Below are 260,426 nucleotides of genomic sequence, written 5' to 3' on the forward strand. Positions count from 1 at the left end.
GTTTTGTGTCTGCCAGGCTTTGGTATAAAGATAATGCTGGTCTTATAGAGTGAGTTGGGAAGGAGCTCCTCATGCTTGATTTTTTGGAATAGTTTCTGTAGGAATGATCCCAGCTCTTCTTTGTACATCTGGTGGAATTCAGCTGTGAATCCATTGAGGTCCTGGGCTTTTTTTTGATTGTCAGGCTATTTATTACTGATTCAATTTTTGAAGTTGTTACTGGTATATTCAGGGAATGAATTACTTCCTGGCTTAGTCTTAGGAGGGCGTATGGGTCCAGGAATTTATCCATCACTTCTAGGTTTTCCAGCTTGTGTGCATAGAGGTGCTCATAGTAGTTTCTGCTGGTTATTTTTATTTCTGTGGGGTCAGTGTAACATTCCTTTCATCATTTCTAATTGTGTTTATTTGAATCTTCTGTCTTTTCTTCTTTATTAGCCTAGCTAGTGGTATATTTTATTAATTTTTTTCAAAAAACCAACTTCTGGATTTGTTGATCTTTTGAATGTATTTTGGGGCTCAATTCCTTCAGTTCAGCTCTGATTTTGTTATTTCTCACCTTCTGCTAGCTTTGAGATTCTTCTCTAATTCTTTCAGTTGTGAAGTCAGAGTGTTAATTTAAATCTAAATTTTCGATGTGGGTATTTAACGCTATGAATTTCCCTCTTAACACTGCCTTAGCTGTGTCCCAAAGATTCTGGTATGTTTTATCTTTGTTCTCATTGTTTTCAAATAACTTCTTAATTTCTGCCTTAATTTTATTATTTATCCAAACTTCATTCAGGAGTATGTTGTTTAATGTTTCTGTAATTGCATGATTTTGAGTGATTTTCATAGTCTTGGCTTCTATTTTTATCATGCTATAGTCTGAGAGTGTGTTTGGTATGATTTCAGTTATTTTACCTTTGTTGAGGATTGTGTTGTGTCCAAGTATGTGGTTGATTTTAGAGTATGTGTTATTGGTGATGAGAAGAATGCATATTTCTTGTTTTGGGGTGGAGAGTTCTGTAAAGGTCTATCAGAGTCATCTGGTCCACTGATGAGTTTAGGTCTTGAATATCTTTGTTAATTTTCTGCCTCAGTGATCTGTCTAATACTGTCAGTGGACTGTTGAGGTCTCCCACTATTATTAGATGATGTCTATAATCATCTTGTAGACATCTTGTAGACACCCCTTGTAGGTCTCTAAGAACTTGCTTTATGATTCTGGGTGCTCCTGTATTGGATGCATATATATTTAGGATAGGTCATCTTGTTGAACTGAACCATTACATAATGCCCTTCTTTGTCTTTTTAAAAAATTTTTTTAGTTTAAAATTTGTTTTGTCTGAAGTTATGATTGCAATCCCTGCTTTTTTTTTCTGTTTTCCATTTTGCTTGGTAAGTTTTCCTCCATCCCTTTATTTTGAGCCTGTAAGTATCATTATATGAGAGATGGGTTTCTTGAAGACAGCATACCATTGGCATTAGGTCTTGCTTTTTTATTCAGCTTGTCACTCTGTGCCTTTTTCGTTTCTTTTCTTCTTTCTTTCTTTCTCTCTCTCTCTCTTTCTTTCTTTTTCTTTTTTTCTTTTTCAGAGTCTCATTCTGTCATCCAGGCTGCAGTGCAGTGGCATGATCTCAGCTTACTGCAACCTCTGCCTCCTGGGTTCAAGTGATTCTCATGCCTCAGCCTCCCTAGTAGCTGGGATTTCAGGCATGCACCTCCATATTCAGCTAAATTTTTTTCTATTTTTAGTAGAGATGGGCTTTCACCACATTGGCAAGGCTGATCTTGAACTCCTGGCCTCAACTGATCCACCTTCCTCAACCTCCCAAAATGCTGGAATTACAGGCATGAGCTACCATGCCCAGCCTCACTCTGCCTTTTAAGTAGGGCACTTAGCCTGTTTACATTCAAAGTTAATATTAATATGTGTGGATTTGATCCTGTCATTGTGCTGTTAGCTGGTTATTTTGACTTGTTTGTGTGCTTGCTTTGTGGTAACACCGGACTGTGTGATTAAGTGTATTTTGTATTAGCTGATAGTGGTTTTTTCTTTCTATATTTGGTGCTCCTTTCAAGATCTCTTGTAAAGCAGATCTGGTGGCAATCAATTCCCTCCCCTTTGCTTACCTGAAAAATATCTTATTTTTCCTTCACTTAGGAAGTTTAATATGAAATTCTTCATTGAAGATTTTTTTTTTCTATAAGAATATTGAATATAGGTTCCCAATCTCTTCTGGTTTATTTCAGCTGAGAGGTCTGCTGTTAGTCTGATGGGGTTCCCTTTGTAGGTGACCTGCCCTTTCTCTCTAGCTGCCTTTAACATTCTTTTATTTCTGATCATTGTGTATCTTGGGGATGCTCTTCTTGTGTAGAATCTTGGAGGAGACCTCTGTATTTCCTGAATTTGACTGTTGACCTCTCTAGCAAGGTTGGGGAGGTCTTCATGAATGATATCCAGAAATATGTTTTCCAAGTTGTTCGTTTTCTCCCCCTCCCTTTCAGGGATGCCAATGATTCATAGTATGGTCCTCTTTACATACTCCCATACATCTCAGAACTTTTGCTCATTATTTTTTATTCTTTTTTTTTTTAACTTTTACTCTAAGTTCAGTGGTACATATGCAGGGTGTGCAGGTTTGTTACATAGTTAAATGTATGTCATGGGGCTTTGTTGTACAGATTATTTCATCATCCAGGTATTAAGCCTAGTACCCATTAGTTATTTTTCCTAATTTTCCTAATCCTCTCCCTTCTCCCACACTCTGCCTTCCAGTAGAACCCAGTGTGCATTGTTACCCTCTATGTGTTCATGTGTCCTCATCATTTAGCTATCACTTGTAAATAAGAACCTGCAGTATTTGATTCTTAACCAAATTTTGGTTTCTTAACAGAAAGCCAACTGCTACACGTTCTTACTTACAAGAACTGTACTTTTAAGAACTGTCTGTCTTATTTTAGAGAACTAGTCTTCAAGTCGTGATATTCTTTCCTCTACTCGGTTTATTCTGCTGTTAATACTTGTGTTTGCATCGTGAAATCATTGTATTGTGTCATGGAGCTCTGTTAGACCTGTTAGGTTCTTTTTAACACCAGCTATTCAAACTTCAGCTCCTGTATTGCTTTATTGTCATTCTTATTTCCCTTAGATTGGGTTTTGCCATTTCCTGAATCTCAATGATCTTCATTACTATCTATAAAGTGTCATTTGCTTGTCTCCTGGGGGCTCCACCCCACAGAGATGCAGGTCAGCAATAGCTCAGTGCAGTCAGCCCAAGGTGGAGGATTATAGAGGGAAATGTGTGCCAGGGGTTCCTTGTCTGATGACAACCAGTCAGGGGTATGGGGAACCTATGGCAGATGGACTGGCCTCCTCTCCTTGGGTTGACCATAGCTTGTTGGAGGTATGGAGAAGGTACTTAGGGTCTTTGTTCCTTTGTCTGTCTGAGGATGGCAAGGGCAGTTCCATTGCAGAGGCAGTAGCAGAGGCTTTCAGTTGCCCCTGGAGGTTCTGTCCAGAGCACTGCCAAGTTGTTATTGGCTCAATAGCTCTGGCTGGGGGTGGCTGGAGGCCCAGGCCTGGTGGACCTGCCTGGTGAGGAGATATGGGAATGGGCATCCACATAACAGTCTGGCCACTTTTCCGCGGGGCTGCCATGGTATGCTTGGGGCCCATTCCAGTCCCTAGTCATCTTGAATTTTCCAGTACCTGGAAGTATCACCAGTGAAGGCTGCAAAATAGCAAAGATGGCAGCCTGTCCCTCCTTCTGGGAGCTTCATCCCAGGGAGGTATGGGCCTGTTGCAGGCCCAAAGGCACCTGTAGGACATGGCTGGAGACCCCAGTTGGGAGATCCTGCCCACAGAGGAGGAACTGGATTGGGGGCCCACTTAAAAACACTGTCTGGCCATGTTTTGGTACAGCAGCTGCACTGTGCTGGGGGTCTGCTTCAGCCCCTGGTCACCTTAAAAACTCCAATGTCTGAAGTCTGGAATGGCTAAGTTGTCCAAACAGCAAAGATGGTGGCCCACCCCTCCCTCTGGGAGCTCTGTCCCAGGGAGATTACAAATCTCTGTCTGCCAGAGAACACCAGTGGGGGTGGCTGGAGGCCCTGGTTGGGAGGTCTTGCCCAGTGAGGAGGAATAGGATTAGGGACCCAGTTAAAAAAGCAGTCTGTCCATGTTTCGGTAGAGCAGCTGCACCGTGCTGCAGGATCTCTTCTGCCCCTGGTCAGCTCAGACTCTCCAAAGCCTGAAGGCCGAATTGGCTAAGTTGCCCAAACAGCAAAGATGGCAGCCAGCCTGTCCCTCCCTCTGGGAACGCCACCCCAGGGGAATAAAATCTCTGTTGAGGCGGAGCGTGGTGGCTCATGTCTGTAATTCCAGCACTGTGGGAGACCGAGGCAGGCAGATTACTTGAGGTCAGGAGTTCGAGACTAGTCTGGCCAGCATAGTAAAACCCCATCTCTGCTAAAAATACCAAAAAAAAAAAAAAAAAAAAAAAAAAAAAAAGGTCTGGGCATAGTGGCACACACCTGTAGTCCCAGCTACCTGGGAGGCTGAGGCAGGAGAACGGCTTGAACCCTGGAGGGGAAGGTTGCAATGAGCCAAGATCATGCCATTGCTCTCCAGCCTGGGTGACAGAGCAAGACTCCGTCTCAAAAATAAATAAATCAATAAATTAAATTAAAAAAATAAAATCTGTGTTGAGGGGAGAACATGAGTGGGAGTGGCTGGAGACCCCAGTTGGGAGATCCTGCACAGTCAAGAGGCATGGGATTGGGGACCCACTTAAAGCAGCAGTCTGGCCACGTTTTGGTAGAGCAGCTGTGTTGTGCTGTGCTGGGGATCCCTTTTGCCCCCAATCGGCTTGGACTCTTCAGAGCCTGAAGACTGGAATGGCTAAGGCCCCTGAACAGCAAAGATGGCAGCCCTCCCCCACAACCCAGCTCCTTCTTAGAGAGGTGCAATGCTGCTACCAGTCGCTGGCTGGAATTCCAAGCCAGTGCGTCTTATCTTGGGAGGTGCTGTGGAAGTGGGGCCTGCAGGCTATCACTGCTCAGCCTCTGGATTCAACCTCTTTCCTAGGGGCATGTATGGGGGTCTAATCTTTCACTTTGCTAGAGCTGCAGCTACTTTTGCTGGAAAGCCCAAGTATTTAAGGCTCCAGGGTCTCCGCACATGCCTCAATGGCTGCTCTGCCTAAACTCCACATAGCCCTGTCTGTCAGATTGAAGGCCCTGCTGGGATGGGCTCACAAGGAAGGTTGCAAAGATCTGTGAGAGAAGCATAGTTTCCTGGGGTCGCATATTCACCACTTCCCTGAGTGGGGAAGTTTCCCTGGCTCTATGTTGCTCCCCGGTGGGCCCTTGTCCTATCTTGCTTTTCTTCATTCTCCCTGGGTCAAGTTGTTTCCTTGATAAGTACCAGTGCAACTACCTGGATGTTTCAGTTGAAGGCGTTATGTTTACTCTCCCCTTCCGTTCCTCCCTGGACAAGCCAAACACGCTGCTTCTAGTCGGCCATCTTGGCCACCTTCCTCTTTTTAGGTAGATCCCGATTCCTGAAACATAATTTGCCCTTATGCCTAGAAAACTGCTTTTAAAATTATTTTTAGGCCAATTTCTTGTCAATAAATTCTTTGTTACTTTATTGAAAAGAATCTTTCATCTTTGAAGTGTATTTTTGATGAATGCATTATTATTCTAGGTGGGTGGCTTTTTTTCTTTCAAAGTTTTAAATATTCGTCTTCACTTTTTTCTTGCTTGCATGGTTTCTGACAAGAAGTCTGCTATAGTTCTTATCATGTTCTTTTATAGGTCAGATGGTATGATTTTTCCCTCCTGGCTTTTTCTAAGAATTTTTTTTTTTTTTTTTTTTGTCTTTGGTTTTCTGCAATCTGAATGATACGCACACCTCTTTGTATATTTTTTGGTATTTCTTCAGCTTGTAGTTATCTGAGCTTACAGAATCTGTAATTTGAGGTCTGTTTTTAACTTTGAAAAATTCTCTCTATTATTACTTCAAATGTTTCTGTCTCTTTCTTCTCTTTCTAATATCCCAATTACACATATGTTATACCTTTTGAAATTGTTCCACAGTTCTTGAATGTTCTGTTTTGTTTTCTGTTTTCTTCATTTTTTTTTTCTCTTTGCACTTCAGTATGAGAAGTTGATCTATCTTTAGGTTCACTGATTCTTTTCTTACTCATGTCCAGTCTACTGATGAGACCATCAAAGACATTTTTTTTAATCTCTGTTACAATGTTTTTGATTTCTAGGATTGCCTATTATTGTTCTTAGAGTTTTAATCTCTGCTTTTACATTACCCACCTGTTTGGCATGTTGTCTACTTTTGTCATTATAATTCTTAACATATTAAAATTATGTTAGATAATTATCAGACAGATCATTACGTTATCTGATAATTCCAAAATCTGTGTTATATCTGACTTACTTTCTGATTCTTGGTTTGTCTCTTCAAACTGCATTTTTTCTTGTCTTCTGGCAGATTTTACAATTATTTGGTGGAAGTTGCACATGATATATTGGACAATAGAAACTGAGGTAAACATGCATTTAATGTGAGGTTTTATGTTAATCTGGCTAAGAGTTGGGCTATATTTAATGTTTGCTATATCAGTAGAGGCCAGAGACTTTAAATTCCTCTAGTATCCTTGTTTTTTTCTACTCTGTTAACTTTAAGATTCCCTAAGTACTCCTCTTCAGAGAGAGTTTAAATCTTGCAGCTCTTTTAACTGTGACCCACCCTTATACCAGAGTCCTTTTGATCTGATGGTGGGAGTGGGGAGCATTCTGTAATCTTGTTATCAAATCTCAGTCTTTTAGTGGGCTTATGTTCCTGGAATGTGACCTTCACAAGTGTGTCTTATCCTCTCTCCTCACTCTTGGGTGAAATAGGAATGCTAGAGAAAAGTAGAGTGAGAGAAATTATTTTCCCCCAGGTAGGATAAGGCTCTGATAAATCTTTACCCCTGGAGAGTAAGTCTTCGCTATGAAGAACAGTCAGGTTGTATTTTACAAGTTGTTCTTTCCCTCCTTCTACCTGAGCCATGAATAGTTCTTTCCAACCTCTCTTCACCCTAAGAACACTGTGCGGTGTCTGGAGGTAAAACTCACAAAAGTATGTGGGGGACCCTAAGATTGCAGGACCCGGAAGTTTCTCATTCTCAGGATGGTTCTCACATTAGCCTTCTGAAATTTGTCAAAATTGTTTAAGTGTTCCAGTTTATGGTTCCAGGGCTTCCCCAGTAGTAAGCAGATCTGTCTTCATGTGCTTCTCTGGATTCACCTGTTTTTCCAGATTTAGGGTTGGCAATTTGCCCTGCAATTTCAGTTTTCTGATGCATTCATGAAAAGCTGCTAATTTTGTTTATTTATCTTCTTTGTTGTTGTTGTTGTTGTTAGAATGGAACTGATGACTTCTAAACTTTTTGCATATTGGAACTGAAAGCCAGCTAATCTACTTTTGAAGACCAGATTTTTTACCACCTTTTAAAAGGGTGCTGTATTAGGCTTTTCTTATATTGCTATAAAGAAATACCTGAGACTGGGTAATTTATAAAGAAAAGAAGTTTAATTGGTTCTATAGGCTTTACAGGAAGCATGGTACTAGCATCTGCTCAGTTTCTGGGGAGGCCTCAGGAAGCACAATTATGGCAGAAGGTAAAGTGGGAGCAGCCACTCCACATACAAAAGCAGGCAGAAAAGAGAGTCAGGTGGGGCAGGAGATGTCACACACTTTTAAATGAACAGATCTCATGGGAACTCAGAGCAAGAGCTCACTTATCACCAAGGGGATGGCCTAAGCCATTCATGAGGGATCCGCCCCTACAATCCAAACACCTCCCTCCAGGCCCCACCTCCAACATTGGGGATTATGTCTCAACATGAGATTTGGCGGGGACATACATTCAGACTTTGTGAGGCACTCTCTGCAAGTTGGCACAGGCTAGCTTTTTCACAGAATAAAATCCAAGGAAAAATATCAAATCAATAAAAATAAAACAGTAATTTCAGAGTTTCTGTTAATATCACTTCTTCTTTGAAGATTTATTTGAAGTCTTCAGCTCACACTGAGCTCATCTCTGCCTGGCTCTAAATTCTATTTTGTTGTTGTTGTTGTTGTTTTCACACTCAAGTTTCACTTAATCAAATACTATCTAGTAATATTTTACTAATGTTTTTGGATAGATGGGCTGTCTCTTTAAATATAAGCTCTTCATGGGAGGCAAAATATTTTATACAACCATCATATCCCTAGTTGTGCTATCATAAGTGTATACTAGACATATGGGAAATATTAAATTAAATACATAGGGTGGTCCAAGGTTTGCTATTTTTGTCTCTTATTTTAATGATAGTGAGGCTTCATCAGGTTTTCAGGACAGAGGTCCAGATCACCTCAATTTATAGAGGACTATTTTAAGAATAGGTGAGAAGGAAGGAGAATAGGATAAAGCAGCCAAAGATTTGGACCCCACAAATGGCTGACACATCATTCATTACTACTTCAAAATACAACAGTACATGTACTCATTTCAAAGTAGGTGCAATAAATAATAGTAGTTCTACAAGTCTTCCGTGTGGGCAACTCAACTCTTCCCTCTTTGCTTCTCTCCTCGCTACACACTTTCTGCTTATTTTTTCCCTTTGTCTCACTCTCTCTATATTTTATTCACTGATTGTTTAATTTAATAAATAGGCCAGGCGTGGTGGCTCAAGCCTGTAATCCCAGCACTTTGGGAGGCCGAGACAGGCGGATCACGAGATCAGGAGATCGAGACCATCCTGGCTAACCCGGTGAAACCCCGTCTCTACTAAAAAATACAAAAAGCTAGCCGGGCGAGGTGGCAGGCACCTGTAGTCCCAGCTACTCAGGAGACTGAGGCAGGAGAATGGCGTAAACCCGGGAGGCGGAGCTTGCAGTGAGCTGAGATCCGGCCACTGCACTCCAGCCTGGGCGATAGAGCAAGACTCCATCTCAAAATAAATAAATAAATAAATAAATAAATAAATAAAGATTTAGCTGGTGACATCGGCAAGACAGCAGAATAAGAGGTCACAGGTTTCACGACCCCCCACAGAAAGTTCAACTAGCAATTATCCACAGACAAGGATGCCTCTGTGAAAACTTCAGAACCTGAGAATAAGCCTGAGAAAACAGTGTGGACAACAGAAGTAAATAAATACCATAAAAGCAAGTAAGTAAAATGGCCTCACTGATTGCATCACCCCTGCCCATCCCATGAGTCAGCAAAGTACCACACAGGGAGGATTCCCCAAGGCTCAGTTTCAACAGTGGTAAAAGAGAACTGGAGTTGGACATTCAGCTTCCCTAGAATTCTGAGACACTTCCCAGGAAGTCCGCTTTGGTCTCACCTCAGAAGGAATACAGGGGATAACAGCATGAACACTGAACAAATCTTGATGATAGCTCTGTGTACTTTACAGTGGTGGCACCTGATCAGAGACACGAGCCAACAGCATCACCTACCCACAAAGCTGAGCTAGTCACTCCCAGAAGTTATGGAAAGTCCTACCTAGCTTGAATCCCTAGATGGCCAGCCTCCAGGCTGTCTCAGATCCTACCACAAGGCTTTCAGCCCAGGGAGAGAGATGCTTGTCCCAGCACAATTTGGAAGACTGGGATCCAGTTTATATAGCATTTAGCATGGCCTAAAAGCCTGCCCAAGACCCTGTCCAGGGATGGAGACAACCAAACAGAACACATCAGCAAAGTACAGTGGTTAGTTCTACCACACTCAGGCCTGCTACGTCTTGAGCAGCTACTCTGCCTAGCCTCAGGGCCAAGCCTGAAACCCCATCCAACTGTAGATCTCAAATAGCAGTATCACTTGGCCAGAGAATGCACCTTTTGGCCTAGGCTGATCTGAGGTCATTGCAGTGTACATCCAGCAGATCTGCCTGATTGCCTGTCTCAGTCAGTGGTCTCACCTGACAGATTAGCCCGACCAGCAGCCACACCCAAAATCCAAGCAACTACCTAGAGAACTCAAAAATGAGCTCTGTCTGCACAGAATTGTTACCAGCTGGTCCATTTAAAATCACAGGTTAGACTAAATAAGGAAGAGTCTATCCCTGCCAAAGAACACTTGTAAAATCTGGAAGAAGTGGTTGTCTTCAAATGTGCAGACACCAACATAAGGGCACAAGAATTACAAAGAATCAGAAACTCATGACATTACCCAGAGAAACTAACAAGTTAAACCCATAAAAGGGTTCACCAAGACACATAATAATCAAACTATCTTTTGATAGTTTGATAGCAACAGATAAGAAACACATGCAAAGAAGTCCCAATACAACTCTTCACAGATTTCTCAGGAGAAACACTGCAGGCCAGGAAAGAGTGAGATGATATATTTAAAGTGCTGAAGGAAAAAAAAAAAAACAGGTGTATTTTGCCCAGCTAAGCTATCCTTCAGAAATAAGAAATTAACCATCACTAGACCTGCCTGATAGGAATTATTAAAGGGAATTCTTTAAGTTGTATAAAAAGGCTACTAATTAATAACAAAAACCATATAAAAGCACAAAACTCAGTGATAAAAGTCAGCCAGAGTCATATTTCAGAATACTTTGGACTGAAATGGTGATGTGTAAATAAATGTTACCTCCGGTATAATGCTTAATAGATAAATTTATTAAAACAATTATAATTAAAATTAGTTGTCAGGGAATACAAATTACAAAATAATATCAACTTTGACATTAAAAACATATAGTGGAAAGAAGTAAAAGCATAGAGTTATTGTATGCAATAAAAGATGTTTTCTTCAGCTTGAAATAACCTGCTATTAGTATAAGATGTGTTATGTAAGCCTTATGGTAACTAAAAAGTAAAAAGTTATTATACTTGATGTATAAAACACAAATAAAAAGGATTCAAACCATACTATTATAGAAAACCATCAAACCACAAGGGAAGACAGCAACAGAGAAAGAAAGAAAGTATATACAAACAATAAGCAAACAAGTTATAAAATGATAGTAGTAAGTTCTTACCTACCAACAGTTACCTTGAGTGTAAATGAATTAAGCTATTCAATAAAAAGACATAAAATGATGGAATATAACTTTTAAAGACTCAACTATATGCTGTCTACAACAGACTCATCTCACCTTTAAGGAAACACACAGACTGAAAGTAAAGGGATAGAAAAAGATATTACATGAAAACAAAAGATAGAAGACATAGCTATACTCATATCAGACAAAATAGTATGTAAGTTAAAAACTGTAAAAAAAGATTACGAAGGTCATTATATAATGATTAAAAAGTCAATTATTCAAGAGTATATAACAATTGTACACACACATACACACATATACACTAAATATCAGAGCTTGTAAATACATAAAGGAAATACTAAAGGATCTGAAGGGAGAGAGTGATTGCAATATAATAATAGCAGGAGATTTCAATAACTCATTTTCAACAATAGATAATTCAAACAGGAAATTATTAAACAGTCTTCGATTTGAACCACATTTTAGACCAAATGATACTTACAAATATATAGAGAACGTTTCATCTAAAAGCAACAAAATACACATTGTTTTCAAGCACACCTGAAATATTCTCCAGGATATATCATATGTTAGGTCATGAAACAAGTCTGTATAAACTTAAGAGAATTAAAATCATATCAACTATCTTTTCTAACTTCAATGTTATGAAACTAGTAAACAATAACAAGAAAATCTTGGAAAATTCATAAATATGTGGAAATTAAACAACATGCTCCTGAGTAAGCAATGGGTCAAAGAAAAAAATCAGAAAGGAAACAGGAAAAATCTTAAGTCAAATGGTAATGAAAATACAACATACAAAACAGCAAAAGCAGTTCTGAGAGAAAAATTTACAACAAATAATGCCTATTTTTTTAAAAGAAAGCTCTCAAATAACCTAGTGATACATCTCAAGGAGCTGAAAAGAAGAGCAAACTAAACTTAAAGTTAGCAAAAGGAAGAAAATAACAAAGACTAGAGCAGAAGTAAATGAAACAGAGACTTGAAAAACAACAGAAAAAAGTCAATGAAACCAAGAGTTGTTTTTTTGAAAAGTTAAACAAAATCAACAAACTGTTAGCTAGACTAAGGAAAAAGAGAGATGACTCAAATAAAGGGAATCAGAAGTGAAAGAAGAAATTACAACTGCTACTATAGAAATACAAAAGATCATATTACTATGAACAATTACACAACACCAAATTAGATAACCTAGAAAATGCACAAATTCTCAAACACATAAAACCCACCAAGACACAATAATGAAGAAATAGAAAATGCAAACAGACCAATATTGAATAAAGAGATTGAATCAATAATAAAAAAGTCTCCCATCAAAAAATTCCTGAATCTGGTGACTTTCCTGCTGAATTCTACCAAACATTTCAAGAACAAATGCTAGTTCTTCTCGAGCTTTTCCAAAGTCAAAGAAGAAAAATTATTTTCAAACTCTTTTTACAAAGCTAACCTCACCCTGATACCAAAACCAGACAAGAACATTACAGAAAAAAAAAAAAAAAATTACATGTCAATATCCTTGTTGAATGTAGATGCAAAAACTGTCAACAAAATACTAGCAAACTAAATTCAACATTACATTAAAAGTATTATTCACATGATCAAGTGGGATTTATCCCATGGATGAAAGGATAGTTCAACATGTTGAAATCTATAAATGTGATATGCCACTTTAACAGAATGAAGGACAAAATCCATGTGATCCTCCTATTGATGGAATGATGGAGAAAAAAGTATTTGACAAATGTGAACATACTTTTATTAAAAAAAAAAAAAAAAAAAAACTCTGAACAGATTAGGATAAAAAGGATATTCCTCAAATAATAAAAGCCATATATGACAAGAGAACAGTTAACATTGTACTCAACAATGGAAGTTGAAAACTTTTTCTTTAAGACCAGAAATATAACGAGGATGCCCACTTCTATTCATTGTAGTATTGTCAGTCCTTGCCAGAGCAATTAGGCAAGAGAAAGATATAAAAGGCATCCAAATTGGAAAGGAACAAGGGAAATTGTTGCTGTTTATTGATGATAAGATTTTATATAGAGAACCCCTAAAGACTCCATCAAAAAAATATCAGAACTACGCTTTGGGAGGCTGAGGTGGGTGGATCAAGAGGTCAGGAGTTCAAGACCAGCCTGACCAACATGGTGAAACTCCGTCTCTACTAAAAATACAAAAATTAGCCAGCTGTGGTGGTTCATGCCTATAATTCCAGCTACTCAGGAGGCTGAGACAGGAGAATTCCTTGAACCTGGGAGGCAGCAGTTACAGTGAGCTGAGATTGCGCCACTACACTCCAGCCTGGATGCCAGAGCAAGACTCCATCTCAAAAAAAAAAAAAAAAAAAAAAAAAAGTCAGAACTACTAATAAACAAAATACAGTACATTTTTTAGGATACAAATCAATAGGCAAAAATCAGTAGTGCTTCTATAATACTATCATTAAAGTATCTGAAGAAGAGATTGTTTAAATCCCATCTACAATGGCTAGAAAATTAAAATACTTAGGAATACATTTAATTAAAGAGATGAAAGATCTGTACACTAAAATTTACAAAACTTTGATGAAAGAAGTTGGAGAAGAAACAAATAAATGGAAAGATATATGATGTTTATAGTTTGGAAGAATTAATGTTAAAATGTTTATACTACACAAAGTGATCTACAGATTTAATGGAATCCCTATCAAAATTCCAATGTGATTTTTCACAGAAATAGAAAAAAATCTAAAATTGTTTGAACCACAGAAAACCCTGAATAGCCAAACCTATTCTGCATAAAAAGGACAAAGCTGGAGGCATCATACTACCAGACTTTAAACTACATTACAAAACTATAGTAATTAAAACAGCATGATATCACCCTAAAAATAGACACATAAAAAAGAACAGAATAGATAGCCCAAAAAATGAACTCATGCCATTACAGTCAATTAATTTTCAGAAAGGGTCCCAGAATACACAATGGGAAAAGGACAGTCTCTTCAATAAAGGATGTTGGGAAAACTGATATCCACATGCGGAAGAATAAAATTGGACCTTTATCTCATAACACGTACAAAAATTAAGTCAAAATGGATTAAAGACTTAAATGTAAGACCTGAAACTATAAATCTACTAGATGAAAATATAGGTTAAAAACTATGAGATATATGTCTAGGCAGTGATTTTTTAGATATGACCCCGAAAACTCAGGCAACAAAGTCAAAAATAGACAAATGGAATTACATCAAACTAAAAAGTTTCCGCACAGCAAAGAAAGCAATTAACAAAGTGAATAAGCAACCTATGGAATGAAAGAAAATGTTTGTAAACTATGTATATGATAAGGAGCTAAAATTTAAAATATATAAGGAACTCAAACAACTCAGTAGAAAACAAATAACCATATTAAAATGGGCACTGAACCGGAAATAGACATTTTCAAAAGAAATCACAGAAATGGCCAACAGATGCATGAAGAAATGCTCAATATTTCCAATCATTAGGGAAATTCATATTAAAACTACAATAAGATACCACCTCAATCCTCTCAGAATGGCTATTTTTAAAATAACAAAGGATGATAAATGTTGATGAGGATGTGGAGTAAAGGGAACCCTAGCACACTGTTGGTAAGAAGTAAACTAATACAGCCGTTATGGAAAAGAGTATGAAAGTTCCTCAAAAAACTAAAAATAGAGTTAACATATGATCCAGTAGTCCCACTTCTGGTTATATATCCAAAGGATTTGAAATCAGTATGTTCTAGAGATATCCGCACTCCCATGTTTAGTGCAGCATTATTCACAATAACCAAGTTATGGCTATTGTGTCAGTTAAGTGCCTGCCAATGATGAATGAGTAAAAAAGATACACACACACACACACAGTGGAATATTATTTTGCCTTTACAAAGAGGGAAATTATCATTCATGACAACATAAATGAACCTGCAGGACATTATGCCACATAAAATAAGCCAGGCACAGACAGATAAATACTACATATTCTGCTTACATGTGAAAGCTAAAAAATCAAACACATAGCAGCAAAAAGCAGAATGGTGGTCACCAGAGGCTGGGAAATGAGGGAAAAGGGGAGACGTTGGTCATAGGGGACAATGTTGCAGTTACACAGGAAGAATAAATAAGTATTTGAGGTGATGAATATGTTAATTAGCTCGATTCAATCATTCCACATTATATACATATATCATAGCATCACTTTGTATCCCATAAATATATACAAGTATAATATATCAATATCCAATATAAATGAATTTTTTAAGAAGCAATAATTAGTGCTCCCTGTATGCTCAGCCTTCGGCAGGGCTTTGGAAATAAAGGAAGCGAAATTTCCTGCACAGAGAATTCACAGCCAAGAGAGACAAGTTAAGAAATAATTATGGGAACACATAGAAGAGGTATTTAACCCAGCCTAGGGGGTCAAGAAAATCTTCTTGTAGGAAGTAACACCCAAAATGAGAAGTAAATGAAAAGGAAGACTTTACCAGCAGGATGATTGTGACAAGTCTTTGTTACAGGCAAAAGGGATAATATGCACAAGGGCCTAGAGGGATACCATAGTGTTAGGAAAACCAAAAATAGTTTGGTATAACTAGAGTGTAGAGTACAGGATGATGGGCAGCAGGAAGGAGCTTGTGGAAATACAGAAATATAATGCCTTCAAGATAAGCAGGGTCCAGCTTATAAAGACAATTTAATTATGCCAATAAGTATGAACTTTAAGTGCTCCTGAAGGGAAGACACTGGAGGCTTTCCACTATAGAAATGATGTGATCCAATTGGTATTTTAGAAATATCACTCTGTAAACAGTTGGAAGAAGGGGAGTAACAGTTAATCCAAAGTTACTGGTTATTGAGCTATTCCACCAGTCCAAGTAAGAGCTATAAAAGAAGAGTCATGAACAGAAAAGAGGGAGAAATACTTAGGAAGTAGAATTGCTCAGGCTTAGGACTGATTGTATTAGGCTGGTGCAAATGTACTTGTGGTAATTGAAAAAAACACAATTACTTTTGCACCAACCTAATGTCTGTGGGTGAGAGGTGATTAACCAGCCTTTTGATGCTGCATTTGCATCAGCACCACCCTTACCTGGGCCAGTTGATTGTGCTCAGAGTGAGGGTCATGGGTTCAAAACACAGCAGCAAAGGAGCTCCTCAGTAGGACACATTGGCTGTGCTAGTCTGAATAGCCCCTGACTTTGACTCCGGAGGGTGAGCAGGAAGCAGAAGACTACAGGAATAAATGTCTGAGACACTTGTCTGCATCAAGAACAAGGGAGGACTTTCATGAGGACCAGTAAGAGTGTCCTTGAGGATGGAAGGGGTAGCAGGATAGATGCATGGTCCACAACGGACTTTTGCCTTTCCTAGAGATGGTGTGGGTAAGTGGGAAAGACCTATTGTTCCCCAGAGTGAGCTTGTCTGCGGTAAGTGTTCCTTTATGGAGAGCCACTTGGTAAGCTGAAGCAATTAGCTTTCCTGTTATCCAAATCCTAATCTTTAGCAGCTCCCTGGGAGGAAAGGAGAGTCACACTGCAATCTCAGATAAGGGCATCCGGCATCCTAACACTCAGGTAAGCACCCCTCTTCCTGGTGGTTATTTCCCATAGACTAGCCCATGAAAGCTGTTTTCAGATCTATAGGAGTACCTATTTTACCTTTATTCATTCTCCTGTGCAAGAAAGGTTTCACTCTAAATAAAGCTATGTTATCCATCTAATTATTGTGTAATTCTGAATGAATACAACACCCACTAGCAGCAGCCATGCTGTTATGCTTAGGTCCTGATGGGTCACAAGCCTATATTCTAGTGATTATGAAACTATTTCTGGTGAAACTGGGGGAAAAAAGTGAATACTGCTATTTAAAACAGCAGCTGCCGTCTAAAGGGGCCTGGGGGATGGATCTTGTTAAAAATAGCCTCGGGGACTTTGCTGGTCTTTTCTGCTGCTAATGTTGACTTCACCTTAAAGGATTCTGGTGCAACCACTGTGGGCCTGGAATGGAGTTTTGGAGTAGGGACTAGACAGAGCTCTGCTCTGTATTGTAGTATGGGAAGAATTCAGAGTCCATGAGAGTGAGGGCAGATATGGGAGAGAAATGAGTGAGAATGAGATGGGAAGAAAGATGGAAAGGAAAAGGAGCCTGAAACAGGGAAAAGCCTTTGCAGTCCATTAGGTGCCACAATCGAACTACTTTTCATGGCAGTGTGGCTACAATAATCTAGGACAGGGACGACCAACAGGCACATCATCTTTTCAAACTTTTAGTAAAGTCTGATGGATGCCACATGTGAGAAATTGGAAGCAGAAAAAATGCAGTCTCCACACCAAGGTGAACACATGAATGGGGACATATGTTTTGGACATGAAGCAGTCTAGAAACTGAACTAATGCAGCAGGAGCAAGAGGTAAGTATGAGAATATAAACCTCTGAGAATTCAAAGAAAGTATGGGCAGGCATTGGCCTTCTAGTACATTGTGAAATGGGGGTTTTGTAAAGAATGGTTACTCCAGCTAAACACTGACATGTACTAGCAATGACTGCTCGTAACATGTGTGAGTTACCAGGAAGTGTAAATTGAGTATATTTATATCAATATACAAAAGTTGTAAGTCAAGTGAAAAAAACTGGTAGATGTTCTAAAATCTTAGGCAAGTATATCTTCATAATATCAAAACTTAAAATATGGATAAAGTTATGGTTTTGATATGACTAAAAGTTGTCAAAACATCAAAGAAGTCCGAAATTATCTATTGTTGCATATGTCCTGGTATTCTGTTTATAAACTGGCTACATTTGGTTAAGAAATAAAATGGACACAAGATTCGTAAGATATATATTTATTCCAAGACATTTATTTTCTTTGCCTTCATTTCAGAAAAATCTCTAATTATATTCCTTTAGTCAATATTTTAACATAATATTTGCCTCATTGAAAGTAATGCCTAGGCCGGGCATGATGGTTCACCCCTGTAATCCCAGCACTTTGGGAGGCCAAGGCGGGCAGATCACAAGGTCAGGAGATCGAGACCATCCTGGCTAACATGGCAAAACCCAGTCTCTACTAAAAATACAAAAAATTGGCTGGGCATAGTGGCAGGCGCCTGCAGTCCCAGCTACTCAGGAGGTTGAGGCAGGAGAATGGCGTGAAGCCGGCGGGGTGGAGCTTGCAGTGAGCTGAGATCAAGTCACTGCACTCCAGCCTGGGCAACAGAGCAAGACCCTGTCTCAAAAAAAGGAAAGGAAAAGAAAGAAAGTAATGCCCAATTAGAATTAGATCAGTTTCCTTGAATTATTATGGTGTCTGGATAGTTTTTATTCTTTTCTTATCTTTATTTATTTATTTATTGAGCCAGGTCTCACTATGTAGATCAGGCTGGAGTGGAGTGCAGTGGCGAGATCTTGGCTCACTGCAGCCTTGACTTTGCTGCTCAGGTAATTCTCCCACCTCAGCCACCCAGGTAGCTGGGACCACAAGTGTGCGACACCATACCTGGCTAATTTTTTTTTTTTTTTTTTTTTTTTGGCCAGGGGTATGGGGACGTGTGTTTATTTGTTTGTTTTGAAACGGAGTCGTGCCCAGTTGCCCAAGCTGGAGTGCAATGGCGCAATTTTGGCTCACTGCAACCTCCACCTCCTGGGCGCAAGCGATTCTCCTGACTCGGCCTCCCGAGTAGCTGGGATTACAGGCGTGCACCGCCACACCCAGCTAGTTCTTTGTATCTTTAGTAAAGACGGGGTTTCACCATGTTGGTCAGGCTAGTCTCAAACTTCTGACCTCATGATCCTCCCACCTTGGCTCCCAAAGTGCTGGAATTACAGGCGTAAGCTACCCAGCCTGGCCTAATTTTTTGTATTTTTGTTAATAGTAGAAATGGGGTTTCACTACGTTGTCCAGGCTGGTTTCCAACTCCGGAGATCAAGAGATCCATCCGCCTCCACCTCCTAAACTGCTGGGATTACGGTCCTGAGCCACTGTGCCCGGCTATTTTTGTTATTTTCAATTTGTAGAAAATTTGCTTTCTGAGGCAATAGCAATAGGAACTGACGAGAAAATAATATTTAAAGCAATGTTTAAAGTGTAAATGAGCCATAAATCTTGCATAGTATGTTCAAACATTATAATAGCGTCAAATGTAAGAAATTACCTTTATCACAGAGTATGTTACAAAATATTTAAATTTAAGAATATAAATTAATATCACTTATATCTCAATTCTTTACCATTTCTAGAAGCAATATATAGATACATACAGTATTACTTAAGTTCTTCTTTCAAAATTTCAATGCTGGAATATTATAATGAAAACAAAAAATGGCCATATCTAGTTATCTCTATTTGAGAGTATACTATTATCTCCAATGGTCTTAAAAATAGCCTATATAGAAATTAATACCAGAAGTTTTGTGTATGAATCCTTTCCTTCAGAGTTATAAAAATGTTCTCTTGATTTCTTTCTCAAGTTTATTTTATTTTATTGTAATATCACTTTTGTTGCATTTTCACATGTAGTTTCTTTTAACTTAGAAATACTTTCTCTGAGCTTCAGATCAGTGACAAGTTTTATGTATGTACTTATATATGAATACATTGTAAATATATATTTAAAAACATTTTCTCTAAAAGCTTGAGCAATATCTCTTTACCCTCTTTTTGTTTTGTTTTGTTTTGTTTTGTTTTGTTTTGTTTTGTTTTTGAGATGGAGTCTCACTTTGTCACCCAGTCTGGAGTGTAGTGGCACCATCTTGGCTCACTGCAATCTCCGCCTTCCAGGTTCAAGCAATTCTCCTGCCTTAGCCTCCCGGGTAGCTAGGACTACAGGTGTACCCCACCATGCCTGACTAATTTTTGTATTTTTAATAGAGACGGGGTTTCACCATATTGGTCAGGCTCACCTTGAACTCTTGACCTTGTGATCTGCTTGCCTTGGCCTCCCAAAGTGCTGGAATTAAAGGCGTGAGTCACCGCACCAGGCCCCTTTACCCATTTAAAAATATATTCATTTGATGTTGGTAGTGGTGTTCATAAGCTTTTGCTAACATTATTAATAGCAAGCAACATTTCTTAACAAATGACTGTGGATAACACAAATTAAACTTAATTTTGTTTTCTGCTAAACACCATGACTTACAACATTTTTAAGGCTCTTCTCTTACCTTGTTTAATATAGATTTAATTATTTTTAGCATCATTTGGTTGGCATTCCCATCAAGTGTCTAACAGTGGTTGTAAGGTCAAATTTTATATGTCTTACATCAAAATATTCTATCCTTGGTAGATTCAGAAAATATTGTACGTAACCTTTAAGTTATTTAAAAGAATGTCACATCTATTGGCATAGTTGTGACTATGTCCTCTAGTGACAAATTTAAACTATACAATGTATATGGCACCAAAAAAATCTGCTGAATTTTTGTCTAAAATTTTGACATAGATATATTAATTTGAATTGAATTCTGTTTTGCTCAAACTATTCATACAATGTCAAAAGGATATCATGGTCATTTTCTAATATCTTCACCTAATGAAGCTCAAGATTATAAAGCTAATAGCTTCTTCCTTAGACATGGAATTTGCCAATTTTATAAATGTAACTTTCTTTGTCTTTCAATGAGCAGGTCAAAACTGTTTGACATTTCCAAATTGCAAATTTGCTGTTAATAATTCTTCTTTTCAAGCCCCCATAGCCAAGACAATCTTAAGCAAAAAGAACAAAGCTGGAGGCATCATGCTACCTGTCTTTGAACTATATTACAAGGCTACAGTAACCAAAACAGTATGGTACTGGTACCAAAACAGAGATATAGACCAATGGAACAGAACAGAGGCCTCAGAAATAACATGACACATCTACAATCATCTGATCTTTGACAAACTTGACAAAAACAAGCAATGAGGAAAGGATTCCCTATTTAATAAATGGTGCTGGGAAAGCTGGCTAGCCGTATGTAGAAAGCTGAAACCGAATCCCTTCCTTACACATTATACAAAAATTAACTCAAAATGGATTAAAGAGTTAAGTGTAAGACCTAAAACCATAAAAACCCTAGAAGAAAACCTAAGCAATACCATTCAGGACATAGGCATAGGCAAAGACTTCATGACTAAAACACCAAAAGCAATGGCAACAAAAGCCGAAATAGACAAATGGGATCTAATTAAATTAAAGAGCTTCTGCACGGCGAAAGAAACTGTCATCAGAGTGAACAGGCAACCTACAGAATGGCAGAAAATTTTTGCCATCTTTCCATCTGACAAAGGGGTAATATCCAGAATCTACAAAGAACTTAAACAAATTTACAAGAATAAAACAAACAACCCCATCAAAAAGTGGGCAAAGGATATGAACAGACACTTCTCAAAAGAAGACACTTATGCAGCCAACAAACATGAAAAAATGCTCATCATCACTGGTCATCAGAGAAATGCAAATCGAAACCAGAAGGAGGGCCGGGCATGGTGGCTCACACCTGTAATCCCAGCACTTTTGGGAGGCTGAGGCGGGTGGATCATGAAGTCAGGAGATCAAGGCCATCCTGGCTAACACAGTGAAACCCCATCTCTACTAAAAATACAAAAAATTAGCCGGGCGTGGTGGCCTGTGCCTGTAGTCCCAGCTACTCGGGAGGGTGAGGCAGGAGAATCGCGTGAACCCGGGAGGCAGAGCTTGCAGTGAGCCGAGATAGCGCCACTGCACTCCAGCCTGGGCGACAGAGTGAGACTCTGTCTCAAAAAAAAAAAAAAAAAAAAGAGAAAACCCACAATGAGATACCATCTCAATGCCAGTTAGAATAGCGATCATTAAAAAATCAGGAAACAACAGATGCTGGAGAGGATGTGGAAAAATAGGAATGCTTTTACACTGTTGGTGGGAATGTAAATTAGTTCAACCATTGTGGAAGACAGTGTGGAGATTCCTCGAGGATCTAGAACTAGAAATACCATTTTACCCAGCAATCCCCTTACTGGGTATATACCTAAAGGATTATAAATCATGCTACTATAAATACACATGCACACGTATGTTTATTGCGGCACTATTCACGATGGCAAAGACTTGGAACCAACCCAAATGTCCATCAGTAATAGACTGGATAAAGAAAATGTGGCACATATACACCATGAAATACCATGCAGCCATAAAAAAGGATGAGTTCATGTCCTTTGTAGGACATGGATGAAGCTGTAAACCATCATTCTCAGCAAAATATCACAAGGACAGAAAGTCAAACACCGCATGTTCTCACTCATAAGTGGGAGTTGAACAATGAGAGCACATGGACACAGAGAGGAGAACATCACACACCAGGGCCTGTTGGGGGATGAGGGGTTTAGGGGAGGGATAGTGTTAGGAGAAATACCTAATGTAAATGATGAATTGATGGGTGCAGCAAACCAACATGGCACATGTATACCTATGTAACAAATCTGCATGTTGTGCACATGTACCCTAGAACTTAAAGTATAATAATAATAATAAAGGACACACACACACACACAAAATTATCTTTTTCATTCTCATTATTTTTATTGGTAATTAAATTTTTATTTAGTAAGGGATATGAAGTTACAGGCATTTCTTTTCATCTGTTCAAGTTGAAGATTTGGTAGGAATAATTTTCTGCCCATGTGCATTGTTTTCATAAATAATTATGTAATAAAACATTTGTAATGTAATAATCACACATTTTATGAGGTTCTTGCATTTCAGAAGTATGGTTACTTTCATTATTTGTAATTCTAAATTGCTTATCCTTTTTTTTCTTTTTCCTTCACGGCTATTTTTCTTTCATGAGCCCAAATTTCTTACTGTTTCTATCACAGTCTTGACTTGTACTCATTCTCATTTAAGGGATGTTAAAAATAGCTGTAAAAGTGTACAAAATTTGAGTATATTCTCATTAAAATTCAAATTAAAATAAATATGAAAGATTTTATAAACAAAATAACTTTTATGTTTTTAAGGAAGTTTTCTTTTAAAGTACTTAAATGTGTTCAAATAAAAAGACAAATATGAATTGTATTTAATAAATATCAAAAATTGAATTCAAGATTATTTTAAGCTAAAGTTTTATTTTCTAAATTTTACTTAAATATTTTTACAAAATTAATTTATTCACAGTTCTAGAGTTCAGTGTCTTTGTACTTGCCAATGTAAAGAATCAGTGCCATACTTTTTGAATATTATGCATATTATGTTGGCCACAAATGTCTAAAGTTAAGAGTTATATAAATTGTTTAACATTGCAAAACATTTCTCGCCTGCCATGTGTAACCTGTGCTAGTTGATGATTCTCTGTGAAACCACAAATTGGAATGCAAAGAGAAGCAAGAAAATGGACAATTGGCACTACTGGGGAATGATAAGCTTTTATACAAGAATGTGCTATATTCATGTTATCCTAGAGGACAAATTTGACAAGTTAATTAATTTGTTTTTTTCTGTCCTAATAGCTTCTGCCATTCAAACCCCTCCTAGTGCCAGGGAGTACCCATCTCCTAGTGCCACAACCCACCAACTTAATGGTATTTCGATACAACTGCTTCTTAAATTAATTTTATTATTAATTGACACATAATAATTATACATATTTATGGGGTACTGAATGATACTTTGATACATGTATACCATGTGTAATGATCAAATCATGGTAATTAGCATATATATCACCTCAAAACATTTATCATTTTTTTGTGTTGGGAACATTTAAAATCCTCTCTTCTCATAATTGCCTTTCATTTTGAGGACAAAGGATAAGAGATGTGGAGAAGCATTTCTCTGGGGGAATGAAAGGTGTTAGGGCAGATGTAAGGGTCGTGTTCTTAGGCCAGCACTGGACACTGGATCCTCAGGGCAGAAACCCCTTTGGGTTTTTATTTTAATTTTTTATATATTATATATTTATTTATTTATTTATTTATTTATTTATTTATTCGTTTTGAAACAGAGTCTCACTCTGTTGCTCAGGCTGGAGTGCAGCGGCATGATCTTGGCTCACTGCAACCTCCGCCTCTTGGGTTCAAGCGATTCTCCTGCCTCAGTATCCCGAGTAGCTGGGATTACAGGCATGTGCCACCAGGCCTGGCTAATTTTTGTATTTTTAGTAGAGACGGGGTTTCACCATATTGAAAGGGCTGGTCTCGAGCTCCTGAACTCAGGTGACCCACCCGCCTCAGCTTCCCAAAGTGTTGGGATTATAGGCATGTGCCACAATGCCTGGCCCCACTTTGGGTTTTTTAATAAATTTAGTTTTAGCTCTGTATATGATACAGTGATCCCTCTCCAATGTGAGGCCTAAGGCAGGATTTCCTTGCCCAAATCAAAGAGCGTTACTGACACCAGCAATTGTTTTAAATATTTTCATGGTAATAAAATGCCATAAGTTTAGCTTATTAATATGCATATTGGTGATGAGAGGCCTTATTCCATTTTTGCCTGTGTCTCAACTGTTACCAATAACATTTATCAGTAGTCTAATTATATATCTTGAATTTCAATCTCCTTTCCAGCTGTGGACATTGATGGCTTTTTTTTTTTTTTCTACATCCTTTTTTCCTTCTCTGGTAAAATAAACAAATAAAAAACCAAAAAGTCTGCTATTCTAGTAACTGTACTTCCCTAGCTCTGGGCGGTGTGCCAGGGATTGGAATTTTCTGATTGGCCAACATGGATCATCTGCTCATGACAGTCTTGGGAGAGATGAGGTCCCACCCACTGTGCTGGGCACGTAGCACACGATGGTCCATCAAAGTTGCTTTCCCCACCCTAGACATGATGATTAGGTCAGAGATGGCCATATGGCCCCAGCAAGGACTGGGTTTTGGGGGGATTGATATGATCTCTAAGACTTTTCTACTTCAAAATTGTAAACACTAAAGACCATGTAGGCTGGACGCGGTGGCTCAAGCCTGTAACCAGCACTTTGGGAGACCAAGGCGGGCGAATCACAAGGTCAGGAGATCAAGACCATCCTGGCTAACACAGTGAAACCCCGTCTCTACTAAAAATACAGAAAATTGGCCAGCCGTGGTGGCAGGCGCCTGTAGTCCCAGCTACTGGTGAGGCTGAGGCAGGAGAATGACGTGAACCCAGGAGGCAGAGCTTGCAGTGAGCCGAGATAGAGCCACTGCACTCCAGACTGGGCAACAGAGCCAGACTCCATCTCAAAAAAAAAGAAAAAAAACATGTAAGCCTAGAGAAGCCACAGTCTATTTTTGCTATGAACTAGAGACTGCATAGCTGAGAAAAAAAAAAAAAAAAACAGCACAGAAGAGCAAGAGCCACAAGACTGAGAGAAAGGCATCTGATGATTTCACTTGAGCCCTTGGATCCAACCTCAGTTATTGTGGATTTTTGAGTTATATGAGCAGTCACATCCCTGTATTCTTGTCTTTTCTTTTTTATCTACTTCATGTTAAATTTTGTCATTTGTAATGAACGTTTTTCAAATAATACACAACCTTCCTCCCACCTGCCTTCTGGTATTTTTCTTTTATGTACTTCAACTTCAGCATTTGACATGACTTTCCCATTCAAGTCTCTGTGACGTTGAATAAGAGAGTGAAGGAAGCTAACAATGACTTACTGCTTTTTCCTATGTTCAGAAGTATTTATCACATCTGTCATTTACTTCTTTGTTATGTGTATTATTATTTTCATGTTTACAAATGAGGAAATATCTGCTCATAAAGTTTATGTTTCTTGCCAAAATCAGTAGCTAGCAAGCAACTGGGGCAGAATTCAGAGCCTGGACTGACTGACTTAAAAACCTAAACCTTTTCTCCCTCCTCAATGAATCACCAGTAACGAAAATAGTGTTGTTTGATTACTTATTTGCTTAAGATACTCTAAATCAACTTATCTCCCAGTTGCCTGTCTCTTAGTGGTTCCATGATTCTCTTTGCTTAGCATATCTCTTCACGTACTTCTCTCAAAGAGATCATTGATCTCTCCCTCATGTCTGCAAATCAATTAGTTTAATAAGTAGTGATTCTCATATTTGACTTTTGGACTTCTTAGCATTTTTATGATTCTTCTTAGCATCTTCAGCACCAAGCACACACCCTGGCACATAGTAGGTGCTATAGGCTACAGAAGAATTCTTTGAACCATTGATTACTTGCTCCTTGACTATATGAAAAAATAACTGTGTTCCTGAGTCTTCTCTTTTCTAGACTAGACTTCCTTAGTCCTTTCCGTTCTTCCTATAAGCATGTTTCAGGTGAGGAGGGTTTCAGTTATTGCAGTCTTGTGAATATGAAGGACCATTTTCTTAGGAAGATTAATTTGATATTTATGTACAGGTTGGTGAGAGGAAAAAGAGAAAGGAAAATGACCACTGATGTTCTATCACAGAAATAAACCATGAGCTTTTCATGGTCCTTACCATAACATGACAATTATTTATTTTTCACTACTATTAGACTGTAAATTCCATAAGTGCAGACACACTATTTGTCTTGTTTATTAATTTTTTTGAATGTCAAGTATAAAACCTGGTGCTAAGCCTGTAGGTTTCAAGTTAGACTCCATGAGTTCAAGTCCTGGATCACGCTATAGGATGCAAACTGTCACAGAGCGAGCCACATTATTTCCATAGCCTGGATAGTCTTGTCTTTAAGTGGATAACAGTCATTCATACCGCAAATATTCATTGTGCACATTAAATTAGGTAGTTCATAGAAAGTGTTTAGCATAATGATGGGCACATAGTAGCATTCAAAAATGCCTGTTGCTGTCATTATTATAAGGTCTTCAATAAGTATTTTTAAATGATCTAGTTATAGTTTCCCCACCTTCATTATTCTTGTTCCTAACTTCTCTATACATGCTGGTTTGATAATGTTGCTTGCATTCAAACAACATTTCAGGGGGTATGTGACCAATGAAAAATGACAAAGACTGCCCACCTTCTTTTGCATACTTAGCTTTCTCATCTAATCAAGAGTTGACTCCTTTGTGCTTGCCAGACCCCTAAAACTTTCTCAAACATGTGCCATTTATCAGCTTGTTCATCGAAATCTTGGGGTAGTAACTAAGCACTCATCAGATTGGAATCCAGTAGTCGGGGTGATTTTGGCTTTAAAATGAAGTGTGGACCTGAGGGCAAATAGAAAGGATATTTTCTCCTCAGTAACCTGAGGAAGCAAAGAAAATAACTCTGGAATTGGAGTTGGATGGGAGGAGAACAAAAGTTAAAACTGGGAAGCAGGATGGGGATGACAATAAAGACTTACTTTCTGTGTCAGCAAATGCCAAGCTGAAGTAATAAACCTGTACTTATAGTTGTTAATCCAGATATAGTTTGCATCCTGAGAGCTTTGCATATTGCAATAAAGTGTCTTTGTCCTCTGAAACAGCTGTAGGGGAGGGGTGGAGCTGAGAAGTGAAGGGGAAAGCAAGTGGGTCCTGGGGCACGGCCTTCGGAGGCGTAACTGCTCTCACCTTATGCAGTGGAGTGGAAATGTAATCAGCAGTGAAGGCGGCCCCAGAGCCTGCTGTTTGGGAGCTGCTCTGGGTGCCAGCTTCATCACATGTTAAGAGAAGATCATGTGCTTTCACCAGCCCAGATGGACACCACCTGTTTCTGTGCCAACATCCTGAATTTGTGGGCACTGAGCGGCAGCCAAAGGGCAATGTCCTGACTAAATTGTAGCTGTGGGCCTTAGCCCTGTCATCGAACTAAACACATTTCTCTACGCCTTTGATTCTCTTTGTGTGTGGAGATGGGCCCGCAGCCCAGGCACTCATGGGCAAAAACCAATACCTCCCTGATCTCAGGCATATCCAGGACTGAGCCAGGATAGCCTCTCATCCAGAGAAGGGATTGGCCTTCTTTTGAACATATCCTTCCCGATGACTGGTATCTTGAAAATGTATAATGAAGATCTGGTTACAGAGTTGAATCATTGACTAGTTAATGAAGTAAAAGTTTGCTTCTAAACTTAATGTTTGGCTCCTGTAAGAAAGATTTAGGCCTATGTTTAGCCTAGTTCACCTAAAAATAAGGTTTCCTTTTCTCCCAAATTCAAAATGCCTTGAGAAAATATAATACCACGTATACATCCTGAAGCCCTATGTGACCCAGTCTTGTCTCCAGCTTGCATTTATAGGTACTCCGAAAACAGAAAATAATTAAAATAAGTTTGATCTTTGATGCCCTCAAAGAACATTTAGGGCAATCCCATTCAGAAAGCACAACATTCCTGGCACAGAGCAAGCATTTCATAGATACCAGTTTTGCTTGTGATGTTGTTATTATTTTCAATTTATTATTGCTTCATTTTATAAGCCCCTCCCCAAGTTCCTATCTCTACAGGGGCTCTATCCCAAAACCCTAAAATCTATTTCTGAAAGCCCCTGTCAAAGCACACATCTTATCTGAATCGCACAGAAAGCCATTAACAGCTAGGAACACAGCTTAAATTAGTTTATCAGATTGGCTTCACTCATTTAACAGAGACCAAAGTGACAGAACCCTGGAGCCCAGTACATTAATAGAGGTTTCCTGGCCTCCGAAATGCAGAGTATTCAAGAGTGCTTATAAGAGGCTCACATTTCCTGGTCTAAAAAAGACAAATATTTTGAACAACTGTAACAGAAAAACAACAGTCCACTCATAGTGGATACGTTGTCTTCTTATACATTGGGAGGAAGTAGCTACCTTTAAATGTGAATGTAAAAAAAAAAAAAGATACATTCTTAGACTTTGTATGGCATAATGCAACTGATAGAATACAAATAGAGCAATAAAGTTTTACTTTATGATGTCTTCTACAGGAAGCATTACAAATCAAGAGTGTATGTCTCTAGCATTAACTTAGAGAAGCAATTCAATTGTGGAGAAATATACTTTGACAGGATAAGGTCAACTTATCAATCAACAGAAACTTTATAGCATACCTTTTTTTTCCTATCATCAGTATTTACTGAGCAATTACAGTGTACTAGGCACAATAGAACATACAGAAAACATTCTCCCTGCTCTTGAGGAGCTTACATTCTAAAAGAAAAAATACACCTCTTTTAAAATGGCATTTTTGTTTGGTGTTTTCTGCAAAGTACTGAGGAAATATTTTGAAAAATGAGCTTTGGGTATAACTTAGCCCCATCATTATTTAGAGAATAGAGGAAGAGAAAGAGGAAGGATTTTAAAGGCAGACAATGACAAACCATTCAGGATAGGTAGGGCTTTTAAGGTTGACAAACACAATCTCATCAACTAAGGAGAGATTTGCTGCAGTAAATAGGATGAGGGAAGTAGTGATGGGATGCAAGCAAAGGAAGCAGGGTGTCTAAGACATTGAGTGGGGCAAGAAAGATCATGCGGCCTTTTTCCAAGTACATGAGGCCACCAAGTAGGAATGGTTGGTGACGAGACAGAAGGCTAAAAAAGGAAGGTAATTTTGTGCACCTGACTAACATCCCACTCCTTTAATTCTAAATTCTAAAATTACTAAATAGTTTTTGGTTCTCCACTTTGCCAAATGTGTGACCTTAGTCACGTCACTTAAACTTCTGGGGTATATCTTTAACAGCACAATGAAAAGGCTAGGCTACGTAATCACTATGTTTCCTTCAAGTGCTAAAATTTTCTGTAAATTATATCATTTGTAATTTAATCTCCTGGGCAGACAACATATCCAGAAGCTACTATAAGAGAACTGATTCCAATTTTTAAGCTTTATATAATATAATGTGCATCTTTTCCTATTAAACTATGCTGCTGTCTCTATTTACCTTTAGTCTGGACCAACTGGCGTACTTCATTAGAGCAATATTATTGTTCCTATTAGATATCATATACAGTTTACAAAGTGTCATGCTAGAAGACAGGCAATAGGGCATAATGATGAGAGAGTGGGCTCAAGAGCCTGGCGAACGGGGTTTGATACCTTCTTCACTGCTTCTTACCTGCATGACCTTGGGATAGTTACTGGTGCTCCAGTGTTACTTACTATGAAAAAGGGATACAAGAGTATCTGCTTAATAGGTTTATTGTGAGGATTAAATGAATTAATACATTGAAGTGTTTCAGACAGTTGCACAGCCCATAGCAAGCACTCAGTGACCATCAGCTACAATGTTAATTACAACTATCATATCCATTGATCTTCACAAAGCTAAACAGGCATTTCCAGTGACCCTTCAGATGAAGCAACTGGAGGATAAGACAAGTTGCACTGATTGTCAAAGGGCATGCAATTCAGAAAATTGGGTCATGAGAATGGACCCTAGGCATTCTAATTTCAAGTCTAGTGATCTCTCCACACACTGTGCTTTCCCTGTGAAGCCAAGGGCTGGAATTTCACCATTGACTGGTCTGATGAGCTTCATTCCAGCCGAACTCTGCCTCCTAGTGAGAGTACACCCCAGTGCTCAGCCATTCATTTCTAAGTCTTCATCTTAATGACCAGTAGACAGTGCTAATAGCTACATAATTTTCAGTGTAGGGCACAAGCCATTATAATATCTCCCAGAGACATCTACCTTCAGTCATTTCGCTGGAAATAATTACTGTCTTCTTTTAACAGCCACCTCACTTTATAGTGTCCATAAGAGTCCATATAAGAGCCCATACCATCGTTCACTTCCCAGCACACATTATGACTTCCTACATAAATATCTTATTTACTCTGCTACACTCTTCACTCCTTGAGTGAACTGTTGTCTTATTCAGTTTGCACCTGGGTATGCACTCTATAAGTATCTGCTGATTGAAGAGAAGAATGAATGATTGTATACTTGAAGTATTTAGGATCAAGCCCCTGCAGAGAGACATAATTGAATTCAACTCAAGTAAATTTTGAATGATGAAGTGTACCTGGCACTATACCATATATACCATTATAGGAGATCCAAAACATATGTCATAGTCTCTTAAGCTTTTTTGGACAAGCAAGACTTACACTCATGAAGAAATTATACCTGCAGGGGGAAAATGGAAATGAGGTAAGAGAGTACTGGCAGTCCTCAAATTAGAATGTTCTTCCAAAAATTCATTTTAAGTTGGTTGTTTGAAGTTTGGAGTACATCTACCTATGAAAACATTGTCATCAGCTTTATAATATGTTTCCAATATTGGTCCACAATATTTTGCCAGAAAAGTAAAAAATGGGAAGGACTTTAGAAATTATGTAGTCAAAGCCTCTCATTTTATAGAAGAGACAGTATGACTTTCCCAAGATCACACAGTGAGTAAGCTGAAACTAGAATTCTCATTTTAGCAACACTCAGTAGTAATAATAGAAAAGCAATCATCACGACAGGGAACTGTACTTGTATAAATATTTATCAAATGCCCATTATGTGGCAGACTGTGCAAATACCTTTTTACCCAAAGCGCCATCCTTGACGATCCTCTCCTTCCTCTGCCCTCTTTGATTTACGTTCTGCTAATTTTTCTACTTCTATATTCCTCTGATCCATCCTCTTCTCCCCAACTCTACCATCACTTTTCTAGTTCAGGCCATTTCATATCTTATCTGGCCAATTATAGCAGTTTCCCAGTTTGCTCTCCCAAGTCCTTTGTCTCTAAAACCTCCAAAGTGATCTAGGTATGATATTTAAGAAACAAACTATACCATTACATTTCTCTGCTTAAAACTTTCCTATGAGTCCACTTTGCCTACCAGATGAAATGCATGCTCCCTAACTTGTTCTACAAAGTTCTCCATTGCCTACTACCTGCGAGCCTCCCCTGTCACTCCCCACCTCCCACTTCAAGCTATGACAATACAGACCTGCTTGCCATTCTCTGCTCCACCGTGATGTTTTTCCTGCCTCTTCTGGCTCACATTCTCACCTCTCTCTGAAGTCCCCACCTGTATTCTCAGCTCACCTGCCTAGGTCCTATTTGTCCTTTGGTAACAGAGGTATCCCCTTCCCTCTGTCTTTATGTTGCTTCAGTCTGGCTCCTGAGAAGAGGTTTATTTTTAGCTCTTTATTCACTAGATGGTGATAGAAAATAATTCAAAACAATTTTTCCATTACCCTATTAGGTGACCAGGGATTTTCTGAAGTCTTAGTACGTCCAGGAGCATTATTTGAGTGAGTCAAATCACAGAATCCATGATATAACGGGATCCATTGCATTGACTGAAGAATTGATACATAACTGAGGCAGAGATCGGATTGCATGCAATAACTGTATCCCTAGAGAACAGGAATGGTCAGAGCTCGAGATGTTGACTGGCCAGCTGCCCGTCTGGGCAGGTTGTCCCTAGAAGCCACTGCTGGAATGATCCTCTAGTGTAAGCACTGCTTCCAAGCAGCCTGCTCTCTTGTCCACCAACCTTTACCTCTTCTGGTCCAGTGTAGTGCCTAGCTCTTTAAATGGCTTCTTCAGGGACTCAGGACCCTAACAGCTTTTTTTCTCCTGTGTTTCCCTGAGATCCTCTCAGAGCTCTCCCAACGAGAGCTGATTCCAGCTTCCTTACATAATAGGAGTGTTGGTCTACTGGGAACCAGATATTTGCCCCAAAGCCTATTTACATGTGATTGCATAGGCCAACCACAGCTACCTAGCAATTTCCCCTGTCCAGCCTTTAAACCCAAAGGCTGATCGTTTTCCCAGTGAGCGGAAATAAGGGTTCATTTTACACCAAAATGATATTTATCCAATAAAAACGAAACTGGATGGCATTCATTTACAAGGGTGTTCTTATGAAGCTTTAAGACTTAGTTTGGCATCACTTGCTGACATGAAGCCACCTGACAAGCAGGTCTTCCCCCACTCCTCTCCGGCTGGGCTGCGTGCCTTCACTCTGTGACTTGTAATAAGCAGACCAATATCTCCATCACTGTACTAACCACACTGTGTTGCAATAATCTATTTATATGCCTGTTTCCACCGTATCTGTGAGCTTTTTGACAGCAGGGGAGATCTTATTCATCTTTATATTTTTTATCCTAACAACAGTGTCTGACACAAAGTAGATGCTCAATAAGTAATTGTTTTACTGTATTTCACTGACTTCCTTTGATAGCTGGAGTAAATCAGAGTGCTGACCTCTTCCCTCAGGAAAGTTATATACAATTTAACCTTGATTATTAGTATGGCAAAGAGCCACCCTTTTCTGAGGGTTCTTTTCTGATCCCTCCTAGGAGGGTGCCTCCTAGATGAAGCACCAAGAATTACTATGCAGTTGAAAGATACATAGAAATGGCCGGTCGCGGTGGCTCAAGCCTGTAATCCCAGCACTTTGGGAGGCCGAGACAGGCGGATCACGAGGTCAGGAGATCGAGACCATCCTGGCTAACACGGTGAAACCCCGTCTCTACTAAAAAAAAATACAAAAAACTAGCCGGGCGAGGTGGCGGGCGCCTGTAGTCCCAGTTACTCGGGAGGCTGAGACAGGAGAATGGCGAAAATCTGGGAGGCGGAGCTTGCAGTGAGCTGAGATCCGGCCACTGCACTCCAGCCTGGGTGACAGAGCAAGACTCCGTCTCAAAAAAAAAAAAAAAAAAAAAAAAAAAGATACATAGAAATGTGTTTAGCAGGCTGGGCGCGGTGGCTCACGCCTGTAATCCCAGCACTTTGGGAGACCGAGGCCAATGGATCACCTGAGGTCAAGAGTTTGAGACCATCCTGGTCAACACGGTGAAACCCCATCTCTACTAAAAATACAAAAAATTAGCCGGGTGTGTGGTGCACGCCTGTAGTCCCAGCTACTTGTGAGGTTGAGGCAGGAGAATTGCTTGAACCTGGGAGGCGGAGGTTGCAGTGAGCTGAGATCATGCCATTGCACTCCAGCATGGGCAATAGAGTGAGACCCTTTCTCAAAAAAGAAAAAGAAAAAGAAATATTATCTAGCAAACCAACAACCAACAGTTCAGACTGGCTGAATGGCCAGCCAGAAGTGTGATGATTTAAGTCAGTTAAATGTCTTCGATACGAAGTCTACAAGGAGTAAGGGTATTTTACATTTTCCCTCAGGTTTCTGGAGGAGGGGCACACTTTGCGGAAGGGTGGCAGGTACTCTGACCGACCGACAGTACACAGAATCAAATCCCAAAATGTCTTTAACAGTTATTTCTTTCAAGAGAGCTTCATGTTAAGCAATTATCTTACAGTCTAGATAACAATTTATTTTAAAAATAATAATAATCTAACAGAGCCCTAGGCATGTATGAAAGGCGTTTACAATAGAGAGTTTTCCAGGAACTCTTATTCTTACAGAGGAGATAAAGCACGCGCATGTGCAATTGGTAGACAGATATCTTTCTCGTTGCTTTTCTCTGAATTGCAAAACTTGGCAGAGAGGCAAGATCTAGTGGTGACGAGGGACTTCAACTAGCAGGACATCTGCTGGAAGTCTCATGCAGAACATCTGATGAATATTTGCCTGGCCTTGCTGACAACTTCATCTCTCAGTAGGCAAAAAAGTAATGAGAGGAAACTGCTAGTCAAGGCTTAATTATGAGCAGTAAGGAAGACCTGTAGAATGATGTGTGTATTACAAGAAACTGGGAGGAAAGTGACTGTGACATTTCCGAAAACTGATAATAAATGATAGGGTAGCCCCTCATTATAATAAAATGTGGCAACCATCTCAACTCCTTTTGGGAAACAAGCAATGCATGAATAAATTAACTAAAATATTTAGATCAGTACATCCCAGACACCAGAACAAATGTCTAATAGTTCAGAGTAAAAGATTATGATCATGTGACCCATGATGCAAAATTAATAATGGAGCTCCACCCTCTAACAGGATGGGCCCTTCTAAGAAATGAAATTCAAATAAAATAATCATGAGTCATCCTGATAAAAAAAAGGAGAAGGCAGCTAACAAAACCCACGGGGTTTCATAAAGAGCTCTTTGATGAGCTCAGATTGAATAAAGGCTTACACAAAAGATATAAGGAGGAGAACATGGAAGAGCAGATCCAAAAGTTCACATGGTCCTGTAAGGACAATAATAAGATTAATGCTCACGATACACTGAGGATTCACTATGTGCCAAGAACTATGCTCAGCACTTTTGCATAGATTAACAAACCGATTCCTCAGAAGAGCATGACGAAGTAGATGTCATATTTATCTTCTTGTTACAGATGAAAGATCTAAGAAACTAAGTGGTTAAGTCACTGACCCAAGGCCAAAAACCCAAGAAGTAGCAGAGTTGGGATTTTAATCTAAATAAGTGTGTCCAAGAGCTGACACTCTTAACCTCGATGATCTCCTTCTAACTATTTCACGATACTCCTCAGGACATTGTATGGCAAGTCAGAGAAGAATGCACAGGCCTTTGGCAAAATATAGTTTCAAATAGCTTTCAAAGGGAATATTCCATGTAAAAAGAAGAAGAAACGATAGAATAAAATGGAGGTGGTAAAATGGAAACATGGCAAAGAAAAGGCAGCCCTAATAAACTCTTACATTGTTGCCATGTTCTCCAGAGAGGTTTTAAGTTGGAAAATGTTGATTAAGAATTGTAGTCTTTAAGCCAAATGAAGAAGGCAAAGCTTCCAGTTGCTCTAAAATATGAGCTGTCTTAGGATTTTGAAGATATTAACCGGCGAAAAGGGAAACAAGATATATATGTGCTGTGATTGCAGCATAAAAGTAGAGAGCTCAGGTCAGAAGGCATAAAGAAGAAATATCATGGACGCCAAGACCCTAAAGACCATGCAGGCCAGTGCTTTGTCCCATTTTACTCCATGTTACCAACTAGATCTGAAGTTCATGCTCAATTCTGGGTATCATGTTTTGTGGAGAGTATTGATTAATCATTACTCCACCCATGTCCAGAAAAGTAAAAACTGATGGTAAACAATAGGTACTGTGTTGTGTGGAGATCTCTTGGTGGAAATGGGGCTGTCTTATCACTGTAAGTGTAGGTCGGGTGCGGTGGCTCATGCCTGTAATCCCAGCACTTTGGGAGTCTGAGGTGGGTGGATCACCCGAGGTCAGGAGTTTGAGACCAGCCTGACTAACATGGTGAAACCCCATCTCTGCTAAAAATACCAAAAACTAAAAATAAAAAAATAAAAATAAATAAGAGCCAGGTGTGGCCGCAGACACCTGTAATCCCAACTACTCTGGAGGCTGAGGCAGAAGAATCACTCCAACCCAGGAGGCAGAGGCTGCAGTGAGCCAAAGTCGTGCCATTGCACTCTAGACTGGGCAACAAGAACGAAACTCCATCTCAAACAACAACAACAACAACAAAACCACAGGTATAACATTTGCATGGCAATTCACTATTTACAAAGTGCTTTCACATGCAGTATTTTCCTTGATCCCAACAACATTCTTCACCAGTAGATGCTCCTAGCCCATTTAACAAAAGTTCAGAGGAGGACATGAAGATGGTAGCAGAACTGGAACTGAGTATAAGCCAAAGACTCTGCCCACTATAGCAAGCTCCCTTACAGTTGGTGTCTTCAAAGATCTGAAAGACAATCATGTAGAAGAGGAGTTAGACTTGTCCTCCTAGCTCTGTCTGAGCCCCAAAGTATAACGAACTTTTCAGCACCCTGACCCTGTTCAAATGGAGCCAAGAGGATGACACATAAAGCGACTCCACTGATGAGAAAGTTAGTCTATTAAAGCAGTGGTTCTCAGACTTCTACATTTCATGAGCAAAACAACAACAACAATAAATGGAGAATTTACATGGGATTAACAATTTTACCACCTGCCTTTTGTCAGCTCACTGAAAGAAACGAAACTGAACAGCAAGGAAAGAATAGCTTACCGCCACATTGCCTTTCTGTATTCCATTTTGCTACAGACTGGTTAAAAAAAAAAAAAGGAAAGTCACAAATTGGCAACAATCCACAGACCATTATTTGGAAAACACTGGATTAGAGAGTTTTTAAGGTTCTTTCTAATTTTAAAAATCGTACAACTTTAAATCATGTATTTTGGTACTTAATTATGCCTTTCTTAAATTTTAGCTAACATCTTGAAGGCTTACTCCGTGCCAGGCAATGTGTTAAGTTCTGTAGTCAGTCAATTCAATGCTCCAAATAACCCAATGTAAAAGATGCTGTTGGTCTACTTTCAGTGGAAACTAAGATTCAGAGAAATTCTATGGCTCGTCTCAGGTTGCACAGCTGAATTGAACTTTGGTGTCTAACTTCAGTGCCTTTGTTTTTAATGACTGCTGTAAAAGTGAATGTTCGTGTCCCATCAAAATTCATATGTTGAAATCCTAACCCCCAATATAATGGTTAGGAGGCGGGGCCTTTGGATCAAGATTAGGTCATGAAGGCTTAAGTGCCGTTATAAAAGAGACCCCAGAGACTCCCTTTGCCCCTTCTGCCACGTGAGGACATGAAAGAAGACAACTGTCTGAGAACCAGGAAACTGGCCCTCACCGGATGCCAAATCTGCCAGCACTTTGATCTAGGACTTTCCAGCAGGGGAAATGGATGTTTGTTGTTCATAAGCCACCCGGTCTACGGCATTTTGTTACAGCAGTCTGAACAGACTAAGACAACTGTGTTATATTCCTTCTATTATATTATTAATATTAATAAAATATTTCAAGTATTAAAATTTTTATAGACTCTGAGTTCCTAGAAGCCAAGTTCTATATGTTTTTAATTTCTGAATTCCACAGTAACAGTACAATATCTACACTGCAGTGAATTAAATTAACACGTGTTTACTGAATGCCTACTAGAGTTCAGCTACTTAGCTTGGCTGAGGCACGCAGAAGGTATTTGTTGATTAGTTGATCTGCAAATTCATACAGGAGAAGTTTGAATCTATGATTGGTAAAACAGTTCTCTCATTTGACTCATATGCTATCTGAGTATTCAAACTCACAGGAATCATCAGTCAGGGGAGTCTTTTCTCTGACTTAATAACTCAAAGAAGGAACACCCTGACATCCTGTTGCTTCTGAGACTCTCCTCTCAGCGCCAGGCAGAACAGCAACGATCAGGCTTGTTCTTTATTTCCTGTGTTCTCCATGCACAGAGCTGTGCCTGCCCACTGTCTGGCAGCCTGCAAGAACAAACAGGCTCCCCTCTGGGCCTTTTGAGCCCCTGAACCATTGAAAGGCTGTTGGGAAGAACCTATTGTGAGCCAAATAGTGGGAAAGCAGGTTTTATAATAAAAGGTGGATTGGTGGGTAATACACTCTAGAGGAAAAGATTCTCAAGGGACTGGGAGCTTGATATTTGACTTCACAGCTTATATTCATATAATGCTCATCATCTGCCCACTGTCCTGTGTGCCAAAGAGATTTTTGTCTTGCACTGCCACCTCACCAGTGAAAAAGCGTGTAACTTGCTGAGAATGTCCATTCCAATCAGCATAGTTGTTAGCAGGAACACAGCAGATGTCACCTAGCAGCCGGCATGGCGTGCTTTAAGGATTCAGGCTAAGGCAAGGCTGCTGTGCTGCCCTTGTGCCTGGCCCTGGGTGCCACCTCTCCCTGGTGCTGGTGCTCCTGCGCCTTCACGTATCCCCTTCCCCAACACGCACACACTGGCTCGTCCTGTATCAGGGCCCAGAGACCGTGGGTGGGTGAGAACGAAAGTGAGAATAGCAAAATCTATCCATGACAACCTGAAGGTGGCAATAATCGCATTTACTTGAAAATTGCCTGAGAATGAGCTGCATGTTCTGTGTGAATATGCAAACACATGCAAATGTATGCAAATGTGCGACCCTCCTAACCATTTTCTCCATCTGGATGTGGCCCCTTGTGGTGAGGCCAGAAGGAAGTGGGCTCCAAGTGATGGATTCCATCCAGTTCTCCCTCTGACCTGAGAGGGTAGCTGGAGAAACATCTGCCTTTGTTCTCCTAGTCACTTTTCTCCTACTGCTGGGGTTTGGGAGGGGGCTCGGGCACCCAGATAAGCTCACGGTCAATAAATATACATTGCTTTGATTCATTCTGGGCTGATGTGGAAAAACCAGCCCGTCTCATCCTTGTCTCCTGCCTCACGCCTGGTCCCTGCCATCCCATTTTGGCCCCACCATGATGTAATAACATGATAACATTATCATATTGCTGTGAGTATTACAGTAATGTGGGAACGTTCCACATCCCTGAGCCTCAGCCACCATCTATAAAACAAGCGAGCAGGCCAGGAGCGGTGGCTTACGCCTATAATCCCAGCACTTTGGGAGGCCAAGGCCAGAAGATCACCTGAAGTCAGGAGTTCTAGACCAGACTGCTCAACGCGGTGAAACCCGATCTCTACTGAAAATACAAAAATTAGCCAGGCATAGTGGCGCATGCCTGTAGTCCCAGTTACTCAGAAGCCTGGGGCAGGAGAATCGCTTAAATCCTGGAGGTGGAGGTTGCAGTGGGCTGAGATCGCGACACTGCACTCCAGCCTGGGCAACAGAGTGAGACCCCATCTCAAAAAAAAAAAAAAAAAAAAAAAAAAACTAAAGAAAGAAAGAAAGAATAAAATAGAAACACAAAGGCAAAACCTGATTCACTTTAAGGTCTCTCCTGGAAGGTTGGATCTGAATGTTTTGAATTTATGATGGGAAATGCAACAACAGGGCAGCGCTGTTATGACTTACCACCCGCTGAGCACATGAGAGATAAGGGAACAAGGACCTTAAATTCATCTGGAACACAGACCTGGGTTCAAATCTCAGAATTTTCTGGTTTCTAACAGTTGATACTCGGACAAGCTGCATAACTTGATTAGAGAGCCCCATTTTTCTCTTTAGTGAGAAAAGCCCATTAGCTCACAAAGAGTTTTGTACTTAACCTCTATCCTCAATACATACATTAATACACACAACAGACATTTAGAATGCATACTATCTGTCCTGCACTGGGCTATGTTCTGGAAAGTAAAAGGAAGCCGCAACCTTTGTCCTTAAGAAACCCGATTGGCAGGACCAACACATAAGGACAGAGGTTAAATAATACACAATACTCATTATTATGCCCAGTGTGCTTCCGGAGCACACAGCAGTCACACCTAACACACCAACTCAGCTTTCAGGGACAGAGAGGATGGGCCCAGGTCAGGGAACAGCAGAGCTAAGTCTCGAACATGTAGGCATTAGCTAGATGAAGGGGGTGGAGAGCTTTTCAGGCCGATGGAGCAGCCCCACACTAAGGCACAGAGGCCCGAGGGAAGGTGGCTTGCTTTGGGGGAGCTACTGGTCATTTATCATGTCTAAAAGTTAGCATGATTGGTGAGACTGGAGAGACAGGTTTGGGGAAGGTTCAGGAGGACCTTGGGAGCTATGCTAAGCTTGGCTTTACACTAGGATGATGGAGAAGCCACGGATACTCACAGGAGTGACAGGGATAGATTGGCATGTTTTAAGACTGCAGGTGGAATTGTTTTGAGGTGAGTCTGGCTGGAGCCCAGGAGGCCCATCAGAAGCCTGGAAATGCTAGTTCCCCCATACGTCCCTGGGAAGTCAGATCAGTGTAATCCAGGCCCCCATCCTGCACTACGGACCAGCACTGCTCCTTGGCGTAATTGCGATGCAGACAAAATCTGTCTTCAGGCTGCGCCGCCCCTGCTCCTTCTTTCATTCAGCTCCTTGTCCCTCCTCAGTTGCCTGTTTTTCTCCTGTTGCCCTCGACCCTCCCTTTGGCAACATTTCTGGATTCACTAACTTACAAGTAGTGTCTGTTATTTAATCCATTGCCCCTCTTGGAGAAATGTCTGTGTTAAAAGAGGAGCACAGAGAAGGGGCAATGTTTGCCAAGGAGAGAGATCTCTCGTCGCAGTCATTTCGGGCATCAGCAGAGTATGTACAGCGTGTGGGGATTAGGCTATGAGGTGTCTGTGCCACTGAGCATGGACAAGGTCTGGCCAATGGGAATGGGTTGGCATGGCGTCCGCCTGCCTTCTGCGATGTGTACCTGGACACAGAGTCCAGAAGCAGTAGACCGTATGTGACTGTGTACACATGTGCGTGTGAGTGTGCCCACTTGCTCCGGTGCCTGGGGGTGCACAGCCTGAGACCCCACATCCCTCGTGACTGTGTGTGGTCTCTCTGCTACCTTCCAGGAGCACATTCTTCCATCCTATGCCCAGCTCCTTGGCAGCCCTCAGCACTCACTTCTAGTCTTACTTTTGCATCACACCTGACATAGTGATGGTTCCCCACAGTCATGTTTCTTTCCAGAGGCCCCTCCCACCCAGAGCAGGAGAAAGAAAGACAGGTAGAAAGATTGTGTCCCCCATTGCCACAGAGACCTGTGCCATTTAGGGGAAGTTTTTTGTTTTTTGTTTTTTGTTTTTTGTTTTTCAGATGGAGTCTCTGTCTGTCACCCAGGCTGGAGTGTAGTGGCACAATCTCAGCTCACTGCAATCTCTGCCTCCCAGGTTCAAGCGATTCTCCTCCCTCAGCCTCCCGAGTAGCTGGGACTACAGGCACCACCATCACGCCAGGCTAATTTTCATATTTTTGTAGAGATGGGTTTTCACCATGTTGGCCAAGCTGGTTTTGAACTCCTGACCTCAGGTGATTCTCCCCCCTTGGCCTCCCAAAGTACTGGGATTACAGGTGTGATCCACCATGCCCAGCCTTGGGGGAAGATTTGAGGAGGGTCTATTTTTCTGGGGCAAAGGGAACCTGGGACAGAAAGGGGGTGTGGGTTTTTGTCACTTTTCCTAAAGCATGGGAACTAGATGTTTATGCAGGGCTGTTCCCAGTGCATGGTGATTCCTAAATTTTAAGGTGGAATCTGGAAGACAAGGAGACTGCTGGAGGTAGTGGTAGGGTGGGAGAGAGGAGACCCTAAAGACAGGTTCTCATTTTGTTGAATATCCAACAAAATGTGGGTGCCTCTTAAACTTCAATGTGCAAACCAGTCACTTAGGATCTTGTGAAAATGTGGCTTCTGATTCAGCAGCAGATCTGGGATGGAACCTGAAAGTCCGCATATCCTACAAGTTCCCCGGTAATGCCGATATTGATCCATAGCCCACACCTTGAGTGACATTAGTAGATGACGTGGCATTAATGTATTTCCAATGAGTTGGGGGGAGCTCCGTGGCTGATAAGCAGATGAGTTCTCCCACAACAAGGAGCTTCCAAAGGACACCAAGGAACAGAAATCACAGGAGAAGGTTGTGAGAAAAGTTGCAATGTGGTCATCTGAGGGTCCCTGTATAAGGTTAAGTATGGTAAAAGATTTTGTGGCAGTTCAAGAACATTTTAAGTCCTTCTCTAAACAATACTATGATGCAGCAAAAGCCAGCCCAAATGTCATTAAAATACCCACCAACAGCTCCCATTACCATCACTACTATCACCCGCTCCCTTCCCTCGCCCCCGTTGACCTCTGTTGTGAGGGAATTCTTCCTTAAAGGTCCTTTTGAAACACCGTTTTAGGCAGATTCTGTGAGTCCTTTGGTCACAGGGTTGAGTATGCACTCAAGGACAGAGTTGGAAGGGTAACTTCTAGCAGTCCAGTTCCCACGTGCTGCTGCCTTTGTAAGAACTTGTGATTAGGTGAAATGGCCCCAAAAGGCAATGGACATTTTTCGAATTGCCTGCAGGGCAAACTTTTCTTTAATACTAATTGCAGTGTCTTTCTTCCCAGCTGTAACTGATTTCAGAGCTTCCACATCTGTTGGTCCATTTAATCTTTACATCAGACCTGTGAGCCAGGCAAGGAAGGTGTCATTACCTGCTTTTTCTCTTAGAAACTTAGAAAGCTGAGAAGTGTTACAGCTCGGAATGCACAAGTCATGTCTCCCTACTCAACCCAGTGCTCTATCTGACCACCCAACTCTGATATGTTTTGCATTTTGCCAGGGAATGAAAATGAATCCCTAACTGATGGCCTGGTATCCTGTCTACTCTGTCTACTTTAGAATCCAGAGCTGTCTACTCTGGATTCTATAAGTTGTATATCCCTCAACTCCCTTTCTTTCTCTAAATTTAGATTAGCCGAGACAAAGTAAAAAGGGTCAAGAAAAATTTGGAAAGAAATTCCTGAGTTATGTCACTTCTACTTTTAATATTAATTCTAGAGAAAAACTTTCTGAAATATACATGTATTTAGGTTTCTCTGCTTGCTTTTTGCGAGACTCCTTCATCCCTCTTAGAGCCCGTATCGGCAAATTCTCTGGCCAAACCTGGGCCAAAGATAAGTATATTGAAGTAACAGCTTCAGACCACTAGAGGGACCCCAGGCACCAGCTACAATTTCTCTGCAGCAGCTAGTGCCTGGAATGGTACCCACCTCTTGGAAAAATTCAGGTCAGGTGCGTATCTGGCTAGGAATCCCTTCGTTGTTTGGTCTCCTGAAGAGACAAAGGTATCCTAGCTCTGAACCAGAGGAACTTAGTTCCATAACCCAAGCAAAGAGATTAAAGTCATCACAAGTGAAACTCAGACATCAGAATCAAAGATTATGTGTTTTAGTCTAGTTTTTTCAATTAACATATTATCATAGAGTTTCAGAGTCTTCTAATTCCAAAAATTATGATTAAGGGTATCTTGGATTAGATCAAGAACTATTGAAAATCTTCATCTAGGTGATTCCAATGTATTGTCAATTTGAAAGAAAGCAGTTGGACTGGTCCCAGCTTTAACCCAATTCAGGGGATGCTCTCTGCCACATTTTGATAATTTATTACTGTCAAGTCACAGCTCGAATCCTTTCTGTAACTATGAAGTCATAACTTGAATTACTTTTACCTTCTTATTTTCTTTCTCTTATTTGCACTAGTTCTTTTATCTCATAACAGCATTTGTAATTTATTTGTGTGTTTATGTGTATAATTACTGCCTTTTGCTTTAGTCTACAAACACCACAAAGGCGAGGCCCACATCTGATATGCTCACCACCGTAAAACAAGAACACAGAGCACTGCATAACATATGGTCTGCTCATTAACATTTCCTTCCTCCCTCCACTTCTTCCCTCCCTCCCTCCCTCCCTCCCTCCCTCCCTCCTTCCCTCTTTCCTTCCTTCCTTCCTTCCTTCCTTCCTTCCTTCCTTCCTTCCTTCCCTCCAGAATGTGATAGCCGTCTCTGCGGCTCAGATTGAATTGTCAAAGGCTCTTCCTAACATTCAGCCAAAATCAGCCTCCCTGTTACTTCTTCTCACTCAGTGTTTCTAGTTCTGAAGCTACATACATGCCTGATGCTTTTTGAACAGCACAACTATTGAGTTAAAAACAACTGTCCTTTCTACACATTTCCAGTGTAAATCTCTCCCACCCCTGAACCCCTTGCACCTTTAGTCTCTCCGTGTAGAAGTAGCATGGTCTCTAGATTGTCAACATTTTGACCACTAGCTCCCTCTCCCTTCTCTTCCCCGTGTTTTTTTTTTTGTTTTTTTTTTTGTTTGTTTGTTTTTTTTTTTCCCCAGACAAGGTGTCATTCTGTCACCCAGGCTGGAATTCAGTGACACGATCACCACTCACTGCAGCCTCGACTACCCAGACTCAAGGGATCCCCTCACTTCAGCCCCCTGTGTAGTTGGGACTGCAGTCACATACCACCATGCCCAGCTAATTTTTGGTGTGTGTGTGTGTGTGTGTGTGTGTGTGTGTGTGTGTGCACGTGCGTACAGATGGGGTTTAATCATGTTGCCCAGACTGGTCTGGGGCTCCTGGGCTTAAGCAATTCGCCCACCTCAGCCTCCCAAAATGTTAAGATTACAGGCGTGAGCGGTTGCACCCAGCCTGGTCACCCCATTTTTAAGAACTCTCGTTTGTTAGTGGCCTTTAAACATGCAGTACGCAGCGCCAAACCCTCTATTCTAAATATGGCTTGTCCAGGGCAGGGGTGGTGCTGTGCGCTCCCTCATCCTGTACACTGCATCTCTGAATGCAGTTTGAGTCTGCATTAGCGTTTTGGCTACCACATACACTATTGAATCATCTTTAGCTTGTGGCCAAGTGAAACCTCTAAGTCTTTAAATTTTTTTTTTTTACAAGAACTTCTGTGAGCCAGGTATCTTCCATCCTGTTTTTGTGCAATTAATTTTTTAAACGCAGGTTTTGCATAATCCTTATTACATCTTATTTAATTTCTGCGGATGTTTGCTAGCCCAGTGACCTTCCCTTCCCTTGCTCTTGTCACACTCCCCAAAGCATTCCATGGAAGTCCCATCTGTCAATCAACCCAGTATGTGAAGGGAACAACCCTGTTCTGGGGCTTGAGGGAGATGATGGGAGGAGAAAAAGCATGGTCGTGTTTTTGGAAGCATCCAGGCAGACAGCACAGAAAGCCCACTTCTTCCTCCCCTCTTCATCTGGTCACAGACAGGAAAGGGCCAACTAATTTGTAAGGAACTTTCTTCTCCAAAGCTCCACACCCATTCCCTCTACTCTGGGTAATTTGTCTTTCAGTGCGTTGGCTTCCAGAATCCACCACAACCACCCTGGAGGAGTGTGAAAGGGCAAGAGCTTCTTGCTCTTGTATCTTCTCTGCGTCTGCATGTAAGGAACACTTCTGAACATGACACTGAGACAGGAACACCCACTGACTAGAGGCTTTGCGATTTGCTACAGGCCTTTGACTGTGAAATAGAAGTTCGCTCTGAGAAGTCTAGGTGACTGAGGGATTTGTGGGATCTTCTATGTGTCCTGGGATCCCAATTTGTTCAAGGTTGTTTGGGAGAGGACTAGGAAATGTTGAGAAATGAGGAAGGGAGGAAGGGACGAAGGGACGAAGGGAGGAAGGGAGGAAGGAAAGGGATGGGGGACCAGGTGGGTCCAGGGAGAATCTGATGCCAATAATTGTGTATGATTCATTTCCAAGTATTCCATACTTTCACTAGCATCTTGAATGTAGTAGGTACTCAACAAATTCTTCAAATGAAATTAATTATACAACCCTAAGTGCCTTAAAGAGTGATCCTATTCCCAAAACTGCAGAGACATCAATTGCCACAGGGGGGCGACAGAGGCCAGAAGGTGAGAGTAGGCACCAGCGTTCACAGGTGGGGAAGGGGTAGAGTTGGCAGGGGAGCTAAGTTGAAACTAAAAGGAAGGAGAGAAAACTGAAGGAAAAAAAAATCAACATGGTGACTTTTTGGTCCAAGGGGGGTAGTGGGCTCTCCCTGAGAGTGATGCAATCTGAGGAGGTGGCTGGACTATGAATTTGATTCTGAGCCAGTGAAGGACTTTGTCTCCCAGAACTCTGGGGGAGTCTCAGTGACTCACTTTTCCTCAAGCAAAAATGAAAAAAGACAACCTTTCCCAGTCAGCCATGAATTGACACAGAAAAACAGGTTCACAGGCCAGAAATCTACGGAAGATTCTCCAGCCTCTTCAGTCCCCAGACACTGGAATGACATGGGAGAGGCTCTGGAGGAATTAGAGAGAAGAGGTCAGTTTTCTGCATCAATTATTTGCTTGCTTGTTCCTCTTCCCTCTCTGGACTGTGAATGCTCCAGTGTGGACAATGAATCTTTATTCGTGAAATTAACTTGGGAATTTAGTAGATGTTTCCTGAGCTCCAATCATGTGCCAGTCAGAGAAAGGACTCTTGCATGGTTGAAGTTTCTTTTCTAGTGTTGGAGGGAGGAGGTAGACAGGCAGTGAACTGGTACGCAAATAAATGAATAAATAAAATTTTAACATGTGATAAATGCTACAATGGAAACATTCAAGGTGAATTGGTAGATAATAATTGGGTGCGGCATGGCCAGGCTACATTCCACTGGATGTCAGGGAAGGTCACTCTTGGGGGAGGTGGTATTTGCACAGAGACCCCAAGGATGAGAAGGTGCCAGTCACATAAAGAGCACAGGAAAGAGCATTTTGGGCAGAAGAGATATCAAGTGCAAAGACTCTTAGAGTGGAAAACAGATTTGCCCCTTCAAAGAAGAAAATTCACCCCTGGGCATAAAGCTTCTTGAGCAGTGGGGAGACAAGGCCACCGGCTAATCGTGGAAGTCCTGTCAGATAGTAGAGGAGCAATCAGGATTAACTCAAATGCAGTAGCGAAGAACTAGATGCCAAATTTAGGGTACAACATTAGATTTTTCTAAAGAGTAATTTTATTACTTTCATTGGATTTTCTAAGAGGTCTATAACCCTCCTCCTATCCCCTAAACATTAGTAATATCTGATTTAGAGGTAGAAGACTAGGTCCATGCTCTTAGAAAGATAAAAGGTGCAATTTGGAGCAACATACAATGTATTTTTGCATGATACAGAGAACTACCCAGCAAAAAAATACAGTTATCTTTGAGGAGGGCAAGGGTGAAACTTGAGATGTTATCTGGGAAACCAAAGGCAGTAGGCAACTTTAAATGACCACAGATGTGGTAGGAACATACAAAGAAAGCTGAGGACAAATAGCGTTGATGGGGAAGTTGAGGCTCTCATGCTAGAAACCAAGTTTGCAAACAACCAGGCAATGATTTCGAGATACTAGAGAGCTGTAAGAACTTAATCTTCTCATTTATAAAAATGTGTCCAAAAGATTTCCTAAATCTAACTGAAACATAAAGATGTCTGATACATCCCCTTAAAATGATGCTCCCGCCGGGCGCGGTGGCTCACGCCTGTAATCCCAGCACTTTGGGAGGCTGAGGCAGGTGGATCACCTGAAGTCAGAGTTCAAGACCAAGTTGGCCAAACCAGTGAGACCCCATCTCTACTAAAAATACAAAAACTTAGCCTGGCGTGGTGGTGCACGCCTGTAATCCCAGCTACTCGGGAGGCCGAGGCAGGAGAATCGCTTGTGCCCAGGAGTTGGAGGTTGCAGTGAGCTGAGATTGTGCCACTGCACTCCAGCCTGGGCAACAGAGTGAGACTCTGTCTCAAAAAAAAAAAAAAAAAAAAAAGATGTTCCCAAAATTCCCCAACCAATTTTCCCGAGCCAGTCTCTCAGAGATTTTCTCTTCCCTTCACCAAATAGTTACAGGAAAGAAGAAAGCCAACACGCATTTTTGCTGAACTGATGTTTTAACATTCCCCACCCCTCCCTGGGTTCCCCACACCCCTCCTGCCTAAATCACCTAGAAGATGTCTAGAGATGATTTGGAAGGAGTTGGACTTGTTAATTAACCTAAACAGTCACATTCGTCGGCAAGGTGCATTATTGTTAATTAAAACTGCGATTCTCCTTGTGCCCAGACGGCGGGCTGCTGTTGTCAGAATAATTAGATAGCATACGATGGTTTTCATGCAAATCCCTGGCAATTAGAGTTGGCGATGAATAGGGTTTGAAATCCCAGTGAAGTTCTCAATCAGAATTCCTCTGAGGGAGGAAGGTGGTGATGGGGTTGGGGGATAGGGAAATAGGAATGGAAAAAGGGTGTGAGGACCAAGCATTTGTTTTCTAAATCCTAAGAGAGGGGCCTCAGCTCGGAATAAATGAACTATGAGCATCAATGTGATGTTCAAACTTCCCTTGAATAATAGATCTCTCTCCTTTAGAAAGCAAAGCAAACTGACCTTCCTCAGGGTCCTGTGTTTTCCCAAGAGCTTGTTTCCCTGGCTCTCATCTTTCTGAGAGGATTTTTTTCTTTAGCCAGGAGGCCCAATATCTCATACACGGCTAAAGTCCCTGCCAACCCTAAGATTAAATTCTTAAGGGCTCTAAGGAGACAGGATTTGTATTCCTGAAGGGTTGCAGAAAAGATGCCAGATTCAGACCAATTTTAGAGTGGTTGATGGCATGCAGTGGGTTAAATGCATGGGGTGGCAGGTCCCCAAGAAAGCTTTAAAGAAATGGCTGAGGTCCGGCTAAGACTTAAGGAGGAGCTTTCCACGTGCTGCATAGGTAATAGCAGGGAAAGGGCAGCCCAAAAGGCCTGGGGCAATCCCGGTGGGGGAGGGGATGAGGAGGACGTAGCATGGGGCGGGGGTGGGACACTGTCTCCAACCCACCTTAACCTCTTAGCAGCTTCAGGCTTCTGCAGCCGCCTTTCGCTTGTGAAAGCCATGAGAGCTGCCAAGCTATTACCCAGGAGTCTGGGGTTCTCTCTAACTGGACTGACCGACCAGGGATTTCTATCCGGAGGCATAGGATTGGGGGCAGATAAGACAAGCCCAGTGGTCTTAAATTAAGCCTCCCTTGCATCAGGTTGACACTGGAATATTCAGGGAGTCAAAAACGCCCTCTCCTCCCCCTCAACTAGGTCAGCTTCCAAATCAGTACCTTGTAAGGGAGGAGAGCAACATCTGGTAGAATTGGAAGAGTGGTCAAGGACGGGAGGGGGATATTGAGAGGAACCTGGAAAAAAAATTAGGGGGAAGAAATACTAGAACACATTCATGAACTGTGGTTCACGAACTCTGGTGAGCATAATTTAGGTTTGTAAATTATTTCCTTTCTCTTCATTTTCTTTCCCTTCCTTTCTGTTTCAGAATGTCTCCCGCGTCTCAGTCGGTCCCTAAATCCCGCCTTTCAATTTTTGATGAACCAATCAGGAGCTAACCTGGTGGTTGCTAAGAGACAGGAGGTGGGAGATTTAGAGGCTTTGTCGTGGCACCCACCCAGGAAAATTCCCTAAGCCTTTTGCACCCTCCTGCCTAAGCTATTCTAACTCATCTCTGCACCTCTCCCGCACTCGCCTACTATTCCCAAGCCCAGAGAGTCAAGCAGAGACATTTTCGTGAAGAAGCCAGGTATAGCATATCTTCGGAAAATGGAAAGATGGTAATTGGGTTCAAATGGATATAACGTATCTGCTCAAGTTTCCCCAGCCTTTAGTTGGGTTAGAGGTAGCAACTAACTGTTTTGTAACCTCTTAGGTAGAGGGTGAATTTGCTCTTGGTGGTAAAAGCTGCGCCCCTAATGAGGAGGGGCTTCTGTCCTTCCAGCCATCTAAACTTGGCTAGGTAGAGATTGAGAAAAATCTCAAAAGTCGTGATTAAGCAGCTAGAGAATCAGGGAAAGAGGTGCCCAGGGGATTGGGGTATTGTATGGAAGGTGGAAAGAAAGATGTATGTGGGAAATAAAGGTTTATTTCAAAAGCTGAGAATTTGAAAGGGAAATTCGGGGAATGCCAAGCAGAAGATGAATCAGATCAGGGCCTCCCCCTTCAAGTTTCTCCACCCTTCACAACTTCTTGATCTTTTCTTCCCTCCACACATCCTACACAGAAAAGACTAGGCTTAAAAACCAGGGTAAAGAAAACTCATTTGGGTAAGGAGTGAGTCATAAATCCCGATTCTATATCCTGTGAGCAGGGATGGGTGCAGAATTGAGTGGGGGTTTGGGTCCTGAGAAAAGTCAGTGCACACACACAGGTGTGCGCGGTTCAGGTGCTGACAGAGATGCAAGCTCGTGGGTGGACATATGTTTTTACATGCATACATCTAACATAAAGGTAGGTTCTAACAGATCGAGAAACAGATGTACACACACACACACACACACACACACACTTGTGCGCACATTCAGGTCATGCTGAGGAACCTGGGAGAGATGACTCCCAGGAGTGACTTTTTAAATTATCTTAATATGTTCTCTGAACTGAGTAACACTCCCTGGGATGCTTCTTTCACCTTCCCCACCACCGTCCTAATCACTAAACAAAGCCAGAGGGGAGAGAGAAGACAGAGAGAGGCTGGGCAGGTCGGACAGGGGGAGATGGTATTGCTCTGGGCTTTGTCATCACTCTTCCCTGTTTATCTCTCAGTTTTGATTCCTATTCCATTTGCTTCCTGGAACAGTTTTTCTTCCAGTGAAGCCATCCCTTCTGGGTTTTTTTGGTTTAACAACTCCCCTCATGCTCTGGTTCCTCTTCTCTTCTCCCTTGAGATGACAGTGACCCCACACCTCAAGAGAACATCCGTGTACCCTGAGGATGTTTATTCATCATTCACCTTCTCCCAAGGCCAGCTATAGAAACAGACACTGGCAAGAAAGTCTGACATAAAAATGTCTTTCTCTTCATTCTCCTTCTCCCCAGACAAAATAAGAAACCACCCGCTTCACAAAGGCAGTGTAGACTTTAATTCAGGTTGACAGGTGGGAAGAGAACTAGGATTTGCTTCCAAGGGTGTCCAGATGAGAAGACCATCCTGCAGGGAGGGGCAGAGAGGGCAAGAGGGTGCGGGTGGCCTGGTGGCAGAACAGGGCGAGGAGCAGGGGCGTAGCCACACAGTGCAAAATTGCCAAGGCTTCTGCCAGGTTCAGCAGCAGATCCAGAGCCTGCTGGGCCACACATGTTGACAACAGCAACAGCTTGGACCTCACCAGGAAATCCAGTCCCAGAACCACCCCATGAGGCCACCAGAAAATAAACCAGGCCCACAAGATATTCATCCAGGGGCCTGGCCCCATACCCAATGCCTTCTTCAGCCCCTTGGCTCCAAACAAACCCAATGGCAACAAGACAAAGATGGCAAGACAGGCTACAGCGTGTGTGGCCTGCAAAGCCTTCAGCTCCACGCTGTACATCGGAGTGCAGAGTCCACCAGAAGCGCCACTGGCCAAGGTGATGGGCAGTGTCAGTAGGGCAGCCACTCCCCAAAGGCCCACAGAGAGCCCCAGGGTGAGGCCTGGGACCTGGCCTGCACCCAGTTTGGGGCCCAGGGAGGCATGGCACCCTAGCAGCAAAGCCTGGGCAAAGGCTGAACCATACCAGACACAGTAGCCCAGGCTACATAGGGCGGAGCTGCGGGTGCTACCTAGCCCTGGTGCCAAGATGGGCACGACAACGCTGAAGAGAGCACTGCCCACAGCCAGCTGTGCCAGGACAGGCCAGCCAGGGCAGAGCTGCCAGTGGAAGTGAGGTCTGAAAAACATGAAGAGGACAGTGCTGCTAGCTAGGATGCCCAGGACACTGACGAGGATGAAGAAGGGCAGTGCAGAGTCATCCAGCAGGTTACAGGAGTGGCAGGGGGCAGCTGCTTCCAGGTTGGCATCATAGTCTATATCTGGGAAGGAATCATTCCCATCATAGGAAAAATTCCATAAATCTTCACTGTTCAGCTGACTTGAGTTCTGAGTTGAGGGGGAAAGTTCCACCTGGAGGACATACCCAGAGGAGGCCATCAGAGTAACCCCAGAAGAGTCTCCTAGGAACTGAGGGGCAGGTGGGAGGGGACGTCAGAGCGGAAGGTCGGGTGGGAGAATAAGGTCTCTGCAGGAGTCAGATGCAGTACAGACAGTGGGAAAGGACAAAGCAGGGAGCCTGAAGATCTGGAGCAGGAACAGTCCTGGGGAAGCCAGGGCAGCTGGGGCTGGAAGAGCAGTGCAAAGTTAGAAGGGAAGGCACCAAGGGACCAAGATGGAACTGACTCAAAGGCAAAGGGAGGGACACAAGAGGGAGTTAGGAGACTAGCATAGGAAGGAGAGAAGGAAAAATACCTTAAAGGAAGAGGAAAAAGAGGGAAGGGAGAAAAGATGAGGAGGAAAAGGAAGAGATATAAAGACTGAGGAGCAAACAGCAGGGGAAATGAGGGGCATAGGGGTAAGGGACTATGGGGCCTGGCCCCATACTCACCGGGTGCAGACAGTTCCCCATGGCACCGTTTGGTTCACAGACAGAAGGGCTGGGACGGCTGTCAGCGCCTGTGCTTCCAAGATAAGAGCCAAGGACTAATGAGGTCCATCAGGTTCCGGGCAGGGATAGGGGGCATCAGGAAGCCTCACCCCACGCCCACTGCCTGCACAAGCCTCAGGTCTATGGGGGGCACTGGCCTCAGGGCTTCCTGTTTTGAGGTTGGATTTGACTGGTCGGGACTGCACTCAGGAAAAAGGTGGGGACCAGAAAGTGGGCATTTTACCGAAGTGGAAAGGGAGATTGAGAAACCAGGGGGTTTTCCACCAAGTAGAGACTCTTCAAGCACAAGGAAGGAAAAGAGGGGGGCTGGGTGACTTGTGAAGCAGAGATAAGGGAGGTGCTGGGAAATTGGAGTGGAAGGGCGGCTGACTCTCACTGCTCCTCCATCCCCTTGAACTCGATCCAAGGATAGGCAGTTCAAGAGCCATGTGTTTGGGGGAAAGGTAGTGGTGGTCGAATCCGTCCCACCTGAGGGGTGTGTGTATGTGGGCGTGGGCTCTTTGTGTGTGCTGATCTCTGTGTACGTTTGCTGTGTATCAGTGTGCACATATCTGTATGTGAGGGGCTTGGCGGGTGTCTGGGTGTGTCTGGCTATCTCTAGGTCTGGGTGTTTCAGTGTGAGAGTGGGAGGGCTGGGGTGGCTGTCGAGGCTGCCTAATGAAACCACTTCAGGGAGCTATTGGGTGTGTGCCTAGCCATCTATAGGCTCGGTGCATGCCTCTTGCATACGAAGTGGAATACATGGTCTGACAAGTTAAAGTAGGCTCTAGGGGACAATGGGACAGCATATTTTAAAATGGGACCATTGCCCACAGGGTGATCTCTATTCATATTTCTACTGAGGGACATAAAGTCTCTGGAACTGCTTCATTGGTCAGGCATCTTAGCAATATGTAAAGTTTCTCACTGAGGGGCAGAGGTGGCCAGCAGAGAGAAAGAGCATCTACCCTGCAGGCAGGCCGATTCTCCTAAGCCCATTTCACTTCTTCTTAGTGGCCTCTTCCCCCTGCCTCCCCTCCTCAGCTGTTTCCCCAGGATCTTCACTGTTTCATCACCCCTCTCTGCTTTTATTTCCTCAGTTGGGGAGACATAGTGGGGACATCGGGAATGGTGAGCCGTGGCGTGTCCAAGTCAGAGCAATGAGATAGAAAGGGCTGGTTAGGGGACACTGTTTCATTTGTCCAAACCTGCATCGGCTGCTTCATCCCCAGTGTTGTTAAGGACCTTCTGTCCCATTCATGTAGGGCTTCCTAAGGGGTCAAGCACCTCAGACCCAAGGTGCAGAAGGATGGGTACCTCGTAGAGATTTCCCCCTTTCCTCCCCAGACACTAGCTCAAGTTTCAGGCTCAACATGAAGGGGCTGGAAAGTGAGTTTTGTCTGGTGGTGTCTGGTGATGCTCTCCAGGGTGGGGTTGATGGTATCTCCATCGCCGTCTCAACATTCTCCAGCAATGCCTGGCAGAGGGTGGGGGGAAGCAGTCAGATGCCCCCCAAGACACTCTCCGGAAAGGAAGGGCTTAGCAAAAGGAAGTGAACACACTTCTCTCCCTTGGAGAGTTATATTGTTGCTGTACATAGATATCCTTGAAAGTGGCCTGGCAAGGGACACACCACCTTTTGAGGCACCAGGCACCACGTGCAAGGGGTATGGGAAGAAGACCCTCACATACACACATCCCAGCAGCAGCAAGGGGAGCAGAAAGGAGGCAGCTGAACGACACGGATAATCCAGATATATTGAGGGTGGCCCCTCTGAGATTAGCACAGGAGAGTTAGAAAGATTATAAAGATACACGGTCCCCTCCCTGCTCCCTTCCCCACCCCCCACCTTGGACAGACACACACAGCACAAGAGCCCCTCTCCCTCCCACCCCCCGTACAAATATGGCTTCTGTGTAATATGGACAGAGTGGTACAGCTTGAAGAGGAAAAGTCATTTTCCCAAAAGCGGGTGCTGGGAGACAAAAAGCTCGACAGGCCTGGGGCCCCAGGGCCCCCTTGCTGTTGTAAGAGGAGTAGGCCCTGGCTTAGGTGAGGGGCTGCCTGTGGTGCCCAGGGCCCTAACCAGCGGCTGGAAGATTCAAAACGGTATTACCTGAACTGAAGGGGGTGGGCAGACCTGCTAGATGGCGGCTGCCCCTTTTTGCATGCCCGTTGTCAGTGCAGGGAGGAAAAGCTGGCAGAGGGTGGGAGCGATGCCAAGGGCATCCTGGATCTGAGGCGGGGCAGTCCGGCCAGGACAGGGAGGACCAGGAACCTCATCTCCACGGCAACCAGCTGGGGCCATGAGAAGGAAGACAGGAAACCAAAAGGAAGGGTGGGGACCCAGCCTTCAACTCACTGGGTACAGACTATGGGAGAAATAGGTGGTGGTAGGTTGTTCCAGGGTCAATGCCAAGGAGAGGCCTGAGAGGTGCATAGCAAAGGCTGTGGCACTGACTCCATGGCTCAGAGGAGGGAAATCCAGGGAAGGGCTGAATGCTCTGTGTTTCAGGTTTCAGGGAGAGATAGAATGGACAGCTGGGCAAACACACACCCAGGGACTCCTTTCTCCAAGACGGATGGGCATTGGGGGTGGCAGAGGAAATACCAGCATGGAACAACATCCCAGGTGAGGTGTGAACCCTGACTAGGAATACCCCATTCCCAAAGCCTCCCCGACATGTCCCACAGCCCCGTCCACCTGCCCAGGACCCCTGGCTCTTAGCCCTCCTCCTCAGTCCCTCGCTCTGCCTCTCACTCACACGCACATGCACACACACGCACACATGCACACAAGTATACACACTACACACACGTGCACACAGTTCACATTATTCCCTTAGTTTGGGCAGGAAACAGCTCAGTGCAGTGAAGCTCCTTTTAGTAGTTTTGTTGTTATGTCTGCCTGGCTGCTGAGGGAGGAAGGACTAAGGGCTGGCGCTGGGACCAGGAAGGGGGCACAGGGTGGCCAGGATGGGAGGAGTAGTTGCTGAGCAATGCCATGGGAGGAGTGGTTGCCATGCAACAATCCAGAGTCTTGGGTAAGAGTGAGGGGCCCCTCAGCAGGGGAGGCAGAGGCAGTGCAGGCCCCAGAGCAGTGCCTCTCCCACAGCTGCTGGAGCAAGGAGGGGCAGCCACCCTCTGCAATCTCCAAGGGCAGTTCCTATGGAAAGGGACCGGTTTTGTTCACTTCCTTCCTCTCCAAATCTACTCTTCCTTGCAGGGACCTGCGTCCTCCCCAGGTTAAAGCCCTGGGTCCTTGCATGGCTGCGTGTCTTCTGCAGGCCACATCTCCTCAGGACTCCCCTACTCATCACTTTCCCATTGCTATGGAGGAGGGGTGTCAGGGCGGCACCTGCCTCCTTGTTCGCATGGCTACCAGAGGAAAAGCCACTCCCAACCTTTGTCGACAACCATCCCATTTCTGGGTTCCTGGAGAAGTCTGGGAAGCTGCTCTGTTGCAGAGGCTGAAAGGAGGGGTGGTGAGAGCGCCCAGCTCCAAACCAGCCCTGCCCCTTACCCTTCCTCGCCCCTCTACCTTCACTCTCCTCCTAACACTCCAAGGTCTTGTTTTTTTGTTTGTTTTTTGCCTTTCTCACCCCAGGGCTCCTGCCTCTCCAGCCTGGAGACAGATTTGATTTGGGATTGTTACAAAAATAATAATAACCCAAATGCAGAGAAGCCACGGAAAGGGCTGAGGGCAACCCTCCCCTCCCCCCCGCCCTCCTCCCTCCCCATTCCAAACCGAGTACAAAACCGCACCCAAAGCAGACATTCTGTACAGGGGGGTGGGTGGGCTGGGGAGCAAGCGGGAGGGGCGGCCCTGGGGTCGCTCTGTACAAGTCCAGGTTGATGATAGCCCCAGCAGTCCCCACGGGGCCCCTGGGGGCGCGCAGGAAGTGGGCAGGCGCCCCTAGATGAAATATTCCTTCTTGTCGTCCCCTCCCGACTGCCCGCCTTCTGCATTGATGATGGCCGTGTCCGCATCTGGGGCATCGTCGGAGCCTTTCGCCTCATGTGTCAGGTAGGTTCCTGTGTAGAGACAGAGGCTTCTCCTCTCAGGACCAGCTTCCCAACCTCTGAGTCCACCCTGCCCACTCTCTCACCCACCCACTCACACACTGCTCAAGTCATTTTTGGCTTGCCAATAGCTCTCTTCTACTCCACCTTACCTAATTCGCATTTTGCTTCCAACATCCCTCACCTGACCACACCCTTCATGAATAATGAATCCTGCCCCTAAGTAGAATCTCATCTATAATACAAAGCAAGAAAGAGGTGTGTGTGTGTGTGTGTGTGTGAGTGTACGCATGCGTGTGCACGCAACTTGGTGACGGGGGAACTGCTATGTCAGCTTCATGAGCAAAGCAATTGAGATCTGCCTTATGTATGACCAGTCTATGGAGTCAGGCTGCTGGCTAGAATTAATAGCAGAGTAGGAAGTCTGAGAGGAAGGAATGTGAAAAGAGGGTAGAGAGAAGGCATGGGTATAAGAGAGAGGATAGAAAAGTGGGAGAGGAAAGAAAGGCAACGAGGTAAAAGAGGAAGAAAATGAGGTTAGACAGACAGAAAGTAAGAAAGTGCAGGAAGCAATGAGATGGAGATGCAGTTTCAGGATCTCTGTGTCTTGCAGCTGGAGGCCTGGAGGTAGAGCAGCATGGGAGCAACCGCTGACTGAGTGGGAAGGTTTGATTTCACTTGGACGATCCCCAAGTGATCAGGCTTTACACCGCAGGGTTGGTGGTGCTCAGTTATCACAGGGTTGGCAATGATAGGGTTAGCTCCATTTTTCATTCCCTAAACATTCCAAAGGGCTGACAAGTCTCTGAAGGCCCTTTCCATTGTCTGCTCCTCCTCACGCCTGCCTCTGATTGGTCTCCCTGCCCCTCCAAAGCTCTGCTGATGTTTTCCTTGTGCTTCTGACCTTTGTGCCGGATCAAGTAATGTCCAAGGAAGATGAGCATGATGAGCAGCAGGAAGACAATGAAAGCCACGATCCCGCCGATGATGGCATGGTAGGTGCTGGAGGAGGAGGGCACCGGACTGGGGTCTGGAGGAAAGGGCAACACACACAGTCAGATCTGGGGAGAGCCCTTATCTTATAGCCTTCCAACTTGGACATGAATAGTCTTACACTGCAGGGAACAGGTACTAACATCAGGAAAATGGAGCAGCATCATTCGTCATGCCTTATTTTGTGCTTATATGCCATGCCTGGATTATAGTATTTGCTAAAACAAATTGAGGGATTAATGAATAAATACATAAATCTGCCCATACCTAGTCATATAAATTGAGTTGTTGGCACTGAAGCTTGACCTCGGTCAAAGATCATTGCTTTAATGCCTCTCCTTCCTTCCCTCCCTCCCTCCATTTCTTCCTTTCTTCCTTCCTCCCTCCCTGACTCCCTCACTCCCCCTCTTCTTTTCCTTCCTTCCTCTCTTCCTTCTTTCCTCCATCCCTCTGCCCTTATTTACTTCTTTCTTTTCTCCCTCTTTTTCTTTTTAATTTATGGGTTATGAGAGTGTTCCTTCTCTGTCCCCATGGCCTCTTACTCTCCTGTCTGCTTGATATTCTGAGCCAGCTCCCCTAGCTCTAAGGGCCTTCTCAGCCTATTCACCCACTGCCCTAAGATCAGATAGGCAAGGAGCAGTAAAAGCTGATAGAGCCAAGAATTAAGCACTTTGACAGCACCTTACGAAAGATGACAGATTGTGGCCCCTATGTAAAGAACACTGTTCCTTTGTAGTAGGGGAGTTTAGTGTTCTAGTGAAACCCCGGGCCTCTAGTCTTTCCCGAGAAGGGTGCGTGGGACTCCGTCTTCACTTTGCCACCCTCCAAAGGTTTGTGCAAAGGAAAAGGTGCTTTCTCTCATGATAGTGGATGTCCCTGTCACGGAATATACAGCATCTGTCCTCCATGGCAACCTATGCAGAGGATTGACAACCTGTATAGAGGATCAACAGCACAGACTGGGCCGGGTGTGGTAAAGACAGTAGCAGCACAGCCAGAGTCCCAAATATCTGAGGACTCACATGGGCCCAGCACACGGTTCTGAGGTAGCCATATACATAACTCTCCTACCCATGGGAGAGCTGCTGTTTTCCATGGGCTTAGCCTGAGTCTTAATGCCTCATTCACTCCTTACATATTTTGTCTTTCCTACCTATGTCTCCTCAGGCTTGGCTGGGCCCGCGTTTCAGTTCCTTGCCTGTCTACGCCTTATTTGAAAAGAAAACATTTGTGTTCTGGTTTTTTATGCCCTGCTTGGGAGGAAGGGAGAGGATGAGTCCAGGGAATCTATGATATGATTGGGGTAGAGGTGATGGTGTAACTTGGAGGAAGCAGTGAGTTTACCTGCTCTCTCTCTCTCAGGGAGTATGTGAGACACAGTCCACATGGAAAATCAATCCTGGATACTTATTCCACAGGCTATGGAAATGGCAGTTCCTTAGAAAAGCACAGGTTTCCATGGCCAAACGACCTCTGGGGTCCTCAATTACAGGCCCCCGTCTCTAGGTAGAACAGCATTTAATTTCATTCCAGTCAGGCACACTTAAGGATATTCCTGGAAGAAGATGCAGTAGCTCCCTCTACCACCAGGTGTCAGCACTGGAAACAGACGCAGTTCAACAGGACTCCCTCTGCCTGGCTGTTGAGCACAGGGCAGAGGGAGATCAGCAAGATACCAACCACAAGGGCACAAGAACTTTCTCTCACTGCCAATCATCATCAGATTGGTCTGGAGAGATCTGGGGGCAGAGACCGGAGCTCAGTGCATTGTCCTTGCTCTTGGCATCCTACAATAGCCTTGTTGTGCTGAGGCAGCTCCCACATGCTGAGGTCTGCCCCTGGAGTGGGAATCACCCATCTAGACATTCTGATCTCAAGAACTCAAACCTCTTATCGCTGGGAGGCCTGGCTCTTATCCCCCCAACTGTTTTAATGAGTGTTTCAAGTAAGGGAGCCTCTGACAGTTCCCTGACAATGCATTTCCCCTATTCTGAGAAAAGATTTACAAGACTTTCTGGTGGGGCCCACAGCCATTGGGATCTTCAAAAAAATCCCCCGTCAACTCTCCATAAAGGGGCCTCTGTGCCACCTGCCACAACTCCTGAAGCTGGGTTTTGTGGTCACAGCTTTGAGAAGAACTTCAGAGAAGGAGCATCACCTGGTCCTTCTAGAAGATACAGCATCTGAGAAAAGATTCTGTCTCTTGGCATAGTACAAGCTTCTCTCTATTTTCTGTTCAGACCCAGTACTGTGTGCTTAAGGTGGGCAGAAAAAAAAATGACAGCAGTTGCACTGCACCCAATACCTAATCTTAGGAGAAGCAACTCTGAGAAGAGCCAGTTAGAGAAGGAAATGCACCTGCGCCTGCACTTGACAGGCTTTGGGGCCTCTGCACACAGAATTATTGTTCTTGTTGTCAGACAAGTGCAGGGGATGGAAGATGGTGTCACCCAGGCCACCACTACCAAAGAAAGGCAGATGAGAGCCCACCCTTCTAATGTTTTTTCACTAAGCGGCCATTTCACGTTCTAGAGTGGACCTGGGACCTAAGCCCTCAGGGATCCCAGTGGTGGGCTGGTTTTCCTTTACTCCACTCCCCGTCACAGTTTGGGGATGTTATCAAGAAGTATTTTAAAAGGGAATACGATGGACAGAGAAAAGAGATTCTGGAGGAAGAGAACTGAGGAGGGCTCACCATTAACGTTGAGAGTGTAGTAGGCCTTGTAGCTGCCCATGTTGCTGGTGGCCGTGCAGCCATAGGTGCCGCTGTCACTCTTGTTGAGGAAGGGGAAGATCAGGGCACTCTCTTGGGTCATCTTCAGGGGTGGCACACTGCCCTCCTTCTCCCATAGGTACTGCTGGGGGCTGTCGAGGCAGACAAATCAGAAGAGCTCAGGAGAGCATAGGCCAGGGAGCTAAAAGAAAAAAAAAATAACTGGGAGCAGGGATGTCAAGGACTGTTTGATGAGGCTGGAGAAATTATCAGGGCCAGAGACACTGGAGCTGCTATACTCCAGGTGGCCTCTTGGGGTTCGTTCTGGGGAAGCTGGAAATCTCCTGACTTGTATCTTACTTTAACTTGGCCTTTGTAGGAAACTCAGGGACTGAGCTAGGGAGTGGCCCCTTCCAACTTGTGCTGCTTTGCAGAAGAACTAATTGCAGGTGGACATTATTGGACAGTCAGGGAAATGAGAGGCTCAGGTCAGACAATAGAGAGGAGATAGGAAGGAGCTGTTAAGTGAAGAAGACAATCTGAGAATGTGGAGAGTAAGGAGGAGACCAGGAAATGAATCTTCTTACACTGGATTGCCACGACCCTCACAGTGTAGCAACAGCTTCTGGCCCTCACGAGGATGGGGAGGGTCTGGCCTAATCATCGCAGTCGGTGTGTCTGTGGAGAAGGAAATGGTGTCAATGAAAACCTCCCCACACAGCTTAGGAGATTCCCTCGCTTAGTTCCACACTACAGCTTCTACCTCTAAATGTTTCCGCAGACCAAGAAGCGCCACAAAGACCTTCCTTCTCCTAATTCTTATGAACGAGGACCATTATTGCTATTGAAGAAGTGAGCAACTTCTCTTGCAACCTTGTGTGATAGGATTCTGGAAGGTCTGTCCTTGTTGGGACTCTAAGAGATGCCTTAACAGAAAGCTGAGAAGGGAAATGAGTGGTTTGCCTGTGCCTAGCAAACTTCCTAGCACATAGGAAGGATCTAATACATATTTTTTACAGAACAAATAAACTTGAACTTGCCACGTATTGAGCTCACAACTTATCAGTTCTCTCCGCTCTGCAAGGGAGCTTAGAACTAGAAGCAATCCTTGAACACAAAACATCATTTTGAATGGTCAGTCCAAACACGAAGTGAGAGCTTTGAAACAGCAAGAGACCGGGGTCATATTTTGGCTGCAAAAAGGCACTGACACAATACAGAAGGGCTCTGTGAAGGAAGAATGGCATCTGCCATTGACGCCAAAGGGCTGCTTAGGAGGCTAGGACCAGATGGCCGCTCAGAACAATACAACCAGATGCTGGTCGAGAACAACAGATAAAGAGACTGAGCTTCCCCTAAGGATAGAGCCAACCTTAACAACCAGTTAATGAACATGTTTCAGCCAAATCAAATGGGACACAGAGAATCAGGCCAGGTGAAAGAATGGGTGTTCCGGGACCCCACAGCCATAGAAACCTCTAGCACAGTGCCTGAAGTATAGCATTTGTTGACTGACTGCTGATCACAGTTGGGCCAAAAGGGTCCCTGGCAAGTAACTGCCAGATGGTCTGGTATCTAACAGAGGAGTCTTTGGGGCTCAGGCAGGGGACCAAGGCTTTAGCTCTGGCCAGGAACCAAAGGGCGGGGTTGGGGGGGGGGGAAGCTCCAGGCCAGGGCCTCACACTAGGAGCTAATAATTAGAGAAGTACCTTATAGGAATATAGAACTCTGACATTTACAAAGTTCTTTCACGTGCATTGTTTTATTTATCCTCACAGTAACTCAGTGAAGTAAGCAGGAGACACAGAAAAATGAAATGCTTTGGCCAAAGGAGCACAGCTAGTAAGCGGCAGCACTGCGGCTAGAATCTGGATTGTCTGCCTGCGGACTGAGTCTGCTAAATGAATAGCGATGCCACCCTAAACCTACCTCAGGTTAAAGTTTGAGTAATGAGTCTAAGATATTATTAAATAGCACTGAAGTTAGGAAAATAATTGGGCCTAAGTTGATTCCACAAGAAGAGGATGAAGGGCTTTGGTTATTTTGAAAACTGCCCAACTTTTAGGTAAGTTAGGACAGGGAATGCACCATTTCCTAACTCTAACTTCTCCCGTTGGAGTTTCGCTGATTCTTTTCCCTTTGGTTCCTCCACCCAGAAAGGCTGTTCTTTACAAATTTCCGAATTTCCTCAGATGAGAAATTCCCATTTCCAAACTTCCTCAGAAGTGTCCTAACCATACTAAAGGCAAATTCCATAGAGGGTGAGAATGTCCTTGGAAGGGCTAGGAGTAGTGAAAGTGACAGTGGCCATTTCAGGTCAGAATCCCAGGAAAATACATGGAGCTGGGGCAAATAGAAGAGCAGTCAGTAAGGAAAAGATCTGGGAATAACGATGCCAGGGAAACTGTGCTTTCCTACCACCCATATTTTCTTGAAATCATAGAACGTTAAACCGAGATAAAGTTGTAGTGATCCCCATGCTCATCGCTTTCACGTAGCAAATAAAGAATCAGGTTCAGTGGGGTAAAGTAATTTTCTGAATATCACACAGCTAGTTAGTGGTGGAGTGCGGACTAGAAACTACTTCCTGGGAATCCTGAGTTACTACAGTTACCACCACAGTTTGCAGTCTGGGTATATTACACTGGCCTAGCCCAGGGGTTGGTATCCCCTTGGACCAAATCCTGCCACCTGCATGCTTTAGTAAATAAAGTTTCACTGGAACACAGCCCAGCTCATTTGTTTACATATTGTCTATGACTGCGTCCCTACAACAACAGCAGAATTAAGTAGTTGACACAGAGACAGTATGGGTCTCAAAGCCTAAAATATTCATTACTGGGCCCTCTGTAAAGAGTTTGTCAGCCCTGGCCTAGTCCTGGCAGTCCTTGTTTCATTTTCTACCTATCCACTTCACTGTGCGTGTTGTTTCACACACAGTCACCTGCATTCTTGGACCCTAGTCCTCATCTCATATCTCATCCTTCTTCAACCCCAAGCCCATGACATACATAAAACTTCAATGCGTTGAGAAGTGGATCTGTCAGCTCCCTTTAGAGATTCATGGTTCACAGAGCACACGATGTTCGCCCCATCATCCTCCCGGGTAACCTGGAATGTCACCGAGCTGCTGACAGTGAAGGTTTTACCATTGGGATCTTCCTGTATGCGGGTTGGTTCTCCTAGAGTGCAGAAACAGTGGCACACACACAAACACACAGAGAGAGACACAGAGTAAACCCAACATACAGATATCATGTGGGCCTCATTGTAGACGTACAGATGGTGAGTCTCAACCTAGATAAACTTAGAAAGCTGTGGCAGGGAGAATGTAGGCCCCAACACACACACAGGCACTTGAGTGCACACAAAATACGTGTTCTCTTCCATACCATGCCTCCTATGTGCATTCATAGACAGGCACTTCTCTCTCTTTCCAGCACCACTTTCTCTTGTAACCCCAAGGCAGGAGGTACTCACCGTGGAGTTCTTGGTCACCCTTTCTCCAGGTGAGCCGGGCTGCAGGCTTGCTCCCAGAAGACTGACAGTTTAGGGTGGCTGTGTCCTTTTCCCGTAATGAAGATTTATAACCGGTGATGATGGGCTTCTGTGGAATTCCTGCCATGGATAGGGGATGGCCAGGATAGGAAGGAGAGGCACCATGGGTCACACTTCTGCTCTCCCTGTGGAGATGGTTTCTCTGCGTACCTAGGTTCTACTATAGTTTCTGATGGGTAGAAGACTAGATAAATCATCTTTCTTTTTGATCTCCTCCCTGAGGACCAGAAGGGAAGGCCTGCGGGAGACAGCGTGGTAGTGAGGAGATACGCCATAGCACAGACGTGATACATGATCCTCCACTTACAGCACAACTGGGTGGCCACAGAAATAGTGCGAGTCTCAGAGAGGCAAAGAAGGAAGTTGAAATACAGGATGAAATATAGGATGAAGATGAGAGCATGTAAGCAACTGGGGTACTTATTTTGGAAATTATAACACATTCATGTCTTGTGTTTTCCTCACACCATCTTGGGAGGTAAGTAGAAGGGGTATGATCATCTCTCTGTTATAAGAGAAAATTCAGACTTAAAGAGGGGAAGAAGTTTGTCCTAGCCAGGAGCGGTGGCTCACGACTGTAATCCCAGCACTTTGGAAGGCCGAGGCAGACAGATCACAAGGTCAGGAGATGGAGGCCATCCTGGCTAACATGGTGAAACCCCGTCTTTACTAAAAATACAAAAAATTAGCCGGGCATCGTAGCGGGTGCCTGTAGTCCCAGCTACTCGGGAGGCTGGGGCAGGAGAATGGCGTGAACCCGGGAGGTGGAGGTGGAGGTGGAGGTGGCAGTGAGCCCAGACTGCGCCACTGCACTCCAGCCTGGGCGACAGAGCGAGACTCCGTCTCAAAAAAAAAAAAAAAAAGAAGTTTGTCCTAGATCAAACAGTAACTAGAGCACAAAGGATTAAAACACATTTCATCCCATTGCCAGGGGAACACAGGCTGAACTTTCCTAAAGTGCTTGGAGACTTGCCTGGCTCCCAGCTGCTTCAGGGACCCGTCTAGGGAGGTTTGTTTGCAAGGAAGCATGCTGTAGAGACACTGGGGTTTGGGAGTCTCACCTAGCACAGTGACGAGGGACTTGGCAGTTCGCACAGGCATAGTGAAGATTGAGCAGGTGTACTCGCCCTCGTCTGCCAGGGCCACATTGCTGATGCTGATGCTGAGCTCGTGGGGAGTAGAGGTAACCAGCTGAATTCGATTATCTCGAAGGGCTGGGGAAATCAAGAGAATGGAAAGCTAGGATTTTACCGGCACCTTTCATGTTTACCTTCCAATCCCAGGCCAGCTTCTTTGGGGGAAGGGGTGTAGTATGGTGGGTGGGGAAAAAATAACTGCTCCTGAGTTTAAGCAGTCTTTAAGTCATTCAGTCACTTTTCTGGGTCATTGGACATAGTAGCCTAAGAGATACTCAGAAAGTATGTTGGATTTCGTGAGCTTCCTTGTCAGATACCTAAGGTAACATTGACTTCAGCTTCCTGTTAGAGTTGCTGTGGGGTGAAGTCACTCCAGAACCCTGTAAGACTGTGCATGCTCTAAACCACAGCTGCAATACTGGAACGAGTTGGGGAACTCATGGCTTGTTATATCTTAAAACAGCATACTGCCATGTTTCTCAGCCTCTGGATGACAGGAACAGTTCCCCTTGGTGTCTGCAGTCCCCTTCTCTAGCCCATGGTTTTCATGCAGAAAGATAACTCATGAGATAGTACCTCTCTTCTCCCCAAAGTAGAGAGTCTGCTGAGCAGGGTTAGACCATTGCAGGGATGAGTCCTCGTGATCTTTCACTTGGCACTTGAGCACCACGGTGCCACCAGCCACCACTGTTTCATCAGATGTCCAGGGCTGGCTGTCTGCAGGAGTAGAAGAGGGTTAGTTTCCTGAGGACCCCTAGCCCCTCCTCCCATTTCTGAGCCAAAGTACACCTCATCTAATCCAGACCATCCAAGGACCTGGTGTACACAAGGTCTCTGTGTACCCTTAAGGTTTCATGGGGGAAGGAAAAGAGGTGGTGGGTGGCGGTGGACGGAAAGACAGATCTTAGTTTCACTTACTTTGAAGACACAGAAAAACAAATAGTCACTTGTTAAATGTTTCCTGAATGAACTGACAGGGCCACGAATAGAGGAGTAAAGGCACCCCAAATCTGCACATACCACTCCACATGTGTCTTTTCTGATACGGTTCTACCATTTACCTTTGAAAACACACATACATATCTGTCGTTCTATGTTTTGCCTTCCTGCCACCACCTACATATAAGAACAAGAACAGGAGAAGCGGTTGTGACTAATAATCCTTAAATTAAAATGGGGAAAAGGCTAAACCAGCTGTTGGGTTGCGCATTCATTTACACAAAGGTAGCTGGTAGAAAACAAACAAACAAACAAACAAAATATTTTTAAAAGTGAAACATTTTTACATACTTTTCAATTCTTCTAACAATAACTTCCCTTCAATCAAGGCCCTTAGCATATTCCCTGTGGTATTAGTGTTACCCGCCTCCCAACACACAACCCAAATCACCATCCTGATGTCATTTTAAAGAGGGAAGGATTAAGGTTTTCTCTTCAATGTGATGAAAACATGCTTTCTAATCCTTCTCTCCTTAGTCAAATTAAACAAAACAAAACAAAAAGGACTAGGAAGGTATCTTATGGATGAGGCATTTGAATCTCAACTGTGCCTTCTGGTCAGGCCTACCTGGGAGCCCCTCAGGCTCCAGGACACTTGCTTCCTGTTGTTCCATGTTCCCCACAGCATGGATTCTGATTTCTTGTACTGATTCCCTCATCTTCAGAACTGACTCTGTGACTCAGTAGCACTGATCCCCACCGAACAAATCTAAAACAGACAACACTTTCCAGCTCTCATTCTAATGCATCCACAAAAATCCATTCTTTGACACTAAATTACTTAATCAACATTGCTTATGTCTGAATAGGAAACTAAGAAACTTACTTCCTACATTCCCCTGTAGAGAATTTTAAAACAATTCTATGCTCCTTTTGGAACCTACCTTACCCCTGCCTGTCTGCTTATTTCTTTCTTGGTTACTGGAATTCCATTTCCAAGAAATACCCAGTGGGTGCTCCCAGCAGAGCAGAGGCCCTGAGGAATGAAGATGTGTCTGCTGGAGTTGTTGCTATTGACTGATAGCATCAACTGTTCAGGGTGACTGTTCCCAAATTGGAGCACAAGCCTGGTGGTTAGTTTCAGCATTAAGAATTGTAAAAATTAGTAGAACTGAGTGAGATCTTTGGGATCATGGAATCCCTCATTTTACAAATGTAGGCAATGAGGCAATGGAGATGCAATGACTGCCTAAACTCATTGTACTAATTTGAGTTAGAACTAGAACTCTGTTCCTGTGTCTTTCAATACGGTGCCCTTTTCATTGAAATGCTTCTCAAGTCATCATCTAAATTGAGCCTTAAAACCATGATTCTGAGATTAGTGTACCAGGGACTGAGCTGGCTGAGTAAAGTTGAAAGTGATATATTCCTAAAACCTCTCAAATGGTTTGAGAAACCTTTCATTTACCATAGCCACGTGCCAATTTTTGACCAGTCATCCCTTTGTCCCTGGTTCCCTTTGAAGAATTCTACCTTAGATTGTGTCTTTCCAGAACCTCTTTATTCTGAGTAATATATTCCCCTGGAATCATTTTATTTTTGGAAAGAAGTGTAGGGTGTACAGAGGTCTCTGTACTGGAGTAAGGGAAGAAGGAGTAGGTGCAACAGAATTTGGTGGTGCAGACTAAGAACTAAAATGTCAGATGGAAAGGAGAAAGTGCTGTGTGGTAATGAGAGGAGTGAGAACATGTGGTGAAGGCAACATGAGTGGGAGAGGATGTGAGGATGAGTGAGGGAACTGAGGGACATTGAGATGAGGGGCCTGGATTCTCACCTTGACTGGCCAGCATGTCAGAGCTGCTCCAGACTGTGGAGCTGATGGCCTCGTCGAGTGGAGCCAGAGTTCCCAGCTCCAAATCCTGCTCCTGCCAGTAGCCTGGGGAGAGAATCTCCATCAAGCATGAGCCCTACATGTATCCTGCTACAGTGTGGGGCTCTACTTTCATTGCTGGGCATGTGGGAAAGTCTAGGTCTCTATGAAAAATAGGTCCACCGGGATACCTAACAGAAGGTAGTTTTCTCACCAACGGGAGAAATTAACTAGAGTTCTGAAAAAGGAAGTGACCTTTTCTCTGAAGGGGTGAATTAAAGGAGGATGCTAACTTTTTATCAGTCAGTCACAGAATATTAGTGCCAAAGAGATCTTAAGAGTTCATCCAGTCTAGTTCTCCGACTTTGCAGATGAGGACAATGAAACCCTTAAAGGTTAAAAGTGACTTGGTGAAGGTCACTATAGAAAAATGAAAGACCACCAAAGATTTCTCATTCCTTATCCAGAATTTTCTGCTCCACCATACGATTCACTAAAATTACTACACATTTAATAATTAGAAAATACTTTCACATGTAATCCTCTTAATAAACCTGTAAAATAAGTACAAGGATATTATCATTCTTATTTTGCAGAGTTAAAATAGAATGAAATGCCTCGCCCAAGGTCATACAAATAGGAGACGAAGACTAGAAATTCAATGCCTGATTTTAAATGCAAAGCTCTATTTGTTTCAACGTGAGACTCCCGCCATTGAAGAAACAGATCATGGTAAGGGCTGAAAGTCGTACCATGTCTTCCCAGACTGTTACCTTCTATGGGATACTCAAATTATCTTTTTTTCCTACTCTACCCTTAGCCCCTCTAAATGATTGAGTCTGCTCCTTCCTCTGGTACAACAAACCCCTTTTCCAGGGCCTGCGTCACCGTCTCAGCTCTCTTCCTACAAGGTGGCTCCCAAACCCTTTCTCGAGGTACTGTAAGGAAAACTAAGGAAACTGAGAAACTTTCTTCCTACATTCCCCCGTAGAGAATTTTAAAACAATTCCATGCTCCCTTTGGCACCTACCTTACCCCTACCTGTCTGCTCATGCCTTTCTTGATTACTGGAATTCCATTTCCAAGAAATACCCAATGGCCTAAGTCCCTAGCCCAACCTGAAGAGGCGGAGGGACAAAGAAACCGGCCTTGCGAATCTTTTCAGGGTCTCCCGCCGCAGGGCCCCGAAGTAGCCAATCAAGTGCGCAAAATTCAGTGAGCTCATCCGCTGCTGAGCAGAGCCCGGAGCTGCTACGTGTCCGCGCCCTGGAGTCACGGGAGAACTTCGCCAGTCGTCCCAGCGCGACCCAGAGCCAGCTAGGGAGAGGCAGGTGGGAGAGGAGAGGGGAGAAAGGGGCGCTAGGACCAAGAGAAGGCACGCGGGGGCCGGGAGGTCGAGATTACAAAGAAAAGTGGGACGTGGGCTTAGGGTCCCAGAGGAAGAAAAGGACTGGACTAGGGAGAGAATTGCCTAATCAGAAGCAAAGGGAAAGAGAGGCGAGGGGCCAGAGGAGAGGGGAGGGAGAAGACGAGGGGTACAGGAGAAAGAGGGGTGGAGAGGGAAGGGAGAGAATGGGAGGCCGGAGTGGGGAGGGAGTCAGGCAGGAAGCGGGCGGCGTTCGAGAGTCCTAGCATGGGAATGGGGCTCTGAGACAGCTGCGGAGGTTCCCTGGCTTCCATGGAGGCACCGCCCCTCTTCTCTGCTCCTCACAGACAGCTTCCAGGAGATTTTAGAAATTGCTCTGTTCTTAAATGGGAGAAGCGCTAATGCCCAAATGCTGAGAAGGAGTAAAGCGGAGAAAACAGAGAAAAACAGTCACAAGTAGAGAGAAGTAGGCAGGAAAGGCGGGAAGGGGAATTGTCGATAAAAGAGAGGCAAGCAGGATGAGAATGAGAGAAGGAAAGGGGGCTGGGGAGAGGGTCAGGGCTGTCACATCCAGCAGGGGCTCTCCCTGAGTGCCTCACACTCACCCTGCTACCTTCTGTGCACACGGAGGACGGAGGCAACCTGAAGGTGGTGAGTGCTCATATTGTTTCTCCGGTTATGTGTTCGTGGGTGCCCTGTGCGAACGTCAGCACACAGTAGGGAACCAAATTGGTTGTGCCAAGGTGTGGGACGGCAGAGGGACGGGGAGAAAACAGAGAGGAGTCACACCCAGCCCGTCGGTATTGGTGTCCAGTGCACAGTGAGTACTAAATAGGCCTTTGCTCAAATCAGTGCAGGAAATAGCCGTCTCATACCATGGTATAGGACTTTCAGTTTGCAGAGTGGATTTTCAACCACGAATTCACTTAATCTCAGAACAAACTCAAGAGATAGGCAGCCAGAAAGAACTGCCTTTTACAATGAGGTTCAATTACTTACCTAAAGGCACACAAATAGCATACCTCTCCAGAATCCTTTCTGTCTCTAATGGTGCTTTGGGGGCTTTTTCAACATTTTATGCTTCTTACAGCATTCCAGTGTCATTTACTTGCTGAGTTATCAGTCTCCTCATCTAAACTTTGAGCTGGTTAAGAGCAGGAGCCTTAAGTTATTCATCGTTGTATCTTTAGCACTTAGCCCATAGTGGGCTCTCGGTACATTTAATTGGCTCTGGTAATTCATTCAGCCACACTTGGCACTGTGCTATGTATATTGTGAATCAGGCAGAGCATGTATTCTGTCCAACAGCATGGGCTTAGTCTTCACTCTCCTGTTTCTTCTTTCATCTGTGCTTTTTTCTGCATCCTCCTCAGTTGCTTTTCTCCTTGCTCATATTTCTTTCATCCCTCCCCTCCTCCTGCATTTCATAGGCATCTTTTTTCTGCATAGGATGAATAAGTGAAATAGTGATGTAGATCATTCAAACCAAACTGAATTGTTCAGATGAGAGGACTGATAACCAAATAATCTCCAGTAAATGGCATATTTGGGATATGCAGGATGTATTGCCTCTATGGGTTTAGAGAGAACTCACTCTGATTTGTGGTGTCTTAAGAAACTGTAAGAGGTGGCTGGGTTTTTTTCTTCCCCCGGGGGTGACATTTCTCCCTCTAGTTTTGAAATGCACTTATAATCTCATGTCTTCTCTTGAGAACTGACTCTTAATACGCTTGAAAGTTACCCTGTCGTTTTTATAAAATTGTAAGCCTGTATAATAAATTACGAATGGCCACTCCCCAGGGAGTGGATGAGTGATTATAATGCTATCAACAGAAACATGGATAAGTAGCAGGAATTATAACCTGGGTTGTGAAAGACTTGTACCTTCTTTGGATTCAGATTGTGTCAGTCATTTATGACATCAGCATGAATTCTCTCAATGAATTCAGACTGGAAAGGAAAACTTAGGAGTACTCTGAATGGGTGGTATGGAATTTGAAGTGGAAATAGGAGCTCAGAAGGCGCTTCTGTCACTGAGACCATACAACCATTAGTGAGAGAAGGCCCAGGCAGATCAGTCATATCGGTCACATTCTTTCCCTGCTTAGAAACCATCACTGACTCTCCACTCTCTGCAGATAATACCCAAAGTTGTCAGCCTAGCCTTCAAGGTTCTGTACAGTCTGATGCTGAGCTTCCTTTCAGTTTTGTCTTTTCTCTACTCCACTCACCCCAGGTGCATTCCAGGCATGTGAAGCCATTTGGAACTCTCTCTATGAACGCTTTGTTTTCCTGCAACCATTCCTTTGCCTGCAATAACTTTGCTGATCATGCCCTTTGCCCATCTTCACACGTCTAAACCTTATCCATGCATAAAGCCTACATTTTGGGGCATTTCCTTCCAGAAGTCTTCCCTGGTTGTCCCAGATTTAAATAATTCCCCATTTCTCTGAGTTACACACTTTATCTGCTTTTTCTTAAGTTATGCATTTCTTTCTACTTTGTACTGCAAGTTTGACTTTCCTCCTAAATTATAAAGATTCCATAGGTAGGGTCTGATGCATTTTGTATCCAGTATTGGCTCTAATATAGCATATTGCATATAGAAGTTGCTTAATAAATATTTCTTTATTAAATGAATCAGATACTAAGCATCTTCTGTTGTGAGAGTTAAGTTCAAAATTTGCCAGTAAAGAGGAAATAGCAAACCAAACAGGATATGAAGAAATAGGCCAAGGGAGATGGTGGACTACCCAGAAAACTGTAAGACAGAAGAAATTGGTATTTGTCAACAGTTTCTATATGTCAGGATCCAAATTAGTTGCTGTATATTCATTATTCCAGAACAATCTTTTAATAGATAAACATGATTACACACATGTTAAAGCCAAATTAAGAAACTTGTCCTTATGATGTATCTATTATTAGATACTGGGATAGGATGAACTTTAAACTTAGACCTCTCTGACCACAAAGCCCAGGCTTTCTGCACATCTTTACTACCCTATCCCCCTTTGCAGAAGCATGTACTTTGTGTGTGTGGTGGTAGGGTAGAGCTTAAAGTGGGAAAGATTCCTCGTTGCATTGCTGGCCAGGGGTGATTCACCTAAATAATATTTACAACATTCACCTGCAGTATGATGAAAATGACAGTATAGCAAATTGGAAATGGGTATCTGTGGTGTTGATAGTCCTGTGGTTTGTACCTGTTGAATTACATTTTTACTTGGATGCCTTAGTATACCTGCACCTATACCTCTGGGACTATTTCATGGACCCCTAAGTGCCTTACCATGTGGGACTTTTTAGATAACCAAGCAAATGGCATGTCTAGTTAAAAAAAAAAAAAAGTCTCCTTGTGTTTTCATAGCACTCTAGCACCTAGGCTGAAAACTAAAAAAATTATCTTCTTATTTGTTCTAAATTGCTTTGGAGGTTTCTTAATTCTTGATTTATTTGCTCATGGGTTCTAGTATCTTTAGGATTTCCAGCATTTTAAAGGACAAAGTAGCCCTTTCACCCACTGATTTTCTTCTTATTGATTGTTCATATTAAGAGTGGCAGAGGTGGGAATTGAAGAATTACTAATGTGCTTCTTTAAAGCAGCATTGGCACCTGTTACTCGGTTTTTCACTCAGAGCACCGAATCTTACACATAGTAAGTGCTCAATAAATATTTATTGAATAAATAAATGAGTAACTCAAATAAATAAAAATGTATTGTCTTGAATTTAAGTAACTTTAGTGGAAAGTCTATGAAAGTCTGCCAGTGTAAGCCCTGATTGCTTGGTTTATATATTGTCCCTGCCATGTCTGTTTTGGGGACCTACAACATATTGCCCTTACAGCCATAAACAGGGTCACAGGTGCACATATCAGATGGTAGAACAAGAGGACAGAGCTCCCCTGCATAACTGCTGCTGGCCTTGCCAGTGCTTGGGTCCAGAGTCCCACTTCCCTGACTGTAGAAAAAAACAGCTCCCTGAGTAGGAGTTGATGATGATGGTGATGATGATGATGATGACTCAGCATTTCTCTAACTCCAGAGTTAAAAATACTGTTCATCCCAGCCTACTTGTTATTCCTCACGACTACCATGACAGGTGGGTGGAGGAGTGTTATCTCCAAGGGAAAAACATATTGGGGGCTGTGGCCCAGAATACTGAAGGGACCCACTTTTAGAATGGTTTATCTACATCCATTGCTGGGCTCCTTGTCCAGATTATGTCATTCTCATTTTTCCCTAACCCCAGCTTCTTGTGAATTCTATGTACAGTTGGATCACACACACAAGAGACTGGCCATAGCAAAATCAGAATTAGAACTCAGCCCCTGGAGCTTTTCTTTATGCTCAGAGTGACAGTTTTCTTTGACAGTGAATGTTTGATTGTGGATTTGGAAGAAATCAGACCAGTTCCATCTGAATTCTGGTTTAGATGAAAACTTCAAAATTTGGGGGAGTTGCTTTGACTTTAGAGCAGAAAACGCTGGTCAGAAGGAACTCTGTACAGTTAACTTCCTTCGGTGGTTCTTGGGCAGCCAGCAGCGATGCCACATTTACTGAAGTCACTATGTAATTTCCTAATCTAAGACTTTGATTGCCTGAATGTCAAAATATTCTCCTACATCCTGCCCTCCATTCCTTTCTAACTCTGTCTGTCCCCCATTAAATTCCTAATTCCCTAATGGCCACGATATAACAGTGCAGTCAAATAGAAGCTGGCCATACGGGGTGGGAGTTATTCTGTCATCTGGTACCCTGTTTCTTTTCAGATACTATTTTTTCCTTTTTCATTGCTCCTCCGGGAAAGGCCTCTTGTCCCCTCACAGGCAGCAGGATCTCCTAAAGGATCTCCTTTCCTTAGCTCCGATGCGCTCCAGCTCACATCCACTTTGGAACTTCAGAGCTCAGTCACGCTTCAGCTGCCTACCTCCCTGATCTAGGCCTTCTCTCCACCTCACTGCCCCATCCACCCTCTTTCTGGCTGGGCTACTGAAACCTTGCTCCTCCTTGTTTCCTCCCTCTATTATTTCTGTTGCTGTCTGGTTTTTCCTCCTAGAGTCTTGTTTATCAAGCAGCCTCTTGATAAACTACTCCGTCCCAGCTTTGCTTTACTCTCCTAGGAGGCATACAGGATATGAGTGAATACAGATGGTCAATAGGAATGGAGAACAGAATCCTCACTGTAAGAAGTCCTAACATGTGGATTAGCTGCTTAGCTTGGTAAAGCCTGGGCCAGAGATCCAGGATTTATGGACTGAGGAGTCCTACACTATTAGATTATCTAAGAGATTTAGATTTAGAAGGAACCTGTACCCAATCTGGACTCAAACATGTTTATTATTACACCTTGGCAGACATCTTTTGGTTCCATCCTAAGCGGGTTGAAAATGAAAAGCTTTTGTTTTCTGCTTTGGGAATGGTGTGTGGCTAGGCTTTTCCAGGCTGAATAAGGAGGGAATCTTTTGAGATAGTTAGCTAGCTTGCCTGTGGTGGGTGTTAAGATGGGGTTAAAATGAAAAGCTTATCTTAGAGTTAACCCTTGATTCTCACTGAAAAACAATTATTCTTAACATTTTTTAATATCCAAAGTTTAAGAGAAGATTCAAATGTTTTTCCCTATCCAAACTTTAAAGTATTATGAATACATATATTTTACATATTTCCTAAAACCTTTAAGCCAACTTGCATATCTGGCCATTGCCTGCTGAATCCTAAGGGTCAGAGGTGGTTATTTCTAAGATCCTTTTGATTTTACGGAAGGATGGAACTAATGCCCTTTCTGACTCTCTATTGCCCAAATTCAGTAATGCCTTTTTCTCTTTCTGTTGCACCTAATTATGCCCAAAATATTCTCCCCTCTATGATTCTTAAAAGTGTAGATTTTTATAGTTGACAAGATATTAAGTATTAACTGGTCCAATCCTCTTATTTTAAAGATGAGGAACCAAGGCTCAGAGAGTTTAGGAACTTGAGCATGGTCACACAGGCAGTGAGTGAGACCTGTACTCATTGACAGTTCATAGCAGTCCTTGTGGACTGGCTAATTCAGTGATTAATTTGACACTAAGTGTGATTATATTTCCACTGACACCTGCCCTTCCTATGCCCCATCTCCTGTACACGATACTGAGGAACTCCAGGACCATAGACCTTAAGAGAAGTAAGTCTACTAAATGCCCAGTAGGTTGGGGAAGTTGGGTTATGATGAAGAGGAAGTCCCTGAAGATGGGGCAGATGGCATCTTCTTACACTTCAGGGCTTTACTGGCAGGTTCCAATTCACATAGAGGAGGCCATCAGGCAGAAGTCACTGCCATGCCCTCTGGAGCTCAAAAGGGTGACTGTGAGGACAGGTCGCATGTGTGCGTGCATGTGTGTGTGTGTGCGCGCTTGCTGGCATCTGCACGGTGAAGAGCTGAGGGAATGCTAACCTGATTGTGAAGCAGGAGACAGGGGCCAGAACAGAAGAGAAAAAAAAAAAAAAAGCAGAGGAACATGTCCTATTCTTGAGCTGGAGAGAGAAAAAATCTGGAGGCAGAAGTGGGCTTGTGGTAGGCTGAGGGGGGCCCTCAGAGACTTAGTTAAGATTCCGAGGAGCAGAGACTGGGAAGTGGGTGGCAGGGAAGGAGGTGGGGACAGCTGTTGCTTTGATTTGCTATTGAGTCAGTGTTCTTGGTGCATTAGCACCAGGAGGGAGCCCTGGGCTGGCCCCCAACCAAAACAAGCCCCTCTGTAGCCAATACTGAGTTGTAGTAAGAACTGCAGTTGAGAGAAAAAGGAAGGGGATTTGATCCCAAAAGAGTCTCTTCCTTGCCTTAGCTGCTTCCTTCTGGGACTGGGCTATGTGCTCTAGACAAGCATCTGGTGTTCTGCCCGAAGAGCATGGGAGGGTGAAGTGAAACAGCACAGGGGAGGGCTCAGTGAGGACCTCTAGAGCACAGATTCTGTGCAGGTATTGACTCTCTTCAGCTGTTTTGGAGTAGGCCCCTGAAGACAGGATGATAACAACCCTGAGCCATTTTAGGAGTGTCTGTTTATCCCATCTCCTCATTTACTTCTCACTATGATCAAACACTTTAGACACACGGACAGGTATGACTTGAAATCTGCATTCTAATGCAATACAGTCAGGAGGCCAGACTTTGAACTCTTAGTTGTCCTCTTAAACTAAGTAGAGGGATTTTATACCCTTTCCCTCAATTTATCTTGCTGCTTTCACACATATGTAATAGAACTGGGGGGAAAAAGTTCCTCATCTTAGGAAAGTACTTGAGAAAGGAAACATAACAGATTCCAATGCAGAATGCAATTTAGCTCATTGGAAGGGTATGGGAAAACAGAGACTGGGAATGGGCCAGAAAGCCCAGAAAATCAGGAGAAATAAAGAATAGATTCTCTGGAGATGAAAAATCTCAGCCCAAGTTCCAACAGCTTGCTTATACTCTGCAGTACCTATCCCAGTGCCCCAATACCTGTCTGAGCGCATCGATGAATTCCCTTTCTCAGTGGGCTCTGTCTTGTTCTCCTATGCTCCTTACATTGCACTTTAGATATTTCAGGCTGATGGCTTGGTGTGGTGGGATAACAATGCTGTGGAAAAGTTTAATTTGTTACAAGTCAAGCAAGAAAGCACTCATCTCTGCTGGTTCTTATTTTCCTGACTTGTTTTACTGTTACCCTTCACTGGATGATCGGAGTCAAGGTGTGGATGACAGGTTCAGGGCAATGGTTAGGAGCATTACATGAAGAAAAATGTGTTCTGCTCTACACACCCACAGTACCCTAGTTTCACTGATTCCCCCAATCCTAACTGCTATTTAGTCTCCGTACACTCTCCTCACTTAAAAAATAAAAGTCTGTATTTTTAAAATTGCTGTACATTGTTTGCATTAGCCTCACTTTGTACCTTCCTGAGAATTTAACTCTTCCGTGAAACAGATACATTCTCCCAAGTCCACAGATCTCACAGTCCCCGAAATGGAAAATAATACTGTTCTGACAAAAAGAACTCTTATCTCTCTTCTTAAATCTCCATTGAGTGTCTCTTATTTGATGTGGGCAAAAATATTTTTGTTCCCTAAGATGGATGCATATTTTGACATGTGCCCCTCAACACACACACATAAAACACTCTGATTCTCACTAATCATATTTCTGGGTGTTTTTTTTTTTCTGACATGAACACACAGATTTTATTATGACCCAGATACAGAGTCCTTTTCACATGCCCATATTAATCAGAACCCCTTACTTCCAGAAAACCATATGGCTTAAACTCAAGAGATTCTCCCCAAAGCAGAATTCAGGCTCTCTCTCCTGCTCAAACTCCCCAGGAGAGGGCCAGAATCCTCTCCTCTCCAGGGCTGAGGCTCGGTCCATCTGTCACTGACATTGGACTCCAGGACTTGGAAACCAGAAAAGAGTTGGCATTAAGTGGCAATTGAGGATAACTGAAAATATGGGAGGATCAGGGGCTTAGTGGTGGTAATTTTTATATTTTTGTGAGATTAGCAGATAGAAATTATGGGAAGTAACATATAATATGTATTTGGAAAGATCTCATCCTTAAGAACTACAGTAAGAACTAGTGAGTGCAATTGTTCTACTGTAATTTTTGCATTTGCTGGGCAAAAAAAAAAAAAAAAAAAGATTAGGAGCAGATGGTAAAACTGGCTTCTCATTTTATAATAACTCAAGAACTCAGCTCCAGGCTCTTCAAAGACTGACTGACCGCTATGCTAAGTTCCAAATTACCTGTCATTGATGTACTTACTGAAATCAGAATTGGAAGCAAAGAGCCAGGTCATAGAAGGGTAAAAGTAAACATATGAAACAAAAATATGCATATTTCCAATAAAATCTTGTATCAGAAGTACTAGTTCTTCATCCTACCTCGCCAATATTTGGGAGTATCTGAAGAAAGGGGAGAAATGAATAATGGCTAGCCTACAGATGAGTGCCTGAGACATCAGCCTTCATTTCTTTTTCCTTTTTTTTTCCTAGGGCAAGGTGATGCACCTGACCTTCTTGACCCTGAACTAGAAGTAAATGAGCTAAAGGTGCTTATAATTAGCAATCAATACACAATTAGTGTAAGTGTAGCTGGGGAAAGGGAAAATAAATCCTTAGAGAAGACAACATTTTAGTTTGTTCTTTAAGTTATTTAGCTTTCTTATTGTTCTCTTGGAGACTTCCAAGAGAAAGATAGAGAGAGAAGAGAAGGTTAAAGAATCCCAGGGGTAAGAGTTCACATTAAAGAATGATGTATGTGCTGAAAAATATGTTGAGATTTCTGTATTTGAGTCTTTTTTGAAACCTGCCTGCTCTTCATGAGAATAGGGGGTTTAGGAAGATGAGTAGATGGGAGACACTCCAGCTGTTACTATAACCCTAATTCTGTCTTGCTGAAGGCTCGCTCATAGAGATAAATCACTCTCATTACCTGTCCTTGAGGAATGAAGTTTCTCCTTGTTTCAAATGAAGAAATGAAAGAGGAGTCCTGGAAATTCATCCTGGAAGCCTGCCTCTTCTACTAGACTCTGCTGTAGGTCACTCATAAGTATTAACTATTATATTAACTTTTATCCACAAATTGACATGGGAAAATCAGCATTTAGGGGACGAGAAGCTTGTGTAGTTCTGATGTGATGTGAAGAACAGGCTGGCTAATCTAAGACTGACAGGAGCTGAGCACTGTCAGCTCCCTACCCCGTTTGATATCATCAGCTTATTGGAAGATACCCTCAAAGCATAGCAGAGTACAGTTTAAAGATGCATCTACTGAGATACGGCCAAGGACCTGTGCTCTCGGAGAAGATGGTTATATTTAAAGGCATTTAGTTTTGCACAAGGTGGTTATGAAGGTGGGGAAGTTAAGTCAAGATTTTGATATTTGTTTTCTCCCGTACATGTACTAACTAGGCCTAACCCTGCTTAGCTTCCGAGATCAGACAAGATCCAGTGCATTCAGGGTGGTATGGATGTATACTTGACACTTGTTTTCTATGCCTCTCATTTACCGGATTCCTCCATTATCTATTTTGATAACCCATTGTTATGTATTGTCTTTGCTAAGGTTGAAGGAAAAGGGTAAAAAAGCACCATCGCGGGAAAGTTAGAGTTGGTTGTCGTGCTCAGAGTGCTGTTAAGAGGTACATGTTTATAAACTGAGTAGGATTCATTTTACATTCCACACTTATAGTGTATACAGTCAATCCTGCATATCTATGGGTTCCACCTCCATAGATTCAATCAACTGCAGATTGAAAATATTTTTAAAAACTGTGCCAGTGCTAAACTTGTATAGACATTTTCTCCTGTCATTATTGCCTAAACAATACAGTAAAACAACTATGTACATAGCATTTAGATTGTGTATGGTATTATAAGTAATCTAGAGATAACAAAGTATACAGGATAATGTGCATAGGTTATATGCAAATACCACTCCATTTGATATCCAGGACTTGTGTATCTGCAGATTTTAGTATCTGTGGGAGGTCCTGGAACCAATCCTTCATGGATACCAAAGTACAACTGTATATGGTTATCATATAAGAGCAATACTATCTCAATCTAAAACAGAACTATATATAGTTGTATTTTTAATCTATGAATCCAGATATGACAAAACATTCAATTCTTTTGAGGCCATTTGAGGTCACTGTAGGCCACAATTTCCTGAGCATCTTACAAAAACCTTCTAGCACTGCTTTTTTAACCTAAGAATTGCTTGCCCTTCTCTTCCCTTCCTGCAGTTGATTAGATGGCTGTGAGGACTTCCTAGATCTATATCTCAGAGTTTTGTTATGTGTTTGTGGTGGAACAGGTCAGGGACCATAACCAAGAACATGTGTGTGTTTGTGGTGGCAGGGAGGGAGATTCTAGCCCTGTTCTGGGGACTGCACTGTGGAGAATAAGGAGATTATGAAACTTGGAGGTAAAACAGGACCATGGAGAGCAACAAGAAAAGCCTAGAGTGTCACTGTCAGGGGCTAGCACCATGGAGAGCTCAAAGCACAGGTATAATAGCTTGCTCCATAAAGAACAGGGAACTGGGATCATGGGGTAAGGTAGCCAGCTCTCAAGCACAGGAACTAAAAGAACAGACATCATGCTTCTATTAGGATCGCTCTATGCTCATCACTTGCTCTCTCTGAAGTGCTTCATTTGAACCTGTCAGGGTGATACACAGCCAAGAGACTGTGCTGAAAAATGAGGACCACCACCAGACTCAGTTTGTCAACATGAGCATCTGTGATTACATTAGATACCTAGATATTAGTGGTGACGGAGGGGCTTTTAATGTGCTTTAGCTTACCATGAGTAAAATTAGGCCTATCTTCTAAAGACGGAACTGAGAGCCTGTGCTCCCTCAGAGACAGTAGGGAACAAGAAAGTCAAAATACGTATTTTCGTTAGGTAGGGTATGAGATGTATCAGACTCAGAATGTCCCAATGTATCCAAAATTGCTATAAGTAGTTCAGACAACCACACTAGAAGACAGGTATGGAATCATGCCTCTTGTTCTCAGGATTTAGAAGTTTCTCTGTTAGTTGAGAAATTTCATGACTGTCTTAAGGGTTAGGAAAATATTGGTAAAGAGAGAAATGATTCTTTAGTATTTGCTGCTTCAGTGAAGAGTATGTACCTTTACTTCTTAGCATCTTAGCTTCTGTTGTGTAAAAATCCCAACAGATTCATGTGTTCAAGCCTCCTGAGAGCTTGACTTCTCTGTACTAGAAGGGATGGATCTCCTGGTCTTATATAACAGAATTGGACTGGGTTTCTACTTGGGTAGTTATTGGAGCCCCGGGCACCAGCTGGTTCTGACCTTGTAAAAAATGATCACTGCTGCCGATCCTAGAGGCAGAAACAGGTCTCTAGCCCTGGAAACTTGTTCTTCTTCATTTTATGATGACATGGAGTGTTTATACTTAATCTGAGCAAGTTCTTAGAAACAGAATCTTTTTCTGATGGCTTGCTTCTCCAGGGCCTTTTCTGATGGTTTGTTTTCCTCTGTCTTTTGTAAGCATTTCCACGGGGATTGCTATTCTTGGAGATTAAGGGTGGACCTCTAAAACATGACCTCATATAGGAAACAAAATATTCTAGTACATGGGCCTATGGTCAATGTTAAACATGAAACATTACATTCTAACATGAAAAATAAAAGAAGATATAATTACCAAAACTTTATAATAAGTTTGAATTTTTCACTTAGTAGTCAGTAAGGAACTGGTCCAGTCCACAGCTTGCTTTCAACAAGAATCTGGAACCTAGATCACCATCCTTAGGTAAAACTCTATTACAGAGAATTAGATGACAAAAAAGGGATTGTTGAGCCAGTATGCAGTTCCACTGGAGTAGGAAATAACAAAGAATAAGACTAGTCACAGCCCCAGGGGTTTTCTTTCTCTGGTGATATTTGTGAAGATTTTTTTCCTACCATGTGATTTAAGGAAAATAAACTTTTGATCCCATTTTACATATTATTTGGACTGCAAGAAAGTAGTAACATCAGGAAGTACCAAAATCAAGTCTAAGAATTTACAGAGCAATGGCACAACCTCTCAATTATTTCAAAGTAACCAGAACGCCAAAGGGATGCTGTCTGTGGAAATTTATGGCTGCAGAACTGTGAGTCACTCTCTCCAAGTGAGTAGTGAATATCTCCAACAAGGCACCTCTTGCAATTAGATTTGGACCTCCTTTCTTCTGCAGTTGGAAGAGGAAGGAGAAAGAGCCTAAGGGTAGTAAGCTGGCTCATTCTATCAGTCTAGGACAGAGGATTTTGAACTGTGTGGCAGAAGCCCAGGTAGTTCCTTAAGGATTATAGGAATGTGTAAAAACCAGTAAGACAGGGAAAAGGGATATAGGTCTTACTTCACTATTTCAACAACAGCAGGTCTCCTTTGATATGTTTTTCTCATTTGTTAAAAATGTCTCACATCTTTGTTTTAAAAGCAAAATGGGAAAACTCCTGCCCTAGAGGAAACTATTAAAACCAGCAGTGCTATCCAGATCTATGGAGAAGCTTAGAATAGAGTGGCATAACTGCTGGGTAGGCAGTTGACATTACATAGGTTAGGACCTACATGAAACACACTGATTCTTCATGGAGTTAACTAAACTCTGCTATATGAGTGTCTCTGTGATGGTCTTAACTTTTCCGTGCTAGAAGATGCACATGTCTAAAAGGAGAGCATATCCTTCCCAAGAGTTACAGCTGCAACTAGGAGAACAGGAACAGAAACAGAACAGTTACAGCTGCAACTAGGAACAGAGACTGGATGGAGTCGATCTGCCAAACAGATCTGTGGACAGTACTAGAGCGAATGCCTGCTGGACTTCTCTGGCACATTGGGCATGATGTCCTCACTGGGCATCTGGCCAGGGGGCTGTAGAATGAATGATAGTGGACAGAGGTCATTGAGAAGAAATAGATGTTCATGTGTGGGGCAGCGCAGTACAAGGTTAAATTGCTATAAACTTATCTGAAACAAAGAGAGGCTATCCGTCTATCTGTCTTTACCCTAGGTCAATTCACAGAGTGCTGGAAATAACTTGAGAAGGAAGAGCCCAAGAAAGCTGGTCACAGTGTTGAATACTGAGCTGTTCACCAGAGAGAGGACACATTAAGTTCATAGACTTGAGTCCTCCAAAGCTAGAATTGTCAACCACAGTGAAAACTAGTGGAGAAATGTGAGAAGGAAGGGCAGATGGGACATTCTAAATGTCTTACCTGTTCCTGAGCTGTTGGCACAACTCTCATGGCCAGTCTTAGATATCAGTTGCTTGCCCTCTCAATCCCTGTTCAGCCTTATGAAGCTTAAGAAATTTATGCTGTGCCCCAGGGGACGATATGCCCCAGCAGCACATTAAGTTTGTTTCCTTATTCTAAATGGGAAAAGATATGCTACCACAACACCCTTGACAATTCAAGCATCAGCATAAGAGTATCTTGTCCTTAAACCTTCACACCATATCTCTCATAGTTTTGGTCAAACATTACCAGTTAAGTACATATTGCCTAGTTTTCTTCCCAGGGGCCCCAGGCCAACTCAGGGGTACTAGACACATGTCCATGATCCTGTGCAAAATAGTCTTCAGGATTACTATCCGTGAGCATTAAATCTACGCATTTACCTCCCACCATCAGCACTGGCCTTCTTAGATCCAGAAACTAAAAGATAGAATTAATTTAAGATAGAAGATATAGTGGTTATGTCTCATGCATCAGTGTGTCCTGAGATACTGCACACCAGACAGATGTCCATTATCTGTGAAGATAATGCTCTCCAAGGAAAATGATGCTTGGTTTGACTCTTCTTTGGAAACAGACCCCTCCTGTTCATCTCCCACTTCCCCACCTCTCCTCTGGAAATTCCCCATTTAGAAGTTACTGCTTTCCACTGTTTCTCTCAGGCCACTGCTCTGAAACATATTTCTAAATATGAGGATATAACATTTCTCTTCCTCTCAACTTTAAACCTGAATAGGGACTGAGCCCCCAATTTGAGGACCAAGAAAGAAGAGTGTAGTCAGTGAAAAAAGACTTGGCTAGTATACTGATTTACTCTAGTCTATAGTTTTTTTACATCTTAGAGTAGAAGAGCTCACAGCTTTCTGGATGACGTCTTTCTCTCTTTTTGGGGCCCAGCCTAGCACCATCAGTTCCCATTGCTGAACGGCTGCAGTTTGGATCATATTTGCCTCTCGTTATAAAACTCAGCAGGTTAGAAAGGCCAGGGGCTGCAGCTGAAAGTCGAGGCCTAGTAGGAGGGTCATTAGTGAGGCACAAACACCCAGCAGCCTCTCTGTCTTGCACTTAGCCTGCTCTCCCCAAAGACTCCCTTCAGCTCCTCAGTGAGTGGGGTCGTCAGTGCAGTCCTCTGGGGAAGGGGATTCCGCCTAGGGGAAGGGAGAGGCTGCTGTCTCTGTGGTGACTAGGGCGGGAACTCCCTTTGGGGAGTTTGATGGGTAGAGGGCGGAAGGAGTCAGCCAGCCAGCTATAGGGAGGGGATCCCCAGGGTCCCCATACCAGGGAAGCTCCTTTATCACGATGGAGACAGGTCTGAGCGAGGTCAGGCGAGGTAGAGCGATTATTCCTCCAGTACCCTGGCTCTTCGCCTGTTTTCCTCAGATGAAATTCTCTACATCATCCTCCCCAGTTTCAACCCCTCCCCTCTCCACCCCCGCCCCGCCCTGTGCCCATCCCTGCTGGCCACTGGGTCCATCGCCCAGGAGCCACCTCCCCTTTCTCCTCCCCTGCGGTTCTTTCTGTTTTTCGTTGGCATCTGGCCGGGCATAGCCACCACCCTCCCCCTTCACTCTCCCCACTTCCCTTTGCTCCACAGAGGTCCTGTTCCCTCTCCCCCTTCCTCCATCCCAGCCCTCCTCCTCTTCCAACAGGGCGCGGGGAGAGGAGGATGCATTCCTTTAGTCTCTTCACAGCCGGGCCTCCCTCCTCAGGGACCTGAGGCTGGGAGCTGTGGCCCCCTTCCGGGTTTCCCTACACGCTGCCCCTCTGCCATCCCACTAACCGTTAGTAGCCTTTAAGAAAGCTGAGGTGCCCCCACAGCGCTGACCTACATAGCCCGGCCCAGGGCGGGAGGGGCTCTTCCCCAAGTCCCCTCACCCCTGGCCCCGCCTCCTTTCTCCCCCGACTCCCTTCCTTCATCTCTCTACCATTAGGAACCGAAGAAGGTTTGAGTTCCAGACTGGGGCAAAGGGGCTAGGTATGCTACCTCACCCCAAATTTGGGAAAATCAGTGCTTAGCCCGGGAAAGCTTTGGGTTTCTCATGCATCCTCCTCCCCAAATATCTTGATTCTTTCTTTTGCGCTCCCCCCCCCACCCCCACCCCGCCTCTGCTCCTGTCTGGATTTCTTTTCCCAGCTTCTACCACTGCCAGGGATATTGCCATCCTGGGCCCCCTCCGCCCTGTGTTGTTGTTTTGCTCCAAGGGTAAGGGCCCCCTTCTTTGCCCACGCCCCCCTCAGCAGCCTCACCCAGACCCCCTTCTCTGCCCACTCGGAGCTGCGCCGCGGGTGGCGGCGGGGACGGGCGGGGGAGCAGAAATGTTTGCATACAGCAGTTTGGGGGATTGCACTGGCTACCCAACCCCTACAGACATACATACACAAACACCCGACACACGCCCTGACTGAAACAGCGACAAATCTCACTCCGCCCCCAACACACACTGACACAGACATACACACAGATACTGACACAGAAACGCAGAGCCAGACACCAACACAGACGCGCGCGCACACGGACAGCAACACATCCAGACCCGGGGCTGCTCCTAACGGACATCAGCCCCGAGAGCCAAATCCCGGTGCACACGCAGACACACGCTCGGTGGTGTACACAGAAGGGTGCACACGCCGGCACACCCACAGTCCACAGAGACACGGATGCTCAGAGACAGACACAAGGGTATTAGCAGCGGCTGGTGACTTTAACCCCGGTTCCAAACAAAGCCAACAGGCTCCCTCCGCCAGACTCCCGATCCCAGCCCCCGCCTCGGGTCACTCCCCTCCTCCCCAGGCGCCGCCCCCTCCCTCACTCACCGTCCTGGGAGAGGTTGGCCCCACTGGGCGCCCAGCAGCAGGCGAACAGCAGGAGCAGGAGCAAGGCGACTGGGGCCCCCATCGCGCTTCCCGGCCGGCTCCCTGGCTGGGCTCTGGCGAGCCTGGATCCCCGGGGGCTGGGGATGGGGAGGGGGTGGACTACGACGTTGACCTAAAGGGTGCCCCCGAGCCGCTTCGGAGCCCGGGGCCGAGGTGGGGACCGGGAGGGAGCCGGCGCTGCTGCAGTCGCGGGGATTAAATAGGGCGCTCGGAGCAAACCATTTGGTTGGAGGTGGAGGGGGGTTGGCGGGGGGTTGGGCTGGTCGCGGGGGGGGCAGGCTGCCGCATTCCCCACTCCCCCCACCTTCAACACCCCCTCCTTGCCTTCGTGGTGCCTTCCACCCTCTCCCCCGGGAGCTCTGCCAGCCGAGCTCGGGTGTGGATCAGAGGGAGGGAGCTGGCTCAGCAGTGGGACCCCGCGCTCACCCCTCTTAGGCTTGGGGTGGAGGGAGGGGAGTCGGACAGGGCCATGGGCCAGCTGGCGAGCACGGCCACTGCAGGCCTGGGCAAGGGCGTGCCCACTAGGCTGAGATCCTCCAGCTCCGCCCTCCATCCTTTGGCAACTGGGGATCCCCTTAAGCCCTGGGGTCCCCCACCAACTGTGTACCCAGGGACATCTCTCCAGTGGATAACTACTAACTCTCAGCTTTCTCCTAAACACTAACATCTCTAATTCCTCTTACTCAAGAGCCCATAGTTATCTGTCCAGCAACAATTTGTGGCCCCCGGCCTTAAGCCCTGGGGTCCCCCTATCAACAATGTACCCAGGGACATCTGTCCAGTGGATAGTTGCTAACTCTCATCATTCTCCTAAATGCTAACATCCCTAATTCCTCTTACCCAAGAGCCCATAGTTGTCTATCCAGCAAGAATTCGTGGCCCCAGGCAATCTCCCTTGAAAGGCATCTTCCAGCAAACTCCCAAGCCTTGGGAACCAATGTCTCCCTCAATCTCACTCAAGTAAATAACTCACCCTCTGAAAACATGATTTCACCCCAGACACTTGCCCAATCTAGCAGCCTAACAAAGCAACTCAGTCGTTTTCTTTCTTAACCCTCCCTATTCTATCCCTTTAACCCCCAGTCCTTTTCTCCAATATTTTTTTCTTCTTTCTTGATCTTTTGCAGGATCTTGCCCATCTCAAGTTTGAGTTAGTAAGGTTCATGGATGAAGAGTCTGATCTAGAAACCCTCTAAGGACACCTGCATCTGTGACCAAAGCAACTCTCATTCTTGAGGCCAGATATAACAAGATGATGAGAGGTGACAACGTGCTAGCAGCACTCGCTCGCTCTCGGAATGAAGCCAGCGAGACCAAGAACCCACCAATTCCGGACACAATGAGAGATGCAGGGTGTTTGCGCTTGGTCTTGGCTTAAGTGTCCCAAATCCCTGGTGTTTGCCGTTCTTTGTGACTGAGTATCTCTGAGAGAGTCTTGATATATCTCAGAAAGGGATCTTTCTAAATCAGTCTTGCTGAAACTTAGCTTTTGGAAATACATTTCTAAATGTTAGAATTCTAGAATAAAATAATTTTAGATATGTAAGAATTCTTAGAAAATGGCTCTTCTAACCTGTTAATTATATAGGTACAACTGAGGCTCAAAGGAGGCTAACTGAACCAAGGTTACACTGACAGTTAACGGTAGAAGACACAAGTGTTGGCTGGGATGTGCAACAATATGATTTTAAAGTGTCTTCCAATCCTGTGAGGCTAATATTTTATCCCTAGATGAGGGATTTGGGTGCTTGTCTTCTAACTCTTAGAGCAGCTCTCTTTCTGGGCTGATGACTGTCTCACTGGGCTAATCTTTAATGTTTGGGTAATCTTTCCTTCTTGAAAACAGAGTTTTTCAGCCCCCTGTGATGTAGTTAATGTTTCTGTCACCCAGAAACTCAAGGGCAGGGATGTGGAAAGTACTTGGTTACCAGTAAAGCCCTATATAAATTTCAAGCAATTATGGGAGGTCAGGAGAGAATATTCCCCAGGGAAATTCTTCCAGATTGTCAGGATGCTGCCCCACAGTTTTTCTCTTATGGCTGTTAGAGTTGATGGTTTCTGGGAGAAGAGTTCTGCCTGCCTCTTGGACATTTCTTGAGTGCCTGGATAGTTAAGATTTTCTTGCACGGAAGTGTTGACCATCTTTGCCTGTCTCACTTGCCTGACTTGACATATCTCAGTGGCTCCAGACCATTCTGTCTCCCTAGGGTTTGCTGATATCTTAGAATATCCAAGAGATGAAAATAAAGGGGGTACTATATTTGAGGGGTGTGGAAACCGGAATGTAAGAGAGAGAAGAGGCTGGGCTAGGGGGTAGGGGAGAGATGTGGGAAAGATTGAACTTTCCCACAGGGGTGGGGCCATGTTGGCATGAAGTTAGTTATGCAGAGTTCAGGCAGTAATGTGGGTGTTTTCAAAACAGAAATCAGATTCAGAAGGGAAAGATCAGGCTACCCTAGTTAAAGGGTCTTAGTGGATAAAGAGTATTATCTTTGCAGCTAGAAGACATCTTAGAGATCATCTAAGTGGGCTTAAGAGAGAACCGGTTAATGGAGGGGGAGGGGAGTGAGAGTGGGGATGGGTGGGATAGGGAGCGCAGGATGTAGGATTAGGTCTCATAGTCTTCTAATTAATCTGTCTTTTCCATCTGCTGCTCTGCAGTGATCCCCTTCTGCCTGACCCCCTTAACTCTGTAATACTTGCTGGTCTGGCCCTACTCTCTACTCTAACTGCATGACAAGAACCAAGGGTGAGAGGTAAGGAGGAAAGCTGTTTTGGAGAGAGTATTAAGAGTTAGCAAATGAGACTCTGGAATGCTCTTTTCCTACTGGCTCCTCTTCTCCTTTCTGCATCATCAGCATCAGTTTGGCAGCAGTTTAAGTCCTGGGAATAGGAAACAGTCACTGGCTTTTAGAATTATAGAATAAAAGAATGTTAGAGTTGTACGGGAACTTCAAGATTATCTAATTAATACCCCTTGTTGAACAGATAAGGAAAATGGAACTCAGAGAAGCTAAATGACTTTCTGTGCTCATACAGCTAGCTGGCAGAAGGGTTACCAGCACTGGGTGGGGAATGGGAGATAGTACCCTTGGAAGCAGGAAGGATAAGAAGAATCATTCCCAAAACTTTAGAGTAGTGTCCAATTTGAGGAATTCCTCACTCTTGCATATTTCGGAGTGAAAAGTAGTTTCTCCTACTGATGTGGATGTTCGCATTTGGAATAACTTCTTGCCTATAGTTGTTCTAATGCCCTTTTTACATGTGCACCCAGCATCCTACAGGCGCCCACCCTCCTCACTAGGAATATAGTTTTACAAAGAAAGATTGACCTACAAGGATTAACCCCATCATGAAAATAGGTAAAATAAAAGTATCCATGTTGGATTGTGATCTCTATGGTTACTTTCCACTCTCAACGCTGTGACATACAATATGCATTTCCCAGAGACGTGCACAAAGTCTGGAGTAGGTTGTCTGTGGGATTACAGAGCTGGTAGCTACACTGAAAATCTGAGGAAGCAGGGAAGGGGAGTGGAGAGAAGGCGGGCTTTGCCTCCTGGATGCCCCTGTCCACTCAGCAACAGCCTGGGTAGCTGAGGGTGTGGAATGTGATGCTGGCACTGGTGCTGGGCTAGACGCAGCTGTGTGGGCCCTGGGCATTCCTTTCCCCACGCTGCTCCTGCCCAGGAGGGAAAAGGGAAAGAACTCAGCCTGAGTGGGTGAATTTTACATACTCATCAGGGAGAAGATGACAGCACCTGTAGGGAAAAAATTAAGAAGGCTTAATATCCATTCAGATTCTGCTTTGTACTCTAACCCTTTTTTCTCCTCTGTATGAGTTTTCTGTATCACTAAATTCTACATAGGTTTCCACATTGCTTTCCTCTTCAATTTTCCACCCAGCTAAACCAGTACTCCATACTGCTTCTTACTTCTATTATCCAGTTTTAATTAACACCAACCTTAATAATAACCCCTGTATGCATTACAATTGTAACCTTAATTGAATTGTAATTTCAGTCCTAACCCTAATCTATTATAGGCTCTGACTATTAATCCTAATACCAACCTGAATTTAATCGCCAGTTTTAACCAGCATCTTGATTCTAACCAGTTTTAAGCCAGCAATCAGAGCAGCAACATGCACATAATAAAAGTGATCATAGGTACCGCTATTGAGAACCCATCAAATGCCAGATTTTGTGCTGGGTACTTTATGTACACAGTAGCTCACTTAAGTACCGGAAAGTACCTGAGTGTGTCTGGAATGATTAGCTCCCTTACCAAATCAAGGAAACAAAGGTTTAACAAGATTATGTAATTTGTAAATAGTGAATCCAAATCCAGCTCTGCTTGACCTGAAGGCTTGTGCTTATTCTTCTTTCTGTCAACAAATGCTTTTTAATTGAACTTCTACTAAAATCTTAACTAATACTGATTGGAATGACATCTAAAAGACTGACTTTCTTCAAAGCATCTTATTATTGGTTTAAGTTTTTTTCTTTTTAAATAGTGATACAAAATATAAACCAACCAACCAAAAAAGCCCCAAAATCTTCTGGCCCAGAGACCCCACAGACACTTTAAGACATTAATTTATTTATAAAGTTAAAGTATTCAAACTATAAATAGAAACAAACTGAAAAGCCTCCTCTTTCCCAGAGTTGCCATATTGCACAACTCCAGGGGGCATTGTTCAAATTGGAGTTGTGCAAAGCAGCAGCACTGCCTCCCACAGCTTATCAGAAAAGCAGATAAAGTCAAGGTAAATATCGACCAAATTAAATCACCTTATGTATACATATGACTTAGGCATGAGAATTTCTAGACAAGTTAAATTTATGATTAGCAATAACTATTAAGGGTCACATTCTATACTAAATTCTTCACATTTATTATCCATTTTAATATTCACAAGCATGCTGGTCAGTATTCATTACCCCTATCTTACAGGTGATGACAGTGAGGCTTGAAGAGGCAAAATGGTATCTTAGAGCACAAAGATGGTAAATGACAGACTCGGGTTTCAAATACAGGTTGTCTTACTCCAAACTCTAAATTCTCAGTCATTACACTTTGCCAAGAAGGCTTCTCAGAGAAGAGGTCATATAAGTTTGGTTCTGAAGGAAAGATAAGAGTTGCATGATATTAGAAAAGAGAATGGCCTATGAGACTGTAGATGAACTCAGATCAATGTGGGAGGAGATGCTCCAAGGGGAAAGGGAGCTAGAAACTAGATTGCAGAGGGAAACTAGTAAAAGGTGAGAGAGTAATGGGGGAGTAAAACAAATATGAGCAGAGACCAGGGACATTTTTTTGTGATAAATTCAGGCAAAAATAAAATCATATAATAAATACATGTGTCACTGTTGCTCCAGCTACAGGCTGATTGATGTACTATGGAAAGACAGTAGCCACACATAATCATCTGCAAACCAAAAGACACATTTTCAGTTACATGGCTATCAGTCGCTTCTCCAATGAAATATCTCTGTATTCTTTCCCTTAGATTCTGTGCTCCAGCAATATCAAATGGCTTGTAATTTCCCAAACACACTCTGTTGTTTCATGCCTCAGTGTCTTTGCACATACTATTTTCTATACCTGGATTGCCCATCTCATTAAGCCTGATGAAACTTGTGCTCATGTTTATCCATCCAAACTTTGATTAGGTGTTGCCTCTCTTTGAAGCTTTCTATCTACATATAATCACTCCTTGCTAGTTGCTACCACTGTATTGAATATGTATCTCCACTATTACACTTCTTTCACTGTGTTGCAATGATTTGTCTGTGTTTTTCTCCTCCCTGTGCTCTTTGAGGGCAGGAATGATATTTCGTGAATCTCCTTTATCCGAGTGCTTTGTGTAGAAACTGAAAATGTATAGATTCTTAGTTAATTCTGAGGTAATCCCAAATGATATATCTATAAATACATAGGTTTGACAAGTCATTTTATTCCCAGAAGCACATACATGCATATAACTAGACTTCATTGGCATACCCCCTGCAGCTACATGTGCATGTGATCACACTGATATAATATGCCCAAAATAAAGTAACTGATCCTAATATACAAATATTTTCATCCACTTACTTGAAGTACGTTTTGTAACTTTTGGAATTGACTTTAGAACCTGCCACAGTCCTTTGCATAACTTCAGTTGTGGAGAATGTTTATCCTTTGTGTTCGGCTTTTAATTTAAAAAATAGCCAGACATCTTTGAGATTCAAGCCTTATGGATAAGTTGGTGGTTCATATTGTGTAATATAAGAAACAAGACTTGGCTATAAAGTAATAGTAAATGACTTTTAAGCTGATTTATTTGTTGCTTCTTAAGGCAGTTACCAAATAGGAGTTCTAGAAAGTTTCTGAGCAGTGTCATTCTGATGTATTTGTTAGTATAAACAAAATCAAGCAAGAGTCTTATAATTTTATATCATGCCTGGGAAACAAATGTGTTTGTATATAAGAACACAAAAAGTTATTATGTCCAGAACAGAACTTCTTGATCATTAATTTATTCATTAATTTATTGTTTTATTTTATTATTTACTACTTATTTATTAAAAATCTATTTATTATTATTATCATTTTTGAGATGGAGTCTCACTCTGTTGCCCAGGCTGGAGTGCAGTGGTGCAATCTCAACTCACTGTAACCTCTGCCCCCCTGGGTTCAAGAGATTCTCCTGCCTCAGCCTCCCAAGTAGCTGGGATTACACATGGATGCCACCACGCAGGGCGAATTTTTGTATTTTTAGTAGAGAGGGGGTTTCACCATGTTGGTCAGGCTGGTCTCGAACTCCTGACATCAGGTGATCCACCTGTCTCAGCCTTCCAAAGTGCTGGGATTACAGGCGTGAGCCAACACGCCTGGCGATTTATTTCATTTTATTTTTTGCATGTCTATGTGCCTGCATAGTGCTAGTTGAAATTGTTTTGACCTGGATGTTTTGTTGCAGCCATTAAAAAAATGTATAAGCTCCTAGCTTTTAAAAATATATAAAATAAAACATTCAGTGGGTGGTCTTACCCTTATTCCCAATTACCACCCCATTTTTGAGACTCATTTTAGCTGTGAAGGATGATGCAAGGGTTGGGGCTAGGATAGTATTTGGGGGATGCAAAATACTTGGTAATTAAGACCAATCTGACAGTCATGGTTTTCTTTTCAGAATCATGAAATAGAAGTTGACGTTAAAAAATGCTACAACAAAATGTCAACGTCTGGTGCTAGTCACTTGAGAGTACAAAGATGAGTAAGTCATGAAGTCTACCTTCAAGGAACTCATAGTCCAGTAGAGAAGATAGGCTTGCAAACACATAATCACTACATCATGTGATAAGTGCTACAGTAAAATTATGTATAAGACACAGTGAGAGAAGAGAGGAGGCAAAGGGTAAATCTGTGAAAAACCTTAAGACTAGATGTGGGGCAGGTTTAAGGGATGAAAGACATTACAAAAGAGGGTATGGCGTATGCAAAAACGGTAAAACAGGAAGCAGCATGGTTAGTTGCAGCTAAATTTTGAAAGGAGTTTATGCTAGAGATTGCTCTTTATTCTGCAGACAAGGAGTCACGGAAGGATTTTAAGCAGGGAAATGTCAGTGCCAGATTTACATTTTAGAGCGATAACTCTGGCAGTAGTGGATGGATGGATTGGTGGGATACACATCATTTGATACAGAAGCCTGACCCTTCTGGAGACCCAAATCCAGTACCATCACATTAAATAGGACCCAGTGAGTGTGGTCCTGTCTTAGCTCCTATGGGTAAGGTAGAGATAGCACACAGAATGCAGTTACAGGACCCAGACACCAATACGCAGTGTGGACAATGCTGTAGGGCACACAGATGCTGACAACTGTGTGCAGCGACATAAGGTTTTGTAGAGTAAAGCGCGGAGGATTATGAGCTCTGTCCCAGTTTGCCAGGGACTGAGTCGTTTTTCAGGACTTTCAGTGCTAACATTGGGAAAGTCCTGAGCAAACTGGGATGGTTGGTCACCCTAAGCAGTTCCTGACAGAAACAGCCTTCCCTCAGTAGCACCTGTTACCCAGACCATCTCCCTGGCAACCAGCTGGGGGTCATCTCCAGGGCAGATTGGAGGGGGAGGAAAGCCAAGTGAGTTTTTTTTGTTTTGTTTTGTTTTTCTGTTTCAGGGGAGGATAGAGGTGGGAAAGGGGTAGGGGGTGGTGAGTCAGAATAGCTAGGCCAATTGAATGGGAGGAAAGAAGAAGAAAGGCTAAGTAGAAGACAGAATGTGGAGGGTTTTTTTCTTATCCAGGATCCTACCTTCATTCTCTGAGATCTTGGGCTCTCTCTGGCGGTAAGGAACATTGCAGGCTCAAAACAACAAGCATTACAAAGAGTGAATGTGAATATATTTAGTTTTTTGTTTACGCATAGGTTTCACATGTTCATGCATGTATTTATTTATTCAGCATTAATGGAGTGCCTACTGTGCACTTAGCACCTTGCTTATGCTCTATCATTTAGTCTTATGCACAACCCTATGACTAGTAGGTAGTATTATTCTCATTTTACAGATGAGGAAAAGGAGACTCAGGAATTTTGTAACTTCCTACAAGTCACACCTTAACTGGTGGAGCTGAGATCTTAATTTAGGTGTGTCTCTAAAATTCTTGGTCATGCCAGCAAACCAGCATACCCATCTGTGCCTGATCCAAACAGTTACCTGGAGCCACCTGTTACAAATCATACAGATACTTAGGATATTCTGGTTCTAGTTTAATAATAAAGATTCCTGACCATAGTGCTAACAGGTGCTCTCAGGTGATTCCTGTGCCCTGACAATCCTGAGAAGTAACCCACCATAGCCTGGGGGTCTACTAACAAGAGCTCATTAACTCCTGAGGGAACCATATGTGTAAGTAGCTCATCAGAACACAGTTGTGTTAAGGTGTAAAACCAAAAAGTATCACTGAATCTTTCAACAAATAATTTTCTTGACTCTTCCTCTCCAGCAATTGCTGACCTTGTTTGTAAGATCCTGTGTAATCTGGCCTTTACCTATCTGTCTAACCTCATGTAACCCCATAGCCACAGTATCCGTTTTTTTCTTTCTCTTTATTTATTTATTTATTTTTTATTATCTCCACCACACCAAGCCCATTCCCATTCTATGCCTTTGCACTGGCTCTTCCTTCTGAACCAGAACACTCCTGCCTGCTTCATGCTAAGCCACTTCTGCTTTCACATCTCAGCCTAAATTAACTTCCTCAGAGAGGCCGTCTCATTCCCTTGCAATCACTTGTCATTTTCTGCTATTTTCCTAATAATTTATCTTTCGTTTATTATTGTCTTTATTCCTTCTCCCAGTAAATGTAAATTCCACTGTCAACTTTGATCAAAGTCGAGTTGCCAGTACTTAGGGGCTACTGCACATATCAGTACCTGGCACATAATAGGTGCTTATTAAATGCTGGTTGATTTGGAGAAGAGCGATCACATTCTTTGATTTTACACTTTGATTTTTACAAGTAAGAACTTTTGTCTTAGGTACAAAGTAAACCTCCCACTGCCATTTAAGACTTTTTCCTCTGGTTTATGAAAGAAGACATCTCTTTCTTTTTATGAGCCTCTATATAATGTCCCTCTAGAGGATTTAAGACTGTTATTAAATTGCCCCTTAACCTCCTCTACATTAGGTGAAATGTCCTAATTCTTAACCTTCTGCCAGTTCTTTTGTCATTTTAGTACTTTTTCTCTGATCCTTTTCACTTAAGTAGTTGTGTTCAGAACAGGTCCAGTAGGTGAGTGAGGCTATGGCTGATGGTCATGAGTTGAACATGATATGCTATGATATGCTATTCCATGCCCTCTTGTATGTTTTTTACTATTTTTTGTTTTTAGTCTGTTTCTTTTCAGATTATTTTAATCTGTTTCTTGTGGTGCATTTTGGTCTTAATATCTTTTTTAAACCTTAAAATCCCAGAGCTTGCTATCACTGGAAGTAGTATTCCCCAGCAAGGTGACATCTGTTGAGGTTTGCCACCAGTTTCCAGTCCCAGGGCTTCCTTGTGGACGGCTGTGCCTGTGTGCCCATACCTGTGAGGCTGGTGACTGCTGCTGCTATTCCTGTGGCTAAGCCAAGAATGGATGCAGATACATTTAGTTTTCTCGCTATGTTCACAAAAGGCCATAGCTTGTTTTCGTGTGGACTATGAAAGCCTAGGAATGACTGTGTGTGCTGCTCTGAGAAAGTTAACCAGGTTCTGGGCCCAGCTCCAAGGAGACATTTCTGACTCATTGGAAAGGCAGAAGAGTGCAGAAGAGTGAGAAAGCATGGATTTAGAAAGTGGACTCATCTGGGCTTAAATACCAGCTGTGCCACTTATGTCATTTGAGATCAGTCTTTTCATTTGTTAAACATCAGACATTGTTATTGTCTATCTTGTAGGCTTGTAAAGATTATCAAATGAGGACATTTATGTAAAACTCCTAACATAGAACTCAATACATGTTTGTTAGCTACCTTTCCCTGTGACCTCTTCACCTTAGAGCAGGGAGATGTTCCTCTGTTTCTCTGAGTGCACCATAGAATCTTGCCCTGTGTTCACTGTCCGAGTATAAAGCACTGCTTGGATCTAGATTTTCAGTTCCAATAACTTTTTTTCACTTTTGCCAAGGTCTCTCTGTTAACCTGCTCTCTACTACCCTCGTGTGGCCACCCTGACCCTTTGTCATTTCTGATCCTCTGCTCCCTCAGTGTGGTGGCTTTGCTGTAATGCAGCCGCTCCCAGACTTCTTACTTCTCCGAGTTTTAACACATACCTGAAACATTTTTCAGTTTAATTTTAGTCTTCTCAGGTAGTGTTATCTCAGTTCTTCTAACCTTTTCTCACTTCTTTCTAATATTTACCCATCTGTCAAAGACTGCATGAATTCTTTCCTGCATGTTGAGAGTTTGGACCCAGTGAGGCCTCCTCAAGTTTCAGATCCCATTATCTGTTTCGTTGCTCAACACCAAGTTCTCTTTCACATGAATGACAAAAAAACAATGTACAGTTGACCCTTGAACAACACGGATTTGAACTGTGTGGAGATCCACTTACAGGCTGATTTTTTTTTTTTCAATAAATACAGTTTGCCCTCTGTATCTGCAGGCTCCATATCTGCAACCAGACAATAGTCTCTGCATGGGCAATCTGCAGATATGGAGGGCAAACTTTTTCTATAGGCCAGTTTCCTGGTTCTGCTGGTTCCGCTGTTTTCACAGGGTCAATTGTAGATCTTGAGTATGTGCAGATTTTGTTATCCTATGGCAGGGGTGTGGGCATCCTGCAGCCAATCCCCAGCAGATACTGAGGGATGACTGTTTTGTCATAGATTATTTAATCATAGAAAAGCTCTATTTTTTTCCCCCTGCAAACTCAAATCTGTTTAAGTTAATAAGGAAAAGTATACCTATTCTTGCCTTGTTAAAGGGTAATGATGGATCTTGGATAGACCCAGAATGTTAACACTTCAAAGTGAGGATGTGTAGACAAAGAATGTAACTGCTTTATCCCTTTCCTAATTGCATAGCATCTCTAGCACAGGGAATGAAGGATTATTTAGGATATAGTCAGTATACTAGTTTGAAAAACTTTGTGGATGAAAAATAAGGGAAATCAATTTGATGAAATGGATAGTTTAAACCAAATTTGGGAGGTGGGATTTGAAAACTAGACACTGAAGAGCTTTATCTTTATCCCAATGTCAGTTGGAAAAAAAATTGTAGCAGGATGTTATGTTATTGAATTGGTATTTAAAGATTAATTCTAAGATTCAGTGTGGTAAAGATGGTAATTTTTAATTTATAAATTTGATGCAATACTATGCTAAATTCCAATAAGATATTTTATGGAACTTGACTAGCCTATTCTAACATTCCCTTGGAAGATAAAGTCAAGAGTAAATAGCCATAATTTTTTAAACACATGGGGCTAAGGGGGAGGATGATTTTCTAGCTATCCTAAGCGACTTTAAAATTATAGCAATTAAAACATGAAATCTTGGCACAGGAATACATAAATAGAACCATGGAGCAGAAGAGAGAGTGTAGTTACAAACCAACTTGGAAATTTAGTGTATGAAGAGTGCTACCTCCATTATATACTACACTTCTAATCAGTGACTAGAGGGTTGTACTGTTTAAAGACATTAGAATAATTGGTTATCTATTTGTCAGTTGGTATGGGATAGGTTTAGCCTTTCCTTATGCCATATACAGCAATATATTTCAGGTGGACTCGTGCTAAATTTTATAAACCAAGCAACACTAAAAATGTTTGTAAAAACTGTCGAAAAATATACTTAATCTTAGAGTGGGAAAGACCTTCCTAAGCGAGACACAACACCTAGACTCGATAAAGGAAAAGACTGATAAGATTTTACTGCATGATTTTTAAAACTGTTATAATTACAGACCCATAGACAAAATGTAAAAGTAACTCACAGACTGTGAAAATTTTATTTGCAACATATATACCAAAGTATCAAAATTGCTAACATGCAAAATAGTCAGCAAATAAACATAAAAAAGACAAACAGTCCAAGAGAAAATTGGGCAAAGGATATGAGTAGGAATTCTCAGAAAAAAAATAAGTTGTCTAATAAACATCTGAAAAGATGATCAACGGCATTTGGATTTTGAGAAATACAAGTTACAGCACCAAAGAGATCCTAGACTGTTAAAAGGCATCAAAGAACCCATCAGATTGTTAAAAATTAAAATGATGGATAATACTCAGTGTTGGCAAGTGCTTAGGGAAATAGGCACCTTTATATATTGTTAGTGAGGATGTAAATTGGCACAGCCTTTTTGGAGATATTTTGGCAGAATGTATTGGAATTAAAAATAGAAATACCAGCAGTGCTATTTCTACAAATTATGCTATAGATCTGTTCACACATGAGTGCTCTGATTTATGTGCAGAGATATGCATCCCATCATTTTTTTCCAGTAGTGAAAAATTGAAGACAACATAAATATTCATCAATAGTGAATTGGATAAATAAATTATGCTATATCGTACTTTATAATAACACATTGCAGTTAAAAAGAATGAGGTAAATTTATACCTACCAACATGGAAAGATACAGAAGGTATGTTGTTAAGTGAAAATACAAAGAAAATACACATACAGCTATCCCTTTTGTGTAAAATGGGAAAAAAAGCCTAAAACATATACATATGTATATGTTAAATCTTATATGCATATAAATAATGTGTTTAAGTAAATGAATAGTTACTGGCTGTGTGACTTCAGGCAAGATACTTAATCGCCTCAGTGTTTTTTTTCATTGTATGGAAAATAGAGATAATTTTACATGACCCCTAGGGTTGTATGATGTGAGAATTAAATAAATTAATCATAATTTTACATGACCCCTAGGGTTATATGATGTGAGAATTAAATAAATTAATCTACTTAAAGTGCTTTAAATAGTGCCTGGCACATAGTAGGCACTTGAGTGTTTCTATTGTTCAGATGCATATTAAAATTGGAAAATTATTTTCTGGGCTAGGACTGAGACTTAAGTTACAAGGGGGACTATAATTATCCATATTATATACTTCATATTTTTATAATAATGGTGTGCTTATGTATTGAATGATTAATTTTTTTAAATTAAAAGCTTATTCTAAGAATATGGGTTAAAAGATGATTATAGAAATCCAGGACCAAAGTAAGAGTCCTGAGCAAGGGCAGTGGAATTGGGAATGGAAAAGAGGTGCTACATTTGGTGTTGGTTATGGGAAGCAAGACAGAGGGAGAAGGCTGAGGCAGCTCTCAGTTTTGGCTTTTGAGTGACTTGAAAAATGCTGAACCATGAAAAGAAATAGTGGAATTAGGACAACCTTTTTGTGGGGTGTAGTATTTTGGAATGAAGGAGGATGAGTGTCTTACATCAGTCTGCTAAAACAGAATACCATAAATTATGTGGCTTAAACAACAGACTTTGGTTTCTCACAATTCTGGAGGCTGGGAAGTCCAAGATAAAGGTACTGGTGGATTTGATTCCTGTTGAGTGTGCTCTTCCTGGTTTGCAGACAGCCACCTTTTCAACGTGTCTTCACATGGTGGAAAAAGAGATTGTTTCCCTGTGTCTCTTCTTATAATGACACTAATTCCATCTACTATGGTTCCACCTTCATGACCAAATCACCTCTCACATCTAAATACATGAGGGATTAGAGTGTTAACATGTAAATTAGAGGGAGACATAATCAATTCATAACAATTTTGTTAAATTACATTGAGTTTAAGCTGAGGGCAACCCATCAAGTAGGAAATATTCAATAGACTGGATATGAAAACTGGAGCTCTGGAGAAAGTTGAATGTTTACCACTTTGAAGTAGAGCAGCAGAAGAAGCCTAAAGTTCTCAGTCTCATTTTAAGAGTTCCCATCTAACATTTCCATTACAAAAATCAAGAACTGTGGTATTATAGGATGATATGTGGCTAGGAAGACAAAGACCTGTTCTAGTGGTTTTGATTGTTGATTCTTTTTCTTCGGTAAACATACATTGAACAACTACCATGTGCCAGGCACTGCCCAGACTATCAAGGGTAAAAAGAACTCAAGTTGCTCTCTCTCTGGTGGGAAGAGAGATGCACAAAATTGAGTACATTACAGAGTGCTCAGTCCTCCGATAGCCATATGCACAGGGTGCAGTAATGGTGTGAAGGTGGGTGTGATCCAGTCTGCTTGGGGTTGTGGTGGATGTCAGGGAAGATATTATAGAAAATGAGGTGATTGATACTGAGTCTTCTAGGAGGAGGAACAGTCTTCCAGACAGATGTGAGGGTGGGAACATGAGAAAGGCATTCCAAAAAGAGAAACTGTTGCAGCATACCTAGTCATATTAGTATGGAAAAGGAACCTTTTTATTTTTCATTTTGGGAACTCTAAGTACTTACTGTAAAACATAAGCTGAGAGGGGAGGCTGGCAGATAATAGTAACTGATGTTGAAAAGATGGACAGGAATCAGATCACAAATGGCTTCTAGGCTCTTCTCTAGACAAGAGAACTTTAAGGGGTTTTGCCTTCAGGAAAAATAATTGCACTGTTGGTGGTGTGGCTGTTTGGCACAAAGGGAGCAGGGATGGTTACAGGTAGACAAGTGAGGGATTATTAAAACATCAAATAGTCCTGGCTGCATCATCCTGATACCAAAGGCCTGGCAGAAACACAACAAAAAACAGAATTTTAGACCAATATTCCTGATGAACATAGATGCGAAAATCCTCAATAAAATACTGGCAAACAGAATCCAGCAGCACATCTAAAAACTTATCCACCATGACCAAGTCGGCTTCATCCTGGGATGCAAGGCTGGTTCAACATATGCAAATCAATAAACGTAATCCATCACATGAACAGAGCTAACGACAAAAACCAGATGATTATCTCAATAGATGCAGAGAAGGCCTTCGACAAAATTCAACACCCCTTTAAGCTAAAAACTCTCAATAAACTAGGTATTGATGGAAGGTATCTCAAAATAATAAGAGCTATTTATGACAGACACACAGCCAGTATCTTACTGAATGGACAAAAACTGGAAGCATTCCCTTTGAAAACCGGCACAAGTCAAGGATGCCCTCTCTCACCACTCCTATTCAACATTGTGTTGGAAGTTCTGGCCAGGGCAGTCAGGCAAGAGAAAGAAATAAAGTGTATTCAATTAGGAAAAGAGGAAGTCAAATTGCCCCTGTTTGCAGATGACAGGATTGTATATTTAGAAAACCCCATTGTCTCAGCCCAAAAACTCCTGAAGCTGATGAGCAACTTCAGCAAAGTCTCAGGATACAAAATCGATGTGCAAAAATCACAAGCATTCCTCTACACCAATAACAAACAGAGAGCCAAAACATGAGTGAACTCCCATTCACAATTGCTACAAAGAGAATAAAATACCTAGGAATCCACCTTACAAGGGATGTGAAGGACCTCTTCAAGGAGAACTACAAAGCACTGCTCAAGGAAATAAAAGAGCACACAAACAAATGGAAAAACTTTCCATGCTCATGGATAGGAAGCTACTCATCAAGCTACCAATGACTTTCTTCACAGAATCGGAGAAAACTACTTTAAAGTTCATATAGAACCAAAACAGAGCCTGCATTGCCAAGACAATCCTAAGCAAAAAGAACAAACCTGGAGGCATCAGGCTACCTGACTTCAGATTGTATTACAAGGCTATGGTAACCAAAACAGCATGGTACTGGTACCAAATCAGATATATAGACCAACGGAACAGAATGGAGGCCTCAGAAATAACACCATACATCTACAACCATCTGATTTTTGACAAACTAGACAAAAACAAGAAATGGGGAAAAAATTCCCTATTTAATAAATGATGTTGGGAAAACTGGCTAACCATATGTAGGAAGCTGAAATTGGATCCCTTCCTTACACCTTTTACAAAAATTAATTGAAGATGGATTAAAAGACTTAAATGTTAGACCTAAAACCATAAAAACTCTAGAAGAAAACCTAGGCAGTACCATTCAGGACATAGGCATGGGCAAGGACTTCATGACTAGAACACCAAAAGCAATGGCAACAAAAGCCAAAATACACAGATGGGATCTAATTGAGCTAAAGAGCTTCTGCACAGCAAAAGAAACTACCATCAGAGTGAACAGACAACCTACAGAATGGGAGAAAATTTTTGCAATCTACCCATCTGACAAAGGGCTAATATCCAGAATCTACAAAGAACTCAAATTTACAAGAAAAAAACAACCCCATCAAAAGTGGGCAAGGGATATGAACAGACACTTCTCAAAAGAAGACATTTATGCAGCCAACAGACACATGAAAAAATGCTCATCCTCACTGGTCATCAGAGAAATGCAAATCAAAACCACAATGAGATACCATCTCACGCCAGTTAGAATGGCGATCATTAAAAAGTCAGGAAACAACAGATGCTGGAGAGGATGTGGAGAGATAGGAACGCTTTTACACTGTTGGTGGGAATGTAAATTAGTTCAACCATTGTGGAAGACTATGTGGTGATTCCTTGAGGATCTAGAACTAGTAATACCTTTTGACCCAGTGATGCCATTACTGGATATATACCCAAAGGATTATAAATCATGCTACTATAAAGACACATGCACATGTTTGTTTGTTATGGCACTATTCACAATAGCAAAGACTTGGAACCAACCCAAATGTCCATCGATAATAGACTGGATTGAGAAAATGTGGCACGTATACAGCATGGAATACTATGCAGCCATAAAAAGAATGAGTTCATGTCCTTTGCAGGGACATGGATGAAGCTGGAAACCATAATTCTCAGCAAACTATCACAAGGACAGAAAACTAAACACCGCATGTTCTCACTCATAGGTGGGAATTGAACAATAAGAACATTTGAACACAGGGTGAGGAACATCACACAGTGGGGCCTGTCAGGGGGTGGGGAGCTGGGGAAGGGATAGCATTAGGAGAAATACCTAATATAAATGACAAGTTGATGGGTGCAGCAAACCACCATGGCACATGAATACATATGTAACAAACCTGCACGTTTCCCACATGTACCCTAGAACTTAAAAGTATAATAAAAAAACAAAATACATAAATAAACAAACAAACAAACAAATAGTCCTGGCTACAGAGGATGAACTATCTGAACTAAGCCAAGAGCAGTGAGAATAGAAATCGAGGCATATGTTTGAGAGCTATTAAAGAGACAGAGTGGATAGACCTTAGTAGCTGATTCAATTTGGAAGATAAAGTTTTAAGGGGAGGAGCCTTGACTCATTCCGCATTTCTGGCTTAAGAGTCTGGATGGCCAGTTTTGTCTCCCCAAAACTGCTTGTATCAAATCAATCTTCTTTCAATTTACTGTTATGTAGCCAATTCTATTACTGTGGTTCAGATCTCCATTATATCTTAACTTGACTACTGCAAAAGCCTCTTCACTGTGCACTCTTGAAATTATCTACTACAGCCAGAGTGATCTTTCTAAAATGCAAATCAAATCATCGTTTTCCCTTACTTAAAACCCTTCACTGCCTCTGCATCTCCTACAGGATTACAATTGGCCTTTAACATGACATATGTTGATCTGCATGTTCTGATTTTTGTTTCCACATGCCTTGTCACTTCCTGCCTGGGATTTTGGACTTCAGCAATATCTCTCATTTCCTGTAGTTTCTTATGCAGACAGGATGGTTTTTGCTGTATTTTTACTCATGCTTTCCTCTCTTATCTCCTTGGCTCCCCCAACACACACACATACACGCGCACACACACACACACACACACACACACACACACAAAATCTCTCTCCCCATCCCTAATCTCTTCTTTTGCTCTGTTTACAGCTGTTCTTACTTTAAACCTCAGCTTAGGTCTGCAGCTCTAGAAAACATTCTTAGACTCCGCAGACTGGATTCATTTGCCCATTTTTGGTTTTGTAGCATGCCAGACATATGATTTCTAGAGTTGGGCAACTTTGTTTCATGACTTTATTTTTCTATTTTTGACTGTGATTTTTATTAAGAATAGACATGATATCATCATTATCTTTATATCTCCAATACTCGGCACATTTCTTATTGTACAGTAGGTATTTATGGATTTATGGAGCAAATAAATAAAGTAATAAATGAGTAGGTGGATGATGATAACCATTAATTAAACTAGTGGATTAGGCCGGGTATTGTGGCTCACCCCTGTAATCCCAGCACTTTGGGAGGCTGAGGCGGGCAGATCACCTGAGGTCAGGAGTTCAAGACTTGCCTGGCCAGCATGGTGAAACCCTGTCTCTACTAAAATACAAAAATTAGCTGGACATGGTGGCAGGTGCCTGAAATCCCAGCTACTAGGGAGGCTGAGGCAGAAGAATTGCTTAGCCCAGGAGGCAGAGGTTGCAGTGAGCTGAGATTGCACCACTGCACTCCAGCCTGGGTGACAGAGTGAGATTCCATCTCAAAAAAAAATAGATGAATAAACTAGTGGATTATGAAGAACAGATTTATGGGGAAATATAAGTTCTTATTTGTACATTTTGCAGTTGAGATCATTGTGAGTCACATAGGAATGGCAATCTAAAGGCAACTGAGTATCGCAATCTGGATTTCACATGGTATGTCTGATTTTAAGGTGCAGATTTAAGGGTTTTCAGCTCATAGCTGGTAATACATGTAGTACATATGCCATTTATAATTACCTAGGGAGAAAATCTAAAGAAGAGCACCAAGGTGCACTTTATGGCAGTGTTTTTGACCACAACTCATATGCCTATATGTATACATTCATATGCAGCTGATACAAAAATTTCATGAAACAATACATGGTCTTCTTAGAGGGTGATACCCTCAGCTATTTTCTTTTCTGTTCTGTCATATCCTATTCTATCATCTCTTTTCTCTGCTGTTAAATAATATAAAAATACTGCTAACCTTCTGGCTTGCAGTCTGATAAGTGTCACTCTTTGGAACACTGATATTTAAGAAGGAAGAGGAGGAGGAGCTGGTGAAAGAGATTGAGAAGGAGGGGCCGAGGGATAGGAGGTAAATGAGAAGACAGTGGCATGCCCCAGAAGCAAGAGGAGTCAGCATTTCTAAGGGTGAAGATGTGGTGACTGCAGAAAGGTGAAGTGAAACTATTCGATTTGACAATTAGCAGCAAACCATTAGTGACTTTAGTGAGGACATTTAGCAGTTGCTAGAGTGGAGTCAGTTGAGGAATGGATGGGGTAAAGAGGAAAAAACCCAAGCATTAACTATTCTTTCTAAAAATAAAGACTGTCAGCACTAGTCTACTAAAGATTTTCTCTTTCTTTATCACACTTATAGTGACTTTACAAGATAGATTTTATTACTTCTGTGAATTTTTTTTTTTTGAGACAGAGTCTCGCACTTTCACCTGGGCTGGAGCGCAATGGCCTGGTCTCGGCTCACTGCAAGCTCTATCTCCCAGGTTCAAGTGATTCTCCTGCCTCGGCCTCCCGAGCAGCTGGGATTACAGGCGCCCGCCACCACGCCTGGCTAATTTTTTGTATTTTTAGTAGAGACAGGGTTTCACTGTGTTGGTCAGTCTGGTCTCGAACTCCTAACCTCATGATCCGCCCCCCTTGGCCTCCCAAAGTGCTAGAATTGCAAGTGTGAGCTACAACGCCTGGCCACTTCTGTGGATTTTTAAAATCAGATAAGTAATCTGAATCTCTGAGATCATTTAGGTTCCTTTAGGTGTCCAACATCATACACAGCTGAGATTCAAACCCTAAGTATCCCAACTTGGAAGTCTAGTTTTCTGATTGGATCATAACTGTTTGTCTATTTTTGTGATATTGGATACATGATTTAATTTCTGTGGTTCTGAGTTTGTTAATCTATGTAATTACAGATGGAGAGGCTTGACAAAAATTACAGACTACAGAAATATAGAAAATAAAGAGCAAACATTCACCCACTTAGCATTATCAATTTGATCTTCAAATTAGATTTTCTCTAAATTAATAAAAGTAATAAGAATATGTGACAAAAATTCAGCTGATCCATGAATAAATGAGACTTGATTATTTTAAAACCCTTTTCCATTTTGAACATTCTGTGATTCCAAGAAGAGGTTAATTGATGCTTTTGATTTTCTAGTTTACCAGTTAAGAATAAATGCAAAGCATTCTGCTCTTACCTGCCCTGCGTAATCTTTGTGTAAAGATTATGCTGGGGATTCCCCTCAATAAAATGATGGCAAAACAAATCCAGCAGCACATCAAAAAAGTTATCCACCATGATCAAGTCAGCTTCATCCCTGGGATGCAAGACTGATTCAACATATGCAAATCAATAAACGTAATCCATCACATAAACAGACCCAATGACAAAAATCACGTGATTATCTCAACAGATGCAGACAAGGCCTTCGATAAAATTCACCAGCCCTTCAAGCTAAAAACACTCAATAAACTAGGTACTGATGGAACATATCTCAAAATAATAAGAGCTATTTATGACAAACCCACAGCCAATATCACACTGAGTGGGCAAAAGCTGGAAGCATTCCCTTTGAAAACTGGCACAAGACAAGGATGCCCTCTCTCACCACTCCTATTCAACATAGTATTGGAAATTCTGGCCAGGGCAATCTGACAAGAGAAAGAAAGAAAGCATATTCAAATAGGAAGAGAGGAAGTCAAATTATCTCTGTTTGCAGACAGCATGATTGTATATTTAGAAAACCTCATCGTCTCAGCCCAAAAACTCCTGAAGCTGATAAGCAACTTCAGCAAAGTCTCAGGATACAAAATCAATGTGCAAAAATCACAAGTATTCCTATACACCAATAATAGACAGACAGAGAGCCAAATCATGAGCAAACTCCCACTCACAATTGCTACAAAGAGAATAAATACCTAGGAATCCCAACTTACAAGGGATATGAAGGACTTCTTCAAGGAGAACTACAAAGCACTGCTTAAGGAAATCAGAGAGGACACAAACAAATGTAAAAACATTCCTTGCTCATAGATAGGAAGCATCAATATCATGAAAATGGCCATGCTGCCCAAAGTAATTTATAGATTCAATGCTATTCCCATCAAGCTACCATAGACTTTCTTCACAGAATTAGAAAAAACTACTTTAAGTTTCATATGGAACCAAAAAGCCCACATAACCAAGACGATCCTAAGCAAAAAGGACAAAACTGGAGGCATCACGCTACCTGACTTCAAACTGTACTACAAGGGTACAGCAACCAAAATAGCATGGTACTATAGACCAAAGGAACAGAACAGAGGCCTCAGCAATAATGCCACACATCTACAACCATCTGATCTTTGACAAACCTGACAAAAACAAGCAATGGGGAAAGGATTCCCTATTTAACAAATGATGTTTGGAAAACTGACTAGCCATATGCAGAAAACTAAAACTGGATCCCTTCCTTATACTTTATACAAAAATTAACCCAAGATGGATTAAAGACTTAAACATAAGACCCAAAACCATAAAAACCATAGAAGAAAATTTAGGCAATACATAGGCATTGCAAGGACTTAGGCATGGGCAAGGACTTCATGACTAAAACACCAAAAGCAATGGCAACAAAAGCCAAAATTGAGAAATGGGATCTAATTACACTAAAGAGCTTCTGCACAGCAAAAGAAACTATCCCAGAGTGAACAGGCAACCTACAGAATGGGAGAAAATTTTTACAATTTATCCATCTGACAAAGGACTAATACCCAGAATCTACAGGAAACTTAAACAAATTTACAAGAAAAAAACAAGCTCATCAAAAAGTGGGCAAAGTTTATGCACAGACACTTTTCAAAAGAAGACATTTATGCGGCCAATAAACATATGAAAGAAAGCTCATCATCACTGGTTGTTAAGAGAAATGCAAGTCAAAACCACAATGAGATAACGTCTCATGCCAGTTAGAATTAAAAAGTCAGGAAACAACAGATGCTGGAGAGGATGTGGAAAAATAGAAACACTTCTATACTGTTGGTGGGAGTGTAAATTAGTTCAACCATTGTGAAAGACACTGTGGCGATTCCTCAAGTATCTAGAATTAGAAATACCATTTGACCCTGCGATCCCATCACTGGGTATATACCCAAAGGATTATAAGTCATTCTACTATAAAGACACATGCACACATATGTTTACTGCAGCACTATTCACAATAGCAAAGACTTGGAACCAACCCAAATGTCCATCAATGTTAGATTGGATAAAGAAAATGTGGCACATATACACCATGGAATGCTGTGCAGCCATAAAAAGAATGAGTTCGTGTCCTTTGCAGGGACATGAAAGGAGCTGGAAACCATCATTCTCAGCACATTAATACAGGAACAGAAAACCAAACACCACATCTTCTCACTAATAAGTGGGAGTTGAACAATGAGAACATATGGGCACAGCGAGAGGAACATCACACACTGGGGCCTGTCGGGGGCTGGAGGGCAGGGGGAAGAATAGCGTTAGGAGAAATACCTAATGGAGATGACGGGTTGATAGGTGCAGCAAACCACCATGGCACATGTATACTTATGTAACAAACCTGCATGTTCTGGACATGTATACCAGGACTTAAAGTATAATAATAATAATAAAAAGACTATGTTGGGGATTCCAAGCAAGTATCTCAACATACTGATTTTATTTCCTTGGATATATACCCAGTAGTGGGATTGCCGGATCCTATCGTAACTCTCTTTTTAAATGTCTTAAGAACCTTTATACTGTTTTCCATAATGACTAGCTACAGTTAACTATTCCACAATATATATGTACTTCAAAATACCATGTTGTGCATAGTAAAAATACACAATATTATAGGTCAATTAAAAAAAAATTAAGAAGAGTGACTCAGTAACACTGTAGTGACATTTTAAAAAGCATCAAATTAGGAGTTGGAAAACCTGGAATGGAGGATCAGATTCATGAATGCCAAGCTGACTGATCTTGAGCAAATTGTTTTATTTAATCCGGAAATCAGTTTCTTATGTCTTAAGGTAGCTGGGAGGAGAATGAGCCACTAAAGAAGAACCCAGAGAGAGCTCTCTTACACACCTGCCTGTGCTGTTTGTTCTCTTAAGCAGCACGACCTTTGACCCCACTCTGTGACCCTTTTCAGGGCTGGCTGGCCATCCTATCCTATGCTTAGGGCACTGTTGAATGGTTGCAAAGACTGGGAAGAAAGTTAGGGGGAAAGGTCTCAGAATTTCGCTTCCTGGAACAAATTGTAATGAAGGCAGCCAGTGCCTCTTAGCAGACACCTTCTGTTGAGGCCTCCCTGGAAGGTCACAGAAGTCAAGACACTGTATGGTAGCTCACCCTAGTCCCACCTCTTACAAGCTGAGTAACTTTGGGCAAACCACCTAATGTCTTTGATCAAGGTTCTTCTTTTGTAAAAGAAAAATAATGATGATCACTCTTCCAATGATCTAGGAAAGTTCTGATGATAAAATGAGACAATTCAAAATATCTTTATTATCATTATTACTACCATTGATACTGTTTCTTAGAATCATAGGTAGCATGAGAAGGGCTTGGAAATTCAGTTCTTACCTTCTAAAGGGGAGAAACTGAAGGAGATGAGCTGGCCGACTCAAGGTGAAATGCTTCCCCTGGACCCTGTCTTCCGTGTGGGGACTTGATGTTCTTCAGGGACAGATTTGAAAAGAGCTGCTCCTGCTGTATAAGGATGAACTATGTACAGACCCTGCTGTAATTTGTCAGACATAAGGTTCTTGTGTAAGGACAAGTTTAGTCTCTAGGATTGAAACTTTCATGGTCACGCTCTTTGGTTTAATTAAACTGATGGACTGTGAAAGATGAACACCTTTCTTCTCTTGCCATTGCCAAGAAGTCTGCCTTACTATGTAACCCTCAAGGCTTTTTCCAGGCTGAATGCGAAGTGGGGCTGAGGTAGGGGACAGATAGCAAAAGCCTAATTTACTCATAATATTAGGCAAAAAACAATGTTCTTGAATCCCTTGACTTACAATCATAGAATCCTTGACCCTTTAAGGATCCCTCTTCTAATTCTTTGGCCTCTGGCCTAGGATATCTGGCCCTTTAAGGATTGGGGCCCCATAGTGGCTAAAGATTAAGAAGCCCAGTTGTCAGCCCATTCCCATGGCAACTCAGTGCCATGGGGATTAGCAGGGCCCTATTCAGGGCCTCCCAGTTTTAACACCAGTGGCGCACACAGTCCCAGGCAAAGAAGTGAAACAAATACAGGTGTGTTGTAGAGTCAGGCAGAACCCAGAATGTCTGGAGATGAATTTAGGGAAGAAGGAAGGACCAGCAAGTTCTTCTGGGTAAGCCTCAGGAATCTGGTACTGTATGGATGCGGTGGAAGGAGATTCAGAAGGACAGGTACTACAAGTTGAAGATTTAAGGAGATGAGACAAAGACTAAGAGGATGGTGGGCAAGTAAAGTGGTCTGAAGAATGAAATCTGGAGGAAAGTAAAAGAAGGCCTGAGGATGTAGGGCTGACAATAACAAAGACTCTGGGTCCAAGCAATAGATTTTAATGATAGAGGAATTTGGAGGCCTGGGAAACTCAGAGTGCCTTGAGGATGATAGCTAAGGGGAGCAGAGACAGAGAAGAGCAGTGGGCTGAATCTAGGGAAGACTGGGAACAATGAGTTTGGCCAATGTGTTTGGAGTAGATGGATCCTAGGGCAGATGAGAACAGATGGTGACATGGCCAATAAATCGAGCATTATAGAGATTACACAGTAAAGAATTAGGGAATGCCAGTTGCAGAAAATGGGGAAAGTGAAATGGACAGAAATGAGGAAAGGTGTGGACAGAGGTGAGAAGAACATTTTAAAGCAGGAAATGACTAAGGGTTATATACCCCAAGGAAGAAGGAGACATTGATGGGGATGTCAAGAAGAAAATGTAAGAAGACAGGACTGGGGATCTGCACAAGCAGGTGATGGCTTGGGGTTAGAGGGTCCTGATTCTAAAGAGCATAAAGGAGAGTGAACTAGAAAGCACGAGGAATCACCTTATTTTGGGGGTTTGGGTGAAGCAGAAAGTTTTCCCCAAACTTCACAGAAAGATCTGATGGGACACGACAACTTACTGCCCTCGCATTTGTTGAGCACTACTAGATTCCTCATCATCCTTCTTGACCAAAGAGATACTTCATGTCCTTAGAGACACACTCTCTAGAATTCTTTTTTTTTTTTTTTTTTTTTTTGAGATGGTGTCTCACTCTGTCACCAGGCTGGAGTGCAGTGGTGTGATCTCAGCTCCCTGCAACCTCCACTTCCCGGGTTCAAGAGATTCTCCTGCCTCAGCCTCCCGAGTAGCTGGGTCTACAGGCACACACTACCATGCCCAGCTAATTTTTGTATTTTTAGTAGAGAGGGGGTTTCACCATGTTGGTCAGGATGGTCTCAATCTCTTGACCTTGTGATCCTCCCACCTTGGCCTCCCCAAATGCTGGGATTACAGGCATGAGCCAGGATGCCTGGCCTCTATAACTCTTTAAATGGCTTCCTGGAGAATCTGTCAGTGGTGGGTGAGAGGCAATAAGGAAAGGGAGATTGTATCTCCAGATTTCTCAGCATTTCTCAGACTCCCTTAGGGAGCTGACCTCTGTATGGACTCTCTTGTGACCTTGACTAGCCCTGGAGGTCCAGCCCATTGTTAAGATAGATTGGTTCTGGGTCTACTTTTGGAAAGGCTTGAGAGGCCTCAATAGCTCAGTTTGACTGGGCTAGACCCGAATGGTTTCTGAAAGTTGGATGGGATGATGAAAGGATAATTTGCTCTGTATTTGTCTTTCCTTGGCTTGATTCTCAGGCTCAATTGTTACCTGGATTATCTCATTTCTTCCCTCTTCAAGTATGAGAAAGGGGACTGAGGAGGAAAGGAACAATCTGCAGTCAGGCTCACAGGCTAGGAGGGAGGAAAAATAGACTTGGGAACCTAAATGCTTTATTATGATAGGTCAGAAAATGCATAATAGGAATGGAGAAATGAATATAGGGCAAGACCTCATGAAGATGAAGTGTCTGGAAAAGGATTCAAGGGCTTTTGCATTGTGGGTATGTATGTCCATTTTACCCTTCCTTAAGGGTTGGGAGTTATGAACTGAACGTCTGCACAGTAGGTCTCATTCTATAGGCCTGACATTGCAAAGCACCTTTTCCAGCCTTCCTGGAAGGTACTCACAGTAGGAAAGACCTGGGCTGACTCCTTGGGGGTGAGATAGTAAGAGGGAGCTGATAGCAGGTAGGAACATGGGAAGATGGTATATGGTAACACTTCCAGAAGTTGTGCTCACAATAGATGTGGATTAATAAGGTTTATGGCATCATAGGGCCTGGGAGATGAAAGTATAATATGTAAGGGCTGTGTTATCTAAATGACAAATTCACTGTCTTACTCCATGTAATAGCCTTTACAATTTAAAATACAGACTAGTTGATGTAGGAACATTTAGAGAAGCTGTAAGTAAGACCACAGTAGGATGTAGGATTTAATTGGACCAAAGGGAAAATTTGGAGGGCATTTATCATATGTATCCCAGCAACACCTTGTGAATGAAAGAGTGTATGAGCATCACTAGTTTGTCTGTAGGGTCGCAGAGTGGTATTCAATTAGAGGTATGAGTAATGTTTGAGTCACAGATCTTTGGAGAATTAAATCAGTACAGATTTTTTTTTTTTTTTTGGAAGGTGAATGTACTTTTCTTCCAGAGAGTTTACGTAAACATGAATGACATACAGCTAGTTTAAAAGAAGAAAAAGATGTACTAGCTTCAATCATTTTGAGTGACGTGACTTCACCTTTCCTGCCCTTTAAAACTATAGATTTATTTGATTGTTTGCCTTCTTATTTTAAATTAAAACCTAGTTTAAGACATTATTGACACTATCAAGAGGCTCTGTCTGTTTTATGGATGATAAAGCCAAATGCGATGTCAGAGAGACATCTCTTATTTGAAAAAAGTCCTCAAAGTCCAGAGTACTTTTGTTGATGTACATTATAAGTATAAGGGGAACTGGAAAGACTTGGTGATGGGCATTTTTTTGCTGGAATGAAGAGATTTCTGTGGGGTGGTGAGAGGAAGATGAAGGAAGGGTATTCAAAGGGAAAGAAACAACCCAGTCAATAGAGTTGAGAATTAACTCATGGAATAGAGGAAAAAAGGGGACAAACACTCTGCTTTATGAAATCTCAGCTGATCTTTATCAGTAGCATATAGGTTAGTGCCCCTAGTTTATAATGAGGAAATGGAAGATCAGAGTTAAGGAATTTTCTCAGAGTCTAAACCAACTAAGTTATACAACTTCCTATGAAGATGGATCTTTCTGCTCCCAGAGTTATAGCCTTTGTATGGACTTGCAAATTGGTATTTTATTTGGTGAGTAATAAGTTGATTCCTTCTTTTCTCCCATACATGTTTCAGGGTCATTCCTGCGTTGGAATATGCCTTTGGGATTCTTGAGAGTAGAACCATGCCATGATATATCTCTCCATCATTGTATTCCCAGCACCAAGTGGGAACATTGCAGACAATGAATGAAGCTCCTGGAGGGAGTTGGAGAGCTGGGACAACACATGATCTTGTAAGAAGCAGTGATACTTTGGACGTCACTCAGGGGGCTGATAGATTTCTGGGATATAGGATAATATCTTTATGAAGGGCAGTGTGTGTGTGTGTGTGTGTGTGTGTGTGTGTGTGTGTGTATGTGTGTGTGTGTGAGAACACTGAGCCTGGCAGGAAGTTATCTTGAGAGTCTAGTTTTTCCTTTCTCTTACATTGGAATGGTTCATTGGTAGCCTGTGCTGTTAAGCTTCCCTTTACAATCATATAGACCCCTTGACTAACTCTTTCATCAGCACCTTGTGACTAGCCACTCAGAGTAATACAATCTCTGGATAGGAAGGTCTATTCTGTGCCTTCTTGTTTCAAGTCTATAATAGACACAATTAGTCTCACTTTTCTGAGCCCCCATCTCTAGGTCGTAGATGGAAGGCAAGCCTGGTTGGAGTAGCTGCTTCCCCCCGTGTGTTAGAAAGAGTCTTTTACTTATATTCCTGATCTGACTGAATTGCTTTGGTTGTGTTCTCTACCATGTCTCATTCCTGGGGCTATATGAATGGGTAGGGAAGTGGGAGATGCTGTAATTGTAGTCTTAGAGTCAGAAAGCCCTTAAGGGTTTTCTAATCTAATCATTTCATTTAGTCATATTGTTTCCTTACTTGGCCATCACCTGGCCTCACAGGTTAGAAATAACTATATTGTATGATTGGAGTTGGCTGGCAGTGTCCAGAACTGGGGGCCATGGAGACACACAGTGAGGGAGGAGGGATATCTGAGTTGGCTCCCTGCTTTTATTGTAACCTTTTGATGGGGAGTGGGGTGGTGAACACAATTAGTCTTTAAATCAACGCATTGTCATCAGGAACCAAGAATCCAATTATTCCCATGTGTCTGGGAACCAAATAGGAGAAAATGAGCTGAAGTGAGGTAAGAAGGATTTAGATTAGACATTCAGAAGAATGGGCTCAGTGGAAATTATAAACAACAGTGATTATGGAATTGTCTTCTCTGAGAGGCTTCTAAAAATAGAAATCATTTTCTTGGATCTGAGCTGGGTACATGGTTATGGAGGGTTAGTCACTTTGATTGTACTAGGATACTTGTAGCAAGCACAGGTAGCTGAGAAATCCTTGTCCTTCAAAGTAGATAGCCCTGGGGAAAAAGGCTGTCAGAGACTTGGGGCTCAGGAAGGTGGGGGAAAGAGATACAGGTATTTACGGAGGGCTATTTGAGGACATCTATTTCATCAGAGATCTGCCACTCTTACCCTCCAGCCCTATGTGTACAGACACTCTCCCTCCTCTCTCTCATACACACTCTCTCACACACACATATACGTTCACACATCCTTACACACTGAACACACACACTGAACACTGTTTTTTCTTCACTCCCATTCTTAATTCTAGTGAAGATGCTGAAGGAACATCAGACTCCCGGTACCTCTTGCCTGGGCTTGACAGATACAGTTCTTATTGCTGAGAACCAGACCAGTCTCTTAGAACTCAGCTGCCATTCTCTGCTGCCGTTGTTCACAGTGTTCCTTTACAGAAGCAGCTCCTTTGTCTCTGGGATCGAGGGTTTTCCTGAATCCCCAAGCGTTGCCCAGCCCCTGTCTGAGAATAGCTGGACTGGGATGAAACCACAGTGAGCGAGTGGGGGTGGAGGTAGAGATGGCTTCTGCGTTTTCTGCAGGGTTGGGTGCACTCTGCTTAATTAGCATGAGAATCGAGAGATTTTCGTATCATCCCTAAGGGATGGAGAGGAAAGGAGAGCAAAGGCTCTAGTTCTGTCCTATTCCATCAGGAATTCAGAATCTGGTAAATTGACTGCTGTCACATTCCTCCAATCCTCTGGGGACCATCAGACCCACAGTATTGAGAAAAGCTTTGATGAAGCCGGCTGGTGGATCTCCACTCCAGATTTTCCAGCTGTCCCTGTCCCCCCCACCGCTCAGAGAGCAGGATGCTGAGATGGCTCGGTGATGCAGAAGGTATGTGCTTTTTCAGTTCTGGTGCTGATGCTGTGTGTGTGGTGAGGTCTCTGTGGCGCAATGGACGAGCGCGCTGGACTTCTAATCCAGAGGTTCCGGGTTCGAGTCCCGGCAGAGATGGTCACCTGGCAGGTGCCTCTTTTATTTTGAATGCTGTCATGCTAGGTTGATAATTATGTTTATTCCTCCCTGGAGGCTATAGGGGAGAGAAAGGAAACCCTTTTCCTTGAGAATCCTGGACCTTCTCTCCTTTTCTGTCCCCTCATTCTTCATTCTTTCTGTATTCCTCTCTTATGGATTTTCATTGTCTAGTAGAGGCTCAGATGCCTGCTGCATCTCTCTGCTCAGCCCGACTGACACAGCATTTGAATCCTTTACTTCACAGTTAGATAATTGGCACATAGTGACCAAGACGCAAAGTCACAGGTTTTGGAACTAATATGGTTCCCTCCTTTGACCTCTGAGACCACAAAAGGGCAGATTGTCCCATATGTCAGTGAGGATATGTCCAACTGTCCTCTGAGGTGATACCTTCTTTGACCAAAGGGTTATCACTTGGTGGATGTCAGGAGGTATTCGGGGTCGTGCAGAGGATAATTTCTTGCACTGTCTGTCAGCTATGCTTTTTCATTCCTGGGGCTTTTTGTGCTCAAGCTCATCACTCACTTCCTGATCTATCAGGTGAAATGTAATCATTGCTCTTTGTCTCAGTGGAATAAACCACAGTGCAACACACTAATTACCAGCAGCAAGCTGGATGAGCTTGTCCCCAGAAACTCAAAGGTTTCATACTTAAATGCTCTTTACTGTGAAAAGTTTGTACCCCTTTTTGTTTGTAAGACAAACTTCAAGTGTTGTATCTGAATGTTATTTCCATAATTTCTGATTTTCAAAAAGCCATGTTCTCACCTCCTCTCTCCTCCCGCATTCACTTCTGCTGTCTCCTTGTCTTGTCTAAAGGGCCACGTTTAGCCAGATTGGAGCTTGGTCAGGTTGTGATGTAGCTTGGGTTTCTATTTTGGGCTGGTCTGGCTCTCTCCCTTGCATGTTGCTACCTCTAGCTTATTAGCTAGAGGGAGCTGCCCCTGCCAGGAACCGACCTCCACCTCAGGTGAACCCAGGAAACCCGAGAAGATTTGTTCCCAGGACTGCTGGGGAGACTCAGCATCTCTCCCATGCGGGACTCTGGACGGGTGACCAGAGGACACAGCTGTGCACTTGCACTCTAAGGAAGCCGAGGTAGGGGGAGGCAGGAAAGTCCACATAGGAGTTTAAAGCAGCCATGCCAAAAGGTAGGGGGAATTGATGGGGTAGACAGGAGGACCCTGGAGGGAGATTAATGCTTTCTGCTTCCATGTGTGCATGTTTATAGCAAATGGAAACTTTTGAAATTCTCTTGAAGTAGTATGGTACTTTAAAGACTTAAAATTCTTGTAGTAAGAGCTGACATGGCTTCACATTTCTGGGTTACCTTGGAGGAAGGCCAATTCAGATGTTATCTATCTCCCACCGGTCCCATAGATATGCCCTTTGAAGGACATGGTGTGGACCAGAAGTTCCTGGACATTCTTTCCTGAAGCCTTTCGTTTATTGTTAACTCAGCCTATCTTAGATATTTTTGCTTTAAGCCCTGGCCTGAAAGGAAAAATTAGTGTGTGGTGGTGGGGGCGGGGTGGGGAAGGGGAAGGTAAAGGGAGTTCAGGAAAGGAGTATGTCACTTTTTTCCACCATAATCTAGAGTACTGCATACATCTTCCTGATTCTCCCTGTATCATAGCATGGTAATGGAGGTGCTTAACCATGAGAATTCTGAGAGGGTAGGGATATTATTTCTGTATCACTGTTAAAATTCGGGGTGAGGGTGGAGGTTCATTCTGGCCCACTCTATGGTTTGCTCATTTCTAGAGTCTTTCTGGAAATAATGATCAGACTTCATGGAACTGTGAGGGCTGGGGATGAGGTGGGAACAGGGTGAGTATGTGTGCCAAATAGACATTGCTTTGGAATTTGTTTAAATGTTTGATCAGAGTGTGATAGAGCCAGCTCTTTCTGTGAAGTTCTATACCTGTGAGAATTAAAATCCACGGATGATTCCCCAAGCCTGATTCTATCCTGTCATTTCTCTTCCCTATCTTGGAGTCAGAGGACCTTGGTACAAGAAGCAGTTTTGCCAAGTTGCTGAACATCTGCACTTTAATTTGCTTATATATTAAAAAAAGAGTATATTATCTTTCCTACAAGTGTAAAAATGGACGAAAAAGTTTGTTGTGCAGCGCTGTACAAATATAGAGGCTATGTTAGTTTTCAAGTTGCTTTTGTCTTTCTTCCAAGCATATGAGGAGGGTACCTGGACACAAAGTGGGGAAAGGAAAGGGTCTGAATGCTCAGCCGCTGCCTGGAACATCCAGGGTGGCTGTGTGTCATCAGCGGGAGCTGATGCCGCCCTGTGCTACCCTAAGAAAGAGGACTGATTGGACTTTTTTAGCTGGCAGGATCCTTCAGAGGCATGTGGTCCCTCTGTGCCCCAGATAGGAGACTTTATCTCAGCCAGGTAGGTAGAGGGTCCTCCTGGCTACCCCACTCAAGGGAACTAGAAGCTTCTGCTTATTTAACTATTGCCTAACCTTCAACTCTCTTCATCTCTGAGGGTTGGTGTTTTGGAGACTTGAAGGATATCACCAGGACTTGGGAAAAGATTTTCCATGAGTAAAAATTCTTCTGTGTGTGAAAATAATTTTCTTTTGAATACATAAGGGATATCTCCTAATTTATGAACATCATAATTACTGTATTTTAAAGATATTCAGAATATAAAATAGAAATGGGTGTATTTTTTATAAAGTCACTTCACTGTAGGACTCAAATACTTCAGAGATGCTGTAGCTGATCATTAATTGCAAAGTATGTGGGCAGGATATGTGTTATTTATTATTGTATTATCACTGCCTGAAATATGGTAGGCATTTGATGGATATATTTGAAAGAATTAATGCTGACTTCGATTGACTATAAATTATATAGATAGGAAAGAGAAAGAGATTACTCCTAGCTTCCAGGTAGCAGGAGCACAGGCAGTATCTTCATGCATTAATTCACTTATTTAACAAATATTCATTAAGCACCCACTTCGTGCCACTTTCCACTATTCCAAGCACCAAAATAGTAGATTCCACCTCCTATGTATTCCCATGATGGCAACAAATGACAGACAGGTAAGTAAACATTATAATAGCGAATAGCATTTTAGGTAGTGCTATGTGCTATAGAGGAATTTAAAGGATGCTTGAGGGTGGAGAGTGGTGTGATGAATGATGGTTGTGGAAGACCTCTCAGAGGAGGTGGCTTTTGAGTGAAGACCTGAGTGGAGTGAGGGAGGACAATGAGATTTAGGGGGTGGGCATTTCAAACAGAGAAACAGCAAGAGCAGAGACTCTGATGTGGACACCAGCTTGATTGGAAAGCTGAAAGGTCAATGTGGTGGAGTGGAAGGAGTGATGGGAAGAGTTGGGATTAGAGTTTGATACAGGGCACATCATCTAGGACAATGTTCTCAACCCTATCATATCCAACTCTGCCTTGTTAGGTCCATTATTTTTTCAATTCTCCTCTACTACCCTGCAGTGAAATTCATAGATAACATAACTTACCCATGCCTGTAATGAAAACAAATCAATATAATACCCTAATTGTAATGTAAGAGAGGAATAAAAGGTAATAAACTTATAATAAATGACATATATTTTAGTATGTAAATGCCATACCAGCAGCCTTGCACCTATATGAAGAACCACCCTGAATGCAACAGCTATGTGTGCAGACCGATGCAAGCATGCTGCACTGCTGACTTAAATTTCATGAGGGATGTCGTTCACCAGCAGTGTCATGGTTTTCCAGACTGGTGAACACTTTTGGATAAATTTTTGATCAAAACAGAGTAAGTCTTCTTGCAAAATGCATAGTACTTTGCATTCCTGGAAAATTTAGGAAGTTTTAAATCATGCAGAAAACTCTCTAACATATAAAGACAAGTTAGACTCTAGGCTCAGATACCAACACATTTTTGTTTGTTTGTTCGAGATGGAGTCTCGCTTTGTCACCCAGGTTGGAGTGCAGTGGTGTGATCTCGGCTCACTGCCACCTCCGCCTCCTGGGTTCAAGCGATTCTCCTGCCTCAGCCTCCTGAGTAGCTGGGAGTACACATGTGCAACAACACGCTCAGCTAATTTTTGTATCTTTAGTAGAGACGGGGTTTCACCATGTTGTCCAGGCTGGTCTTGAACTCCTGAGATCAAATGATCCACTTGCCTCGGCCTCCCAAAGTGCTGGGATTACAGGCATGAGCCATTGTACCCGGCCCCAGCACATAGGTTTTAATAGGTCATTCGGAAGTATACGTCATGGGTCAATTCTTCGTTGTGAGAGATGCCCTTGCACATTCTGGGACTCATAAGTCCAGCATGCTCTTCCTCTCTACAGCTAACCATGACCTCCAGTCATTATTACCCGAAAAAAACTACTCCATCAAATTTCCAAACCACTTTTGAGGGGCAATTCCAATGCCTTTGGCAATCACTGACATAAGGCTTGTCGGTGAGGCTTTTCTAAATGTTAGTGAGCACCATTGACGAGTTTGAGCGAAGGTTCTGGTTTCTATGTTAAAAGGCAAATTTTATCTGTTGGTAGAGAACAGACAGAGATAGAATAGATAAGTAGAGAATAGAGTCACATATGTAGGCAGGTTTACAGCTCTGCTTGGCCCAAAGCCTTTAGAAGCAGCAAGCTGTGGCGCTGTGGTTCCTAAGCGGTGGTGCTGTACCACCGGAGGTGGAGGGTTTTATAACAGTCCACCTACAAAAGTGATTTATCATCTCTGGAGAGCTTACCTGACACAGATCACCTATTTTTAAACTAGTTATTTTTAGTTATTGTCATTACAATAGTTATTACCTAGTGGTAAACATGTTCATTTTGCTTATATTTAAAGCTGTAGCAAATAGACCTTATCCCCAAAAACATGACTGCAGTGTTTATGTCCTTAGTACTTGCTATAAATTACAGTGGAACAGAATATCTTTAAACTATGTCCTCCTTGGAAGTTAGTTGGAGCTTTTTGCTTTCATGGCGGTAATACTGTTCAGTGATGATTCTTTTGAGAGAATGAATGGTGAGAGATGGCATAGTATGATAAGGGAAGTTAACCATGAGCATAGTAGAAGCAGCAACTTCATGGTAATGACACAGATCTGAGTCCAAATCTGAGGTCTCCCTATTTACTTGTATAAATGTAGGCATGCGCTAAGTCTGTCTAAGTCCTTTGATTTTCTCATCCACTAAATGATCAAACTAATACCTAGAATTAAATAGGGTAAGCTGTAAAATTGTTGAGGTAGATACACAGGAGGTGCAAACACAAGTGCTAGCCTCCTTGTTTGTAGTTATTCTTTCTAAACCTTCAGATTGTTTGGATCAAGCTGGTTTCCTGGAGGCTGTGAGTGAGGACTTGAGAGATTTTAGCTGTGACCCATGTTTCTAACCACATTCTTCTTCAAGGGGAGTCGTAGTAGAAGTCAAGACATGTGTAATGTATTTTAAATAGTAGTTACCCTCCAAGAGCACGTTCTCCCCAAAGTGATCACTGTAGGAGCCCTAGATTTTTCTCTAGGGCAATGAGCAGAGAAGTCCTACAGCAATCCTCAGGTTCTAGTCCCTGTGGAAAGGGTCATGTTAGGACTTCTCTGTGTGGGGCAATGCCGGGCTTTAAAGCCTGGGATGAGGGCGAGTGTGTCTATTTTGAGAAGGCAGGTTGGTGTCTACAGAGATGGAATTAGACTAAAACAAACACCTGGGGAGCTAGGAGGAGACAGGAGACCAGGACTTGGCTGTTGTATTCCAGGCCAATTCTCTTTCTGGGTGAATTCCTTGCTGTGGACCTAGCTCAGTCCTGAATCTGAAGGGAGCATCTTCTGGCAATCACTAACAATTGCTGATAACTTGTCTTCCTTTGCTACATCTATAGACCACTTTTAGAGCAAGCAATAGTACCATCCAAAATTTCCGACTCTTTAGAACAAGTTATATTATTTTGAAGGAGCATGAAACTGTTAAAAGTTTTCTATTATGTATAAACTTCTAAGGGTACTTTTTAAGTTTTGTGCTTAAGCATGTCTCTAATGGCTGAGGAGAGTGATGGCTTACTTCCAGATTCACATAAGCCAGGCCTAAAGTGGTCTGTACTAAGCACAGCAATTCTCTGAAGTCATAGACTTTATGCTACATTCTAGATTTGGGGTTCTATTTCATTATATCTGCATTTTTAAAATACAAAAATAATAATCTGGCTCCCAATATTAGGGTAAAAGTGATGCCTGGCATGCCCCACATATGGGATCCTGGCATGCATAAGTTATAAAAGCACAGAAGTATATTAATAGTAAAAATGAGGTGTAGTCCCTGATTATCCACTCAGAGATGAAGGTAAAAGTAATCTAGAGACAGTTTAAGTGGAGGGAAAACCGACAGAGTTGAATGAATAATAATCATTAATTCATTTACTCATTCAACAAATGCTTGTAGTACCTGCTGTGTGCTAAGAACTGAATGAGGTACAATGATGAACAAATGAGACAGAGGTGATCACAGAAATACATGTAAAGCTGCAATGGTAAATAAAGGAGAGGTCCATGGAGCAAAGAAGGTCTGTGGCCAGGAGAGTTGACCTCTTCAGGAAGATCAAGGACAGCTTTCCCCAGGAAGTGTCTCTTGACTTGAATCTGAAAGATAAGGAAATAACTAGGCAAAGAATGAAGAAAAGGGCTTTCTACACAGAGACAGCATACATGAAGCTTTTGTAGCGGGAGGGAGAATGCCGTGCATGAAGGGTTTTTTTTATTTTTATTTTTATTTTTTTGAGACAGAGTCTTATCTTGGTGCGCAGGCTGGAGTGTAGTGGCACAATCTTGGCTCACTGCAACCTCCACCTCAAGCGATTCTCCTGCCTCAACCTCCCGAGTAACTGGGATTACAGGCATCTGACACCACACCCAGCTAATTTTTGTATTTTTAGTAGAGATGAGGTTTCACCTTGTTGGCCAGGCTGGTCTCGAACTCCTGACCTCAGGTTATCCACCCACCTCCGCCTCCCAAAGTGCTGGGATTATAGGCGTGAGCTACCGCACTCAGCCCGATGAAGGACTGTAAAGTGAGTTTGGTTTGACAATAGAGAGTAAGGGAGAAGGCTGCATGAAGTGAAATTGGAGAGACAAGGCCCCATAGGGCCTTGTATTCCCTGTAAAGTTGTTTTTCTCCTTATCCCCAAAACAATGGAAAACCACTGAAAGATTTTAAGCCAAAGAATAACATGATTGGATTTGCATTTTGGAAAGATTACTCCAGCTGCTGCTCAGAGGACAGAGTGGAAGGCTGCCAGGATAGATGCTGGAGCTAAATTAGAAGTTACCACCAGAGGTTGTTGTGAAAAGCAATATTAGCCGGGTTTAAGGGGGTGATAATGATGCTGGTGGCGGTAATGGCAGATATAGAAGAAAAAAGGTTTTAGAAGTATTTATGAGCTAAAACATACAGGATTTGTTGATGGATTAGAAATGGTAAAAGGGGGAAAGGGTTGACAAGAAAGACTCTAAGATTTCTGGTTTGCACACCATTCGCTAAGATCAGAAACACTTGAAGAAGGCCAGGTTTGGGGGAGAAAATGGTGAGTTCAGTTTGGAGCTTCTAATTTTGAGGTGCTTTTGAGATATGGAGAGGAGATGTCACACACATATGAAGGTGAGAGTCAGGTCAGGTCTGAACTGCTGATTTAATTTTGGAAGTTATGTACATGTTGGTGGAATTTGATGCCAAGAATACGAATAAGATCACATAGGAAAAATTACAGGGTAAGAAGAGAAAGGGCCTAAGACTGAGCTAAGAGGAACTTCAGCATTTAATAACAGAGTAAGAGGAGTCGGAGAAGTAGTGGTGAGAGGTAGAAGAAAAAGCAGAATATTATAATTTCTGAAGCCCAGGGAAGGAAGTATATAAGAAGAAACTTGTTTGAGTATCACATGCTGCTGAGAAGTCAAGAGTGATGATAACTAAAATGTATCCACTAGATTATGTGACATGGAAGTCAAGGGTGATAGCTGTTTTTGTTTCTCTGGAGTGTCAGGTAAAAAAAAGCAGATGGAGGGGGTTGCAGAGGGAGTGGGAGGTAAGGAAACAGAGAATGCATATAGGCAACTTTTAGAAGTGTGGGCATGAAGAGATGAAGAGAGGGTGGTGAGGAAGCTATGAGGAATCAAACAAAAATATCTTTTTTTCCCTTACTTTAAAAACTTCATTGTGGTAACTCTCCAGCATAAATAAAATTAGAGAGAATAGCATTATGAATCCTCGTGTACCCACCACTCAGTTTCGACAGTGATAAATTTATGGTCAAACTTGTTGTATCTGTAGTTCCACACATCTTAATTGTTTTTTTCTTAGTGGGAGAGATTTGAGTTTCTATGAAAGCCATTGGGAAGGAAACCATTGAGTGAAAGAGAGAGAGAGAGAGAGAACAAGAACAAGAGCAAGTGCATAAATAGAAGCCAAGGTTTCTGGGAAGGTGATAGGGCATGCAGAGTGCCAGAGAAGGCATTAACAGTGGGTAGCTGGAGGACCAGCTCCTCCGTGACCATTGGAAGGAAAGAGGGTAGATGTTTAGATGAAGATTTTCATGTTGATATCTGGAAGATGAGGAAATTCCATCTGATGGCAGTGGCTATCCTTCTTCTGTTAAAGTAAGTAGCCATGTCTTGAACAGAAAATAACTGAGAAAAAGAGAAGGTGTTGGATGTTTGAAAACAGCACAGAAATTTGGATTAGTTACTGTGGAGAGTGAGAGGATGATAATAATACAGCAGAGAAGTGCGGAATGTATACTAGGCGGTGTTAAGGACCCATTTGGAGGTACTGGACTGGCTCTTATAAACAGATGCAATTCACATACATATATTAATAGGTGTCTAATTTGTATGTCCAGCTTGCTAATGTTTACCTTCATAATTTAGGGGTGTTACTGTATTCCCTGGTGAAGGAATGTGTCCACACGCATGTGTATGTGTGTGTTGTACAGAGGGTAAGAGCATATGGATTCCACAATCTACTGAGTGTGTGGTCAGAATATATATATATATCAAAAGAGGTGATTTTAATTCTTAAAATGCAGGTGTGTCTGAGTCTGTCATTTTTCACATTCATTGGTTCAGGGCGCCACCTGCTGGGAAGCTTGCTCAATGTCACCAGCGAGCTTTTCTAATGCAAACTCTAAAATATTTTTTCTTGGTAAAGTCAGTTTTTTTTTTTTCTTTGAGATAGAGTTTTGCTCTTGTTGTCCAGGCTGGAGTACAATGGCGCAATCTCTGCTGACTGCAGTCTCCGCTGACTGCAACCTCCACCTCCCAGGTTCAAGTGATTATCCTGCCTCAACCTCCTGAGTAGCTGGGATTACAGTTGTTGCCCACCACCACTCCCAGCTATTTTTTTTTTTTTTTTTTTGGTATTTTTAGTAGAGATGGGGTTTCACCATGTTGGCCAGGCTGGTCTTGAACTCCTGACTTCAGGTGATCCACCCGCCTCGGCGTCCCAAAGTGCTGGGATTACAGGCGTGAGCCACCGTGATCGGCAAGTCAGTGATTTTGCACACAGCATTTGCCTCCATGAATTTTGAGTTTCATTTTTTTCAGATACTATTTTACCTTCTGTATTTTGGGGTCAAAGCAGGAACATTAAAATGTGTTCTTTCCCAACTTGATTTTGGTCTTTTGGTGAAATACCATGTCTTGCCTGTTTAAATGCCTGTGTTGTCTGTAAATCTCATCCATGATCTACACATTCAAGAAGAGAAATAAAATTTCCGACTTTTATCTGAAATACCATTCATAAGAAATAGATTATTGGTTAAAAATGTTTAAAGTACAGATGATCCAACTGTGTGATCCAACTGTGCAGATTGAGCAGTATTACTGAACACTCTCTAAAATTTGGATTTTGTTTTCCACCTACTTTCTATCCCAAATTATTTTCCTCTAGGTTATCTAACTGAAATGTGTATTCCTTCATAGTTTCCAAGCTGATCCCTAAGGAAACTAGTCTGCTACAAATTATTTTTTTTAAATAGTCTTGTCTTAACCTGAGTATAGTATCCCTTAAAACTTTTCCTCCAAGATCCTTGCATCACACTACTAAAATGCTCCCAATTTCCAGATTTTCATTAAATAATTTCTTGCCTCCAAATGTACTGTATGACAGAGTTCAGAGATAAATTATTCTAACTACTTCTTCTCCTGTAATGTAATTCAGTCAATAACTCTTAACTATGATCATTATGTATGTATACACATACATATGTGTACCTATACATATATATGCACAAATTCAGTCATGATGCACATAGAATTCAGAGAAACATAGTATAAAGTATACCAAATAATTCCCCAAGGAAAATAGCATTTTTCGTCTACTCATCCAGTCTTTATGAAGTGCCTGCCGTGGATCCGCAACTTTGAGAGGCACTGGAGATGCATTGGGAATAAGACAGGCATGGTTCTGGTTCTTACACACTTGCTCTGGAGTGTGGAAGACAGACATTGATTAGGTCATCCCAACACATTATAGAGGGTCACTCTTAAGGGATGTACAGAGAACACCATGGGACATCTGGAAGCTGGAGCATCATCAGGACTTCCTGGAAGAAGCAACATTAAGCTATGAAGGAAGGAGAGAACAAAAACACTCCAGGCAGTCTGTGAGACTGACGTCTAATGCCGAGAGCCAGATTGTGGAGGAACTGGTAAACCTTCTTAAAGAGTTTGGATTTTATCCTAAGAGGAAATACCAACCAATGACAGATTTGAAGAATGTGTGTGTGTGTGTGTGTGTGTGTGTGTGTGTGTGTGTGTGTGTGTGGTGACCAGGCTTAGATTTATAGTTTGGAATACAGTTTGAAAAGATTATTCCAGATGAATTTGGAGAAAGACTGAAGGCAAGCTAGGTTGGAGACAGTTTAAGGGTATATGTGATGTGGTGTTGGCTTGTATTAGAGAAGTGGAGAGAAAGAGAGAGAAGAGGATGAATCTGAGGGTCATTTAAGATATCAAATGGATAAGACTCAGTGGAAATCAGCTGTAAGAGGTAAAGGAAAAAGGAGAGTCCATGATGATTCCTGGCTTGAGCAAATGAGTGAATTGAAGCGCCTTTTAATGAGAAAGGGGATAGGTAGAGGAAGTAGATTCTCAGAAAGGCCAGGGAAGATGAGTATTTCCACTAGACGTGTTGAATTTGAGGTGTCAAATATGCAGCAGTAGATATGTCTAGTGGGCAGCTAGATATATGAGCCTGGAACTGTGAAGAGAAATCTAGGCCAGAGATACAAGTTAGGAATGATCAGTCTGTTGTGAGTAAATTGATGTCTTGGGAGTGGTCAATATCTCATAGAAGGTAAAATGAGAAAAGAAGAATGGCTAAGAAGGAGCCCTGAGGAACCCATCATTTAAGGAATCATTAGAGGAGGTAGAAGTGAGCAAATGAGACTGGCCAGATGGACAGGAAGAAAACTAGGAGGGCTGGGGCCAGAATCAATGAAAAGAAGCTTTTAAAAAAGAGTGTATGAGCCACACTGTCAAATGTTGCTGATAAGGGCTGATGTTTCCTTTAGGATTTGGTAATACATGGGTTGTCAAGGGAAGTTTCAGTGGAGTAATAGAAGTAGATTTTAGTGGGTTCCCCAGTGAGTGAGAAGTGAGGAAGGAGAAGCAAGGAGTGTATATAATTAAAACATTTGTTGTGAAATGGAGTTAGTGGGTGGGATGGGAACTGGAGGGAGGAGTGTGGTTTAGGGAGTGGTGATGTTTGTTTATTTGTTTGTTTTTGTTTGTTGGATAGGGAATGGTCATTAATGTTTAAATGCTCATGGAAGTTATCTCATAAAAAAAGGTTGAAGGAACGAGAGAGAGGAATAATCAATAGATAGTTTAGTCCTTGAGGAGGCAGTCAGAGATGATAATAGTAATAAAAGTTCTTCCCTTCTTATTCAGTAACAGTTCTGAGAGCATGATTCCATTTAATTCCTACACAGCCTCTCCTAGAGAGGTCCTTTTTATTTGTATCCTGTTTTTTTGAGATAAGGAAACTGAGGCATAGAATGGTACTGTGAGTAACCAACATCACATAGTAAGTGGTGGAGACAGGATCAACACTCAAGCAATCTAGCTTGAGACTTGCACCGTTAACCACAATGCTTTATTGTGGGGTCCACAGCCTAGCTAAAGACTTAAATAGGAACTATCCACCCTTGCTACAGTGACTGAAGAGAAGGCAGATGGAGCAGGTACAAATGCAGGTGTCAGCTTAGTTAGCATCGTGAATTTCCTGGAGATGCCATAACACATTTCCCCAAACTGGGTGCCTCAGAAATAACAGAGATGTATTCTGTCAAAGTTTTAGAGTTCAGAAGTCCAAAATCTAGGTCAAGGTGTCAGCAGATTTTCACTCCTCTGAACAGGTTTCTCATCTTGGGGCTGCTTACTTCCAAACTCTGCCTCTGCCTTTACCTGGCCATCTTTTCTGTGTCTCAGATCTCTCGCTGCATTTCTCTGTAAGAATGCCTGCCAGTGGATTCCAGGCCCACCCTAAATCAACAATGATCTCATCTCAAGATCCTTACATTAATTACATCTGCAAGATGCTTTCTACAAATGAGGTCACATTGACAGGTTTTAAATGTTAAAACCTGGGCATGTCTTTTTGGGGTCCACTCTTCAGCCCACTGCAGTTAGGAGATTGGATGAGTTTCTGACAAGTGGACTCGATAATCTCTATGAGGTAAGAATGTGGGTAATTTGCTGAGAATGCGCCCCAATGTAGAGAGATCAAACATATAAGGGCAGTGAAGAAATCCTGAAGTATCATTATTGAAATCTGAAGCGTGAGCTAACTAGAAAATGTAGTTTGTGGAGCAGTGTGGAGAACCAGATGAAGTTTATTATCATGAATTTGTAGTTGTGTGATTTTCTCTAGCAGTGATTAGCAGCCCAGGTGCAAACACTGCGGAAGCTGAGAGTTCAAGTGTCTAGAGCCTGGGAAGAGGGGGTGTGGGAGAGAAGGAGGGACAAAGGCAGAGGGGGTTAGGATACTGGCAAGTGGCTTTCAATGGAAGGCCACAGAGGTGAAGTTAGGTGGGCATGAAATTGAAGTCGGACAGAGGACTATTGGGTCGGTCAAAAGCAGTCAAAAGAGTGGGAGTAATTGAGTGAACTCGCTGTAACGATACTAGGCCATTCTCCAAGTATAGAATATTTAATTTTATTGCTTTAAACACAAAAAATAACCTGGATTAGTGGTTTCAGTAAAGACAAAAAGAAGTTTAATGGAGATAGAAAACTCAAAGAAAAGAGAAGACAGGATTCTGGACAGGCCACTCATGTAGACCCAGAGTCATGCGGAAAAATGGCAGAGCTCGGGGTGACTGTGTGTGTGTGTGTGTGTGTGTGTGTGTGTGTAGCCTTGGCACATAAGATGACAATTTATAACAAAGTCATTATTTTATTGTGGGTTCATGATACATTTTTTATTATCACACTCCTATCACCATATCTGGCCACTATTTTATACTAGGCACTGTGCTGAGAGATGGCGAGGTTGCAATAAACAAGACATACAAAGTCCTGACTCTCCAGAGGCGTGTGTTCTAGTAGGAGAGACTGACAAAAACAAAAGAAACAGAAACAAGTAAACAAAGTTGTTGCGGTTTGTAATGAGTTTGTTATGAAGGGAACAGATAAGAGACTGCAGCAGAGACTGATGGGCAGACTAACTTTGGTTAAGATGAAAAAGAAGCCACTTTCAGTTGGTGACATGAGAAGTAGGGAGATGAATACTCCAGGCAAAGGGCTGCTACAACAAAGTGCTACAGACCTGGTGGTTTATAAACAACAGTAATTTATTTCTCACAGTTCTGGAGTCTATGAGAAATCCAGCCTTGGGAAGTCCAAGGTCAAGGCAGATACAGTGTGTGGTGAGGGCCCACTTGCTGACTCGTAGATGGCTGTGTCCTCATGTGGTGGAAACAAGAAACAAACTTCCTTGTCCCTCTTTCATAAGAGCACTTATGAAATCCCATTAGGGATCCCATTAAGGATCCCAACAGGGAATGGTTTTGCTGTGTCATAGATTACCATTTCTGATCAGCTTCACCAAGGTATTCTTTCTTGCATCCCAAAGTGATACTATCCATTTTAGATTGTATTTTCATTACTGATGATACCAGAGACTTTGCCTCCCAATGGCTCCACCCCATTGCTTTGAGGTTAGGATTTCAACATAGGAATTTTGGGGGGACACAGACATTCAGACCATACCACTAGTCAGGGCTGACACTGATCTGTTACTTGACTCAAGATAGTGTGGAGTGAGAGCAGAGGTGACCCTAGGGGCCCCATGCACATTTGGGTTACATTAATTTTTTTGTTGTGAAATAAATTATACATACCCTAGGGTATATGGAATGTATATGAACCATTTAGAAAGTATAATTATAATAATAAAATAAGCACTCAGAATACTACCGGTCAGCTTAAAATGAGAACATCACCAGTTCTTTGAAGACTCTCGGGTGAACCTCATCAATTGCATTCTTTCTCAGTCCCTAGGGATGGGTAACCAGTCATCCCCTGTCTTGTTTATAGTTTTATTTCACATATAGCTATCCCCAAATAATATATTACTTTGTTTTGCTTTTTAAACTTTATATAAGTGGAAACATATTCTTATATGAGTTGTTTTTGGCCCCTTTACCATTGTGTTTTGAGGTTTATCCATGTTCTTAAATATACAAGTTTATTTTCATTAATGTATAATGCTCCATGGTGTGAGTATAACACAATTTATTAATGCATTCTGACTTTGATGGACATACAGGTTTTTTCCCCAGGTTTTTTGTCTATTATAAACAATGCTGTTGGAATAATTTCATATCTCCTAGAGCAAGCAATTTCAGATTATACATGTGGGAATTGGATTGCTGAGTCATAGTTTATATTCCTCTTCAGTTTCACCAGGGTATGCTTTCTTGCTTTCCAAAGTAATTCTATCAATTTTAGGTTACATGTTTATAACTGATAACACCAGAGACTTTGCAAACTGGAGGAAGAGATATTACCTGGTAGCTACCTATAGCAGTGGCCACAGTGCAGGAAATGGGTGGAGACTCCCAGGCCAGTGGCAGTTTAGTCTTGACATTTTCCTCTTTGTTTCCTTTCTTCCTTCCCTGACTCCCATTCTCAGAAAGGAAATAGCTCTCATCACACAAATGTGTTCTGAAGGCTTTTGAAAAGCTGAGAATGTCAGAAAACAAGAGATTCAAGTTAGAGGCTGAAATGAAAGAACATTCCTTTGCACACAGTTTTCGAGGGTCTAGAATGGCCATCAAGCAATAGATTGGAGTAGGCTGACTTGCAAATGTTTTGCTCAGAATTCCTGGCCCTAGAATGGAAGTGTTTTTTGTAGCCATGAATTCTTATAGTCACAGTAGGACTGACTGTAAGAACTGCATGCTTTCTAATCTCTTGTCCACAAAGGTCATGGGAATCTGGATGTAACCCTACCTGAAATTCTGGTGCCTTGACACACAGGCCAACCTTACCCTGCATTTCCTGGAGTAAGCACTTTCTACTTACACACCTTCCTCTCTCTGTCCTCTTTTCTCTAAAGGGTCAGCCATGAACCATTCACATTAGAAAAACAGCTTCTAATCCTCACAAAATCCATGAAAAGTAGATATTGTTCCCACATTAGAAATGGGGAAACTAAGGCTCAGAGAAGTGAGTAACTTGTGCAAAATTTCATAGCTTCTAAGAAGCAGATTTGACAGTCAAAGCCACATCTGTCTAAATTCATCTGTTCTCTTTCTCTCTCTGGCTTTCCCTGGCCCTCTAATTCTTTGTATTGTCATTTATAACCATGTGGCTCTTAACAAGTGACTTACCCTGTCTCAGCTTTAGATTAAAATATAACAGTTGACATAGGCTCAATAAATGTTTATTAAAAAATGAAAATCACTATATGGACTTACATTCTAGCAGGGAGCAATGTTGTGGGCCTGCAAGGGTCGTTCCCTTGATGGTATTACTGTTTTTATATTTATCTCCTAAATCTAAGCTCACAGCCTCTGGCTAAGCATGTGAATTTAGCTTGTTCTACAGCTGATATGTGCCTACTATTAGGTAGGTCTTTGCTATAAAGCATGTTCCAGTGTATTGTTGCTTATCTGTTATTTTACTTTCATACTGTTTTGCCGACTGGGAGCATATTTCCTCTCATAATGGTCACGATTTTTAGTGGAGGCTTTCCCAGAATATGCTGTTACCAGCTCACAACATACTCTGGCTCTGATACTTGTCTCAGAGAAGCAGTCAGGCTTGGCAGCACAACCAGCACGCCAATAGCCTGTTCCCTGGGGACACCGCTATCGCTGCCTCCCAGACACTTTACCTCTCCAGTTGCACCTCAGCTCTGCTAACAGGGGAGTCAAAAGCAGAGAGGGGGCATCAATCGATTGTAGGAAAAATAACAAAATCAGTTTCTAGCTTGATGTGGTTTGGAAAGATCTGTTGCCGCCACCTAAGATGCACCTGGAAGATAAATTATTCAGACTTTTCTCCTGCATAACCTTCTTGCTGCCTCCTATGTCATTACCATCTCACCTGCTTTCCTCCTGCTCCCCTGGGCTGGGGAGAGAAGTGTGCGGTGGTTCTCCAATGGACCTCTGAAACATTGGGAAGGTCAAGGCTGTGATCTCAGGGGTTGTTCTCTGTAACCAAAAATACGTTACTTTCAAAACAGAAACTTGAAATAAAAGATTTTTAACTCTTCTAATAATTGTCATGCCACATGAAGAAAAATATTAGAAGCCTTGTGTTTCAGTTCCTGTTTGCATCTGGCTGCCCTATAACACTGTGTCCTCTACTTTAGTAAATAAACTGGGGAGAGCATTCCAAAGAATAGTAAAGATTACAAAGGATGGGAATAGGTGAGAGGCCAGAGGTTTTACATAGTCTAGAACAGGGGCTAGGACACTTTTTCCATAAGGGACCAGAGAGCAATATTTTAGGTGTTCTGGGTCTTTTCGTCTCTGTCGAATATTACTATTTGTTTTTATTTACAATTCTTTGAGAATGTAAAAAGTGGTTTCAGCTTGGAGTCCATATCAAACTGCATTGCAGGCTGAATTTTGCTTGTAGTCTGCCAAGCAAACTCTAGAAGCTTTTTACTATGACAAAATATCATTTTTTAAAAAGAGAGATGTAATATGCTAAGTTTTGAGAGGAAGCAATGAGCAGAAATATTAGGAACACGCATTAATAATTAGGTAAGAATTTCTAGAAGACAGAAATGAAAGGGAGGACAGAGATTATGAGGGAGTAATTGAAAGGAGTTAGGGGTGTGAGAAAGAGACAGATATGGAATGAGAATGGAACAGTGTCTTGAGCAAAATAGAGAATCTGGGAAAATGGAGTAAATGAGGTAGATTTTCTCCTTAACATACTTAGTGGCAAATATACCCCAGCCCTGCTGTGTAATAGAGTGAATTTGCATGGGTATTTGAGAAAAAAATCTACTCGTATCTTATTTATAACTACAGTCTTCTTTTGACTTTACATGGCAGGTCGTAGGCCTTTACTTGCTTTCCTGCTACCTTCCAACACTGTGGTTTAGCACTTGTTCAGTTAGCTGTTGTGATTTAAAAAGAATGGAAAGTGTGAAACACCGCTTGTTGCAGGTTGGCGAGGATTGGTGGGTGGGTGGAAAGGATGTACAGCAATAAATCTGGGCAGCTTTCTGTGGATTGTGAAGCAAATGCACTAATATCAGCCATCTAACTTTTGCCAAACTATGAATCTTTTTTTCCCAGATACTTAACTATCAGAAAACATTTCCAGATGAAGAAAGAAGAACATCTGAACACAGACTGAGGTAATAGAGAAAACAAGGAAATGAATCTCAGATATACGACGAAGTTGGAAAAGAGAATGACAGGATACTTTGAGCTTGAAGTAATTTGAAAGATAGAGACTTCTAAATACCTTAGAACTATTGGATATCACGAGAAAGGGCCAACTTCCCTCAGAATTATGACAAAGCGCCGAATTACGAGTCAAGGTCTCTTGGCTTCAGCCTTTAGCCTACTCCTTTGTGGTCTTGTGACTTTAGGAAAGCAATTTAGATTATCCAAGTCTCAGTTTTCTCATCAGGGAAATGCAGAGAGTATTTTTTTTATAATGGAGTTTTTAGTCGTGTGTAAATATTAAAGGGCTTGTCAGCTATAAATAACTCTGATAATGACAGAGATTTTATTAGTTTTAGTGTTTCATTTGTGAGTTGACTTTACTCCTGCATAATAGGAGCCTTGAGTGACCTGAGGGGTTTCCAAAAGATTCTCTGGCTGTCATATTTCTCCTGAATTAGACCATGATGAAATGAATAAATCATTTTCATGGAGACCAAAGTTTTGATAGCCTCAGCTTAATTGATTTAGGAACATTAAGATGCAAATGTTATCAAAGACAGGGCTCAACACAACTGTGGACATCTAAACTCTTGACTAACCAGTCACCTAGCAATGTCTGGAGAGAATGGGTCAGAATTGCCACTAAATAGGGTGGCCCAAAGAACTTGGGGTCACCATGAAAATAGTAAATGCCTATCAAGAGAACACCTGAGAGGAGCAAGGCATAAAGAAGTGAGGAAAGGCCTTCTGCAGGTGACTTCACAATTTTGTCTCAGGCTGGTTTGTTCTGCCGAGAACTGAGGACTTTGGTGGATGGCAGCCTTTGATCTTTGTTCCTTTGCATTCCTTCTCAGTGCCATTGTTTTTCTGAACAAATGGCTCCTAGGACTGTGTCCCGAGTAATCCTCCTAGAGCAATTGTGGTCTGGAGAGCTAACTGTACACCAGCAAGTCATGCTTCCCATGCAGGGGCCACTGCTTTCAGACTTACTTGCTTCTAGTTGGGAATGGAAGCCAATGGCATGGGCATGGCTGTGACGCATCTTTTATAGGCCGGGGTGGTTAAAAAGCAGATGCTCTTTCTCCGCTCTCTTTTTCTTGTCAGCTTACTGGATATTGATGCCAGTGGCAATATTGGCAAACAAATCTTGAAGATAGATGGCCAGAGAAATGATGGAAACTGTGTCTGAGTCACTACTTGGAAGAGAGCCACCAAACCAGGAGCACTTACATCCGACTGGAATGTGAGCAAAACATTCTTTTTTTAGTGTTAAGCCACTGGGATTTTTGGTTGATATAGCAACTAGTGTCACTGAGATTAATGCAACTACTGATATTACTAAACTTTCTCCTGAGATGACTCTGTGTTCTGCAAATTGAGATATCCTGGCCTTTTTTCTTGATTTGTACCCTTTACTCTTTACCTTCTTTCACCAGATTCTTTCTGCTTTCTCTACAATCATATCTTCAAATGAATAATGAAATCAACAAAGAGCAAGAGAACAGAGGAGTAATGATTATTTCATTAATTTATTTTATTTTTCTGTTTGATTTGAGTGCATGGGAATAACCAAGAAGCTGGGTAGAAATCAAGGACAGATGTTTGGGGGCTTAAACTCCTGTGCTGGAAGTGGAAAAAGGTATAAACAGTAAAGGCTTTAAGTTTCAGTGACATGATTTTAAATTGAGAGCCAAGAGAAAGGATACTTTCTCACCACATTGCATCCATAGGATCAGTTTCTTGTTTATTTCTGACTTTCCAATTGGCAGAGTGCCCTTGAAATGTCAGCTTTTCATTGGAGTGGAGCACCCTGCAGTCATTACCTGATCTATAACATTGGCACAGGACGCTCTGAGAGCGGTTTTTATCCGAAACTAAGCTGTGTGCTGGGAGCCTAGGAAGCCTAGGTATAGATACTTAGATAGGAGAGAAAACTGAGAGTGCAGGTGTTGAAGGAGATCAAAATTACACACACAAAATAAGTAAAGAAAGAACCAAAAATTTAGGAAAAAAATGCTTACAAAAGCACATCAAACTGGTCTCTGAGATCTTATAATTTTCCCATTTATACTTTTATATAAATTGTGTTCACAGATACACTCATAATATGATCAAGTAGTGTTTGTACCTAAAACGATTGTCACAGTGTGTTATTTGAGCAGTAGTATTGGGTAAGATGATGGCTTCTAAATAAAAATTACTCTACAGTTACCTAGGGATTAAGTGGCTTAAATGGAATTGAAAACATGGTTTTTGAGGGCTCCCTCAATGCTTCCCATCGCCAGTTTATGCAGGCAATAGAGAACTCATTTGTCTTGAATAATTCTTTAGCTTTCCACAGCTGAATATCTTGCTCTTGGGGAAAGATCTTGCTATGATGTGCTGGATTCTGGCTGAGAATCTCTGGGTTTGAATCTTGGCTCTGCCACTTACAATCTTTAGGAGGTTGGTTAAGTTAAATATTTCTCTCTACCTCAGTTTCTTCACTGGTAAAATAGGAACAATCATAGGACTTACCGCATACATTTATCAAAGGGATTAAATGACCTAATAGAAGTAAATTATTGCAAGAGTAATTGCTAAATAAGAATCAGTTGTTGCTAGTGTTGTTTGTCTGTTGTGGGGTAAATGCATTTCCTTCTGTTTGAGCTTCTATTTGACTGGAACACAGTTGATCATGCCTTCTGACTCCTTCAGCCTTCTCTAGAATGTATTTACAGTGCTGGATGTCCATAACCAGCCTTTCCTTCTAACAGTCACAGCTGGGCTCTAGCCTTTTCTGTGGAGCTGTAATTCCTTCTCCTTCTCCATTTCTCCATTGATTTTTATCTTCCTTGCAATTGAGTGCTTTCCCCTCAATGGCAGTTTTACACATGCTAATCCAATCTCCTAGATCTGGTTCAAGGGTTATAATGATGAAGGATTTTCATCAATTGGAATAAGAATACTTAGTGCTTAACATTTTTGACAGCCAGCTCTGTGGCCTGAGAGGACAGTTTAGGAGCAAAAACAGAACAATAGCTGTGATAATGACACAGGCAATCACAGAAGGGCAAGAGAACAAGCTGCCCTAGGATGCTTGTGTAAGAAAAATTGCACGTCTTGTCTTCCTAATTAAAAGCTAAAAAATTGACTGAATTGCATATCTAATACATAACATGACTGTACAATAAAAGGAATTATATTCAGTGGACCTTTTACTATACAACTTTTGGTGGCACAATTTTTCAGGATGAAAAGTACTCAAGGAAATCTTAAACTTAACCCAATAGTTTTAATTCTTGATATTATAATTTTGAAATTATTTTATGTATGTTCTAGAATAAAGCAAATAAATAAAGAGGTTAATAACATCAGGATCCAGTGTTTCCAATGTGTGAGAAAAGAGAAACAAATACAGAAACAAAGAAATTAGGAGGGGGAATAACTCTATAAAATCAAATCTAAGTTGTAAATATTAGTATGAACATAAGATTATGTATAACGTAATGCTACACATAATCTATATGTTTATTATGTATTATATGCAATATAATCTGTATAATATATCTCTAATTTATCTGCATATATTCTATAAGTCTCTCTCTCTCTGTATGTGTGAGTATGCACGTGTGGAGAAAAAGAAAGAGAGAGGGATAGGGAAACAGAGAAAGACAGAGTGGAACACACACACATACACACGCACACACACACATAGGGTGGGGGAGAGAATGAAAATAAATGCTTTATCCACTCTGTCCAATGAAAGAACTTAGAAACCATTATGATCCAGTAGTATTGAGCACACCTGACATTCAGGTATTGTTTTCTAAAATACCATTCTCTCTAAAAAGAACTAGGGCTCCTTGTAGAACTGGCTGATTCTAGGTTTCAGACAGGGAATATTTACAGTGATTTTAAGATCTCTTATTGTATCAGGGAGTTTCTAGAGAACAATTGGGGTCTTGACAAAAGGATACAGCTTGAAGGGGCTGTCACTGACTGAGTTTGGGACAATATGAGCATCAAAAAAATAATGTTTGTGATTGATCATATTAATAAAAATGTCCAAGTCCAAAATGACATTCAAAAAAAGGAAAAAGGGAAAGATAAAATATAAGATTATTTGCCACAGTAGAGGTTATCAGTACACCAACTCCTTACTCTGAAAATTAGTAATTAAAAGGAAATAATTAAGCTCCTCCCTGTTTGTATTTGTCAGGATAGCTAGGTTATGCTGCAGTAACAAACAACCTCAAAATCTCAGTGGCTCAAAACCGAAGTGTATTTTTCACTTTCACTGAGTGTCTCTCCTGGGGTTACAAGCGTTCTGATTCATGTCATCCTCACTTAGGGAGGCGTCTCATGCTTTTACTCTTTAGCACTCAAACCATCCAGTTAAAGAGAAGCAGATCCTCAGGAGCCATTGCTTCTTTATTTGGAGTTCTGGTGTGAGAGATACGTAATGCCAAACGAGGGACTGGAGCAAAGCACACCAGAGCCACAGCTGGGCCTCAGCCAAATCACAGAGCTGTGAGCAAGAAATCTGTGTCATTATATGCAACTAAGATTCTGGATTGTTTGTTACCGATGCAAAAACTGATTAATACACCCGTTATGTATGCAGAAGGGGGGAAAAAAACCCAAACACCAGAATATCGGTGAACAGCCCAAATAACAACTGTATTGCGTTTTAAAGGACGAGGTCTGTGAGCATTGCAGAAGATTCTCAGCAAATAAATGTAGAAGGAATAATACCAGTACAAGTCACCATTTTGATATCCTGAAATAGTTGGTTCAGGAAAGAATTATCAATGAATTTTGGAACCGTTAGGTAAAAACTTTTTAGGAAATAGAATATTTGGATGAGGCCTAATTACCACCCTACATATATTTGCTCTTTATAATGGGTGAAGTACCCTTTAAAATAAAACTGTCATCATGAAACTACGCCTCACTGATAGTGGACAGCTTGACATTGTGTGCCTCCTGAGGTAATGCATTATGAAGTAACAGCACCGCCTTTGAAGCACCCTTAGCTCAGATGTTTTATCTGTGTGTGATCAAGACGTTTGTTCAGATTCCCAATACATAAGGAGTACAGGAGACACAGGTATGTGTTAAACAATGCTATGAGATACAACAAATCAGGAATGTGGTAATTTTATAAAGCTGTTGTTTGAGACTCTTTAACATGCCCATGTCATGGGGATACAAAAGCACAGTCTGTGCTTTGTTTTATTCTGGTTTAAAATTAGCAAAAGATGTAAAACAACTAAATGCAGTGCGTAAGCCTTGATTGGATTCTAGTTTGAAAAAACTAACTACAGATGTGTTTCTTGTTCATTTTGGGAAATTTGAGTATGGCCTGGATGTTGGGGGATATCAGGTATTTTTGATAATGCTTCTGGGTATGATAAAGGTATTGAGGCTGTATAAGAGATTTTTCTTAGTTTAGGAGATGTATGCGATGTAGTTAGTGGTTAAATATCATGATATCTAACCTGGTTTCACATGCTTCATTAATCAATTTATACAGGGACACAAACATACATATAATTTTGCAGTTAAGGCAAAATGTTAACATTTATTGCACCTAAGTGATGGGTATATAATTTATCTTATTCTGTCAGATTTAAATTTGAATTTATTTTTAATAAAGCAGGAAACAAAATGAAACGACACTGCATGGGGAAGGGTGTGTGTGTGTGTGTGTGTGTGTGTGTGTGTGTGTGTGAAATTCAAAGCTGTGCCTAAAATGTCATCCTGATCTAGAAGTCTAGTGAGGTAAACATGGCCTCACCTGTTTTCCTTTTCTTTTGTATTTTTAACCATTTTATCTTAAATGCTCTGAGCCTGAATGATTGCTCTTGAACTTCTATGTCCTTCATATTTTTTCCTTGTCCAAAGAATAATTCACTAATTTAGGAGAAAGAGTCAATAATTATACTTTACTTGACGCAGAGCCTCCTGGAAAAACCATATGTTACTGGATAGCCTGGTGCTTCTCTGTTTTATAGAAAAATCTTGGATACAAAATTTATTTGTTATACTTGATATATTATTATTTTTCCTATCTTCCCACCTGTTCTGCCCTGTCACGGGAAGTGTTTTTCTTCCTTAAGGTTAATTTTACCTTTTCTCCAGAGCACATGTTTTCTTAATACCTCTAGAATCCTAATCTGATCTTTTTTTAGCCTCATTCTTTGTGAACTTTTTGTTGACTCTTGGCCTTCAGCCTCTCTCTCTGTCTGTCTTTCTCCTGCGCACACAAATGCACCTGTCTCCTCCGTTTTTAAAATAACTTTTTTCTGCTACTACACAGCCTTGCAAGATGTTTTGCCTTATCTCTGTTCTTCCCTTGACAGCTAAATTTCTGCTAACTACAGTCTATACAAGCTATTGCCATTTTCTGGCCACTTACTCATTTTTCTCATTCATTTCTGAAACAACTCTCACTAAAATCACACAAAAAATAACTTGATAGTCAAATCCAATTTTTTTTTCTTCCGTACTCAGGTATCTTTCTTTTTCTGCAACTTAAAAAAAAAAATTCAGTACCTTTTCCTTCTTGATTTTTCTCCCTGTAGCATTCAGGGGACCTTAATACAATTTCAGAAGAATTCTAATGCCAAGTGACTTTACTTTACTTTTTTTTTTTTTTTTTTGACAGGGTCTCCCTGTGTCACCCAGGCTGTAGTGCAGTAGCACGATCTTGGCTCTTTGAAACCTCCACCTCCTGGGTTCAAGTGATTCTTGTGCCTCAGCCTTCTGAGTAGCTAAGATTACAAGCATATGCCATCATGCCTGTCTAATTTTTTTTTGTAGAGACAGGGTTTGCCGTGGTGGCCAGGCTGGTCTCAAACTCCTGGCCTCAAGTGATTCGCCTTGGCTTCCCAAAGTGTTGGGATTACAGGCGTGAGCCACCATGCCCGTTCCCAAGTGACTTTAGAAGACTGGAGGTACACTGGCGTTTTCCAAGCAGGACTGGTCACTTTATTGGACCCTTTCCCACTAAACCCAAGGCCACAGTTGTTCTAATTAGCTCAAGCTGCTGCCTTCTCCCAGGCTCAGTTTTCCTCTTCCATTTGAAACCCTTTGTGCTCGTGTGTTTTCCCCTTATTTCCATTCTGTTGGCTTAATACCTCATGACTCCTCAGCATAGTCCCTCATACTGACCATCTGTTTGGGGTGTTTCCTTTGCTTTGACTTGAGTTCTTTCCATTACACTGTCTTTTGTCCACTACTCTAAGCTGTGAACTCCCTTGAAATCTGGGACACAAAGGAAGAGCTCTTTGCTTTCATTTCTCTACACGTACAATAATCTTTGGCTGAACTCTCAAGCTAATAGGAGAAAAACTGTTCAGGCTAGTCAGAAAAAGGAAACAGAAAGCTAAGAATTTTAATGGGAGGAGCCTTAAAATCCTGTAACACTTGTGCCTTCTCTTTCCCAGGGATTAGCACACAGTTAAACAGTAAGAGCTAGTCAAGTTTCTAAGTGAAAATAGCTAGTAGCACTTCTTCCTGGCTAACTTTCAAAACTTCTTATCATGTCCCACCATTATTCAGTAAAGAACTCTATCATCCTGGCTAACTCGGTGAAACCCCGCCTCTGCTAAAAAAAAAAAAAAAAAAACAAAACTAGCCGGGCGAGGTGGCGGGCGCCTGTAGTCCCAGCTACTCGGGAGGCTGAGGCAGGAGAATGGCGTAAACCTGGGAGGCGGAGCTTGGAGTGAGCTGAGATCCGGCCACTGCACTCCAGTCTGGGCGACAGAGCGAGACTCTGTCTCAAAAAAAAAAAAAAAAAAAAGAACTCTATCTGATACATGTTCCTACCCTATCAAAATACATGGTCATCCCTGAAGCTCTGACTTAAGGACTAGGCTGCTGTGGAAGGAGATTCCAGTGAGGTAAGTCCTGTGGGAAGTTTTCCAGAAAAAGGTCCGAGAACCAGTTTCTAATCAGAAAATTAGGAGGAAATAGTAGTTATGGGTTTCTGTGATGGAAACAAGGGCTGGTATTGACTATATTCCAGAAAAGAAAAAGCTGTAGGTAGTCTGATTTTAAACCCTCAGTTAACTGAAAGTATAGAAGTCATCTTTTATTTCACTACAACTGAGACCTTAACAAAAGAAAGTAAATTTGGCTGCATCAGGAATTAAAATATATTGTTGAAGGGGTTGACCCAGATGAAGTCTAAAAGGAATTATAACTTTCTGGGTGTGTTGGTTTCCAGGTATCTTAATTGACATAAATTTATATTTAGAAGAGGTCTTTAGATTTCTGGCTGAAGGAGAGAGAAATGTAGGGCCTGGGGACGAGTTCCTAAATAAAAGATAACAATGATACAACAAAATGCCTATCATGTAATATTAGGTTTGGGCCGGGCACAGTGGCTCACACCTGTAATCCCAGCAATTTAGGAGGCCGAGGTGGGTGGATCATGAGGTAAGGAGATCGAGACCATCCTGGTTAACACGGTGAAACCCCATCTTTACTAAAAATACAAAAAATTAGCCAGGTGTGGTGGTGGGCACCTGTAGTCCCAGCTACTTGGGAGGCTGAGGCAGGAGAATGGCGTGAACCCGGGAGGCAGAGCTTGCAGTGAGCTGAGATCGCGCCACTGCACTCCAGCCTGGGCGGCAGAGTGAGACTCCATCTCAAAAACATATATATACACACACACACACACACACACACACACACACATACACACACATATGTATACATACATACATATATATACACATGTATATACACATATATATATTAGGTTTGAAACATCAGAGTATAGAACTGTATTCTGAAAATACTATTCTTACAGTTAAAAATATCTAGTAGATAAACTCTCATTCCATAAACTCCATATTTAAGAAATGTGACTTTGAACATTTTTATGTTACGTATTTTAACTTCTATTTCCTGTAGTCCATTAGGTGTCAGAAAATTTATTTCTTTTCATTTAAGATTGGACCCCACTTTTCCCATAGCCATGGCTAAATTCCTAGGGTATAGGGAACAAATTAGATTCATATGATAATTATTCTTTGAAATTTATTGTGACATCTTTTATAGACCTGTTGAGTATATAATAAATATTTATAAGTATTCCATCAGATCAAAGTTGTTAATTGTATTCTTCGACTCCTATATTTTTGCCTTTTTGGCTACTTGAATTATAACGTATTGAAATAAGAGTGTTGTAGTCCCCCACTCTCATGGTGGATTTGTCCATTTATTCCTTGAGGTCTCTCAATTTTTGTTTGTATCTGTTAAGTCTATTTAATGAGGTGCATGCAAGTTTAGAATTGTTATATTGCTTTGGTGACTAATATTTAATCATTGCATAGAAATGCTGTCTTTAATGAAGCTATTTGTCTTAAAGTCTTCTTTGATTATTATTAATATAGCTATACTAGCTGTGTTTTGTTTAGTATTTGGCTGATGTATCTTTTCTCATTCCTTTGTTTTCAGTCCTTCAGTATTTTCATGCTTTAGGAATGTCTTTTGTAAATAGCGTAGGAACTGGAGTGTGTCTTATTCCAGTCTTGACATTGTGTTTTAACTGGCAAGTTTAATTTATACATATCAGGGTAATTGATATATTTAGATTTGGTGTTACCATCTTGTTTGTTTATTTATTTATTTATTTTTATTTTTTGAGTCAGAGTCTCGCTCTGTCGCCCAGGCTGGAGTGCAGTAGGGCAATCTTGGCTCACTGCACCCTCCGCCTCCTAGGTTCAAGTGCTTCTTGAGCCTCAAACTCCCAAGTGGCTGGGTTTACAGGTGCCCACCAGCATGCCTGGCTAATACATATATAAATATAAATATAAATATAAATATAAATAAATAAATATATATATATATATATATATATATGTATTTTTAGAGGCAGAGTTTCAACATATTGGCCAGGCCTCAAACTCCTGGCCTCAAGCGATCCACCTGCCTCGGCCTTGGCCTCCCAAAGTGAGGCACTGCACCTGGCCCCATCTTACTTATTTTATATTATCCTTCTTTTTCTATGTTTGCTTTCATCTAAAAAAAATCTTTTTTTAAGGCCAATCTTTATATATACTTTCTTTGATTTTTGTTTCATAAGTCCTGTCATAAACTCTGTGGGGACAAGTCATTTTCTTAAAGTACAAGTAAATTGCTTCCAGATGTAGTTTTTTCGTGTCACTGTTCAGGAGCAAGTTCTCTTTCTCTCTTGTTAATTGAGGTGAAACCCACGCAATATAAAAGTAACCATTTTAAAGTGAGCAATTCTGTGGCATTTAGTACATTCACAATGTTGTGCAACCACCACCTAACTAGTTTTAAGTAACAACAACGTCTATTTTGCTTTCCTTTGTAATGCTTTTTAATAAACCCTATGCCAGGTTATATTAGCCTTCTTGAACAAGGCTATACATACCCAGAACCTTCCAAAGAAGATGTGGACTGTCCTTGGCCTAATTCCTATTCACTTTGCTATTAGAATAACTGTTGGTCTAATTTGAGGTCAAAAAACAGATTTCTTTACCCAATCCTATCTGTTCTTGCTGTGGTTGTTTTTGTGAGCTGGTATTTAACTAGGGCGGTTTTGTCTAATGAAGATGATTCTTATTCTACTTACTGTTTGTTGTAGATGCTAAATACTAAATTAGAAGAAAGCCATCCCCAATAAGCATTGTTATTAGAGCTCTACCTGCCTTTACCCTCACCTATAGCACATTAGTGCAAGTATGTAAATTCCCTAAATGGTAAATGGAATGTGATGTTGCAAGGGTCCCATACTCTCACCCTACCCCAAACCCTTCTCTGATGTGCTCTAGACATTCTAACTTCTGAACCTGTGTACAAAAGAGAGGACTGTGAACAGATGATACTTTAGCCACTAAAAAAATTAATATGTGTGCAGTGAAGGGTTTGATCTCAGTTGTCTGCTTAGTGCAGATACCATTTCTGTAATCTAGAGGGGCAGGAAATAGAGAAGGAACACACATTTTTCTAACTGATTTTAGTCAAGCAGACTTTGGGTAGCATGGTTTATTAAAGGTACTGATTGTTCTTATCAAGTCATTTCCATCAGCTTCTCACACTCTGGCAATACGTTGGCTGATGGTCTAAGATTTTTTTTCTTTGAAATCTGCTTAATTTTTTTAATGGCATTTTGAGATCCATAGACCGTAGTATACCAATGGCACAGCTAGAGGGTCTAAAGGAAATAGAGTTTGGGCCTCTTGTACCTAGTGGTGCTTTTAATATAAAAAATCAGTCTGACTATGGTCAGATAACCTGCACACCCAAAAGTTTGATGATAGCACAGATATTTTTTCTCAAAATGAGATGCCATAGGGTGGCTCCTAAGGGAGGTTTTATGTGGACCATGGTCTTGGTCTTCTTTGAGAATAATAGTCTCCAATCTAATCTGGGTTGCTGTGAATGCAATTAATTCATTCCTTTTTAAGGCCGAGTAGTATTCCATTGTGTATATATACTACAGTTTCTTCATCCACTCATTGGTTGATGGGCATTTGGGTTGGTTCCACGTTTTTGCAATTGCAAATTGTGCTGCTATAAACATGCATGTGCAAGTATCTTTTTCATGTAATGACTTCTTTTCTTCTGGGTAGATACCCAGTAGTGGGATTGCTGGATCAAATGGTAGTTTTACTTTTAGTTCTTTAAGGAATCTCCATGCTGTTTTCCATAGTGGTTGTTCTAGTTTACATTCCCACCAGCAGTGTAGAAGTGTTCCCTGTTCACTGCTTCCATGCCAACGTCTACTTTTTTTTTTTTTTTTTTTTTGATTATGGCCATTCTTTCAGGAGTAAGGTGATATCACACTGTGGTTTTGATTTGCATTTCCCTGATCATTAGTGATGTTGAGCGTTTTTTCATGTTTGTTGGCCATTTGTATATTTTCTTTTGAGAGTTGTCGATTCATATCCTTATCCCACTTTTTGATGGAATTTTTTTTTCTTGTTGATTTGTTTGAGTTGATTGTAGATTCTGGATATTAGTACTTTGTCGGTTGTATAGATTGTGAAGATTATTTTCCCACTCTGTGGGTTGTCTATTTACTCTGCTGACTGTTCCTTTTGCTGTGCAAAAGTCCTTTAGTTTAATTAAATCCCACCTATTGATCTTTGTTTTTTATTGCATTTGCTTTTGGGTTCTTAATCATGAAATTCTTGCCTAAGGCAATGTCTAGAAGGGTTTTTTCCAATGTTATCTTCTAGAATTTTTATAGTTTCAGGTCTTAGATTTCAGTCCTTAATCCATCTTGAGTTGATTTTTGTATAAGGTGAGAGATGAGGATCCAGTTTCATTGTTCCTGCATGTAGCTAGCCAATTAGCCCAGTACCATTTGTTGAATAGGGTGTCTTTTCCCCACTTTATGTTTTTGTTTGCTTTGTTGAAGATCAGTTGACTGTAAGTATTTGGGTTTATTTCTGGGTTCTCTATTCTGTTCCATTGGTCTATGTGCCTATTTTTATACCAGTAGAGTATGCTGTACTGGTGTGCTGTTTTGGTGACTATGGCCTTATAGTATAGTTTGAAATCAGATAACATGATGCCTTCAGATTTGTTCTTTTTGCTTAGTCTTGCTTAGGCTATGTGAGCTATTTTTTGGTCCCATATGAATTTTAGAATTGTTTTTTCTAATTCTGTGAAGGATGGTGGTGGTATCTTGATGGGAATTGCATTGAATTTGTCGATTGCTTTTGGCAGTATGGTCATTTTCATAATATTAATTCTACCCATCCCTGAGCATGGAATGTGTTTCCATTTGTGTGTGTCATCTGTGGTTTCTTTCAGCAGTGTTTTGTAGTTTTCCTTGTAGAGGTCTTTCACCTCCTTGGTTAGGTATATTCCCAAGTATTTTATTTTATTTTATTTTATTTTGCAGCTATTGTAAAGGGGGTTGCATTTTTGATTTGATTCTCAGCTTGGTCGCTGTTGATATATAGAAAAGCTACTGATTTGTGTGCATTAATTTTGTATCCAGAAACTTTGCTGAATTATTTCATCAGTTCTAGGAGCTTTCTGGAGGAGTCTTTAGGGTTTTCTAGTTAAATTTTGATATTACCACAAACAGCAACTGTTTGACTTCCTGTTTTCTGATTTGGATGCTCTTTATTTCTTTTTCTTGTCTGATTGCTCTGGCTAGGACTTCCAGTACTGTGTTGAAGAGGGGTGGTGAAAGTGGGCATCCTTGTCTTGTTCCAGTTCTCAGAGGGAATACTTTCAACTTTTCCCCATTCAGTATTGTGTTGGCTGTAGATTTGTCATAGATGGCTTTTATTATTTTGAGGTATGTCCATTGTAGGCCAATTTTGCTAAGTTTTAATTATAAAGGGATGCCGGATTTTGTTGAATGCTTTTTCTGCATCTATTGAGATGATCATGTGATTTTTGTTTTTGATCACATTTCTTGACTTGCATATGATAAACCATCCCTCCATCCTGGTGTGAAACCCACTTGATCATGGTGGGCTACTTTTTTGATATGTTGTTGGATTTGGTTAGCTAGTATTCTGTTAAGGATTTTAGGATCTGTGTTCATTGGGGATATTAGGCCTGTAGTTTTCTTTTTTTGTTGTGTCCTTTCCTGGTTTTGGCATTAGAGTGATACTGGCTTCATAGAATGAATTAGGGAGGGTTCCCTCTTTCTCTGTAATGTGGAATAGTGTCAGTAGGATTGGTCCCAAATCTTCTTTGAATGTCTGGTAGAATTTTGCTGTGAATCTGTCTGGTCCTGAACTTTTTTCATTGGTAATTTTTAAATTACCACTTCAATCTCGCTGGTTGTTATTGGTCTGTTCAGGGTATCTAATTGTTCCTGATTTAAGCTAGGAGAGTTACATCTTTCCAGGAATTTATCCATCTCTTCTAGGCTTTCTAGTTTATACACATAAAGGTGTTCATAGTAGCCTTGAATGATCTTTCATATTTCTGTGGTATCAGTTGTAATATCTCCCATTTCATTTCTTTTTGAGCTTATTTGGATTTTCTTCTTTTCTTGGTTAATCTTGCTAATGGTCTATCAATTTTATTTATCTTTTCAAAGAACCAGCTTTTTGTTTCATTTATATTTCATATTTTTTTGTTTCAATTCCATTTAGTCATGGGTGTGCTCCTGTCCTAGAGTTTTCACAAGAGTTTTTTCCTCTTTCTGCAACATTCTTCCCCAGGTGGCTGCATAATCAACTCCTTCAGGTCTTTGCTTAAATGGTACCTTCTCAAGGAGACATAGCTGACTACCCAATTGAAATCACATCATCCACTCCCCTTGCAGTCCTGCTCCATTTTTCTTATTCTGCTTTAGTAATTCTTATTTCAGTAACATGCTATATCACACACACACGCGCGCGCGCACACACACACACACACACACGTACATCTGTTGATTTAAAGAGTAAAAGAATAAATGAAAATCTACCTAAACTGTGGCTCATTTCCTCAAAGACTTATCAGGTCACTGCAAGCTCTAAAGAGACAAGATGTTAATAGATGATGGCGAGTTACTAGTTTATCCCTAAATTGGATGTCTCTTGCATTTTTGTTTCCCAAATGATTATTGGAACTTTCTACAGCATAGGATTTGACTACTTTGCCACAGACCAGTTTAGAGAAAGTTTGGAAGACTGGCAAGTCTTCATGATCTCTGGAAATAATCTTATAGAAACATCTATATGTTTTGTCCAGGAAGAAAGCTAACCCTGCAGTAATCATTCTAAAAGTAAAAGGTATTGGCATTGGCACAGTACTATGTAGTTTACAGAGCTCTCTCTACCCTGCCATCTTATTTAATCCTCATAATAGCATTTCCTATTATCTCTACTTAATTGATGAGGAAACAGAGTCCAGAAAAACTAAGGACTTTCTGAAAGGTATAAGGCTAGTTGTGGCAGAGAGCCTTCACACTTGTGATTCAGTGCCACATTTTTACTAATATCACTTTCTAAATTTTATCAGGACAACTTTTCATTAGTTGTGCCTTTTGGCATTTTGTGGGAAAGTATGCAGGAGAGAGAGAATGTTCTGATCCACAGCCTGTGAGGGGATGTCAGTGGTGTCCTAGTGTGCAGCTGCATGCCCTGGGAGCAAGGCCTCAGGCATTTTCCACCCAGATCTGAATGGATATTTTCTACAAGGCTTTCAGAAGAAAGAGAAAAATTTTTTCTTTCTCACATTTCACAGTCCTTTTCTGGTTTCTTGCTGTTCCCACAAACTTGATAGCTATAAGCATAATAATAGGTAACATATATTGAGCACACCATGTGACATGAACTATTCATGAATTACACACTTACATGTGATAGCAGTGGCAGCCTGTCTAGAGCAGCCACTGTGAAGATGCTGGCTATTGTGGGGGATGCATGGCTGGACCTGTGCGCTCCACAGAGCCTGTGGGAGCCAGGAACAGGTGGGAGCCCTGCCTGCCTCTGAGTTGGTAGAGTGGAAGACCTGTGCTCCCTGGGCATGGCTGCAGCCACCCAGCTGCAGCTCTGGACCCAGCATTGCTGTGCTTTTGGGGGTTTGGAAGCCTCCCCTTCCCCTGCAGTCTCAGAAGTGCCTGCTCTCACTCCCTGGCCTCTCCCTGCACCTAGCACCTGCTCCAATGTGGAACAAAGTTGTAGCTGAGCCCAGGCACTGTCGTGACCTTGCCATGAACAGCCTGGGTGCTTGTGGACAACATGATTGATGGAGACAGAAGGAAGACAGGCTCCCAGTCAGAAAGGGGTAGGTCCCCAGTGAAGCCCCACCTTCAAACCAAGGATGCCCCAAAGTATGGGGGCCAGGCTGTCAGTCTTGGGTGGAGTCTGCAGCCTGGAGTGAGAAATTATGGTGTTTTTTCCAGGCCCACCTATGACCACCCATGGACCAATAGCCACACACTTTCTCTCTTCTGGGCACATAAAAACCACAAATTCAGCTAGACTCACATAGACATTGGGATTACTAGCTGCAGAAGGAGCTACCCACTTCAGGTCTCCTCAACTCATCAGGACAACGTGCCTGCAGATAGGAACTACTCACTCCGGGTCTACTGTCTGCTGAGAGTGGGACACTCATCGGGACGACTTGCCTGTATATAGGAGTTACCGACTTTGGGTCTCCCAAAAGATGTTCTGTCACTCACTAAAGCTCCTCTCCACCTTGCTCACCCTCCAGTTGTCCTCTTACTTCATTCTTCCTGGACATGGGGCAAGAACTCAGGACTACTGAATGGTAGGACTGAAATAGCTGTAACAGAAACAGGGCAGAAACATGGCCCCCGCTCACCATGTTGCAGGCTATGAGAAAGAAGAGCTGTGGCCCAGACTGAGGGGCTCCATGGACGAGGGCTATAACACCCTCTTTGGAGGTCTGTGGTTTCTGGCATCTGCAAGCTTTTGGATGCTACTGCATTCCCCCGTCCAGGCACCAGTGCTTGCGACAGAAACTGCTTGCAGTACTTCTGGTCCAGCTGTAGCCTCACATGGAGCCAGTGCCTATGCTGGCGCCTGAAGCTGCCTGCCCTGCCGCAGCAGCTGGAGTACCTGGCTGTGTGCAGTGGCTGGACCCCACACTTGCTTGCTTACACACCCCTTGCTGCTCTGTGCCTGGCTGACCCTTGGCAGGCATGGGATCTGGGCTGGTAGTGCAGGCCAAGCACAGCCTGCCAGGCTAAGTAGGTGGAATGAGCCCAGCAGACCCCAGCAAAACTCAGGCAAAGGTGCCACAGGCCACTGGGGTTTCTGGCTGGTGAAATAACCCCTGAAACATCCTGTGACACGTATAATTCACTTATATTTCACACCAGCTCTATGTCATAGGTACTATTATTGGCCCACTTTTCATAAAAGGCCCAGAAAACACATTTGAGCACATCTCCTAGCTAGAAAGTGGTAGAAATGAAATTTGAACCCATGTATTCCATGCTCCAGAAAAGCATTGTCCAATAACAATATAATGCAAGCACATGTGTGATTTAAAATTTTCCAGTAGCTACCTCAAAAAAGTAGAAAGAGACAAATGAAGTCAATTTAATATGTCTGATTAAGCCCAATATATCCAAAATATTATCACTTCAACATGTAATCACTATAAAAATCACTAATAAGACATTTTACATTTTTTTTGTATTAAGTCTTTGAAGTCTGGTGTGTATTTTAATCTTACAGCACATCTCAATTTGCATGATAAATTTTAATCAAATATTTCGTTAGTATTTAGATTTCATAGAATTTAGTTGGAAATGAAGGTTTACGTATTTAATTTATTTCAGTCATACTTATTTTCAGTAACTGAATTGAATATGAGTTTTAAATTAAAACTAAATACAATATAAAATTCAGTTCCTCAGTTGCACATTTAGGATGTTTGAGAGCTACGTGTGGCTTATGGCTGCTGCTGTGGGCAGTGTGGGTTCGGAGTCCATGCCTGCAGCCATGATGCCAGATTGCTTCATTATCAGGGGAGAAGCCCTCTTGTCACCGTGGCTCTGCCCCCATTTCCCCTACCCTGGGATAGTCTCTTTCCATCTTCTTCTCATGGGCTTTTCAGATCTTCTGACATTTAGCCCCTAATATTGGCATCATTATATTCAGCATTAGTTTTCAAATACCCCAGTTTACAGAGACCATACCACCTACTTGGGGAAAGAGAAACTATATATATATATAAAAAAACTATATATATAAAACTATATATATATAAAATAACTATATATATATATAAAAAGTGTAGGTTTTTCCTGTTATTTCTGCTTACTAGATCAGAAAATTTGGGATGACCCATCCTGGGGGAAAATAATAGCCAGACAGATTTATGCCAAACCCCATTACTTAATGAAGTTCCAAAATAGCTCCTGCAATTACTTTTTAAATCTCCTTACATCCTCCTTTGGCTGGCATGGGCGAATTTGGGAGAGAAAAGTGATTTGTCAGAAACAGAAAGGAGGAAACTCCCCCTAGAATTTCCCTTTCTATTGCAGATTTGTTATTCAGGAAGGCTATGGAAGTGAAAGTGAGAAGAAAGGAGAGGTGTACAAGGCAGTGGAAAAAGGGAAGACTCAGGAGTGAGTGTATCTGTCTTGTGTTCTAGTCAATGGTAAGCGCCACCTTAAAAATAAGGAAAAGGATTATTTCAGTCACCTTGCTCATGTATGTCAGGCCTAGATCCAAAAGCAATGGGTTGAGGACTATGAAAAATCTTCCTCCACCTACCCTTGTTCTAATTCCTGTCTTGGTGAGGTGGAAAGAGGAGATGGGTATCTCTCCAGATTGACCTAAAGCAGGTTTTGCTGCTGTGACTGACTGTCTTTCTGAGATGAACACTAAGCTGAGGAATATTGTGAACCCATACTAACATAGTAGATGCAAAAAAAAAAAAAAAAAAAAATGTGGGAATTGTGAAAACTATGATGTATTATCCTGTTCTCACACTGCTATGAAGAAATATCCAAGATTGGGTAATTTATAAAGGAAAGAGGTTTAATTTACTCACAGTTCTGCATGGCTGGGGAAGCCTCAGAAAACTTATAATCATGGTGGATTCATTTCTTCACAGGGTGTCAGGAGACAGAATGAGCGCCAGCAGGAAAAATGCCGGAAGAGTATAAAACTACCAGATCTCATGAGAACTCACTCACCATCATGAGAACAGCATAGGGGAAACCACTCCCATGATCCAGTTATTTCCCACTGGGTGCCTCCCACGACATGTGGGAATTATTACAATTTAAGGTGAGATTTGGGTGGGGACCCAGAGGCAAACTATAACTTCCCACCCCTGGCCCCTCCTAAATCTCATGTCCTCACATTTCAAAACACAATCATGCCCTTCCAACAGTCCCCCAAAGTCTTTTCAGCATTAACCCAAAAGTCCAAGTCCAAAGTCTCATCTGAGACAAGGCAAGTCCCTTCTCCCTATGAGCCTGTAAAACCAAAAGCAAGTTAGTTACGTCTTAGATTCAATGGGGTATAGGTATTGAGTAAATATACTCATTCCAAATGGGAGAAAAAGAAGCGACTGCAGGCCCCATGCAAGGCCAAAATCCAGTGGGGCAGTCAAATCTTAAAGCCCCCAAATGACCTCCTTTGACTCCGTGTCTCACATTCAGGGCATGCTGATGCAAGAGGTGGGCTCCCATGGCTTTGGGCAGCTCTGCCCCTGTGACTTTGCAGGGTACAGCTCCCCTCCTGGGTGTTTTCACGGGCTGGTGTTGAGTGCTGCTTTTCCAGGCACTTGGGGCAAGCTGTTTGTGGATCTACTTCCTGGGGACTGGAGGACAGTGGCTCTCTTCTCACAGCTCCACTAGACAGTGCCCCAGTGAGGACTCTGTGTAGGGGCTCCTATTTCATATTTCCCTTCCACACTGCCCTAGCAGAGGTTCTCCATGAGGGCTTTGCCCCTGCAGCACACCTCTGCCTGGACGTGCAGGCATTTCCATACATCCTCTGAAATCTAGGCAGAAGTTCCCAAACCTCAATTCTTGTCTTCTGCATAACTGCAGGCCCAACACCACGTGGAAGGCTTGGAGCTTGCACCCTCTGAAGCACTGGATTGAGCTGTACATTGGCCCCTTTTAGCCACAGCAGGAGTTGAAGCAGCGGGGATGCAGTGCACTGTTTCCCAAGTCTGCATAGAGCAGGGGGCACCTGGTCCCAGACCAGGAAATGATTTTTCCCTCCTAGGCCACCCAGCCCCACCATGGGAGGGGCTGCTGTATAGGTCTCTGACATGCCCTGGAGACATTTTCCCCATTTACTTGGTGATTAACATTTGCCTTCTCATTACTTATGCAAATTTCTGCAGCTGGCATGATTTTCTCCCCAGGAAATGGGTTTTTCTTTTCCACTACATTGTTAGGCTGCAAATTTTCCAAACTTTTATGATCTGCTTCCTCTTGAACACATTGCCCCTTAGAAATTTCTTCCACTGGATACCCTAAATCATCTCTCTTAAGTTCAAAGTTCCACAGATCTCTAGGGCAGGGGCTAAATGCTGCCAGTTTCTTTGCTGAAGCATAGCAAGAGTGATGTTTGCTCCAGCTCCCAAGAAGTTTTTCATCTCCATCTGAGACTGCCTCAGTCTGAATTTCATTGTCCATATCACTGTCAGCATTTTGGTCAAAACCGTTCAACAAGTCTCTAGCAAGTTTCAAACTTTTCCACATCTTCTTGTCTTCTTCTGAGCCCTCCAAACTGTTCTAACTTCTGTCTGTTACCTAGTTCCAAAGTCGCTTCTACATTTTTGGGTGTCTTTACAGCGGTGCCCCACTATCCCAGTACCAATTTACCGTATTAGTTCATTCTCACGCTGCTATGAAGAAATACTCGAGACTGGGTAATTTATAAAGAAAAGAGGTTTAATTGACTCACAGTTCTGCATGGCTGGGGAGGCCTCAGGAAATTTACAATCGAGGCAGAAGGCACCCCTTCTCAGGGCAGCAGGAGAGAGAGTGAGTGCCAGAAGGGGAAATACCAGACACATAAAACCATCAGATCTCATGAGAACCCTCTCACTATCATGGGAACAGCATGGAGAAACCGCCCCGCAACGCCCAGTTACCTCCTACCAGGTCCCTCCTACAACATGTGGGGCTTATTACAATTCAAGGTGAGTCTTGGGTGGGGACACAGAGCCAAACCATATCATATGAGTATATGCGATGTTGTCTAACATACCTATGATGAAAGCAAGGTGTACTTGTTTGTATGTAGATGAGACCCTGGGTCAACTGAATCTATACTTTGACCTGGGGGATGGTAGATCTGGGAGCCATGTAGATGTAAATCCAGTGACAGTAATTTCATCCATTCTCAGTGCCCTTTAGATTTTACAAAGATTTTTCACTTCCATTATCTCACTTGAACTTCCCCAAAAGGACATAGAGCAGATATGACTAGCCTGCTGACACTGAGATTCGGGGGTTTAAGTGGTTCATTTGGGGTTACAGGACCAACTAGCCACACAACCAAGAACCAGGTCTTTGACTTTAGCCTCCTCTCCACTAAGCTTTGCTTTCCTCTACAGGAAAATGTGAGACAAAGGGCACAGGAATGCAGATTCAATTGTTGTAAAGGAACATTATAGACTTTCTAGACCCTAGAGACTAATGCAGGCTTAGGTTCAGAATGGGTTTCATAGCCACTTCTCTACTTATTCCTGCCTCCACCTTTTGTAATAGGAACATCTAGAATTTCGTCATTTCTCTCCAACTGACCCATTGTTCCTCTCCTTCCTGATTTCATGCACTCTTTCTTTCCTTCCTCCTTCTTTCCCTTGGTCCTGCTTTTTCTTCTTTTCTACCAAAAATATTCATTACATGCGTTTGATGTATTAGATATTACAGATGAACCAGAAAAATAAAGATGAACTTAAAAAAACATTTTCCTTGTTCACAAATGGTTTTATAAGGAGGCCAGATAGATCTTTTTAAAGTTGCAGTAGAGAAATAGTAGTGTCATATAGGAGAGAGTGTTTTATAGGTGAAGGTGGCTAAGTGTTGGGAAAGTCTTCATTAACATGGAGAGTCAAAAGAGCAAGGTCTGGAAGTGTGAGTAGGAATACCCTAAGCATTATAAGGTAGAGAAAGGGCAGACCATGTTTCTGGAAAGTTTACTTTGCATGATGATTTTGCCAGGTTTTATCTGTCAGTTCACTCATTGTGAGCATGGTGTCAGGGTTCCTAATTTGATTGCAGACCATACAGCCTTGGCTGAAGCACAAACGATTCCCGTGGTAGAAGCTAAAATGAGGGGATAAGGCTGGGAGTAAGAATGACATTTTGTTCTCATTTTTTTTAAGGCCAGAGAAGGCAGTTATTAAAGCCAATGTGCAAATGTAAACCCAGTTGGGGGAATTATTTGAGGCTGGGGGATTTTCTTGCTGCTCTTTAAATGAGTCTCCCTTTTCTTAGACTGATCTTGTTTTTAGAGGTGAGGTTAGGCCTGAAAGCCAAGATTAAGTGATCCTCTGGCTTTTGCTGGTAACATGGGAGGATCCTAGAGCTGTAGGGCATCCTCTATCAAGGAGAATCAATTCCAGCTGGGGAATTTGGGTACTTGGTTGCTGATCTGAGCAGACACCAGCCCATTAGGAGATGTAGTTGTGTTCCTGCTTTCAATCAAAGCAGATGACTTGAAAAAAGAAAAGTTTTTCCCTGAAATGGGCACAGAGTGATGTGATAGGTCTAGTAGTCTTTGGGAGGGAAAAAAATAAAATAGGTCTATGGTGACCTTGTGGATTGAATCCTGAGTTGTGCCTTAAGGGGCAAGTCACAATCTCACATGTGTGCATTTTCACCTGCATTGCTTTCACCTCTGGTCTATTTTGTCCACCTAGTTCTGTGGCCACTCCCTGGAACTTTTCTTCTCTGAACAGTAAAATCTGAACATTTTGCTCTCTAACTATTGCCTACCTAGCTCTGACTGTCCTTTCAATCCTGTGGCCAGTTGTCCCTGCCCTTTATTTCCTCTTGCCCCATTCAGATCTTCAGTTTTCGACCTATTTTCTCAGTGTGTATTAGTCCACCTGCCTTCACTGCCTTTTTCTGTTAAAGTTGAATTTCATGGTCCAGAGTGTTAATAACCCTTGCCATATTCTTAATTCTACGGACCCACCATTCTACTGTTAGAAGACCCCAACAGTCTGACTTTCTTGAACTTTCTCAAGGTGACTGAGCACTGATGGAAAAAAAAAAAGTCACACAACCTTGAAGCTTGTGCCACTATGTTTTTAAGACTTTTAAATTCAACCGAGTCCTACCTTTTCAGTGGATTGAAGTAGCCTCTTTTTGTCATCCTGTTTTTTTCTCCATAGCACTCATCATAACCAGAAATTATCTCAGGAGTGTGTTCGTTTCTTATCTTCCTCCACTAAAGCTCTATCAGAAAGAGTCTTTGTTTATTCTTTCCTGTATCTCCAGCACATGGTACATACGGAGTATGGCACATGCTCAGAAGATGTTTGTTAAACAAACAGTCTCAGCTTAGATGTCACTAACTCCAGGAATTTTTCTCTAGTCCCTATCTCCTACCAAGTCTGACTTTATAGATTTTTCCTTCAGCATCCCGTGTTTTTCCATCATAGCATTTTCACACCGTATTCTCATTGCCTCTGTACTTATTTTCATCTTTCTCTAGGTCAGCAATACACAATAGAACTTTTCATAATGCTGGAAATATTCTATATCTCTGTTGTCCAGTACAGTAGCCACTAAGCACATATGACTATGAAACACTTGGAATGTGGCTAGCATGACTGAAGAAATACATTTTTACTTTTTGTTTTGTTTTGTTTTGTTTTGTTTTAGGCGGAGTCTCGCTCTGTCGCCCAGGCTGGAGTGCAGTGGCCGGATCTCAGCTCACTGCAAGCTCCGCCTCCCGGGTTCACGCCATTCTCCTGCCTCAGCCTCCCGAGTAGCTGGGACTACAGGCGCCGCCACCGCGCCCGGCTAATTTTTGTATTTTTTAGTAGAGACGGGGTTTCACCGTGTGAGCCAGGATGGTCTCGATCTCCTGACCTCGTGATCCGCCCGTCTCGGCCTCCCAAAGTGCTGGGATTACAGGCTTGAGCCACCGCGCCCGGCCACATTTTTACTTTTATTAGTATTTAATTTTAATTAATTTTGAATGGAAATAGTCATATATGGTTAGTGGCAACTTTTGGAGAGCGCACACGACTCTTGATTTTTCAGCTCTGTGAGGTAAGGGGCTGTCTGTATAGCTCTCTGTTGTATTTCTCAGGGCCAGCACAGTGCCTGGCTTGTGCCGCCAATATGAAGAAACTTGGGCACATAATCTGTAGATTGTGTGTCTCTTAGTGGTTGATCTTTTCCATGGCGAGATGAAAGTTCAATGTGAAAAAATTCTGTCTCAAAAGGATTTGGGTATCTACACTGATGGATTTAAGATATTTAAATGATCATTACTCGGTATGTGAAAGGTCTTTAGCTATGAGCTAGCATTAGCTGGTAGGCTTAAGATATCTGAATTCATGGTAGAAATTGCTTATTCTGACTCAACTCTGAACTATACTATAGAGATTTTTTTAAATGTATTTTCATAAATTGTCTAGAGATGTACAAAATGAAAAAAATGAAGAAGACCCTTCCTGGGAATGTAACACTGTCTCAGAATGGCATTGAGTTTCACTTTATTTCTCCTTTGTGGCTGAGTGGTTTCAGTACCTGCAATTCTTGAGTTAGAAAATTGATTTACTGATTTGGTAATGTGAATTAATACTTATAGTTTGTGTCATATAACAAGCATTCGTCTAAGTGTTTCATGTACATTAACTTATGTGATCCTCACAACAATTTCATTAAATAGGTACTGCTATTATCTCCATTTGATAGATAAGAAAATTTAAACATAGAAGGGGAAGGGACTTGACCAGGATTACTCAGATAACATAGTTAAGTGGAGAAATGAGGATGTGAGCCCAGGCATTCTGGTTCCAAAATCCATGCTCACTTGGATTGCCTACTGTATAATTACCTGTACTATCTCTCTGTTCTTAGCACAATTCTATACTTCATTATGACTGTGAAACTATGTGTGTCCACATGTGGTGAGAATTTCCTAAAGATAATGATTTTGGGTTGCAGGCTGGGAGGTGAGGGAACTGGAAGGAATAAAGAGTGGGAGGATGTAGCTATGGCCCAGGGGGCAATAATTCACCTTGGAGTTAGAAGCCTCTGTTTCTAATTCCTTCTAATTTATTCTATTATGAAATTTGGGGAGCTATTACCTAATTTTATTATTAAAATTACATGAAATATGTATGTGAAATGGCTTCATCCTGAGCAGGGACTGAGAATCTGATGTATTGGCACAGTGCCTAGTAAGGAATGTCAGGTCTCAGAGACTACACCGTTATAAGACTTAGCGGTTTGCCTGAGACTGGGGCAGAATTCAGACTGTCTCCGGCAGTTCAAGAATTCATGCCCTTATAGGGGTGAAAGAGAGGTAGGGATCTGCCTACTCCCCGACTTTATTTTCTCTCTTACTATCCCAGATTTTCTGTGCCTTGGAGCTGCCTAAATCTCAGAGTAACCTAATGAGTAGGAAATCACCTAGATCACAAGCAGGTGACAATATTGAAGGATGAAGGGAATACTTTTTGTTTGTTTTTGTCACTAAAGACCAGTTTGGTCTCTGTATACCCCCCATCCCTTCCATCATCCTGCACCCTCGGGGAATGAAAGTTACCTTTAAGTCTTGAAGCAGCTCATGTCATACCTCTGCTCTCCAGCCTGCTGGTACCTACAAATAGTTACAGACATTCTTCTTCTTGGTTGGTCCTAGCTCTGACTCTACCGAGCCATAGTGTATCTGCCCTGAGAGTGCCTTTTGCAATTCTGTCTATGATCATACCTCAGGAAAGAAATGGCAAGCCACAGAAATTATGAAAAACTTACAGAGGCAGTCTTACAAAGAAATAAATTTAAATTATCTCTTAAAGCTGGAAAAGGAGCCCGTGTATATATAGAGCACCAAAATCCATAAATTTTTTAAGTGAAAATAAATAGCAATTTATTTATTAAATACTAGATTATTACTCCCCTGGTGTACATGACACAACCAACATTTATTAAGCTCAGACTATGAGCTATTCATTGTGCTAGGCGATTTACACATTATCCTGTTTCTCTTCATAACACTACTGCAAGATAGGCATTATATTTTTATTTTACAGACAAGAATCAGAGGTGGGGGGGCTAAGTAACCCTCCTAAAGTCAACTAGCTAGTGAATGAAGAAGTAGGATTTGAAGATGTATTTAAAATATTTAAGTGTCTGCTCTTTCTACTACACAAAGTTGCCTCTCTTGAAGCAGAAAGGAGAAGGTTGGGGCAACTAATTAAAGAAGGATCTTTTCAGCATACAGCAGCATGTGTTTATGTTGAATCAGGAACCAGCACCCTTGTCTCTGGTAGTGGAGTCATCCCAAAGCCCAGATGTACTCTACCAAGACAGTTTATAATCTGGCTTGTGGTAACATGAGATTTTGTGAAAATGGACCTGTGTTATGTGATGACTCAAATTTTATTGAGATTTAATATATGAAACCCTAGTCTAATTCCATACTCTTTGCAATTTCTTCTCAATTCGATCCCTCCTTTCACTATAATATCCCTGACATGAAAATGAACATCCATAGTCAACAGTATAAGGCATTGAATTAAAAGTTTGAGGCTGTCCTTTTTAGTGGTCTTACCTTCTTAGGGAACTCTTGATAATATACAATGTATGATATTGCCAATTAAGAGACTAAAATGTTAAATGCTTCTAACCACTACAGATTTCCAAGCATCCCTTATAATATTTTAAGAGGTTTTTTTTTTTTTTTTTTTTTTTTTTTTTTTTTTTTTTTTTTTTACTTCAAGGCAAGCGTGGTACCTTAAAATGCTTAATTTACATACATTTTCTATATCAGACAGAGTAAACTAGGTATCTTTCAGCAAAGGAGGAAGGCCAAGAAAAAGGTGCAGAACATAGCAGAGAGCGTTCTTGAGCACGTAGCCAGGAAAACAGAGGTAACAGAGGGAGCTGTCACGTAAGCAGAGGCCCTGTAGGCCGGGGTGGCAGATTCATTCACCTTTCTCTTCCTGTGCCCTCAGCACTGAGAATTCATAGCTCAGGTACATTTTCACAAAGTGTCTCAAAACAGAGCTCGTGCAACCACTACCAAATGGATTCGAGTTGACATTTATAACAAAAACTATTCTCTATCCGTGCTTTATTTTTTATCCTGCCTTGGGGAAACGGCTGAATCATTTCACAAATCTCTTAGGATACAGAGACAAAGAGAGAAGGGATAGATTTAAACGTTTTCTTCCTTTTGATTTAGACTGACTCTAATGCTTGATTATAGAGCATGTACAACAAAAATAAGCACTTCCCATAATTACATTAATTTACAGATAGCAATGAAAATGATCTGAAGGGATTTCTGCAGAAGAGTTAATACCTGTAGTGCTTCTCTTTCTGGATGGTGGGATTATGAGTGTTGTTCTTTGTCTGCTTTTGTTTGGCTACCTTTTCTGGATTTTTTTTTTTTCAGTAATGATTTAAATTGCTTTTGTAACAGACAAAAAGAAATGGCCTTAATAAAATAAATAATAATTTTTTTTGATATTCAGGTTTTTTTTTTTTTTTTTTACCTTTTTTGCATAAGCAGCCTAGACTAAGAATAATTGGCCCCAAATAAATTAGACATACAAAGCAAAAAGGTAAAATGACATTCTGAGTTTTGGAAAGTTGATTTTTTAAATGTAAACCTTCATAAATCATTGCAAACAATTTTTATGGTATGTTAAGTTACCAATACTTAAAAAAATTCAGTAAGAACATTTGATTTCTTTTTTTTTTTTTTTTTCGGAGACAGAGTCTTGCTCTGTCACCCAGGCTGGAGTGCAGTAGTGCGATCTTGGCTCACTGCAACCTTTGCCTCATAGTTTCAAGCAATTTTCCAGTTTCAGCCTCCCGAGTAGCAAGGATTACTGGTGCATGCCACCACGCTCAGCTAAATTTTTATATTTTTAGTAGAGACGAGATTTCACCATGTTGGCCAGGCTGATCTCGAACTCCTGACCTCAAGTGATCCACCTGGGTTGAGCTCAACGAACAGTGATGTACCTACCACCCAATTTATGAAATATTAGTATTAGATTGGTGCACAAGTAGTTGTGATGTTTGCCATTACTTTTAAATGGCAAAAACTGCAGTTATGTTTGCACCAACCTAATAGAATATTATCATTATTTCTGAAGCTCCCGTGTGTCCTCTGTTTCTAGCCACTTTCTACTTCCCTGAAGTTACAACTAAATTTTGTGTCTTATTATCTCTCTGCTTTTCTTTTAAGTTTTATAACAATGAACAATATATTAAATTTTTACACATTTTTATAATTTAAATATGCCAGATGCAGTGGCTCACACCTGTGATCCCAGCACTTTGGGACGCCGAGGCGAGCGGATCACGAGGTCAGAAGATCAAGACCACCCTGGCCGATATGGTTGTCTCTACTACAATACAAAAAAAAAAAAAAAAAAAAAATAGCCAGGCGTGATGGTGGGCACCTGTAATCCCAGCTACTTGGGAGGCTGAGGCAGGGGAATCACTTGAACCTGGGAGATGGAGGTTGCAGTGAGCCCAGATTGTGCCACTGCACTCCAGCCTGGTGATAGAACAAGACTCCGTCTCATATATATATATATTTAAATAAATAAATAAAATGTTACATACATTCCTCTGTAACTTGCTGATCTTCATTTATGTGATAACTGCAGTTCATTTTCACAGCTGTAATGTATGCCAGCACCTGAGTATCCATGAATATGCCACAATTTATTTGTCCCTTTGACAGGTTTCCCCTTTTTTGGCTTTAACAGTGCTGCTAAAAGTTTCACTGGGACTGGGAGTGCTGTGTCTTAAGATGTATGCATCTTCAAAATTAATAGATAATATAGCATTATGTTCCAAACAAGTTGTATCTCCTTATGCTACCAGTAGTGAGTAAGATTTCCTATTTGTTAATCTGTAGGAAATATTAAATCCAATTTTTCTCCCAGAATTCAATGTGTTCTGGCTACGTCACTGCACTGACCCTCAGGAGATTTAGATGCCTTTTAATATTATATAGCTGGGAAGGGGAATTGAAGTATCATGGTAGATCTTGTAGAATTATATATATGCTGTCATTAGTACTTCTTTTCCATTAGTAAGTGTCATGAAGTTGTGTGTGTTCATGTATTTGTATGGGTTAATGTGCTATCAGTATTTTATTTTTGCAGAATCCCGTTGGTATGGGGTTAAGATTTCAGCCTCTGGAAATACATTTTCTGGGATCAAATTATTTATTTATTTATTTATTTATTTATTTATTTATTGAGACAGAACCTCACTGTGTCGTTGATGCTGGAGTGTAGTGGTGTGATCTCAGCTCACTGCAACCTCCGCCTCCTGGGTTCAAGCAATTCTGCCTTGGCCTCCCAAGTAGCTGGGATTACAGGTGCCCACCACCGTACTCAGCTAATTTTTTTGTATTTTTAATGGAGACGGGTTTTCACCATGTTGACCAGGCTGGTTTTGAACTCCTGAGCTCAATTGATCTACCCACCTCCGCCTCCCAAAGTTGTAGAATTACAGGCATAAGCCGGTGTGCCCAGGCCCTGGTATCAAATTTTGACTCCTCTACTTACAGCTTTGTAACCTCAGGCCAGTAACCTATCCTTTTCCCTGAACGCGGGTAACAATTGTTCCTATTCCTCGGGTTGTGGCTGGGCCTAGAGAATACTTAGGACATGAGAATTCACCTCCTTCTCCACTTCCTGACATGGGGTTGCCTATGCTTCTCCACCTCTCCCACCTTACCCTTCACCATGTTCTTCCTTTTCCTTAGAAAATAAGCTTTAACATCCTTCAGTCTGATAATGTGGACCTGGGTCAAGAACAGGGGCCAGTCTCTAATCTGTGTAATTGTGGAGTATGTATTTTGGAGTTTAACTTTATGCATAGTTAGGGCTAAAATTGTTATCTGCTATTACAAACTCCTGCTGCATATATATTTATAAAATTTAGGTCATCTTCTACATATTATGTAGTAACTTAATTGTTTTCAGCTTATGCAACATGGTGAATCATTTCCTGAGTCACTTTGGTGGTTAGTCTCTTAGTTTTGCATGTTCAGATAATATTTTCATGTTTTACTGTTAAAATTGTGAATAGTCATTTATTTAAATGAGTTTATATATTTGTTTCCTACAGTAAATATCAGGAACTAGAATTGTTAGGTTATAATTGCCCTCTTATTTCAATAATTTTTAATTCATGATAAGATGACTCACCTAAGTATTTCACTTAATTTTTTTTTCCTTAATTTGAACATTAGAAATAGGACTATGTTTAGGGTGTGCATGCCCTTGGGCAATCACCCTGTGTTTCTTCTGGCCCTGCTACATTGCTGACTCCAGTGGATACCATTTACTTTCTGTTCTGTGTGTCCTTGAGGCCCCTTTCATGCTAGAATATTTTTATAGGTGACGGCAGTTGAAGCGTCCCCACTCTAAGCAGGCCCTTTTCAGTAGAGAGGGACGAAGCCACCGTTTTTGCTTTGGCAATTGCTGGTGTGTCAGTGAACACACACACACTCATAACATTTCTTACCACTTCCTTACACATCAACCCCCTGAGTTACTCTCCAAATACCTTCCCCCAAGGGCACCCAGAGGGCAGGACTTCAGCTGGCTGCCTTGATTCATCCCATCCTACAGATTGCTCTGAACACAGAGATGATCAGGATAATGTAACGGTTGCACTTCATAAGTATATAATTTTAGTCATTGTCACCAGTTACATGCTGGCCATCCTCAAGCATGTAAGATAGTCTTGTAACTTGTGAATCTTCAGAAATCAGAGGAGTTTCTCCTCCTCTTCACTGATGACAGTAGTCAAAAGGGACCCAGCCTAGAATAAGTAAAGGGAAAGGCAGAGCCTGCCAAAGCACGTGGTGACAAGTATGTCATTGTGGACTGACTCTACCCAGCATTTTTCAGTGGTTGTAATGCCACACATGGCTTTAAGGAATTAATAGGATTGGAGACAAGCTTTTCTGTCTTCTATACTTATAAGACCAAGAATGGCTCAATATAAAAAATGTAACCTTTATCCCATAATTCTCTTTTCTAGCTGTATTATCTGTTACATTATTAAGTAACATTTAAAGTTATTTTTATTAATTATTTTTACCATTCTCAGGACCTTACAAGCCAATTTCTACAAGTCTAGCATTAGGATTGCGGTTTCTCCTTTAATGGTGATTCATCTTTCCCACATACAGCCTGCCCCTTAATTCTCATATTTCCATTTCAGTAAGAGACTGAAAGAGAAGAGAGGCCAATAGGAAGTTACACAGGAAGAAGAATACCAGGAGGGAATGATGGTGCTGAACACAAGGGAGCCATTTGAGGTGGAATCTTTGAAACTCACACATTTTATGCTAATGTGGTAGAGGTTGCTTAGGGAAAGTCTTTAGCATCAATGTGAAAGACAATTTTTAACTCAAAGAATGATCAAAAATTATTTCCCTGATGGTTTCCTAGAGTCAAACCATGCCTTACACATGTTTGATGCTGACTCTGACAGAGGGATCTGTGTCTTCAGTTACCATGTCAGTAGACTAGACAAACAGCTCATGGTAAAAAATAAAAGACAAACAAATAACCTCCCAAACGCAACCTTGTAGGAAAGATAGTAAGAGTTTTCACCTTAAGGTAAAGTTTTGGACTTGGTCTGAAGTGTCCATAGAAGACATTTAATTAAACATTTTTATTTAGAGATAAAAACAAAAACAACATTGAAAGGCATGGAATTTTAGTGGCATGGTGACAATTACAATGACAAAATTATGAAATGTGAAGCAATCACACACTTTCTAGCAGCATGCGAGAGAGACTGATTCATAGACTTTAAATTCATGTATTATTTTTACCTTGTGGTATATTTTTGCACATTATACTCACATCCTTTTCTGGTGTATGTATCTTTACACTGCATTCCTGCACTTTATTTAAAGTGACAGTAATTGTGAATATGACTGAAGTTAAGAGTTGAAATGTCATCTTATGTTGGGTCCCCAAGAAACAGACTGTTAGATTTGCCTGCCAGAAGTTTATTAGAGGGTGCTCTTGGGAACACCTATAAAGGAGAGAGGGAAAATGGGTTGGGCAGAGGGAGAAGTTAAATTGTAATGAGGGCTGCAGCCAATTCCCCTGGGAACCCTAGAACTGGGATGGCCTCTAGTTATGCCTAAGTGAGGCAAGAAGGCTGTGACCTTGAACCTCCTCATAGACCAATCCTTGGCTTCAGGCTTTCTCCACAGAAGGATGCAACTTTGGGGAAGGCAGTTCCCTTCAGCATAGGGCAGTCCTGGAACACAGAGTCAGGTGTCAGCTGTAACACTTCTAGCAGCTGGGAGAATAGGCACTTTGGTTGCCAGGTTGAGGGATCTAGATGGTAACAGCCTTCAGTCCAGTTACTGAAAACAAGTAGTTACTGAACTAAAACTAAAAACCAATAGAATAGGCAGGGCAGAGATGAAAGAGCAGTGATTTATGGAAAGCCTAGAAGAATAACTTTGTCATAGGAAACCATGTGTATATTCTTGTGATCATGTGATTCTGGGAGTCAGGGTACGTGTTTTGAGTGGCCATTTTTGTTTGACTGGTACATAATTTAAAGAACTAAACAGAGTGATCTTGTGGGTTTTTTTCTTTTTTCTTTTGTTTGCTTGTTTTGTTTTGCATTCAGCTATCCTGAGAGTAAAAGAGTGAAACTAGGAAAGAAACTTTTTAGGGAAGAACCAGATAGTGAAACTAAGCAGGGGAGCCTGTAGGTAAGGGGGTTGAACAAACAATCCAACACAGGGGCTTCTTCAAGCAAGTGACATGCTGTATGTTTACTTTCTGTGCTTCTATTTCCTGATCTACTGTGGTTTTTATCCTTTTGGTTATGGAGTTGAACTTTTTCATTTTGCCACCAGGAGGCAGTGTTTTGTAGTGCTTAGGAGGATGTGCTTTGGTTATGCCAGGTGAAGTTCAAATCTTATTTCTACCATTCACTAATTGTATGACCTTGGTCCGTTCACACGACACCGCTAAGCCACTATTTTCTCATCTATAAAATAAGAATAGTAACAGTACTCACTTTGCAGGATTTTTTGGAATATTAAATTGAAATAATGCTTGTAAGCACCTAGGTCAGAAGCTCACAGCTGGTCTCTCATGCCAGAAATGGTCTCCCGGGCTCACAGCTGGTCTCTCATGCCAGAAATGGTCTCCTGGGCTACAGATACTTTTTCCATCTCATACAAATGACAGTCCTTAACCAAGTTTTCTTAAGAAACTTGTCAGTGTTTTCTTTGAATAAAGGATAAAGGAAGGCAGGAAGATGTAATGGGTTTGGTGATAAACTAAGTTAAACTGTGAAAATGGAGATACCTGTGAACACAGCTGCTCTTAGTCATTGTTGCAGTCCATTTTGTGTTGCTTATAACAGAATACCTGAAATTGGGTAATTTATAATGAAATGAAATTTATTTTTTACAGTTCTGGAGGCTGAGAAGTCCAAGGTTGAGGAGCCCGTCTGGTGAGGGCCTTCTTGCTTGTGGGGACTCTGCAGAGTTCCCAGGCAGCAGAGAGCATCACCCCAGGCAGCTTAGTGAGCTAGCTTAGGTCTCTCTTCCTATTCTTTTAAAGCCACAAGTCCCACTTCCATCATAAGCTATTAGTCCATTAAGCCATTAATCCATTCATGAGAGCAGAGCCCTCATGACCCATCACCTCTTCAGGACTCCACCTCTCAATCTTACCACATCAGGGATTAAATTTCAACACGAGTTTTGAAGGAGACAAATATTTAAATCATATCAGATATCAATACATAGAAAGAAAAAGCTGCAGTTATTTAGATACTGCAGTTTCATTGAAGATGGGGCTTGGTGGAGGAACATCATTTGCCTCCGTGGGGGCATATGTTTTGATATTGAATTAGGGAAAACCAGACTGAAGCTGTAAGTCATGCCCTTGACATTATGAAGCAGCAAACATCAGGCCCAGCTGAGTCATGCAGCTCCTGAATCCTGGCATTCCTTCCTCTCATGGTTCTAAGGCATGTTTTTTTATTGAAAAAACATCTTGGCCACATGTTCAGGAAGATGTAGGATCCAAGTGTCAGAGACACAGCTTTTGTATCTCACATCTCACAGTTACATACCTCAAAGTCATTTTCCAGAGGCACTTCAATCACCCTTAGACCTCAAGCAGGCCTGATAACATCAAAATTATCCCGTGCCTCATCTATGCCTCTTCCTCTTTTTCTGTCCACCGATGTTCCACCTAGAGACCCAACTTATCACCAGTTGCGTTAAGTCTTTCCACTATTTTGTAATTTCCCTTCATCTACTTTGTTAAATGAGAAACAGGAAAGAAGTAAGAATAAACTGAAAATTTTTTAATTATGCAAAAAACTTAGGGATCAAAGGATCACTCTGGCAATGCAGAAATCTACCAAACTCTGCCATTTATCACTATTACATTTAAAAAATAGACTTGGCCAGGTGCAGTGGCTTACGACTGTAATCCCAGCACTTTGGGAGGCCGAGGCAGGTGGATCACTTGAGGTCAGGAGTTCAAGACCAGCCTGGCCAACATGGTGAAACCCCATCTCTACTAAAAATACAAAAATTAGCTGGGCATGGTGGTGGGCACCTGTAATCCAAGCTACTCGGGAGGCTGAGACAGGAGAAGTGCTTAAACCTAGGAGGCAGAATTTGCAGTGAGCTGAGATCGCACCACTGCATTCCAGCCTGGGTGACAGAGCAAGACTCCATCTCAAAAAAAAACAAACAAAAAAAACTTTCTAGAATAAAGGAAAAGCCTGGCATTGCTTTCTATAACACACAGATGGCATCATAGGTTCTTAAGAATTTATTAATAATTGATTAATATAAATCAATTATATTAATTGGACTATAAATACCAGAATCATCCTCCTGATCCCCCCATCCTTGTCTTCAGGTATGCTTCCACAGTTCAGCACAAATATGGTTCCTTCCACTGACATTTACATGTTACCTTAGTCTCAGCCATGGTGATCATTGTTTTTTTTTTTTATTGCAACCTCACCTGACTGCCATCATCCTTACCATCTCCCCTGACTCAGCCCTTTCACTAGAATTGTCCATATGAAAGACATTGAGTAGTGTAGGGGTCAAGGAAAAGGGAAGAAGTAGAGACTGTTGGGTTGGGAGCCTAGGTCAGTGGGAGAGTTGTGATTCCATTAACAGTAAAAGGGAAGTAAGAATGAGAAAGTACTTAAGAGTCCTAAGACAATCAATGATTTAGGATATGGAAAGGTTGAATTTTTCATTATGCATTTAAATAAAAATGTGTAGTACAAAGTTTTAAAGCTACACTTGGAGTTTTAAGGTGGTGAGTCTTGGTGATTCAAGTTTGTAATTATTTTATACAGATTCAGTTTCTGCCCACAAGGAGTTTACACTTCACTGAAAAAGGCAGACAAGACATTAGACCTCATAAAACAATACATTGATAGTCATAATAATAATGGATAGAGTTTACTGAGTTCTTTGTATCTTTCAGTTACTTTGCTTAGTGTTTTAAATGTGTAAACTCTTAATTTTCACAACACTTTCTAGGATTAGGGACTGTCAGCCTTCAATAGATTAAGAGACCTGCTCAAGGCCACACAAGTTGGTGGAGCAGGGATTTTAACTTGTACAGGTATGGTGCCAAGCCTGTGAGTTTACTTCTTTCCACTTTTGGTGTGATGGAAAGTCCTGAAGATGATGGAAAAATAAACAACAGGAGCACTTAACTCAGACTTGGGCTTGCAGGATTTGAAAATAGTTTTGGAGAAAGTGAGATATAAAGAAAGACCGGGAGGTGAGTAGGAATTAGCCAGATGGGGGAGGAGGATGAAGTCGAGAGTGAGGTATGTTCAGATTCTCCTGGAGCCTAGTGTATGTGGGCAGAGGGAGGCCAGGAAAGGCCTGGCCCCAGAGCTCTCTGATGAGCTGGCCAAAAGGAAAGCAGAGACAGCCTCATGTCACAAACAAAGCATCCATGTTTACGAGGTGGAAAGAGGAGAGATACTGACAATGAGGACAAAGATAAGTGGTTCAGAAGCTAGAAGAGCTTTAGGATCTATTATCTGGCTTTTATTAATATTTTTGCCTCACCCTTGTTGCCTTTTTACCTGCTCCCTGTTTCAGTACATTGAGATCAAATATAAGTAGAGGAAACCAAATTAAACATCATAGAATGATGGGTAAAATCTGGTGGAAGCAAGTAATTATCTGTTGGATATTTCCTAGATCTGAAACAGGACTTGCTATATCTGAGCCCTATCCTTCTTTCCCCTCACACTCCACCGCCAGCTTTATTGAGGTATAATCAACAAATAAAAATTGTATGTATTTGTAGTATACAATGTGATGTTTTGATATTTGTGTACATTGTGAAATGATCCTATAATCAAGCTAATAAACATGTCTGCCACCTCACATATTGTGTGTGTGTGTGTGTGAGAACATTTAAGATCTATTCTCTTAGCAATACTCAAGTACACAGTACACCACTGAGTGTCGTCTTCCTTGAAATACTCTTTGCCTTGCCTTCCAGCACTCCACCAGGTCTGGCTTCTTTTCTCTACTTCTCTGACCTTTCTTTGTAAGTCTTCCTTGTTGACTCTTCCTCTTTAGCCCAATCACTTGCTGTCTGAGCTCTACGTGGCTTGGAGGCCTGCCCCCTTCTCATTCATGGTGGCCTCTCCTGACAGTCTCATCCTGTTCTGCAGTATCGGCTGCCATCTGTATTTGGATGCTGCCCACGTTACTGTCTGGAGTTCTGACCTTTCATCTAAGCTCCAGGCTCATATATTCAATTAAACATCCCCATTTACATATCTCATGGGCACTTCAAACGCAACACCTCCAGCGCTAAACCCACATTTTCCTCACTTACTTTGACCTGCTCCTCCTTGGGTGCTCCCTGTCTCTGTAATGACACTATCATTCACCTACTTTCCTGAGCCAGAAATCTGGGAGTAATTCTGGAATCCTTATCTCTCTTGAATGAGTTTTTAGTGGCCGTGTGTCATATTTGTGCCTTCCCAGAATCTTTTAAATAATTCACGTGTAATAATTCTCATGTCCCCAATGCAGAAGACAGGAGTCAAATTCTCAGTTTCTTTTTCTTGCAACCCAGATGGACACAGGTGACCTAGGCTTGCCCTGTCAGATGCTTTCAAGGGAGGCTTGATTTAGAAGTCATCAACATGAGAACCTGGCTCTCCATGGAGTTTCCATCTTGCTGATGCGGCTGCCTTCAGAGACATCTGGGTTTTAGGCAATAGCAGCAATTGCAAAGTACGGATGTGGCAGTTGTACTGTAGATTGAGCAATTGCAGTGTAGTCAGGTCTTGGCATTATATGTTTAGGGAACAGAAACAGTGAACTTATTCGGAATAGTTTTGTTGCCTGGTTTGGTGTGTGTGTATGTCGGTGGAGGGAGAAGGTGTGGGAAACACAGTTTTGTTTTTTGTTTTTCTTTTATTCTGTGAATTTAGTCTTGACTTTGTTCCTTCAGTCCTTCAGATTCTCCAATGATCTCTGAGGGGTGTGTGTGTGTGTGTGTGTATTTCAGACAGGGTTTTGCTCTGTCACTCGGGCTGGAGTGCAGTGGTGTGATCACAGCTCACTGCAGCCTCAAACTCCTAGACAATCAAGTGATCCTCCTGCCTCAACCTCCCAAGTAATTGGGACTACAGGTGTGTGTCACGACGCCCTGCTAATTTTTAAAATTCTTTGGAGAGACAAGGTCGCTGTTTGTTGCTCAGGCTGGCCTTGAACTCCTCGCTTCAAGTGATCCCCCCACCTTGGCCTCCCAAAGTGCTGGGATTACAGGCATAAGGCACCGTGCCTGGCCTGGGTTTAATATTTTTAATAAAATTTCTGTTTCCTTAAACTATCAAAAATAGCTTATGTTGTTTGTAGTAGGAATCTTGAGCAATTCAAGATAGTTGCTTTCTCTCCAATAGAAAGTCTAGCTGTGTTTTGAGCTGTGTGAAAGGAGAAGGGAAGGATGTGGTAAGCAAGAACCAGAAATAAGGGCTTGGAAGAGGGAAGGCCCTGACTCTCCAGGGTTTTTTTCATTTGATCACATTATATAGAATATATAAATTATGTACAAATATGCCAAAAACAGGGCAGAGTGATGGAAAGAGAACTGGAATTTTAGAAAATAATTGGGTTTAAATTCTGACTATACCACATACTAGCAGGGTACTCTGGAGCAAATGACTTAACTTCTTTAAATTCTGTTCCCTCACTTATGGGTTGCAGTTAATATTTTTACCACATAGAATGGTAGGGTTACATGAAATAACCTGTGAAAAAGACCTCTCACTTATTGGCTTACTGGCTGAGTGGTAAAGGTTAGCTCTCTGTGCCAGAGGCAATCAGGGACTCTAGAGAACGCATCAATAATTGGTTATATATAGGTGGTCCATAAGTATTGACTGTTCAATTCCATTGGCCTAGAATTCCACTCTTTGTATTTCCATATGTTAAAACTCTTATTCCTTCTAATAGGAATCGTCCAAGTGCGTTATTTTCTTTAATTGGACCTTTCCAAATTCACTTAGCTGGAAGTAATGAATTCTATTTCTGAATTATTATTATATTTTGTCATAGATCATATTTGGATTAATGGTGTAGAATATAGATCCTTAGGATGGTGTAGAATATAGAGCCTTAGAATAGGAAGATACTTCAGTGAGCATTTAATAGAGCTATTTATGTTTTAAATTTATTTTCATTCAATTATTATATTACTATTGATTGAAATTCAACAATATTACAAGGATGATAATAAAAGAGTAGTCCCCTGCCTCATACCTTCCCACTCCCAATTCCCACTCACTCGAGGCAACGTTTTTTAACCTTTCATAATAATATGTTATCTTCCTAGTTTTCAATTTTAGCCACTCCATTATCTATTGATTTGCTGCAATAGAAGATACAAATTTGGTTTTCTTACACCTCTTTTCTTACATTGTTGGAACCCTACATCTTACCAATACATGTGCATTGTCTCCCTTCCCACTTTCCCAATATGGTCATTTCACAATTGTTGATTAAATCACTATTTGGTGTTTTAAATTACCATAACTCTCTAGATAAAACTAATCGTTAAGCCATGTAGTATGGTTAGATTCCTTCTTTATGCATCTTTATTTTTTTCTGAAGTCAGTGACACATCTTTAATAATTTATTCCATCTTGATGTGCTTATTGCTAATTATTTTAAGAAATCCAAAACAGTTAAATTTCTCTCAAAATAAATTCAGGTAATTTCTCTGCAACCACCCACTACCTGCAACACTTATACATATATCTCACACACTTTTTCCTTAGGAAATATTCTTTTTTGAGCTTTCTGTCCCCCTGCTTTGAACAAGTTTCAGTCTAGCTCTGTACAAGTCAAAGTTCAAGGGCTTCTGGTCACCATTTTCGTGGGGTGACATCATCCTTGTTGACTGAATGTTTGTGTTACCCCCAAAATTCATATGTTGAAATCTTAACCCCTAATGTGATGATATTAGGAGGTGGGGCTTTGGGGAGGTGATTAGATCTTGAGGGTATGGACTTCGTGAATAGGATTAGTGCTCTTATACTACGTGGGATAGTGCCCAGGGAGCACTTTCATCTCTTCTGCCGTGTGAGGACACAGCAAAAAGCCATCATCTTGGTAGGTGTGGTAGCGCACACCTGCTGTCCAGGAGTTAGAGCCCAGCTTTGGCAACATGGCAAGACCTCGCCTCTAAAAAAAAGTAAGAGAGAAAGAAAAGAAAAAAGATGGCTGCCTGTGAACCAGGAAGCAAGTCTTCACCAGATACTGAATATGCTGGTATGTTGATCTTGGACTTCGCAGCCTCCAGAATTGTGAGAAATAAATGTGTATATAAATTGTTGTTTGTGAGCCACTTAGTCTATAGTATTTTTGTTATAGAGGCCCAAACAAACTAAGACATGGAGATTCCTGAATAATTTTGTTCCTTCCTTACATGTATATGTAATTATAATTATCAGCTAGGTATAGAAGACTAGGCTGAAAATTGTTTTCCTCAAATGTTAAAGGAATTGCTCCACTCTCTTCTAGCTTCTAGTATGGCTGTCAGGAATGCCAATTCTATTCTTATTCCTAATCCTCAGATATGATCTATTCTTTCTCAGGAAGCTTTTAGGATCTTCTCTCTCCTTGGTGTTTTGTAATTTTAAAAGCATGTTGCTAGAAAAAAAAGAAAGACCTAAAAAATCAATAATCTAAGCTCCCATATTAGGAAACTAGAAAAATAAGAGTAAATTAAATGCAAAGTAAGCATAAGAAAATACAGTTTTAAAAAATTAGAGCCGAAATCAATGAAATTGAAAACAAAAATTAAGAGTGGCAGGAGCTGCTCCACTTCCTCCTGTTTTCAGGGAGCTAGAGCTTACTTCTCCAGGGACTTGGCTAGGAAGGGCTCTCTAGTGTCTAGGCTGCAAAGGCTGGAGTATTTTAAGAGTTTACATGTCAGGAAGAGTCTGCTACTTTTAAAATTAACTTAATTGTCCTTTTAGACTGTTTATTTTTGGATCAAATCCTATGCCAGGGATTTTAACTGCACTTTGAATATATTACCAAGGTTATGGTGACCCTTAGATGCTATTTTTGGAAGAAGGAGGAATGGTGACAGTCTGCAAATCAATACTCGAGAGCCTGAGGAGCCTCTGGATTTTGACTTCTGCGGTACCAATGTTATTAATAAAATTATTCTGCAGTCAGTGGGGCTCTGAAGCATTTCCCAAATTGGATGTGATGACTGAGGTCCTACAGATTATCATGTCTCCTGACAAGCATTATTTCAGGTTATCTACTTTTGGAAATTTAGAAAGTTTGCAACTTGACTTCCAAAGATTTTTATTTGATGCAAGCATTTCATTATAATCAGACCCAGGTCAACAGATTTGATTTATTTGCTGATACCCTTTACAAAGACATTAGTCCTATCTTGCAAGGTATTTTATTCACACAAATAACAGGATTTCTTTCATTATAGTATGTGATTAGAATGAATAGGGGCAAATATGTTTTATGGAATATTACTGTTGCCCTGATTAAGAAGTTCCTGAATCTGAGGCTTGAGTATGATGGTTCATTGTGATGTTTATGTGTACATTCATGATAAGTTGAGTTCTCATTCTGAGTATAAAAATCTTCATAATTTCTTATTGAATTTTCTATAGAGAAGATGCACGGAGAAGATAAAAGCAAGGTCGTCCCTGTACCCTAATAGCTATGTATTTTGTGAACAAATGCTTTCATGATGTCATAGATTATCTGGTATTAGACTGTCCTGTGGCTCTGTCTTTTGAACTCATGGGAATCATTGTGAGCCAAGATGAATAAGTTATAGGTTCTATTCCATTTAAGTAGAACATTTCAAGAGTCTAAAGATTTAAAGATTTTTATTGAAGGCATATCAGAACTGTTCTTTTGTTTATTTACTATTAGAAAATGCAAAGGCATATGGACATTGCTTATTAGTTTAAATGCCAGAGATTAGATATTAAAGCAGTGGTTCTCTAAGTGTTGTGCCAAGACCAACAGCATCAGAATCACCTAGGAACTTGTCAGAAATGCTGGGGGTGAGGCCTAAAATCTGCATTTTCACAAGCTTCCCCCAGGAAATTCTGATGCATGCTAAAGTGTGGAAATCACTGTTTAGATACATTTTTTAAAATTAACATTTAATTGCCTTGAGGTGTTTGCTTTTACTTGTGATTTCTTTACAAAAGTTCTGAAATTGAGGCATCACTAAACAAGTCTGAACAATTCTTTATATGATCTATTTCTAAAGCATACCTTTTTAAGAAATCTGTGGACAAGTTATAAAAGTCTTCAGAGTCATAGATTTTCTCCTTATTCTTAAAACTGTTCAATGCAGTACTTATTAGATACCTTCCGTTTGCCCATAAACATTTTTTGACCAAATCAATGTATAAAAAACCAGTTAGTGGTTTCTTACAAGACTAAACATACTCTTATTATATCTTATTATACAGTACAGCAATTGAATTCCTTGATATTTACCCAAAGTTGAAAAATTAAGTCCACATAAAAACATGCACACAGATATTTATGGTTTATTCATAGTTGCAAAAACTTGGAAGCAACTAACATGTTCTTCAGTATATGAATGGATAAACTGAGAGAAATGGAGACAATGGAATATTTTTTAATGCTAAAAAGAAATGAGCCATCAAAGCCATGAACACCCATGGAGGAATCTTAAATGCAGATTACTAAGTGAAAGTCTGAAAAGGCGATATACTGTATGACTTCAACTATATGAAATTCTGGAAACAGCAATACTATGGAGACAGTAAAAAGATCAGTGGGTGGTTGCTAGGATTTGTGGGGAGAGATGACTAGACAGAGCACAGAGGATTTTAGGGCAGTGAAACCACCCTGTATGATACTATAATGATGGATACCCATTATACATTTCTCCAAACCTACAGAATGTACAACACCAGGTGTACCCTAATGTAAACTGTGGAGTCTGGGTGATAATGATGTGTCCATGCAGGGTCTACCCTGGTGGGAACGTTGATAATGGGGAGGCTGTGCATGTGTGAGGGAAAGGGGTATATGGAAACCTGTGCCTGCAGCTCACTTTTACTGTGAGCCTAAAACTGATTTAAAAAATAAAGTCTTCTAAAAAAAAAAAAAAGAAAAAACTGGAAAAAAAAAAAAGCGAAATGACATGCTTTTGTGTGTGTTCTTTCTCATTCATCACATTCGATATTTATTTGATAACTTTCTTTTTTCTCCACTCACTCTTGTTTAAATGCTTATTAGCTGGTTATTATTCATCCTGACATAAACCTGTATATCTCTTATCTTTTCTCTTCTGTTTTTCCATTTTATTGTTTTCTAGGTATACTTTTAGAAAGAGCTCTTCAACTTTATCACCCTATTAGCTTTAAAACTTTTCTGCTATCACATTTGGAAAATATATTTATAAAATCTCTCCTGTTAATTTGTTCATTTTTTACAAGTATTAGCACTGTCTTTTTGTTTCGTGGATGCAGTGTCTTTTCTTATCTCTCAACCATATATATTTCTTCTTCTACCCTCTGCTTTGTCCTTGTTTAAGTTCCTTCTTCTGATTTGTTTTCTGTTTTTGTTTTTGTTTTTAAGTTGGAGGCTTTTCTGAATGTTATTTATATCTGTTTACTCATATTTAAGAAAGAAATGTCTATACATATATACACAAAACTGAATTGAATTCTTTTTGTGTTGGCCTGGTTTATTTGTGAGTTAGTTTAATTATAGGATTAGCACGAAAGGGCCTGAGTCTTCATGCTGGAAAAACTCAAAATGTCAGTAACAGTGGGCGTTTTTCCCCTCTTGGGCCAGTCGCTACAGTGGGATCCTCCAGTCTTCTGCTTATGGTGTAAACCTTGCTGTCAGTACTCTAGGAGTCAGTGGGGAAAGGGCTTGGGGATCCCACTTTTCTCTGTGAGACTATTAACAAACTTCCCTTTTCAGCACAGTTGCTTCCTTTCCTTTCTGTGTCTTGTCACCCAGTCGGGTATCTCTCTGATCAAATTTCTTGGTAAAACAAAGCTGAAGGATGAGCACTTGTCTGTCTGCCCTGGGTGCAGCAGTGTACCTGCTCCTCATTGAGACCACTCCCCAGTTTAATCACTTAACTCACCTTTTACAGGACTTGAAGCCTCAAATCACTATGCCTTTCTGGGGTGGTGCTTGTTGGGTTCTCCCTCAACAGGGAGCATTCTCTCATTTACTCAGTAGGTTACCAAATTCATACACTTCGCAGGCTTTTTAATTCTTACATATTGTTCTCTTTGGTGTTCTTTTGCCTTGTGTGATCCACTCACTCATGCAACAAATATTTTTTTGAACACTTTATGCCTGGCACTGTGTCAGGTGAAGTGGATGCAGTGAGCCAGTGGGCAGAAATCTCTTCCCTCATGTGCGTTACATTTTAGGAGCATGAGCCAGAGAATAAACAAACAAATGACATATGCAGTATGTCAGATGGTGGTCAGTAACATGTGTGGGAAAAAATAATGCGGGGAAGAGGTAGAGAACATGCTGGTCAGAGAAGCCCCACAGATAAGGTGCTATTTGAGCTGACAGCTGGCAAAAGTGTAGAAACAAGCCTTGCAGCAGAAAGTGAAGGAGGTCCTGCAGCTCTGGGTTGATTACGTGGGCATGGTTAGGTGCTCTCCCTCTGCTCCCATTGCATCTTGAGCATGCTTTAATTATAACACTTATCATTATGTCCTATTGTGATTATTAAATTACATGTCTGTTTCCATGACTTGGCAGAGCCGCTGAACATCTGGAACTTTGTCTTACTAACTTTTATGTTCTCAGAATCTAATACATCATTTTAGATGTTCAGTGCATAATTGTTAATTCAATGAATAAAAAAGGAAAACCTCAAGTACATTGCAGACTAGAATCAAGCCCTCAAGCTCTGAGTTTAGGGTTAGGAGCCTGGTTAGGAAGAAAGACTGTATATATGCTTTTGAGGCAAGCAGTCAGTGAGGGAATGAGGCACGATTACTTGCATGTGGCTACAAGCAATAAAAATGGGGTCAAAATGGTTAGCAGAGGGATTGCCCCACTAGTAGACGGGAACTGTTACAACAGGCTATGACAACGAAGACAGATTGCAGACTTCCTACTTAGGCACAGATGAGAATGTAACACAGAAGAAACCGGCTGCAACTGGTTAAAGCCAAGATGGTCGAAAACTTGGCTGACTGCTGACCCTTAGCTTCATTGTGCCCTTAATATCATAAAACTTCCATGGGGGAATTCCCAATCCCATCATGCACCTGACGCCATGACAGTTCTGGATTAACCATCTTTAGTCAAGAAAAGGGTAGCACCCCGATTCCGGGAATTGCCCGCCCATTTCCCAGAAAAGCCTTCCTCTTTATCATAGAGTACCCCACACCTTCATTGTGCTTATTCATGTAGTACATGAACCACATTGCCTGTGACTCAATCTTTGAGTGCCTGCACTCGTCCCTTGAGGGTATCCTTGCTTTTGCTCCACAATAGAATGTCTGTACTTTCACTTTGGTCTCATTTCCAGATTCTCTTATGCTTTGAAGACAAGAAGCTGCACTGGCATACTGGCAATGCTTGTAGATACCCTCTGAGATCAGTGTGCTTGTTTATACCAGAAAAAATGTCATCACCAGGCCCCTTAGTCACAAAGCGTATCACTAAGTCATCTTCGGTCATTTTTTACAGTTTCCTAGCCACTTTCTGTTTCCAATCAGTGTAACTATGTGGCATGACTCAGATACAAGTTTCTATAGAAATTTTCTTCTGTGGCTGCTAGTGAGAACCCAAACCAGCTCAGCCAATGAGAGCTCCAGTTGTCACTCCTACCCACACTGGGCCTGCGGGTGACGGGAAGTGTTTATTAGGGGTACGTGTGAAGCTGTTCAGAAGTGTCAGAGTCTTTGTAGCTTTGAAAGTCACGTAGGTTATTTGGGCATGCTCTCCTGAGCCCTCTGTTAGTTAAACTCTCTGAAGAGAAGGTGGCAGACCCGGTTTGCTGATCGCCCCAGGGATCAGGAGGTAAGCACCATGGAGGAGCTGGGTTAGAGAGGAGAGACTGAACCGTTTCTCCGCCGAAAAAGACAACTGAGGAAAGGCCAGCCATGCTATGCACCCCTCTGAGAACTTGAACCTGGGAAAATGGACATGAGCTCTGAAAGGATGGGTTCATTTATCTTTTACTCACTTTAGCCATGTCCTCTGGTGTCTCTGAGCCGGTGTTCCTTAAGCTTCAGATCCCGTTGGGGTTTATCTATCAGCCTGTTTGTAAGACTGACTTTTATGCCAATAGCAAATACAAGCATTTTTTAAGTTAACAGATATTATGAAGTAAAATGCAAGTTTTTCATTTATAAGACAACATAACTTCAGAGAAAATGATGAGTCAATCTTATTAAAATGTGATTAAAATGTGATTGTTATTATATAAGAGGCTTATAGGAAGATTAGTTTCTTATAGACAAGTAGGAAAGCAGGAATCATGCCAAGCTGATTGTAGATATTCAGCAAAGTAGTGTCCTTCCTTGCTTTCATCAGTAGGACGGGGGCATTTGGATGGCTTTATCATTACAAATATTTTTAATGTATTTCTTATTTTGAAAATGGTCCTGATAATAGTTTTAATTTTCACTCATGAACTCTACATGTATAAGTAGAGTTTGTCCAGCCCTTACCAGCATATAAGGAAAAACATTATGAGGCCATTAACAGTGATAGTTTAGAATTTATTAACATTGACTCTACTGATGGGGGTATTCAAGCTTCCCTAAAATTCACAATCAGTTATTTTCAGCTCATAAACATCTTTTCCTGTTCCTCGGCTTATTTCTTCCACTTTATATGTTGCTGCTCTGGAACTCATTAATTGCTAATAATGTCAAACGTCTTTTTTATGTTTATTGGATACTTGAGCAAATTGCTCATTCACATCTTTTGCACACTTTTCAAATAGACAGTTTATTGTTTTCTTAGTGATACATGGTTCTCCATGTATTCCAAAAGCAAAACTTCTATTAGCTATATATATATATATATATATATATATGTATATATATATATTATATATATATATTTCAGGTATCTGCCCAGTTTTTGCCTTATATAATCACTTTGTTTAGTGTGTGTGTGTGCACGTGTGTGTATGTTTCCTACAAAGAAATTAAGAATATGCATGCAATCACGTTTGACAAAGTTTGTTTTTTTTTTTTTCCTGGCTTGTCCTTTTTGTGCCGTGTTTAAGAAACCACCTCCTACTTCAATGTATTGAGAAATTCTGTGTTTTATTCAACATCATTACTATTCTGTTTAGATAATTAATCCAGCCAGATATATATTTGTGTATGATATAAGAGAAAGGCCAAATATATCATTCCCCGAATATTATCATTTGCCTAAATACTTTTTATAGTTGGCCATTCTTTCCTTGTGATTTTTGATGCCACTTTGATTATGTACCATGCTTTAACTTACATGTGGTCCTGTTTCCACACTCTATTTATTAGTTCATTTTTCTCTATGCCACTGCCATATCGATTTAATTATTATACATTTGTAGTAAGTATTGATACCTAGTAGTAGGGATACTACATCCTAATAAACAATTCAACATGTTTTGCAGGTTTTTGTCTTTATTTTTTTTCATTTAGGTTTTAAGATCATTCTGATAAGTTCTATGAAAAACCCTTTGAGATTTTGGATGGGAGTTTATAGATTAATTTGACAACATTACTGTCTTCATTTTATCAAGTTTTCCCATTTAAAATATCACACATACACCCACTTAAGTAGGTCTTTTAAATCTCCCAATGAAGTTTTATAAGGTTCCCTTTAAAACTCTTAAATATATTGTATTAGATGTTCTTATGTACTTTGTAGTTTTGTTGCTATTGGAAATTACTTTTTTACGTGATTTTTTTCACTCTTGGAGTGGTGCTAGAATAAAGGAATGCATTTCTGCATATTAATCTTATAGTTATAAACTTTTGAATTATTATTTATAATGTTTTGTGTATTATTTTGGGTACTATACATAAACAACTATATTACTACAATGTGATTTTGGCAACAAGATACAAAAATAGGTTGATGGACAGAATAAAGAATCCAGAAATAGACTCACTCATATTTGGACAACTGATTTTTGCAAAAGTAAAAAAAATCGTTAAAAAGGATAGTCTTTTTAATATACGGTTCTGTGAAATTTCATATTCATATGAAAAATAAATGAACTTTGAGTCATTGCTTATACTATATCCAAAATAACTCAAAACAGTACATACACCCAAATAAAATGATTAAACCATAATATTTTTAGAGGAAGACATAAAATCTTCTCATCTTGAGATTGGAAAAGATTTCTTAAATAAGACAGTGAAAGCATGATCCATGAAAGAACAAATTGATTAATTGCACTTCATCAGGTATATGTATGTGCCAAAATTTATCAGATTGTATACTTCCAATATATGCACTGTGTTGTATGCCAGTTATGCCTCGATAAATCTATTTTAAAAATAAAAGGAAAATGTATCCTGTTTCCTTTTTGTTGTGTTTTTTTTGTTGTTGTTTGTTTGTTTTGAGACAAAGTTTTGCTCTTGTCACCCAAGCTGGAGTGCAATGGCGCGATCTTGGCTCACTATGACCTCCGCCTCCTGGGTCAAGCGATTCTCCTGCCTCAGCCTCCTGAGTAGTTGGGATTACAGGCACCCACCACCACGCCCGGCTAATTTTTGTATTTTTAGTAGAGATGGGGTTTTGCCATATTGGCCAGGCTGGTCTCAAACTCCTGACCTCAGGTGATCCGCCCGCTTTGGCCTTCCAAAGTGCTGGGATTACAGGCGTGAGCTACCATGCCCAGCTGATGTATCCTGTTTTCTAAGAATTCCAGAGGTGTTGTATACTTTCTGAAGATGTCTTTCCCAGGAATAGGGATCACCTTGCTTAAGAAGTTCTTACCTATGTCCCATTCAAATCTCTTTTACTACTGCAAATATTTTGTTTATTTCTCTTTAAAAATATGAATAGCTCACCTTGCTTTATTTTGAATGTAGAATCCCTTTTGGTGTTGTAATCTTACATGCTTTGGATTCCTTATAGGTTGATCCCAAAGGCGTCAGATGGAGAGTAAATACAAGGAGATACTCTTGCTAACGGGCCTGGATAACATCACTGATGAGGAACTGGATAGGTTTAAGTTCTTTCTTTCAGACGAGTTTAATATCGCCACAGGCAAACTACATACTGCAAACAGAATACAAGTAGCTAACTTGATGATTCAAAATGCTGGTGCAGTGTCTGCAGTGAAGAAGACGATTCTTATTTTTCAGAAGTTGAATTATATGCTTTTGGCAAAACGTCTTCAGGAAGAGAAGGAGAAAGGTAATGTGGTAGTCCCGCACCTGCCCAGTCCCTTTCTCTGCCAAGCCTGGGCCTTTCCTTTCATGGCGTCCCTGGGATATGACCCCCAGTGCACACTGTTGGAATTTGTTTGCTAACTTAGTGCACCTGTCTCTTTGCCCCCTTTTACTGAGAATCACTTGTAGGAAGTGTTTGTTACAAATTCCGCAAATCCATTCCAGCCTTGGTTTGCATCTCTTGTTCCAGCCTTTAGGGTTACCACTTCCCTTTATCATCTTTTCTCCTTGCCCATCTTTGTCTCCAGTTCAATTACAGTGAATATGGATGTAGAATTTCAAAGTTAACTTTTCCCAACTCCATTTCCACAGTATGTAATGCTCTCACATTCTACTGAAGTCTCAAAAATATAAATTATTGCATTGGAAAATTGTAAACCAGGATATTGAGCACCTTTTTTTCCTTCACACAGTCTGTTTATTCCTCTCCATGTCTCTATCTTTGTATGGTCCCAGACTATGCTGCTTTCTTTAGGGGATGATCTCCTCCTTCTTCAGGGATTCTCTCTCCTCTCTATCTCCAGTGACAGTATAAATTACCCACAACAAAAAGACTTTTTTAACATTATTCAATAAATCACTCATCATCTCCATCTGAATTATATACATTTAGTTTAAATTCCTGATTTTTGTTTACTAAGAACAATTGATACGTCCCGGCTTTATGTCTGAAGAACAAAAAAGAGCTAACAAAGGAGCATATCACTCCAGGACTGTCCCAAATGAGAGTCTCCAAATGCAACAGTTTTAGGATTCAAAGTAAAACCGTAACAGCAAAGATTACAACAGCTTTTAATAGCATTTGTGGGTGTACAACACGGTGACATGGCTTCTCACACATGGTTTATAAGACGGTTAAATGAAGCCACATAAGTGATACTATGTACGTCCATAATTCTATACAGATGTAAACTGTTAGGTAGTTTCTAAGGCACTAATGAGAAAGGAGTGGTTGTTTTCCCAGGCTTTAAGTTAGAAGGTGTAGTTCTTCAAGATGGCCCTTAGATGGCAGTAACTACCCATGTTACTTCCATGTAACCAACTGCCCTGTGTTTCTTATCTGGGATGAGACAGGAATCTAGGCATACTGGCAAACATAGGCTGAGATGTTTAGAAATATCTTTTATTTTGGCAATAAATCAAGAATTAATTCTTCTCTTTGACCAGGATAGCACAAAATTTCCCCTTCTACAATCTTCTCCCCATTTTGCTGTTCTAATGATTCTGGGATTTTGTTATTCTACTTAGCTAAAAAAGATCCAGTTTGGGACTAACTTGGAGACTCAGGAGTAGATCATCCAGAGGCTGTCCCAAATGAGAGTCTCCAAATGTAACAGCTGTAGGATTCAAAGTATGCTTTTGGGCCAGGTGCAGTGGCTCACGCCTTTAATCCCAGCACTTTGGGAGGCCAAGGCAGGTGGATCACTTGAGGTCAAGAGTTCGAGATCCGCCTGGTCAACATGGTGAAACTTTGTCTCTACTACAAATACAAAAATTAGCCAGGCATGGTGGCAGGCGTCTGTAATGCCAGCTACTCTGGAGGCTGAGGCACGAGAATCACTTGAACCCGGGAGGCAGAGGTTGCAGTAAGCTGAGATCATGCCTCTGCACCCCTGTCTGGGCAACAACAGTGAGACCCTGTGTCAAACAACAACAACAGCAACAACAACAAAACACAAAGTATGCTTCCTACACGCTCTAGAAGAAGGCAACTGAGTTCCTTCATCGCTCTCAAATTCCATCCGTGGACATACTTAGGCCTCTTTTGAATGTAGGAAATTTTTGTGTGTCCATGCTATTTCTATTATTGTATGAAAATTTTTTGTTTCATTTTTTTTGAACAGTTACTATCATTCTTGGTTAAGTGATCCTTCTCTGTTGCCATTGCATGTCTGCATGTAGAGTGCTATATGCTCTTCTACTCACAGCCTCACCCCGTGGAAGGTAGAAGATACCTGGAGAATCTTTAATGAAGACAGAGGTAATAATTAGTAGACAGGAGAAGCTTTTGTATGAAGCAAGATGAGAAAATACAAGGACTTATAAGCATAGAAAAAGGAAGCTAAGAGAAAATGTGATCACAGTCTACAGAAGTCCTGCAAGATTAAAATAAAATGCTGAAAATGATAAATGAGATAATCAGTAACAATGTACACCTGATTATTAAGGCAAATGAGAGATTTATAGTGGGCAGACAAGCTTGTCCACAAATACTGGTACCACTGTGTGTGAGATGAAATATGGCTGATGTGATGTGGTAGAATGGTAGGTTGATTCCCTTGGCCTCCTTGATGCTGTTTTCTCGCCAATGCTGTGAACATAGAAGAGACTTCATCTGCATACCTTTCTGAAACCAGTTGCATGGAACTAACTTATCATTAGAAGGTTAGTGTAACTTCTTTCTAGAGCAGAGATCCTGCTACAATATCCCTGTCAGACAGTCAACCACTTTCTGATCTTTGAAAGGTAATGACAGAGTACCTACTACCTCATAAAACAGTATCGTTTCTCTTTTTAGTAAAATCAAAGTGATTGCCTTGCTATTTCAGCCCAGAGTTGTTCAAATTCTATCAGAAATGACATCTAATAATTTCTCAGGCCCTCTTCTGCCTGAGAGTGCCTTAAGTCATTAAACACGACCATCTTGTTACATGGTCTTTTTAAAAATCAGGACTAGGAGTTGGCTTTTCACAATAACATATAACGTGACCATAGATGTGGAGGAGCCCAGCCAAAGTATACAACTGCATTTTGTAGGCATTAGTGAGGAGCCAACATGCCACTCATCCATCCATTTCTTCATCCATTCAGTAAATATCTATTGAATTGCTAATAGGTACAAGGAAAGCTTTTAGGTTCTTATGATAAAACAAGGTGTTAAAAACAAATCCAGATTTTATACAGCTTATACTCTAAAGGGAAAGTAGATATTTTTCTTACAGGAAAATTTATGAATGTAATTAACTGAGACAAATGCTCTAATGGAAAGGAAGATGGTTCTTCAGCAGCATGTGTCAAAGGAGCATTAACATAAGCCACGAATTAGAGTTGGTGTTGGTCAAAGTGGGTTCCATAGGGAAGTGACCCTTGCACTAAGCTCTGAAAAATGCATAGGAGTTAAAGGTACCTTCAGTCAGAGGGAACACTGTGAAAATCCCTATGACAGCAGGTGTTGACTTGCTTGAGGACTGAAAGAAGGCCAGTGTGGCTGGAGTACAGAGAGTCTTCAGAGGGCAGGATGGGGTCCCCTTGATAGAAGGACAAGGCAAGGCCTTGTAGAACATAATTAGAAATCTGTGGCCAGGTGCGGTGGCTCATGCCTGTAATCCCAGCACTTTGGGAGGCTGAGGTAGGCGGATCACAAGGTGAGGAGTTTAAGACCAGCCTGACCAACATGGTGAAACCCCGTCTTTACTAAAAAAATACAAAAATTAGTCAGGCATGGTGGCGTGAACCTGTAATCCCAGCTACTCAGGAGGCTGAGGCAGGAGAATCACTTGAACCTGGGAGGTGGAGGTTACAGTGAGATGAGATTGGGCCACTGCACTCCAGCTTGGGTGACAGAATGAGACTCCGCCTCAAAAAAAAAAGAAAAGAAAAGAAATCAGCCCTTGTTTCATAGCAGTAGTTTATTCATTTTCACTACTACATAAGATTCCATTTAATTGATAATTACATACACATATAAACTCATATACATATACATATATAGAGAGAGAATTGGTCTATTTTTTATTGTTATTTTAGTCGTTTGAGGCCATTGTGAAAAATGCTGCTATGAATATTTATTATAAGCCTTATGTACTTATCTTTGTATGTTTGTATTTGTATGCGTGTTTCTCTTGACTGTACACCTGTGAATGGAATTACTGGATGTTAAGGTAAGTAGATATTGAATTTCAATAAATAGTGTCCCAAACCATTTTCCAAAGTGTTATACCGATTTAAGACTAAGACTTCATAGTTTCTTTTGTTTTTTGTCTTTTGTTTTTGGTTTTTTTTTTTTTTTTTTTGAGACAGACAAGGTCTCACTGTGTCATCCAAGCTAGAGTGCAGTGGTGTGATCACAACTCACTGCAGCTTTGAACTCCTGGGCTTAAGTTATCCTCCTGCCTCACCCTCCCAAGTAGCTGAGACTGAAAACATGTGACATTGCACCTGGCTAATATTGAAAATATTTTTTATAAAGATAGGGTCTCCCTATGTTGACTAAGCTGGTCTCAAACTCCTGGCCTCGGGTTGATCCTTCAGCCTTGGCCTCCCAAAGTGCTGGGATTACAGGTGTCTGTGCCAGGTCCAGTTTCTTTCATTTTAAAACAAGATTTTTTTTTTATATATAGAAAAATTAACTGCTCTTGAAGATATCTTACTATGGTTTTAGTATTTATTTCTGGTGACATTTGAAAATGTGCACTGCTCTTATGTTTATATGCTTATTGGCCATGTCTTCCATTTTTTAATCAGTTGATAAGAAATACAAATCGGTAACAAAACCAAAGCCACTAAGTCAAGCTGAAATGAGTCCTGCTGCATCTGCAGCCATCAGAAATGATGTCACAAAGCAACGTGCTGCACCAAAAGTCTCTCCTCATGTTAAGGTAGGATGAGGAGAGTGGAGTGGTCTTTGTCCTTGTAAGAGCATCACTGTCACTGTCATTTCCCACATTGTTCTCTGTTCTTTATCTCAGAGCATGCAAATAAGGGAATTAAGGCCACAGTGTGAAAAGCACTCTGAGTCACAAAAAACAGGAACTACCTCTGATTAATCAGATTAAACACCTGTTGAGCTTCTAATCTCTGTCAGGGCCTGGACACATCAACACTCTGTTATGGTTTGGATTCTATAAGACGAAAACTCTGAGATAGACAGTTGTTTACAGGAAGTCTATTTTAGAGCACTTTCAGAATTAGTATCTGTGAGGAAGTGAAAGGAGTAGAAGAGGAAGAATGTCAAGTCCAATGTAGTTGCAATAGAGGCCTTGGCCTACCCCACAGGGAGCTCAGGAGCTGAGAATGCCTTTCAGGGCTCCCAAGATTGGTGGGGGAGTCTGTGGTTTGCACAGACCCAGGCTCTGGGTCACATCAGAGATCCATTGCAGAGACTCTTACACTCGGCCTGGCATGCCTCTGTTTGTTTTCCCTCTGTATTTTCCCTTAGTTTTTGACAGCAAATTGCTTTTTGAAAGTAATGTAAAAAAGCCCTTTATACACCTGCATGGACAAGGTGAGGTGGCCCCATTTAGCTGAGAGAGTAGTGCCTGGAGAGTCTCATTGATGAGAATGATTACTTTAGTCCTGAGGGAGCGGCAGGCAATATCGGAAAGGCCCAACACAGAATCCACCACACATGCAATTTCATTTCCTGTGAAGCAGGTATTACACCATTTTATAGCTGTGTGAGCTCTAGAAACTGATGACACATACTTCATTCTCTTTGTCTAGAGGAGCCATTTCCTCTGGGTTTGGCCCAGAAACTTCTGGATTTTTCAGAAAACAAGGTTCAAGTATAAATGGTGTGATTCCATCACCAGTAATGAAAATATGCATCATTCAGTCTGGAAGACTCAACTAAAGATACATGGACCAAAGAGGACTTTTGTAGTGGAACTCAGTGGAACTGACCTTTGCCTGCACTGATCCAAATGCAGTCAGTTATACTGCCCATCAGGGCCCCTTACTGGCCCCAGCTCCAATGGCCCAAGCTTCAGGTCACATCGGAGACAGCCTTCGAGACTCCTACACTTGACTTTTTATGCCTCTGTTTGTTTTTCCCTGTATTTCCATTTGGTTCTAGATGGCAAGTTGCTTTTAAAAAGTAGTATTTTCTCCCAAAACAAACCAAAAAAGGTATCTTATCTCTGTTAATTCAGAAAAATAAAAAACACAGAGAAGTGAATAAAATTACCTATAATTGTATCATCTAGGAAAAAAAATATTGATGTTGGTAAATATCTCTGTAGTGTGTTTGTGTGTGTGCTTTAACTGCTTATTTATCCAAAAAGAAAGAGATTTTTTATCTGTTTAGGACCTTTCCCTTTATTGAGTCAGTTATAACAGTTTATCACATTATTTCTCTAAAGCATTTTTAATATTTGCATAGTAATCTATTTGTGACTATACCATATTTTGTTTAACCAAATCTATTTTTTATGTATTTAAATTATTTCTTTTTTTATAATTTCAAATAATAAGATGTATTTTTAAAATGTAAACCTTAGTGCATAATTCATTATTTAAGGGTAAATCCATAAATGTAGTATCAATTCTCCTTTTAAATTTCTCCTTTAACTCACTTGTAAGATCTCTGACCTAGGTCTCCCCCTTAACTCACATTAAACATAATCTACATTTTGTTACGTACAACACCTCCCTAGGAATTTGGGGAACCCTGTGCAGGTCACTGAGCTCCCTCACATTTATACCAGAGTAAAATGAATGTTTAGGACAGTATTGGATAGAGAAACAAGGATATATTATGCCCGAATGGAATCGATAGAAGATGGAATCAGATTTATCAGATTTACCCCGAGGCTTAGCAATATTTCAGAAATCTGATGAAGTCTTTTTATATAGCACATGGCAATGCAAGGATTTGGTTTTAGGGATCCTACCTCCAAAACATGTTACACCATCTTATCTGAATACAGGAGTTGAAATCTTCCTTCTGTACTCTCTGTTCCATCTAGATCATTCTAGGCCTCAAGTCTCTTCTTATCCCCTCTGTGTCTCTTCCCTTGATTCCACCTGTCTTCTGTGGCTTCCTGAGGCTTAGCACTGTGGGTGAAGGAAGGTCCTCTCAGTAGTACCTTTTTGACTCACAGCTGATATCTTTCTTCTCTTGTCTTCAGCCTGAGCAGAAACAGAGGGTGGCCCAGCAGGAATCTATCACAGAAGAGTTTCGGAAAGATTGTTTGCCAGTTATGGTACTGAAAGCAACAAAGCCCTTCACGTTTGAGACCCAAGAAGGCAAGCAAGAGATGTTTCATGCTACAGTGGCTACAGAGAAGGAATTCTTCTTTGTAAAAGTTTTTAATACACTGCTGAAAGATAAATTCATTCCAAAGAGAATGATTATAATATCAAGATATTATCAGCACAGTGGTTTCTTAGAGGTAAATAGCGCCTCATGTGTGTTAGATGCTAAATCTGACCAAACGGTTGATGTCCCGCTGAACATTATCAGAAAAGCTGGTGAAACCCCAAAGATCAACACGCTTCAAACTCAGCCCCTTGGAACAATTGTGAATGGGTTGTTTGTAGTCCAGAAGGTAAGTTTTCATAGCTAATTTCATATTGATTAGTAAGAATAACGTATTTTCCATCTGATCTTAAAGAGACTTTAGAAAAGGTTTTAATGTCTATATAGACAAAATAAAAAAATACAAAGTTCTAGAGAGCTGCTGAGTTAACATGCCAAAATTCATACGAAAACTCAAAAATTGTTTTTATTGTCAAAAATGTCACAATCCTGTTTCAACTTATTCTTATCCCAGTAGCCTCTGAAAAAGGAATTAGTTTGTTCACATAGTTTTTATTTCTGTGTTATTTTTGTACTTCGTCCATGTTATCTTTTTTAAGTGACTATTGTTGTGAATGCAAAATAAGTGTAGTTGAGTAATCAACCAAATTAATTGACCTGAAAAACCAATATGCAAGTCAGGATTAAAGAACTGTGATTAAATGAAGAAAACAGAAGAAAGAGTTAGCTTGAGGAGACTTATTTATTTATTTCTTTTTAATTAAAAGTAAACTTTAATGTCGAAAATGCAAACTTGGGGAAGACAGAAAAGATCGCATACAAGGCTGTCACTTCACACTTGGAAGGTTGCACAGCCGCCGGCGCTCCTCACTTCCCAGACGGTGGGGTGGCCGGGCAGAGGCCCTCCTCACTTCCCAGACGGTGGGGTGGCCAGGCAGAGGTGCGCCTCGAGGAGACTTATTAGAAGGGAGAAATAATAAAGTATTATGACTCTGAGCTTCAGGGAACTAGCCTTGTGGAATGACTTTTTCTGGTCTAGGGCAGGACCCGAAGAACCATAGAGAGGGAACCTGCTGCCCCTGCATTCAGAGCCTCAGAATAGCCTCTGCTGCCCTGGGTTAGTTTTAGAAGGAATTGATAGGAAGACTCTCCAGTCCTCCTGGAAAACTCAAGTGTAAAATGACCTTGGATAGGAAGGTCATGTTCTTTATCCCAGTTTTCAGCTTTTAATCTGGCCACTAACATATATTGATTTAGTCCATAAAATTAAAGCTAAAATACGATCAATCTCCTAAATAACTGACCAACCTCCTGTTTCCTTTTGATCTAGACTTGATTGTGAATTATTTCTTGTCTTTGATTACTTACTAGACTCTCGGCTGGGTCTTGCATCATTACCTCATGTCTCTCCTGGACTTGTTGTTTTAAATAGCTGTCTTCAGGCTGGGCACGGCAGCTCATGCCTGTAATCCTAGCACTTTGGGAGGCCAAGGCGGGTGGATCACCAGAGTTGAGGAGTTCCAGATCATCCTGGCCAACGTGGCAAAACGTGTCTCTAGTAAAAATACAAAAATTAGCCGGGTGTATTGGTAGGGACCTATATATAATCCCAGCTACTTTGGAGGCTGAGGCAGGAGAATGGCTTGAACCCAGTGGGGTGGAGGTTGCAGTGAGCCAAGATTGTGCCATCGCACTCCAGCCTGGGTGAAGGAGTGAAACTCTGTTTCAAAAAATAAAAAAATTTAAAAAAATAGCTCTCTTCCAACCCCAGGGTCTTCTTTTTTCCCCTGACTAATCTGGCTACTGGCCCTGGAGAAGCTCCATCCTCTCTATCCAGCAGTTGTTGCTTCTATGGGCCACCCTTGCCTCCTCCTAAAGGAAGGGAGTTTGGGACTGGAAAGATGGGCATAGGAGACAGCATATTCTAAGTAAGACACGTCTGCCTCCTCTTTGTGAACTTGCTAACATCTATTAGATATATACGTGCTAGTTTCAAAGCAGAAACTTTTTCTTCAAGTTGACCCTTGAACAATATAGGGATTAGGGCTGCTGACCCCGAGCAGTCGAAAATCTGCATATAATTTTTGACTCCCCAAAAACTTAACTACTTAATAGCCTACTCTTGACCAGAAGCCTTACAGACAATATAAACAGTCACTTAACACATTTTTGTGTTATACATATTATATACTATATTCTTAAAAAGTGAGGTAGAGAAAAATGTTATTAAGAAAATCACAAAAAAGAAAATATACTGACTATTCATTAAGTGGCAGGAGATCATCAAAGTTCTTCATCACTGTCTTCATGTTAAGTAGACTGAGGAGGAAGGAGGAAGAGGAGGGTTGGTCTTGCCGTCTTGGGGTGGCAGAGACAGAGGAAAATTCCCATATAAATGGACCTGCACAGGTAAAATCTGTGTTGTTCAAGAATTAACTGTATTTCTTTTTAGAGCCTTCTTCTGGCATGTCTGATGTGTGACTGATGTGGCATTCCTTAATCAGATTATCAGAGGCTGGATGTTGATTTTCTTTTACAGGTAACAGAAAAGAAGAAAAATGTATTATTTGACCTAAGTGACAAGACTGGGGAAATGGAAGTATTGGCGGTTAGAAACGAGGACACAATGCAATGTAAGGAAGGAGATAAGGTTCGACTTACATTCTTCACACTGTCAAAAAATGGAGAAAAACCACGGCTGACATCGGGAGTTCATAGCATCATAAAGGTGGGAACTGCATGGAGCAAAGTCAACTCTCCAAGGGGGTGATATGTTTTGCTTTCTGTCAGAAAGCTGGACTGGAGCCATTGAACAGGATATGGAATGGAAGACATTGATATTTAGTACACGTCCATCTCCCAGAACTGAGGAACCTCCCTCTTAGGAAACACGTATTCTAGATACACAGTTAAGAGAACATGGGCTTTTCAAGGCAGAGGCGCATACTGTTATGCACACAGAGCCCAAGAAAGAGCTCCTCAGTAACACTACAAGTCTAAAGCAGAAAGCTTGCCCAGAGTTGGAAAAGTCATTCTGAGTAATGTCTTTGAAAGTAGACAGACAGTAGATACTTTGAGGACACATTTCCCTAGCCAGTCCCACCACGCCTGCACCTACCATAGTCCAGGGCACTTGAGTCCATGTAAACCCCTACTCTTGACCTTCCACCACACCCTTCTACCCATCTCCTACCACTACTTGGTGCTCTTCCCCAAGTCTCGGTGTCGGTTGCACTGCCTGCTGTCTCTGTAGGAGTGGAGGCCAAGACTTGAGAAATATGCATATATGACCTTGCTAAGTTGGAGTGTATTTCTCAGGTCAGATATTCACTTTGGGAGTATGAGCCAAGACAGACCAATGTATTAGAAGGGTGGGAATGAAATAATTTTATCAGAAGGTGATACACACTTTAGAAGGCCATAGTGACTGCAAGCAGAGGAGGGGCCACTCATTGACCGCATCTCAGACTGCATGTTTTTTTTTTCTCCATCCAGGTTATTAAGGCCAGTAAAAAAACATAGAGAAATAAAAAGGACCAATTCAAGCCAACTGGTCTAAGCAGCATTCAATTGAAGAATACGTGATACATCCTCTTCAATCAGATTGTAAGTTACCTGAGAGCAGCAGTTCACAGGCTCCTCTCTCTACCAAATTAGGATAGGATAATTGCTGGATAAACAAATTCAGAATCAACAGATGATCACAATAAACATCTGTTTCTCATTCATTACAGTATCTCATTTAGTTTGTCAATCCCTTGTCTCAAGCAAAAATACTTAATGTATTATATGTTTATACAAATTTAAAAGTAAACTACATGACAACAATTGCACAAAATACAAGAGGGAAGAATTAGGAGTATACTGTTAGAAGATCCTGTACAACATGTGAAGCAGTGCAGTATTATTTGAAAGTAGATACTGCATAATTAAAAATGTATATTTTGTCCCATAGGGCAATGATTTAGAAATATTTTAAAAGGTATATAAATAATAAGACAATTTGTGTTATTGGAGAAAGAATAAGCATAAAGCCTAATGGAAAACTAGAGAGCCAAAACTAGGCTTGTAAATTTACAGTCTATTGATGTTCTACAAAAGTACAAACACAGTTCAATGGAGAAAAGACTAAAAAAAAGTACAAGAACAATTAGATACCTGTACTTAAAAAAACAAATCTGAGCCATTCCTCACTCTTTATACAAAAATAAAGTCCAAATGGATCATTAGCTTTTCATAAACATCCAAAACCATAAAACTTCTAGAAGACATGGGAGAAAATCTGTGTGATCTTGGTCTAGGGAAAGATTAAAGATTTTTTAGATATCACACCAGAAGCACAATCTATATAACATAAATGCTTAATAATTTGAACTTCATCAAAATGAAGAACTTCTGTTCTTCAAAAGGTACCATTAAGAGCATTGAAAGGCAAACCATAGATTGTGGCTTAATATTTGTTAGTCACATAGCTGCTGAAGACCCTGTATCCAGGCCAGGCACAGTGGCTCACGCCTGTAATCCCAGCACTTGGGGAGGCCGAGGTGTGTGGATCACCCGAGGTCAGGAGTTTGAGATCAGCCTGGCCAACATGGTGAAACCCTGTCTCTACTAAAATCCAAACAAACAAACAAAAAAAATAGCCAGGCGTGATGGTGGGCATCTGTAATCGCAGCTACTCGGGAGGCTGAGGCAGGAGAATCACCTGAACCCAGGAGGCAGAGGTTGCAGTGAGCTGAGATCACACCACTGGACTCCAGCCTGGGTGACAGAGTAAGACTCTGTCTCAAAAAACTAAAAGATCCTGTATCCAGAATTTATAAAGAACACTCAAAATTCAATAATTGCAGAACAACCAATTAAATGTTTAAAATGGGCAAAAAGATGATGCGTGGGTGTCAAATAAGCACATAAAAATACACTCAACATAATTCATCTTTAAGGAAATGGAAACTAAAACTACATTTATTAGAACAGCTCAAATTAAAATAGATTACCCATACCAAGTGCTGACAAAGATTTGGAAAAACTGAAACTGTCGTGCACTGCTGGTGGAAATGTCAAATGGTATAACCTTTATGCAAAAGAGTTTGTCCATTTTTAAAAACTTAATACGCGTCCACAATGCTAAGGTCTGAGGAGGATACAGAGCCGTTGAAACTCTTACTTATTTCTGGTGGGAATGAAAAGTCTTACAGTCACTTTAGGAAAGAGTTTGGAAATTTCTTATAAATTTAAACATACACTTACCACATGACACAGCAAGCTTGCTCTAAGTTTTTTTATCCGCTTGAAATAATTATGTATGTTCACACAAAAATCTGCATGTAAATATTCATGAAAGTTTATTTGTAATTATGCAAACAGGTAAAAAACTCAATTATCCCTCACCTGAAAATTGAATAAGCAAACTTTTGTAGATCCATAGAATTGAATTGTACTCAGCAATAAAAACGAGTAACTACTGACACACACATCTACATGTATAGATCTTTACTCTAAGTGAAAGAAGCCAGACTCAAAATTCTACATTTTTAATTTCATTTTATGACATTCCGTAAAGGGCAAAAGTATAGTAAAGACTAGATCAGTGGTTTCTAGGAGCTTGGAGTTGAGAGGAAGGCTGGCAACAAAGCAGCAGGAAGGAAATTTTTGTCATGATGAAACTATTCTCTATCTTAACTTTTGTGGTAGTTTCATGACTACATGCATTTGTAAAAATTCACAGAAATTTCCATTAATAAGAGTAAGTATGATTGTTTGTAGATTATGCCATGATAAACATGGAAAACATGCATCAAGTTGGAATATAGAATTATGGATGTTTTTGATATTCTGTTGATTTTTTTTTTATTTCTCTGGAATAAATACCTGTTGCTTTTAAAATAAATAAGAAAGATGACACTTTTTAAAGAGACCCACAGAAATCAGGGACTTTAAAACAATGAATATTCCTTATCCGTTAGGTTAATAATGTCCAGGATTTGTGAATGTGATGATGATATGATTAAGGAAAATGTCCTCAGAAGTGTTAATTGAAATATTAGTTTGGCAACATTATTAGTAATTATGCTCATATTATTTGACCCAGTAAATTCCACATAGAGGTATTTAACCTAAAATGTCAGCTTTAGCGCTATTGCATACCTTAAAACCACTTGGTACAAACTAGTCTGTAAAATGTTTATGAGGACAGATGAGCATCTCTATGAGTTGTTCTGTCCTCTCTGGTCTACACACTGCAGATCTAGGGGAAGCTCCAGCTTCTCATCTACTTGATTTGAGTCCCATGGAGAAGCTCTGATGTGTGGTAAGGTGGAAAAATATGACACAGTGCAGTCAAGGCATCAGAGGATGAAGCTATTTAAGTGAAAACAAAATTGAAGAGGCAAATTATTTTGGGCAGAGGGTAATGTTTTTCTTATTTCATTTAAACATAGATTGTCACAGTTTGAAGGGGAATCAGCATGATGTTAAGGAAAGCAAGCAAAGGCTGGGATGTAGTAGCCCTCTTAAATGACACTAACTCCAAATCACCATCATCCACAGACTCAAGAATAGGCAATTACAGAAAGCTTACATCAAGTGATATGCATATGAAATATTAGACTAGCTGAGAATACAAACATCATCTGTGTATAAAGCAGTCCTTTTCTTAGTGTTCATTAAGTCAAATTTGAATTTAGAGGCAGTTTTAGCAGTCTATGACATCTTAGGATGATGTCTGTTCCTTACTAGCTGAGTGATACTGTGATTTTGACTACTTCACTCAATGTCTCTGAACTTCAGTATTCTCACTGTAGGTGAGAAAACTGGCTTCTGTAGCATCTGAAGTTTCTTCAGAATCTGGTTTCCCAAAATGAGCAAAATAATCTTAAACACATATACACACACACATACATACACAGATATGTGTGTGTGTGTATACATATTAGAATAGCACTGGGCAAAAAAATATAAAAATGTCTAATTGGCATCTAAGCCTACTATAATGAAAGACACATAAGCAGAAAGGTAGTGTAAAACAGTGCATTTTTATTATTTCACTCTTTGACGCAGACCACAATGGCAAACTCTAATGCCTCTTTTCCTTACTGGGTATAGATAGCTTTGGACCTTCACAGTAGTGAGAGAGCCAGATGGGAAGGGGTCCCCAGAGAAACTCCAGCCTGCACACTGGGCGGAGTGTGCACTGGGATGGAGCCACATAAGTCTGTGCCATTTGCAGTGGAGAGGAGCCTGGCTCCTCCTCTTCCTGGATGGAACCTGGAATTCAATCTGTGAGGTGGGAAGTGCACTAGCAGGGACTCTGGCTTTGTGGACCATCCCTGTTTCCCTCTTTTCCTTTTCACCCAAAAAACCCTGCCCTCCTCATGCTTCAAGTTGTCTGTGAGCCTAAGTTTTCATGGCCATGTGATAAGCACTCCTGTCTTTAGCGGAACTAAGGAAAAGTCCCACATTTTTGGTGCCCAAAATGGGGCTGGAGAATTGGTTAGTGAGATGCAAACCAAGGAAACTTTTTCCCCCTCCTTTCTGAGCCTTTCATCCTCAGACTTCTGAGGGTAGGGGAAATCGTGCCCCCACCCCCGTTGCTTCCAGGGGTCGGAACAGTTGACCTCAGTCTCCATGGCCTTCTACTTCCTTTTTACAGATGAACCGGTGAGCAGTGGCCCCTCACCACCCTCCCCTCCCTGCTGAGGCTGGGACACAGAGCCCAAGGTGCCCCAGGTGGCTGGCTGTGTTTTCTGCCATGGCCCCATGGAGTCTCTCCCTCCCCAGGTCAAGGAGGCCAGCTTCATCTCACACTCCTCTTTTTTTTTTTTTTTTTTGAGACAGAATCTTGCTCTGTCACCTAGGCTGGAGTGCAGTGGCATGATTTCGGCTCACTGCAACCTTCGCCTCCCGGGTTCAAGCAATTCTCCTGCCTTAGCCTCCCAAGTAGCTGGGACTACAGGCATGTGCCACCACACCAGGCTAATTTTTGTATGTTTAGTAGAGATGGAGTTTCACCATGTTGGCCAGGCTGGTCTCGAACTCCTGACCTCAAGTGATCCACCGGCCTTGGCCTCCCAAAATGCTGGGTCTACAGTCATGAGCCACTGTGCCCAGCCTAAGAATGTCACTTTCTAACAGGTCCAAGAACTCCGTTTATCTTGGGACCTTAAGAGAAGAGAATCACTCACCTCACAGGCATTTGAGGATACAAACCCGTAACTGGGCTTGGTTTTAAAAGGTCTTATCTGAGACTCCTTGTGAAACAGAGTTCCATCAAAGCCAATCCAAAAGGCCTACGTAGAAATAATTATTCTTCTTGCACTTTATGCAAATAATCAGACCAAGTGTAAGACTACAGTCTATTTTGCCAACAACTCAGTCCTATCATGATTTATGTTTTTTATTGTTGTTTTTTTTTGTTTTTGTTTTTGTTTTTCCAAAAATGAGGACTGGAGAGAGAGAAAACTGTGTTTCAAAACTTATCATACATTAGCCATTAAATTCTAAACTCATTAGTTGTTTTTAGTTTTTACCTATATTTTAGATGAACCTTGCTTGTTCCTGTGAACCAACCAGCAAGCTCCACCTACAGCTCAGAAAGTACAAAAGGTATGGGTAATGTAAAAATCTCGATCGGCATCCTAGTTCTGAGCACTAATCCTGCAAAATCCTGCCAGGTGATGAGAATAAATAGGATGCCCATCACGTGAAAGTTTCCTTTTTGGGAAAGTAAGACCAAGGGAGCTAACCAAAGCCAAGCACCATGCACCCAAATCCTAGCAAGCATAACCATAGCCACCAGTTATCTAGGTGTGTCACAAGACATCCTTTTCTCTTCCTTGTTGCAGGAGGACTCAATTCCACAGTTTCAGTTTAGCATTCAGCTGATGATAAGGAGTCCATGCAACATCCCTCAAGACACATTTTTGTCCCAAACTCAATTCATAAATGAGATCTAGGGAATCAAGGCTATTGACAGCAGGGGAGGTAGGGTGTACATGGGTAGAACAGATAATTCCTATCTCCTAGGCCCCCCTGCTTCATGGATGCAAACCGCTTTACCACCCATGGTGGTGCCTGCCAAGGTTGCTGGGACTTGGGGATGTGAGGATGGAAGAGGGAAACAAGTTGCTCTTCCTTCTCTCCCTCATGTACCCTGGGTATCTGCTAGGAAGAGACGGGAACCAGGGACGCCTGCTCCCCTCTTTCTAGATGAGTAACCATTCATTTTCAGTCTGTACCCCTTTTGAAGCATCCTGAACCTTTAGGACTCCTTTGAAAAAACACCTTTCATTTTTCCTTTCTGCCCCTCAGTTCTCTCTTCACTGATAGGCAATTGTGTCTCCGTTCTGTGGGGACACTCCCGTCAGATGCATCCTCCAAACTGGGAAGAGTTAATTTCCCAAACCTTAAACTGGTCAGCTTAGGATTGGGCTCAGGGGAAGGGAACCCTGAAGCCCAACATGCCGGCTAAAGGGTAAAGTTTTGTTTTTTTTTTTTTAATTTTTTTTTTAAACCAGTTGGGCTTGTGGCTTCCCTCTCCTTATGCAAAGTGATAAAAGGCCTCAGGATTTTGGAGCTGTCCTTACCCCTCCCCTTGTTTAGATACATGTTTTCTGATAATACAGTTTGTCTCTTCTTCCCTTCAGGCCATCAAACTCCAAACAGTCATGCAACTGGAGAGGCGGACAATGGGCCCTTCTGCTGGGAACCCTTAAATAGGCCTCTAAAGGATTTTGACTGCTGTTTTGCCAAAACAGCGCCCCCTGTCAGCAGGAAGCAGTTGAGATCGGTCTTCATCCTTATTCTTATCCTTATTCTAATGGCAGTTAGATGCACTTCTTTAGAGGGGGCAATGAGACAGCCAGGTGGGAAGGGGTCCTCAGAGAAACTCCAGCCTGCACACTGGGAGGAGTGTCCACTGGGGTGGAGCCACATAAGTTTGTGCCATTTGCAGTGGGGAAGAGCCTGGCCCCTCCTCTTCCTGGGTGGAACCTGAAATTCAAACTGTGAGGTGGGAAGCACACCAGCAGGGAGTCTGGCTTTGCAGAGGGACCGTTTCCCTCTTTCCTTTTCACCCAATAAACTCTGCCCTCCTCACGCTTCAAATTGTCTGCGAGCCTAACTTTTCATGGCCACATGATAAGAACTCCCATGTTTACCTGAACTAAGGAAAAGTCCGGCAACAGTAGACTTCCTCATTCCATCCCTCACAGCTTCCACCACATCCCTACACCCCTCTCCTAACACACACACACCGCAATCGAGAACAACAGCCTGGGTTCCAAATCAAGCTCTCTAATTTACCATCTAAGGGTCATTAAGAAAGTGACTTTGCCTTTCTATTCCGTGTTTGTCACATATTATAGGGCGAGTAAAGAGGAGAAAACAATCAACCTTCTAGAACTAATATGAAGATTACGTGTCACAAAATAATTGCAAAGTACCAGGTACCAAATATATAATCAATAAATTTAGCTAAATTTTAGTTTTAGATACGTACTTTCTGCTATTCTATTCTGTTCTACATAAAATTAATTATCTTCAGTGTTTGCATAATGCAGCTCTTCCTAGGGCAGCTTTCTAATGGATCAGATCACTATAGTGGATTGTGAGAAAAGGAAATATGGTTCGAAAGTGCCTGAAGAGCAGTCGGTGTTTGAGGAAATGCATAAAACCAGACATTTCACATCAGGCAGGCCCAGATATTCCTCTAACACAGACAAGGGCCTTCATGCACATCACCAGAAGGTACCTTATTTGGCAGAAAATTTACCCAATTATGCCCCCTCCAGGAGACCAATTCTGAAAAGGTATCTACTGCTCTGGGCTAAAACAATAACACAGCGCTTGGCAACTGAACCACAAGCTGGATTTCACCCTACCTACCCCTTCAGCCTGGTTTCTTTCAGCAGAACACAACCTGTTCATTCTTGACCAGGGCTTTACCCTGTAAAGATCACACCCAAAGTATAAATCCAAATATTGCTTGAGGCCTGTGTGCCCCACCCTGATTTGCAGACCACAAACTATTTGCTTTTAAGCAACTCATGGATGGATTAAAAAGACTGCTGGGAAAGAATTCCTTTCAGAAAAAAGATAATGTTTATTTTTTTTTTCAAATTATAGAAGTTGAAGATGCAACATATGCCATTTTATTAAAAAAAGAAAAACTATAAAGAATTTAAAAAACACTCCCAATACCCCATTCCATAGGATTAACAGCTGGTATATATGATAGTGGTGTGCATATATAGTGTCGTATTTCAACCAGGTATATATACATTTTTTAGGCACTTAGACCTTATCTCCATAAACATTACCATCAATTACATTCAGATTTTAGAAGAAAAAGCCTGGTGAAGTTTCCATACTTGAATCAGGATTGAATATGTCCTTCTTGTTTTTCCTGGCCTTGATGACCTTGAAGGAGAAAGAGATAAAGACAGACCAGTTGAGATGCTGGTGATCCCACATTTCTCTCTTCAATCACACTGTATCTCCTCCCCATGCACCATCTCTCTTCCCCTATTCCTTTCTAAATGATTCTTTTCTCACTCTCATCTGTCTCCTTTAATAAATTCTTGACCTTTGAGTCATGCCTCTCTCTTTAATTGGGACCGTGAAATGAGATATTCACTCCTACTTAGCATGAGTGCAAATGAAAGAGCAGGAGATGTCAGGGAACAACAGGAGAGAGAAAGGAGCTGGTGCACCCAATGACTAGAGTTGAGGGGAAGGTTTTCATTGGGCAGAAAGGAAGGAAGACAGTACAAAAGGTATTCCTGGTGCAATTGCTATCAAAGAAGGTTTGGAATGTTTGACTGATGTTCCCGAGAACTGAAGCAATCTGAGAGCATGTGTGTGCCTGAATATGTCAGTCTTTGTTTTGAACTGTTTGCCTTCCAATATTAGCCTTTGTTAGTGTTCCAAGAATCCCACATGAATGTGTGTGTCAGTGTGGCAAAAAGCATGAACTTTGTTATGTTGACCCAACTACCTCTGTCAGATGTAAACCAGTGTATGTATCTCACTAAAGGCAGGTACCTTTGTGATCTGATTTGCTCAGATGCATTCTTGGTAATTTAGGGCTGCTGTGAGCTAAGTTGATGACCCTCTATGGTAGACAATATTTCTCCGATTTCACAAATGATGAACTTGAGGTTCCTAGTGTTAAGTCTTTAGTCAACTAGAAAATCACAGAGCCAGCATTTGAAACAAATGTGCCTTAACCAAACCCAAATTCTGATTAATTATCTCCGTGCTGTGGTAAAAGCAATTCTTTCTTATTTAACTTAGGTATCATAGCCTTTGAAAGTCTCTCTAATTTTTTTTATTATGATTACAAGTATCCTTCTTCAAAAACAATGATGGGAAGTTTACACCCAGTCAAGTGCAAGGCTTTGTTCCTTTTCCACTTGCTAAACTCTCCGTGTAATAGTAGCAGTCTATTGTATAAAAGTATACTTTTATACTTAAAAAAAAAAAGTGTAAAAGTATACTTTTCTTAAAGTATAAACAAAACGATTTGCCACTTTGGAAAAATGATGTTCCCATAAAGTTCCAACCTTGATGTGACTATGAATTACAGATCTCAACTCCCCGTTATTGCCACTTTTCGGTGCCAATTCAAAGCAGGTGAGTTTCAGTTTATCTCCTTCCTCACAGTTGATTGTGGTCAGTCGTCCATGTACCACCACTTCCATCTTCCCTGTATTATCTTGTATTTCATAATAAGTGAATTCACCCCTTACATTTTTCTGCAAAAGAAAATTAACACTTATCTTCTGAAACTGGATCAATAATTTTCCAATCTATGAGAAATACAGGGTGTTTCTGGAAACTTTGGTCTTTGATAGAGTAAATAGAGCTGGAGGTCCTGAATGACAGGTACCAAATAGCTTCAGACACTTGGTCTGTGAATCCTGCCTTTTCAATCCTCTCCTGAGCCTCTTTTGTTGAAGTTCGTTATCTGCTGGAGTTTTTCTAGGAAAAAAAATTGATTACTAATTTTTCCTGTTTTCACATCAGCATAGCTGGGATTTTTTAAGGAGCCTGGATACAGAAAAATCTGATTACTTTGGTAGATATCTTTCACACCTGCCCAAGAGCAGATAATAGAGGCTCTTCATGGCTCTTTACAAGTTTGAGAAAGAATGTTGCGAGTTCTCATTAAGGAGGCTGTTATTTCAATATGTAACTCCTTCTTTCTTCTCCATATAGTCGCTCTTTGCCAATCTGCCCAGATCTCAAATCTAGATCATCCATCTAGTCACATTGTTCTGGTTTGTAGCTCATTATTTCATTCATTAATTCTACAACCACATACATATGTACAGTCATTTAAACAGAGTGTACAGAAAACAGCACAATTAAAAGTAAGCCACCCTAGAAGACATATATAATGGAGTGCGAAACAGTACTTCAAACAAGAAGTTAAATCAGCTAAGCATAATATTTACATGATGTGTTGAAACCGAAAGGCACACTGTAAGCCTAAGAATTCACGAAGCTTTTTTTTTTTGCATTTTATTGCCCCATTTATAAATTGAGCAGTTAAGCTACGTGACTTTTCTAGTCTTTTTGCTTTCGTATTTTTCTTATTATTTAATGCAGAAGTCAGTTGCTCAACAATCTCCTGATGAATTAATGAATGAGAAGAGGCAAGAACACTTTGAAGTCCAAATGATCAGAATTTTAGCTGACTGTTAGACATAGCTGCATTCTAAAGCAGAGTAGTCTATTTGATTTCTTACTCTGATTGTCACAATCAGGATTCAGGCTTGGGAGAGCAACTCTTTTGTTCACAATTAAATTAAGTTGTCATTGATGCAGATGGAGCAGAACTCAAAGAAACAAAATTCTAAGGATATGTGTGTTGATATAAACTGCACTGCCCTGGACAAGGGTGGCTGTGAATAGATCATCACAGCTAATAAAATGCCAAGTTCCCTAGTGACTGTCTTTTGTTTTTTTTTTTTCTTCCTGAGACAGTGTCTTGCTCTGTTGCCCAGGTCGGAGTGCAGTGGCATGATCTTGGCTCACTGCAAGCTTTGCCTCCCGGGTTCACACCATTCTCCTGCCTCAGCCTCCCAAGTAGCTGGGACTACAGGCGCCCACCACCACACCCGGCTAATTTTTTGTATTTTTGGTAGAGACGAGGTTTCACCTTGTTAGCCAGGATGGTCTCGATCTCCAGACCTCGTGATCCACCCGCCTTGGCCTCCCAAAGTGCTGGGATTACAGGCGTGAGCCACCACGCCCGTCCTAGTGACTGTCTTTCTAAATAACTTGCATGGTGACACCTTAAGAAGAGGAATGTTGAGATATAACGTACCCCATATCCTGAAATGAACTCTATTCAATTATCTCTAGTGCTGGGAGAGGGGTGAAGGGGTTGATTTCCTATGTTGAATAAGTTGACCAAACTCCAGTTTACAAGACTTTAAAAATTTGGGGTTGCAGGAGAAACTATAAAACAATGGTGTGGGCTTACCTTATGTACCTCAAACACCCCATTCACAAAACTTCCTTTAGTTTGTGAGCAAAGATAACTGATTTTAGGAGTTATGTTGGCACTTCTAATCAATCCTTGTGGGATCTCCATTTTTCGGTCGGCATTCACATCAACCACAACTGTTAAAGGATATACCTCCAGGAACCCACTGCGGCAAACATAATTTGAGATGGCAATGATCTTCTTTGGGGTGAACTTCTCCTTTAGGTCAATATTAAAAACCTTCACTCGGAGGACTTCATTCTCAGTTGCCACTGTGGCATGAAACATTTTCTTCTGCTCTATGGGCTCATACACAAATGATTCTGTTGCGTTCAGCACCATCACTTCTTTGAAGTCACTCTGGACACTGTCTTCTGTGGAAACTTCTTTGGGTTCAGTCTTCAGTCTTGGTTTCAACTTAGAATGTAGAGACCAAAACACAGGCACAATTAAAACAGGAAATACAGGGTCACTCTCTAGTGAGAGTCATCGCAGTCTCAGTGTTGGTCATCAAGTATCACCTTAACTGGGTGAAGTAGGGAAAACTAGACAGAGATCACTGAGATAGTATAATTTAGGTAACGGAAGAAATTAAAAAGATTTAAGGAGTGATTTTATCATCATCGTTGTTTTATGAGTGGAAGGAAGAATATTTCTTTTTGGATGAGAATTAACCCATAAAGAAAAGGCATATCCCCTATCAAGAGGTATGCGAAAGCAGAGGGTAAAGGTAAAGCTGCCATGAAGTGACTCCCAAAAGAGATGAAATTTTAAAAGAATCTCAATTTTACTCCTTTCTACCCAGGTCAGGTCACATTGAGCACTGCTGGTCTGTGTAGGCAGCTGTCCTGCCTCCATGTTCTGGTCACTAGGTCTCCCTTGATCCCTTCTTGCCTCAATACTTCCTCTTCCAGTTCAGCAGCCCCTCCAATTCAAAGTGCTCTCCTACAACTCAGAAATAGTGCAGACCTCTGTGGAGACAGGAGGTTAAAGAAAAGTCCCCTCCTGCCTAATATGACAGTGACCAAAAAAAATAAACATAGAGAAAAAAATCACTATTAATAGCACTCAGAGTAAGGAATAGTCTCAATCACAAACCTTAGATTTCATGAGATTTCAGTTGGAACTCATTCTAGTTGATAGGGGCATTTTAAAGACCCAAATCACAAAGCCCTTTCCAATGAAGCAGCACTGTGTTGCAAAAACATCATTGAGGCAGCCACTGGAAGACTCCATGAACTTCCCTAATCTGAAGGGGCCCAGGTTAGAGGCTGTCCAATCTGAATAATGGCAGGAACTAAAAAGAGTCATGGACTTGGAAAATTAGGCAGGAGGGGACTTTTCTTTAACCTCCTGTCTCCACAGTGGCCTGCACTATTTCTGAGTTGTAGAAGAGGATTTTGAATTGGAGGGTAGGCTGCTGATCTGGAAGATGAAGTATGGAGGCAAGAAGGGATCCAGGGAGTCTTAGAGACCAGAATATGGAGGCAGGATGGCTGCCTCCACAGACCAGCAGTGTGACCTGACTCGGAAGATTATATAGGCCACCTGTGAGTGATGGCTTTAACTCTCTGATGGATTTAACTCTAATGAACTCATCAGTGTGGCAAATTTTCCATAGCATTAGGAAACCCATTCCCAATGAAGTTAATCAGTATCAAATCACCTCACAACAGCCATGACATCAGTACCCTGACACAAGGTGCACAGGACGTAAGGAAATAATTATAAAGCTACTATGAGGACAATGAAAGATCTGAGAGGCATGTGATTTTATACTGTTCGTTGTAAATACACAGAATACTGGAAACAACATAAAGCCAAATAATGTAGGATCATTTGATAATGTATGGAATAATTGCAATTTTTCTGGTGCAATAAAATAATTTAAATCTATATTGTATAACTGAATGGCAGTTCAAGATATATTAATTAAAAAGTGGGTTATGGAAAAATATATGAGTGTGATTTACTCTGACAGAAAATAAGACTCTTTGTATATACATAATGAAAGGTATAAAATCAGAAAGACCATGTACTGAAATGTGGCATTAGATAGAGATTTCTGATAGTTAAAAGTTAATTATTTTTGCTTATGTATCTTTTTTTCCTAAATTTTTAAAGATATTGTTTGAGTTATAATAAATGAAAGGGAAAAAATCAGTGATAGTGTTATGGTTAGCTCTGTTTCTTTCCACCTTATTCTACCTTAAGGTATGATTTTCATGGTGTGTTGAGGGAAAAACAGAAGTGTAAGCCAAAAGAAAAATAAAATTAAACAAACATCTAATTATACCTGCTATGGAATAGAGATGATAATAATAGAATTTTAATTTTGGATAGGACCTCAAAATACACACTTGATAAATAAATGACTGATTTGGTTAAATAAAGCATTGTATGTAGTAGGGGATTGGTGAGAAGTACTTTCAAGGTTGTGTTAATCCTTGTCATTATATTGTAGCAAGGGGAACATATTGGGAAGAGGGAACTCGTACCATGGTTAAGAAACTGCTGCTTGGTGTTGATGGAGGCATCTGAGGAGTGTGGAGATGGCTCTCAGCTGTGCCAATGCTGGTCATGAATGGTCCTGGAAAATGACTCTTTTCCTTCAGTATCTGCATCCTCATGAGGTCATTCATTTTGGTGATTGTGTCTTCACTTTTCTAAAGGAAAATAGATGTTTGTTCTTTTTTTCTAGTTAACGTTTTTCAAGATCAAATGAAACACATCTTTTCCTTTTTTCTTTTTTAAATAGGATGTTCACTTTGCCAGTTTCTCTTTTTTTCCCTGAGTTCGAGGAGGAGTAATAGCACATATTCAGACACTTCTATCACTCAGCCTTCTCTCATCCCAATCAGGATTAAAAACTCAGATAACTGAAATTGCATTGTTTGGGGATGGAATACTCAGTGTTCACGTCCTGTAAAACTGGACTAAGTTATTTGGTCAGGTACAACTCTTAGGGCTATTTTGGGGGCAGCATGACTTACAATAAAGTTGGCTACATTTATGGACATTTATTAACTAGGCCTTTCTCATCAATTAGGTACACAAACCAGTCTCTCTCAAGTGCTCTTCAGCATACAAGAAAACCAGATCTCCATCTTTAGGGAGCTCTGATCATAGCCATAACAAGAAGATTCTCTGAAATTCACAATTCCTCAGGCAAGGTTCTATGATCTCTACGGTGTGGGTCAGGCAATCAGAATCTTTCAGGGTTTTTAGCTGCATTCAGAACAATTTAATATTCTACCTAAAGCATTCCCATTAGCTACATTTTTATACATTTTTCAAATAAGATTGGGGAATATCTCTAAAATCACATACTTCGACTACCTTTAATTAAACTAATGGAAGTCCAAAAAATATTCATCCTATTTGGCCAATTTGGTACATGTTTTTTTAGCAGTTTTGCCATTCAGTAAACTAACTTTTTAAGTGGCAATTGTTGATAGAGAGGTACACAAAAGAACTGCTTGTAGTGAGCTCACATGGAGAACAGCTTCTTGATTAGAACAGTCTCTGACCACCACTGAGCACCTGGACTATGGAAATAAACCCCAAACAAAACACTGTATATTCAAAATTGATTAAAAATAAATTGCAGACATTTTAACATTTGCACACCTACCGTGGATTCAATCTATGCTCATTAAATGCTCACATGTTAAATGTTAACATTTTAAGTTCAATAAGGCTGCATTTGAATCCTGACTAATACTATCTGTATGACCCCGAGGAAGATTTCTTTGCACCTCAGTTTTCTCACATGTGACATGGGACTAGCCATAGCATTTGTGTATGATGTTATAAACAATAAATTAGGTAAAGTGTGCAAAGAATGGGCTTTAGAGTCCAGAGCTCAGTAAATGCTCAATAAATAAGTCTTTGTTGCTATTATTTTTCCACGATCTATTAGGGGTTTGCATGTTTGCTCTGATGAGCAGATATTTCATGTTTTATGATGCCTTTGTTGAAGGAAACCTTGTATGGAGGTAATATAGGAAGCATAATATGAGAGAAGCCCCTCTATTCAGATCTGCCATGTGTAGCAATGTAATTTTATTGACAAGATTGTCTTGAGATATTATCTTTTAAAAATAAATGAAATCTTAAACTGTCATCATGATAGCCCGGCTTGGATGATGAATTTATAATCTTTGTTTGAATAATATTTTAAAAGTGCAAACATTTGTTTTCCCTCAGAGTAAATCCTCCTCCACCCTACCCTGTTCGTGAATTATGCCCTTCTGTGCTGTTCACTTCAGGATACCTAACAGCATAAATCAAAGATAATAATCTATTTCTGGCTTTGAATTAAAAAGTCAAAAGGAACTCTATTATAGAAAAACTACTTGGGAGAAGCTGCAATATATAAGAGCAAGGATTTCCGGGTTCCATAGTGAATCACAGACTGACTGGTCAGACACCATTTTTGCGGGCCTCCTGTGAAGATGGCTGGATCCCAGAGAAGAAATGACTACATGTTTAGGTGGATGAGTCTGCCTCAGATCCTGTGCTTTCAAAGAGGCAGAATGATTCCTATGCAAGTAGAAATGACTGTGCTGCCTATTTAGGCAGGCAAGGTCTTAGAAAGTTCCAAGCCAGTATGCATGGACAGAGTAGTTGTCTTATGATGTCCATGTATGTCACTGCAGTAACAGAGAGACAGTGGGCCTGAGGTTTTCATGACTACACATGGGCTCTACCTGTGGCCTTGATGGCAAGTCCCAAGATGGCAACAGTTACAAGCAGCTAGCTCTGCCCACAAAGAACCAGGAAAGACTATATAAGGGGAAATATGAATTCTTGAAATTAATAACTAAAAAAACAACTGTATAAAAATTGAGAAAACCTGCATGGAGAAAGCCTGTCCTCAACTGATGTGTGTGGAGTGGTGCTGAGGTCTGCAACCTGGGCCAGGGGCAGCTTGGGGCTTGGGCGAGAAACGACATTGGAGAATAGTAATGTAAATCTTAGAGTTTCCTATCCCTCAAGTTGCTGTGGGTCAGTGTTTCCCTGCCCATTCCTTCCCTGCCCATTCGCCTTGGGTATAGGCCCCATAGCGCTGGATTGTAGGTAATACAGGGGGTGATATCAGGGCAGAACAAAAGACAAGCTGGGATAAGAGTTGATACACACAAGTGTAAACTCCCTCTCCCACCCGTGTTGTCTTCCCCTAGGAAAGGGTACCTATAACCTACATTTATTGCTGAGTAGGGAAGGAAGTCATAGGTTTATTATAGCTATGATAAATGCTATAAAGAAATAGAAAGGTACATATGAAGGCAAACAGTGGGAAAATAAGATCTATTCTGGGAGGAGGGTATTAGTGAGAACTTACTCAAGGAATAGATTAGACTGGTACCTTGTGGTTGAAGATATTTGGGGAAAGAACTGAGATGGAAAAATCTGACATCAAAGGAAATATCAAAACCCCTGCTGTGGTTAAAAGCATGGATACTGAAACTAAACTCTGATATATGGTAAGACAGCAAAAGAGAAAGGATTGAAAAGAAACTGGAATGTAGAGGAGGAACACATTGGTATAGTAATACTGGGGGAATTATTACTCAGAAAAAATAGCAATTATTCCTATTCATATTTCAGACCATTTTGTGTTGTTTATTTTAAGGGAGACATGGCAGAAGATATCAAATATAAAAAGTTATGCTTCTGGTTTCTAATCAAAACCAGGAATAATCCGTATCACACACAAAATTTGTGAGAGAACCTATTATCAGTAAGAATAAAGATTTCCTGCAGAGCTACTGGATCATGTAGCAAGTGGTCAGACAGGTTTTGCCTCCTACGGGGCTGGCTGGATACCAGAGGAAAATGGCTGTATTGGAGGTAGAAGACATATGATCCTGGCTGAGATTCCTAAGCTAACGGAGGTTTAGGTGCAGCAGAATAACTCCTATGGCTACAGGAATGGACACATTGCTTATTTTAGAAGGGTTCGACCTAAGAAAACATCACGTGTCCCTTTTAAGCAAGTAGGTATGAGAAATCAGAATTTTCCAGGGATATTCACTTATGTCTTTGAAGTAGAAGATAAAAAAAAAATGGGTTTGAACTATTATCAAGTAGGTATGGACTCCATATATGATTTTTTCAAAATCTCCCTTTTTATAGGCTCTTCCCTCTGCTAATGTCTCTGTATAGTATACTGACATTTAGTTTCCTCAGCCCACATTTCAGCACACACAGGACCAGGATTATGGTCTTCAGTCCGAAATGGTCAAGACTCAGATGACTGTAGTTTCTTTCACTGGTCTTAGATTCTTGGATCTATCTGTGTTGTATGCTGATGTGAGACCGCTTAGTTAAAGCACACCTCTTAGTGTCATTTTTTGGTAGATAATCCTCCCTGGTGATGAGGGGAGGATGATTCAGAGGAAAATCAACCAAACTGAGGAGTATTTGTAGGTAAACCTGTCTCATCAAATGAGTACACATGCAGGTAGCAGCTATCTGCTCTTCAGGCTCTAATACACCAACATCTCCATCATTTTGTTCAGCAAAGTGATGTTTGCTGCAAGGATTCTCTCGAAGCTACAGTTCCAGAGGCAGGATTATGTTGCCCTTGCTGTCTACATGAGGCAAACTGAAATCGTCAAGATTCTCAATCAAAATCAGAGGGGTTCCAGGTTCCATCTGGAGAATTCCCAGTAGCTTGTTTCTTGTACTTTGTTCAAGTGAGGACAGAGTGTTGCAAAATCATATACTTTGACTACCATTAATTATAATAGTGAAAACCCATTTCTAACCATTTACATGTGATGTCCATTTGTCATTGTTTTTCTCACTTCTGGCTTTCACTAATATAATTCTATTGCACCATTTGCTGAAAAAGTGGTAGGTGAGAGGGCTGCAGGAGCCTGCTGCAGTGCTGTGGCTCTCTGATGAGAACAGCCTCTAACCACTCTCGTGCATCTCCTCCATCACTGAAAGACTGCAGAGTTCAGACTATTAAACAAACCCAAGCCTGACATAGTCTATTCTGAAATGTTAGTGTACACATACATATAAACATACTAGAGACAATTTTAAATCTCTCTCACATTGGAAGAAACATTATTCCAAAACTATGAATGCTAGTGTTCTCATATATGAATTGAGACTAACAATATCATATTTATGGTGTTGTAATGAAGAATAAGTTACATAATATACATAGCTAATAAGCTTAGAGCCTAGACCCTAGTAAATGCCCAATAAGCAAAAATATAATTATTGTCATTGTTAATAATGGCCTGTGCAGTATTTGAATTTCTGCCTGATGCACACATTTTCCATGCTTTATGTTGACTCTGTTGATGGATACCCCAGATCAAGGTAAGATGAAAATCATTTTATTAAAAATGTTTCTCTATTTAAGTATGCTACATGTAGTAATGGAATCTTATTGAAAGGAGTACATTTCTAAATTTAGAACACAACATTTTTTGTTCAGCATTTAAAACTACATACTTGGTAGCATGAGTAGCTATGAAAACACTCAAACAATTTAAGAAAGAAAAGATTACCAACATGCTTCTCTCTGAACGCATCCTCCACCAGCTTTAGCTCCCAGAGGTAAGGGCAGTCTTGAGTCATGATGAATAGCTCTAAAAATAGCTTTTACTACACAAGGCATTTATTCTCAAGCAATATGATATTAGTTTTATTAGTTTCAGAGTTTACAAAAATGTTATTATACTATTTAAAATTTACTGTGACTTGCTTTTTCCAATTATTATATGCCTCATATGCATCTGTGATGCATGCATCTGCAGCTTGTTTAAGTCCAATTCAACATCATGTTCCCTAATTTACTCATTCTCTTGACGTAGGTTATGGGTTCTTCCAAGGTTTTTCCAGTTCACGTGATGCTGCTGTGACTATCTGTATACATTTTATTCATTCATATGCCCAGTTGGATTTGCAGCATTGGCAAGTATGCATGTTTTCAGGTTTAAGATAGCACCAAATTGGTTTTCAAAATGCTTGTACCAATTTGTACCTCTTCAGCAATGGTTTCCATTGCATTATACAATGCAAATATGCCTTTGAGGAGGCACAAATGATAATAGTAAGCTAGTGATTTGGCTAAGAAATGGCTAGATGGGGTTTACATAATTCTCTGTGAAGTCTGAGGATGGCTCACTCCTGGAGGTTTCCTGAAGCCAGAAGTTTGCAGATGCAGTCTCAAGTCTTGAGAAGACTTTATTCTATTGAAGTCATCAATTGGGGTGATTCTGGCTTCCATGTTCTCAGGAAAAGATTGAGTTTTTTCTGTCTTGTGGTTTTCAGAATGAGATAGAACCCGGCCAGGCACAGTGGCTCACACCTGTAATCCCAACACTTTGGGAGGCTGAGGCGGGAGGATCGCCTGAGGTGAGGAGTTCAAGGCTAGGCTGGTCAACATGGTGAAACCCCGCCTCTACTAAAAACACAATAATTAGTCAGGCATGGTGGTGCACACCTGTAGTCCCAGCTACTTGGGAGGCTGAGGCAGGAGAATCACCTGAACCCGGGAGGCACAGTTTGCAGTGAGCCGAGATTATGCCACTGCACTCCATCCTGGGTGATAGTGAGACTCTACCTCAAACAAACAAACAAAAACCTAATATATCCATGTCTACATCTATATATGTTTGGTTTTCTTATTTTTCTTTTTATTCTGTTCTCGCTGTCATCTGTCTGGTATTTTCTATGGAAGAAGAGTGTAAATTTAGATATCCTAACTCCTTCAACTGTACACTCACAAGCCAGTATTATAGCCTTCATCCTGTTGGTTGAAATTTTATTAGTGTGTGATTGGGTCCTGGCTCTATTTCTGTTGAAAATTCATCTAGGCCAACTTGGTTAAGCCTGTCCATTGAGGTTATTTTTGCTAAATAACCCTCCCAGTTTATAAGGGCAGCAAATTTCAGAACAACATTAACTAAAGTGATAGAAGCTATTCTCATCAAGCAAATACACAAATTGACTTCTGTAATTTGCACTTCAGGTTCCAGGAAACTCATGTGTTGGTTGTTTGGGCACACTGATCCTCCCTTTGCTGGAAGCATTCCCTGAAAGCACAGTTCCAGGGGCGGAATTCTGTTGGTCCTGTGGTGTGCATCAGATATTCAGAATCCTTCAGGATTCCCGACAGTAATCAGGATAATTCCAGATTCCACTAGGACATTCCCAGCACCTGTCTTTTTACATCTTGTTAAAGTAAGGATAGAGGGTGTCGGGAAAATCATGTGTGACTTCCTCTAATGTCACTAATGAAAGACTTTTAAGAACATTTACGCTGCATGCAGTGGCTTACGCATGTAACCCCAGCAATTCAGGAGGCTGAGGCAGGAGGATCACTTGAGACCAAGAGGTGAAGATCAGCCTGGGCAATATAGTGAGGCCTCATCTCTACAAAACATTTTTAAAAGTTAGCCAGGCGTGGTAGCGTGCACCTTTAGCCCCAGCTACTTGAGAGGCTGAGGCAGGAGGATCCCTTGAGCCCAGGTGTTTGAGGTTGCAGTGAGCTTTGATTGAGTCACTGCACTCCAGCCTAGGCAATAGAGTGAGACCCATCTCCAATATATAGAGACTCATCTATAAAATATATTTCTCTGGTCCTTAAATAGATTGAAAAAAGGGCTATAAAACCTGCTTGTTGATTACAGCTTCGAACACCCAACCCTATAGGCCCCTTATGCACCTTATTCTGGCTTGTAGCATCTGGATTATGAAAACAAATGCAAAATTCAGCACTACATATATGAATATTTGTGGATATATGGCTGAAATTTTAATATATATGATCCCATACTGGAAGAAATATATTTGCATAATTACCAAAGTTTTTTAGTTGACTAAAGCTGGATATGAATCCTTACTCTAACACTGTTTTCATTAGCCTGAATGGTATTTTTAACCTCTTGATATCTCATGATTGTCATATGTGAAATGAGATAAAAATTTTATCTTTATGGAGATACAATGACGAATATATGACATAATTTTGTAACGAACACAGACCAGCATCTAATAAACGCTCAATAAGCGGAAAAATATTTTCATTGTTATTTTATGTTCTGTGCAGGTTTTTTTTTTAATGTCTGCCCTGTTCAAAGATATTTAATGCTTTATGTTGACCCAGTTATAGGGAGCTCCTGATTGAGGAGGTATAGGAGGATTACCAAAAAAGCCTCTTTATTCCCTTGTACAATGTGGCAGCTTAATATCATTGATAAAACTGTCTTGAGTAATTTTCTTTTCAAAATAAGTTGAAACAAATATTATCATTATTTCAGCAGAATTTGCATGCCTAAAATCATAGATTTGGTTGAGTAATATTTTAATACAGTAGCTGATTGTTTATCTCATAGTAATTAATCCCTGCTACCATACCCGATCACGATTCAGGCCATTATGTGATCTATGCTTCAGAGGAGTCATGACTAAAGGTCATGCTTCTGTCTTCTTCACGTTTTGAATCCAAAAGCACAATGAACCAATATCATACACAAGATCTTTGGGAGAAACCATGATGAGTAAGGACAACGCTTTCCTGCTCAGCTGGTCAATCTTAGAGTGAGTGGTGACACAACCTGTGGGCTGGTCACCAAAGCAGAAGTAATGCATTGTGTTATTAAGCATTGGTGGCCATGGAGACATGTGCTTCTTTCTAGAATCCCTGTCCTAGAGTCTTTAGGCACAGCATAATGATTCCAATGGCTGCAGAAACTGCTGTATTACATATTTAGGCAATTGGGAACTTTCTTTAAGTCATTATGCATCAGAAAACTGACTGTCCTGAGATGTCCAATTTTGTCCTTAAAATAGCAGAGAAGATCAGAGCGGATAATGACTTCACTAGGCACAGCCTCTATCTATCCACCAGAAGCAAGATGGCAAAGAGGCATTATAGGTAGCACTATACGACATATAAAACTCTTAGAAAGTATATAGGGAAATATAAATTTTGAAATTTACCAGTCAGGACAATAACAACAATGAAACAACATGAAAAACTGAGAACTCTGTACATGGGAGACCTGTCTTCAACTGGTACACAGGGACGAGTGATTAGAAAACAGTGTGGTCACGGTGCAATTGGCACCCAGATGAGACACTAGCTTGGAAAATTGTCATCTAATTTTTCTTTTGACTTCCACTGAAGATACAGCATCTGATTATTGGGTGCAGATGAACACAGGGGTCTTAACATGGCAATGTAAAACATAGGATGATACAGAGACTTACAGCATGTAATTTTTCCTTAGGAGCCTTGCAGAAACTAGATTATGAAAACAAATCCAAACAAAAACAATGTCTAATTTTAAATATATGTAAATATATGAGACAGTTCAACATCTATATTCTGACTTTGGAAGCAATATGTGATCATCAAATGCTGAAGCTTTAGAGTTCATTAAGGCTGGATTTGAATCTTGGCTCTAACACTAAAAATCATTATTATCTTGAGTAAAGTTTTGACCTCTAAGATCCTTGGTGTTAAGAAATGTGAAATGTGACTAACAATAACATCACCTGGGTGATGTAAGGAAGAATGGATAAGAAAAAGTACATAAAGTGCACATAATTTACATTTAGCACACTCACTGCCTGTGAATTTTGGGGAATATTTTAAAACTCTACCTTGGTTGTCTCTTATGTAAAATGAGGGCTGAGAATAGCATCAATCATGACTGTTATGAGGAAAGAATGTAATAATATACATAAAGAACACAGGTTTTAAAACCAGCACCTAGTAAGTGCTTAAAAAGTAGAAATACACTTTCTGTTACTGTTATTACCCTGTCTCTGCAGGGATTTGTATGTGTGCTCTGATTGACTGCTGTCTCATATTCTGTTTACCTTGTTGACAGAAACCTTAGATTGAATTGGTATGGGAAGCTTTTTATTAAAGGAACTTCTCTATTCATTTCTGCCACTTATTGGCAAGAACACCTTGGAGTATTATCTTCTCAGATTCATTTCAGTTAAACAGTCCCGTAACAAGAGTAGAATTAGATGTGAAAAATATAATCTTTGGTTGAATAATATTTTAAATCACTATGTAATTTTTTTCTCAGACTAATTATCTCCCTTCCCATCCCTGCTCCTGATTCATGTCAATTTGTGTTTCTTGCTTTAGGTGTACAGAACAAAAGAAAATCAATGATAAGAATAGGCTGCTAGTTTTAAATCTCAATGAATATAGAACATATACCATAGAGAAAATCTGAGGAAACCCGATGATCAGTGGAACAAGACTATGCTCATCTGGGGAGTCACCACGAAAGTAGTTAGACAGACACTGTATTTACAGGCGATAGCTGGACACCCAAGAATATATGGCTGCCATGAAGGCATATGATCCTCCTGGGATTCCTGTGCTCCAGGGAAGTTCACATACAGCACAATCATTTGTACAGCTGTAGCAAGGATTGCGATTCATATTTTAGCAGGTGGGACTTAGAAATTCTCACATAATCCTTTCAAAGAAATATGAGTGATAAAAGCATAGTTGTTTGGAGATGCCACTTAAGTCATTGAAAAGGCACAAATAAAATGGATCTTAGGTTGCAATGACTGAGCAAGGGCTCGTTCCATAGCAACCTGTGCCCAGATGGCAAAAAGGCGCAGGTTCTGTTCTTCAAACAACACCTGCATAAACTATGGAGGGAAATACAACTTTTTGAAGCTAACTAAAGATTACAACAATGAAAACAAACAAACAAAAAAATCAAAATAGAGAATCCTTAAATATAGGAAACTTCTCTTCCAGGATGTGTATGTGGTGGCTGCAGGTATCTGCCGCTGGGTCAGAATGCAGCTTGGGGCTTGGGTGAGAAACAACTGTAAAAAATAATGATTTAATTCCTTTTGCTTTTCCTCCAAGTTTCCTGCCCCTTCACCACAGGTTCAAGCTTCTGGACCCTCAGTGCAGGTGACTACAAGGGTCATATCACTGCTGAGCAAAAGGTAATCTGGAATAAGAATTGATGTACATAGCATGAACTGACTTTTCCCCCTCTTGTATTGTATTCTTCTGGGGTAGATGCTACCTACCATCTGAGCTTATGGCATAGAAAAGGAGAAAATCACTCCCACATTCCAATTGTTTAAATGCTATTAGGAAAGGTAAAGGGAGCTAGGAGAGCTCATAAATGGAGAACCAGAGAGAACCAAAAATGGGAGGATCTCATCTAATCTGAACTGTGGGTGCCAGTGAGGACTTGCTCTAGGAAGGGATTTAGGCTAGGGCCTGTGGAGAGTTGAGTTAGAGAAGAGACTGGAGAAAGTGATCCCAGCAAAAGAAGCAATCTATATGTCAAAGCTTCTGATTTGGAAAAGACCATGGATAGTTTAAAATAAAACCTGGAATGTGGTCATGAACAAAGTGAAAGGATGAAAGGTAACTGGAATAAAGATAATGAACATATTCTTGTATTCATCTTCCTCCATCTGGCTACTTCCCCACAATCTCTCTCCAAACCTAGATCAACAAAAGACAGTAATCCTCTTGAGTCAGGAAGCACTTCATGAATGCATACCTTGTAAACATCAAAAGACACAGAGACTAGTAAGGTCTCAATGAATATACTTAATTAATAGTGAGAAACTTAATCACATAAATTTTATTTGATAAAATTACTCTTTCTCTATGTTGCTTTAGATGTTTTGATCATCACTTTGCTAGAAAGATTCTTTAAAATTCACAATTGCAGATGCAGAATTCTGCTGTTTTGTAGTCTGCATCAGCCAGCTAGAATCCTTCAAAGTTCTCAAATGTATTTAGAAATATGCAAGAACTTACCTTAGCATTACCAAGTAAGTGATTTTTAAAAAAATACTCTTTACCGAGGGCAAGGAAGTATAACTTCCTTTATTTTCACTATTTTTAAATCTTTTAAAAAATTTATTAATACTAGTTTAATTTCCATAGTTCTATCACTTCTGTCATTCAGTTATGTAATATAGAAAATGCACTCTGTTAGAAAGGCGAATGAAAGGATTCTACTTCTGGAGAGTGGTTTACTTATTAGAACACACTCTGATCACCACTGGTCACCACGTTTGTTATCAGAAGGTTTGCAAAGTGTGTGCTATGCAACCATTGTGCAGCCAATAAATAAATTACTGACATGGCATATATAAATTCCTCATCTATAGCCATATATAATCATTAATTTTTCAAGTTTTGGGTTTACATAAGACTGGATACGAATAATGACTCTTAACTTTCTTTGAAGGCTTGAGGAAGATTTTTAACCTTTGTGTACCTCTATTTTCTTCTCTGTGAATTGGGGCAGAATTAGCCTCCTCCTAATGGTTATGAAGAGAGAATGAGATAATGTACATCAGGAACAACACGTGAGAACCAACATCTAGTTAAGCGCTCAAAAAGTAGAAACAGAATTATTAAAGTCATTGTTGCTCCATGTTCTAGGCTGAATTTGTAGGTTTTCTCTGGTCCACAGATATAACCTGAGCGATGCTGACCCTGTTAAGGAAAATCTCAGATCAAGGAAGTATGGAGAACACATTATGAAGTAAGTCTCTGTTCACATCTATGAAATTAGTAATTTAATCTCATTAACAGGAAACCCTGTGAAAGCAAAGAATGGGAGGACTCATCAGTTCCAGTATCTTGTATCAGTGAGAACTTGCCAGAGGAAAAAAATTTAAGTTGGCACGTAAAATTTGAGGAGATTCCCACCAGTGATGATATAGGAGAAATAGATACCCATCAAGAAAATAGCATGTGTCAAAATATGTAATGGGGGTAGGAACTTGGAACTATGAAAGTAAAATCAGAAATATTACTAATAAGCAAAGAGGAAATGGGTAAAAGGAACTGGAATGTAGGATCTGAACACATTCTTGTCTTCATCTCTGCTTGCCTGGCCATTCTCTCTTACCCTCTCTACAATGGGAGTAATACAAGATAATAATCCTCTTAAAGTTAGAAATCACTATATAAATGAATGCCTTTTAGATAGTAAAGATTATGATGTCGTGCTATCTCACTGTACGAATTCAACAAATGATTGAGTGGCATAATTTCATACCAAGATTGTAGACAGAGATTACAGCAGTAGCTCTTCCAACAGCCTAATGATCCCTGTAAATTATGATAGGGAGAAATGAGGTATGGGACTCAGGAAATTGTACCTTGATGAAGAAACTGCTGGATGGAGTTGTTGGCGGCATCTGAGGAGTCTGAAGATGGCTCTCAGGGAAGGTTTTGCTGGCCTCTGAAGGATTTGGAAGCTGACTCTGCTCCTGGGGTGGCTTCATGCTCTTGGGGTCATTGTTTTTTGGGTTTGGTTTTTTCTTTACCTGAAAGTATTCATTTTTTGTTTAATGGTTTTCAATATTAGAAGAAGCACAACATCTTTTCATTTGTGAGAATACCATCTTTTATTAGATACTAATAGGTCTCATTACTTCCAAACATGGTCTCTCTCTAATGTATCCCTCCAGGCAATTGTCAGAATTTTTTTTGCTGAAATGTGAAACGATCAAGCATTCTTCTTCCTAAAATCTTTCAATATTTACTTACTGATATTTTTACATTGGAGACTCCATTTCTGTCTTTATGACAAAAGCCAGCTTGTTGGAGGGCTGCTTTTTACCTGTCTTGCATCATTTTCCTATACCTCTACATATACCAATGTTATACAGAACTCACTATGCTGTTTCACACTTTAACATTTGCATGTGATGTCTTCTCTCCCTAGAAATCTTTCCAATGCTCGTCTTTATCTTGCTTCGAGCAATAGGACCTATTGCATGTTGATTTTCCATAACGTACAAGGCAATGGAATAAGAAATGTATATCCATTATCTCATTTAATTTTTAAACCAATCTTATGAGAAATATTTAAGCTATTTTCCCAATATCAGGAAACTAATGTGCCAGATGTGGACCAAGTCTATCCTACTGCAAAGCCCTTGCTTTTGACCACGGCATTATATTGGTTCCCCACCCTCCTAATTTCTTCAAATATTTTATTATTTACCATGGGTTTTATATCCTTTTGAAACCTATTAGGAACATCATTCTCTTAATATATCTTAATAGATTTTTCTATTTAAATGTGAGGATATTCAAAATGGCATCTTTGAAGGAAATGGATTGCTGCTGCAGGCTCCAGGAGACAGCCAAAAAACTATGAGTGCCCAAAGTGTGGAAGTGTGAAAGGGGATCATCCAACCCTGAACATACATCCTCAGTGAGGAACCTGAAGGTCTAGATCATGAGAGAAGGATCTGACCTTACCCGGAGCTGAGGTGAATTTAGAGAGCTGAGCAAAATTCAGGGATACAGGAAGTAGCAGGAAGAGCCCTGTGGGCTCTCTCAGTTCCCAGGGAAGTCATTTCTGACTTTGTCTCACAAAGGTCCTTCAGGAGGGCTGCCAGTGGAATTGGGGAAAGACCACAGGGAGAAGAAAACTTCCAGCTGAAGTTTTGATGGAACAGTTTCCTGGACAGAACCCAGGGGAGGGGGTGAACTGGGAGTGCAGACACCAGCGCAGAAGCCACGGCAGGCAGGGAGGCTTGAAACCTCCCTGTGTTGGTTGTCCTCCAGCCAGGAGGTGGAGCTTTTAAGAGAGCATCACCTGCAATAATACAAGGAGGATATAAGCTTGCCCCAGGGTCACTTGGATAAGATTTGAGTTTCTTAGGTGGTGGGTGGGGCCACAGAGCTCCTAAGAGATTATGTCCTTTGTCTTCTGGCTACCAGGGCAGGTAGAAAGCCCTGCTTGCTTTCTCGGCGGGGAGGTTGGTAGCAGATTCTCAGCTCTGCTCACCTGCTGTCTGGAGATAAATTCAGTGCTGTTGGTGGGGGCACGGGAGGAGTGAGATCGGCCTTTCAGGCTGTGTGGGAACTGGATGAGGCCTGTAACTGCCAGCTTTCCAGCACTTGCATGGCAACCTGCATGACACAGCAGAGGCAGCCATAATCCCCTTGGGAACATAAATCCATTGGCCTGAGAATCACACCCCATCCCCTACAGCAGGCACAGCCATCCCTGTCCAAGGGGAATCTGAACCTGCCCGCACCTGGTGGTCTTTCTCTACCTGCCCTGGTAGCCAGAAGACAAAGGACAGAATCTCTTGGGAGCTCTGAGGCCCCACCCACCACCTGAGAAACTCAAATCTTATCCAAGTGACCCTAGGGCAAGCTTGTATCCTCCCTATACCATTGCAGCTGATGCTCTCTTAACACCTCCACCTCCTGGCTGGAGGGCAACCAACACAAAACTATCCCAATAAACAAAATTAAAGCCAAGGACCCTCACAGAGTCCACTTCACTGCCTTGCCACCTCCACTGGAGCAGGTACTGATATCCATGGCTGAGAGACCTGAAGACGAACCACATCACAGGACTCTTTGCAGACACTACCCAGTACCAGCCTGGAGCCTGGAGTACAGTAGATCTGCTGGGTGGCTAGATCCAGAAGAGAAATAACAATCACTGTAGTTCAGCTCTCAGGAAGCCCCATCCTTTGGGGAAGGGGGAGAGCACTACATCAAGGGAGCACCCTGTGGGACAAAAAAAATCCTAACAGCAGCCCTTGAGTCCCAGATGTTTCCTCTGATACAGTATACTCAAATGAGAAGGAAGCAGAAAAACAATTCTGGTATGACAAAACAATGTTCTTTAGCACTCCCAAAAGATTATACTAGTTCACCAGCAATGGATCCAACCCAAGAAGAAATCTCTGAATTGCCAGAAAAGAATTCAGAAGGTTGATTATTAAACTACCCAAGCAGGCACCAGAAAAAGGTGTACCAACTTAAATAAATTTAAAAATTGTTACAGGACATGGATGGAAAAATATCCAAACAAATAGATAGCGTAAAAAAACAAAAAGAAAAAATCACAGCTTCTGGAAATAAAGAACGCACTTGGAGAAATCCAAAAGACACTGGAAAATCTTAGCAATATAATCAAACTAGTAGAATAAAGAACTTCAGAGTTTGAAGACAAGGTTTGTGAATTAACCTAATCTGACAAAGATGAAGAAAAATGAATTAAAAATGAACAAAGTTGCTGGACACAATGGCTCACGCCTGTAATCCCAGCACTTTGGGAGACTGAGGCAGGTGGATCTGAGGTCAGGAGTTCGAGACCAGCCTGGCTAACATAGTGAAACCCCGTCTCTACTAAAAATACAAAAAATTAGCTGGGCATGGTGGCAGGCACCTGTAATCCCAGCTACTACGGAGGCTGAGGCAGGAGAATTGCTTGAACCTGGGAGGTGGAGGTTGCAGTGATTCGAGATCGCCCCATTACACTCCAGCCTGGGCAACAAGAGTGAAAGTCTGTCTCAAAAAAAAAAAAAAATATATGAAAAAGCCTCCAAGAAGTTTGGGATTCTGTTAAACAACCAAACCTAAGAATAACTGGTGTTCCCGAGGAAGAAGAGAAATCTAAAAGTTTGAAAAACATATTTGAGGGATTAATTGAGGAAAACTTCCCTGACTTTCCTGGAGATCTAGACATCCAAATACAAGAAGCTCAAAGAACACCCAGGGAATACATTGCCAAAAGATCATCACCTAGGCACATAATCACCAGGCATTCTAAAGTCAAGATGAGGAAAAGAATCTTAAGAGCTGTGAAGCAAAGTATCAGGTAATTTATAAAGGAACCTATCAGATTAAAAGCAGATTTCTCAACAGAAACCCTACAAACTAGGAAGGTTTGGAGTACTATCTTTAGCCTTTTAAACAAAACAATTATCAGCCAAGAATATGTATCTAGTGAAACTAAGCTTCATAAATGAAGGAAAGATCAAGTCTTTTTCAGACAAACAAATGCTGAATTAGCCACTACCAAGACAGCACTACAAGAACTGCTGAAAAGAGCTCTAAATCTTGAAATGAATCCTTAAAATACACCAAAAAAGAACATAAAACATCTAAAGCATAAATGTTGTAGGACTTATAAAACAACCACACACTATTAAAAAAGTAAGATACTCAGGCAGCAAATGGCATGATGAATAGAATAGAATAGAATAGTACCTCACATCTCAATACTAACACTGAATGTAAATGGTCAAAATGCTCCTCTTAAAACGTACAGAATGGCAAAATGAGTAAGAATTCACCAACTAAGTACTGTCTTCAAGAGACTCACCTAACACATAAGGCCTCACATAAACATAAAGTAAAGGGGTAGGAAAAGATACTCTATGCAAAAGGACACCAAAAGGGAGCAGGAGTAGCTATTCTTACATCAAACAAAACAAACTTTAAAGCAATAGCAATTAAGAAAGACAAAGAGGGACATTATATAATGCTAAAAGAACTAGTCCCACAGGAAAATGTCACAATCCTAACACTGGAGCTCCCAAATTTATAAAACAATTACTACTAAACCTAAGAAATAAGATAGATGGCAACACAATAATACTGGTTGACTTCAATACTCCACTGAAAGTACTAGACAAGTCATCAAGACAGAAAGTCAACAAACAAAAATTTTTGGACTTAAACTATACCCTACAACAAATGGATTTAACAGATGTTTACAGAACATTCTACCCAACAACTGCAGAATATACATTCTTTTCATCAGCACATGGAATATTCTCCAAGATAGGCCATATAATAGGCCACAAAACAAGTCTCAAAAATTAAAAAAAATCAAGTACTCTCTCAGACTACAGTGGAATAAAATTGGAACTCAACTCTAAAAGGAACCTTAAAACCATGCAAATACACAGAAATTAAATAACCTGCTCCCGTATGATCATTGAGTCAATAATGAATCAAAATGGAAACTAAAAAATTCTTTGAAATGAACGATAATAGAGACACAACCTATAAAACCTCTGAGATACAACAAAGGTGATGCTAAGAAGAAAGTTCATAGCATTAAATGCCTACATCAAAAAGCCTGAAAGAGTACAAATAGATAATCTAGAGTCACATCTCAAGGAACCAGAGAAACAAGAACAAACCAAACCAGAAAGCAGCAGTAGAAAAGAAATAACAAAGATCAAAGCAGAACTAAATGAAATTCTGACAGACAAACAAAGAACAACACAAAAGATAAATGAAACATAAAGCTGATTCTTTGAAAAAGTAAATAAAATTGATAGGCCGTTAGTGAAATTAACCAAGAAAAGAAGAGAGAAGATCAAAATAAGTTCAATTTAAAACAAAATGAGAAATATTACAACTGATATCACACAAATACAAAAGATCATTCAAGGGTACTATGAACATCTTTATGTGCATAAAGTAGAAAACCTAGAGGAGATGGATAAATTCCTGAAAATATACAACCCTCCTAGGTTAAACCAGGAAGATATAGAAACTCTGAATGAAGCAATAATAAGCAGTGAGATTGAAATGGTAATAAAAAATAATTTCCAATAAATAAAAGCCCAGGACCAGATGGATTCACAGCTAAATTCTATCAGACATTCAAAGAAGAATTGGTACCAATCCTATTGACATTATTTCACAAGATAGAGAAAGAGAGAATCCTCCCTAAATCATTCTATGAAGCCAGTATCACCCTAATACCAAAACCAGGAAGGGACATAATGACAACAACAAAAAAACTACATACCAATATCCTTGATGAACATAGATGCAAAAATCTTTAACAAAATACTAGCTAAGAGAATCCAACAGCATGTCAAGATAGTCCACCACGATCGAGTCGGTTTCATACCAGGGACGCAGGGATGGTTTAACACACACAAGTGAATAAATGTGATACACCACACAAATAAAATTAAAAACAAAAATCACCTGATCATCTAAGTAGACACACATAAAAAAAGCATTTGACAAAATCCAGCATCACTTTATGATTAAAACCCTCAGCAATATTGGCATAGAAGTGATACACCTTAAGGTAATAAAAGCCATCTATGACAAACTCACAGCCAACATTATACTGAACAGGGAAAAATGAAAGCATTCCCCCTGGAATGCACTGGAACAAGACAAGGATGACTACTCTCACCACTTCTATTCAACATAGTACTGGAAGTCCTATCCAGAGCATCAGACAAAAGAAACAAATAAAGGATATCCAAATCGGTACAGAGGAAGTCAAACCGTCACTGTTTGCTGATGATATGATTATATGCCTGGGAAACCCTAAAGACTCATTCAAAAAGCTCCTAGAACTGGTAAACGAATTCAGCAAAGTTTCAAGCAAAGTTTCAGGATACAAAATTAAAGTATGAAAATCAGTAGCTCTGCTATACACCACCAGCAACCGAGCTAAGAATGAAATCAAGAACTCAACCACTTTCACAATAGCTGCAAATAATAAAATAAAATAAAATAACAAAACAAAACACTTAGGAATATACCTAACCAAGGAAGTGAAAGACCTCTCAAAGAAAACTACAAACACTGCTGAAAGAAATCATAGACAACACAAACAAATGGAACACATCCTATGCTCGGAGATGGGTAGAATCAATATTGTGAAAATGACCATACTGGCCGGGAATGGTGGCTCACGCCTCTAATTCCAGCACTTTGGGAGACTGAGCCAGGTGGATCACCTGAGGTCAGGAGTTTGAGACCAGCCTGGCCAACATGGTGAAACCCCGTCTCTACTAAAGATACAGAAATTAGCTGGGCGTGGTGGCAAGCACCTGTAATCCCAGCTACTCAAGAGGCTGAGGCAGGAGAATCACTTGAACCCAGAAGACAGAGGTTGCAGTGAGCCGAGATCGCGCCATTGCACTCCAGCCTGGGGGACAAGAGCGAGACTTCGTTAAAAACAAAACAAAACAAAACAAAAAAACAAAAGAAGAAAACAGGACACATTTTCCTGATGTTTTTAAAATAGATTTATTGAGGCATAACTGGCATGTAACACAGTGCATACATTGGAAGTATAAAATCTGATAAATTTTGGCATATACATACACCTGATGAAGTGCAATCTACAAATACAATGCAATTTCCATCCAAATACCACCATCATTCTTCACAGAACTAGAAAAAAAAAATCCTAAAATTCATATGGAACCAAAAAACAGCCCACATAGCCAAAGCAAAACTAAGGAAAAAGAACAAAAGGAAGAAATCAGGAAGAATCCTATTATCTGACTTCAAACTATACTATAAGGCCATAGTCACCAAAACAGCATGGTTCTGGGTATAAAAATAGGCATATAGACCAATGGAACAGAATAGAGAACCCAGAAATAAACCCAAATATTTATAGCCAACTGATCTTTGACAAAGAAAACAAAAACATAAAGTGGGGAAAGGACATCCTATTCAACAAATGGTGCTGGGATAATTGGCAAGCTACAGGTAGAAGAATGAAACTGGATCCTCATCTCTCACCTTATACAAAAATCAACTCAAGATGGATCAAGAACTTAAATCTAAGACCAGAAACCATAAAGATTCTAGAAGAAACATCGTAAAAACCCTTCTAGACATTCGCTTAGGCAAAGACTTCACAACTAAGAACCCAAAAGCAAATGCAACAAAAACAAAGATGAATAGATGGGACTTAATTCAGCTAAAAAGCTTCTGCACAGCAAGAGAAACAATCAGTAAACAGGCAACCCACAGAGTGGGAGAAAATATTCACAATCTATGTATCTGACAAAGGATTAGTGTCCAGAATCTATGAAGAACTCAAACAAATCAGTAAGAAAAAAACAAATATAAAAAATTAAAATGAGTCTATAAAAGTTTTACTTTATAGTCAGACATTAAAATTGAATAAATGACGTCTACAAGATTTTATTAAAATTAAATTTAACATTAATAGCACATTACTATAAAGGTAAAATTTAACTTATTTAGTATAAAAGTACACAAAAAATAGTCAAATATAAAATGGTGTTTATTTTTTTTAAGTCCCAAGGATGGCCGGGTAAGTCACAACGCCCCTCATCCCCAAGGCCATAGCACGCAGGGGTGGTGAAGGCCACAAGAAGGCCAAGACCTCAAGAGGGGGCAGGGCCGCAGCAATCTTTGGGCAGCCCTGAGCAAGGATGGAGCGGAAGGTGTCACCATGGGGCTTCAAGCCCTGGGATATGCAACAAAAATTATATACTTATTTTCCACTTTCTTTTCCCTCAGAACTAAAAGGCTTTTAGCACAGGTACTACCCCTAGAATTTCCAGTACACCAGCACCAGCCTGAAAACCATGTTCTTATTAAAAGATAAAAAAAAAAAAGAAAAAAAAAACAAACTCGAGCCATCCTGGGAAAGACCCTATCTTATGTTGTTAACCACTGAGACTGCCGTCTGCACAGCTGAGGAAGAACAGACCCATGATATTCGAGTCAAGAAAACATCTTCTTCGTTAGAATTATGGGTTACCGTACTAAGATTAAGCCCTACTAAGTTAAAGTTAAAGAAAGTTTCATTTAAATATATCTTTTATATTGATTTTTTCTTTTTAAAATTTGTTGTTAGCTCCTTTGTTATAAATGTAACTAAGTCTAACTCAACTTAGACCATTGCCTTTAATGCTTGTTTTGTCATACTTTGTGGAAATAAAAAAGATTTCCAGCTAGCCTTTCCACACAAATATTTATGTCCCAGTCCTCTAATTGACAGTTACCCATAGCACTCAACGTTGTGATCACCTGCAGCCAAGACACTGATTTTCTGCTCCTACAGCCTGGAAACCTTGTAATAAATGGGACTACATCCTTTAAACTACTCAAGAGCAAAGTTATACTTCCACAAAAAAGGTTTGTGCAGATCTAAAACCCTTCATCTACTTCACTAAAAGGGCTACCCCTTCTAACTGGCAACCTTATCAATGTAACCCTGTCCTTCTCTTTATCACCACCTCCACCTTAACTAACTCTAGACCTGCCGTTAGTCGCTTCTATGGTACGGGGATTAACATAAATGAAAAAGACCCCCTAGGTATTTTTTAAATAAGCGTGATTCCCCCATCTTCCCCTTCTTCAGTAGGCTCTGTTCTAGATCCCACAACGATTGCTCCTATATCTAATAATAAAACTAGGGTGTCTGTTGTAAAAATAAGAGATCTAAGACAGACTTTAGTCATCAAGACAATATATCAAGATGCAAATGCCTGGCTGGAATGAATTAAATATTCTGTTTGCACTTTAAACAAAAATGATTATTACGCCTGTATGCATGGAAGGCCAGAGGTTCAGATTATCCCCTTTCTACTCGGATGGTCTCCTCATCGACCAGAAATGGACTGTATGGTGGCTGTCTTGCAAAATCCCACGGCTTAGGCTAATCCATCATGCCGAGCTCTCTATCTGCTATTTCCTGAAATTCAACACCCTGGGGGTCCATTCCCAAGGGCAGTCTGGCTTCCACCTCTGAATGCCAGGTTTATTAGTTGCCTCTCATGGCAAGAAGAAAATCTGGTGTTCCTTAGAAGCATAAAAGGATGCAAGGAGCTCAAGCCTTTCCAAGAGCTTGTCCATCAGTCCACACTTAGCCATCCCCAAGCAAATGTATGGTGGTATTATAGAGGACCTTTACTAGACACTCTGCCAAATAATTGGAGCAGTACTTATGCTCTAATCAATTGGCTATCCCCTTCACCCTGGTATTTCACCAGTCTAAAATAAAAAAAGGAAAAACAAGACACGGCAGGCCAAAGGAAACTCCTCATGAGTCCTTTAATCCTTAGGTTTACATAATGCTATTAAGGTCCTATGAGAAGTGCCAAATAAGTGTAAAGCACAAAATCAAATAGCTGCAGAATCTAAATCCACGTTGTTCTGGTAAGTAACTATAAATTTTTTTAAAAAGTAGACTAAATAAACTGTATCTATTATGATCAGCAACGATTCATAAATTACACTGAGGACGCCATCAAAGAGAAAGCTAAGCAATTAGGACCTACCAGCCAGATGGCCTAGAAAAATAAAATAGCTTTAAATATAATATTACCAAAATAAGAAGATATTTGGGTCATAATTAAAACTCAATGTTATACCTTTGTTCCTAAAAATACTGCCCCGATAAAACTATAACAAAAGTGTTACAAGGATTAACGGCCCTATCCAATAAACTTGCCAACAATTCTAAAATAAATAACCCTTTTTCTAAAATCATAAAACATTGGTTCAGTGGCTAAAAAAATTTTTAACTTCAATTCTCACCTTGTTCGCTCTTGTTATTGGTGTACTTATTCTTGTAGGGTGTTATATTATTCACTGCCTTCGAAACTTTACACAAAAACTTATCTCTGCTACTCTTACAGAGGCAGCTCCTAACTCTCCTCCACCCTATTCTGAAAAATGACTTCTCTTAAAAGGACAAACAAAACAATTAAGTCAAAACATATTAAACAAGTTTAAAGAAGAATTATGAAATAAAAAGAGGGGAAATTATAAAAAAAGTAGAGGTTCCTCCTCAAAAACTTTCCTCCCCATCTAATTAGAAATAAATAATAACTTCTCTTAAAGGCAAAATGTATTCAAAGACCTGTGCTAACATTCTTAAATATCTACTAGCTGTAATTAAAAAATCAATGTACTTTATGTTCTTAGCTCCCACAATTTAGCCTAAATATTTGACCTAACATGCTTATACTGATCCAAACAAGCATTAGGTCATAGCCTGTTCCTCTTCCTTATTTAAAGGCGTTTTTACCTTTCTCAACATTCCACAAGTTACTTCCACCTTCCTTTGTTCTCCTCTGCCTTTGCCTCTTTTAAAAAGTTCTAAGTTGCTAGCCAGTTGGGACAAATACAGAATGTGAAGTCCCGTTCTAGCCAATGGAAACTGAACGCCGCAGTAGGGTGGATGCCTCAGGTTATAAATGACCTTGTCTCCTTTGTTTGGTATACTCTTGTGGCAAAACTGTACCCTTTCTACAAAAACTATAAAAATGGCCTTGTTGAAAAAATTAAATTTATATTCAAATACTATTTCTTTATGGCACCGGGGAACAAGCATTTCAAGTACAAACAATCCCATCAAAAAGTGGACTAAGGACGTGAATATTCAATTCTCAAAAGAATATATGTAAATAGCCAACAAGGTAAAGAAAAACGCTCAACATCACTAATGATCAGGGAAATGCAAATCAAAACCACAAAATGATGCCACATTACTCCTGCAAGAATGACCATAATCAAAAAAATTGTTAAAATAGACGCTGGCATGGATGTGGCGAAAAGGGAACACTTCTACACTGCTGGTGGGAATGTAGACTAGTAAAACCACTGTAGTAAACAGTGTACAGATTCCTTAAAGAACTGAAAAGCTGGCCGGGCGCGATGGCTCAAGCCTGTAATCCCAGCACTTTGGGAGGCCGAGACGGGCGGATCAAGCGGTCAGGAGATCGGGACCATCCTGGCTAACACGGTGAAACTCCCCGTCTCTACTAAAAAATACAAAAAACTAGCCGGGCGGGGTGGTGGGCGCCTGTAGTAGTCCCAGTTACTACGGAGGCTGAGGCAGAAGAATGGCCTAAACCCGGGAGGCGGAGCTTGCAGTGAGCCAAGATCGCGCCACTACACTCCAGCCTGGGCGACAGAGCGAGACTCCATCTCAAAAAACAAAACAAAACAAAAAAAAAAACAACTGAAAAGCAGATCTGCCATTTGATCCAGCAATCCCACTACTGGGTATCTACTCAGAGGAAAAGAAGTCATTATACAAAAAAAGATCATTGCATATGCATGTTTACAGCAGCACAATTCACAATTGCAAAAATATGGAACCAGTCCAAATGCCCATCAGTAAACAAATGGATAAAGAAATGGGGTATGTATACACCATGTATACTATTGTATACTATTATACAATATACTAATGTATACTATTACTCATCCACAAAAAGGAACAAACTAATGGCATTCACAGCAACCATGGAATTGGAGACCATTATTCTAAGTGAAGTAAGTCAGGAATGGAAAACCACACATTGTATGTTCTCACTCATAAGTGGGAGGTAAGCTATGAGAACACAAAGGCATAAGAATGATACAGTGGATTTTGGGGACTCAAGGGAAAGAGTGGGAGGGGGTGGGGGATAAAACACTACACATTGGGTACAGTGTACACTGCTTGGACGATGGGTGTATCAAAATGTCACAAATCACCACTAAAGAACTTATTCCTATAACGAAGCACCACCTGTTTCTCAAAAACCTACTGAAATAAATAATTAAAAACATTCAAAATGGCAACAGTGTAAAATCATGTACTGTAAGGAAACTTAACAGGTTAATATTTGAATTCAAATTAACAAATTAGAGAGCCTCCTTTGTATACAACTTTGTCAGTGGGACATAATTTTGATCACTGCAAATAATTTTAATTTTCAGACTAGGTATTTTTATAGATCACTAAATACACACATATGTGTATTTTAATGTTACAAACTAGAAAGTATCTCACACACACACACACATACACACACACGACGTTTTCGAATTCACAAATGGAGAACATGTAATTTTAAATCCCAACCCTACAATCACTTAAAAGTTTATATAAAATTCAGAGTTTAATTTCTTCAATAAAGTTCAGCTTTTCTTTCTTTTTAAAAATGTATCCTTCCTATCATATCATTCCATCCAGAAAAAAAAAATTTAAAAAAGTAAATGTGAGTACAAGGAGAACATCTGTTTTCTCATGCCTCCTGCTGAACTCTGTAAAAAAACCTACAAATTTGTTTTTACCAAAACTTACAGCAAATCATTTCCACTTTGGAAAACTAATATTTGCCTATTTAATTCTTACCTGGATAAAACTATGCATTTCTGAAATCAGTTTTGACATCTGGTTCTTTTTTCTAAGTCGAAAGCAGTAAAGTTGGAGCTTATCTCCTTCTTCACAGGGGATATTGTGACATTGTCCTGTCCCCACTACATCCATTTTTCCTCTGTCATCCTGAATTTCATAGATTGTGGTCTTCTGATTTACTGTTTTCTGTAACAGAAAATTAATATTCTGTTCCTGAGAATGTAATTAATAACAACCACATATGGACTTTAGTCCCTTGTAAGAGAGTTAAACAAGATGCAGGACAGCAACTCCTAGTACAGATATGCATATATCTTAGGCCAGATCTTTGCAGAGAGCCCTCCCTCAGTATCCTTTTTGTTTAAGTCTTTCCTATCTGAGGTATTTCTATGAGAGTTCTAGAACAATGAGTTTTCTTCCAAATTTCTACTGCTTTCACCTCCAGGGCAGCTATGCTTCCCATAGCACCTTGATACCGAGGAAGCTGAAATCTCTGATAGCCTTTTTAGGTCCCTGGCCCTATGCAAAAAGAATGGATATCTGCTACAACTATTTATTCAGTGAATGATGAGGAATCTGTAAGAAAAAGCAAGCTTTTAGTAACTCTCTAATTACTTTTTCTACCTTCTGCATTTATTGAGTCTCTTTCAATATTTGTACCCCCTCCTGAAACCAAGTCCTTGAGCTCAAACATTCCAGCTTTTCACTATTACTCATCATTCTAGAATTGGGTTTATAAGAATCATCTTTTTAAGAGTGTGTACATAGGCCGGGCGCAGTGGCTCACGCCTGTAATCCCAGCACTTTGGGAGGCCGAGGCAGGCAGATCACAGGGTCAGGAGACCGAGACCATCCTGGCTAACATGGTGAAACCTCGTCTCTACTAAAAATACAAAAAATTAGCCAGGCGTAGTGGCACACACCTATAGTCCCAGCTACTCAGGAGGCTGAGGCAGGAGAATCGCTTGAATCCAGGAGGCAAAGGTTGCAGTGAGCCGAGATCGCGCCACTGCACTACAACCTGGGCGACAGAGCGAGACTCCGTCTCAAAAAATGAACAAACAAAAAGAGTGTGTACAGAAAGTAATGCAGGTTAAATGGCTTGTTCTAGGAAACAAATATAATGGATAGTGAATATTGATCAGATAAGAAATTGCTTGAATCAATAGCAGAGGATAGATGCTTTTTTGGGGGGTTGAATGTCTCATGCTAACTAGTTTCATGAATTTGGACTGGAACATATCAGGACAAGCACTCTGTGCTCTATTTTTTTGGTTACTTATATATAAATGACAAATTTAGATTACCTGATTTTCCAAGTATCATCCAAATTCATATTTCCCAATTGTTCCATTTCTTTATGACGAATTAGTTTCATTTGGTCAGAACATTGTCCTACCTACTTTCTGCATTTGTTTTCCAGCCATGAGTAGTCAATTTATTTCTTATTCTGACTGTCACAACCAGAACTCAAGCCTCAGAGGACAATACTTCATTCAAAATAAAAACAATGTGATTTTTACAACAGTAGAAATAACAACCAAAGGGATAAACTTAGTGTTACATGTGTGTGGATGTAGACCTCACACTGTCCTTGATCACTTAGCATAGATAATAACAACTGATAAAGTCTTAAGGTTTCTCAGTGAACATTACTGTAAAGACTAAAGTTTAATGTTCTGGAATGGAGAACATGGGAAAGAAACATTAACAGGTTCCCTAATCCCAGTCTTATCTTCAGAGAAGTTTTTATCCACCTGCCATTAGTCTTCAGAGTCCTGGATTCCAATATCCAGTTTATAGGCAAAGCTTCATCTCACACATCAAGGCTTTTAATTTCAGGTGTTGGTGGAAAAATGAAACAAAAAAATGTTGAGGACTTACCTTATGTAGCATAAATATCCCATATACAATATTTCCTGAAGCTTGTTTGTGAAGAACATCAGTCTTCAGAGTTTCCTTTGCTCTGTTGATGATTTTATTTGGAACCTCAAACATTTGGTTAGGACCAGCTTCGGATACAGAAGATTCTTCGTTGACCTCTAGGAGACTATCATATTCCAAATAATCTGATATGACGATGATTTTCTTTCCATTGAATTTCTCCTTCAAGTTGGTGTTTAAAACCTTCACATGGAAGAACTGTGTCTGCGTAGCCACTGTAGCATGAAACATTGTTTTTTTCTCCATTTCTGGGGTCTCGTATTCAAATGGCTTCGTTGTACTCAGTACCTTCACTATCACTGGGCCCTTTTGGAGAATATTTTTTCTGGGAGTTACTGGACATTTGGTCACTGTTTTCGGGTTCTGTGTATGATAGCACAGGAGAACAAAGAAAAATGTCTGATTGAGAAATATAGAACTGCTATTCAGTGAACTCAGTATAACATAGGGCCCCAAAACTTGCACGGATGTTTAGAGCTGGAGTCAGGATAGACAGGGATTGCTAGCCAGGGCAGAAGATACCTTAAACTGGTATAATAGCAAGAGGAAGTAATAGAGGAGACCATAGAGTGAAAAGATGACCTTTCTCTAAACAGAATCATCCTTAAGAAATAAAGCATAAGAACAACATAAGACCAGTGGATACTGAAAGCCAGTGTCATGAAGTAACTTAAAATAAATTTCAGGGCCAGGCACGGTGGCTCATACCTATAATCCCAGCACTTTGGAAGGCCGAGCCGGGTGGATCACCTAAGTTCAGGAGTTCGAGACCAGCCTGGCCAAAATGGTGAAACCGTGGCTCTACTAAAAGTACAAAAATTAGCCAGGTGTGGTGGCAGGCGCTTGTAATCCCAGCAACCCGGGAGGTGGAGGCTGCAGGGAGCCGAGATCGTGCTACAGCACTTCAGCCTGGGTGACAGAGCGAGACTCTGTCTCAACAACAACAACAGTAAATAGATAAATAATAAATTTTAGAATGAAATAATTTCTTATACTATTTCTCTTACCAGCTTAAAGTGCCAGAGCCTAAAAATAGACAAAGTTAAATGACACTTAAAATGAAAAATGGTGCCCACCACAAACTACAGACATGAAGAATGATCAGTTATCACCAGTGTAGACAGGGCAATTTTAAGAGCACATCTCGTAGTGTTTCCACCCAAGATTCAGTTAGCTTACAGCGGGTGAGAACACATGTGCGATCAACCCCTCAGAATGCCGTCATCTCAGTAGGCTCAGACTGGAGACGCTCTGCGGAGTGTCATTCCCACTACCATCGCCTTTCTCAGTGTCAGGGCTCTAGCAGGTAGCACGCTAACAGAAACCTGGGGCTCAGAGTGGGTTTTCTTTAACGTATTTTCTCTTTAACATCTCAGTCTCCTTGAATTGCAATAGAACACTTTTAATGCAGGGGGTTTGTTTATAAGAAAAAGTGCTGAAGGTATAGATAACCTCATTCACAAACTAACAGGTGCTGGAGAGGTCTGACATGGAATACAGTAGACAGCGAGCCCACAGCTGACAGTTCTGTACTCCACAGCTCTCTCTCCCTTCCCCAAACAACACAGAAGAGAAAACTTCCTGCAGTCAGAGATAATGTCAAGTTCATCAAGTATCCCTGTGGAAGCAAAAGATCAAAATGTAGTGTTTTCTCAATACGTACATTTGATTAACTAGCAAATTATCAATGCAATTTTTAAGTAACAGATGAAATCAGTCCTTTACTTTGGCTTGAAAAAAACAAAGCGAAACGGGACCAGGAAGAGTGTACCTCAGCTGAGGAAGTGTTGGGTGGAGCTGATGATGAGGTCTTGGGAGGTGGGGAACGGCCCACGGCTGCGGACAAGTCGGCTCCTGCAGGACAGGGAGGCTGAGTCTGCTCCTCGGACATCTTACTCCCTTTTGTTCCAGCCTCTTTCTTTGGTTTTTTTCTTTTCTGCAAGTGGTTTGATTTTTCTGTTATTCATTTTCAGTGCCAACTGAAGTAGAGCACATTTTCGTTATTGGATAGTAGTTTTATTATTCCTAAGAAGATGTTTCTTAGAAACTTGAGAGCTTGCTGCCCATCTCTGGTCAGTTGTAAGAGGTGGGCATAGATGGTTTCATTAAACGAAGAAAGTGGAGAATGTTATACATATTATTTCTCTAATTATTTCTGTTATGGGATGTGCTGACTTGGGATTAGAAAAACTAGGTTTTTATACACATGGATGAAGTATTTACTTACCTGACTGTCATGTTGACACTCCACTCTACTAGAATGAAGGTATCACATTTATGTTATATATATTTACATTATGTTTACTCATGTATTTGGCTCATTGCTTTGATCATCAAAAAGATGTTAAGTTATCATACAATATGGTAAATCTGAAACTTGATGGGAAGCATGAAGAAATAACTGCCTACTGGAGAAGTTGAGTGGAAGAGCCGTAGCAGAGCTTCCTCTGCGGGACTTGAAGCCTGCTCCTCTCCCTGAAGCTTACCTGAGCTCCAGGAGTTGCCTCTGCTCCTTCAGTGTTGACAGTGCCGCTTGTGGAGGGTGCAGGTGAAGCAGGATCGACTTCCTTCTTCCTCTTTCTTGATGGGGCTAGTTGTTTTACTGGAATAGATTCAATTTTATTCACAACCAATGCAGAAAAAAAGAAGACATATAAACGATCTCCGACAGCTGAAGCAGTTTCAATACAATTTGCTCTCAGTTCCTGCTTGAGGGTTCAGCTGTGCTTCAGTCTACCTCTACTGCATTAGCCCAGCCTGGCCTCAAGGAGGCCAGTAGTCACAAGACAGGCACAGGCACTGACTCATGCTCCTCAGCACTTTCCTCACTCCTCCCCTGTGCACTGAGCACATGCTCATGCTTCCTGTTCTCTGAACTCCATGTGCTTCAGTCAACCCTTTCACAGTGTGGTTCTCCTATCATTTCCTTTTAAAAACAAATGTTTTCATGACACAGACTGATAGGTCACATTCCCCAGGTAAGCTATTTAAATTATAGAAACCAGCCAAAGGTTTCCATGAGGTAGGATATACTGATTTTGAACTTGGACTTTTTAAAATCCTTTTTTTTTTAACTTGATATAACAAGAGGGGAGATCAGACTTCTGAGAGACAGGCTCACATTTAAGTACTGCATTTTTTTGAATTATAAAGGGTTAAAGAGTCTCAATAGAACAGATACATTAATTGACTAGATGTACATATTTTGAATTTAAACAACAATTTTTATGATTTTATTATTATATGAGCTTTCTAATGTACTGGAAGTCTCAGTCCCCCTTCAACTCCCTCTCACTATTCTTTCACTGATCCCAAATAGACACTCTGAAATCCATCAATCCACAACAGTAATGGAATGCCCTAAGTTGTCAACTTGTTGGCCTCTGAAGTACCCACATTGTCTCAGCAGTTGAGTCACAAATTGGGGAAAACACATCTCAAGTATGGCCGAGGTGGGGGTCTAATCAAGGTTGGGGAGGGTTTGGGGATGGTTGCAGGGAGTAGGTGTTCCCTCTTCCCAATTACCTTTTAACTTTTCTTTTCTAAGAGTTTCAGCCAGGTCTTCAAGTGTTGGTATATCTTTGAAAATTTGTATTAGTTTGCCCAAACCAGCATCACCTCGGAACTTTTCTTCCATCAAGTCGGCAATCTGAATTTTGTCATACTCTTCTTTCATTTTTACATTAAGTTTTAAATCCTTGCTCAGTAAAGACTTAACCATTCTAAAATGATAATCATTGATGACCTCTAATCCTTTCAGTAGAACAATGTTCTTGTATTTTTTTTCCATCTTTACAGATATAAGTGAGCCTACAAGAGAAAATGGTATACAGTGTTAAACGTGTATAAGACAATTTAAAAGATGATGTAGGACTATGTGAGTCAGTGGCCCATATGAAAGAGTTGTTCATGAATATGTGTGATAAAGAGGGACTTAATGACCAAATGTTTTACTGTAGAAATTGAGTGAAGAACTGCTGTGTTACGAATGTCTAAGAAATTCTTCCCTTTGAATGAGAATAGTTGAGTTGGGTCCAGTTGTTAGAGGGAGGTCTGAGAACAAGCAATTGTCTCAGTGTTTAGTGTATGAGCTCTGCAGTGTCAAAGCCCTTGGTTCCTCTTCTTATCCTTTACTAGGGCTGGAGCCTATTCCCCAGATCCCGCCTGTTGTTTCTTAAATCTTCCCACACCCAGTATGACTGGAGTGGCCTAGGTGTAAATGGGCTGCAGCCTCCCACCTTATATGAATAACCTTCTGCTACAGCACTACAGTTTCATGCTGGGGCACCAACACTATTCTCCTTGACTCTTCCCTAGTTGGCTGTCATTAGCATCCTCCCTTCTTTGGTGCTAGACCATGGCTTCTGTTCTCTGTACCCATAAAACCATCACTTTGCTGAAAATCCGCATGCTTTCTAGTGCAGCTTCACAGTATTTATTCACTGAAATTATTTTATTGGTTGTTTTATTTTTCTTATTTCAGACTTGATTTGTCTAATTATTTCTTTTTGCACAACCAGTTTTCTCTCGATAGGCCACATTTATATTCCACTGAAATCCTTCAATATTTCTCCTTTTTCTTTCCAAAAATTCCTTGCTTCCTATACTCTCTCAGAAAATGTTGAAGAAGCTGCATCTTTTTTGCTCCTAGTACTTTTGTATTCCTTGTAGCTATGCTTCACAAAGATGCCAGACACCTTGTGTCTTCATGCCTCATGACTTTTCTAGTTCCTTCTTATTGCCTGGAAAGCCATTCCCACATTTCTTTCTTTGACTACTTCCCATACAACCTTAAGACTCAACTGAGGTTTTGTCTCCTGGTAGATTTTTCAGAGTCCCCTTACGGACAGAGTGTCACTCCTCTTGACCTCTTAACACCTGTATATTTCCATGATGACAATGCAAGATATGGATTCCAAAAATTTTTAATTAATGAATTTTTTTAAGTTTGGGAATGATGTCTTTGTGTATCTTTTGTAAAACCAAGATATTTAAATTTCAGGGGCTATTAATTGGGCCAGGCGTGGTGGCTCACACCTGTAATCCCAGCATGCTGGAAGGCCAAGGCGGTTGGATCAGGAGGCCCGGAGATCAAGAGCATCCTGGCTAACATCGTGAGACCTCATTTCCACTGAAAATACAAAAAATTAGCCAGGTGTGGTGGCACACGCCTGCAGTCCCAGCTACTCAGGAGGCTGAGGCAGGAAAATCGCTTGAACCCAAAAGATGGAGGTTGCAGTGAGTGGAGATCGTGCCACTGCCCTCCAGCCTGGGTGACAGAGCGAGATTCCATCAAAAAAAAAATTGCTTCGTTCTTATGAGAACAGGAGGATCCTTGGATTGAAAAGGTCCAGAGAATGAATCTATACAAAAACACTTTATAGTGAAACTGAAGAATATAATAAACAAAACTACTCTGTATAGATCACCTACAAAGATTCAAGAATCAAATTGAAAGTGAATCGCTATATCAAAACTGTCCGAAGCAGGACAATGGAATCGTTTTTATATAATACTGGTCCAAAGTTCCATATCAATTGCAAAACCAAAAAAAAAAAATTTTCAGTGGAAAGTTTTGACTTATTTTGTGAGCGCGCTAGAAACAGTAAGTTCCTCTTCAAACTTTCCTGTTCTTTCTTGTTCTATAAACAACCCTTCCCTGCTTTGCCACGCCCCAGACATGCCTTCCCGCCTAATTGTTAAGGCACAGTCTCTTCCTTCCTGCCTAATTAGCCCTGTACAATTTAAAGCAGTAGCCAATCTGGTCAGCTTAGACTGTGCGTTGTGAGTGACGCAGGCAGCACCCTTCTGTAGAAGCAAATATGCTGTGCTGAGAAATTTCCTGTTTAAGTGCTGGTTTTTCTTTGTGGCACCGAGCACATGTTTCTAAACAAGTGTGACAGCACAATTTATTTGCAAAATAAAACCAGATTTGGGATGACAGTAGGCTATGTATAATCTTTATTTCACTTAAATGTGAACATTCACATGTTTTGTTTTGCAGTATTAGTGTTTGATTTTGGAGTATTTATATCCCAGTGGAGTTTCCAGTAAGACAGTATTTAGAATATATACACTAAATAGCCTTTCTGAAGCCTCCAGATTCTTAATTTCAAAATATATCTAGCTCCACTGCACAGAAGAGGTGCTTTCATCTTGTCTTAAGGGAAAATATAATTTTACATTTAGAGTTTTAATTTAGGCACAATGATATTTAAATAGAAGAGTCTCAAAAATTATTTTGTGATACTCAGGGCCGCAGTCTTTTTGCAAGACAAAGACTCATGCCACAAGAAAACATCTATTGAAAATAATATTTAATAAGAAAACAATGAATAAAATTAAAAATGCTGCCAGCCAAAAGATAAGATGAGTGAAAAATAAACTTTTTTAGGTGCTCCTAATGCCTTAAAAAGAAAGCCCTGATCAAAGAGAAGAGAAACAGAAATTACAACAGCATGGTAAAGGGAGGGAAGAAAAAGAAGCATGACAATACACTAAAGCAATTGTCTTAGATAGTGAGATGATATAAATTTGTCATAAATTGAAGAAAAGATTGCAGATTGTTAATTACCAGCATTTACCTAAAAGGTCTGAGCTGTTAATTGACAACTTTCATCAAATTTAAGAAATCTGCATACATGTTCTTAACAAAAAGTGAAAAAAATTGTTAAAAATTATCTTGCAAAGAATAACTAAAGAAAGCCAGTTTATCTATGTTTGTGTAACTTTAAATACACCTTAAGCCCAAAAGTAACTTCAGATACCACATAATGATAAAAAGTTCAATTCCTAGGAAATTATAACAGTTTTAGTTATGAATTTATCTAATTTATCTAATGATATTATTTATTATTTTATAGTGCTTCGTGGTACTATAATTAGTATATATTTCTCTTCGTATACACACATGCAGAGACATCACTACACACACATATATTTATATGTATGTACTTGTTTGATACATGATTATATATACATATATTTGTGTGTGAATGTATATTATATGTACACATACATATGTGATTGTGAGAGCACTACAAGGAAAAAAAACAGTTTTTGTGTTTTTTTTGAGACAGTTATTTTTTCTTGCTCACTTGCCCAGGCTGGAGTGTAGCGGCACAATCTCGGCTCACTGCAACCTCTGCCTCCCGGTTCAAGCGATTCTACTGCCTCAGTCTCCTGAGTAGCTGGGATTACAGGCACACACGACCATACCCAGCTAATTTTTGTATTTTTAATAGAGATGGGGTTTCGCCAGGCTGGCTAGGCTGGTCTGGAACCTCTGACACCTCAAGTGATCAGCTCGCCTTAGTCTCCCAAAGTACTGGGATTGCAGGCCTGAACCTCTGTGCCCGGCCGAAAAAGCAAACTTTATAATAGGAGATTTCAGTTTATGTTTCAATTACTAAACGAACAAGGTAAAAAAATCTGTAATGATATAATAAATTTGAACAACGCAATTAATAAACTTAACATTTATCTAATAAAATTCTGAAATCAACATTTAAAAATCTCACATTCCATTTAAGCACACATGGAATATTGTACCAGGCTATAGAAAACATCTTTTAAAAATTTGAAAAGTAAGCAATAGTAACCTTTTCCTAATTGACTTCCCCTCCACTCCCCTATACCCTGCCACAAGGAAAAAAAAATCATTAACTTTCAGGAGGGCAGAGAGTAACTCCAAAATGACTGAAATTCTGCCCCTAGCACCCGCTGTAGAATGGAGCTAAAGTAAAAGATCAACATATTTATGAAAATATTAAGACACCATGTACCATGAATAACTGTGTTTGTGAAACTTAAAAAAATTTTCTACTCTATGTGTACATTTGTTCTCATGTTTTGTAAAATTGAGATGATGTCATATAATACACCTCTAAGTTCAGATGCGTTTTTTACTTAATATTCTTTCATGATACTTTTTTCACATCACTATCTTGAGAACCCACCACAGCTATGGAGTTTCCAATGCTTCTTCCAGCCAAAATAACCAAAGCCCTCTTCTAAGTACCAACTTATGCCAATACACACTCAGAGAATTAGTTTTAAAATCTGCAGTGGTCAAAATGCATTTTCTCTTGTTCAGTCCTCAGTTGTGGTGGAATAAAAGAATCCTGTTATCTTCCTAAGTAAATGAAGGATTCATATCAAGCAACTCGGCAACTTTTCTGAATACCCAGCCCTACTCCCATCGCCCCATGACCCTGAATAACGAATATTGATTGTCCCCTTGTGATTTTGGGGACTTCAAGGAAGGAACAAGATCATATTTACAAAATCAGCAACAGTACTCACCTCACTGGAAATTTTTTCAACACTAGTCCAGATTTTGAGATCTTCAGCAGTGCAGAAAACAATGTTTATTTTGTGTGAGGGGGGAGATAAATCAGTAAAGTTCCCAGAAACGGAACTGCAGGATGTTGTAATCTTCAGAAATGCCAAGAAAATGAAGTATGTGCAAAGATAACAAGAAAAAAAGGCCTTGGTTGAGTCAGTTAGCTGACTAGTGCTGGCTTGCTCCTATTCTGTTATTGCCCCAGAGAGAATGGAGTAGGAGCAATGTGGAGACTCCTCCCACCAGTGTTTTTAGCTTTCGTTTCTGTTAGTCAGAGAAAATGAACAGTTTCCTGCTGGCGAGGGCTAGAGGGTGTGGTGAGGAGAAGTGGGGGATGAGAAATTACTTTAATGGGTCCAGTGAACATTTTTCGGGTGATGTGTACACTAAAATCTCTGACTTCCCCAATATGCCATATGTCCGTGTAACGAAATTACACTTGTACCTCATAAATGTATATAAATACAAAAAAATAAGTTTTTCTGTTTCACAAAATTAAATAGCTGAAAGGAATTCCAACATTAGAACTTTCTTACCCAGCAGGCTTACATGTGGGTCATTAGAGACCTATGTTGTCTTAAATGATGCTCAAATATAAGAGAAGCAAGGTGGCTTCTTCTCCCTCCTTTCCTGTGCACAGAGTGGCGGTGGCAGGAGGAGATCTTGGTAGGAGCATCTATTGCTACCAATACTTTACTGCATCTCCTGGATGGGGAAGCATCTGCTATGAAATCTCTGTTTGTTTAAATACTACCTGAATTATTCATCCAATTGTTAATAACTGACAAACCTGGGGGATTTCCAGATCAGGAAGTCATTATGAATATGTAAACCCTTACTCAAATTTATATGAAGGAGTTTAACACTAGCTGTCCTCTTGACTATAACTAGGTTACTTTACTTCAATGATTAGATTCATGATTGCTCATGTGTTCTGCATTATTCATGGATAAACACAAGTGGATAGTGGGCTCACAATATGACAGCATCGAAGCCTTGAAAATCCCGGAAAATGCACTGAACTTCTGGCAGCATGAGGAGCCTGTTTAATCCTTTGCTCAGCAGTGCTTTTTTCTCTGTTAAGGACAATGGATGCCCTTTAGAGTGCTGTAACCCCAGGATGTTAACTAAATGGCGTCAACTAGCAGATGATGTGGTGCTAACCCAGCAGCAGATCTGCAAGCAGGATGTGGTCATGAGTGGAAAAGGGGCCCCATTGACAGTTAATATGTACTATTCAAGGCCATCTACAGAGCAAAAGAAAGCTGATTGTTTTAATCCAAACTAGGGCCATGAAGGGGATAGCTGAATTCTGGATTTCAAACCACACGAATAACTTTATCAAAGAAGGAATAAGTCAAGAAAAAGCAAAGAGGATCTGGAATGACAGCCATAAACACCTCTGGGTGTTCATGGTGATCTTTTACAGGCTTTAGGTTGCTCTTTATGTGGATACATTGAGTTGGCCTTAAGGCAGTAGGTAGAGAAGGATATTAGGGTGGTCATTGGGAACCCCAATCCAGAGGTCAAAGGGTAAGGACCCTTGGAAGTTATGACCATTCAAAACGTTTTCTGCCTTTTACTTATAATCATTTTATATGCAGTAATGTCCTCAATTGGGACTCCAGCATACAACACACAAATTGCTGTCACCAATAAGGGCAATTCAGGACAATGCTCCATAGTTCATACGGTGAAGATGAAATTTTCATAGATGAAGAAAGAAATGCTTAAAAATGTGCATTTTCCCCCACTCTGTGGCAGTGGCCAACAGTGGTAATTTGTGCCATCATACAGAAAAGTCATTAGTAAAATATACAAAAATTTCTGATAAAGCAAAAAATATACAAAAATTTCTGATAAAGTGAAAAATGTGTGAATATATATATGTATAAATTATGTAGCTACATTATTAAAGTGACTAAATTTATATTAATCAGACATTACTTTGGATAAAATCTCTCAATTGTGTACCTATTTTTTAACAACTGAGGGTTCAGTTTCCCTCTTTATGACAGAAAGCAGCTTACTACTTTACCTTTCTGGCCTCATTTTCCATACTGTTCCACATATATCAAAGTTTTAGTTGTGCAGAAACTTTTATGTCACTTCACACTTTGGAGTATTTGTAGGTGACATTTCTCCTGTCAGTATTGCAAATGTCTTTACCTTGCTAAGAACAATAAGACCTATTGCATATTGGTTTTTCATGATGCAATAGACTGTGGTACATGCATTGTTCACTTGTTTTTCAAATCAACCCTATGCAGCAAAGTTTCCCCTTTTTAGAGAAGGCTACTATCTTAGTTGACTTGGGCCTTCTGGATGCTGAGGGTTCCAAAATCAAGGATGGCTAATTTGGTTTCTGGTATGAGCCCGCTTCCTGGCTTGCAGATGGCCATATTTATGTGGGGTCCTCACCTCATGGTGAGAGAGAGAACACCCTCTGATGCCTCTTCTTATAAGGGTACTAATCACATTATGAGGACCCCACCCTCATAAACTACCCCCCAAAGGCCTTGCTTTCAAATATCATCACATTGGGAGGTTATGGCTTCATCGTATGAATTTGGGTAACATAATCCAGTGTGTAGCAATAATTGAAGCTGTTTTCCAAAAACAAAGCGACTAGTGTTGGAGCCAGATTCACACCAGATCCATCTTATTCCAAAGCCCATGCACTTGACCGCTAAGCAAAATTTCTTCCTTGATTTACTAATTTCTACACACATTTTATTCTTTAGCAAAACATCCATATCCTTTTAAGCTTATGTGAATGTCATTTTCTTCATTATCTCTTTACAGATTCTCCACTTAACAATATTAGCACAAGGGCATTGTTTGGGTTCTCATGCTTCCTGCTGGGGCTGGACACTTGCTGTTAAAACACAGGAATCTGATTTTCCCAAAGCCTAAACTCAATTATTTTCTTTTTTTGGAATACTAACATTTGTCTCTCCAACTGTTACATGAATGAAACCATGAATTTCAGATTTTGGCTTTGATGTTTTGTCCGTTGATTCTCAGTTGAAATTAGAAGTCAAAGTTTATCTCTTTCATCATACTTGGTTTTGTGCTGTTTCCTTTTCCCCACTACATCCATTTTTTTTTTTCTGTATTATCTTGTATGTCCTAGATTGTGTTCTACTTAACATACGTATTTTGTGATTAAAGTTAAAGTATATTATTATATGATAGGGCTAAAGGCCAATTCAATTCTATAGACAAACTGAGATAAGTGTTAGAAATGCAAAATAATACAGAATTATGGACATACAAGATGGGAGAAGTTTATGGTGCAAATACATATTGCCTTGGTCCTTTTTTCTTTTTCTTTTTTTTTCGCACTTGCACCAAGGGTGAATGTAGTTAAATAGTTAGGTGGCTGTTGTGAAAATGCCCTGCTGGACTAAGAACCACCCAATATAAGCACAAGGCAAGCTCAGACCAAAGAAGAGGCAGACCACTCCAGGTTGGTTGGTAGTCAAAGAGCTAGTCAGGAGAAACTTACATAGGAGGCAGTCTTAAGCGGGAGCAAGAGAAGGCAGATCTCCTCCTCCGCAATGCACATAAGAGTAGTCTTATGTGCCACATTTTCTTAATCCAATCTGTCACTGATGGACATTTGGGTTGATTCCAAGTCTTTGCTATTGTGAATAGTGCTGCAATAAACATACGTGTGCATGTGTCCTTATAGCAGCATAATTTATAATCCTTTGGGTATATACCCAGTAATGGGATGGCTGGGTCATATGGTACATCTAGTTCTAGATCCTTGAGGAATCGCCATACTGTTTTCCATAATGGTTGAACTAGTTTACAATCCCACCAACAGGGTAAAAGTGTTCCTATTTCTCCACATCCTCTCCAGCACCTGTTGTTTCCTGACTTTTTAATGATCGCCATTCTAACTGGTGTGAGATGGTATCTCATTGTGGTTTTGATTTGCATTTCTCTGATGGCCAGTGATGATGAGCATTTTTTCATGTGTCTGTTGGCTGTATGAATGTCTTCTTTTGAGAAATGTCTGTTCACCATGGAATACTATGCAGCCATAAAAAAGGATGAGTTTGTGTCCTTTGTAGGGACATGGATGCAGCTGGAAACCATCATTCTTAGCAAACTATCACAAGAACAGAAAACCAAACACCGCATGTTCTCACTCGTAGGTGGGAACTGAACAATGAGATCACTTGGACTCGGGAAGGGGAACATCACACACCGGGGCCTATCATGGGGAGGGGGGAGGGGGGAGGGATTGCAATGGGAGTTATACCTGATGTAAATGACGAGTTGATGGGTGCAGCACACCAACATGGCACAAGTATACATATGTAGCAAACCTGCACGTTGTGCACATGTACCCTACAACTTGAAGTTTAATAATAATAAATAAATTTAAAAAAAAAAAAAAAAAAAAGAGTAGTCTTTCATACAATGACAAAAAAAGAGGAAGGAAAAGCCAGTAGGGGGCTGAGGGGTGGGGATAGCTATACTGATAGTGCCTTAAGCCATCTGGTTGCTCTCTTAATCTATTTACTTCCTGCTTAAAGGGATTGTTTGAGTTTCCTTCAATCTGTTCCACATTGCTAAGGAGGGGGAGGATGTTCCTGGAAGCAGCAGTTATCTTGGCGCCAGTACACATTTTCCAGTGAGACTGCAGCCTCCTATAACTCAATTTGAGGTCAGTTCCCAGAACACATTTTCACAACAATGCCATTCCTTTCTCTCCAATCTGAATGCTTCTCTCAGCCTGTCCCTACTTGAAATTTTGTAGTTTCTGTATTGCAGTTTTGTATTTTACTTTTCCTGTTGCCCAAAACTAATGCCATAAACTCCAGACAACTCTGTTGGCTGAAGGGGCTTCTGTAGTTCTAGGGTCGACCTCTTTACTTTGGAATGGAACAAAAAAGAGACTCAGTGTTGAGGTGGGAGAGGAGAGTGAATACATATGGAAACCTTGGGAGTGATGTGAACCAGTCATGATATACCGTACACAGCCAGAGTTGGCATCAGTCATCTCATGGAGAAAATATGAATGAAAAGTTTCTGTCTCATGAAAACTGTTCTCTGACCCTCCATGTAATGGACACGCATACTTTCCCACTGTTTTAGTCTGTATAGTGCTGCTGTAATGGAATACTATAGACTGGGTAATTTATACAGAACAGAAATGTGTTTCTCACAGTTCTTGAGGTGGAAGTCCAAGCTCAAGGCATCAGTAACTGGTGAGGCCTTCTTGCTGTGTCCTCAAATGACAAATGGGGTGAATTCACCCCCACAAGCCCCTGTTAAGAGTGGCATTAATCCGTTTATGTGAGTGAAACTCATGATCTAAATACCTCCCGTTTGGCCCCACCTCCCAACACTGTTGCATTGGGTACTAAGTTTCAATAGTATTTTTGAAGGGAGTAAAAACATTGATAGTTTCTACTTCTCCGGCTTTATCTCTGCTATCTTCATTCTTTATTTGCTTATTTTATTTAAAACTATTCTCCAGAAAGCATTCTTTGAGGATCTTTAATAGATTGATAATTTCTTTGCTCTGTTTCATTTCAGGACTTCACTTTTGGCTGTCAAAATTTCCCTTGATACAATTTATCGCTAAAATTGAAGATGAGATTCTCTACTGTTGTCAATAATGAACTCCTAAACATCTGGTTTTGGGAATTTTTTTTTTCTTTTGAGATGGAGTCTTGCTCTGTTGCCCAGGCTGGAGTGCAATGGCATGATCTCGACTCACTGCAAACTCTGCCTCCCGGGTGCAAGTGATTCTCCTGTTTCAGCCTCCTAAGTAGCCAGAATTACAGGCATGCACCACCAAGCCTGGCTAATTTTTATATTTTCAGTAGAGACAAGGTTTCACCATGTTGGCCAGGCTGGTCTCAAACTCCTGACCTCAAGTGATCCACCTACCTCGGCCTCCCAAAGTGCTGGGATTAGAGGCATGAGCCATGGCGCCCTGCTGGTTTTGGGAATTCTTACCCCAAATCTAAAATCTATAATTTACTCAGATTTGCTTAGCAGTAAGGGCAAAATTAATTGAAATTTTGATTTCTTAACTTTTTTTTTCTTTTGGAGATAAAGTTGTGCCATGTTTCCCAGGCTGATCTCGAACTCCTGAGCTCAAACAATCTACCTACCTCAGCCTCCCAAAGTGCTGGGATTACAGACGTGAGCCACCACATCCATCCTTAATATTTTTGCTCAAATTTGGGTGTTAATATATTAAGAAGAGAGAAATAAAATTTACAAGTAATGGAGAAGCGGTGTTTGAATTTTATTTCCTTTCATGTTTTAGATTAAGGATTGACAATCTTTGGTTGAAGGAAAGAAACTGCTGTTCACACAAATAAGTGTTTCTATATGTTTGAATGTTTAAGGTATCAAGTCTTGAGTGTCAGAAACACAAAATAATACAGAATTGGCCGGGTGCAGTAGCTCATGCCTGTAATCCCAGCACTTTAGGAGGCCGAGGCGGGTGGATCACAAGGTCAGGAGATCGAGACCATCCTGGCAAATACAGTGAAACCCCGTCTTTACTAAAAATACAAAAAATTAGCTGGGCGTGGCGGGTGCCTGTAGTACCTGCTACTCAGGAGGCTGAGGCACAAGAATGGTGTGAACTGGGGAGGCAGAGCTTGCAGTGAGCCGAGCTCGTGCCACTGTACTCCAGCCTGGGTGACAGAGTGAGACTACGTCTCAAAAATAAAAATAATAATACCGAATTATGGACATACAAGATGGGAGAAGTTAATGGTGCAAATACCTATTGCCTTGGTCTTTTTGTTCCCTAACTCAGTAACAGGTGGCTAACTGCTCCTTAGGCTGATAGAGCCAAAATGTGATTCCAGCCTAAGAATCACAAAAGAGCAAAACAGAGAAGGGAACAGAGATCAAGATCCTTTAGAAATTTGGAATATGGCAAGTTATTTCTTCTTAGCTTTATGGCAGTAATTTAAGTATTATGTGATTTTGTAATTGCAGAATATTATGACATAGCCAGAATAAAAGTACAGTTATTGTCTAAATAGATATTAGATTCACAAGTTAAATTGCCATGAAAAAAATAACTAATAGCAGAAACATTAAAATAAACCATGCATTTTTCTATCAGCTTAGTCTGAAAGTTCACACAAATTCAATTACTTGAAGTTTCCTTGCAATTCACCATGTTTTACTTCCCTCTTAGAATCTAGAGTAACTTGCACAGTGGAACCATAGGAAGTTGGATTACTCCCACCAGAGATGGAAGTTTCTAAATTTTCCACGTTTATTATATATATGTTATATATTTGGCATAATACTTTGGATTTTTAAAAGCCTTCTTAACCTTGCTCTCTTTTGAAATTATTCTACAAGTAGATAGATGTGGTTTGATTATAATTCTGCTTTTTATCTATGCTATTTCTGGCTTGAACATCCCTCTTCAAGAATGTGCAGTGAGGACACTTGCTCTATGCATTCTCAGGCAACTCTGGCTCTTGAGTAATCAAGCCATATGGATGAATAGAGCCTGGGAATTAGAGATTCCCAGGGCTGAAGTCTTAGATGGGATGCCTAGAGAGTTGATTCAACATATATTATTTAACAAATGTTTATTGAGAACCTACTATGTGCAAGATACTACTCTAGGCGGTAGGAATACAGCAATAAACAGCACACAAATCCTTGACCACAAGGCACTTCTATTTCAGCAGGCTGGCTATTAAAGAATAAACAAATAGCAATAGCATTTATACTATAATGTCATGTATAATATAATGCTTATATATTACAAGCAGATAAGTACTATGAAGAAATATAAAAGGTATGAGATAATAGAGAGTAATGGTATCATGTGCTATTGCAGCATATGTTCATTGAAGGTTGAGCTTAGAAAAAAACAATTAAGCAGAAAATCTGAACAGAGTGGAGGAGCAAGCTGTGCCAATATTCTAGGTGAAAAGAAATAAATGATTTGACAAAGAAAAGAATTGCTAATGCTTCAATTATAAGACTACTATATATCTGAGGGTTGGTGTTTTGGAAGCAAATAACACTAGTTTTATTTTTATTTCCTTTTTAAATGTTTTAAACAGGGAATCATTCCATACTCTCTGTATGATAAGCACGCAGTTGGCATAAGAAAAAGCAGAGCTCCTGGATTCAGAAGACTTGAATTCAGTAATTTGTACTGTCTTTTACTAGCCGTTTGGTTTCAGGTAACTCATGCCACCTAATTTAAAATGTAATTGGGAGACTATAATAAATGCTAACTGTCTTGTATCAGGCATACCCTGCTGTGTATTTACAACCCAGAGACAGGAATTATCATCCCCATCCAGAGATAATTATATGCTCTCTCAAGGTTTTCTTTTCTTTGTGTCTTCCAGACTCTGTGTGAAAGCACTTTGTACACAGTAAGGTGCTATCCAGTGTCAGCTATTATGCATGGTACAGGGCCATGCTTCTCAACTATAGTGTGTACACCCCTGGGTCATGAAGTCACCAAATTAATTGTCTGCATTTTCTTTGGGTATACATTTTACCCTATAGCAAATACTTTAAAATATGTTTTAAGTAAACAGATATCATGGAGTAAAATGTAAATTTTATATTTATGTGATAAAAGCTGTCTCAATTTTCTTATATATAAATTGTTATTGATGTGTGAATGTTAGCACATAATAGGGTTATAGGAAGGTTGCATTCTTATAGATAAGTAGGAAACATGCTGAGTTGATTGTGTTTAGCATATAATAGATGCTCAGGAAACACAAATTTCCTTCTTTTCTTTCACTGGTAAGACTGAGACGTTCAGGTGGTTTAATCATTTTAAGTATTTGAAATGTGTTCCTTATTTTGAAAATGTTCCTTATAATACTTTCAATTTTCACTTATACATTCTACATGTATAAGTGGAGTTTCTCTAGTTATCACCTGCCTATAGGAAAAAATAATAAGTTCATATTAAAAGCAATAACTCAGAATTTATTAACATTATCAATGGGAGCCTCCCCTAAAAGTCACAGTTAGTTATCTTCAGTTCATAAACATCCTTTCTTGTTCTTGGCTCAAGTCCTCTACCATATAGGTTGCTACTTTTAAAGTAAAATTACTAAATACTGGTAATTTTGAGCACCTGTTCATATGTGTGTTGGGCATTTCAGTAATGTGGTTATTCGTATCTATCGTCCATTTTTCACATGTGCTGTACAAATAGGACAATGTGTAGTTCTTCACACAATCTGAATTATATACATTGCCTATGTTTTCTTTCAGGATTTGGAAGTATTTGTTATGTTTATTTTTTCTTTTTTATAAAGAAATTTAGCATTTACATGCAGTCAAATTTAATAAAATTTTCCTTCCTGACTTGTACCTTGTGTGCTTAAGACACCTTCCCCTACCTCAACATAGTGAGATTATCCTGTTTTCTTCTAATGGGTTACTAGTCACATTAGGTCTTCAATGTGCTACACGCTTTAAATAACCAGATCTATGTGACTTGGAGGGAAACTGACTCATCAACCAGGGGATGGCACTGAGCCATTCTTGAGGGATCCACCCCCATGAGCCAAGCACTTCCCGTCAAGCCCCACCTCCAACACTGGGAATCACATTTCAGCATGAGATTTGGAGAAAATAAATATCCACACTACATAAATATGGTTCCAAAAACATGATCCATGAAAGAAGAAATTGAAAAATCGAGCTTTATCTACTGTATACATGTCAAAAAAATTTAAATCGTACCCCTGAAATATGTGCATTGTGTTGTATGTCAGTTACGCCTGAATAACTCTGTTTTAAAAATATCAGGAAAATGGATCCCATTTTCTAAGAATTCCGGAGGTGTTCTGTACCCTCTGTAGATGTCTTTCCCAGGAAGAAGGACTAGCTTGCTTAAAAAGATCTTTCTTATATTTCACCAAAATCTCTTTTAGTATACTGTAAATATTTTATTTTCCCTTTAAAAAATAGTAACAGCTCACATTGCTTTATTTTGAACGTTGAATCACTTTCGGTGGTATAATCTTACATAGTTTGGATTCCTTATAAGCTGATCCTAAAGTCATGAGATGGAGAGTAAATATAAGCAGACTCTTGCTAACCCGCCTGGATAACATCACTGATGAGGAACTGGATAGCTGTAAGTTCTTTCTTCCAGATGAGTTTATTATTGCCACAGGCAAACTACATACTAGAAACAGAGCACAAGTAGCCAACTTGATGATTTAAAATGCTGGCGTGGTGTCTGCAGTGAGGAAGACCGTATTTTTCAGAAGTTGAGTTATATGCTTGTGGCAAAATGTCTTCCGGAAGAGGAGGAAAGGGGTATACGTGGGAGTCCCGCATCTGCCCGGTCCCTTTCTCAGTCAAGATTTGACCTTTGCTTTCATGGCATTTCTGGGAATTATTGATGAGGGAAACGGGATGGCACTAAGCTATTCATGAGGGATCCACTCCATTATCCAGACACCTCCCATCAGGCCCCACCTCCAACACTAGGGGTTGCATTTCAGCATGAAAGTCCCCCAAGGAACGCTGCTGGAATTTGTTTGCTAACTTAGTACACCAGCCTTGTTCGTTACCCCCTTTTACTGAAAAATCACTCCTAGGAAGTGTTTGTTACAAATTCCACAAATCCATCCCAGCCTTTGTTTTCATCTCTTGTTCCAGCCCTTAGGGCTGCCACTTCCATTAGTCATCTTTTCTCCAGTTCAATTGCAGCGAACATGAACATGGAATTTCAATCTTAACTTCTCAAAACCTCATTTACACGGTTTACCAAAGATTTGAAGAGAAGGGAAAGAAATCATAGCACTGGAAAAAAATAAACTGGGATAGTAGGTCATTTTGTTCTCCCACATAACCTGCCCATTCTTCTCCCTGTGCCCGGCCTGCTGTGGTCCCAGACCATCCTTTCTTCAAGGGAGTCTTGTATTCATACACCCGCTCTTTCAAATTCAAATATTATTTATCCTTCTATTTCCTTCCACTAATGACAACATAAGCTACCCGCCCACAAAACCTGTTTTTATATCATTGGACAAATCATTGAATGTCTCCATCTTATCTGCATTTTGTGTATATTTCTGATTTTTTTCCTCTATGTGCAATTAATATATCCTTTACTTATGTCTGTATGATTAAAATTGACCAACAAAGGAGCATCTCACACAAGGATCCCCCAAAATGAGAGCCTCCAAATGTAACAATTTAGAGATTTTTAAGTTCAACTCTAACTGCAAAACCTATGACATCTTTTGCTGTGTGGGTGTGTGTGTGTGTGTGTGTGTGTGTGTGCGCGCGCGCGCGCACGCAGGCACGCAATACGGATAACACGGTTTCTACGTTCACATGATTTCTATGAAGGCGAGATGAGACCGTGTAAGTGATGATATAAGCCATAGTTCTATACAGATATAAGCTGTTAGGCAATATTTAAGGCGCTTTAGTGAAAGGGCTGGTTGTCTTATGCATTATATTTTCCTGGGCCATTCAAAGTCAGAAAGTGTAGTGCTTAGGTATTGCCACAAGGTGGCAGTAACTTCACACAATGTGCGGAAGCAACTACCCGACCTGCAGAAATCAATTAAGTTCCTTTACAGCTCTAAATTTCTATTCTAGATCACGCCTAGGCCTACTTTGAAAATAGCAAATTTATTTATTTGTGCCCCATGCTACCCTTAACTATCCCTGGAGGAAACCAGGTTTTTGTTGTATTTTCTGTAGGTTTCAACTTTCATTCCTTGTTGAAAGTTCTTTCTGCATAACCATTGCTATGCCTGCACGTGGAGCCCTGTGTAGTATTCTACCCACGACCTCACCTCATGCAAGATAGAGGAGATCTGGAGAAATCTTTAATGAAGAAGGTTAATAATTATTTTATGGGAAAGATCAGTAGATGGAGAGACAGATGACAAAATATGAGGACATGTAAACCTGGAAAAAGGAAGCTGAGCGAGCTTACGATCAAATTCTATAAAAGTGCTGTAAGATTAACATAGAAAGTTGAAAATGATAAATGAAATAATAAGTGAGACATCTGCACATGATTATCAATGAAAAAGAGATTTACAGTGGGCAGACATACTCGGCCACAAATACTGCATCTGGACCACTGTGTGTGAGAGGAAATATGGCTGATGTGATGTGGTAGAACGATAGGTTGATTCCCTTGGCCTCCTTTGACTCTGTTTTTTCTCCTGTACTCTCAACACAGAAGGGAGACTTTATCTTCATACCTCTCTGAAACCAGTTTCATGGAACTAAGTTACCTTTGAAAGTTAGTTTTACTAATTCTTAGTAGACATTCCTCTACACGATCCCTGCCAGAGTCTATGATTTTCTATTGTTTGAAATGTAGTATATTGTTAGATATATAGTTTACAATATTTTGTCCCATTCTGCAAGCTGTCCCTTCATTCTGTTGATTGTATCCTTTACTGTGCAGAAGCTTTTGAGTTTGATGTAATCTCATTTATCCATTTGTGCTTTTGCTGCCTGTGCTTTTGAGGTCTTTCTTATACCAATGTCCTGAGGCATTTTCTCTATGTTTTCTTCTGGTAGTTTTATAGTTCTGGATCTTATCTTTAAGTCTTTAATTCATTCTGAATGACTTTCACATGTTGTGAGAGTTGAGTCTAATTTTATTCTTCTTCATGTGATTATTCAAAACATGTAAGGAATTCAAAGAACTCAATACTCGATATAAAATAAACAAAAACAAAATAAAATAACTTGATTACAAAGTAGACAAAAGCCTGAATAGACATTTATCGAATGAAGCCATACAAGTGGCTACCAGGTATATGAAAAATGCTCCACATCACCAAACATTGGGTAATGCAAAATAAAGCCATAATGAGATTTCACCTCCTCCCAGTTTGAACGGCTATTATCAAAAAGACAAGCGATAACAAATGTCAGCAAGGATGTGGAGAAAAGGGAGCTCCTTACACTGTTGGTGAGAATGTAAAGAGCCATTATGGGAAATAGTATGGAGGCACCTCAAAAAATTAAAAAGAGAAATACCATATGATGTAGCAGTCCCACCATTGGGTTTATAGTAAGTAGACATGAAATACGTATTCTGGAGAGCTCTCTATACTCTCATATTTATTGCAGCACCATTCACAGTTATGAATGGCACTATCCACAATTCACATTGATTCACGTGGATTCAGTCTAAGTGTCCGCTAGTGGAGGAATAGATGAAGAAAATGTGGAGGCACACACTGACAGACGTACAGATGCACTTAAATTTATACGAAAAATCACTGGACCTGGTTGCTAACTTCCATTACGGCAGAATGCAGAACAGACCATGGGATTCTTTCATTGCCAAGTTCATGTGACCCTTTCCATATGGTCAACACCAGACCAGAAATTTAATCAGTTCCAGCCCAAGTGTCATCACCCAAATGTGAGAAGGCTGCCCACTACTCAAAGGTTTTCAGTTAAGATAGGTACTCTTTTTTGGAACATGTGACGTGAGTATAGACAATTGTGTTTCAGTTTGACTGGGAAGATAAAACTGTTTTCTGGATAGAGGAAGAAAGCCCAGGTCTGTGCTCTCAGGGTAGTCTGGGGAAATTGAAAGTGTGGTTTGGGTAAGACGGTACCTGGTAGAAAGGACATCCAGGCAGAATCAGTGCACGTTCAGTGCAAAAGGTGGCTTTAGTGGCCAGACAAATGGCCCTTTGTGAGGAAGGCTATGCACACTGCTTTCAGCAGCTCTGGCCAGTTCTAGCTGAATCTACAGAACCTCACAGGGCAGAATTGATGAACCCCTAAATTAGAAACACCTGGGTGCCAGGTAAGTGAGGACTGCTTCACACATACAAAAAGTATGGAGAAAGACGTGTGGCTTGTCAACCAAAAGTAAAATCCTAAGCCCTTCACTGACTGAACAGACCCTTTCTTGGCCAAGGGGACCCCAGGAAAACCTTAAAACTGAGTTCCTGGCCATGCTGGGTGGGAGGTCAGACACACCTCATTATACCTTGCCTCCATTTTATGGTTTAGACACAACAACTGATCAGCATTGTTAAAACAGAGATCATCAAACTGACAGAACAGACTCCTTGTGGCAAAAAAATACTAAAGGATACACAGGACCTAGGGCCATGCCAGGCAAGGATTAAGTCATGAACTCCAACACTTAAAGAATAAACAATGTTCTAGTACTTCCAGTCCAGGCCAGAGGAATTAGGCAAAAGAAAAAACAATAAAGGGTAAGAGTAAGTCAAACTATCTTTTTTTGCAGATAACATGAATATCTAAAAAAACATAGTCTCAGCCCCACAGCTCTATCAGCTGATAAACAACTTCAGCAAAGTTTTAGTATACAAAATCAATGTACAAAAATAAGTAGTATTCCTATACACCAACAACTGCCAACCAGAGCACCAAAACAGGAATGCAATCCCATTCACAACTGCCACTAAAAGAGTAAAATACCCAGGAATACAGCTAACCAGGAAGGTGAAAGATTTCTACAATTAAGGTTATAAAACACTTCTCAAAGAAATCTGAGATGACACAAACAAATCAAAAAACATTTCATGCTCATGGATAAAAATAATTAATTTCATTAAAATGGCCATACTGCTCAAAGCAACATACAGATTTAATGCTATTCCTATCAAATTACCAATGACATTCTTCACAGAACTAGGAAAATCTACTCTAAAATTAATATGGAATCACAAAAGAGCCCCAATAGCCAAGGCATTCTTAAGCAAAAGGAATAAGGCTGGAGGCATCATGTTACCTGGCTTCAAACCATACTACAGGGCTACAGTAACCAAAGCAGCATGGCATTGATACAAAAACAGATACACAGACCAATGGAACATAATAGAGAGCTCAGAAATAAGGCCGTACACCTACAACTATCTGATCTTTGGCAAAGCTGACAGAAGCAAGAAATGGGGGGAAGGACTCCCTATTAATAAATGATGCTGGGAGAAGTGGCTATCCATATGCAGAAGATTGAAACTAGACCTCTTCCTTACACCATATACAAAAATCAACTCAAGCTGAATTAAAGATTTAAATGTAAAATCCAAAACTATAAAGATCCTGGAAGACAACTTAGGCAATACCATCCTGGACATAGGAATGGTCAAAGGTTTCATAACAAAGATGCCAAAAGCAATCATAACAAAAGCAAAAATTGAAAAATGGAATCTAATTAAATGTAAGAGCTTCTGTACAGCAAAAGAAACTATAAACAGAGTAAACAGACAATATATAGAATAAAAGAAAATTTTGCAAACTATGCATCTGACAAATGTCTAATATCTAGCATCTATAAGGAATTTAAACAAATTTACAAGAAAAAAACAACCTTGTTGAAAAGCAGGCAAATAATATGAGCAGATTTTTTTCGAAGAAGACATATGTGTGGCCAAAAATCACGTGAATAAAAGCTTAATAGGACTGATCATGAGAAAAATGCAAATCAAAACCACAATGAGATATGTCTCACAACAGTCAGAATGGCTATTATCTTGTTTTTAATTTTTTTTTTTTTCTTTTTGAGATGGAGTCTCACTCTGTCATCCAGGGTGGAATGCAGTGGCGCAATCTCAGCTCACTGTAACCTCTGCCTCCCAAGCTCAAGCAATTCTCCTGCCTCAGCCTCTCTAGTAGCTGGGATTACAGGTGCCCACCACTGCATCCGGCTACTTTTTATATTTTTAGTAGGGACGGGTCTTTGTCATGTTGGCCAGGTAGATCTCAGGTGATCTACCCACCTTGGCCCCCAAAAGTGCTGGGATTACAGATGTGAGCCACTGCCCCTAGCCAGAATGGCTATTATTAAAAAGTCAAAAAATAACATGCTGGCAAAGTTGTGGAACAAAAGGAATGCTTATACACTGTTGGTGGGGTATAAATTAGTTGAACCATTGTAGAAAGCAGTGTGGTGATTTCTCAAAGAGCCAAAAACAGAACTACATTCAACCCACCAATCTCACTACTGGGTACATACATGAAGGAAGATAAATCATTCCACCATAAAGACACATATATGTGAATGTTCATTGCAGCACTATTCACAATGGCAAAGACATGGAATCAGCCTAAATGCCCATCAACGGTAGACTGGATAAAGAAAATGTGGTACATATACATCATGGAATACTATGCAGCCATAAAAAGGAATAAGATTATGTCTTTTGTGGGAACATAAATGCAGCTGGAGGCCATTATCCTTAGCAAACTAACACGGTAACAGAAAATCAAATACCACATGTTCTCACTTATAAGCAGGATCTAAATGATGAGAACCTATGGACACAAAGAAGGGAACAATATACACTGGGGTTTACCTGAGGGTAGAGAGTTGGAGGAGGGAGAGGATTAGAAAAAAATAACCATTGGGTACTAGGGTTAGTACCTGGGTGACAAAATAATCTGTACAACAAAACCCCTGTGACATGAGTTTAACTATTTAACAAACCTGCACATGTACCCTTGAACCTAAAATAAAAGTTTAAAAAGGATAAACTATGGTCTAACTGTGACAAAGTTATTTTTTTAAATCTCTAGCAGCTAGACAAGCACAGACCTTAAAATAAGCAATATTAAAACTGTTAAAACTCATCCATCTCACAGGTGCTGATTAACTGAGCCCCTCTTCAATCAGGCATAGCTACAGCTTTGATTGGACAAAAGACTGATTTCAATATTGTTATCCTGATAAGAAGATGACCAAACATGGACTGACTTGCCAGTTTGCAGAGACTGTGCACTTGTGTACCTTTGTGTCCTGAAAAGACCTTTGATGTATATGTTCTAATTGTAATACATTTCAATGTTAACTCTACACCACAAAATGAACATGGGTCATATGCTACATGCATGTTTGCTCAATGTGCATGTGCATGTATCAAGACCATTGATTAGTTCATTCTCACACTGCTAAAAACATATGCAAGACTGAGTAATTTATAAAGGAAATAGATTTAATTGACTCACAGTTCAGCATGGCAGGGAGGCCTCAGGAAAATTACTATCATAGCGGAAAGCACCTCTTCACAGGGCAGCAGGAGAGAAAATGAGTGCCAAGCACAGGGGGATGCTCCTTATGGAACCATCAGATCTCATAAGAAGTCACTCACTGTCACAAGAACAGCATGGGGGAAAGTGTCCCCATGATTCAATTACTTCCCACTGGGTCCCTTCCATGACACATGGCAATTATTACAATTCAAGGTGAAATTTGGGTGGGGACACAGAGCCGAACCTTATCAGTTAGCCTGTGGCTCCTCCCAAATCTCATGTCCTCACATTTCAAGACAATCATGCCCTTCCAACAGTTCCCCAAAGTCTTAACTGATTCCAGCATTAACACAAAAGTCCAAGTCCAAAGTCTCATCTGATACAATACAAGTCCCTTCTGCTTGTGAGTCTGTATAATCCAAAGCAAGTTAGTTACTTCCTATATGCAATGGGGGTACAGATGTTGGGTAAACACGCCCCTTAGGAATGGGACAAATTGGCCAAAACAAAGGGTCTACAGGCCCCATGCAAGGCCAAAATCCAATAGGGCAGTCATTAAACCTTAAAGTTCCAAAATGAATGATCTCCTTTGACTCCATGTGTCACATCCAGGTCATGCTGCTACAAGAGGTGGGCTCCCATTGGTTTTACCCCTGTGACTTTTTTACCCCCTTCTGGCTGCTTTCATAGCTGGCATTGAGAGCCTGCAGCTTTTCCAGGTGCATGGTGCAAGCTGTTGGTGGATCTATCATTCTGGGGTCTGCAGGACAGTGACTCTCTTCTCACAGCTCCACTAGGCAGTGCTCCAGTGGGGACTCTGGGTGGGGGATCCAACCCCACATTTCCCTTCCATACTGCCCTAGCACATGTTCTCCATGAGGGCTCTGCCTCTGTAACATACTTCTTCCTGGACATCCAGGCTTTTCCCTACATCCTCTGAAATCTAGGCAGAGGTTCCCAAGTCTCAATTTTTGACTGCTGTGCACCTGCAGGCCCAACATCACATGGAAGCTGCCAAGGCTTGGGGCTTGCACACTCTGAAGCAACAGCCTGAGCTTTACATTGGCCACTTTTAGCCATGGGTGGAGTTCCTGGGACACAGGGCACTAAGCCCCTAGGCTGCACAGAGCAGGAGACCCCTGGACCCAGCCCAGGAAACCATTTTACCCTCCTAGACCTCCAGGCCTGTGATGGGAGGGTTTGCCTTTATGGTCTCCGATATGCCTTGGAGATATTTTCCCCATTGTATTGGTGATTAGCATTTGACTCCTCCTTACATACACAAAGTTCTGCTGCATCCTTTAATTTCTTTCCAGAAAATGGGTTTTTCTTTTCTATTGCTTTACCAGGCTGCCTATTTTTCAAACTTTTATGCTCTGCTTCCTCTTGAATGCTTTGCTGCTTAGAAATTTCTTCCACCAGATACCCTAAATCATCTCTCTCAAGTTCAAAGTTCCACAGATCTCTAAGACAGGGGCAAAATGCTGCCAGTGTTTTTGCATAGCAAGAGTGACCTTTACTCCAGTTCCCAAA

General features: G+C 40.8%; 5 protein-coding genes, 1 non-coding gene and 1 pseudogene across 15 annotated transcripts; 4 read left to right on the plus strand and 3 right to left on the minus strand.

Moving 5' to 3' along the window:
• Positions 1-50,886: 50,886 nt before the first annotated feature.
• ACKR1 (atypical chemokine receptor 1 (Duffy blood group)) lies at positions 50,887-54,003 on the minus strand. Its single transcript, XM_007976583.3, has 2 exons — positions 52,405-54,003; positions 50,887-51,926 (listed from the first exon to the last, which is right to left on the minus strand). Exons 1-2 carry the CDS (start codon positions 52,423-52,425, stop codon positions 50,937-50,939), a joined length of 1,011 nt encoding a protein of 336 aa, XP_007974774.1. The 5' UTR covers positions 52,426-54,003; the 3' UTR covers positions 50,887-50,936.
• A 1,308-nt stretch (positions 54,004-55,311) lies between these two features.
• CADM3 (cell adhesion molecule 3) lies at positions 55,312-85,865 on the minus strand. Of its 2 annotated transcripts, XM_007976587.3 has the most exons (10): positions 85,626-85,865; positions 67,641-67,742; positions 65,444-65,584; positions 64,793-64,945; positions 63,654-63,791; positions 63,185-63,355; positions 60,761-60,851; positions 60,156-60,325; positions 57,372-57,497; positions 55,312-56,479 (listed from the first exon to the last, which is right to left on the minus strand). In XM_007976587.3, exons 1-10 carry the CDS (start codon positions 85,705-85,707, stop codon positions 56,361-56,363), a joined length of 1,293 nt encoding a protein of 430 aa, XP_007974778.1. In that variant the 5' UTR covers positions 85,708-85,865; the 3' UTR covers positions 55,312-56,360. The 2 variants fall into 2 exon arrangements, with proteins under 2 accessions (XP_007974778.1, XP_007974779.1); XM_007976588.3 differs by lacking the exon at positions 67,641-67,742.
• On the plus strand, positions 68,891-206,479 carry AIM2 (absent in melanoma 2). Of its 9 annotated transcripts, none has more exons than XR_012089911.1 (10): positions 68,891-69,693; positions 133,713-133,774; positions 134,913-135,051; positions 152,334-152,509; positions 182,105-182,386; positions 186,886-187,019; positions 189,270-189,689; positions 191,940-192,128; positions 192,896-193,006; positions 206,359-206,479. XR_012089911.1 is itself a non-coding variant. In XM_007976584.3 (6 exons), the coding sequence occupies exons 2-6, from the start codon at positions 182,125-182,127 to the stop codon at positions 192,920-192,922; spliced, it is 1,032 nt and encodes a 343-aa protein (XP_007974775.1). In that variant the 5' UTR covers positions 177,868-179,029; positions 182,105-182,124; the 3' UTR covers positions 192,923-193,128. The 9 variants fall into 9 exon arrangements, 1 of the variants encoding a protein (XP_007974775.1); XR_012089913.1 differs by lacking the exons at positions 68,891-69,693; positions 134,913-135,051; positions 152,334-152,509 and adding exons at positions 110,450-110,520; positions 113,635-113,794; positions 115,579-115,765; XR_005240275.2 differs by lacking the exon at positions 152,334-152,509 and having other exon boundaries at positions 68,892-69,693.
• On the plus strand, positions 115,812-115,885 carry TRNAR-UCU (transfer RNA arginine (anticodon UCU)). Its single transcript has one exon. It is a non-coding gene; the product is annotated as a tRNA-Arg (tRNA).
• On the plus strand, positions 172,997-174,553 carry LOC140709434 (cell cycle checkpoint protein RAD1-like; annotated as a pseudogene).
• On the minus strand, positions 200,478-242,110 carry IFI16 (interferon gamma inducible protein 16). Its single transcript, XM_007976589.3, has 11 exons — positions 241,853-242,110; positions 237,074-237,358; positions 236,035-236,150; positions 235,320-235,484; positions 233,489-233,911; positions 231,602-231,790; positions 219,057-219,224; positions 206,393-206,560; positions 203,892-204,311; positions 201,964-202,155; positions 200,478-200,818 (listed from the first exon to the last, which is right to left on the minus strand). Exons 2-11 carry the CDS (start codon positions 237,336-237,338, stop codon positions 200,738-200,740), a joined length of 2,187 nt encoding a protein of 728 aa, XP_007974780.3. The 5' UTR covers positions 237,339-237,358; positions 241,853-242,110; the 3' UTR covers positions 200,478-200,737.
• A 9,846-nt stretch (positions 242,111-251,956) lies between these two features.
• PYDC5 (pyrin domain containing 5) lies at positions 251,957-253,095 on the plus strand. The gene is given in 3 exon segments (XM_037997712.2): positions 251,957-251,976; positions 251,978-252,086; positions 252,089-253,095. Coding segments are annotated over 3 exon segments (339 nt in total). The 3' UTR covers positions 252,299-253,095.
• The last annotated feature ends 7,331 nt before the right edge of the window (positions 253,096-260,426 follow it).

The sequence above is a fragment of the Chlorocebus sabaeus genome, chromosome 20, assembly GCF_047675955.1.
Source record: "Chlorocebus sabaeus isolate Y175 chromosome 20, mChlSab1.0.hap1, whole genome shotgun sequence".
Classification (NCBI taxonomy): domain Eukaryota; kingdom Metazoa; phylum Chordata; class Mammalia; order Primates; family Cercopithecidae; genus Chlorocebus; species Chlorocebus sabaeus.

Bases quoted from the DNA above. Each gene is read 5' to 3' on its own strand.
- CADM3 (XM_007976587.3), bottom strand. From the start codon at position 85,707: ATGGGGGCCCCAGTCGCCTTGCTCCTGCTCCTGCTGTTCGCCTGCTGC. The intron at 63,792-64,792 runs GTGAGACTCCCA...TATCCATGGCAG, and splicing joins GTCCCTCGTCACTGTGCTAG to GAATTCCACAGAAGCCCATC. The intron at 56,480-57,371 runs GTCAGAAGCACA...GTCTCTACACAG, and splicing joins TTACTTGATCCGGCACAAAG to GAACCTACCTGACACATGAG.
- IFI16 (XM_007976589.3), bottom strand. From the start codon at position 237,338: ATGGAAAAAAAATACAAGAACATTGTTCTACTGAAAGGATTAGAGGTC. The intron at 206,561-219,056 runs GTACAATTTCCT...ATTTTCCTTTAG, and splicing joins CCAGCAGTTTCTTCATCAAG to AAAAGTGAAGACACAATCAC. The intron at 204,312-206,392 runs GTACGAGTTCCC...CTACATTCTAAG, and splicing joins GCAGCAGTTTCTTAACCATG to TTGAAACCAAGACTGAAGAC.
- ACKR1 (XM_007976583.3), bottom strand. From the start codon at position 52,425: ATGGGGAACTGTCTGCACCCG. The intron at 51,927-52,404 runs GTGAGTATGGGG...TATGTCCTCCAG, and splicing joins TGGGGAACTGTCTGCACCCG to GTGGAACTTTCCCCCTCAAC.
- AIM2 (XM_007976584.3), top strand. From the start codon at position 182,125: ATGGAGAGTAAATACAAGGAGATACTCTTGCTAACGGGCCTGGATAAC. The intron at 187,020-189,269 runs GTAGGATGAGGA...TCTTGTCTTCAG, and splicing joins AAGTCTCTCCTCATGTTAAG to CCTGAGCAGAAACAGAGGGT. The intron at 189,690-191,939 runs GTAAGTTTTCAT...TTTCTTTTACAG, and splicing joins GGTTGTTTGTAGTCCAGAAG to GTAACAGAAAAGAAGAAAAA.